Below are 285,367 nucleotides of genomic sequence, written 5' to 3'. Positions count from 1 at the left end.
GAGTGTTGGCAAACTCGTGTTGTCTGCTGTTGCCGCACGCCGAAATTGCTAAGTTGGTCCGCCTCACCGTCAAATCGTCCCTCGCTGCGTCTCCTGTGCAGCTCCTTTCCGATGGTTTTGGTTTACCCGTTACACCGGTGCATCGTGCCAGTTGTGATAGCAGAAGAGCTTGTGCTGATCCGTCGTCGGGGGTGTTGACGGTTTGTTGTCCATGTTGCAAAGGTGTGACAGACACTACACCAAATTGTTCTCTCGGTACCCACATTCTCGACGCATCGAGCAGGAGTGCGGTATTATGTCGTTCGGAAGATCGCCGCCCCTCCGCATCAAGCTCAGGAAGGACTATTTCATCCCTGACTGCCACTGCCGAAGGAGTCCCCGATTTGATGCACGCACTTTCATTTGTAGCTACATCACAAGGCTGCTGATGCTGCTGCGGCTGCTGATGTTGCTTATGCTGCTGATGCTGCTGATGCTTCTGCTGCTGATGCTGCGTCTGCTGATGCTGCGGCTGATGTTGCTGTTGCTGCTGCTGCAGCTGCTTGCAATTGATCTGTTCTGTGAATGTTTTCTTCACGGAAGATCGAATCGATTCTCGTTCGTACTCGAATTGAAGCCGAATCTTTTCTTGCTCGAACTTCAGATTGGCCATTTTGAGTTCGAACTTCTTCAAGGCCATTTCTCGTTCTAGATGCTGCACTTTTACAAGTCGTGTAAGTGCAGCTTGTATTGTGCTTTTAGTTGACGCCCTTTTTGAGGCGTTCGTGGTAGATGCCATCCTTGCAGCGTGGATCATCATGGGCACTTCTTCTCCTGTGGACAGCTTGTTCGCCGAAGTTTCGCCCTCGCTAGATACTGCTTCTTTGGCCTTATTATCGCCGTCGCAACTATCTGCAGGCTTCCTCGTCTTCGCGTTGGCTTCCTGGGAGGTCATTATGTAACCCGTCTCCTTGGCTTCGCACTTTGACATCTTTATCACACACGAATCGCAACACAACGCCCGGTATTTTGTCAATGTGGTGACGCCGACACATCCGTGGTGGTACCTCATTTTGCACTTATTGCACAGCACCGTATTATTCACAGTAATATGCCGCTCGCAGCCACCACAATTAAACCCGCGTTGATTCATCGCAGTCACTATTTGCACGAATTGTAGTTTTCGAAAGAAATATTCGCACGTATTTTTTGAATGTTGCTACGCCTGGTAACAATCCGTTTATTTTCGGTAGCTTTGTAGACTTTCTTGCAACTGGCTCTCGCGTATAGGGTTTTCGCTGCACAGTTCAAAAAATAGTCTTTCTTCTTTCGCTTGACTTTTGCTACTGTCCCTTTTGCGATGGCGGCATTTTACTCGATCAGCTGATCTCCTTGACCTTGTTTGCCCTAAAGTTGACCGTAGATGAACTTTCTCCTAATTGGCCCTAATGTTGGAGATCTAGCTGTCTCGTATTTTCGTCCTTCTCTGTATGTTATAGCGCCATCTGAGGGGTTTATTGTGACTTATTCGAGCTATTATCAAGATAGCTCGATATATGTCAACATTCGCCTGACAGATCTCGCACGAGGTCGATATCGTGCCAACACATCATCATAAGTGCTGGTACAAAATTGCTGACCACGTCTCTCCGCGTATACAATGCCACTCGCTGGGAAGGGGGGGGGGAGGATTGGTGTCTATTCTCCACACATGTCTACTTCATTGTACTGTGTCCACTTCCCATGCAGCAGAGGAAGCGTTGAACGAAAGCACACACAAAAAAATGATCTAACGCCATAATGATAACCACGGCACAATACACCGTCTCGAGCCTTTTCCTTCAAGCGACCTCGTCTGTTTTCGATAATCGTTTCTCCCGCTCCAACCGGCCACCAATATTATGCAACCACGATCCACGATCACTTCCGAATGTGTGGGAGATGTGTCTGTGTGTGTGTGTGTGTGTGTGTGTGTGTGTGTGTGTGTGTGTGTGTGTGTGTGTGTGTGTGTGTGTGTGTGTGTTTGTGTGTGTGTGAGGTGAATCCTACCATTAGCAATGATCCGAGCAAGTCAACGATCGGTTGATTCGATCGGCCAGTTGAATGTACCGCTCCATTACCGGTTTCGTCTGGGCCTGGGCCCTGACTGTCGGGGAAAAAGCTTTCAAGTTCAATTTTTACACCACACCACACCGCGACCAGAGTGGAACCGCGCCAGATGCCATCAAAACAATAGCGTGAAGGAAACATTTAGCTGCAACTTTCCCAATTTACATCTTCCCGTTTGCAGCGTGTGTCGGAGTATAATGCAGCCAACGATATGGAGCTGGCGTTCGAAAAGTAATGGTTCCTGTTCCTGCGAAGTCTCTCACTCCCCGCAGTATCGATCGATTTTAATGGTGCGTTTTAGAAGCACAGGGTTTCACTTTTTCCTGCCATCCAGCACCGTCGCTGCTGGGTCGTCAAAACAAGCCCGCCCAAAGCTTGCCGGAGAGCGAACGGAAAACAAGAGTGCTCGATGCACGATCAGGCGACGAACCTTCCCCGCCACGATTTGTGTTCCGATTTGTGCATGAAAATGTTACACCGTTCGGGCTCGAGATGGAGCACAGCATACAGCGACACAACTACACACAACTACAGCTTAATAGCTCCTTTCGCTTTCCTGCGGGCCTGCGGACCGGGTTGGCCTGGATGAACTTTACCACTACGCGCATCAGCCAGCGCGGGCTATATTGAGGGCGTGACGAAGTTTGAACCATTTCCACAAGCATAACAGCACCGACGCCAGAAGGTGCTGCTTTTCACTCTCTATTTTTCTAGCTCACTCACTCGCTCGATCGCTCTCGATCGTTCACTCGCTCTCGTTCCCTCTAGAAACATCATCAATTGTGCAATCTCGAGCCAAAGGAAACGGATTGCATCACCGAGGGGATTGCCTTTCATCTGTGGACAATCAGATGCGTGTGTCATATGCTAACGGACACACGCCCTGGGGGAAAATTGATGAGATTGGGTCGATTATTAATTAATTGTCACCCGTTTTGCCGATCGGCTGGAGCAAATCCAAATTTGGGTGACATCGTTTTGCAAAAAAATGATGCAAGATATAAGCGAATGGAAGGATACTGTTAATTTTATAATGGACCTAATTAATTCATTTATTGAATCTTCGTCGCGAAGCTAAAGGTAATTCTTGAGAGAGAAAAAAAATCCAAGCCCCATTATTGCTTCACACACATATGCATTTCCGCAGCTGCATTGCATTGCAATTGAAATTGGGCAACACGAAACACAGACCGATCTCACACGCGGCTCAACCTACATTCTTACCAAGGGCACCTAACCTTTCCAACTCTGTCGGTCTGTCCCTGGCTCTCGCGATGGTATGGCGGCAAACCCAAACTACTACAACAACAACAAAATAACGGCTTCCAAAACCCGAAACCTACTGCAAAGAACGGAAGAACGGTATCGGATCGATGGCTGTTAACCCTGTTTTTCTTGCTACCTTTTGCACAGGGTTTGCTCGTTTGTGCTTTGCCGATCTGTTCGAAACCATCGGCGCATGACCCTGCCACACTGCACCGTTGCACTTGCCGAGTATGGATGGTGCAATGACACAGGTGGGTGTTGTTGTTTTTTTTGCATCATTTAAGAGAAGAGTTACAGGCCGAACTATGAAGAAGGAAGATAGCAATAGCAGAGGCAGCATCATCGCAGCACGATGCCAAGCGAAGATTGGGTTTGGGATGCTTTCGGGTCGAAAGATGCAACACCGAAACAAATCATTCACCGCGGTAGTGGTGGGAAGAGGAAGAGCATGGGGAAAGGCATGGAAACTGTTCCCTTCCCACCCCACCCTGCCAAAAAGTGCCACATCCGTCCGTTCGCGGTGCGGATCGGAGCCTCCGACAGAGAGGGAAACGCGACCGACCGACCGAGTGCGATCGTTCGGTATATAAAGACCTATCACTAGGGCAGATCGTATGCAGTGGATGTTTCACTTTCTTTCCTCAAACAACAAGTGGCGTTCCGGTTCGGTTTGTGGTGTGGTGCTTTCGGGCTTTAGTGGTTTTGTGATTTTTCCCCCGTTGCCGACGGCGGTTGTAGACTATTCCCTGTGCAGAGCGCAGGATTGTGTGTTGTGAAAAAACTAAATCAGTGAAGAAAGCATAGTTTGGGCAAAATGAAGCTTTTGGTGAGTGTTTTGAAAATTGAACGATGGAAAAGTGAATATTGCTTTGTGATTGCTGTTGTTTTGGTGTATTGATACAAATAAAATTGGAGCTTTATGAAGTGAAACAAAGTTAAAATTAGCAACTAGCCAATACAACTCCATTGCAGCATTTGCTTTGCGACAATCCTTTACACCGACGTACTGATGGATGCAAATTAATTAATAATTTTCCTACCCACAGATTGTACTCGCACTGGTTGCATCCGCTTACGCGTATCCGCAGCATGAACATCATGAACGTCACGAGCATCACGAAACAACAACGTACATTCCGATCTTAAAATATGACAAACAACAGGGAGAGGATGGCAGTTATAGAACTATGTAAGTGAATGCGATACTTAGCCACCGTTTCCTTCGAAGCGTTGTCTCTGATCTATCTATCTATAAGCTAATTGTATAAAAATAATTGCTTAATTGCTCCTCTGTTTCATCCCACCAGCTACCAGACAGGCAACAACATCGTTCACGAAGAGTCCGGCTACCTGAAGGACGCATCGGAAGACCATCCCAATGGAATCTTGGTCCAACAGGGCGCCTACTCGTACGAAGCCCCCAACGGTGACGTCATCCAGGTGCAGTATACAGCCGACGAGAATGGATTCCGTGTGCAGAGCGACAGCCTGCCGACGCCACCCCCTGTACCGCCAGCAATCCAGGAAGGTCTGAAGGAGATCTACGAGGGCATTAAGCGCCGGGAGCAGGAAGCGAAGAACAATCCCAAGTACGCGGAGGACGAAGCCAGACGGGCTCAACTAGACTACAACGGACAGTACTACAACCAGTAGAACCGGTGTGGTGTACCCTCTTGTACGGTGACCAACCGCCAGGTGGCTTCGTTCAATGAAGAACTCCTTCGTCTAGCTTCGTTTGTAGCGTGTATGAGCTGTTAACAAAGCGTTCTAGCGCTGTTCAGTAGATTTCCTCTTGACGCATATTTATAATATTTAAGCCTCTCAAAGCGATGGCTACGCGAAGCGCGCATTGCTACCACCCAATGCAACACGTCACGATATTCATGACAAACTTCATAGCTGCCTCCAGCCAAGAATAGAGATCACGTTTACGACAACAACTAAAAAAAGCAGTAAAGAAAGCGCAACCAACATAGACTGTGATTAACCTAGCTACTTCAAACGGAAATGTTATTGAGCTGTTTGGTTTGTTTTAAATAAAAGTTTACAAAAAGTAAGCAATTGGTTTCTGATTAACGGCTGTGCATAAACGCATTTAAAATTGCTCCGGATCAATGGAAGACACGATCGTTAACGTGAAGGTAGATTGGTTGTTGATTGTTATTGATGCCAGTTGCATAACTTCTGGCGCAATTCCCTGTCATATGTTTCTGAGATATGCCGTGAGGGCTATTTGAAAGAATTATCGTTACTAGAATTTGTTACCACAGGACTCCACACAGCATAACACGGAGCGCAACATAACAACTGACAGCTGCCAAACGCTTCAGAAAACGCTTTATTGCTGGTATCATATTTTGAATATCCTTAGTAGGCCGCTCATTGCTCGTAGAAAAACTACCAGCCTACTGCGATGACCGACAGTTATTGAAACGCTTTACCTCCTTTTCCAAGCGTTTTGTGAAGCTGTCAATTGTTTGGTAGCTGTCAATTGTTATGTTGCGCTCCGTGTTATGCTGTGTGGAGTCCTGCGGTTAAACACTGATTTTATTTGGACTTATTTCCCTTGCTTATTCCTTATGTTATATATGGTCCAATCTGCTGTTTGGAATTATTGCGCTACCTGACCAACCGCGTTTTGACGTCTGTTTATTTCGAGCGCGCCTTCAGGCTAAACTTCGCTTTTTTTACGCACTCCCGCTCTATCTTGTAACCAAACATAACGCGAATCAAACTGGAACTGAATTATTAAACAGAAAACACAACACCTTATAAATACACAGAGTTTTGTTCTTATAGCCAAATATCCAAAGATGTTTAGGCAGCCAATCTTGGCTCGCTGAAGATCGCTGCTTGTATAGGTCTTTTGCAGTAGTTAAACATCGTCAAAGTGCCTCCCTTTAAGCTGAATCCTTATGCTACATTGAAAGGGAGGATTTTTCAAAAAAAAACTTTTTTTGCAAGTTTTTTTTTCGTAATTGCCAATCCGTACGTTCGATCAAACAGATCAACCCAATTGAATGAAATTTTTGTCTACTTCGAGCGACACGTAGGAATTAGTAGCAGGGAGAACGAAGTTGTTTGGGGGATTTGAGGCTACTATGAGCAGTTTTAATTGACTTTTTAATTTATCTTCATTTTTTTACATTTGACTAATTTACAATTTCAATTTGACATTCATTATTTAATAATTTTAGATCTGTCTCAATGCGAGTATTTCAATTTGAGAACAGAGGGAATTTCAATATTGTGAACAATTTATGATACAGATTTAAAAGGTAAGAAACTGTCTTGTGGTACAATCCCAAATAGCCAGCTCGTACTTTATAGCTGATTTAGGGCTGTTTAACGAAACATCGTTCCGATGTCGTACTTTGTGGCTGATTAAGAGATAGACGGTACTTTGCGGAACTATGGAGCTTTTTAACAGGCACATGGTACTCTTTGGAACTTTGCGGCTGATTAGCACTATGTGTAGGGTTCATGATGGAACTTGAAGGCTTGTTAAGAAAGGGTACTGAACTTGGTGGAACTTTATAGCTTTTTAATGCATGATATCGGTACGAGATGGCTCTTGTCAAAGTGTCAAAGACGAACGCCGGCAATAATCTCATTGCTGCTGCACAAGTTAGATTCGTTAATTGAAGAATGAATATTGAGTGAAGTGTTTGTGAATTATCAGTAAATTGTGTAAAATTTCGTGTAATTCATCAATACAAAAGATTAAAAAATATACATATGTGTTTAAACGAAACAAATCTTGTTGTTTATTTCATCGATGACGCTTGCTTGAAAATAAAACACAAAGAAAAATAATCCCTGGCATCGCGGCATAAGGAAGCTGCTTAGGCGCTGTTTGAAAGACCCACATAGAACTTTGATGCTGTTTATCTACTGCAAAAGGCGAATTAGAGCAGCGATCTTTAGCGTGCCAAAATGAGCTGCTTAAGCTACTCTGGCTATTTGGGATCTTAAAATCGGCCGACTTAACAACCCAACCCAAATAGCCAACTCGTACTTTATAGCTGATTTAGGGCTGTTTAACGAAACATCGTTCCGATGTCGTACTTTGTGGCTGATTAAGAGATAGACGGTACTTTGCGAAACTATGGAGCATTTTGACAGGCACATGGTACTCTTTGGAACTTTGCGGCTGATTAGCACTATGTGTAGGGTTCATGATGGAACTTGAAGGCTTGTTAAGAAAGGGTGCTGAACTTGGTGGAACTTTATAGCTTTTTAATGCATGACATCGGTACAAGGTGGCTCTTGTCAAAGTGTCAAAGACGGACGCCGCCAATAATCTCATTGCTGCTGCACAAGTTAGATTCGTTAATTGAAGAATGAATATTGAGTGAAGTGATTGTGAATTATCAGTAAATTGTGTAAAATTTCGTGTAATTCATCAATACAAAAGATTAAAAAATATACATATGTGTTTAAACGAAAAAAAATCTTGTTGTTTATTTCATCGATGACGCTTGCTTGAAAATAAAACACAAAGAAAAATAATCCCTGGCATCATGGCATAAGGAAGCTGCTTAGGCGCTGTTTGAAAGACCCACATAGAACTTTGATGCTGTTTATCTACTGCAAAAGGCGAATTAGAGCAGCGATCTTTAGCGTGCCAAAATGAGCTGCTTAAGCAATTCTGGCTATTTGGGCTATGCGTTTTAAATTCAAAATCTTATCCGTTAAAATTTCATAATAAATTAAATGTTCATAATAAGTAGAAAATGTCAGTGGTGTGGATTCCGATAATTGCTCGTCAATGAAAATCATTCAATTTAATCAATCAATTTAATTTCACCGTTGGCGGTTAACCGTAGAGTTGGCAACCAGATTTACACACGTAAGTTGGCAACCGGCATACCCGGGTATTCCACAAGTTTTGATGCAAAAAATTAACGATTTTCATAGGTAAACAATGCTTTCTATATTTTAATGCTGTAAGCAAGTAATGCCGACCATATATTATCTTCTATTTCATTTATTCATTAAGTTTTTTCATTTTATTATAAAAATAACGGTCAAATTGAAATTTGGAATCGCTTGAATTTGACTCGAAAATAAGCACAATACGAAAAGAGGAAGAAGAGAAACGTCATTCTTGATACAAAATGTATGGAATACCCGGGTGTACTGGTTGCCAACTTACGTGGTAAAGTTTAAAAAAAAATAAAAATAAAATATTTACAGGCTGTTTAAAATTACAACTTATGCACCAAAAAATCATAAATTAAAAGTTGGGAGGCTACGGAAAATTTCAGGTCAATAAAAGCAATGAATCAAAAGTTATTGCAGTTCGGAGTTGAAAAAAATACCCGGGTATCCGGTTGCCAATTTAAAGGTTAAAGCGTAATAAGAAATTGATCATTAAAATAATTGATTAAATTTAAATGTTTGGCATTCTCAACAGTGCTCCTGCCGAAATCTGCCAATATAATCTGGCCACGCTGTTTTGACCGCGAGCTGTCCGTTTACAACACACATTTCGTCGCTAGACATGTTTGCGCCCGAAGCTGGCCGAACAGTGACAGCTTCCACCTCCTCCGCGGCTCATTTGTTGTGAACAGTCCCACCACCGCCGAGGTAAACAAGTACCATGCCGTTGTGAAATTCGTACCGTGTGCGCGCAATTAAAGTACACACGCGTGACGAACGTTGACGTCGGCCGTCACCGTTCTGCACCGCCGTTAGCTGCGAGTGTTTTTTTCTTCCCATTCTTACATAATATGCAAGAACTTGACCCACATACCTGCGCCACTGACCGTTCGCTATGTTGTTCCTGACGAAAGTGCCGAGCTCGTTCTGCGTTCTGCTAAAGCGCGGCTGCTCGTGCCCCGTAATACATGGCGTACGGCCGTACAGTCCCAACGCTCCCGCCACCGCCACCAGCACCGGATCGCCCGTGTCCGCCGTGGGGAAGACGCCTGTCGAGCTGCTGAAGGAGAAGCTTAACCATGGTGAGATACAGCCCGATCCGCACCAGGTTCGCGTCACCGAAGCCCTGCAGGTAGTGTATGATAGTATTAAAACCTACAGCCCACCTAAACCGAGCACTGGCATTGGGAAATGGTTCAGCTTCGGCAGGGCGGAGAAGGCGGTGGCCGCACCCAAGGGACTGTACATCTACGGCAGCGTCGGCGGTGGCAAAACGATGCTCATGGACATGTTCTACGACTGCTGTGCGGTAAGTGTGCGACCGTGTCCTTTGCACACGGCATGCGTGTGCGTGTGTTTGTGCAAGCGTGAGAGTTGGGTAGGGGATAACCTCGCCACCTGTGTTCGGTTTGCTTCTAGATTGATCGAAAGCGACGTGTACACTTCAACTCCTTCATGACCGACGTGCACGCCAAAATTCACGACATCAAATCGAAACATGTGCGGGATGCGAGCAACAGCAAGCCACAACCGTTCGACCCAATTAAGCCCGTTGCCGAGCTGATTACCCAGGACTCGTGGATGATTTGCTTCGATGAATTTCAGGTATGTCGCAGGTGCCGTAGACGACGGCGATTGACCTATCGGGTTAGCTGAGTCAGCTGAGCGACCGTGTGAATAATCGCTGCCTTATCGCACGCTGTGCCGTTATGCTTCCCAGCCGTACTAATCACAATTGCATTCCTTTGCCTGCCTCTCCCTCTTCCCTTCTCGAAGGTTACCGACATAGCGGACGCAATGATCTTGAAACGGCTGTTCACTTATCTCTTCAATAACGGCGTGATAGTGGTGGCCACCAGCAACCGTGCCCCCGACGATCTGTACAAAAATGGGCTGCAGCGTAGCAACTTTGTGCCGTTCATCGGAGTGCTGAAGAATCACTGCAACATCGTAACGCTCGACAGTGGCGTTGATTATCGCACGGCGGCGCTAAAGGGGGAAAGTAAACATTACTTTGAGTACGTTATCAAACACCGTATGCATGCGAATCGATCGTAAGCGATTGTTTGCTTTTGTTTTGCAGCAAATCCCAAGGCGCAAGCGATGCGAATGCTTCGATGGACAAACTGTTCAAGGTGCTCTGCTCGCAGGAGAACGATATGATACGCCCGAAAACGTTCACCCATTTTGGAAGGAATATAACGTTCGCCAAAACCTGTGGCCAGGTGCTTGACAGTACATTTGATGAACTCTGTGATAAGGTAAGTATGAGCAGGAATGATTTTTTCCCCTATTTGGATCAAACTGACTTGCATTTCTGATGCCACTTTTAGCCACTCGGTGCAAGCGATTTCCTACAGATAGCACAATTCTTTCACACGGTACTGATACGCGATATCCCGCAATTGAACCTGAAGCTAAAATCCCAAACGAGACGATTCATCACGTTGATCGACACACTTTACGATAGTCGCGTAAGGGTAAGTATAAATATAGCTACCAAGCATTAGTGACCGTAATTACGGAGCAGGTGCATGTACATAATCCACACTCCATCCCGCATTGCCAGCTGGTCGTATCGGCGGACGTACCGTACAAGTATCTGTTTTCAAACGAGGCCCCGGACGATATGCACACCTCGGACGAGCATCGTATGCTGATGGACGATCTCAAAATTACCAAGGATTCGACGGACGCCAGTTCGAACATTTTCACGGGTGAGGAAGAAGTATTCGCTTTCGAGCGGACAGTGTCGCGACTGGCCGAAATGCAGTCAGCCGAATACTGGACGCTATGGGAGAAGCACCGCTAGGTAGAACGATATTCAAATTTCGAGCCAGCATTGGGCCGAGTGTATAACGATGGGTACTTAAAATTGTGTGTGTAAATAATTAACGACCAGAGGGGTTTTGTAGGCAAATTTTAAATCAATCCTAAAAAATAAACTAATATATTTATTATTGCTTTTGCCGCAAATTCAAAAACATTTGTTTTCTGTTCAAATTCATGTCGCTGAGTGAAAGAATAAAATAGAAATATGAATAGGATGTAGAGGAATATAGAATTTCAGATTCGTTTTTTTAATAAAAAACGATTAAATTTCAAATTGACGGCGACAATCGCAAATGTGACAGCGCTGCTTTGACAGAAACACGCTTTGACGGCCCTGCTTGCCAGCTGTGGTGTTTTGACGTGGATTTTGTTTGTTTGTTGATCGTACGGATTCTCTTTCTACCAAAACCAGATTTGTTTGGTATATTTGCCGCATAGAACAGTTTTCAAAATAGTTTACGGCTACCATTCCCACCATACGGTCAAACATGGCAAAGGAAAAGTATTCCATTCTGCTGCCGACGTACAATGAACGTGAAAACCTTCCAATCATTATCTGGCTGATTGTGAAGTACATGCAAGAGGCGTAAGTGTTTGCCTTTTGTTGGCTATTTGCTTGCAATAAACAGTATAAATGGTTAATTTCGATGCTTTTCTTGCAGGAAAATCAATTTCGAAGTGATCGTCATCGACGATGGCAGTCCGGATGGGACACTGGACGTTGCAAAGCAGCTGCAAAAAATATACGGCGAAGATCGCATCCTTCTCCGGCCGAGGGCAGCAAAGCTGGGCCTGGGAACTGCCTACATTCATGGAATAGAGCACGCCACTGGCGATTACATCATTATCATGGATGCTGATCTGAGCCATCATGTACGTATTCCAACTGAAGACGTGTCCATGCGGATCTTTCCATGCGTCGCGTCTCCTTTCAACAAAACCGGTTTCTAATTGCGGTCCCCCCCTCTCCATTTGCAGCCCAAATTCATTCCACAGTTTGTTGAGCTGCAGAAGAAAGGTGGCTTCGATGTAGTGTCGGGAACTCGGTACAAGGGAACCGGCGGTGTGTATGGATGGGACTTCAAGCGAAAGCTCATCTCACGTGGAGCTAACTTCCTCTCCCAGTTGTTGCTGCGTCCGAATGCGTCCGATCTGACCGGATCGTTCCGGCTGTATCGTAAAGAGGTTCTTAAGGAACTGATATCACGCTGCACCTCGAAAGGATACGTCTTCCAGATGGAAATGATCGTCCGAGCCAGGCAGTTGAATTACACCATCGGAGAGGTTCCTATATCGTTTGTCGATCGTGTGTACGGCCAGTCCAAGCTCGGTGGTTCCGAGATAGTACAGTTTGCGAAAAATTTGTTATACCTGTTTGCCACTACGTAAGCAAGGAAGAGAATAATCCTTTTTTCCAGGACAGCATTTCCGTTGTCATCATCAATAAATTCCACACACACACACGGGTATGAAGACGAGAAGCAAATCGTACCTGTTGTTTTAACAATCGTATTCACACCGTTCCGATTTCTTCTACCCTCTGTTTAAGCTAACTCTTGCACAAATGATCGATTCTGTTTCTGCTGATCACTCGCGCCACTTTAATGGTGGGAAGAGGAATCGTTGGCCGACGATTTGCCGTACTGCTTTTCCCACCAGACGACGTACTCCTCCTTGCGCTTTTCACGCCGCGCAAAGTAGTCGGGGAACTGTGCCTTTTCCAACGGATGCCAGTAGTCGAGTACCCAGTCCGGAGGAATCACTTCACGCTCGAACGCGACACCGCCCGGTGACATGGGGACTAAAAATAAAGAGAAGGAAGAGAAGCACAGTGAAAAGACTACATCACAAATCGCACACATCAATCCGCCATACACTTCTTCGGTTGGTAGTGCTGCTTTTCGAACAATTCTCGTTCGCCATCGGCCACCAGCTGGGCCACCTTGGCCGGGTCCTTCTCGTTCCGGTGCTGATCGAAACGCGCTCGCATCAGAGTAGCCTGGTAGCGGAAGATGTGTCTGCAACCAAACAAGGGCACAATCAGTTGTTTGTTTTGAATGTTCCGAACGTGCACGGCGGCCTAGCTAGCCATACCCGTCCAATTACATAAGCTGGTTCCCGGAGCAACAATCAAGCGCGTACCCGAACCGGCCTGTTTTGCAAGCTTACCTTCTATCGTACCATGATTCTAGGTTGCGCAAGGACTTCTTGTACAGCGTGCAAACCCGGCGCGTGTGGGCCAGTGCCGCAGTGGTCGGTGCGGACATTTTTATTTACGTAAAACTCCGATGCGAGCAAGTGAATTCGGTTCGATGCAGGTTTTGCTTTGGGTGAAAATGTCAAATGGTGAATGTTGTGACGTTTGTGAGCAGTCTGTTCAGGGCTGCTTCGTCGAAAGGGGTGAGTTTTACAGGGTGACACGCCAGCGTTCGGTGGGGATACAAGACAGGGTTCTTGTTACGAACCGAGCTTCTCCGGCAGGCCACGCGAAGGTTTGGCCCTCAGCAAGAGTTGCAGGGTTGTAACGGAGGAGAAACAAACAGCCGCAGAGTGGACAGAGTATTTGATACTTCGCCTACTAACCAGTCCTTCCCGCTAGTTGCTTCTGATCCAAGGTTGGGAAGCCTATGCAGACGGAAGGGGGTGTTCCCAAGTGCCACAAATCCACTAAACGACCACTAAACGGCTTCTAAACGACTCAAGTTCTCTACCTAAACGGAATATAGAAAGACTTCGTTTAGCAGACGCCAAACGACTCATGCATTCTAAAAATAGCAAAAAAGCTGGTGGCGCTATCTGTTGGTGGGATACCCCAACCAGTTGAGCTTCATCGCTTGGAGGAGAGCTTTCTCATTTCCTCTGTACTGTTGTATGGTTTCGCATTGAAGTTATGCATCGCTAGAACTAGAACGGCGATACGATTGTTTAAATACTAAACTCCAACGGAAACCCCACCAGCACTGAAGCAAGTGAGATTCGAGTAGTGGTCGTTGGTGTTGATACCCACGTATCTGACCACATGATCATTCATATAGATTTTTGCTCGGAAAGTTAGAAGGCTATATAGGTCATGATTAGATGAAACGTGTCGAAACACATTGCAAGAAAAGGATAGTAATATAATTGATGGGTTGTAATACGCCATCTATTGAGCAAACTAGTGAACCTATGGAACTTTCTTTTTTTTTCTATGGATATTCAATTTTCCAGTTGTTTAAGCTTAATTTGTGGCGCTTGGGAAATCCACTAAACGGCAACTAAATGGGCTCTAAACTGCCCAAGCTCTCAACCTAAAAGGCATGAAAGGAAAGACTTCATTTAGCAGACGGCAAACGGCTGACGCATTCTAAAAATAGCACAAATAGCAAGTGGCGCCATCTGTTGGTGGGATAACCAGCCAGGAGAAAAGCTCCACTTTGCCTGGCTTTGAGAGCTTTCTCTTTCTCTCTGTACTGTTCCCAAGTGCCACAAGTACACTAAACGTCCACTAAATGGGTTCTAAACGACTCAAGCTCCCAACGGAATATAAAAAAATACTTCATGTAGCAGACGGCAATGAGTCCTTTGCCGGCAATGAGAAGGCATCCTAAATATAGCAAAAAAAAAAAGCTGGTGGCGCTATATGTTGGTGGGATAGCTACACAGCGGAGCTTTCTTCGCTTTAAGAGCTTTCTCCTCCTTCCTTCTGTACTGTTGTATTTTTCGCATTTAAATTATGCATCGCTAGAACTAAACCAGCGATACGATTGTTTAAATATTAAATTCCATTATTACCCACCAGCACTGAAGCAGTTAAGATTTCAGAGTTGGTGTTGACCAATCTTATAGATTTTTGCTAGGATAGTTAGAAGGGTATATAGGCCATGATTAGATGAAGCTAGGCGAAACACATTGCAAGGAAAGGACAGCAATATAAATTTGAGTTATAAAACGTGTTCCATCTATTGAGCAAACCAGTGAGAAGCTATAGAGCTTTCTTTTTATTCTATGGATATTTGATTTTCTAAATCTGTAGCACTTGGATACAGTATCAGAACATGTTTCTAATAAAATAACACTACAATAGTACGAGGAATGTATAAAAAAAATTGACCAACCAGTGCGATGTACAATATGAATAAAAAAAATGCCGATTTCTCAATCAACTTGCTCCTTCAAGTAAGTAAAAAGCTTCTCCAGTTATGGTAACGAAAAAAATAATTAATCTTATGATTTATTTCATTAAAAACTCACAGTCATGTTTTGTGAATTTAATGCTTCTTTATAACGCTACATAGCCTCTGCTTGATTCTTATATGTATGGATGCCTACACGCTTTTGTAAAAAAATAATCTTTTCCTTTGGCTACCATCGGTAACTACCTTTTGCATGGTACAACGTAATAAGCCATTTCAAAACTCGTACCCACTCGTTGGTTGTGTTTGTATGTTGTTTTCTCGTTTTATATCACAATTATTGAATTAAAGTGTGACATTTCATCAAGCACATGGAAGTTAAAACAAAATTCATTTGCAATAACATTGCATCATTCACTAGATTTTGCAGCGCTCGGGTATGGGTTTTGCAGCTATGATATGATATGATCTCTTGCGCGTCTCAAATTAGTCTACCTTAAGGTGCAAAACGTGACTCATCTAGCTAAGATTCGTTACCATCGAAGCCTTTTACAAGTACTGGTGAGGTAATGTTTGCGATTGCATAACGATGTTCTCAATGTCCTAGTGCTATGTTCCTTCACTAAACACTCCAGCGCCTGTACCTATTGTCTTTATACACTTGTACTGTAAAACATGCATGATGCTGCTGCTTGAATATTATACTGAGAGTACTTCCCCGAAACAACTGCACAATTCTGTACGAAAACGAAAGAGGCGTATTTTAAAAAATTGCAAAATATTTTTTGTGTGGAATTTATCATTTCTTTTGGTAGCGACCAAAAGGTCAGAAATAGCCTCTTGTTAGCCCCGAATAAAAATGCCGAAATTATATACCACTAATTTAGAGGACATGCTAAACTACTTTCACTTAACTTCTAAATGTTGCGCTGTAAACGAAAACAACAATCCAAATAATAATTGCTTGCTCAATTATTATCAAATAAAACCATTACGTTGGTTTTCACCATCTCTCTTACCACATATTATCCCTGATTCTAGATTCATAGGGCATCTGTGTGTTTTGTTATCCCTCTGTTCAATGTCTGTACTCATCTGTTTTGCGACTAGCTTAGTATCGAATTTACAACTCTTTCCGCCTTTCTATATGTTTCCTTTAGCCTTTAGTGGATCTGTTTCGTCTGTCTGTTATGATGGTGTCTAGAAAAAATTCTAGAACTTAAAAAAGGATAGTAATATACATGAATGTATTCTATTGTATGCAGAATCATTTGTTGTACTCATTGCAGCTAACAGTTTGGCTGATAATCTCACTTTTATCCCGATCGCTGCATCCTCAGCAAATGAACAAGATTCTTTGGAGCAATCTTACAACTATTGCACTTTCCGCTACACTTTCTATACAAAACCATGAACTATATTTTCTTTGCAGCTAATCCCTTCTTTTTCGAATAGCCTACTGGTGTTGAGTTTTCATCAGCTACATCGTTTGAAATCTTGCCGGTGCACTTTAACGAATTAATTGTATCCTTATCCTTAATGAGGCATAATCAACCAATACTCTCCAAACCAGCACGCTCCTGAGTGGATCACACCTGCACCTTACAGGAAGGCACACGTCAGCACAAGTATCAGCACACTGACGGGGAAGATGATGTAGATCGCCATGCGTGGATGACACGTGGACACGAGGAACGTAATATCATCCTCCTCGTGCTCGATACCGTCGCGCGTCGGCACCTCCACGATCACCCGCTCGTTCGACCAGAAGGTGATCGGGAACGAGCAGTGCGTGCTGTTGATGCATGCCTTCGAGTCGGAGATGTTCGAGTACTGGAACGTCGGCTTGTAGATGTCGAACATCGCGTGGATGTCGTTCTGCACGTAGTCATTGTCGCTGTAGAAGATGTAATAGTAGTACCCATCCGACACCACCTCGTGCTTGGTGACGGTATGCGATGCGCCCTCGAGATACCGGACGCTTTGGCACGATTTGCTCGGTGGGAAACTATGCGCCAACAGGATATCACCGTCATAGCAGGAAAGCAAACTATTCTCGAAACTGGACACCGAATCGGACGTATTGTTGGAATGGTTCATTGCCGTACCGCCATGATTGATCGCCCGATCGTACACCAGATCACGCCTTCGTCTGCGCCGGCGGCTTTGACCATTTGCAGGCCGCTGCTGCTGCTGCTGTTGCTGCTGCTCCGACCGATCCACACTGTCCGGGTGGACAATCTGTTCCCCGTCCGGGTGCTGCCGATGGCCGGTTTTGTTGTGCCCGTGGCGCTTCCGATGAATGCCGCTACCATCATCAGCACCCTCATCATCGACCGAGGAAGGTCCCGCCTCGGTAGCACGGAAGTTGCGATACTTCTTGACGAGATTTTCCGTCGTGCTCGACGGTCGCTCGGTCGTGGTGGTCGTGGTGGTCGTTGTCGTCGTTGTGCTTGGCGGCGTCTGGACATTCTTTGTCGTGACCGATACTGGCCGGCCGATCCGTTTCGTCGTAGCATGGTGCACTTTCCTTCCCGAGCTGTCGTACACCGTCGTACGCTTGTTCTTGTCCAGCTCGTTATCCGTGGTGCGAGCGTGCTGGGCACGTGCCTCCTTGGAGGTATGCAAACGATGCAACAGCGACGCAGACTCTTCCGGCGATAAGCGCTCCTCCGTTAGATCTTCTCCACCTGTTAGATTGAATTGCAAATTTGGATGAGAAAATGCCCCTCCTACATCACCACGCACCTACACTACTCCCCTTCCCACTTACCATGATTGCCATCGACGGGCAGCTTGGGCAGCCCCTTCTGCTCACCCGAATACTCGATAAACTCGGCCGCCGACTCGAACGTGACCAGTACCTGGCCGTGTTCCTTGTTGAGGTAGTTGTCGATCTTGTTGTTGTTGTGCTCGAGCAGCCCGCACGTCCGCAGATTGCGCTCACCTTTCACAACCAGTATGCGGGAGCCGTCGTACCGGGAACAAACCTTCAGCGCGACGGTCGCCCCCTTCAGCAGATAGAAGCCCCAGTACTCGAGCGTATCGTCCGGCAGGGACATGGACTTTTTCAACCGTATGTGCTTCCGGTTCTTCGACACTTCCGGTTCGTGGTCGAGCTGGAACGCGTTGAACGTGCTGTTCATCTGCAGCGTGTGCTTCTGGCAGAACACGGACGAGATGCCATCGCGGATTTCAATAATGTCCGACTCGGCGATCGGATAAACCACGTCCGCAAACACCGTGTGGCGCAGGTAGAGTGGAAGAATGATGAGCGAAGCCGGCAGGACGGCGGTCAGGATGCAGAAGGCAATCACCCGCTTGACGCCGTGCATATTTTTCGACTCTGTGGGAATCAACAATTAAAAAGGGTTAGAAAAAAGGATGTTAAATTTTGCAAACTATCACCCATAAGAAAATCCAGAAAATCGATTTATAAATACAGTTAAAATGGATACTGCAAAATCAAACCCTACAACTATCCTCAGCTGCAAACACGCGCAGCAAGAAGCTGAAGATGCTGAATTAAACTGTGTCATCATCAAAACAACAACTCGCACCCGGTCGTCTTCGTCGTTCGTCAAGCACGAGCAAGTGTACACGGTTCAATCGTGCACCGGATTTTTTTACTGGCGCGATAAGACAAGCGCAGACCCCAGAGATCTGCTTAGTGGACTGCCTCATTTTGGACCGTGGCAATATACACACGGTTACCAACGGTTATCATCATCGGTACATCAGCACATTTGCTTCACGCCTCCTTCTGGCACTCTGCAGCTCGTTAGGGACACATGTGGTACGTCCCACAAAAATGTTACTCTCTAATCTTGTTGTGCCCGTTGACGTCGAGACGCACGAAAAGTGCGCGCAACCAAAGTTTCGACGTGATGCGCATTCAAAAATCGACTGCCCTTCACGTGTTGGGCACGTTTCTTCTCCTCCCCATGTAAATGTCCCTCGAAGATCGCTCACACTCCCATCACTTAGTAACTGAATCACCGGTCTGTTTGATACGTTTGGGAGCACGGATCATACCTGCTACTTGAATAGAGGTACCTTACAGAATGTTATCTCATTGCAATGGTATGGTTTACAGGTGGTACAGAATGCCAGCCTTTGTGAAGCGTTATGACTTTGGCTCAAGTAGAGTGTTTCCTTTCACGTCACGTACAGGGGTGGGCAAAGCTCTAAAGTACAGACATTATTTCTTTTTTTAACCAATCGATAAAACGAGATTGTTAGAAGTGCATTCTCCTCAATGAATAGTTAATTGTGTGTTTTATTTCAATACCAATGGATAATATGATTAACTGACTTTTTTGCTCATTAATTGTATTCACTTTTGCAAACTTTTCCATAGATTCATTGTCATGCTTTTGTGGAAGGTTTTAAATTATAAGCCCAATAATGCTGTTTGTAACAAAACTAGGAAATATTGACATATTGAGCAATTACATTTCAGGATTGATTCCGCTCGTCCCCAGTTTAATAACAATGGGGCAGATGAGCCCAACATCATAACTCAGCACTCAAAGAACCGGATGTAAGGTATCATCTACTAATTGAGGTTTTTTTTAATATTTCCAAGTTAACATATAACAAAAGTGATGGTTGCTAGTGAAATTAATCTCAAGCCCTAAAAAATATAAACGAATGATTTATTCCAACTTCTAATTGGGCTTATGATTTTGAATCAAATGTTGTAAGAGTGATGTAATGGTTGTTTTAGGAGAACATAATTGTAGAGATGAATAATTCAGTTGCAGATTCAAAAATCCTTGCATATGAATTTCAAAATTTTAAAATCATTCAATCTTAAAAGATTCAATCTCCAAACATTCATCAATGTTTAAAGAATACTCAATCCATCTAGGTGTATGGATCTTTATAGATTGATGAATCTATATCTCAAGATTGTTCCTCTTTTTCCCCCCAATCACTGCACTTCACTAAATAAGAGTTTAGGATTCAGGATTTTCAGGATCGTTCACAGTATCCTTTTTTTGTTGCTGTAGTATACTGTAATTTTGTGCATTTAGGGTAAATTTGGGCTCTTTTTCTTGTCTCGCACAAGATCACATCTACTCGTGTGATAGGTATTGCAAACATTGACGCTTTCATTATTCATGAATCTCTTGCAAGCCATTAATATTAAGAGTAAATCTTTAAAGATGAGTAAATCTTTAGTGATTTGTATGTGAATCTTTGAGATATTCAAGAGGCTTTCGATATTCGATTTGAGAATTGGTATCACTCTTCATTTACGATTCGTATGAGAGAATCATTACTTCTTCTTCATTAATGAGAGATATTCACGTATGGGAGAAGTTATTTATTTATTTCGACAATTTTAGGGTCTGGTACTACATAGACTATGACCTTTGCCACTTAATTCCATATGCTAAAACTAATCTTGCCTATTACCGAGTGCGTACGAATCTAATATCATAGTTTTAAAGCTCTGCGTAGTCAAATGGAAGTCAATTGATTGGAAATGAGAATTGAGCTGTATACACATTATCAAGAGAGGGTCGTTGTATGATGCTAAAGTCCTCCTATACTCATTTTGTTCAAAGTTCAAAAATGTACGTACAGAACCATTAATACATAATTTAATTGTGAGTTGTATATTATCCGTACTAAAACCATACCTTTAGCTGATGATGACTTTTTGGATTATGACGCCTCAAAACTAAACAATTAGAATATCGCACAAAAAATCATGCCCACAGGCTAACAATATGTACTAGCAACAAAACACAAAACATAAAATATTTCTATAAAACTTTACACAAACAAATATAAGAACAGATTTAACAGTCTTCAGTCGGACAATTAGAAACGTTTGTCGACCCCTGCCCTAGAAGCACACCAAGTGAGTGATGTCGCGCCAAACAAGGAAGTAGATGGCAATACCCTTCTCCTCCGACCCATACCTAATCGCTGTCTTCTGCCTTATCTATGACGATGGAAATTATGAACTATTATGAAAGGCTTCTACAATCCGGGTTCTTATGTTACGTCCACTTCTCGCGGAATGCTACGCTTAAAAGAATCGTCGTTTTTTCCATACCTGTGTGATTGTTTGCAACACACAACAACCTCAGCGCACAAACATATCACGTTTCAAAAACGGTAAATGTTTACTGTACTTTAGAAGCGTGGCCAGCGAGCGCGCTCTGCAGCTGCGACAAACTCCAGGACAGCCAGTCGCGTTGGAAGAGAAACGAGTAAACCCATCAAACTCTTGGGAAGGTCATACTGCAACAACAACAACAACAAAAAATGCACCGAACCATACACCGTGCATACATCCATAGGGCAACAACATACTTGCCCTTGGAAAGACAACACGATGAACTAATGCCACGTAAAGAATGGGCTTTATTTATAGCTTGAACGTGTGCCAAATATTATGAGCCCACTGGTTACATTGTAGTCTTTCTTTTTCACGTTTTCTATGGAAATGCCAGCTCGATCGATTAAATTTCAGGCCCCCTTTTGCTAACGTTCTTCAAACGTTGCTTTGCAAAACAAGCGCATCAAGTGCACATCGCGAGGTGCTCATATTGCACGGCTCATTTGCCGCAGTAAGGTCCATTTTACTAATCCAATGCAAAACAAGTCCGTCGGGACAAACAGATGACAGTTTCCTGTTTATCTGACTCATGCCGCGTGGGCTGGCGGCTGTTGCCTGGGAGCAGATTAAGAAAAGTCCAAGCTCACCATCACCATCGGCTCAAAGAGGGATGTACTTTTTGTGAGCAATTATTTAATTAATTTTCCCGATCATTCGCTCGACCTTCACACATTCATAACAAGACCTGAATGCGTGGCCAATTCATTCCGGTACGATCCGGGTCGACTTGACCCGACCGAATGGCGCTGAGCAAACCGCTCGTTTGCACCAACCAATTGTGCGCTGTGAGCTGGGCGCATTTTCAAATTACAATCAACGAAGTACGCTCATCCCCTAATCTTGCGGTCGCTTTCATCGTTCCTACCCGTTCTTCTTCCTTCTGCGCTAATGGTGGGGAGGACGAAGAACTCACCCGATAGCAGATGGACTCCCCCACCAACAACCGAAAGGGGGTGTTATTTTTATCATCGAGCGCATTTTGTTAGTGTCTCCTCATCGTGGAGCATTGCGCGCTTGCCATCCCCCTAGACTCACTCACGCCCACCATCACCACCACCCATTCTAGTGGAAGCTGTTTGTGGTGCAAACGAGTTTTGGTGGGGGTTTTTTGTGATCAATAAGCCGGGGAATACTTTCCGCACGGTTGGTTGCCTTAGTTAATAAAGGGAAATCAACACCTACTCCTCCAAAACCAAACCCTAGTGCGTGATAAAGAGATGATGATGATGATGATGATGGGGTCCGTATTATATTGCAACAAAGTCACACGCACGCACGCACACACACACACACACACACACATGTAAGAGGAGGCACAAGGTATTGTTTTGAAACCAGAGGGTTAATATTAGAAACAGAATAAACACACTACACATGTTACACGGGCGAGAGGCCGTTGATACAACGTGTTTTAGCGAACGATTTTACTTTACTGCTGCTCACCGAATTCATGCATCGTTGTGCAGTTGTGGAGTGACTTTTTTCCCTTTCTCGTTCACTATCGACACTTTTTTTTTAAATTATAGATTCCTTAATACGACACGGGGATGGGGATGGGGATTTCTTGACTGGAATAATTCACTGCACCAATTGCAAGGCTTCGGAAATTCCTCCCTCTGGTCGCGTAGTTGCGCGAACAATACGCAGCAACAGCGGTAGCGTAACACGCACATACACCTGGGGCTACGCCGGGGGTTGCACTCCTTCTGCTACGCCGAGATGATAACGTCTTCTCTGTGGAGGCCGATAAGGTCTTTCTTATCTTAGCACACTAAACTTCCGTCACTACCACACACTAGACACGTTTGATCGTCTTGTTCAGAGCTACAAAAGCAACAGCACTACCTGGAACATGTGTGTGTGTGTGGGGCGTACAGAAAACGCGCGACGAATGAAACATCACCATTATCAGAGCCTGCTACCATCTATTCCTAAATACCCACCACTTGTGCACACACGCGAGTGCTCGAACTGTGATGCTGCAAAGATGCGCCAAAGCAGCAGAACCTTCTCTGCCCCGTACCGCTGTTCAACAGCCCTTTCCACAACACTCCCTCTCTTCCGCGCGTTACGTTATGCACAAATACACAGAGACACCATCAGCAGGGTGGAAAATTCAACCTTCAACACCATGCAGCACAAAGCGCGTTTCCATGCTGCTCCGAGGGCTTTGTGTGTTTGCTGCCGTGAGACGAACCTGGCGCTGCTCTTTATCTTCCAACCCTTCGCGGATGCGTTGTTCCACGCGCAACCATAAAGTGCACCATTTCTTGGGAGGACACAGCACACAGACACACACACAAACACCGCGCAATACAGGTAAATGTTTGAGTAGCGGCAGACAAACTTTAAAGTAATCGGATTAACACGAAAGAAATGGTGAAACAGCGTTCAGTACGGACAGCACGCACCGTGCGCGACAAGAAAGCGTGAACTGTGCGGTTTGCGTATTCTCTCTTGCGCGTGTTGGGCAAATTTGATTCCACTGCTTATGGTTTTCAAAACAAACCACTCTCTTCCATACCGCCCCTTCCCTGTACAGCTACTTACAGGGAACCAACCCCCTTCTAAAGCGCCAACCCCCTCCCCTAAAGAGGGTTGGCTTGACACTGCTCGTTTGACAGGTTGGAACAGGGTTGAAACGCGCGCACCAAGCGAACATGGGGTAGGAAATTTCAAACGGTTTTGAAATAACCGTTTGTTTTACAGCATTTTTATTTTACTCATGACTTAAATGTGGGCTCACGTAAAGATTCTCCCCTGTCTGTTTAATGCTGAATTTGGCTTAGAAATTGCTGAAGAGCTTGAAATGTTCATTGAAGGATTCTTCGTATTACTTTTTCTTCTGATGGAATATTTTAAATCATTTCGTTTATATTTATTTTACCTTAACATTGAATTAAATTAATTTTATTTAATAGTATTTAATTAATCGCCTTCAATTTTATACAGTACATTATTACTCTTATGTAAATCAAACACAAGCTAATTTTTAGTGTAAGTCGTAGGGGTTTTAAACAAACTTGAAAATAGATAGACGTTATGCATACTTTCAGGCGTTTAGTAAAGCTGCCGGGGACCCTTCATCATGATTCGCAAATAACGTTGTTGAACGTCATTTTAACGTTACTTAGCGTTAGATCTCGTAAAGATCAGAAAATACTAAAAAATATCCTTAGATTTCTACTATTCTTTAAAAAAAAACAAAACTCAAACAAAACAATTTTTTTTATTCAAATGGTCGAAATAATAAACTTTTAAATTTAAGCTTTACAATGCCATCGTGTGGCCTACGTCTATCTAGGGCCGTAGTTTGTAGACTCCTGGTTTATGGTAATATGGTTAACTATAGTTAAAGGTAACTTGCGGGGAAGCGGGGAGAGCGGGGGAAGAGCGTGGCAATCCTGGGTATTAGGCGAAATTTTGATTAAAAAAATCCTTACCAAAAAGTCCAAATTCCCCCCTGCTGGAGAGAATTCCCCACCGGTTGAAAACCGCTTGTATTATAGCTTCGCAAAATCGAAATGGTTTATCAGATGGCAACAATCGAATGGCGAAAATCATTTTAGTAACGAATTAAAGTCTTCAAATTTACAAAAAATCAAAAAGCCTTCAAAATCATCCGATTTGAATGATTTCCCAGCAAATGCTATAGCCATGCAATTATTGAAACCAAAATCTATAAAGAAACCGAATGCTTCATAAACCAATTAATATATGAATCATTTCCCGTCTCCCGAACTTTGTCACTTTTCAATCAGCCTAAACGAGTTTATCAACAGTTCGGAGAGCTCTTTTATTAGTGACGATTATCCTTATCGCCCCCTCCCCAGCATTGGAGCATCACAAAGCCGTACTTAATCAAACCCAACCGCTACCTCCGTGTAAGATAATACTTCTTCACCACTACTGTGCAGCCATCACACCCGCTGGTCACGCCAACACCTTCGCCCTAAGCATATTTAGTTCAGCTGTATATCTGAAAGCGTTCACGCGTTGGTCAGCCGGTCTTTGGTCTTCTGCAGATTGCATAATACGCTGTCCCGAGTTATCAAAAAATCGCGCCATTGTTTGATTTTGTTTTCAAAACAACCAACCGTCCCAACCCATCAACAGTAACCCCAGCCACACTCCTTCCTCCACCCCTCAATTGCCACTATCTCTGTAACTAATCAAATTGCAAAATAAATGTCATCGATAAATTAAGTGCAGCTTTTATAGCACCTTACGCAGATACGCTGCGAGACAAAGCTGGCGTATGCAAATGCGCCTGAGAACAGGATTTGCGTGCGCGTCCCGCCTTTCCATAATCCTGGTAACGAGGTGGATACGCACGGTGTTGCCGTGCGCAACCGTACAGACAACACTTCAACGTAAACACTTTTGACGTCGGTTTGGGATGTAGAACACAGTATAGTGGCTGGAATATATTTCCCATCACACGTAGAAACGCTTCCTATTATAAAAACAACGCCTCGCACGCCTCGCACCGACATATCCTTTTCCCTTCCCTGCGTTGTGTTCCCTGCTTTGAAACGGATGACTAACAGCGGTGCAATAAAACACTTGATGAAGCTACATCGCATATGAACCTTCCCCGGCAGTAACGTTATAGGCGCACAGACTACAACGTGATCGTCTCAAGAGCTGTAGCGGAGCGCACGCCAACACAAGCGTGGCAATAGACGCGCTTTAGGAAGAAATCACATTTGCGCGCAAATCTTCACCTAGCCTCTTGTTTGGCGTATAACAAACGTTTACATACCGCTTTCTCTCGCTGATGCAAAAAAAAGCAGAGAAACCACGGTAATCTAAAGCCCAGCCCCAGCAGTGATGGGCGTGCGGAGAAAGCTTTCTAAGTTTATTCTAGGCAGGTTTACTATTTAACTGGACACTAAAAGGGGCTGCAATATTCCCAGCACAGCATAGACAGCGTGATAGCAGCAGCAGCAGTAATACACAACACACAGTGCACTGTATATTTAGATGACCCTTTCCGTGACCGATCGGATTAAATTTGCAAAAATTAGTTAGACGACCCAATTAAATTTTTAGTTGTTTGCAAACCCTTGTTTGTTGACAATACTCACTGTTCAACCGCTGCAGGGAATTGTATTTGTACACATGGTAGTACGCCACGTTGTCCGCGTTGTTCGCGTATCGGAGCCGTTTAGTTTGCGCCATTTTCAACAGCTGTTTTGTATGACTATTTTGTTCGTTTGTAAATGGATGTTTTTTTCCTTTCGTTCCAATACACCCTTAACACACACCTGACACACTTCACAGCTTTGATCGATCGATCGTGAATATCACCGTTTTACTAAGCACTAAGATCACAAAGACGGAACATACCAGGCAGCTCGAAGATTTTTTCTCTACTCAACAATCAATTTTTGTTCAAAATCTTGTTTCTAATACGTACATCTCCAAAACACACTCCCCCACTGCCACACAAAAGTGGCGCCTAAAACACACTCCCCGCTCCGGATCACACGCTAATAACAAAATGCTTGATAACGACGACTAGATGCCGCACGAACGGCGCTGGAAATCTCGAGCTCGCCGAAGGAACAACCATTCCGTACGCCGTCCAGCAACCGTTTGCGCGAATGACCTGCTCGCGTAAGCTAGCACGACCTGTCGCACATCATCGCCTTTGGGGCGCTGGAAACATCACCATATCGCTTACCACCATCGGCCCGATCGGCCCAACTCGACGACTTCGACGAGGAGGGGGCGACAATAGAGAAGGCAAGGCGGCAGTTTATTATCTTCTGGTTACCCTTACCACCCCAGCCCAGCGCAACGCATCCCATCCGTCCGCGGCTCAAGTGCTGCAATCTCGTTTGTATTGTGGATCGTCTGTGGCGAGGGTGATACTCCTAGGGGAAGTGTGTTTACTTCGCGGCGTGGCGCGTTCATCGCTGATACACCTTTTTCTTAGGCCGAATGTATTTTGGGACCACTTTAGCAAAACAATGGGACCCGCTGAACTGGATATGCTGGACGGCGCAAGGATCGAGTGATGCGCGCGATCGTTGAAACAGGAGCAGGTGCAGCCAGTTGCATGGTCAAACTTCCGTTTGTCCGTTCCGAAAAATGGGCACCCGTACCCGCGCAGATAGGAGGGAGGTGGATGATGATAATGGGAAAACAAATGCAAACTATTTGCAATCTCGCATCAAACAGAGAGACCGAGGCGCTTTGATAGCTACCCGGGTCCTCCTCATCATCATCATCAAACATCAAACAAAACCTCGGAGGGCGATCTCAGCACACATAAGTGGCCATCATCACCATCGTCGTCTTCGTCGTCGTCCGTATCGTCGTCGTTGCCATCGTACGGTGTTTTCTTTAAGATTTGTGCTGTGTTTATCGACCTCTTTCCTTCTTAGTGGAGGGGTGTGTGGAAGGTTTGGATGATAAAATTATATCGTTCCCGGTATGCACCCCCTCCGCCAGTCTCGGCGACTGGAACTGGGCTGAATTGTTTCCGGATGAGTTTTGAAAAATTGTGATCCATTCGAAGGGAATGGGCCCAGACCAAACAGCTGGGAGTGGGGAAGGGCCACCTAATGAAGGTCTGTGAAGAATTTCAAGTAGTTTTGAATACCAGCGTGTGGTTGTATGTGACCTTCGTACGAAAACTTGATTTTGTGCGACGCAACAGCGACAAGGAACTAGGGCCATATGTTTTGGAAGGGCCCCTGTGTGCGTGTGTATGTGTGTTTGCTTCGACACTCCACGTTCTCGAGGTCGTTAGCAATGCCTGTAGCTCTTTGTTGAGATGCTCTTGCTTATTTTCTATTGCAATTACATAAACTCTACTTGAACGTGCCGTTGAACTTTCGTGGCGGTGCTATTGATTAGTACCGCTGCTCATCAAGGAATCTTCGCGTATACTGTGGTGCTTCACCTGTTGCCAATGTAAATCGGCACATTTAGAACACAATAACCAATTGAGACCGATCACGCCGTTTTTGACGTCCTATTGAGCTGCGAGACGTGTGGACACTATCTGTTCAAGATGTAAGACGAAAAGCCCTCCGTCGGTTAGACGTGGATAGAAGATGTTCAGGGGTTGTCGTCCGATGCTTGCAATTGATGAATTTAATAATAATTTATCGCAAACAAATGCGCCATTTCGTAATCGTTTGAAAAGGCATTCTTCTACTGGTGTGGTCTCAATTTCGGGGCTCATCCTGCATAAACAGCTGCACCAACAACGCGATGGGGTCGGTTAAGACTGTGACCGATTACGCGCTTACGTACGCTGTATACGCATCTGTCTTCTGTGGCATCCATCCTGTATATCGCCTATCAACACCGACAAAACATGAGACAAATGCGTATTGGCTAGCACATCGTGTACGTGTGAAAATGGAAGTTAGGACAACATTGGACCTACATACATAAACCGTTCATCGGTACACTATCGGGGTAATTAATTTTTGATAATTGTTTGCCGAATCAATTGAGGAAATGGACGCTAAACGCTCCTTAGCAATAGCCCTAGATTGTGAATTGTGCGACGCTCTGGGAGATAAGCGGGCGCGGCTGCCTCGTTAACGTTAACCCACGCGATAAGACATCTCCTCCGGCAGCTGGGAGAAGATGATTTTGGGGGGTGTAAAATAAACGAAGCATAGCGGTATCTATCTTCATATTTACAGCCAAAAAGTGGGAACGGCAGCGCGATTAAAATGTTTTTAATTTATAGACTGTTTATACATACTGCCATTCTTTACCTACTGGTACAATGTTGCTCTAAAAAGTTGCTCCTTTCTATAACAATGTAAAAAATGTAATTACTACTATAGTGTTTGGCGCTACGCAATCCTTACTCAATCTTCATGTGTATTGTACCCATTCCGCGCTAAAATAGTTGCTGATTGCTGAGTGAAGCGAAGCACTTAAAATAGGACAGGAACAAAAAAATAATCCAGTGCCTTTCGTGCTTCAATAGCCGGATCGAGCCACGGCTTATCATCGGGTGGAGGATTTGTATTCCCTTTTTGCGTTGCACGTGGTAATCACGTCGCGTGAAGAAGGGGTGTGTTTGTCAAGTCCAACCTATTGGCACATGCCTAACGGCAGAATTATAATTGGTCTGTTTTTTTAAAACCCCGGTGCTATGATTAATCGGATGAATGATTAAAGATCGGGAGCAAAGCACATTTAGAGCCGTTTCCACCAGCACCGACCGGATTGTAGACATCTCCGATTCCGAAGCATATATGTTTATTTAACATTTACATTAATATATTGTGAAAAATGGTTTATATCTTTGTGTTTTGGTTGCTAGAGCGCTGATCGGCGACCAGTGCTGAGTATCATACGAGTGCATCGTAATAGTAGGAGGTTATTGTTTAGAGTTGTATGATTTCCACCTTGCGCTACCATTGCCAGGGGCTGGAACACTACCGGCAGACTTGAACGAACTTCGACTTCAGCCCGAGCAGCAGCCCATACCCGGGTAGCGATGCCCATTTGATGCAGTTAATCTCCAGATACTTATCTGGATCGCGCGGTAGACACAGCTTTATTCCTACCCGTTCTGCAAAGAGGCACAGTGGCGATAGATTGCGAATAACGTTTACATGCGCACATGTACAGCGTGTTCCACTTTTGGCACACCGTGAGCTAACTTACCATTCTGCGACACTGTGCCCGCTTCGGCACTGGAGCTCGAATCGTCCGGAAGGCCCAAGTTGACGCCTATCCTCCAGCGTCTGTCTTTGTCGAGAATGTATGCGTACTTGAGATTTCGGCGGCACCGCAACCCAACGGCAACGTACCGGCCGGAAGGTGAGAACGACAGCGATACAAAATTGGCGGTGAACTTGAACACAAAGATCGATTCGCCAAAGTTATCGCGCCGAAGGCTTCTAATTTCTATTTAAGCATTTTGTGTAAGAAAATAGAAAGAAAAATGGAAAAAGTATATAAAAGATAATTCATTATAAATCTAGTTTGTGATAAGCAAGAAACGATTATGTACATACCCATCTCTTTGACGGATCGAAACCGGACGGAAGCGACATACTGTTCGCACTGTGAGATAGCAACGTTCGAATCGTTGTTGATCAGACAGATAGTTATCACATTTTTCCAGTCTAAAAAAAGCAAACAAATAAAATTGAAGCGGTTGGGTAATCAAAACACGGCTTGGTTACACACCTTCTTTGAAGTCGGGTAGATCGTCCACATCGCCGTGGAACGAATCCAAATCCCAAGCCTGCAGCACGCAATGCTTCTCGGGCGATCGGGGCATTCCGCACATCTGAGAAATGTGATCCCACGTGTCGGGCAGTTCGGAAGGAGCAAGCGTATACAGCATGCGGCACACTTTGCGCAGCAGTTCGCCCAACAGGCTGAGATCAAACACATACCTGAAAAAAAAATAAAAACGAAAGGCAGTGTAATGTGGTGAGCTAATCGTTGCTTGTGTTTTCCGACCGATTCGCGGCAAAGCAACTTGAACGCAGCAAAGCAACACCTACTTGATGTAGCTCCTATGGCCTTGGCATATGTAGTTTTGGCATATCTTTCTGAAGTAGCTTAGCGGTTGCGTGAACAGTACCGTGCCCGGCGACCACAATCTTTGGCTGATCTCGGTCGAAATACACATCGTGTTGCTGTACCGATTTCGCGTTAGCAGTCCTTCCTCCAGTGCGTCAATCTTGCGAATCAACGACATTAGCGTCAGATTTAGATTCGATTTCTGTGAAACAAAGCAAAATATTAACCGATGCACGCCCTTGAAGCGCCCGTTGCGCGCATCGCACATTCCCCTTACCGTGCACTTGTCCGCCGGACCGACGGTCGGACTGCAGCGCACCTGCTCCCGCTTCTGGTTGATGGTTTGCAGCAGATGTATCCAGATAAGGCACTGCTTACTCATTTCCAGCTGCAGCAGATGGTCGACCTGCGTCGACAGCGTCAGCTCGAGCTTGTCCAACATCAAGCTAAGGCTGCGCAGGAACGACACCATCAGATACTCCGGCTCAACCTCCTCCACGTTCTTGCCGATGCCCGCCATCACGTGCGTTTGCGTTTGTGAAATGCCAGTAATCAGCCGCAGATCCTGCGTCACGTGCAGGAAGCGACACTTGCAATCGCTGTACATTCCCGTCGTGTACGTTTTGTCGTTCTTCCAGTCCCAAAAGATCACCTCGTTCATGCTGGTGAGCAGCAGATAGTTTTCCGTCGGATGAAAGCAAAGCGATCCGATCGGTTCCGGCTCGTTCAGCGTGCCAACGAGTTGGTTGTCCACGTACACCAGTACCGTACCGCCAAGCGTTCCGAACGCAATGATTTGATCGTTCGTTGGGTGAAAAGCCAGCGTCCACACGGACCGATCGCCGGTGGGATATTTGACTGAAAGTGAAGCGCCGGAATTAGCTTGCCGGAGTGTGTGTAGAGAAACGCAGAAATGAAATTATACTCTTACCAACTTTCTGTAACGATGCCGTTTGAAACACATTGACGCTTCGATTGGTCTGTACGGTGGCAGTGAGCAGCCTGGAAAGGATAACTTATGTTAAGCATTTCGAGCCAATACTCCCAATTTTCTCGCTCCCCAGCAGCCACACACACACACAATTACCCGTTATGGCTTTGTTCGATGTTGAAAACCGATTCCGTTTCACTGGCCAAATCGTTGATGGGCTAAAAAACCACGGCAAACAAAAATGAAACTGCATCAGTACCGCATAACAACAATAACAAAAAACATAAGCAACGCATCCAAGGAACTACTCCCGCACCTTACAAAGATCTTCCGTGCGCAGCCTGTTAAGCACCACCTGCTCGGCCACTTCAATCGCAAGCTGGTGAAACGTCTGCTCGCCACATCCGGCGCTGATGATAGCCGGGGTGGCCGACATTGCCGTCGCATTCCGTCGAATCTTGCGCGTTCGATAGCCCCGCTCGCGGTTGTCTAGCTGGTACACGATATTACGATCGATTTTATGCATCCTTTCGTTCGGCAGGTTTGCTGGAGCTGGCGGCAAAGATGGCTTGTACGGTGTTGGCAGCACCATTATTGGTTCTTACTCCGTGCCGGGTACCTTACTGCGTGCACACAAAGGAACAGGAAAGCGGAATTACTGTCCATTCCTTCTGCGGAGGGGCTGCGAGGGGGCCGTTTTCGCGGACCAAGCAGATTTTGTGTGTCGCAAAGCCTTTCGTTTCTCGAGGGGGGAAAAAAGGTAAACAAAAACCGCGTCCGACCCGCGGCACCAGTTTTTCAACTGTCAACTTGTCAAAATGTCGTGTTTTGCGCAACCTTTCGGAAGGTTGATTTGGCGCGCGTTGAAGAAGTGTCATTTAATTTTCGCGGTCTTTCACGACGAATCGTTTATGAAATTTTTATTTTTTGAAAAAAAAAAAACGGGTATGAAATGTGTTACGTATTTTACATTGATTCAATTGAATTTCCAAAATCATTTACATCGCGGGCATAGTTTTGCTGAATTTCGTACTACAAAATCCCAACCATCACCAATCATGCGAGGGACGATAGAGACATCGAGTTGGATGAGGAGTTATCGTTGAAAAGCAAATCTTCCGAATGCTGCGAAACTAAGCTATTGCATTCTTCGTATTCGCGCGCCATCTTCGGTATACGAACGATTGGACAATACCAATTGGTACGCTGCTCCAAACCCCATCCAACGTAGAAGCAGCGGAACTGTTCCCCATCGTTAAAGGTGCACAGTCCGGGCCACGTTTCCGACAGCCAGTACTGTAGCGCCTGTTCCTTCCGCTCCCACCAGCGTTCGGCCCTTTCCTGCAGCAACTCCTGATTGTAACCGACCACCGAGCTGTACATTCCGGACAGGCAGCGCACGAGCGATAGGTTTGTCTCTGACCCATTTATGTGACAATCGCGATGGGACGAAATTTTGCAAACCAGCGCACGCAACAAATTCTTCTCCAGGCCATCAAATGGCTTCACGATCTGGGGCACCGGTGCGTCCAGGTTTCCCTGCAGAAAGACGCGCAAACCCTCGGTGGCTTCGAGCTGCTCCAGAGTAATATCCGGTAGCACATGCCACGGTTGGGTGCGCGGATTTTGCGACACCAAAAACATTCGTTTGTTAAGCCGAGATTCTAGCTGGAGTCGTTCCAGCCGAATTCGCAGCATCGAGGCCGTCGAGTGTACGGACAGGCGGGAAGTGGCGCACGGATCGGTTAGCATCGTGGAGCTTTCATCCGAGGAAGGTTCCCCTGAGATACAAGACAACCGATCGATCAATTCTGTGAACATTGTTTCCATGTCCAGGCGACAGTACTGCTCTTCAATTTCCCTATCCACCAGTTGAAGCTTGTCTACTATGTGCTTCATCGCCGACTGAGCTAGATCTTCTAAAGACTCAGCAGTCAGGTGCTGCAAAATGTCTTCACTGCTTTGCTGGAGCGTCTTGTCGAGAACAATCTCGATTATGTCGGTTACAATTTCCGGCCGTTCTCCAATCACGCCCCGGTAGGTACAGTACTCGACACTTTTCTCTCGCAGCTCCACCTCCAGGACATAGTAATCGCAATGCAGTGACCTCAGGATGCCCCAGAATTCGCACGACACCGCCCGAGGATGGTCGCGAAGCGTACGTTCTATTTGTGCGCTGATAAAGTAATCGTACCCACGGGGAAGATCCCACCCTATCGTGTTCAATCCGTGTAGAATTAACACAGCAAGTTTGGAGTGATTGGAAACGGATTCATCCTCAATCTGGGTCAAGGCTTGCAACGTATGCTTAGCCAGCTGTGCTTGCTTCAGCAACGCGCTATCATCCCGGCGACCAGGTAGCAGGAACGGATCCGGGTATAGGAAATCAATTTTGGCTAGCCGACAATATTCCTCAAAATGATCAACTGCATCCGCCGGTGCATTTTCGAGTAAGTTTGTAACTAGCCGTACCAGTAAATCGTACCTGCGTGCAGAACAAAGCAAGACGCAGAACGAAGTGTGGGCCAGACCTCTCGGCAACTTTTTACGTGGGTAGAATACTTACAAATTATCACCATTTTTACCGACCTGACGACGCAGCAGCGCCTTGGAGCCGGATAGATTACTTTCAAGCGAATATTTGTCCTTCTTTTTCAAACACTCGAGCAGTTCCTTCTCGGTATGGTACACTTCATTTGGGGCAAAGTCTTTGTACTCCATATTTTATCCGAGCCGAATTTTTAAACCTCCGTACAGACCGATTTGCTCACCATGTTTCACCGTGCCAAAGCAAAAGCCTATGCGTACTTGATCCTGACGAAAAATTGAGCCAGGCTGATTGAACTTAAAACTCGATTTCGTTGCGGTTTCGCGTTGCCACTGTTGTGTTGTGAGATTGATATTTTTGTTTGCTTAAAATTATTGATAATTTTAACTTTTTCCCCCTTTTTCTGTTGCCATAATTGCCATAATTCGAAGCGAAATACATAGACAGCGCGCTGTCACTGCAATGTCAAACCCGACTTCGCTCGGACACGAGCGAAAATGGCCACCTGTATTTCGCCGAGCACCGCCCTCCCGGTTCACCGCCCCGCGGGCCTAAAAGCTGCACGCCGACAGCTTCTTGCTGCAAATCTGACAATATGGCGACCTTTCGCTTGGTTTATAAAAATCCAATTCAGCACGTGTATCAAAGTGCCAAACTTCAATCGTGAAAACGTACGTGAAAAACGGGAGAAAATGGGCTGAAAAGTGTGTCTACAGTGAGCGGAAACCAGCGTCAACCGGCAGCGATACGAATACGAACGGGATTTGGTGTATTTAGCGTGAAAATCGCGTTTGTAAAGTTTTGGCCCCTGCACGACGTGAAGTGATGGACGGCAGACCACAAGGCTGATGCAAACGCGGCGCTGTCACTGCTCGCACTCTTTCGCAGATTCTCGATCCAAAGTTCGACTATGCTGGAGATGGAGCGCAAGAGAGAAACACTGAAACTGGTGCAACAATGAAAGTGCAGAAAAAAGACCAATCGCTGGGAGCAAAGAAAAGGCAGGAGTTGCTTAAAATTAATGTGAAACTTAAAATCTGGTTTCCAGCGCACTTACAACACACCACCCTCCGTTCTTAGGGCGCAGTTGCAGTGCGCATTAGGAGGGTCCCCCCCCCCGATTCCGTCATCCGAGGCTACGGGTAGAGTTGTCCGTGTGGAAAAGACACATTTTTTTAAACTTTTCGTGGAACAATCTTCCTTTTATGCGGGCGCGGTGTGGAATCGATGGGGTGTTATCGAAACCGTTCGCATGTTGAATATGGAATATTACACGTTCAAATGGGACGTACGGCTCGATCACACCGTGTGCGTGTGTTTCCTTTGTTACATCGCTCCATTGTCCTGTGGTGCCCGAGATGAAGCGCGGGCCGATGATGATACAGCAGCAGCAAGACGAGCGCGATGATACGGTGAAACGCTAATTTTAGCGCTTTTCACGATCGCCGTGAGCGGTGTTTAGCTTGATAATGACATAGAAATTGCTCGACGGTCACCGAGTGTGGGACGATGGTTGATAAAGAGTGGTTCGGGAAAGGCGACGAGGGGCGCGTATCCTTGGCGACAAATTTTCGAACAATTTTCACTGCAATGCGTGGTGTGCTGCAGAAGTAGAAGTATTGCGAGCGGACACAGGTACACACACACATTCATTTTACAGCTTCGTGGGCCCGCTAGACGATCCAGAAAGCAACGGCGAGGAACGGACCCGACAGCTTCAACGGGACCAGTTTGTGAGGTTAGGTTTTTGCTGGACTGGCGATGGCACAGAAAGTGTAACCATTTTGCCTACGGGGGTGCAAAAGGGATAGAACAGTAGTACGTTGCGAAACAGAGTGCGAGGGATGAAAAGATACGATTCATTGGGTGGGGAGAGGGAGGGGGGGGGGGCGTTCACGGAGAAGTTGGGCTGACTCTCTGTACCAAGTTGTGCGGGGAAAAGCGCGCTTCATCCATGCTGCAGTCACCGCCGCACTGTGCGTGTTTTGTACCGTTATCGGGAAATTATGGATGTCCAGTGAAACGGCACACTCCAAAGAGGGAAATTGGAAGGAGGGGGTAGTTAAAAGAAGCGATTTGCGCTCCCCCAAAAAGTGACAGAGTGCACTTTTGGGGTCACTGTCGCTAAGGCAGTCGATCGATAGCGCAAAACAGCTTGTGCCTGGCTGGTAGAATAAATGTAATCACGGCGCCTACGTGCTTGAAACCAGTTACGACAGCTCCCGCTGCATTTGTTCGAACGGGTGACGACGAGTTGCGTGCTAGTCACGTTGCTTAGGTTTTGATAAATTTGTTCCAGGGCGCCCGGTTAGTCATCGATCGGACGGTTCGGGAAAGTGCAGTGACAGCAGAAATGAGCCAACTTTATCGCTGCTTGTTCTTGTCTGCTTCTTAGTTTACTGTACGAGTAATTACAGCAGACATTTACGATGCGGGGAAAGGGTGGTTGGGTGCTGTATTACTTGTGCAGCGCGCTGGAAAAATATTCAGCAACAAATTCATGCCCATTGTTCATTTCTTTACCATTATCCACAGTACCGCGCGGGGCCAGTAATCTTGGGCTAGGGAAGAAACCCGCGGCTATGAAGAAACGATAGAGCGAAAGAGACAGTGAGAACAGGAGCGCAATGCCGCGCGAAGCGGTGTAGAAAGAGCGAGACAGAGGATGCGTCACAAAAGTGACAGCTAGAAAGCGACGAAGGATGTCGGTTCCGGCCGGTATTTGGCCCCGTCGCAAGAGCGGTAGGCGTGAAAGAGAGCACACGAACGTCCGATTGGGGCAATGGAGCGCTTTTTGCGTATTCTGCTGGTGATGATGCTGGGCCATTCGCTCGTCCCGCTCGCTCGCTCGCTCGCTTTCTCGCTCTCTCAGGCGTTGAGTCATGGATGGTCGAAGCGCTCTGCTGGCTACGTTCGTGGCTACGCCATGCTTAGACAGTTTTGACAGAACGAAGCTAACGAGGGTAACACACACGCAAGAAAGGGTTTGTAAAATTACTACGTTTTAGGTTGTAAAAATTGTAACTGAACATTAGCCAGCAAACAGGGGAGCTAACTTGAGCGGGTGTGGAAGTTATTTTAGTGCAAAATATGGTATTGATAAGTTCGGCGAGAAATAGCAGCAGGATTTGTGTGGACGTATTGCGTTTCCATGTGCAATCTGATAACATCATGATGGTGCCCGTTCGGAATTCGATTGATTCGAACAAATCAGTGAAATCTTACAAGAGAAGAAATCAGACTCACCGAAAGTTTCTTCACAACCGCATGGGTTACTCATCTTACCGGGGTGCAATTATACGTCTTCACACAGACGCCGCCATGGACGGTCAACGCTCTTGACGATTCCACTGGGTAGGGAAGGGATAGGGCGACTCTGGCATGGCTTTTGTCCTATGTATATTGTGTGGTGCTGCATTTTATCTGCGTACATCCTTTAAGAACACGAGCAAAAAAGGACACCCACCATCGTCACCAAGGTCGTTTCGTGTTCGTATTGCGCTGTCGGTCCTGGTATTCACGTTCGTGTATCCTAAGCAGCAGAAAGAAACTAGTGAAATATTTTAAATAGCGTCACGCGAGTACTACTCCACACAAACACACATACATACGTCGCTCTTGTATAGATTGCGTACGTTGACGAGGATAAATGTTATGTTACTTTCTCTCTTTCACGCACAATTCGGTCTAATGATGTTCGATTCAATGATGATGATTGTGTGGATACACACACAAATCCTTACAATCTGCTTTTAAGACGGCAGAATGTGTATCAAACTTAGTAGACACTGAGTTGCTCGTCTCATTTCATCTTTCGGATAAATCGAACAATTCAAGTAAAAAATAAATTATCCGCTGCGTTCGAGCGTAAAGTTGTAAGCACGTAAAATGTAAGAAATGACAAGAGATGTCCTACGTGGAGGACGAGTAAGAAAAGACGTAGAAGCGCGTGATATGTGTGTGTTTGTGTGTAAACAACTGTAGAGGGAGCGTGGTGGCGGTGTACTGCGCGAACGCTTGTTCTGCTTGCTTGGGAACGGAAAGGAGGATCCTTTCCCTCAACACAGGGACACGTGGGAGCATGGTCAATAGGAGTTTGTTCAATCTAATATCTAATAACTTGTTGTCTTTCTCATTACCGATTATAACAACGTCATCGCCGCAGATGGATGACAACCGCCAGGAGCAGACGTACGATGGACCCGCCGGCATGAACCCAGACGGCATCATCGAGTCGAACTATAGCGAGTCTTATGACAACTTCGACCAGATGGGTCTGCGTGAGGAGCTCCTCCGCGGCATTTACGCATACGGTTTCGAGAAACCGTCTGCCATCCAGCAGCGCGCCATTGTGCCGTGCGTGAAAGGAAGCGATGTAATCGCACAAGCTCAGTCCGGTAAGTGTTGTTGGTTGCCACGTTTAGGGAATCTCTGCCAAAGAGAAGAGAGTGAGTGTTGTATTGGTTTGTAGTCACGCAACAGCAACAAAGCTTGGTGTGTGTTAGGTCGAGAAAGAGGGTGGGCTGGGGATCATCGTTGACGACACAGTAAGGGTCAAACGGAGTAGCAGTGCGCCAGCGAAAGGAATGCCGAAATATGTGTGTTTTCCGAAGGAGCATGCGTTCTTCAAGAAACAAGCGTGCACGACCGGTATGGTCAGAGACCTCAAACACAAAATATCGATTTTTACGAAGAATGTACATTGTAAGCAGCGGGATGTGGTGGTATGTGGTAGTATTCAGCCGTTCGATAATAGTATTTGAGATTAGGAGACTTTTCACAAATTAGTTAGGATGAAGATAAAATTTAATGTTCTTAAGAGAGTTCTTCTTCTTTGGAACAACAACCGCTGTCGGTCAAGGCCTGCCTTTACCCACTAGTGAAGTGAGCTTGGCTTTCAGTGACTTATTGTTACCATAGCAGGATAGTCAGTCCTACGTATGGGGGTACGGTCTATTCGTGGCTTGAACCCATGACGGACATTTTGTTAAGTCGTACGAGTTGACGACTGTACCACCAGACCGGCCCGAAAAGAGAAAAGAGAGTTACAATTCAATTTAAAATAAAAGGTCCATTTATTTAAATTTAGTAAAATTAGGGTCCGTTTTGTTTGAGCTGTTGCGATGTTGCTACCAAATCAATACATGTTCGTATTTTGCAAGCATCATTTTTTGAACATATAGGTAAAATCGTAACCTAATCCATTCTTACCTCAAAAGGTGGTGCAAGATCAACCAGAAAATGTACGCAATTTTGGAAATGTATGATCGAAAGTTCTAAATGGTCATATGTTTGTAAATGTGTTCTACAGCTACACACAGTCAAATTCAAACGTGTGGTGTGAATTAAATTCCTTTTTTTTTAACTAACGCTTTTCCCTTTCTCGCCTCCCGCACCGCAGGTACTGGAAAGACTGCTACATTTTCCATTGCGATCTTGCAGCAGATCAAGACCGAGATTCCGGACTGCCAGGCGCTGATTCTGGCCCCGACGCGCGAGTTGGCCTCGCAGATCCAGAAGGTCGTCATCTCGCTGGGTGACTTCCTGAAGGCGCAGTGCCACGCCTGCATCGGCGGCACCAACGTGCGCGACGATATGCGCCGCCTGGAGCAGGGCTGCCATATCGTGGTCGGTACACCCGGTCGTGTCCACGACATGATCTCGCGCAACGTGCTGCAGCCGAAGAACATCAAGATGTTCGTGCTTGACGAAGCCGACGAGATGTTGTCGCGCGGTTTCAAGGACCAGATTCAGGACGTGTTCCAGAAGCTGCCGGCGGACGTGCAGGTCATCCTGCTGTCCGCTACGATGCCGGCGGATGTGCTCGAGGTGTCCCAGCACTTCATGCGCAACCCGGTCAAGATTCTGGTGAAGAAGGAGGAGCTGACCCTGGAAGGTATCCGGCAGTTCTACGTCGACGTGAAGTACGAGGACTGGAAGATCGGCACGCTGTGCGATCTGTACGACACGCTGTCGATCACGCAGGCGGTCATATTCTGCAACACCCGCCGCAAGGTCGACCAGCTGACCGAGCAGATGACGGAGAAGACGTTCACCGTGTCCGCCATGCACGGCGACATGGAGCAGCGCGATCGCGATCTGATCATGAAGCAGTTCCGTACCGGCTCGTCGCGTGTCCTGATCACCACGGATCTGCTCGCCCGTGGTATCGATGTGCAGCAGGTATCACTAGTTATTAATTATGACCTTCCAACGCTGCGGGAGAATTACATTCATAGGTAGGTGTGCTGCGGGGACAACCGCCCCTCTGGCCTTTGTTAACCGACTCTGTTCGTTGCCTCTAACATGTTTTCGCGATTTTTTTCCGATCCGTTTTAGAATTGGACGTGGTGGACGTTTCGGTCGTAAGGGAGTTGCTATCAACTTCGTCACCGAACAGGACAAGCGGGTTCTCGCCGATATCGAGAAGCATTACAACACTACCATCGAGGAAATGCCAGCCAATCTGGCCGATATGATTTAAATTGCGGAAGTGCAAAATATTTTTGTTGTCTTTCCCCTCAAACGAAGAAACGAGCAAAGATAAATAACAACAGCAGCAGCAGCAGCAGGCCAGCGCCGCGCACCCGCATATAATAACCAAGAGTGTGTTGTGTCTCTCTCTTTCTCTGTTCGTTCTTCCGGGTGTACTGTTGTGGTTTGTTGTGTGGCCGGGGGTGGTGGGTGGTGGTGTGTTAGTAACTAAATATTGTAAGAAAGATTCCAGAGACATTTACGGAAAAGAAACAAGACGCGCAAGTGGCGGAAGCGCAGTGTAACGTCCGAGAGGGGGTTGGAGAATACAGGGGAGCAGTGTGAGGAAAGGGGAGAGTGTATTCGAGCCGCGTGCGTGAATCCAGCACATACACATTACCGCCGGTCTGCGTGGAGAAAACTACATCAGTAGCGCGCCGGAAGATTGCGATCGATCGAGCGACGAGCGAGAGCAGCAAGAGAAGCAACAATTCCGCAAATGGTAGCAGATCCAGTAATAACAACAACGCAGGAGAGAAGAATTGACACAAGGATACAGCAGATTTAGCAACCCAGCAGTCCGCAGTAGCAGCAGCAGGGGCACCCCATTTAGCGCCGCGGCTGTCTACGGAGAAAGATCATCCAGAAGAACAACAGCCACGTCCTTTCTATATAAACAAAAATAAAAAAATCACGGTGTAAAAGGAATTAATAACAGAAGAAAGCCCTAAATCTACTACTTTTATTGCTAATAAAATTATTCAAACCAACCAACACAACAACCAAGCTGCAGTGGCAGCAGAAAGACGATAAGCCTTGTTGGGATGTAATTGTGACAAGAAAAAACCAAGACGTGTCTTGCATGAGAATGCAAGCAAATCCTTCACACCGCTCGGGGAATCGAATTGGAATTTGGGAGGCATTTCGAATAGGAATGATGCGACGAATCAATCACTTTCCGATCGATACCGATCACAATCCGATACAATAGATGCTGTTCCGCCGAAGGTGAAAGCTAGGAAAGAAACGGAACGGATTTAAAAAAGCTAGAAAATAAGTATTTTATCGTAACAGTTCTACCAAACCATGCTCAACAAATTTGAAAACAAGTGTCCGCCAGCTGTAATACACGCTAGATGGCGCTGTTGGGGTTATTTCAATCCAGCACTTCCGGTAATCATTTTGCGACAACTAAAAAAACCGCCAGGTTGTACCATGCAACACACGTTGACACTTTCAAATGCTGTTCAGCTTGTTTTAAATTAATTCACCGATAATTGAGTGCTAAATAAGAAAATATTTATTTTTTCTAGCCTCTCATAGTTCGCCTTCCAGGAACGGATACTCAAACCGATTGAAATGAAGGAACCAAAGTCGTGTGACGTTTGCTACAAAATGTCATTCCCATTGCCTCCGGCGCTGTCACCCGCAACCCTCCCGGCGCGTGCTGTACACCTACGACCTAGAGAAAGGATACAGATAACGCAGCAGCCTGGTTTTCTCGAACGCTCTGTCAGTTCTGCTTCAACTCGCATCTCCTCTAGGATCGTTAGTGCTGGAACATCTCTGAAAACCCTTTTTTCCCTCAGCATCTTTGCCACTCAGGCAGGTTCGTGGTGTTTTGATCAGGTGAGATTTCTCTGTGCTACCCATTCATTGCTGGCTGCGCGTTTGCCAACCGCTTCCAGCTTCATTGTCAGTTATTTCGGTAGTCGAAAAAATGGTGTGGTCGGTGGTGCATATTCACGCAAGTCATTGGGGCAGAGCCGGTTTTTGGTTAAAATTGTGTGTGTGTTGGTGTATGTGTGTATGTGTGTATGTGTGTTTGGTGTAATCGATTCTGGAAGGGAAAAATAAGAGTTCATCAATAAATTGTGAAAAGAAAGAGAAAGAACCGTCTGGCTGGAGTACCGCGGAGTACTAGATCAGTGGACAAAGTGGTAACGTATGATAAGGACAGAACACGGTGTGTGAGCGAACGCACAAACTTCAGATAGAGAGAAATTGTAGCAGTGTGTGTGTGTGACATAGTATCGCGACGTTGTGTTGGTGACGAGTGTTGGACGCACAAAGAGAAGAGAGAGACTGATCGCTTGGATTGTGTGCGTGACGGCTGATACGCTGCGCGAAAGAGAGATGCCAAAGAGAGATGGGACGATAGGGCTAGAGCGAGTGCGCGCGATCGTGCACAACAGGCGGCGCAATGGCAGCTTCGTCTGCTGCGGTGTGGTAGTTGTTAGTAGAGAGTGATCCTTGTCATAGAACGGACAGTCTTTCCTTGACTCCCGGGTGTGTGCGCTGAAAAAGTAAGGGTTTGTCGATTTTTTTCTAGGTTAGAAAGCAATATTCGGTGTTAACCATTTTTTGAAGCGACCGGTGAGAGGGTGTGGAACCTTGTGCTTGACAACGAGACGGGACACACAAAGAGCTGGACTTGCGTTTTCTTTGCACACCTCCTGATGAACTGTACAACTGTGGTGGAGGTGACCGAACACTGCCACACAAGCTGCTAGTCTTCTTCTGCCGTACGTAGGATAAAAAAGGGCCAACGTGGTGTGGCGAAGCATAGCAGCAAAGAGACTTTTTCTCTGTTCCCGTGGGTTGAAAGTAGTAGGAGAGTTGATGCGTTTTTTTTTTCATTTATGGGAAGGAAACCCCACTTCGGTACTGCTTGAACAAAATTGCAGCCTCCTATCGCCCTTCACCTGGGCCGGGCGTGTATGTGTGTGCGTGCATGTGTTCACGTGTGTATGTGCGTGAGTAAGCCGTCAGCATTCGCGTGGTGTGCTTTTCCGGGTGGATTGTGTGACGCAAACTGTTCCTCGTGAAAACGCAAACACTTTATAACCCGTTCCGTCACCATCCTTTCATTTTTGATAGTTATCGTGGGGAGTTAAATGAGTAGTAAAATTGTTAATTTCCCTCTTTTTTGTGTGTGTTTTCTTTCCTTTTGATTTGATGTGGTGTGGTGGTGGTGCATCAACTCATCGATCTCGATCTTACATCTCACCCTATCTCTCTTTCTTTCTCTCTCTCTCTCTCCCCCCTTGTCCAACATAGGCAATAGAGCGAAGAGTTCGAAGAGGTAGGCGCGCTTGTGAGCAGCTCAATACTGTAAAAAAAGAATTTTCCGGATACACACGGAAAATCCTTGGCAAACCCCGGAAGTAGCAGCAAGCAGCAGCAGCAGCATCTTTTGCATAGATACCGAGCAAAAAGCATAAAAAACAGAAAATGAGCTGGCAGGATTACGTCGACAATCAGCTTCTCGCCTCGCAGTGCGTGTCGAAGGCAGCCATCGCCGGTCACGATGGTGGCGTTTGGGCCAAATCGGAGGGCTTTGAGGTAAGTCGATGATTGTGTGTGTGTGTGAATAGCGAAGAAGAAAATGTGTGTGATCCCTTGCTGGGGGTAGGTAAACGTAAAAAAGCAAGAAATAGTGGAAAAGTGAACACTCCCCAGTGTAGGGTAGAAACAGTTCGTCCGGCTTGTGTAAAAACCAACGGAAGCAGGGAACAAATACGATGAAGTGTGCAGTGTGGTCTGGAAGGGCAACAAGGATGTCGTCCGGCTCTTTGGATTTAGCAACGTGCACAAACTTTGTCCATTTCTCGCTTGTGAAGTGGAAGTGTGTCCCTTTCTCCCTCTGCGTGAGCAGTGGCAAAAGTGAGAAAGCGTAGATCCACGGCAGAAAGCGCATTAGAGCAACCGGGACAGAACAGTTGGATATGCAACAAAGTGTGCCGTGCGACGGAAAGAGAGAGGGAGTGAACGCAAGCGCCAGCAAGAACTGTGATGCGTCGTGGTGAACGGCGGCATGATGAGAGTGAGAAATTTGAAGTGAATTTTATCGTGGCTGCTGCTCACTCGCAAAGGGTGTGACCCCACGATGATGATGACGATGATTATGCATGCGCGACGAAAAATGGGTGCAATTTCAGACGTTTCCGCTAATTGATTGTTCAAACTGTAGTTTGGAATGCTGCAAACAGTGTGCGTGTGTGCGTGTGTGTGCAGTGCAATTGTTTGGGAGGCAATGCGGGTAAATTTGTCCGCTGATCCGTGTTGGCCTGCGGTGAGGTAAAAGTGATACATTACTCATCGAGATGTGAGACGACGTTTCGGGTTTCACATTTGGTGCATGTTGTTTGCAATTGCCGAAGCGTATGGATATCGTTTACCATATTGTCCTCACCAAGTCTTTTAGCGCATCTTTTGTGCTTTCTAAATGGTGAAAATGCATCGGCAATCGTAAGATGTGCGTATGGAGAGGAAGAAACTCACCCAGGAATAAAATGAGCAACGAGAAGAAGACCTAACTTTGCCGGCTCACCAAACGGATTTTCAAAATGGCGCCCTCATTCTCGTCCAGAGTGCAAAAAGATGTGTGTGTGTGATTTGGCTGCGCGCTCCTTGTCTCTCCTTCTCTCAGTCGCACACTCTTTTTGTTTCGCGTAGAGCGACTTTGCGGCTTTTTATTTTTATTTATCGCATTTTTATTGGCCACACGCACACATATGGGTCCGATCCGGCAATACAATAGAAATTAGCTTTTTGTTCGCATTTTAATTGACAGAACGAGTTTTATCGTTTTCATATACACGACTCTTGCTGAATATGGTCGAAGGTGCCGCGTATCGCACACGCACATTGAATGGAACTGCAATGAGTAGTAGTGGTGCAAACGGGCGTAAACGCGAACCGTTTCACGCACACACACATTACATCGGGGGACAATTCAGGCGTAGAAGCACTCACACACACATGTGCTCACCCCACACACTGCTTAGCAACGAGTGAACGTGCGTGTGCGAAAAACCATTCTTCTTCTCGGCGCGTTTGCTTATTGTTTTCTTTTTTATCGGCATAGACGTTGGGCGTGTGTAGTGGTAGTAGTGTGGTGGGTTTGTAGCAGCTCACTGCAGCAGCGAAAAGAAAAGAAAGACAAAAAGCCGGCAAATCTCCAACCGGTTCGCGTACATTTGATTTTCTACGGGCAGCTCAGGATGAAATGACCCGTTGGAAGATTGTGTGTGGGAGTGGAACGATGGGGGTAGGAGAGGGAACTGATAGAGGAATTGCAAAAGAAGTAGAAGAAATAATAATCTTATTTGATTTCTTCGACCCTCCCCCCATCACTTCATCCAATGGGATTTGGCAACGGAAGAAAAAGGTGAACGACGGTTGTGGGTGGGTCGGGGAGAAGGAAGGGATCAAATTTTTCAATGAGCTAAAATTTCTCACGTTTGTGTGATGGTAGACGATTTCTCACAGCTTATGGTGTCTTTGGCAGCTCTGTTTCGCCCTTTGCAACGGCGCACTGGGTGGCGCAGCAGCAGAGTAGGTAAGCTAAGTGTGTGGTTTATCTTATCTGCTTGCAAGTGAGTGTTGCTGAAACTGTTCTCGCAAAGGCGGGGAATAGATAAAAATGGCAAATACACACACGCAAACACGCGCGCTTATGTCTCGACTATGAAGTCCTGAGTCGAATAACCACAAAGAAGGGAAGGCTAACAGCACCATAGATTGGGGAAAGTAAGGACCATAGGAAGAAAGAGTTGCAGCAGCCGTTCCTACCAGCAGCAATACATTGTTGTCCTTTGTGTGCTGCTTTCATAAGTTTCCTCCTTCCTCAGCGGCAGCCGGCACGTACCGTACGTCACCGGTAAAACGCCTACTGGAGAGGAGCAACGGTCGTCGTTCGTATTTGCATTCATATTTAAGGCGTAAAACGTGTGCGTGCGTGCATGCGTGCGTGCGTGTTTGGCTGAGAGGGAGGCACGCTTCTAACCATTCAATAACAACAAAAGCTACGTTTTCATTTCAATCATCATCCCTCACACATCCCTACTGTCTGGCAAGAGAACACACTTCTCCTCCGGTGTGTCTGTATCCGGTGAGTCATCGTTTATGTGTTGTTGACCAGGAGTTGTGAGTTGCCTCTGCGTGTTATCTAGCTTAAAACAGAAATAAGGGAGAAGTGACGGTCTCTAATTCAAAAGGGAGCAGATCATTCAACAGTTAATGGCGTATATTGATAAAAAAATGGTGTTTGTGTTGAACAATAATACTAAAACTATTTTTGTGGACGTTATTTAGTTCTATGCTAATGGCTTCATTGAAAAAAGTTGGTTTACAAACCTGACTCTCTCCGCAGCTTGACAGTTACGTTAAAAATTTGACGAAATTTTGAGATCAGAACTGTTTAAAGCACTTTTGACAAAAATCTAATTTCTTATATTTGTTCAAACTTTAATAAAGGTTGATAACAAATCAATTTTTCGCCAAACGATTGCTTTCGAAGAAAAGCCTACATTTCCTTCCATCCCGACGACTCTCCAAGGGTAAATATTATATAGGAATTGTATCGTCCAAAGCAATTGTAGACGCTAAAACATTTCACTTCCCCGATTAGGCTAATGAAGTGCTTACAATGGCGCCTGTTATGTATGGCATTCGTCTTTCGGCCGTCCGATTTGCCCCATTCCATCCGATGGTCCGGAACCAGTAGAATAGAGGAGAAGCACCAATACATAATGGGCTATGGGGTAGAGAATGGGTGAATTTCGATGATAAAGTGCTCTTGTAACTCTAAAGCACTCTGTAAGAAATATTCTGAAAGTAAAATCGTATTTTCGGAAGTTGAACACGCACGCACGCACTCACTCACTCACCCTAAGAGCATAATGGCACGTCTTAATGGGATCAGGAAAGAGAGTAAGTTACAGAATTCCCCACGTTTTTTTGTATTTCGGCAGAGTAACGGTGTGTTAAAAAAATTTCGGGTCGAGGATGAGGTTAAACAAAAAAGAGCAGGCCCGGTTCTCAAACGGCAATGTAAACGAGTACCGCCAATGTTTTCGGGGGCATCTTTTTAAGGGGAAGAGCAAACATTAACTGTTCATTACGTTCCGAAAGTGTGCTTTAGATGCTCTTCCCGAGCTCGCTTAGTTCGGGAATCGTTTGCAATCAAATAGCTGTGAGCATAATATTGTTCGGTTTGTGTGTTGTGTGGACCAACGATCCCTCTTCTTTCCCGCTTGGCGAAGATACTTCGGGGCCCGTCCGTCCTGGAGCCGGCGAAACACACAACCCCCGTTTTCACACTGTGCGCGCGCCTTGCGTATTTGGTGCGATGAAATGAGTTTTAACATATGGTAAGCAAATTTTGTTTCCTTTCCTCTTTGTGTGCCGTTCATCCCTGTTCTTCTTTCGGAGGTTCTTTGCTTTATTCTGCCACTTTATTTGTGGCATTTTCCGCCCATTTGGTGGATGGACCAACATAAAACACACACGGTTCGTGCTTCGTGTTTGGATATTTTTCTTATTCGTAGAGAGTGTTTGTTTTAGGTGTGTGTTGCTCTTTGTGCCCATTGTAGGATGCATCTGCTCCCTTAGCAAATGATGCTGGCATTTCCTCTTAATAGGGTTGGAAAATGGATAACAAATAGCATCGGCAAAGAACAATATTGTTGAAAATAGCCAAGAATTTTCTCAGAAACCTCCTATATATCCATCCGATAACCAACCCATACATACACACCCTTCAAATGCGAATGCTTCAAAAACGCCAACAAAGAAGACAATATTGTTGTTTTGTGAGAAGAGGGTGGGTTAGATCGATTACTCTGCCGGCTGTCTGTCGTCAGCGAGGGCCGCCAGAGAACCTTTTCGCCCGAATGGGAAGATGGATGAAGAACGTGCGAAAAGCGCCCCAGTTCACAAACCGGATCCCAGTAAGGGTGTGCACCACGCTAACGGAGACGGAAATGATACGAACTTACACGACTGCAGAAGGAAATGGGGAGGTAAGAAAAATACGTTCGTAGGACCGTGCGCGCGCTCTTCTCCTGCAGTCAGTTTGTCAAACTGTGTGACTCAGTAAAGGAGCGATGAATAGTGCGGCCCGGAAATGGCAAACGCTGACGATGCCGAACGTATTAGAACAGCTTTTGTCCTGGCTGGTGGCATATTATGCAAAATCGCACCCATACACTCCACGGCCTCTGCAGTGTGATGGTTCGATGGTGTTGGAGGGCTCGACATATGGTCGACAGATCCGGGGATAGACACTGCAGAAGTTCTCCGATAGCTTGGAGCCAGTATGGTTGAGCTAGAGCTGCTAAATGTCTCAGTACGTTAGACAAATGCAGTGGAATGAAATACATCATTCCGTAGCCAACAGTTGTGTTTACATCATTCAATTCAACGAGAATGACTAATGGGTGCTCTTTTATACATTAAGACGAAGAGCCTTCGGTTGTTCCATTTTTTAGTCGAAAAGAATTTGCTAGTTACACACATCTATTTGCTCTTTCGATGCTAATGTTTACTGTTTGAACAAACTATTCGGTTAAAAGAGCTTGTTGTATCCCGGTGAGTCATAATGGATCTTCCACGTGAGCGCTTTACAACTGATAGTTTGTGCCTACGGGAAGGAATCAAACTTTATGTGTGTGTGTTTCATGTGACACCAAATAATCCCCATGCTACTCGGAAGGACGCTTAAAGACAAATCTACATTTTACGAATAACAAATTTACAACCTTACGAACTCAGAAGGTTTTGGCACGCAACCGGAACTGGATAGAAGTGCCCAGCCGTCCGTCCGGTGCGATTTACCACAAGAAGAGAAAGAGCTGCTGCTTTCTGCAGAATCTTGATTTGGGCTTCCACTGTGTGGTTTTGCCCAAATCTTTCGAATGAAATGAAGAAAGGGAAAGAGAAAGTTTACGCGCCGCGGTCAAGCTTCAGCTTCAGTGCGTTCCAAAGTTATTGAAACTTATTCATAAAAAAAAGATTGGCGATTTCCTTTTATTTACGCTCCTCCTCTGGGGGTCCAAAGGTTAGTTGGTGTCTCCAAAAGTACGTGACAGTTCTCCCCGTCATCTCATCTCTCTGAATGACTGCCCGAAATGTGAGACTTGAGGTTGACTTTTTTTATCAAACTTTGGTACGCTTTGGACGAGGGGTCAAGGAGGAACGAGAGAGGGCCTGAGAGATAGTTATGAAGGTGGGGACCGAGTAGGGCTCATAAATATTTCAACCATCGAAACCCGTTGTTTGTTTCATTTCTTTTTCACGTAATGGTTAATGGATGAGATATGAGGTATGTTATGGCATGTGTATGGTATGGGGCCACCTTGTAAGTTTTAATCACGGACCAAAAAGCGATATAGGTTTCTTCCTGTCCTAAGTTTTCTTTGGCATCCTTAAACACATAGATATCTCCGGTTATGGAACAGGAGAGACGACAAAAAATGACAAACTATGAATCATTCATGTTAGGGAAACACCGAGGTCATGTAGTATGTATTTATTTTTAGATCATCTTGCGTATTGTTTTGATCTTGAAATTATTTACTCAATGTTGAAAGATGTCATATATCTTGGTAGTTTGTGGATATTAAAAGGATTTACTAAACTCCATCTAACAGAATAGAATAGAAGGTCTATTGCCTCATGTGAATCATGGATAAAATAGGAATACTCTTTTCATATGCATTTGCTCAACACCCCTATAACGCGACATCCCTAGATGGACTTTGCAACTCTGAATGGTGGGAGAAATCTCATGACCATTGATTGTCAAAAGACAGAGCTACAAGTAATAATCGTCAAGAAGACGCCGCCGTCGACGACGTATGTCATATGATCGGCTTCTCGTCGGCCTCCAAAGCGGGTCAGTGGTATGGTCATGGCATACATTTATTGCACTTTTGTCGCGGTGCTCGGCTGCACCCCATGGATGCGATCGAAGCCATTTATTCCTGGCGTATGTATATAGCGTAGAGAGTAGGTGAAGGTCGTCGCACATTTGAAGGTAGCCGCCTCTCCGCACTGAAAGCGTCCGCCTGGTGGTGGTTGGACGATGTGTCGAGAGAGGTAGGTGGGTCGAGATACACTCGAAGCTCAAAGTCGTCAATATCCCAACCAAACCTGACTGACACAAGCGGGGGGGTAGGTTCCTTGGAAAAGCTGTCGATGGAGTGAAGGTGTCTAGCCGATTCGATTGAATATATAGGTGAAGGGGAAGGCTTCCGCCGCCAATGTGTGCATGATATGGCGTAGGACTGGTTGGAATCGCGTGTTCGGTTTAATGTGCTTTTACTGTGGCAAAGCGGTATAAATATTGGGAGAACATAGGGAGAAAGGAAACACCGGTACGAAAGAGGGGCCTATCAGCTGTGTTGTCAGCTTATGCCAATATATTGATTTTGCAAATGAAAACGTGAATGGGCTATAATGCGAATCCAGCGTTTTCATTTGTTTTGCAGCTCTTGTTTATCAGCCACGTCTGTAGGGAGATTCAGTCAAGTGACGGGGAAGAGAGAAGAATCGCTTTTATCCAGCATGAGCGAGGTGCATGGTGAAAACGGCGCTGTAACAAACACAAAGGAAGAAGGGCTCGAAGGGAAGTCAGCCGGGTTCCGTTCTAAATTTCGCAGGAAATCCAATTACCCTTGGGCAAGGTCGGCGATTGACGGGATCGTGGCGGGACACGGCAAGTTTGTCCGTATGGCGGCAAGTGAAGTGTGTGGTGATGGCCGCGGATGGAGAGTGCCAAGGTGAAGAACCATGCGGGACTATAATAAGAGGGCCGCCGTACTGGAATTGCTGGATGGTTTGCATTTGGCTTTTGCGCGCGCGGGGGACCGTGTTGTATTCCCGCATATGTCAGCTGTGCAAATGGGGTACGCGCAACGCGCGCACACTAGCTGAAACGACAACGAGAGTCTCTCGAGTCGCGCAATTGACGCAACAAAGACGACCCAGAGGAGCAACGTGGAACCACGCCACAGATCCCAGAGAAGGGAGAGCGAGCGATGATAAACACAACAATAAACACAGCCAGCCAGCATATCGTAATGGCCAGGCGTCGTTTGTTGGTAACATTAGCCGGGTTGGCGTTGTTTGTGTGTTTCGGTTGGTTGTGTACCACTAATACCAGCAGCATTTAGAGCGCACTTGTCATCAGCGGGTATCGGTTTCGAGGGTAGCGTTGCAACTGGTGGCACAGAAGACCTAGATAACTGTTTTCCAACAACGTGCTTTCGAAGTGTTTCTCTACTCCATGATTCCATGACAAATTCCTGCAGTATGTTTGATTCACGCGTTCTTTGCTATTTAAATCAGGAAAATACATTCCTGGGTACACAAAAAATGTTGCGAAAGGCAGATAGAGTTTATCACTTTTGTTGCGGCTTTATGCCTACCTTGCAGCCGCGCTTCGACGCCCGGGGCTTCACCCAATGGTAATGGATAGTTTGAATGTTAATGGGGCTGCTAAATGTACGATCACTTTATCGTTTGTTCTAGCCAAACGTTGGTGACCTTGGCGGGAGCTAACGAATCACTCAGAGACGCGAACAGGTTCTTCGTGCACTAAGGTGTCGCGTGTTTGCCATTTTAATGAAGAAATGTGGATAGTGGATAGCGCGCCACGTAGAATATTGATTAGCTTATGATGAGAGAGAGACGGCGACGGACGGATCATGATTAGTGGGGAAATGACTAACGCGCTGTTTGTTGGAAGTAGCTGTATGTATGATCCACAGCAACAGATCGGGCGAGGATTAATAATGCGCTATGCATAGATGTTTGAGTAATTGCGGGGTAAGAATGTTTAGCACGTGTGCCATCTCCTCAACACAAATGTCCTACGAGCAGTATTTTTTAACGTCTTTAGCCGCTTGAAGTCGAGGAGTAAACGCGGTGCAGCTCGTTCAGCGCATAAGCGATTGCGGTTATGGGTTGATTGGTGTGTGCTATTGACACTCCTAGGGTTGAGCTATGTGAACTTCTCAATTAGTTCGTTTGATAGCTCAGATGCGCAACGAGGGATGCATTATTTGATTTCTCGAGCCCGTGATTTAGGTCAATAGAATATAAATTGTTTTTTTAATCATTTTTTCTTATCTTGTGACTAGAAAACTTGTGCTAAATCGCATTCTAATTCCAGCATAACATTTGTGTCTCCTTCCTTTTGGATGCGAAACGAAACGAAGACGAAAGCTGATGTTACTGAGGCGACCATGCAAGGGGGTGCAAGTTTGCTTTGTTGCGTATCGTTCGCTCAAAACGATTCAGAACAAAACCGGACGTACACGTTTTCGATAGGATGACTTTAGCAGGCTGCATACCTTCGTTGTCTCGCCGTGTCCTCCGTGTTCATGTCTTGCCGCGGGCTTCATTTCCTTACTCTCTGGTTTAGCCGTGTAAGCGTGTAAGCGGAGTTGACGTTGAGGTATTTGTCTCCTGAAGTGGTTGGGTGTGTGTATGTTGGGCTTGAAACCGGTGGGCGAAAGAGATCGAGCTAGTTCCGAACCGCACCCTTGAAGGTAAAATTGCATTGCCTGGAAGGTAGATAATGGGTGGTGGTGGTAGTGGTGGGGTAGAGCCAGTTTTCAACTGCTCCGTTTTAGTAAGTTCAATTCGAGTTGGGTTGAGCTGACGAGCGAAGGGAGCGAGAAAGCTTCTGTGAAGTGATGAACGTGGAGAGTCAGATAACGACTTTTACAAATACCACCATCAACACCAGCCCTTACCATGACATGGACAATTTTGACGTGTCTGAGGAAGGTGTACGCGTGCCGCGTCACATGTGTGACGCTGGCTGCGCTTCGTCCGTTCCGCAGAGTGTGGGGTGCAGTGGCAATGTCACGTTTTGTTGCTAACTATGTTCACCTCACTCGGACACGCACATAACAGACACACAGACAGGGCGTTGCATTTTGCCTAAACAAGGTGCAAAACAGAGGAATCAAAATGGAAACAATATGTCTAACAACATCATCATCATCATAAAAATGCTTCCATAAGATGTGTGGATGTGTTTGTGTTCCAGAGGTTGGTGAAGTTAATCTATCGTATTCGATACAGTCATGGTACTCATGTTACGAGTAAACAATTAAACGCCTAGCTGGTCCCAAACATTTAATTCATAACTTGTTAATTGTGTTGTTGTTATCATTGTTACGCTTTTAATTATATTTGTTTTGTTTCCCAAATTCACCGAAGTTATGATGATATTTTGTTTTGTACTCAGAAAATTGGTTGCAACGAGTATAGGAAAATTAAAATTTGACTTGGTTGTTTTGCATACACGAAACATGACTTAAGCTTCATCATAACGCCACAGTAAATTATACGTTGGCAGAGCTAGCTCCCTTGACAAGATTAATTCCCAGTCCGTTTTCTTCTTTTCAGAGCATCTCATTCGCATACATTGCTTTCTGTGCGGTTTTTCATGTTGCTCTAACATCAAAGATCAATGATCGATGATTGATCGATCGGCAGTGAAACGGGAGAGATACGTTCGTTTGAAGGAAGTGAAGGATCGCTAGATGGCAGACTATCGAAAACCTGTGAACCCACCCACCCGCCTCGACGGTTTGACCGATGATGGTGCGAATCGGATTATTTGCCGGTCGTTGGCAGCAAGCAAGCGCGTGTCTATTTTTTACGCTACCACACATTTCGGGAGGGTTAGATTCAAAACCTTTGGCTTTATTCTTAGACTGGTGGTGTGGTGTCTGTGCAAAACGCACGGAAATACCCATCGTACATGGTGGGTTGTGCTGGTAGTACTGCAAAGATAAAAAAAAGAAGGGAGGATAACGGTGCGTCGATTTTGATGCGTATCTTGCGCTCTTTGATCAGTGCAGGCATAGTGCAGGCGATTTTAGGACGATTACGCTGATGCAATCGTATGCACACCTTATCGCGATTTTGTTTCTATCGCGGCGGGTGTTAACGTGTGTTGAGCTGCATCCGAATCTGGCATATGACGTAAGGAGCGCGTCAGCTCAGCCATGCGGTGTGTGCGTGTGTGTCACTGATTAGTCATCGGCGTGTGCCAAGATGTATGATTGGTCGAACAGAAACGATCGTTTTAACTCGATGATTCGCCGCGTTTCACGAATAGCGTATGTTACTCATAGGTTAATTCCTATCGTTTACAATTTACAATTTACTGCGCCAGAGCAGCTCATTCGATCGTTATGAATTTCAATGTTAGAGCTTCAATTTTACTGTGTTGTTTCCTTACGCGATTTCTTTTTAAAACTGCGCGACTGCATCAGTTGCGTTTCTCTCCCCCTTAGGCCTAACCCAACAGCAGCAAACGCATCGAAACATGAAACCGAAATAATTCCCTCGGTCTGGTGAGTTTTGCTCTCCCGAACCTCCGCCGCAACCAAAGACACACACAACGGTGTCGTTGCTCATCGTCTCGGATCTTTCTTGGACGGGTGCATTTTTTGTAGTTGCTCTCCCTTTCCCCTGGATGCTTTCTCCATTCCTCTCCCCACACGATAGCAGGGAAAAGGAAGGAAAGGAAACGCTGTATTGAGTTGTGATTTTCTTCCCATCTTTTCATATCGTGACGGGGAGGATAGTAGGAACTCTGTTGGTGCTGCTCCTGCTCTTCTGACTTGCGTGTGGTGTCGGTTGATTAGTTGGGGTGGAGTGAAATGGATGGTGGGGGTCTTTTCCCCCCGGCGGTCGGCCAGCCAGTGGCACATTCTTTCGTCGTTAACTGGATGGGGAGATGGGGTTGGCCCCAGTCGCCATTAAGTCATGCTCGTTGAGGATGATTCTGCGCTAATGATACGGAAAAATGGGCTTCCAGTTACCTCTCCAGCCACCACACCTGCCGTTAGACTGTTCTTTCTGACAGATGGGGGAACACTACTTCTACCTCTGTCTGTACTTTAGCTTTTTTTGCTCCGTGTTCTGTTGGCTCCGTTTATTGCTGCTGCTGCTGCTGCTTGTTGAACGTTGCTCGATAATGGGACAACAGTTGAGAGAAGGAGGCGTTTGGGAGTTTTGCGCTAATGATGTGATAATTGATTAAATGGTGGAAAAGTATAACGCATCACTTACTTTTTTTCCCCTAAGAGAAGGGTTGTGGACTGAACTGGACTGCAGCTGCAATTTATAAAAAATGCGAAAAATACCTGTTACCTGTTGTTCTCCTGTATTCTTGTGGCTTTACAATGCGGTGGGGAATTGGAGGTAGGAAGCGGTAGTGTTTGTTTTGTTTTAGACCACGGTTTTTATTTGCTTTTACTAAACCGTACTGTTCCTATTTCTTAACTTAACACGTCGCTTCAATCCATTCGGGGTTTGTGCTGCAATCGATATGTTACAAAATAATAATAACGATTGGGTTTTAAGGAGGTGTGAATGAAAAGGCTGAGCAAGAAATGCGCAAATCGAGCAAATATTGTGTCTGATCGGCATTTTCTCGCTATGCCGTTGCGTTCAAGCTCGTCTACCTTTTTGTGTTTCGCTCCTGTTTTCTTACTGGATATATGCTGGCTGTTTTCCTAAATGGAGAAGAATTGAATTGTATTTATTTTTCGTGCAACCCGTTTCCAACTGGCCACTGACCATCGCGGACCGTCGCTGTTTCTACTTCCTTTTTTTGTCCGTGTTCATCATGAATTCCGTTGTCAAATGTGTGTGTGTGTGTGTTTCAGTTCAGCAAACCCGGGGTGGTATGCTGGTACGTTTTGGCTGTGATTTCTTCCCCCCATCGGCTCGCTTCTCCTCATAGCGGTGTGTTTGGTTTTCTTAACGCTTTTTGATTCATTATCGCTAGAAAGTTGAGCAACGATAGGAGATGAAAGGAACGATTTTCGGGTGCAGAGTTTTGATGTTTGTGCCTTCGGCGAAACGGTACCACGCTGACAGAAAGAAGGAAGAGAACATGGGAAGGTCATTGAATGGGGGTTTTCTTCTTTCGTTCCATAAAGTGGCTAAAAAAGAAGAAAAAAAAAAGTTAGCGCCAACTTTATTAGAAGACGAAAGGCCAACGATGATGATTGAAAGACAGATAGAGAGAAAGAGGAAACGGAGAAAGTTCTGTAAGCTTTTGGGTTCGTTTGCCACCGCTCGATGCAGAGAGAGAGAGAGAGAAGGTCAACGGGGTTGCGAAAGTGAAGTATGACGCATCGTATTCGTCTTTGCAGAGATGTGGTTATGAATCATATTGCCCCCCTCCCGGTGATGTTGGCAGGTATTTTATGATACACCAGACATTTCAAATCCCTAAAAAACCGTTTTGCGCGCACTTTGTGGAAGTAATCGCAGTGGAAAACTCGTTGGCCCAAATCGAACTTAATTACCCGGAACGTCCACGATATGAGGATTGTGTGTGTTGCGCCGCCGTGCGCGGCCGGGTTCATTGGATGTGTTGCTTTTGGAGCTAAAAGACGGTAAATGGGAACTTCTCCATTTCCGGACTTTCCGGTCGACGAAAGGTATCTGCGTCTGGTCCTATCCTCAACTTTATATCCCAGAGGAGGCATGGACGGGGGGCAGGGATATCATGAATGACTGGAACACGCGGTTGTTGTGAGGTGGGCCCACGTTACGCTCCGATTTGCTTCAGACACAAAGACTTGCTTGCATCGGTCGAAAATTAAATCGATCACACCACCACGCAAAAACAAAAAACTTTGCGCAAACGAATGGTTTCAACGAGAGTTAAATTTCAACCAAAACGCTCATCGATGTAACCTTAGTTCTTTGCAGTACTTTCCTTAGGGATTGCGTGTCTGGCGCGAGATGATTTAATTTAGATGGTAGAAGGAATCCTTTGCCTACAGTAAAACGGGATGAAAAGTTTCCGTGCCTGTGAAAGAATTGGTTGCGAAACGAAAATAGTACACATCTTGGAATTTGGTGAAAGTTTGAAACCCTGGGGATGGCATGATGCTGATTTAGAATTGAGTTCTTCCGTTCAGCCTCCTCTCCGCTATGCTACTGACGGATCGATACTGCAATGAAGAAAAGGTTCGCCAAAACCAAGAGCGAGGTGTAGGAATGGGTGGAATTTCTATCACACATGACTTGAATGCCTGCAGTGGTACCGATTGGAGGACCCCCGCAGGCGCGAAGGCAATCATTATCCCATTTTTGGCACTTAAAACACATACACACGGGGGGAGGCTGCCGACGACCTCCTCTGGTATGTGTGTCCCCGTGCCTGCCTGTGCCTGCACGTTGCTGCGCTCGCTCTATCTAATGTCTGATGAACCACTTCACTCCATTTTGGTCACAGGAATTTGGTCGAAAGACAGCTTTCTTCTACCTATGCCGATGACCTTCACAACAATCCTACACACACACACACGCATGATGATGTGTGCCGAGAAGATCGTCAGTACTTCCCAACGGGACGGACACCCTCTGCCAGCGCGCGCTCGCGCCGTCTTTGGGGGTTGTTTTCTTTAGATCTTTTCGAATGCGTGCCAATTGCTTTACAGTTGCTAATTTTAGCCACGTGCGTTTTGCATTTGTGTGGCGTTTATGGTAACCATTCCTCGCTGGTCGGGGGCTGGAGGGTAAAGGGGACAACGGTGCTCGAAAAAAAAGTGTAACACGCGAGCAGCGGGAAGAGATGCGTTGCGATTGTGTGCTTGGAAGAAGAAAGGGCAAACGCGTGTGCAAATGGTTCCATGTGCAGCACGTGGAGTTGGTGTTTCAGTGGCCATAAATAGGCTTGAATATCAGTTTGCGTCCGCTCTTGGCCACGCTCGTTCGTGTTTCGTATTGATTAAGGTAGCATTATGGGCAGCGATCTTGCTTGGAGTTGTTGTTGCACGGACCAACTACGTCATCAATCGATGAGCAGTCGTTTGTTTCCATCTCGCGATGTTAGTGTTCTCCTTGCATATCTTTCCAGTAAAAAAAAATCATAAGCCGAACCGAAAAGGATAAGGAAAAAAAGCTGAACTTCTCATGTAAGAATAGTTAGCTACTTAAAAGGTAAAAAATGAGACCAGCTTTACCAGAGAGATAAAAAGGGAATAAGACAAGGGAGAGAAGGGAAGCTGCTGTGCACCACAAACCACGGCGTGATCGGCACGGTGTTTAAAGCACGTTTCATTCCCCGCGATATTACCACATTTGGGCAGAGGTAGTGCTGCGCGCGATCGCTTGGTGACGATGATTCAGAACACACAGCGGTGCCTCGTCACTGGTGGAGGTCTCTCCCTCTCTTTCATCCTTTCTCTCCCACCGGTTACTCTTTCCCTTCGGAACACCTTCGTTGACGTGTGTGGTGTGATGGTTTAATGTTGTGCCCGCCTGTCTGCTCTAGGGGGGCTGGTTTCAATCCTATTCTGTCACAAAACCCACGATCCGGCGGCAGGTTTCGTGAACCCCGCGTGGTGTGTGTGTGTGTGTGTGTGTGTGTGTGTGTGTGTGTGTGTGTGTGTGTGTGTGTGTGTGTGTGTGTGTGTGTGTGGAGGTTGCTTCAGTAGGTTAAGATACAGTCGACATTGCCGCTCTTCGTATTCTTGTCCCCCTCTGTACCTGGATTGGTCCGTGCCATAGTACGCGATCGTTGATCCGCGGCCGCCTGCGTGTGGTTGTCATGTCGTAGGTTAGGTTTGGGTTTTCTTAGAAACAAACGGAACGTACGCGGTGGAGTGTTCTGGCTGGTATGCAGCAAACACAGTTCTAAATATAGTCATATCAGGAGATACTGAGACCGAGACGAGCGAACCGGAGGCGGCGACGCCGGGCGCTTTGTGCACGTTCGTGAGGGGTATCTTCTTGTGTCCCGGTTAGGACATGGTGTCTCGTAAGTCTCGCTTGGTTTTTCAACTGTTGATTTTATTTTTAACATTGCAAAGGTTGTTGGTAGAAAACTGGATGTGTAAATGTGATTAAAACATATATTTAACTTAAAAAATAAGTATAACAGTACAATTTTCGGAGATTTCGGTGAAATTGACGATCGAACTCCAAAACGTATGTGCGTCTGACCCAAACCCTGGCCCCTTGCATAACAAGCTTTCTTTCGTTTCTCCTTCCTGTAGGAGGTAACAGTTTCGAAAGGGATCTATACAATGCTACTTCCAACCCCTGCCATACCAAAGAAAGTAAAAGTAACGGCGAGACGCACTCCTCCACTCTCCTTTGAAGGCAGCAATACCCCCTGCAGTGGGGGACACATCCGCTGACCGAATGCGGAATGAGGTGAAAGTTATTACCATCCCAGTGTTCACCACAGACTTCTTTCTGTGACTGGAGCGGAGAGGATTGGATGACGTTGGTATAATGCTCGTTATATGATCAAGACGTGATTGAGGGAGATGAGGGACGTCGTGGCCGGTTTCGTGCGAGCGGGGGGGTGAAGGATCATAACCCGTTTACGTTTGCGCACTAGCATGGCCAGTGTATGTCTGTGTGGTGTTTTTTTTTATTACAGTACGCTCCATTCTGCTTTGATTTGATTGAACACAATTTCACCGTAACAATGTTCATCATAATTTTGTATGTGTCCTTGAATGTCCTTGTGGATAGCACTGTCATATGTTGAGAAAGTCACCATTCATTTTGCGTATCATACATTATGTCCTCGTTTACATTGTATCGTGATTGGAATCGATTTTACGCACAATTGTTCTTTTACAGTAAATATAAAGTCATTCAATTGGAGTGTCGCTTTCACCCAGGAATATTTTGAGTGGGAGTGGTACACATATTTCTCAAAAAATAATTCATATGAGACAGAAAACCGGATCAAAAACACCCCCCTACCTTCAAGAAAATGCATGGTACAGTCGCTCTGATTTACGAATTGCGGGAGAGAGTTGATGCTGTTAAAAATAACATAATTTTCCTCTCAACCGTTGATTTTTCAAGTTACTCTTCACGCACCACCTACTAGTTTTCTTTTGCACGGTTGTTGCACCACCGTGCGGCGCCCATTAGACACGAGACGACACCTCGAGGGCGAGTTAGTCTGCCGTTTGGAGATTGCGGAGATGAACCCAATCCTCTCCAACAATCCTAACCGTCTCACCACGAGTTAGAGTATCGTGTGCAACATTGTCGGTATTAAAAGACGACGTGACATGCGCATCTTTGTTTGTTGTAACTAAAGCGGCAAATAAATGAATGTTCCGGTGAACCCATGGTAACGATCAATTTGCAAGCCAAGCCGCTCACACTCTGGGGCTTCGAATTTTGTCATGCGAAAGAGGGTACGAAGAAAACCTTGGACCAGGAAGGTGTTAGGCATGGCACTAAAAGGTGACAAAATGGTACAATCGCGTGGTGCCATTGTTTTAGGCGGATAATCGAATTTGAAATGAATACGACGTCGCGTAAACAGCGGCTTCAACAAATGAAATGAGTGTGATGTTATTGAGATGGTAAAAGAGACATCATCTGCAATCGTCTAAAGCTCATTTCTCCGTATGTTGTCGTCGTCGTCGCTCTGCTACCTCCCCTTGTCTAGTTGTGTCCCTCACTTACTCAGGTGTAGGTAAAGGCGTCTGTCACAGTTCGTTAGGCACGCTTCCGTTACAATTCGCAACATTTAGCTCCTAATGTGTGTGTTTTAGTCACGGAATTTAGCACATGTGGTGGAGATGGTTCATTTTTTTTTGAAAGTTTTGTCTGAATTCGATTAACTACGAGCTTTGGGCATGACTGCAGCTGGAATAACGAAGTTTGACTGGAACACCAAATGATGGTACACGTGTGGTGCGCTAGAGACGAACGAGACACGCGTACGAGATTATTGAGAAAATATGTAACAACACCTGAAATGTCTCCCCATACTCTCTCTCTCTTTCCGAGTTGTGACATTGGGAAGGCAAGATCGTAGACCATTAGTTTTTTTCTAAATTCATTTTAATTAGCTCGTCGCCCGAAAGCAATGACCAGCGCCGCTGGGATGAGTTCAGCAGAGTTGAGTGCTTTAATGAGTGTTTTGAATGCTATTTTTAAAAACTGTGTCAATCGAAAATGTGTGTCCTCGAGCAGGCGACGAATAGGGGAGGACATTTGTGGAATCACGCGCGCCGTCCCTCATTCATATGGTGCGTGTGTACTATGTATGGCAGTTGCTTCTTTAATTCAGGGACAATTATTTGCACCGTGATCTCCATACGTGACGTAGACATGTCAACACAGATTAATTTATTGTCACCTTGCCTATTTCGGTTGGTGGAGCAGCAGCAGCAGCAATGCTCCGTGATACACGGGTCACATTCTTGATGGATGGATAGGAGAGATAGAGATTTTGTTTGGAAGGGACTCTGCACTTAAATTTAGAGCCGTGGGATGTTTCCCGATCACAGAAAGGGGTGTGGTTGTAAGCGAATGGGGTCTTTAAACATGTTAATGAATTACCACCATGTACGTAGAGGCTGTAAAGGTGCCACGAAACAAATTAAAGTTCAGACACTGAAGTCAACGAAGGGGCGTCGAGTAGTTTCGTTTTCATTTCGATTTCGAGGCAAATGAGTGCGCTTAAGTAGGTCAAAAAAACAGATGTAAACACAGGTTGATGGACGTGGCCTGACATTTTGGGGGTCCCGCTATGTCTGGACGACCCTACAGCTTTTTTATACGTTTTCAGTTGCCATCAGTCGTCGTCAATCATCTCACACCAGCAATGCATACTCTCAGTACATAGACAGCGCGTGTGCCTCTTTTAGGGTGGGAGTTGTTTAATTGAAGCAGATTTAATGTTACCCTTAATAATTACCGTTTTTCGGTGCTTCAGAAGTATGTTGCTAACGCTTTCTCCTCTTATTATTCTTGTTTTTATTGCAGGTGTCGAAGGAGGAGGTGGCCAAAATTGTACAGGGATTCGACAAAACCGAACTGCTCACATCCGGCGGTGTGACACTAGCGGGCCAGCGTTATATCTATCTGTCCGGTACTGACCGAGTGATCCGTGCCAAGCTCGGCAAAACCGGTGTGCACTGTATGAAGACGCAACAGGGTAAGTAACGTCAAATGGGAATGTCCATTTTTTTTCTCTCGTTCTTTTTATATGGACTTTTATGAAAACTGGCGGAAAAAGTGGCACCAATAATATATAGAACAGCTCCATAACTGTACAGCCACAGTAACATGGTGTTATATTGTAAATAACGTCCAGGGACCAATCTATAACTTTGCTCAGAGGTCTTGTTTTCTTTGCTACCAATCTCATCACTTGCAACAGCAGATGTTGACAGAGCGAGTGCCAACTCTGTACAAAGGCAAAATGATATGGAAGTATTGCATTTGTCACGTTCCGCCAAGTGTTGTGATGAGGATTTGTTTGTTATCAAACAGTACTTTTTCTGTGTTTGTAGCGCACTAGCTTGTTTACAACTACAATTTTCAAAGCACGGATGGCGGGTACACGTGTACGTATACGCGTGGCCAATATTCTGTTGATACAGTAGCAGCAGTTGGCTGCTTTTTTTGCAATTCGATTTTTTCTAAGCCGGCAGTGGATAACTTGTCTTGGGAAATACAAGCATTTTTTATACAGTCCAGAGTGGCGAAGCGTTTCTAATTTCCCACGCAAATGACCAGCATGCACATTTGATCAATGATGTTGAGAGAACTGGTAGTGTCAATCCATGTCGGGGCATTTGGAGATCTCTGCTCGTGTTCCCATGCACAACCAGTTCGTCGCAGTTGAGACATTAATTGTGCCACCGTTTGAATGCCAAATATAGATAGAGAGCAGAGGAGAAAATTACCTTTCTTTTGCTGTGCAGAGGATACATCAACTCTAGAGAGTAGCTTTTAAAGGTTGTAGAGGGACACCATGTGTTCTCGTTTTAATTGTTGCTGTCCACTAGTTACTGGCCATTTATGTGGGAAAAGATCAAGATTTTCCTTCTAACCGGTTACATTCTCTGGACCCGTTTCTCGGATTCATCGCAGAAAATGTGAGAAGCGGTGCAAAAATAACAGAACGGTCTTAATAATAGTTGGCAGAATATTGTTGTGTGACTGGTGTGTGTACGGTAATGCTATTTATGGTGTTGCTGTGGCTGATGTTGTTGCTGCTACTTTTCCAACGTTTTGTTTTTCTATAAACCAATTTTTATCCTTGCTGTTAATATTGCATTACTCATAACGGATGTTTTTTTTCTTATTTATTCTTTCATTTTCTTCTGCCCGCGCGCCGCCACCTTACGTTCGACGGTTGGTGTTGTCGTTGCCGATTGTGTTATCGTGCTTCCCTTCTCCCTCTTTCTCTTGGCTTACGTTCGTCACATGCTGCCGTCATCCTTGGATGGGAAAATCCAACACCCGGTTCCAACACACATCATCCCGTCTGCCGTGCAACAATGTGTTTTCCATCCACCGACCTGCCCCTGGATTTTGGATTGTTCCTGGACCGCGTGCGGGTGCATTCTTGTGTCGCGGTGCACTATTCTGTCCTCTGTTATCGTGGTGATAACGTTTTGTGCGTGTGCGCGTGTGCTTATGTGTGTGTGTGCTAATACGGTTTCGACAAATTGCAGCTGTTATAGTATCTATCTATGAGGAACCCGTGCAGCCCCAGCAGGCGGCATCCATAGTAGAAAAGCTGGGCGATTATCTAATTACCTGTGGTTATTAGAAAGGCAAACAACCTTTATAGGCGAGGAAATGGGAGGGGGCCCCGAAGTGTGTGAGTCGATAAGGCGAGAAGAAGCGAGGATAAGGGAGTGATGAAAGAACCTAACAGAACAGCGAGCGAGAGAGAGAGAGAGAGAGAGATTGCGTGAAGATTATTGCCGTGCCGACGAGTGAATTGATGTGCCGAGCCTTGTGGATGGCGTCTGTGTGTGTGTGCGAGTGTGTGAGTGTTTTTGCACGTGTGTGTTGTTGTTGTTGTTGCCAATAATAGTAGAAGCAGCAGCAGAAAACCATTTGCCATTCAGCCTGCGCCAGTCTTTGCTTGCTACTCGCATCACACACTGTGCGACTGGTGGTGCGGAAGACTGACGGTGGGAGCTAGTGGATGTGCAGAGGGGGGCAGCAATAGCACACACGGAGCAAATTGACGGAGCAGCACAAACCCCACACAAGCAGCATCCAGCGCCAGACACGGTAGCAGTAGCGCCAATACTGAGTAGCATCAAGAAGTACACACCTGAATCGTGGGGGGTAGGTACGAGCATGATCAGCAAAAAAAGGAAGGAAGAGAGACTCTGGAGATTGTGGAGAGTTAAGAACGCTTGGCATATTGAGCAAAAGAGATGATCACGAACGCAAGACGTAAACATGAGGAGAGAAACAAAAAAACATACTTTCATACAGCTTTTTTATAATTTAAACCTAGAAACACACTTGAATAAAGAGATACAGCAGAAGAATACATGAAAAAATAGATCGCAACATATTATGAACCTACCAAGATTGGATAATGGAATTTTGGAAACTTGATTGGGTGAGGAAGGGAAAACACGAAAGGAAAGAACATCTAACAATTTTCGCGTGTGCATGTGTGTGTGTCTGTGGTGTATATGATGGTGATGGTGGGCGTATGATTGTGAGGCGTGCGGCATTGTACAGTGCAGAAGGAAGCTCAGATTTGTTGCTACGTCGAGAGAGGTTCCAAGTTATCGGAGAGTTTGATAACTTCAACCCAACCAAACCGATGTGTCACACATGTGCCAGTGAAGTTATGCTGCATTGTCAATCGCCCCATCCCCTCACTAGCCACACAACACACGGCCTTATATGCAATCCACTGAAACAAACACACATACACGCGAGTTGTAGCCAAAATACAATTGATCGAAGCAAAGGGTAAGTTTGCAGAAGTATATCCTCTGTCTTGTTGAAGTTGTGTCTGCTCTAGAAGAAGCAAAAAGTAGCCCAGAACGATCAACAAGAAACCCATCTCTCTAGCCTAGCCTACTAGCACATATGATATCGGTGCAGAAGAAAGAGCGCATTTCAAGATCAACGTTCATGATCTCTCTTATGGTAAATGGAGTAAAGGAAAACGGAAGGAAGAAAACCCAAGAAGTGCACAATGGATATAAGAAGTAAAAAAACAAACAAGATACTAGAAACGAAGAAGGGACGTAAGATTACGAAAATAAGGACTAAAATCGACTAAATAAAACACTACTACTGTGGGAGATCGAGAACGAGAGATAGAGAGAGAGGAAAGCTAGGATGATACACACACACACAGTGCTAGAAAACTGAAAGAAGACTGCTTAGAGACAAATACGACTGCACAGAGACACAAACAAACACACACACACCACCCGACGACCGGAGGAAGGAGACGAGACACAGGCCCCGACCCAGGAACACACCACACACACACATACACACACATCCAGGACGACAGGGATAGACGATAGCAACGAACGTCGCGTCAGAAAAAAGGTGTAGGGGGGAACGCTGCGCGAAAACGGTACGAGAGAAAATAATAATAAAAAAATATTGATAATACTGTGTAAGCTTAACATTTTGTTTATTTTTTTGTTTGCCTAAATGATGTGTAAAATGTGGCTAAAACGAAGAATAAAAGAAAAGCAAAGAAAAGCACTACAAACAATCGCTTGGAAAATGTGTGTCTGTCTGCTGCTATTGCAGTCGTGTGTGCTGCCGAGTTGGATGTTCCGAATGTTCGTAAACGGTGTAAGTAGAGATCATCTTCCCCACTGCTCTCGACAGCTTCTTTACACCCTTTCCATTCTCGAAGCGGGCGGGCAACGGGCCTTTCTGTAGAGAAAATATCAGACTTTCACTTTTTTCTTCATCCTGTATACTTCTTAGATGGGCTGTTCTTTTTAAACACATATCGATTGGGAAACCATTTTTCGAAGGAACTCATGTGAGATCCCCGTGTTTCCTGTGACAATGGTGGAGGAACGATGTAAAGCCTTACTGACTTAATTCAGAGTATCGCAAACGCGATTTTTTGTACATTTTTGTGGGAGATTTCAAGTATCATTTCTTCCCGTTGGTGATGTATTTTCTAATTGGACAATTCGTTACGATTCTAAACGGATGTAACAACTGAAGGAGAAAGGAACGGCATCACCTGTCCTACATGTTTGATCCCGTAGATTCCCTGCTCCCCCAAAAGAGCAGTTGTAGATGAATGAAAAAGCTGCGGACGAAGTTTGATTCTACCAGAAGTTGCATGCCAATTTTTTCTAGCAAGTGAGAGAAAGTAGAGCCGAAACAGTGTAACCTCAGTAAGCGAAACAACAACAAAATCTTTGTAAAAGTAAAACCTCAAATATACAGCAGAACGTGAAGTACGCGCGATACAGAGCATTAAAAGACTAACACCATAGTTTGAAAAAGGAGATAAAAATGAAACATGAAAAAAAACAGAACAGATAGCATAGCAACGCCACTGCAAAATAGAAACAGTCAAAATGAGATAACGAATTAAAAGAGAAAGAAAAAAACCGAGTGATAATATAAGAACCCGGAGAGAAATGGCGCGGCGGCACCATTAGCAAGTGAGTCGAGTTGAAAGTACTAAAACGAAGATAGCAGAGAGAGAGAGAGAGAGAGAGAGAGAGAAAGAGAAAGAGAGAGAGAAAGAGGGTGTGACACGTGCGTAAAGTTTAGCATAAAACGTTAAGGCAAGGATCGTGCGAGATTCAGTAGAAGGAAGTAATGTGCAAGATAATACGGCCATGGAGAAAGCAAAACATCAAACAAAGCAAGAGAAAACCCCTATATACAACACCATACAAAATACAACACAGCTAGGCGCATAAATGCGATCGCAAAAATCATCCATCTTAATACGAAACGGAGAAACAAAGAAACATACACAGAACATGCTATAAAAGCTGACAAACAAGAAAGAAGATAATGAACCATGAACAGTATAGTAAAGAAAATGTAAAAAAAATGGATTACGGCTATTTGTTGTTTGGTTCTTTTTAGTGTAACGCATTGAAAACATTCGAACGTAGTTAGTTAAGGTTGGTTGGTTTTCTTTAATTTCATATAAAAATCCTTTTTTTTTATAAAATACGTATTCGCTTTGCTTTAATATACCGAAAGATTATCTTTATCTATTTATTTGTACACTTAGCTGATTATCGGACTTAGTCCATGTCCAGTTGTTCGTCTGGCGTTTATATCTACTGATATCTGAAGTAAATTCGTTTTTATCATTTTTCGATAAGTATTAAAGTGTTGGTGGGGCGATAAAGAGGTCAATTGCGTATGTTCTTACACCTGTACAGGACATGACGGTTTGATATTAAAGGGCTGTGTTGTGATGTCCGTGTAATGTCTTTATCGAACTTACCACCGAGACGGCTTCAGTGTAGAACAGTGAATCATAGTAACCTTGTTGAACACAAAACTTGTCGTGTTCAGGAAGCTGCCATCTTTCTGATGATGTAACGTTAGCAGTGTTCAATCATCGTAGCAGAATCATACCAGCAAGCTTATTTTGATGTGGCTTTTTAATCAAATCTGGATTTGTGAAGTTGTTAGTTCCAACAAGAAATGGTTGAATATCAAACAGATAAACTTCTACAGCAATTTCTCAGGTAAGTTGTTCCGATATAAAAAGGTAGAGAGTAGCATAAAAGTAATTCATTAAAGTATTCGTTTAAAGTTCCTTTTCATTATAAGTTTCCCATCAAGTTGGTTAAAGTTATCTCGGAGAGAAATAGCACGAAGACAAATAGCATTCATCGAAAGCACGTTGATATCCCCTTTTATTTTACAACAAGGATTCTCTTGTACCTTTGCCCATCCACTTCCGTCGCTATGTAAAGGGTTAATAACACAACCGTTCAAATCACTTTTCTAATCTGAACACACTTAGCGCCACCACAACACAAAATCTACCTTTCCAATTGAATGCTTTTCGCGAAACTTCTTCTCCCCCGGTCATTTTTGCTCTACCCTCTGGTTCGTGTGCAAAATGTACTTCTTCATCTTGCTTGTTTCCCTCGCCACCCGAGGATTCATTCTCTCCAATTCGTTGTCGATCGTTGGTGAGTTGTTCGTTGGCCTTTTTGGCTAGTCTCCGGCCTTCAACACACACTCACACCCTTTGCACCAACCGGAAACAACTTCGGTGGAATATTGATGCAAGCGTGTTCTTCTGCTCTCCGGTATCCCGTACAGCTAGGAGTGGCTGTAGTAGCCGCAGCAGCAGCAGCAGCTACATCATCATCGTTACCAAGCAACATTCGGTGTGCGGCTCTGCGTCAAAGGTGAGTGAAATACCCGATAGCTGCTGCTGCTGCTGCTGCTGCTGCTGCTAGGTATGATGTACAACTGATCACAAATCAATTCACGATGGCAGTGGCATACACGGGAGCAGCTTTTTGTGTTGCTTGTGTCTATCGAAATTCCTTCCATCATGCTGTTGGTACTCAAAAATACAAATTCCACATTGATTATGAAATGAACGAAATGAAGTTTCTGGACATTTTGTTGGGATGTTTTTGTTGTACCTCATTTGCAGAATCCATGTAGAGTGTGTGATAGTATTCGATCATTTCTATAATGGTAAGGAGTCGTTGGCTTAAAAATAATATAATTTAAAAAAAATAATTCAACATAACCGTTCTTTCTTTGAACAATTTTTTAGTACCTTCTTCAAACTTATCTAAAATACTACAGACGGTCCCCGAGATACATGATAAATGGGGACCGAAAACGGCCGCAAAATACCCCGTATCTCAAATTTCCGCGTAAGTCGAATCTCGTGATTTCAAGCCAAAATATCACTAATTTTCGTATAATTTTGCAAGTAGGCGGTGGTTGTATCCACTTAATTAATTATTTGATATGAATCTGATTGAATATAACAATTTTAAACAATTTGATTTGAATTGGTTTTCAACATTCGCTCAATAGGGAAACTATTTGGGATTTGACAGTTGATGTGTCAAATCAGTACAATTAGCTAAATAAACTGTAAAATTTAGAAAACCGCGTATCTCCGAATCTTTTTATAAGAGGTACCGTGTATTTCGGGGACCGCCAGTACAATGTAATGGTAAATGTTGTATGGTTAATTCCATCACAACATAATAAGCTTTGTCTAGTTTTTTTTTGCCTAAGAACTCTGATTTCAAGTTGCTGTTCAACCAGGGGGATGTATGTTTTCCTCAAAGGAATTACTCTCTCTTTCTCTCTTTCTTCTCGCTAATTAATCTGGGTACATGTAATGTGTAGCCAATAAGCTTATTTGTGAAGCACTACATTTTGACGCAGAGGACGACCTTGTCCCAGCCATAGTCCCAGATTAATTAGTTGCCGGGATTGTTGAAGTGAGTGTTTGTGTTGATAGCAATTCCAATGGGATTAGTACTTAGCGGTTATAACGCATGGCATTGACAGCAAATTTTAGCCAAGAAGTGCGATTAAAGGGGATTATGGTAAATTTTAAAGTATCTAAATTAATAAGCAAAATGGTGGAGCTAAACTATGTAATACAAAGAGCTTCACTCAAAGGCAAGTTAAACCCACTCTATCACAATCGTCTCTCAGACTCTATTACTCTCAGATGATAAGCAGGCCTAAGTTGGCCATTTTGATTACAATAACCAAGTGTGGTATAGAAAGGGATAGCACTAAGCTAACCATTGGGTTGCATGATCCAGTATCCTGTGCCTCATCCAGACTCTTTGGATGATGAGATCATATCTAATGATATAGATCAGGTATGTCAAACTGGCGGCCCGCGGGCCGCATGCGGCCCTCGTCAATGCTGAATGCGGCCCGCGAGAATATTTTGAGAATTGCTAAATGCACTGCAAACCAAAAAACTGTTATTACTATTTGTCTAATTGTATAAAATTTTCCAGAGAAGAACAATCATTTTGATGGTATATCTTTCAAATCTAACATGAATGTAACCATAACATCTCATAAACTTATGCTGCACAATCGTACAGAACAATTGAAACCCTTAAGAAAAATTGATTTGAATGCAAACTCATTATGTTTCGATGAAATTCTGAATATTAGCACAATGTTGTGTACACTCGATTGCACATTCTATGGAAAAATATGGAAAAATAGATTTGCGTCAACCTTCTACAAACGAAAAAGGAATGAAATACTTTCATACACACACTTGGAATCTTCGCAACAACTAGTGCTGGATTGTCAGAATCGTCATTTTTAATCTTAGCTATTCTGACTCCTGATCCGTCCAAATCAAACCAACAGTTCCGTTCGGTGCCGACCTAAGCTTATAGAGCCGTTTAATGCCATTCGGAACCATTGGAGTCATCGGTTGTCGCACGGAGCGGCTAATCTGCAGTGAGAAATGGATCTGGTCGGTCCTACCGAATTTGACCATGCCCCAATTACCCGAATTTGACCAATTATGCCCCCGAGTGCCGAGTTAAGGATTCATTGGGCTCCGAAATTCTTTTTCGAACGAATTTGCACGGCTCCGACCTTAGAATGTTACATTTTTGATGTTCGATTAAAGCCACTTCTGTTTTATTCATAATCATGCCACCATAAATGTTAATAAAAATGATTGTAGCCAAGTTGGAATTATGTGTACCCCACATTCTACAAAACGAATTAATGTACTTTCCAACCTCCCCAAAAATCAAAACCAAAATGATATGATTACGCTTAAGCCATGAGTATTTAGATTAAGGATTAAATAATCGAAATGCCGAAGTCCTGCGATCTATAGCTTATTTCCATAGATTAGCTCACACAGTCCACTACCTCAATTCGCGAATCATCTCCCTTCAAGTGTCAAAAAACGAATCTTTGTCAGATAAAATTATCGTAATTTAAAAAAATTATTTGTAAAATACGGGTTCTTGGAACTTGGAAATTAGCAAAAATTATGTTTAAACACGTTTTATTACAATTTTTCTCTTGATCTGTCAAAAAATTGCAGGCAAATATATTTGTTATACATCCAGCGATGGATAGCTTGGATGGCTTGAAAATGATTCGCCTAGCGAAAAAGATACCTTAGTGAAAAAGTGTGGTTGGACGATATTTTCTAACAGAACTACCGTGTTAGAACGCGACTAATGAAAAATGTCGTAATAAGGATAAAAAATGCATGTGACTTTAAAAGTACATTAAACTATTTTTCGAAATAAAAAAGTGCACAATGAAAAATAACACAGCAAATTTGTAAATAGGAAACTATTCCAGATTTGAAGCGAGGAGTACAAAAAGTCAATTTGTTTAACAATAATGATTTTAAACAGTATTTTATATAAATATTGAGGTATAGTTTTTATTCTCACATTTGCGGCCCGCGAATCACTGAAAATCTGTACTTGCGGCCCTCTGATGAAATGAGTTTGACACAGCTGATATAGATGCTCTCTTGTTAGATATCTCCGACAAATCCTATTCACGATATTCCCCCGATCGTATCCGATAGAAAATGATGACCCATTGGTAAAGTGACACCTGCTGAGAAACATGCTCTCCGTTCATCCTGGATTGGATATTGGGTGAATTCGCAGCATCCGAGCAGCGCCGGCAGTGAGGGGAGAAAACAGGACAACCATCTATTCTGCGAAAATCTATTAGTATGCGATCTATTGATCAATTAGTATGGAAAAGAAGGAGATGTCGCTATAACGATCGTGTGATATGTCCTCTAAAATGTTACCGTTCACGTAGACTTACAGCGACAACGTTGCGCGCGACAAAAGGTAGCTCAATTTTGCAAACAGAGCTACTCGTCTCGCGCGACATTTTTTCTTCATCCGAAATAATCGAATTATCTAGTTTGTTTACAAGCCAAATTAATGCCAAACGCAATATAATATATTTGAACACATTTTAACCAATTTTTGTGTGTTTTCAAATATAAAAAAAGTTGGTTGACTGAGTCAAATCGCGCGTGACGTTGTCGCTCTATGTCTATTTGAACGGTTATGCTCTCCTGTTGTTTTATCGACCGCTTTCTCCTTTGCAATACGCACGGGATAGAGTAGAGAAGGAGACAACACTATGTTAGTATTTTGATCGATGTTACCTGCTGGATTGATTGCTCCCTGTGACATTCGTGGTCACTTTGCAGTGCAAATTTTTTTGGCCGAGTTGAATTATGCGCCCTTCTCTTTCTAATGAAAAGAGTGGTTCCTGGTGCGTTTTTCGGTGCTGGTGTGAAATTAAGATCACGATCGGTAAACATTGAGCATTTCTTAAATTTTGATTATCGTTCTGACAAATCATTCAATATTAAGCATCGTTTAATATAAAACTATTGCGCGGAGGAAATGTGTCGTAGTAGCGATACATAAATAAATGAATAAATAAATAAATAAATAACAAAATTTCAATTGTGATGAAATTGGGTTTTTAGAATTAAAAGAAAAGTCTAGCTGAAAAAATCTAATAGCGAAACACACCGACACAAACCAATCTAAAACGTGTTTTATAAAGTAAGAAACTAAAACAATCGACCAATTTTTCAAAAAAATGGACCAATAATAATGACAAATAGTGAACTACAAATTTCTTCCCAATTGTAAGAATTATAAAGATAATATTCATTTTCTCAATGGCGTATGGAATCAATTATTTCACTTTTGATGTAATTCACAAGAAAAAGAGCCTCTCGCATAACGAGTCAGTCACTGGAAGGGAATAAACTCGTTATGAGGGGTTCCGCTTTACATGAAATAAAGGGAAAAATAACTCTCGGATTTGTGCAAAACATTTCGTTCTATTCAATAACGTTTTTATTTACAATTTTGTTTCTTTTCTTTCTCGGATTTAAACTCGAAATGGGCTGAAATTCTTATCAATAATTTCCCACATTACAAACTGTGACTATTCGTCGAAGTTAAAAAAGAATACCAAAAACACAACAACGCTCGCTGAGTACTAGAGTGTGATTTTTATTTATGCTAACTGTTTCGATACAAATTGTAAGCAAAATGTGAGATACATTTTTTAGGGGTTTGTTTGCGGTTTTTGTAAGGGGTTTTGTTTTCCATTTTCTTCTGCCGTGTAATGCTGATTGTTAAAAGGATGGAAGGAAGGAGTGTAATGATGGTGGATGACCTCTATCATCCACCAACGAGGAGGGCCAGAGGATGATTTTTTTCAGTTTATGCAGGCTGCTTGTTTGTTTGTTTATTAGCAGATGGGACTCTTAGGTTTAGGTTGGTTCATTTCGCGCTCGTGCTTTGAATTAACATTATCGTTCTCGCACTGTTTGTCTTCGTTACATTCTTTATTATGTTATGTTTAACCTTTATTTCTTTTTTTTTGTTTACTTATGTTTTATCGCATCGCATCGCTTACTATCTCCCTCATTTACGTTGACATTATTTTGAAAGCGTGTTTTTCTTAAATGTTTTGTTATTAACGTTTTCTGTCATTCTAAAAGGGTACCGCTGCTCTTTGAAAAGACGTTTTCATGTGTGTGTGTGTATTGTGAACGTTTGTTGACACGGTGTATGTGAGTGTGTGTATGTACGTGTGCAATAGCATTCACTTGTTTACTGTGAGGAGTTTGACATTGTTAAGATTTATTTTAATATTTACGTTTCCGGATAGCGCTGTGATAAAAAATGTCTTTTCGTTTCGTTTGTTTGTTTCAGGAGATAAATTGGGTTTTTTTTTATTATGTGATTCAGTTTTTGGGTAACGCATTCGAAAGACGCATTCCAGGCGGTTTACTTAAGTTAAGGTTAACAAAAGCATAACTGTATTACTGCGAAATCTACCAATTGGTAAAAAAGGAAAAAGTAACAGTGGGAAAATAATCTCTATGTATCAGTTAGAAAAAGCGAAGCTAAGAAAAAACAAACAAAAAACAAACAAAAACAGAAAAAAATAAAAGAAAAAAATAACGCTTAAAGCTACCATAACATATTTCATAACAGTCTGTACAAGAGAAAGCAAAATCTAACAAATCACTTAGGATAGACAGGATCGAGAAAACCAAAACTGAATCGATACACACGCCCCGCGTCGTTGACCGCTTTTCTTCTACACACGAACCTATCGCTTTACTGGACACACTTTTCGGAGAGCACGGGTCCTTTTCACTGGGTTTAGTACGTTTTACCTTGTACATTCACTGGTTTGAAGCCGAATGAAGCCTTCTTTCGCAGATGGAAAGCGAGAAGGATATTCTTTTTTGTTGTTGTCTTTATCATCTTTTAGTTTTTGTCCGTCTTATCAACTTTTTTGTGCCATGCCCTTTTTCTTCTAATTAATATCATTGGGTTTGCCTATTACCTTCTTTTCTGGTTTACACTTCCTCCCCCCAAAAGTCGTTAATTTCATTCATTCGACAGTTTTTTTGTTTTGCTCTTCATTTTGCTTATCACTTTCTATCTTTTGTTCTATGCAAACTTTCTAGTACCAATTTCAATCTAAACTTTCACAATCATTTTCTTCTATTCTAAATCATTCTTGCAACGCACACAACAACACTACACACAATTCATAGTAAATTGAGATTTATCTTCTCCGTTTTTTTATTGCAAAAAAGTACTTACTGCAGGTTGATAACAAAAATATGCAAACATATCCCGAATTTTGTAACAAATGATACTTGTTGGATGTTATTGAAAACACGTTAGTTGGCGGTTATCAAAGATATTTTCAAAAAGAATGGAACGTTTTAAGATGGTCTCGTTCCTACTGTTTGCTTGTAGTTGACAAAATGAAAGTAATGATTTAAAAACTTTGTCCCACAGTTTCCGCCCGTTCGTTCTTCATTCAATATTTGCCATCGCGTGCGAGAATAGAATAGGTTCTGCGTTTGCAGGAGGTTTCATTTGGGTTGTTAAAATGTATACGTACTAGAGTAGGTTCTAGTTGCACCTGTTTTTTCACTTTTCACTCAACAAAATTCCAGTTTACATTTACCTTCGCCTTATTTGTGCTGTTTTTACTGTTTAGTGTTCTAGTTCGGGGTTTGTTTGGAATCGCTGAAACACAGCGTTATGTTGTGTTTGTTTTTGTTCACTGAGAAAAAAGCTCTCTTTTCACCGATGTTTCTGTCCTGTGCGATGTTTCTACGATGCGGGCACAGAAGGTGTGACACGATGTAAAGAAGGTGTCTCCGGCCAAAAGGGTCATTGTAAAAAGGTACGTACCTTTCCGTCGCTTGCCACTCACGCCGCTCGATCGCGGTCTGTTAGGAAAGAACTTCCATTCTTACTCCAGTACACGACAGAGGACAGAGAGTAGAAGTTACATTTTTCTGTCTACCACGGGTTTGGGAAGGCGCTGTTCCGTGTGTGTAAGAGCTGGAAAGCGAAACCTTTACTGCTTCTCGAGCGAATAGTGGCGGGACTTTTTCCAGAAGCTCTTGAAGAAACCTTTCTTCTTCTGGGTCGTCGGTGTCGTGTGCTGGGACGATTGTTGTGGGAAACTCCGCGAATCGGTCACTGTTGTGAAAAGGGGAGAAAGAAAGTAGTAAACACTAAAATAAAAATTAAACGCAAATGCATGTAATATATGCTCTATAACACAATGCCTATAGTACTACGGTAGCCAACCTTCAGAGTTGGTAGTTGTTCCTCTACTTTGCCCCCCAGTACACGCCCCAGTAAATGAAACGTGCCTCCACTAGATTCGCATTCGAACAAATAATGGATAGAAGAAGAAAAAAATGGCCCAACAATCTACATCTCACACACAGCATCGCGTTCTTTCACGTTCCAGCGCCACGCAAATGCCAAAGATGAATCCGATGGTCTATGGCCTACGGTAGTTTACATAGGCACGCAGTAGAAGGTACCAGGCGCGGTACGGCACGTTCTCTTGCCGCCGCTAGAATACGGCAAATTGGAGTGGGCAAAAACGTGGCCCGATTATTGGTTACAATGTCGCCGCCGTACACAAGCAAATGTCTAACGCCGTGTGTACGGTAAGAACACCGATGGCTGTGAGTGAAGAAAAGGGATATTTTCTTTCTTCTCGTAAACGGTGTGCTTTGCAAGCAGCAGCAGTAGTAGTCGCCTCCTGCCTTCGTCTCTCTCTTCGCCTTCGGTTCTAATGTGTAATCACATTTAAAGGCAATCGAAAGCGAAGGCAAAGTGGACGTTAATTATTTCCCAGGCACGTGCTGCTGCTGCTACTGCTGCTGCTGCTAGCGTATGTTAGGGTACTATCGACGAAAGATCATTGATGGATTGTGCTTCGTATAGTGTTTGGATGTTATTTATTTGATGGCCGATAGTAAACTACAGCTTTAATGCAAGCTTCAAATCAATTTGTAGGAAACTCCAGATTGAATGCCTTTGCTCTGGTATCCTTAATAAAACTCTCACATTTGACCTCATGCTGATATCAAAGGAAAAATTCACCTAATCTCCGTCATCTTACAACCATATCACCATAAATCATCGATCATATTTTGCTGCTTACTCGCTTGCAACAAACCTCCTGAGGGCTGCACTTTAGTGTGCACCATTCCGCGAGTGGTCCAATTTCCGCCCATAAGCGAGATTTCCTTCCTATTCTGACCGTAGCCATCGCCGTTCGGAAAATTCTTCGGCGTAAAGGCACAATTTCAGTCACATCAACAAACGGAAAGGAGTCAGTGGTACCATCAATCATCGCAACATAGCAGATGATAGGCGATGGGATGAGGGGACACGGGATACAAGAGGAATCGAGGTTAGGCACAGCCATTGCTGCCCAATCAGGCTTACTTCGCACGAGAAAGCAGCAAAAAACAGATTCCTCCGGAAACCTACATTTCGTTCACTTTCCGTTTGATATCGAGCGTAACGCCTCACTACGCAAAGCATTCTTGAAGGACTTTTCGCTCTATCGTGGTTTGCGTGCTGTTACTTTGCAAATGGTGTTTGGCATTCAAAACACGTGGTTACGGTTTCGGTTCGTTGGTCACCGCTAGCAGCAGCAGCAACATCAGCAGCAGCAGCAGTAGTAGTAACAGCAGTAGTAAAAGGTACAACGACGCGCGCCCTAGCATGCTGCGGGTTTAGCTGCAGTGTCGTCTTGGAAGGTTTTTTTGTGTATGTTCTGTCCGCAAAGCATCCATCCCTTTTGGGATTCTGTGATGCTGTGCCGAAAGTGAGCATGCGTCATGGATGGTGGGAAGTGCAAAACCGGCATCTTGCGTAGATAACCTCGAGAAGGGAGAAAATCTTTACCATCGAATGAAAGCAAATCGGCAAGACATTTTCGGATGGGTGGAAATGTTAGCAACGACACTAGAAAATCAATTCACTCGTCTGAACATAAATCGATTGAGCATGAATAATATTAGCAGGATATATATCAATGGCTCAAAAGGGTACTACAGCATCGTATGATTAGCTAGCACATTTCGAAATGATGGTCATTGCTTTACATGCCACTCAGCACATTCTGCAGTGTTAATCGATTCTGGATGGTGCGAGGTGTGAAAAAGAGCGACAATGATGACAAAAAATATAATAACCTATTATTTATGCAGCTAAAAATGCAGCAACAAAAAAGAAAACTCGTTTTCTAGTTATCCTGTTATATGTGCACTCTTATTAATCTGGATTTTTTGCTTGCCCAAGGCACAAAGTACGTAAAACAAATATATCTATGACACTTAAAAGACATGACATGTCAAACATACTGCCCGGTCTGCAAAAAATTGAATGAAACAGAATTAGATTGTAGATTATAAGACAAGATAAACTTGAGTGCTTATTTTTATCTGCTTAGAAAGAAGGTGAAAAGAAAAAATGTGTGGGGTAAGTCAGTGATAGGGACTTCTTTCGTTAGATAACCGCAAAGATGACATGTGTTTTAATAGATGATTAGTGGCAGTACCCTAAGGTCGATCTTCTCATATTTTCACCCTTTTTCTGACTTTGAGGCTTTCTGGATATATCGCAAATCATCTATGGAAATACCACTTTCTTCACTTCATTGATGGGAGCACTCTTAAGCTATGCTTCTTCCAGCCGATTTATTTAAAAAATCTTGGAAAACCAAGTAGGGTAAATGTACCTATAGTGGTGCAATTTATGGTGTTACATATGTATTTTAATGGATTTAAAGTGTCAGGAAGGCCAATTTCGGAATATTTCTGACTTTTTTTTACTGTGATCAATTTTGCAAAATGTCACTGACATAGTCATGACAAATTCTGGCTGAAACAAAATCATCTCAGCGTCACGAGCTCTACTGCAAAGATCAGAGGCGAGCCTCAAACAGTTGGTGCGACCATCGCATGCTTGGTGACATTGTGTGCAACCAACTCGTGTTCAATATATCACAGTATATCTAGTGTAATATATCATATATATTATATCACAGTATAATATATCAATATAACACATGACAGTTGGAAAATATTTTATCTTCGCAATCACAACCATTTTTACAATGAAACACGTGAAATTTACGAAAAAATACATATTTTGTGAATGCTTCGTTGTTCCTATATTGGTGGTATGGTTCCTATAGTCGTCGTATTGTGTTCCTATAGTGGTGGTAAACAAAGATACCTCCAAAACAGTGTATAATATCAATGAAGCTTAGTTTCGAAGCTGTTTTCGTATGAATAGCAAGGATTGCTGGCATAATAATTATTTATTGCGTAAATTGATCGTAAAAAATGTATAAATTTAATTGATGAAACTATTGACTAAAGTACTGAATAACACCTGTCGTCAACCCATACCCAGAAGAGTTTGCTTGATTTGAAGTCGATTATTCACTCAGCCAAATAAGCGAATTTTGGCCTTTGTTTGGTAAATTACTTACAGAAAACAGATTTTTGTTGCTTATTTTAATGAAAACAGTACGACATGTCAAAAATGTCGTCGAAAAAATCTAAAACGACCTGTTTTTATTGATTTTAGAACTAGGACCACTATAGGAACATGCCTGTTTGGTGTACCTATAATGGCACTATGGTAAAAAACACTTAAAAATACGTAAATATGGTCAAAAGCCAATGAATTTGAATAAAACAATAACATTTCATAACAGTTATGTTGAAAAACTAGTAATTGCATGGGTATGTGGTCATTTAGAACGTTAACAGAAATATGAGTCTCGTTATGAAATCCTAAGGATTCTGGAAAAATGTTAACACATTTCACAAAATAATGGATTTTTCGTTCATTAAGTAATGGAACTTTTAAACCCTTTGTTACAGGCCAGAGAACATTTCACACTAACATAAATAACTTGCTTACTTTTAATTTATCGTATGCAACGCATTTTAGTACAATACCACCACTATTGGTACTGAAAACGGCCGCAAATTACCGCGCTTCTAGAATTTCTGCGAAAATTGGATTTCACGGTCTCTATTTTATCAATGATGTTCGTTCAATTTTGATTAACGCCATAGATTTTGACCAAAAAAATCACTTTTTAATCTGACCATATATTACAAATTTAAACCATCCAGAAAAAATTTGATGGGTCAAATCAGTACAATTTGCTCAAATAACTGACAAAGTCGCGTATCACCGAATCCACATATCTCAATGACTAACTCAATGACTAACCCAAACCAACAGCAAAAAACAGATTAATACTAAAGACTTACAAAAATCGTAACTCAAAACTAGTATCATTCTACTAAGAACCTGCTAGTAAGCAAGCTTAGACAATCTATTGAACAAATTGGAACATACCCCCTTAAAAACGGGATTCCGAAACTGCATTCAATGCGTTTTGTTGCTCCTCCGAACAAAACAGTTACGCGCGCACATATTGAACGCAACAATGCCCAAAAAACGGCTTTTGTGGCCTGAGACTGAGAAATTAAGCCAAACCAACAGCAAAAAAACCAACCGGTAGTACCTTCCCAAAAAAAAACAACAAAACGGCCAGAACAAACACCACACCGATCATAAGTGATAGCGTTCCTAAAGAACATGCGAGAACCAACCGACCGCACTCAAAGAGAGTTTTTAACCACTGCGGTGTTCCACCACTTCGAAAATCCACACCTATGCTTTTCTCTGAAAGGTGGAAGGAAGAATCCAGCTTTAATTACTTTTCTTTTCCGGTTCAATGCGGGCTAGCAGCGGGGGGGATCAGGAGGGCAAGAGAGAGAGAGAGAGAGAGAGAGAGAGAGAGAGAGAGTGAGATGATACGGTATGGAGGAATTTTGTTCGTCGCCCCCTTGCCTATTTCCCGCTTTCCCGCTATTAATCCAACACCACAAATCTTTACGATAAGTTCATTGAATTGAAGCTTCCACAGGGAAAAGACTCCACGCGCGTTAGCAACCGACGAGCATCATCATCATCATCATCAACAACATCATCAGCAGTATCGGTATATTTTCCTCCAGTGCGTTCTTCTTCCAAAGAGCGCTTCATAGCACCTTACCAAAGAAAACGGTGAAAAAACGCCAAAACGAGGCAAAACCTAGCCTTAGTCAACCAAACCAACGAACCAACCGATCGCGAACCAACCGAGCTCAATTACGCTGAACGATTTATAGCACTTTTTTGTTGCTGGATTGTACTTAGGAGAGGCCACACGGTGCGGGGCCAGGCCAAGTGAACTATTCCGGTTCGAAATATTTATTTATTCTACACTGTCTCTGCTGCTGCCGCTGCTCTGGTCAGTTGCTCCTGTGCTCGGTCAGTCGAATGCTCCCAGGCCAATCGAATCGAATAACGGAATGTGTATGTGTGTGTGTGTGTTTCCGGGGTGCCACAGGCCTTTTTCGATGCCTTCCACAGCCCACAGCCTTCCTATTTAATTTTAGTTTTGCTAATTACTTATCGACGGCGGATAGGGAAAGTTCGACTGCTAGTGTACATGCTAAAACGACAACAACGACGCCGAAGATCGCAGCGGCCGGGTGCAAGACCTGTGAACCTTGTGCATGCACCAGCGCACACACTAGCAGTATTGAAGCGAATAGAGCGTGAATTATATGATTTCGGTATCGAAATTGATGCTGTAATATTAATGAGCGGCCACTGGGTGTGTATGTGTGTATGTGGTGTGCAGTCGTGCAGCGTTGGTGTTGGTGGTGAAATGTGGTACACTCACTGTATGCCATCGTACTTGTTGTTAGCAGAGGGTGAAATTTTGAAGGTGGGACCATAGGTGCATCGGAAATTTGGAGCAAATTGTACATTTTTGGACCGCCTGCAAGGTCTCTCGGGTGGGAAAATGGAAACTTTACAAATCTATAATTAATTCAATCGATATCGAATTTTGGTAACTGTTAAAACAAACTTTCACGCAGAGCGTCGTAGTAGTAAGTACGCCTGTGTCATCATACTCATATGTAGGTTAACGAATGGAAGAAGAAAAAATCCGGTTCGAAGGGCCAATTTGTTGAGCTGTTTGCATATCTAGCACGTAACCCACATATTTAATGCAACGTTTCTTTCGTGTTTAAAGAACCATTTAATTATTAATGTTAAGTACGTAAATATTTTAAAAATATACATGAACTGCATTCAGCTTCCACAATTTACAGAAATATAAATTACTAATCAATATGGCTATTTAAGAATCAATAATCACTAGTTTAGCAAAACATAATCCAGCTTAGGTTTATGCAGAGTAACTCACATTGTCTGAGATATAATAGCACAAATCGGACATCGAAAGATACGTTAAAACAGTGACAAACTTATTTTGGATCGCGGTCCTGTTTACAGTTAAAAATATTCTCGCGGGCCCCAGGTCAATGGATGGGTGTTCGTAACTTGAGTATTTCAGTATGCAGTTTTCAACATATACAAAAAATATTTTTAAAAAGATTACTCAACAGTCTGAAAGAATGTAGTGGTTGCGGCGATTCCTTTTGATTTAAAAAAAAAGAAAAACTAATGACTGAAAGGGTATGGGAATGTCCCTTCCATCATTTTGTTTTCAACAAATATTTAAAAGTATTCGTTTTTGGTTAATTGTTGTTTCCGCTTTCAACCACTACACCATGCATTCGATTGCGAAAAATCAAATTAAAGATTTGTCATTGGACCTAAAATAAAATCTACCATTTTTACGTAACCTCGAACAAATCCATGTCGCATGTCAAATTCTTCACCATACATCATTGTTTATGTAGAATTGAGAGAATATGAAAATGAAACCATACTTAGCAAAGCAGTATATGATATTTACTCATTCCTTCAGTGGACATCATCGCAGCTCTAAAGTTTAATAATTCTAATACAATTTAATAATTATACTCAAGATATGTGCCAATTTTGGGGCTGTCTGAAAAGTTCTTTAAATCCTCGTATCAGAATATCGTCTTCGCACATTTAATAGGCACATGAAGTGCAAATGCAGCCTTTTGACAACGGTAATGGTTCATAACAATAATAGCTCGTAACCATAGTACTACATAGGCCTGGCAATACTGATAAGCTATGAGGCCATTTTGTACCATTTTGTATGAGCTAGTACCAATAGTGGTGGTATTGCACTAAAATGCGTCTCATACGATAAATTAACAGTAGTTAAGTTATCTACTACAGTGTGAAATGTTATCTAGCCTTTTACAAAGGATTTAAAAATGAAATGGGGCCATTCCGTTTCTTAGTGACCGAAAAATCCATTATTTTGTGAAATGTGTCAACATTTTTCCAGAATCCTTAGGATTTCATAACGAAACTTATATTTTTTCATATTTCGAAACGTTCTAAATGACCACATAACTACGCAATTACTAGTTTTTCAACATAACTGTTATGCAATGTTATTGTTTTATTCAAATTCATTGGCTTTTGACCATATTTACGTATTTTTAAGTGTTTTTTTTTACCATAGTGCCATTATAGGTAGACCAAACAGGCATGTTCCTATAGTGGTCCTAGTTCTAAAATCAATAAAAACAGGTTGTTTTAGATTTTTTCGACGACATTTTTAACATGTCGTACTGGTTTCATTAAAGTAAGCAAGAAAAATGAGTTTTATGTTGGTAATTTACCATAAAAAGGCCAAAATTCGCTTATTTCGCTGAATGAAAAATCGACCTCAAATCAAGCTTTCTGTTCCGGGTGTGGGTTTGTCGACAGGTGTTATACAGTACTTTAGTCAATAGTTTCATCAATTAAATTTATACATTTTTTACGATCAATTTACGCAAGAAATAATTATTATGCCAGCAATCCTTGCTATTCATACGAAAACAGCTTCGAAACTAAGCTTCATTGATATTATAAACTGTTTTGGAGGTATCTTTGTTTACCACCACTATAGGAACACAATACGACGACTATAGGAACCATACCACCAATATAGGAACAACGAAGCATTCACAAAATATGTATTTTTTCGTAAATTTCACGTGTTTCATTGTAAAAATGGTTGTGATTGCAAAGATAAAATATATTCCAACTGTCATGTGTTAAAATATTCAGGAATTGTCCTTCTTGACACTTTAAATCCATTAAAACACATCTGTACCACTACAAATTACACCACTATACACCACTGTACACTTACCCTATTAGTATATTTCGGGGCTTGTCTGTATTTAAATATATCTTGTGCACTGTCAAATATTCATGAATTTGGTTGCCATTACCAGCCTAACAAACAATGCCATGGTCAATTATTCAATCATTGTTTCGCTTTTTATTAAACAAAATCTCTTTTTCAATAAAACTTCATGTACGGTGCCACGGACAAATATTTTGAGCTCGCAGGAGGCACAACAAAGACGGAAAGGCAAAATAACAAGAACATGCCAATGCCTGCAGCCATATTCTGAGCTTCTTCAAACCATGATTCAAACGTGTTCCACAGCATCAAACATCAAAATGGCAAAATATTGTCTTTCCTTTGTCGTACACAAGCGCATAAAGCATAAAGCAAAATTGGAAAATATTTCCCTACGCCTCAACTTTTGCTTCATCGTGCGATCTTCCAAATCAAACAACACACTTTGTGCCTTCCACGCAAATTCCTATCCTAGCCCAGGGGAACGTGGTCGGGTGGACTAGGAGGAAAACGACTCAACTGGCATTTTTCAATTTTTCTCCAAATAAAATGTAGCTCCACCAGCGAGCTGGCAATGAGAGAATAATACAAAACTCTGCCAAACGTTTTCTGTCGTGAAAATGGTCCACTTCGACGTCAGCTTCGATCGACATACGAACGCCCACGGGGCGCACTTTGCCACACGAGCGAAGAAGAGAGGAGGATGTTGCTGTTTATGGAAAAGTCGTGTACGAAACGCGCCGTGAAAAGTGAATTTGTATTATAGCGCAGACGGCTGCTGTGAGGACCGAAGGACCAACAACAAAAGCATCCTCTTACCCGATTGAGGAGTGAAGTAATTGAACGGTCAACCGTTTCTGGTGAGGCTATTCGTAGGGGATTCCACTTGGGGCAGCATGGCGAAGAAGCCGCATAAGAAATGGTTTCCTTGTGGGTTGGTTGATGGGAAGCAGTGTGTACCTTCATCGAAAATGAATATTAATATTTCCTGTGGAAATGCGCTCGACCTTAATTACACGGTTGACATTTCGTTTCGCAAGAATGAGTCGTAGCATACAAAGAAGGGAAGAACGCTGTTGTTATTGAGGGGATGATAATTGTTTGAAAATTTTGAATTCCACTACGAAAACAAATTAGCAGAAAATGCTTTTGCGATCGCTTATTAAACCCCAACCGCCGCCCTCGCGAGTGACAAATATTGATTTAGGATGGAAAGTAGAAGAAAAACTGAAATTGAGGTCACTGAAAAATATGAAACAAAAAATCCTTCCTGTTTGTCCTCCGAGTCACACACACTCAAATCACTCTTCATGGGACATATTTGCGACCAACCCCCGCGCGCCATTACATTGCAGTGTTCCCACATTGCAACATTTATTTTCATTCTACGCCGAAGTGCATCGGGCTGCACACAGTTCTTTGTCGTTGCGGTTACAAATCCGTCGGATCTGTGTCACCCAGCCCCACCTACGGAGGAAGCGATAATTTCTGCCCTCCCTCCGTCGCTACCCCTTAACCTTTTCCTCTTCTTTTCTTTGGCACCCCATTCCAGTGTGAGTGTGTTATTTATAGCTGCGCCAGCCAGTGGAACTGAAATCGAAATCGCCCTGCGCGCCCACGAAAAAGGCCCGTGTGATGATGCGATGATGGGGGTTGAAGATTCAGAATGCACACACGCGTTCACAGGGAGAAGTGCATTGGCAGAGTCTTACAGACACACACATACAGCTTCGGTTCGGTGGAGAAATTGGTTCGAAGGGGTATGAGATTGAATTGGGATGTACTGCAGTTCAAGTTTTTGGGATGTGCTGAAGAAGTGGTGTTTGGAAGTGGAGTGTGAACCGAGGGAAACAGTTGTAAAACAGTTACGGGAAGTAACAGTATTTTATGGTTTATCGAGAAGGTGAGTGCATGTTTCTGTTAGTGCTATAATTGATTGCAAATATGATTAATTTACTTGAAAACGCCTTTTTCTGAAACAGTTTTGAGGTTCTGCAAAGATCTTATTTTGCGGTTTTAATATTTGATAGTGTAGTTTTACTTTATACCCTTATACCTACTACACGCCAAAACTCAACACTACCTCGCATCTGTGGTTTTGCCCACGTTCAAACAAACAGCTTAAATTTGTTGAATAAGTTCTTAACTGTACTCTCCTCTTAACAAGCAAATACACTTAATCTTTGCTATACACCAACAGCTTGAAATATGGCCAACACATGGAAGCGATGATTTGCCAGCATCTTCCTTCCACTTACAATAACATACAAGCCAACAGTGCTCTGCAATCCAAAACTCTCCCACAAATCAAAACACATTTTGAGCTCATTAAGAACGAAACACAGCGCAAAACGATGTCGACCGTGCCAAACTCTAACCAGAGCAGAGGCTGATGCAGAGCACAAGCAAACCGGGTGCATACATACACACACACACACATATGGAGTGTGCATACGATTAGGTATGCAAACAAAATGTGTTTCCTTTGGCAACACAGTGCCTTGCTTTGCGTATGACAAAATTGCAAAACCCGGTTGCGTTGGCAGTGGTCGTACCCAAACCGCTCGCCCTCTGTGCCGGTGGTGGAAAAATCATTAGGAAAAATTGACAACCATCACCGGGAGAGCTTGCCCGATGACGACACAAACCCGGCACGCGATACCCGGGGTGGTGTAGTAGTGATCCGGTAGAGTGTGTGGAAGTAAATTCTACTCCACGTCGATGGCGTCAGCGCTTTCTGCGCAGCAGCAGCGCAGCATCATCATCTTCGTCATCGCCATCCTCAGCTTCACGCAATTGTGTGCGCAGGAAAGGAGGAAAAACAGGCGGCAGACACAGCTTCATGGCAGTAGCGCGTTTTGCTGCTAGGCAGACGAGCGTGTACGGCAATATATACATGTTGCGACCGGCAACATATGGTTTCGATTCTGGGCCCCGCTTGTTTAGTGTTGTAGCCACGAGTGCCCCACCGGAGAGGGACGATGGGAGGAAAAAACCGCATGACTCACTACACAGTGGCGAGGAAACCCACGTGAGTCACTAAAAGAAGAGCAAGACGGCTACGGTTGTCTGAGGAGCAGATGTGGATATTCATAATAAAAGGGTTTAAGGCTACAATCGAGTTAGTGGGTAGTAAACTAACAACCAAGTTGTTGTGTCCAATGTGTTCATGCTGCACTGTATAGTAGAAGCTGTTTTAGACAAATTTACTTCAAAGTTTGTGAAAAATAAAACCCTGATCCCCTCTTTTTTAATCACATTTGCGTGAGCTCGTTCGTTTTTGCACGATTGGATGAATATTTAACACGTCGCACAAATCCCACGGGAAGCAGCTTCTGCCCTGGGTGGACAAGTTTAATTTGCATTCGCAATGAAAATCCCATGTTTACAACCGTGTGTGTATTTTTCAATCGAGCAATGAAGTAGCGAGAGAGAGAGAGAGCAGGAAGAGTGAGAGTTGTGCAGTATTTGCAAATTGTATATAAGCAAAGAATGACATTCTTTCGATGTGGCTGTAAAAATGTGATTTACTTTAATCGGTATACAACTCACAAAAAATGAAAGCACTCTAAAGGGGATTTTTATCGTAACATGGAATTGTAGTCCGCGGAATTTTATTTTCCAACTTATGAGTCTAACGGTTCTGACATTGAACATCCGGAAACAGCGTATCTCGAACATCTGCGTAGGTATCGTATCGTGATTTTGAACCAAAATGATTATCGTAAATGGATAATTAATGGGTAGTCGTTAAACTAGTTTTATAAAATAATTGATACAGAAAATTAACAAGTTATACTTTTATTGTAACGTTAACATAATAAAACTAACTTTTATTACGATGGCTATAGAAAAATAAAACTAAGACAGATTTTAAGATTGCTCTTTAAAAACAATTAATTGCTCTTTAAAAACATCCTTTGAAAGGTACTAATTTAAATTTACTTGCAAAAATAAATCCTACGATTTATTACAAATTTTCCATGGTGGACGAAGTCATGCGTGCAGGCATATTTTTAAGTTCTATCTTCGATTTCTAAGAATTCCTCCTCAGTTTTCGCGAATCACAAATTGTTGGAGTAGAGCTTTTACATCACGTTGGTTCAGAAAAATTCTATGGGACGCAGTTGGGGGATGTTGACCCGATTCGCTGACTAGGGTGTCAAATCGAAATTCCGCGGCGAAAATCGTCTAAAATGATTGCTTTGAGTTTTGGTGTTTTTGCTTGGTGGAGCACCGAAAACAGTGGACACGGTTCCAATTCATGATTTTGCTAATGCAAACGTAATTTTTGTTGTTGCTTTTATTTATATTGGAAATGTATTCCCCTTTGGGAGTTCATATGTCATATCAATACAATTGGCACCAAGAATCATCTAATTTAGAGTCCCACGTTTCTTCAATTTTGCGTTAAACAAGATCCGAGTAACTCGGAAACAGACTGTAACTTTTTCAGACTGTAACCCAATATGTAATATATCACAAAGGACCTGATTGGCACTGTTCGTCTGCGTCGTAAAATGATTCTAGAAAATGATGTTTTTCATACGATAAAATCGTTATACCAAGGCAATCGAGTACAGCATTTTCCTATCCAACATTTCTGCTGAATGCCTAGGAGCTATTTCATCCAAGTCGACTCCCAACCCAACAGACACTTACATCTCAGAACAGAAATGTCTTTCTCACCAGACGCGACAACATAAATGATAACCACACTTCAAACTCAATTCATTCCATCCACCACCAATAACTAGCCAGCATGGGAACAAGCAGCACCGTTCGTTTCTGATCACATTTGCATCCACCTTAGTAGATACAGCAAAAAAGAGAGAGAAACCCTCCAAAACTCATTCCGATCATCGTCCGCGTTTGGTGTGAAATTTGTGGAAAGTTTCCTTGCCCCAACATTCATTCCAAAAGACTTTGGTCCTGCCAGACACACAAGAAATACCATTCGAATGTGCGAGAGTCAAGTTTTCCTTGGGTGGAAAATGTTCATCTTACCCGGTCGGGAAACATACACCATCATCATCATCATCACCATCACTACCAAGTGCCATTGAACTCAAATGACCTCCCTTGTTGGGTGGAGGTGTTGGGCTGAAAAAGGAAGAAAAGCTTCATTCGGGGAATGGATGGTAAAAGCTCCTTCTGTGGCGGACTGAGCCGGCCAGACGAAAAAGTCATCGACGGCAAAAGCAACGCAAGAGCGCGAGGGAGGCAAAAAAACAACACACACACTGGGAAAGGTCGTTGGAATCCGGGCCTCGGGTTGTTGCATTGCAACTGTTGTAGCCGTGGTGTAAAAGGAAAGAAGGAAAAGCGAGAAGAAAGCACGAGAATGTGCAAGGATACAAATGTTTCCACTCGTCTGGCCGTCGTTCCGTTGGGGCACACCACCTGTATCAGGAGGGTGAGTGGATGTAATGACGGGAGAAAAACAAAGCAAAAACACATCCCGATAGTGTTAATTTTTAATATCCTTGCTCTCTCTCGCAGACGACCGGTGATGGGTGGTAGCTGTCTGATGTCTGATACGAAGGCATGATTTTTCCCTTTCGAGTGAAATAACTTTCACCTATTTTTAACGCTACCACATCATTACCAGCGAGCATGATGTTGAATGGCGTGTTAAACCACCGGCCGGGAATGTGAATGTGTGGTCTAGATTCCCATCCACGCGGGAATAGAATTTCAGGGCGCGGCGTCCAGAAAATTACTTTTCACAAAATAACAGACATCGCCCTGTCTCTCACACAACGCGGCGCTGTGCATTGGGCAATGCAAGCGATTGCAGTAGTGAGTGCATCAATGGTGTGCAGCCGAGAGAGAGAGAGAGAGAGAGAAAGAGTTCTCTCGCTGTTGCAGACTCCCAGAGAGTCCGGAAAATTGGCCCGCTCTTATATCGTGTGTGTGTGTGTGTCTGCCGAGGAGGACGTGCTATGTACAGCGACCGTCCCGCGTCAATGGCACAGTTTGCCGGCCGGCATAGGTACTACATACACGCGAGACGGCACTGTAGCGGTGCCACTGAACACATAAACCTAACCCGGGTGGAGAGTCCCGAAACGCAACAGCACACATACAAGCATTCCCAGGACCCACCCAGCACACCCACCTAAAAGGACGAACGATGGAGCATCGTGCGAGTGTGTGCAACACGGCAGACGCGAGATATGCGCATCCTTCTTCTCCCCTGGATGGATGGATGATGTTGGCAGAACTGGTGCAGTTCATCGGCTTCTTAACGGTTATGGTGCAGTTTGTTGTGTCGAGCTGTTTTGTATGCACTGCTACGCTTCCGACAGACGACGACGACGGACGACGTGTTTAGGATGTGGGGGACTTTTAAAATGAATCATAATGCTAAAGCTGTCACGTTGTGATGCACATTCTCCACACTATGGAGAGCTGATGATTGCAAAATCTACCGGAAGTTTTCGGAAGCTTCCGTTTTTTTAGCACCCTATGGGTAAAGACAGTAGTAATAAATGACACGATGTGTCGGAAAGTGGAAGCTGCTTTAATTTTAGTTAACCACTCCATTGACAGCTGTCTGTTCTGATGGGCTATAATTAAGTTTGCCATTTGCTTAGACAAACAAAAGCAACAACAATCTGCAGACGCTTTATCACCATGCCTACGCCTGTACCACTTTTTAAAAAGGAACTTGGGCAGCACAAAATGGGGAGATGGGTGCGTGAGTTGGTTGGTTGGGTTGGCTCCGTCGGTGGTGGTGCTGGTGGAGTCTACTACTCAGCAAGATGTCGATTTTCGATAAGCTTCCGGGCGAAGGGAATCATATTGCGAAACCATATCGCCAACGCCACCCGACACATATGCACATGCTGTCTGCCCGCCACTTCCCGTTCCTTGCCCCGTGGCGATAAGGATACTGCTCTTATCGCTAACAGCACACGGTGCTGGTGCTGCTGGTGGTGGTGATGGTAGTGGCACAAATGGCATCCGGCGCGGAGCGCGAGATTGTGTGTATCGAGTGAAAAAAGTGATACCGAATTGTGTGGCGATGGAGGTGGACGGGTCGTGGTTGGTGGGGAGAGAGTGATTCACGCCATTCACACAGCATGTCGTACGTGCGCATCGAACTAACTAATAATCGAACACACCATTTCCTCTCCGTGCCTTAGGTCGGCGGAATTTTGTTCTTTTTCCCTCCCGCCCCACCCGGTTCCTAAGCGATAAGACATGGGCGTGGGCCGGGATTTTGATTCTGCATTCAGCTGTGAGTATGTGTGGTGTTGCGAAAGTATGGTAAAAAGGTTTCCTAGCGATGGTCTGTTCTTGCTGTTGATGGGCCTTTCATCGAGTGATAGTTTTTAGTTGAGAATGTGTTGTGATAATTAGGCGCATTCTATTCTTGTAAGCAGGATTTCATTTCAAGATTGATTTCACTTAAAACAGTTAACAAGATAGCGAACGTTGAACACATTTTTTCGAATATGGGCTCGGACCGGTCTCATAGTGCAGTCGTCTAATCGTACGATTTAGCAACATTCCTGTCATGAGTTCAAGCCCCAAATGACCCGTGTCTGCTATACGTAGGACTGACTATCCTATATAATCAAAAAGTCACTGAAAGCCAAGCCCACTAGTGGTACAGGCAGGCCTTGACCGACCGACATCGGTTGTTGTGTCAAAGAAGAAGAACATCAGAAAATAGTGTAAAAAATCCGATTCGAAAGACCAAATTCCATCCCTCAATTTACGGTGAATGTGTCCCAATTTTGATCAAAAGCTTATGGTTTGTGCAAATGAGTTTTGCGCCATTTATTACTTACACACATTGCATATTGCTCTTTACGTACTAAAGCAGAATGAATAAGTACACAGTAACGATTGTTTCGAACAGGCGAGCAGATATTTGGGATCAGATTCTATTTCTGTCCACTTTACCTCATCCTTATCTATACCGGGGTTCTTGCTTATCTTGCTTTGATGATAAGAACAATAAGTGCTAGTAGACAAACCGCAAAAAGTCGCGATGCCGATCGATATTCATAAAAAAACCTCAAATATTTTGTTAAATTTAATTAACATTGGAATTCCCGTCTTAGCAAAGTAGTATAGAACTTCAAAGCTATATTTCCTTTCACTCTACTAAGTCAAATTGGTAGCCTCCGGTGATAATAGAGTAGAGAATGGTTTGATGCAAAAAAAAAGAAACACAAATCCCACCATACAATTAGTATTGCGCCAAATGATGCGCATCGCATCGCGGAACAACAGGCTGTATAAAAAAAAATTGGGTAGAAGTAATCGAAAACAACCATGAGGTCACTCACCATCGGAACCGGGCGAACGTTGCAGGAAGACGGATGACGAATCACGGTGATGCTGTTGCTGCTGCTGCTGCTGCTGCTGCTGCTGATAGTGGTAGTGTTGCGGATGTTGCGAATGATGATGCGGTTGATGGTGTTGCTGCAGATGCTGCTCCTTGTCCTTCTTCGATTCCTTATCCTTTGTTCCGGAATTGCCTGCAGAACCGGCGTTCGATTGAAAGAATTGTGATGGGGATGTAACAAAAGATAGCAAAAAAAAAAAAAATCATATCAAAATTGGTTGGCAAACGGATAGAAAGAGGACGAAGTAGATGATGATTAGCTTGCGGGGCAGGAAGGAGGATGGTTACGATACGAAATGGGTACAGAGTGAAGGGTGTTCCAATGAGGTCTGAACGGTACTGTGTGTGAGTGTTGGAAGGGTGCCAGCTTTCCGGTGTTGTTGTAATGAGAGTCCCACCACTGAGTTAGACAAAAAGGAAGGGGTGTTGGGTGTTACTTCTTGTCTTTTCGTTTGATTTGTTATAAAAACAGAAACATAACTGTAACAAAAGGTCAACAAAAGCTAAGGGTGTGTGTGTGTGGGTGGGTGGGTGAGAGTGTTACAAACTGATAAACTCTATGATAAGATGAACAGAAAGCAGAAAGCACAGCACGAGTGTACAACCACTCGTTCTACTCGGTGCACAGTGTTGACCCATAGAAACCGATAAAGAAGAGCATTATCTACAAAGGAAGAGCGGGCAAAACAACAGTAACAAAAATCAGCACTGCTTCCTTCCAAAACTTAATCCCGCTGCATCCGCTGTCAATCAAAGCACCTCATGGCAGCTCTGGGCAGGGTCAAAAGAGAGCATTTTTGTAGGCTGCATTTGTTGCGCAGACTGGCTGCTGCTAAATGGATGCTAATTTTCATCGGTTTCATTTTATTTGAAAGCTTTTTTGTGCTTCTGGATTGCAGCCATGCGTTGGCAACGTTGGTCACTTTATCAAGGACGGACTTGGGACGGGGGTTTTTTTGGAGGAATGCTCTTTGTTTTTGTGTGTGCAGCGAACGAGAATGCATCCATGAAGATTTCACTGCCGCTGGCCTTATTTGATAAGGGGTGATTGCGAGTGTGGGCCCGACCATTTTTTTCTTCTTTCTTGCCCTCTGTCTCGTGCGTTTAATGTGGCCTCAATACAAAAAAAAAACATACAGACAAACACACACTGGTGGTATAATTTTTGATGCTCGAAATAAAAAGCTGTATTTGCAAACCAGTATTGCATGTGTCATGATGATGAGTGGGTGATTAAAGCATACGAGCATGGAGTGTGCGCTATGATAGAGCAGGAATTTCAAGTATGAGGCTCAATAAAAACGAATCTCTTCTTTTGGGATAGAATATGGCCTTATGAGCTTACAGGATGTGCTGGCGTACTTGCACACTATCATCATACAGCCGGTATTTATGGCGTTTCGTGTGGCACGCTTCACTCTTGCCGAGTTGGCTCAGTAAGTGAGAGTGAGGTGTGGTCTTCAGCAGATCGTCATAATTCACATTTCCCCAAACCCACAAGCACAACGGACTGCGTGTTGGGATTGAAAATCGACCCCCTAAAGCGTGTACTTTATGGTAGTAGGTAGAGCTTCTAAATATTAGTCCCGTTTGCCACAACACTGTACAAAGGACCGAGAGGAATTTGTGTCAGCGTTTGTGATAAACGGAAACACAAATTTTCACATTTTCTTGTTGTGCCTCAACCCAAAGCCCATCAAAACCTGCGTGGTCTCTCGCTTTCTCACTCTTAGCCAAAATTTCTCTCCTTCTATTGAATAATAAATGAGCCTGACAGTAAAACAAACTTCTAAATTGATCCATGCCCATTTCACCCGGATCCGTTGTGGCGAAAGGGAAAATGGTAGATGGGTGGTGATTTTTTTTTCTATTTGGCCGCTAGAAAGTAAACAATCTCATCAAGAGCATTAAGGCCGGTTGGGAGAATTTATTTCGGGGTGCCTTTTTTATTCGGTGTAAGCGGGGCGCCCCTCCAACGCCAAAACTTCTTCTCTGAGGCTTCGCGATTTGTGGTTAAAGTGTGTACACCACAACTGTGCCCACCCGTTGGTGGTCGGTAACTGCCGTTCCAATGCGTTGCTAGTAACCACGAGTGGTAGTAGAGAAGTTGGAGAATCCCTTACCGAGGATCCTTTTAATCGAAACGTTTTTTTGCTCTTCTTTTTAACCTATCAACAACATGAAGACGAAGGCAGTAAAGTTCTTTCCACACTTTTGGGTGTGTGTGTGTGTTTTTTTTCGCTTGTGTCAGTAAGTGTACGCGCCATTTCACCCAAATGGATAAGAATTTCCATTAACTATTGGGATCTGAAGCAAAGCGTTGCGTTCTCTCGTGCGTTTGGAGCAACAAGAGGGCCCCATTTCGCAATTGGCCATATACGTCGCTGGCACTCACGTTCAATACGATCCTGTTGCTTTGTCTGGGATGGAAATAAACCAAACCCTCCACGACCCATTCTGCTCTCACCCGAGGAAAGTTTTTATGGGGATAAGAATGTCTGATGAGAGGACGCAACAACTTTGGGGTGGGTTTTTTTTCCATTCGCTGTCTTGTAACACAAAGAAAAAGGGAACGGGAATCAAAGTCCTCCCTGTTCTCTTTTGTAAGTAACGCACACGTACATTCACACCGATATATGTGTGCGTGTGAGAGTGAAGCATCCGTCGCAGTTCGCTCATCTCCGGGTTCAACACGGAACACGGAAGGAAGGCACGCTGGATGTTAGCTGTCAAGATGTACCGGGACTTTGGGTAGCCGGAACCGTTTGCCCTTGCCGGGACGATGCTGCCGCCGAGTGCGCGCGCACTATTGTGAAATACTGCCGGTATAAACAGGGCTGGTTCACCCAAGGAGAGTTTCCGCAGAGCGCGAAAAGGGGTCGTAGAAGGACTTAGGAAAAACGGGATAGGTTCCGGCGATGTGTGTATTGTGATGTTTTAATGTTTCTTTACCCGGTGTGGAGAGGAGTGTTGGGCGTTAATTCCTTACTGTGTACAGTCAGTGCAGGGGCGTCGAACGATGTTGAACTTAGAACACACACACATACACACATGTATAACACTCTACTGCGGACGTTTTGATAGTCATCCGTGGGTGAGAATGTATGTGAAGGGCATGAGGCGTAAGCAGAGCTGGGGGGATCAAATATAACCGCAATTTAGCGTCTTTCTCAAAACTGTCCTCGTGAAAAAAGGTCCTTTTCGAAACGTCCTTACCGCACCACGACGGGTAGTTTCAATAGAATCCCTGTTGCTGTATACGTTTCTTGCCACAAGTAAAAGAGAAACGTTGGAAATGGTTCAATGAAATTATTTAGACGACGTTGAATGGGTAAAATTTTAGCCTTTGTACGTGGAAAAGGGATAACACAAATAAACAAAAGCAACCGAACAAACAAACATGGGGTGCTCTCCCGGCCTGTACACGTGCTGTGGCGGCTAAAAGCTGTACGTTTGTATATGTAAGGAAATCTCTCTCTCTCCCCTATTTGGATAGGATTAATCCTTTGCTAGTCAATATACCAACTCACACATACTCGTACTGTGTGAACGAAACAGGAGCGGCTCTCACTAATACACAAACAAACAATCCTCTCGCCGTCGCTGAGTGGATACGGCATTGTCCTAGCTCCGTAGGTTCCTTGGATGTTGAAGTGAAAATCAATATCCTTTCCGGCAAGCGCTCACACACATTGAAACGGTGTGCCACTCGCCCTTCCGTGTGGAAGGCACCAATACACTAGCCCACTGGTTGATGTACCGGTTTTTCTCCGTTTGCTTGTAGTGGTTGTATTAAAGTTAATGCTAATGACATTACTCTCCCCCCACACTCTGGTGACCTATCGGGGCCATTATCCTGCTTGGGAGCTTGGGTGGAGTATTGCTTTGATTCTCGTTTTTATGTGTTTGTGTGTGTGTGTGTTTGTGCTACTATCATTCACATCCTTCCCCATCTGGGTGGTGATATTTCCGGTATCTAAATCCATACACACACGCACAGAAACAAACGGATATTCTCCCGCCTGTGTATAGGGCGTCTCACGCCTTGTCATACACCCATACACACAGAGCATGGTGACTCTGCTCAGAGTGATTGAGTTTTCCACCACCCTCGGTGCGGTGGATTTTCTTTGTTTCCGGCTGCACGCTTGTCGCCGCCCTGTATGCTCCCGTTGCCAATAGCGATGGCTTTTCTGGGTGGGATCTCTCCCTGTGTATCGAACAGAGTCCTTTTGTCCCAGCCACCACCAACTCATGCCACCCCTGGCTAAATGTGCGTTGGATTAACCGGATGGACCACATTGATAAATGGAAATTAATGGAATCAAACCTCCAATACAACGTGTTTCTCCTTAAACTGGGTGTTTTCACCAATGGATAGAGGAGAAACGTGCAACAAAAAGAGATTGTACAAGACGATTTACTAAAACTTAAGCCCAGCCATCCAATAAACACGAAAAGCTGCCGTAGAGAGATGGCATCAAACGCGGAGCGGGTTTCTTAAGCTTCCCAATCGGTATCAATTGTTGGGAAGATTATAGTGAAGGGATTTTCAAAATGCTTCGCAGTACCAACCCCGCTGGGATACATTGCGTGTCCGGGTGCCATCATTTCAAACAGCGCTATCGCATTGCGCGTTCGGGAGAATTGGTGTGACGTTAGTGAGGGTACTAAAAAGTAGGACATAATTGTACAACAAAGGCGTACACAACACCGTGGTGCTGCTGCTATTGATTGGTGTGAAAATGTCAAGATGAAGCCATTATAAACATTGAGCAAACGTTTGATGTGGTGTTTTTTCACCATCTCTCCATACAGAAGGAGTTACAAAACATTCCCGTATTCCTCTTTCCGGCTCGATTGTCACCTAAATTCTAAATCACCTTATCCCCTATCTTCCTGGATGGTCGGTAGAAAGTGTACCTTGTTTCTTGTATCTTGCCTGGCTGTCTGACTGACTGGAGAATACAAGAAATGGGTATTTCCGGGACGTTTGAATTTCATTAATACCATTTGCATTTTGGGCAAGGAATGTCGGCTCTCCAGCGGTTCGTGCTGTTGAACCATTAACGGAAAAGGATGCGGAACGCTCAGTGCAGGAAGGAGTTTTTTAGGGGACGTTTTAGGCAATACAAATGAATATAAGGAAATTCATTCCACAACTGTGTGTTGGCAAAATTTTGGAGCTGTTTTGGTTTGTTCAAATTGTTTCTGAATTTTGTAAGTTTTTTTATCTCGTCTGACGTAGAAATACGGTCCTTATATACGACAAAGGGTACAGATTGGAATCAGCATCGGACTTTGCTTTGGGGGTTTCGAACGTCTTCGTTAAACACGTTGACACGAACTGATTATAATTCTTGGCAACTTGCTGAACAAAAAGCCAAAAATTCGCATTCCCACGTGAGATTACATCACCCCCAGCAGCGAGAATCACGACCTTTTGCTGCTGCTCACGATCATTCATAATTTGCGAAAATTAATTCAAGTGTCTTGTGCAAGCATCCGGATTGGGCGATAAATATGTGCGCCACAATCTTTAATACAATTCCTAACCATGATACCATTGGACGCACAGAACGCACACATCGCTGACAAGGATGATGGATTAAGGGATTTGCAAGAAAGAGCATCGTAGCGTTGTAACAATGTCGTAGCAAAAGACAAATATTTTACAGATTGAAAAGAACACGCATGTGGGTGGTTGTTTGTAGAGCTGAAGTGTAATTTTTGGAGCATTTCGGTTGATTCTATAAATCTCACGATTCAGCACCAAGCGCGCAACATTGCGTCCCTAGGGTTCTCCCTTAGGGACATACGGGGGAGAAAGGAGGAAAAAAAACATCTGCTCACCAGTCAGATAGCCTGGAGGCCTCCGCGCCAATTCCCCATAGAAGCAACCATGCAGACCACGTCTTGGAATCGTGGAAGAGACACAGCAAACAAAAGTAACAAGAGTAAACATTTCTCCGTCTCCATCGGAGCTTGTACCGGAATTTGCGTTGGTTCGGAATTGGCGTGAAGTAAACATGGGGTCTCTTCCTCTCTCTCTCTTTTCGTACTCTTTTTTCCTGTTCCCTCCGGGAGACGATTTTATCAAAGTAACGAAATGCGTCCGCCGATCGCAAATCGCCCCAATAAGAGCGAAGATGGTGAGAGTGCGAGAAAGAGTCTGACTTTCATCCCGGAATCGAGGTCATGTGTCCAGTGCGCGAACGAAAACCGTCCGACCGGGGTGACGTCATGGCGCTCACACACACGCAAAAAACCTCTCTTTTGATTGCGCTTTGGGATGCGCTTTGGCGTTTCCAAAGTGCGCAGACAGTGTGCGCGGCCCGGAATGCATACTGCATAAGTTGCGTTCGCTTCCATTTGCAGAGTTCAGAGGAAATGACGAAAATGACATGAACCAACCACCGCCACACCATGGAACGAACACGCATACGGCGCCAACTTCCGCTTAAGCCATACGAGGCAATGCAACACAAAAATGAAGTCGCGGCTCTAGAAAAAGAACACACGACGATTGCGCGAGGCCCCGCTGCTGGATCGTAAAATGTCAATGTTTTCGAACGTACGTGTGGAGTCTTGTGCGATTTCCGATGCCATCGTCCGTCGTTCGATGCCGGCGGAATAATAATAAGTGGGCGCCGAGGGGGGCGGGGTGGATGGGGGGCTTTTTCTTTCCCTTCCATCTCTTACTCGGTGTAGCCACTATCGCACGACCGATGAAGACGCCCCGGGGGTTTTGGATAGCGTTTTATGCGGATGTGATAACAGTCAGCACATTCGGCAGCCAAATTATTGGCTGGATGAATCCAATATATCCAGGGTCATGGTGTGTGTATGTGTGTGTGACGGGTGTCGCTTTACACGATATCGGATAACTCGAAAATCCAGTTGCACTTTGGCGTAACACGTGGGATATATGTTAAATCGGCCGAGATAAAGTGATAGATAAAAAAGTGTTTGCCGTGTAAAAGAGAAGTATGTTCGATTTTATATCGGGTGTCACAGCATTAGAAAAAAACCCCTGCGTTCCATTGTCCACTTGCGGTCTCGTCTGCCTGTTCTTTGAGTCGTAAAATATTTCTCGCTTCATTTAAAAACGATTAACCATGTCTCAAGATGCGCTCTATCGTGTCTTGCTTCGAGAAATTCGAGCGCACGCCGCCGTTACAACACCCATACACACACTACACACAATCTCAATGGCAACGATCAAAACCGGCGCGCACACGCGACACCAAGCCCCCCCGTACGGCACCACAATGAGAATGCGGGCAAACGATTAGAAAACAGAAGAAGTTGATTGAATTAGCTGCGTGGTCTTGCACCCTCGCGAAACTTGCCGCCGCCACACACGCGCGCCCTTCGCGCTTCAGTTCTCGCCGGCACCGCGCTCAAGATCAGATTGGCTGCTTGTAATCTGATGGCGTACCGGCGACACGACAGCAGTGCAATGGACTTAGTTGTATTTTGCGCCTGTTTGTGTGTCTGTGAGCGTAAAGTTCACACCCACAAAACGAAGTGCCTCTTTGCCCGGTAAAGCACGACTGACTTTGTTTGATAACTTCACTAATTGGTGCCCGACAATGTGTTGTGGCGAAATATGTTTCATTAATGTGGGTGAGCAGTTTGCCATTTTTTGGAGATGGCTTAGGAATAAAAGATGTTTGAAATCATTTCTTGATAATCATGATAAACTGAAAAGATAAGTTGTGTAACTCATCAAATAATAGAACAGAAAACAACTGTTATGTTTTACCCCAGTGACTGTGTTTCACGATACATTGTGTTTAGTTGTAGGGTTTAGTGCAAATACTGAGGGTTGCTTTAGTGTAAGAGAGGGGGGTGGGTGGTAATACATGTTGGAAGTGCTACAGTATGTGCGACGGTGAACATTTTTAACAAGTCTTTTGAGTGTTTTTTTTTTTAATACGGTTAGGACGATTTTATCCGCGTAAGGGCACTTCTCGCTTAGCACGCGTTTTAATCGTTTTAATCGACTGAATACATACTAAACTGCTTCTAGTTATATCTACAAGCTATCATTATGTAACATTTTTTTTTAATTTTAAATGAATTATCAAGTGGTACGCTTTACAAACGAACGCGACGTATTAAGACCGGGTAAAAGAAAGAAATAAATAAAAACAAAAACAATCAAACGAATCGCTAACGAATAATGCAACAAAAAAAAAACAGTTTATCCGGTGTACCGGCAAAAGATGGTAATCGCAATAACAACACCACGTGCATCCCCGAAACTGACAGCTCAAACGAAGCGTAGAGTTTGCGCAAACCGGCCATTTGTATGCAAAGTTGCGTACGGTGCAGTACGCAACAGTCGGGTGACAGTGTTGCCAGTTCGATCAGGGATTTTTCTTTTTAAATAATTTTTTTTCGAAAATGTTTCGTTCACCAACGTTATTCAGTTGTGATTTAGATTGGGTGAGCAAATTAAAAGAACACAAAAAGCATAAGCTAAACGATGCACGTGTGAGTCTTGCGTTATATGGTAGCGTTAAAATTATAGAATAATTTGAAATGAAATTTAAACTAAATATTCATATCATGTACGTTACTTAAAATGAGCTACTTGAGGTTGGTTATGTGGTTAAAATTGAAAAGAACATAATTAAAACATTAACGAATGTGAGCTACTTTTTAAGACGAATATAACACGACACGATCAAGCACGAGACCGGCGCGACACGGTGTTACGAAATTTTGAATACGAACGTTGTTTTAACGTACAAACAAACAGACACGACAACCAAAACAATAGCACGCCACGAAACGCGACACGCGTGAAGCGGTTCGCACAATCCGACATTATTGCCCGCGAGAACCACGAAAGAAAGAATCGTCCTACCGTACCTTTGCGTATGAGCAAACTAGTAACCCGGCGCAGTGCCTCACGCGGTGACTTGTTGAAAAATTTGGGTGTAAGATTTGGTGGTAGGGTGAGCGGTTTGCGGCTACCCGTACCCCCTGCCTCCCAGGCGCGCAGCGATCCCTGCGGATGCAGCCGGTCCAGATTCTCCGTCGAGGCCGGTCTCGGGTGGCGCTGCTTCGGGTACCAGCCCCGGGCGGGACCGCCGGCCAGCCTGAGCATCTCCCCGTTGGCCAGCGCCTGGCTGATGCTGCGCTGTCGGCTGCCGATCGTGGTCGATGCACCTGTCACCGCAACCAGGTGTGAACGTGAACGTACAAAAAACAGACAAGAAACAAGAAAAGAAAGCAGTTACGATAATGGTGAATGGAGTTAGTTCAGAGATGGGTGAGATTGGTGAGCCCTTAAGATTTCCGTGTCCACAATCACCATCACCCGGGTGGGGGTTATGTGTGTACGGGTTGGGTTTTAGACAAATGTGTGCAGCGGAGCGTATTATTTACGGCAGTTGTTGTAAGTGAAAGAGATAAAGCACCAGATGTACTGGTAGGGGGTACTGGGAGCGGAATACATACTGATGCCGACGACGGACGATCCGAGACTACTGGTGGTGGAGTTTGTTCTCGGTGCCGTACGACTACCGCTACCGTGCGGTGGCACTTCTGGGGCACGTCGATGTGGTGTTCTTGGTATGTCACAGCTAAAAGCGAAAGTATTGAAAAAGATGGTTACACTTAAATCCATTTGTTTTTGGGCACTCACATCCAGGATCTTACCCTCGGGCAAAGATGGGCGTCTCCGGTAGGCTGCAAGACGTTTGCAGCGATCTTTCCTCGCGGGGACTTTGTGCGGTGCGCTTCTGGTAGCCACCGGTGATGACTCTTCGTCGCGAGTTGCAACCGGGCAAATCGGGAGGAAGTGTACCGGGGGCGTGCGGGGACGTCGACGAACCGAACGAACCGTTACGGTACGATTTACTGAACCCAGCGTCCATCGACCTGTAAGGGGAGGGAGCAAGGATGCGGGTTAGTGTTTGTGTATGGAAAGAGAGCGAGATAGAGCTGAATTGTAGCTTCCTACCGTGTTTTAAGCGTATTTATCGATGGTCCACGATGGGGTGGAATTGCAGGCGGGTGATCTTGTTCTCGGTAGCCGTGCAGCAGCTGATCGTGCTTGCTGATACTACCACCGTTCGGTGTTCCGTTGCTGCTACGATTGCGTGAGCTGATGCGTATACCGTGCATCTGGTGTAGGACTTCGGGCTCTTCCGTCGGTGATGGTGGTAGTGGAGGAAACTCATCACTGTCCTGCTGGAAACGAAGCGAAGAGAGTTTCTCGTTAATATTGGCTTCTTTGCTGTCGTTTATCTAAGTGGTTCAGCTAACCGGTTCCGGGCTGGAGGAGGGCGGCGATGGTGGCAACGGTCCGAGGCCGGCCTGCGACAGTAGCATTTCTTTGGCACTTTCTGATTTATGAACACCTAGACGAAAACCTAGTGGACGTCTTGCTGGAGGTATGTCTGAGGGTAGAGGAAAATGAGACAGTGTGAATAATCGGCCACTCATGCACACGTTGATCACACTTACCGGCTACTCTAGCAACGGATATATCACCACGTAATAAAGCACTAATGTTATCTTCTATCTTGCGCAGCGGAACCCCCCGTTGTGTGTCGCTGTCCGCTTCCTCGTCCTCTTCGATTGGCGGGGCCAGTTCACGGCGCGGTGTCGCCAAACCTTCGGCTGTGGAAAAACGTAATGGTGGAAAATATGTAAGGTTGAATGCAAGTTTCGGTATCGGTATGCAAGCTTGAGTACCAGCTTGGGTGCAACTTTTCAGATGGCGTACAAGAAAACCATGCAAGACTTATCGTTTTGAGGGTTTTAACGGAGAAAAAGTTATAAATTGAATAGCTGAGTTAGCACAATCACAAAGTACAGGATAATATTCCATTATTCAATAATTTTTCTATTAAAACATTGAAAGGTAGCAAAACAATAATGATTTAAAAACTTTTAGTATATCGAAGTGTAGCTTGTCCAATTCAAAAAAACGAGCTCATTAACGGGAAAAAGTGAAAACTTTTTTTTTTACTAATTACACAAAAGTGCCCGTGTCCGCGGTATGATGACACGGGTATCATCATCTCCTCCCCATTCCTTATTCGTTATCATTCTTCTCCCACAATTTTCTTTGCAAGGTTTCTACCGGATGACCTACCTAGCACAACGGACCAACAAGGCGGACGGAAGGAATGTAACTGACAAAGAAAAGGACCCTCTTCTTTCGCCTGTCCATGACGGCATCCAATTTCTTTCTCATACACTTACGGTTGCAGAAACATTGGAAGTATCTCGGAGACCGGGCAGGTAATGCGCGAGCCAGTGTTGTAAAAGGTAGTGAGGTGTGTTTATATTTTGAATGCTATAGAGGCCGAAGCCGGAATGAAAAATGTACCCCACCTCATCCCCTCCTCCACTGGTCTAATCAAAACACCCTACACAGTACACCGCTGCACTACGGATGCGGCGAAAGCATGGACGAGGCAAATGCCTTTTCCTAATTTTCAACCTTTTTGTCATTTCTGGCTGGAAAGAAGCAAGGTAGCGAAAAATTAGCCCACCAAGATTTTCCTCTTTTCCACCACTGCCATCCCCAAAACAAACGGGTTGGTATGGACATTAGACTTTGCATTCTTGGCGCCTCTAATTAACTGAGCACGGGGCTGATGATATTGGTGCGTCGCTCGTAAGCAGCTTATCGTTTTCTGGTGCCAAAAATGGACGGTTGGACTTAGATTTTGGCGAGAAACGAGAGTCTAATTAGCACAACAGTGTGCGGCAGCTTAGAAGGGGAAGGGGCGTTTGCTTCCGATTGCTCCAACCGAAAAGGACATCACACACCGCAACGATGTTGTCAATGTTGTGGCCGGGTTGTAACTAAAGTTGGTGTTAAGATGGGTGGCCAACGGCAGTGGCTTCCTTAATCGACTTAATCAATCTCCCGCTTCGGGTGGCTTAATGGGAATAAATGTGAAGCTTGGCAACAGCAGCGTTCTCGTCAGTAATTTATTCCACATTCCCACCCACCAGCGCCTCCCTCCCAAAAACCGATCCAATATACCAAAAAGCAACGATTTCACACTGATGGATCTTACCTGTTGCAGAGGATGTAAGCGGTGGCGTAATGGTAGGTAGCGAGGATACACGCAGCAGCGGATTGTCGGACCCACTGGTGCTCGATACGCCCGGACCACATCCGTTCAGATGGTTGCCAGTGGTTCCACCGTTGGTGGAAGCGCCGGCACCACCACCACCTCCATTGCTGGACGAAGTGTCCAGTGCCTGTAGCGCGTCAAACGTCGAGCTGTACGTCTTAAACTCGGTGTACCGGGCCGACACGACCGGTGGTTGCGATGGTGCGGCTGATTGCGGTTGATTGGTGCCCGAAGGTCCGGAACCGATGTTGACAATGCTGGTACTGCTAGCACCGTTGCTGCTAACCGTTGCCGTTGCTGCTCCTGCTGCCTGTTTGGTGCTTTTGCTCAGGCTACCGTTGTTGATGAGCCCGTTCAGTACGACGGACCCGTGATGCTGTGAAGGTGCAGCACCGAGCGGTGAGGTGACGTGAGGAGGATGGTGCACCGGCACCGGCGAAGGATAGCTTCCGGTCGGTGTGGTGATCTTTATAACATTAGTTGAAAGCTCTGAGGTAGTAGGTGAACTTAAGTCTAATGATAATCGTGACCTGAAAGTAAAGCAACAGAAAACACATACAATTTAGCGAGAAGCAGCAGCAAGATTGTTTGTCTATGTACTTGTGTCCCTCTCTGTTATTTTTTTAGATGGAAAATTGCACTCTTGCATCTTGACGACGAGGGGTGGTATATCCTGAGGAGAAATGAGTTCCCCTGTTTTGAGATTATGTTTGTCCTTCCGGAAGACGAAACAACGGCCGATCTCATCAGCAAAATTACGGCGCTATTATAGTGCGGCAGCAGGAATGGTTTTTGAAAAAGCTTTTTGAATGCTTTCATAAAATAGCTTTTTTCCCTTTCCTTTCGGTACGGCAGAACTTTCGACACAAACGATGAGACAAGGAGGAAACGGCGGAACAACTAGCCAACTCATCATCAAGTGTTGGTGTGGTTGCTTTCCTGCTTGCTTGCCTGCATTTATTTAGGCCTTTTGAGTTCGTTACCATCCATCGCGCCAGGCCATGCGAACAACAGAGAGAGAGATGATGATAAGAAAAAGCCTTTTCTCACATTCTCCCTCATTTTGGGTTTTGCTCGTCGTTGTAAGAAGCTACTTTAATCATGAAATTGGGAGCAGGCAATGAGTTTAAACGGAAGAAACCCTTCCCGCTGTCTACCTCTGGCCCGCCAAGGCCGAAAGATGAAAGACTCCAAACGCTGACGATGAAAGGCTGATTGCTGCCTGCTGCTCTACTGCGGGTTGATTCTTGTGCAGTTGTTGACTTAATCAACACGGTGTTTCCTGCCACACTTACCTTGGGGACAGTACGGAGCTGGGTAGCTTCTGGGGTGCCGAGGGTGATGATTTGAGGAGCGACACACCACCGCCAAGCCCGCCAGCCTTGTTTGCCGACGATAGGCCGAGATCGATGCTGTGGCGTGATTTGGGCGTGATCATTGACGCGGGAAAGACGGGACTCGGGAGACCACGCAGGATGTGATCGTCACCGAGCGAGTCGGGCCGTTGCGATGTGTGCTGCTGCTGCTGCTGCAGCGGCTGTTGCAGCTGCATGGGATGCGAAAGAGCGTCCGGAAGGTTGTTGGGTGCTTCCGGATCGAGGCTGGCAAGCCGTTGCCGTTGCCGACGTCCCTTGCGTATGATGTACGTGCCGCGCCCGCTAATGTCCGGGATATGTGGTATAAGGTCGTCTGAAGTACGTAGTGATGGAGAGAGAGATAGAGAGAAAGAGTTAATACAGTTAGATAAAGGAAAAAACAAAGGGAAATGTTTGAGAGAGGGCATTGGTGAGAGTTGTTTCCTTTTTTATTACCAGAGTCAGAGTAAATGGACGCCGCCTCATCCTCGGTACTGCAGATTGGTATGTCCGGTGGATCGGGCCACTCGTTCGATTCGCTCTTGATGTTGCTGGGCGTCGATTCCAGGCTTGACTGCGAGCTGGTCGCGTGCTTGGGGCCAGGTTTCCGTCGGCCAACCACCTGCAACGAGGGAAAACAATAGGAGCAATGAAACGGGGTTTGGATCAAAACTTTGAATTGTTGATTGATGGCAAAAAAGCAAACAAAACAAACAAACTATTGCATGAATTATTTCCAGCACGGCGTGTTCGGCGAGCCGTCGTGTTCGGACGGAACTCCCAGGTATGTTGTTTTGAATATTGAATACACAGAGCCACGCTGTACAGGACAGGAAATGTTGAGCAACAAATACAACATATCACTGTTCAATTTAACACGGTCCTCAGGACTACAGACACGAAAATTGACTTCATTGGAAGGCAAAAGGCCACGGGAGGGAGTTTAACATTTCACTTTCCTAACTCGACCTCCAGTTGTCTGGCTGTCAATTTACATTAATTTAATTTTTTGTTTAATTTACCACAATTGAACCGCGGGGAAGTGAAAGAGAAACAATTCATTCGAACCATTTTTGCTTTGAAATTATGTGAAGCAGAACAGTAGAACTTCATGAGAAATACATGATGCCCAAACGCTGACCGGTCTAATTGTTGGAACAAACGAGGGGGCATGAGCGATTGTTACCGGAAGTCTGGTGCAGGTTTTAGTTCCGTGTGAAGAGCACGTGTTACCCGTTTTATGTGTGTGTGTGAGTTAGTCTATGTTTGAACTTTATGTTTTCCCCAACCGGCGCTCTTCCTTCCTGAAAGCGGGTAGTGTGTTTCTGTGTGTAATCTTTCCAGAACTGTCAGTGCATTAGCGAAGCGGTAAGGTAAAGGTTTCCGAGTGTCCGGAGAGTTCAGGACATTGACAAATGAAGCTAATGATGCTGGACGGGACGACGTCGTTGTGGGTAGGTACGCTTTGTGGCACATATGAACATTTGAGGTCACGTCAAGCGTTGTGTGAAGTGTCCCTAGTACCTTGAGAAAGGGGGGATAGACGTGTGGTTTTTGCAACGCGCTCGGGATATCCCACCTCCGGGGACCTAGAGAGGGAAGGTTAACACGTCGTCTTCTCGTGCAGTCTTCTGTCGGAGGCTGTGGGGAGACAAATGTGCTGCGAAACTTTCAGTGCCCCAGGTGGGCATATTACAGAAGGCACCTGATAGTAGGTGCCATTTCCTGTCAACCACATTTCAACCAGGTAATCTAAATCGGTTAACTGGGACAAGGCTGAGCAGTTAGTTTGGTTATGTGGTAAGAGCTCTCTAATATGTGGGGAAATGAAGTTTGGTTATGAAGTCTAACGAACTGTGAAATTCCTATGTTTATATGGTACATTACATCTACAATGAATGTATTTTTCAACCTCTTTAAAGAGCGATTGCACATTCTAAGCCCGAAAATTGTTCTAACCGAACCGGCAAAAGTGCATTGACAACACAGCACACAGAGAGCAAGAAAGCAAAAGTGGTCGCTAAATATTCAAACCAAGCCAAAAAGTTAAATGTGTCAACAGAACTCGACATCGACTCGAGTGACAGGAGTAGCAGTTCGCGCGATCCGATCGCGGTCCGCGATACGGTCGGTATCGCAAATAATTGCAAACGTTGCCTTCCATTGCTTTCCCCGTTCGGGCAAGTAGTATGCTCGAAAAAGTTTCGCCAGAACGAGATGAAACAGCACAAACATCGGAGTGGAAAAACTTTGCAATATTAATGCTGACGTTGATGTGCTAAATAACGGATGAAGCTGTCAGTCGATCGTTTTTCTCCACCGGCATTCCAGGAGTGGGCAGGCACAATTTCCATCTACTTTTGCCATTTTAGCACGGCCATTCGCAATCCCACGGCACGGAGTATAAGAGTGCAAGGAAAACAGTTTGATGTGCTGGTGGTTGCTGTGCTGCCCTGCACTTTCCTTGAGATGAGATGCATTTTCAGTGGAACATCACAACACTCTCCGGCCAATTAGGTTGACCTTTTGCGCCCAGGCAACAGCTAAGCGAAAAGGAAATTCAACAGATTGTAGCTTGCATCACAAAATACACTGTAGCACACGAATGGCAAAAAGGCAGAGTGAATTGTTCGCAGAAATGTTTCAACACACGGTGAAAGATTTTCCAAACTTGTTCCCCCTTTTGCGATCGTCCGTAGCAGTTTGCGCTCTTGCCGGCCACAACCGAAGCTGTGCGGCTATGAGTTTTAGAAGTTGGTGGCTTTTAATTAAACTTTTCACTAAAAAAACCCCATTGAATACTTTCTACACTTCCGAGAGGTAGTGATGAAATGCAAACAATGCAAACAGCAGCAGCATCAGCAGCAGCAGCAGCAGCAGGAAGAGCAAGCAAATGGAAGATTAAAAGGCTCTTACTGATACACTTTTGTTGCAGGCGACTGCTGTAGCGCTGTGGCATCAGTGCGCTTTTAATTGCTGCCAAATGCAACTGATTTCGATTCTCTCTCTCTCACACACACACTCTCTCGCACCATTTTACCGATCCCAGAGGGCATTGCTTTCGAGGAAATTTATCACACGCTTTCCATCCAATTGTGCCGCATACCGGGGGGTGGCATCGTTTCTTCTAACCAATGATCTGCGATCGCTTTCGCGCTGGGAGTGGGCGAAATCCTTTTGAAAATGCATTTAAATTTGCCTTCCCTTTAATTTGGCAAACCAGTCCGCGTCGAGGTGGCACTCTGTCCTGCGGGCCGGTCTTCGGTGCGAATAGATAAGCGAAAATGCTTATGTACAATTGGGTGGGAGGGTGGTGGTATCTGTGGTGGTGTGGCGCGGGCAACCAAAAGTGCATTATCTTCGGCGGTGCAAATAACTGGGAAACAGGGAAAACTCTAGCATAGCAACAGCAGCGCAAGTTTTGCTTTACGTTTCATGTCGCGCGGCACGGTGGCAGTCCGGGGCAGGGAGGTGGGAACGCTACATTACGAAGTGAATTCAAAATTTGGTAGCTTTTGAAGGTGGAAAAGTTGGTGGTGGGTGGGCGCGTGCACTCTCAAATGTAGGAGGTGTACCACCGCATTATCATTCGACTATCTGCGGTGCTAGCGAGGAGAGAGTGTGGTGGAATTTGCATCTGGCAGCAGACAACAAAGGAATGTTTGTAGCTGCAGGTTCTGGTCACTCGGTATAAATTGCACGCGGGTGCAGCTTCCACGCGGTTTGATACGGTTTCCCCGTGGCTGGCTGGCTGGCTGGCTGGCGTGGTCCAAGTGGTGCAAATGTGTAATACCGCACTTGAAACCGGAATACAAATGTGTAGCACGACGTACGAGTTTATGTACAAAATATAGAATTAGACCTTTGATTATTGCTTCTCTATTGCTTCCAGGGGCATTTTGGAAAATTTGTACTTTAAAGGGTTTACCTTTTCGTAGCAAATGGTAAAAAATCTTATATGATACAGACTTAATTTTACATTTGTTTAAAATTTGAACCCAATATCCTCACTGATTGCATCAATTCTGGTGGTGATAACGACCTTCAGCGAGCTCAACTATTACGATAGGTTTCCTACCAGGATTACCATCTCTTGAAAGATATCAAAACATCCCGCGTTAGACAATCAAGCTACAAGCAAACTCAACGCTGTACTTCATCTAATATTCCATACAATGCCATCATTTGACACCTCGTGCAGTGAAGGTGTTGAAAGGCAAATAAAAACACCGACACCTCTCGCACAACACAACACAACACAACACACGGTATCATCTATCGCTCAAGTGCATATATGCTTCACCATCGAGAGACCCGGGAGCAACAGTCAGCCCATAGGGGAATAAGATGGCTCAGGTTTTTCGCCACCACTATCAGTTCCATTTGTGCAAAGCAGTCCTAATAAAAGGAAGCGAACAAACGAACCGAATGCGACTTGACAGTGTTCCCGTTCTTATCGCCCACCGGCAAGGATGCGATGCGGTGACTGTTGCCAGGTGAGTAGAAAGTCTCCCAAGCCCAAAGATGCTGCTTATATTCATGCACACAGTATGATGCTGCCTGTTTGGTTCGATAAGCTTGATGTTGCGTGCATCGTAGACTGCGGTGCCGATGCAGATGTATAGTTATTTCTGCTTCTGTTTTTTTTATGCGGAAAGAGCTTTAGGATGTGGCTTTGTGAAAAAAAACGGTGACAACAGCTATATGTAGGGCATACCCTGCTGCACTGGAGCATCGTCGAGATCGTGACAATGCATTCCAATGAGCCGACAAATCATAATAAGTGTTGTCGGCTTGGTTTGCGGTTAGTGCACCATTTATGCAGTTGCCTCTTTATTGGAAGGCGATTTTCTGAGAGCGAACAACGACAAAAGGTATAAACACACAAAATGTCATGTATCTTAAAATATCCTAAAATTTTTAATATTATGAACCAATTTTAGGAGCTAATTGTGAAATATTAACTAATTTTGTAGAAAATCAACATTCAAATTCTATTTTGCGTTTAATATAGAGGCTTAGACGTTTGCGTGCCCATTTTCGTCCATTTTATCTCATTGTGCGCTTCCGTTTCCCTTCTTTTTTTGGAGTACGTTGCACTTTAGCACACGACTGGTGTTGCCACCTTGTTTTGCGAAAAAGTAGGGTACAATATCAGCGATAGCGGACGATAGCGTACCGGAAGCTGTCCCAGGTTTTGTTTTCCTTTGGCACACATATCGTAGCTGCAACGAGTAACATAACACACATACACACACACACACACCCAAAGTATCGCGAGCATCGGTGGCAAACCGGAAATCGAGTGTCTCGTGTGTACTCTTTTTTTAACGGCCCAACACATCCGTGTGCAAAAAGGATCTCCCCGACCTTTTGTTCGGGATTTCCCTCGAGAAGCATGTATACACTTGGGCGGTTGGTTTGCAGCGGTATATATCACACCCAGCCAGCCAGCCAGCCGGGTGAACGACACAAAAGTAGGCCAAAAACGGCCGCTTTTCGATCCCAAAACACCTTCTACCGGTGTACGGAGATGCAGATTGGTAGCAGTTTTGCGCCGTTAGGATTAATGGGAGGGTTTCTCCTTTTGTTGCTGATGAGGAACCGGTGCCAGATAGTAAGTGTGGCAAGTGTGTATCGTGGTGTCTCGGCGGAGAGAAAGAAGAATATGCTTTTGGTTGGAAAATGTTGTCATCGAAGCCTATGCCAGTATGCCGCACAGGGACCGGCGCTTGGTGCTTCGTGAAGGTATGCAAATGAATTATGCGAAGTCAGCAGTAACGATTGGTTGGTTGGATAAAGGATTTGCAGCAACATTGTTGCAGCATCCGTCTAGGGGAAAAGGGTAAGATAGGCACTATAGAACACAACAGCACAGCTCAATAAGCTTGGCTGTGTTTGGGGGAGATGTCTGGTCCTTTGCACCAGACATTTCTGACATTTTCGCTCTTCAAGGAATTAAAAATGCTTTCTTTTAATATGGCAATGATGATAACGCGAACTGATGCTTAGTTGAACTAAATCATCCTCAAATGCTAAAAAAGCACGCTATTCTCTTCGTTACATCCTCGTACATCTTGGATCCCCTTCTGTGTTGAAACTAGATCTTACCATATGTCATTTCAACCTGCCTCAAACGCACGAGCGCATCTCCATGTCCACTTAAATATTTATGTATGCCATTTCGTTTGCCGAAACCTTTGTCAAACGGCGAAGCAGATGGACGCTGGAACTCAGTTAACCCTCAAAACCCGCGCATCCTACTAGCGCGTGTCCGTGTCTACCAGCGACATGGAACGAAGGTCACATAACCTCCCCCCCCCCCTCCCTGATGCGGTAACGCACTCTCGACGTGGAGCAGAAGAAAATTTATACCCCACAATACAATGTCCTGTTTGAAGTGGATACAATTAAGTAAATGGTGCCGAGAGATGGTGGCCCCAAATCGGCGTGATGCTTCTCGCTATTGGACAGTTGACCGATTCGGGGTTGGACATTTCTTGGACAGTTCTTAGAAGCGGGGAAACGAAATGACCCAAAGCGAAAGCGCCTGAAAATATGCAATAACTCTAAAGGGCAATAAAAGATACAAAAGGTCATAATCAGAGGCTCTCGATCGAGCGAGAAGATACGCATGTGTCTCGTTTAACTTGCCGGTGTATTCATTTTTATTTGTTTTTTTTTTTTTGCTCGGACAGCCCCCATATCTTCCAATTCCAATCCAATTTGTGACCGCGTCCGTTACCGGCCACATAAACACACACACATTCACACTCACACTCACACACACAACCGACCGACGATTAGGCATTCTTCTCTGGTGCGGAACATAAATTTACGCCAACTTGCCAATAAAGCATACACTGCCAACTTGGGCCAAAAAGTTGTCGAACTGGGCGTCAGGGAGGGAGGAGAGGTGCAGGTGGGTAGATAGGGCCATAAGAGGAAGCTTCGGCTGGTTGTTGCTGCGTACTTTGGATACCCTGTCTCCAATCCCCTTGAAGGTAGATGAAACGAGGCGTCATATTTCACATCCCGTCGTTTTATAAATAGAGATGAAAAGTGTGTGATAACGGGGCGCCGCGTGAGGTACACAAACACGTACGGGTGGAAATGGATCCTTGGCACGAACGCATCACGAGCACGGTTTTGATGATGGTGCGCGTGTTTATAGTGCTCCGGCACAAAGTAGTTTGGTGGTCGCATCTTCCCGCAAGTCCTGGTCGGTTCAGTTCCCCCCCCCCCGCTCCATAAACACTCTATCTATCTCGCTGTGTGTGGTGGTGGTCGGTCATTTTCGGTTGTGCTTGTTAAAAACGACATATGAGAGCATGGAAAATAGACCCCCAGGGATATGGAGTAAGCGAGGGTTGTCAGGGGCGTTTTTTTGTGCTGTAACCGTTTTTCTTACGAAACCATAGGATACTTTTCATAATTGAAATTGCCAGCTTTTGATGAACGGCACGTGCCACGGTGGCTTTCATTTTTTGGAAGGTTGTGCTGGGGCAAAGCTTTCTCGGGAGCTTTTCCCGGTTCCAGTGGGCGGAATGATTGATATGGGGGATGAACGGAAGCGGTGGAAGAAAACACACATGAAATGTGTTAAGTAGAAGAATCCTTTGTCAGTTTGTTATTAGATCAAATAATTGGTAAAATGATGCATTTTTCTTGTGAAATAAGAAGTTTAAAATTCAATAAATATTAAAGGAACATTACGAAGGATTGTTATATGCCCCGAGATAATGGAAATGTGGGAACACAGCGAGGGGAGAGTGTTTACATGCGCTTAGGATAACAGTAACCCTCATTTCCATTCCACATCTGGGGGAAACTTTCATCACAATCCTTATGACGGTTATCGCTCTTATGATTATTTTATCGCTGGAAAAAGGTGTATCTTTTGCCTTTTTTTTTTGTACGTTGTGCTAGGGGAAATGCGGAAAATATTCGTACCCTATTTTTGTGTACCGCACTCCATCTTTGTGGCTTATTCTTGAGGGAGGAAAATGATTCAAACCTTCAACATAAGGATGCAGGGGATGAGAATTTTAAATTGTTACAGGCGGATGTACAATGTTCGTTTCTGATTTGCACATATATACTCTCCCGTCATTTAAATGTCTAATTTGACAACATATTTAAAAGCATGTTTTTTCCCAGTAAGTGACACTTCATTTAACTTCATTTTGCTTTTAAAAATATCAAACGGAACAGATTTCAGAGATTTAGCAAGCTACCCAAATTGAGCACAATCTAGGAAGGAGTGGACGAACATGTAGATAACGATCAAAACAACAAACAAAGCTATAAAGTTAATCAGACAACATTACTTGAATATACAATGGAATGCCGAGGAATCCGCCGAGGCCAGAGAGAAGGAGAAAAGAAACAGTTAAATTCACGATAATTGTGATCCAAAGCAGGGGTTCACCCCATGTCCCATTCGTTTCAAGGGTTGTGAAAATCCGACACGCAACACCGTAAAACGCAACAGTGTGTGCTAGTAGCTAGCCTTCTCGCGCATGCACGTACAAAAAACGTGTTCCATGTTCCCATAATCCTTTTCCCTGCAACGATACTACCAAAGGACCTTTCTACTATCAACGCGAGGGAAAGGGGGACACAGGCGGATCGCTATTAAAACGAGGCTAGCATGTAGATTATCGAAATCGGTTCAGTTAACACGCCTCATTAAGTGATGGCGGCGGAAAACCCGGGACGGTTGGATATAAATTTCCTCAACCCAGGAAATGCTTTACCTTTGTTTGTTTGTTTGTTTACGAATGCTAAAAAAATCTACTAATCGCTGCTAATAACAAGGCCATGCGGACACAAGGGCCCTACCACCTACCTTCGAGCTGATGGCGGTGGAGCATTTCGGCGTGGTGATGAGCGGATCGCCAAAGCTGGCCGGATCGTCCAGATTCACCTCCCAGGCGATGCTGTGCCGTTTCGACGGTGTTACCGGTGCGGAAAGGGACGGAGGCGGAGGTACGGTCGGTGGTCCGGGTGGTGGTGGAAGGGAGGATTCTTCTAGTGAATCGTCGGAGAAACGCTCATCGTCGCTGTCACCACCCGGCCGTCCGGCCGTTCTTGACGGTAGCATGACACCACCCGCCGATGAGGGAAGGCGATGACTGCGTGCTGCATGGTGCGAAGCACTGACCGTAGACGACACCGGTGGTGGTGGTGCTGCTGCTGCGGCCACATTTTGGTGAAATATTCGGCTCAACAGTGAGTTGACGGGGGTGCCACCCTGGAGCGGTTGCAGGTGTCCGTGTGTGGGCGACAGGGACGATTCGTTGTACTCGGACTCGTTGTTCTCGGGCGAGGAGTTTTCCTGCGACGAAGGCGTGGAGTTGTCCGACGCCGGAAACCGATGGCGTTCCATCGAACCGGACAGGGTGCGGGGAGGCATGCGGCGGGTTGGTGACGCTCGGCCGGGGTAGATCGTCACGGGGTGTTCGTTGAGGATCGGTTCTGCAATGGAAGATGGTTCAAAAAGGGAGAAATGAGGGGCCAATTCCTCCAATATTTATTAATCAACCAAGAGATGAACTGGGTGGCCACTGGGATCAGGCTTTAAACAAAAAAATGATATAAATTGTTCCATAGAATTCAGATAATGATAAAATTGACCTCCTTTGAACAACTGAACAGGAACCTCAATATCCTTCTCAGAATATGTCAGGCACTTCTTTGAAATAGCATTTCTTTTCCGGCCAACTTCCGGTGGGATGTTTGAATGTTGTGAGAAGCCACCAACACCTCCACAGCCGTCTGTAAGTTCTTTAGCAGCACATTAATCATGCTTACCCTTATCATTCTAAAGCCCCCTTGCAAACTGTGAACCTACCTACACTACCAGCACTCCACCAGAAAGCCCCGACTAGAAAAGCCTTCTTTGGCGGGGTGTCAAATATCGCTTCGAGAGTTAACAGACGCTCGTTTTGCGTGTGTATTTCTACACACGTAAATAAATGCGCCTTTGATTTTGTCCCTATCCAATCATGATCACGCTTGATCATAAAACTTTATTAGCAGTTACTAAATCAGCATAGACGCTGTTCCCAGACATTTCGTGTTAACAATGGTGGATGGTTGGTGGATGGAAATCGGAGGGTAGGTTGAGCACATAATCTCACATGCCACCAACCGAAAGGATTTACAATACAGCCTTGAAAAGGAGAGCCAATAAAAAGGGAATAGGAGTCTAAATGGGTAGGGTTAGAACAGTAAAACCTGCTAGCTAGCGGCTTAAAGGTCTCCGGCAATCATATAAATCAATGGCCAGCATGCCTTAAACAAGACGCCATAAATGCATTTCCGTCTGGAGGCGGTGTCAATCTGAACGTTTATTTCCGGCCCATGTTTATGGTCACCTGTGTCTTTTGCCAGGTGTTTACAACATGTTGCTAAACAGTGCAACGGGTGTGTTTTACAACTGCAAATACCTGCTCTCGTGCTTCGTGTTCGTTTTGGATTCTGTAGTGCCATAAATTGAACATTACAGTTAGTGCTTTGTATTAAATTTCTTCAATATTAAATCATATTATTTGGGGTTAGATTGATTTAATTGAATAATTTATTTTCGAAAACGAATTACTAAACTAAAAAGGGAAATAAAGAGCTACTCAATTTGCCTTTACAATCCCCGTACGAAGCGAAGGAAATAATGATTGGCGCTGTAATCATTGAAGTGAGCCAAGCAGTAACCAACCATTTGATTAATGTTTGTGTAGCCGGTGTAAATACACAAACACAAGCAGACACAAAACGATGAAAAGAAGTAATACAGATCAATCAGTGCTCCCAGCGCCACCCAACCAGTCGGCCAGCAATTGCGAATCAAATGGATGATTAAACGATGATTTCGCTCGCTTCATCTTATCGTCTGGGGGTTTCCCATTCCCGCGTAGTATCAATCGATAGAGGAAAGAAACAAAACAATCCACCGAGAGCCGCAGCATCAGGCGCCGAGGTACGAGGTATCAGTGCCGTGTCAGTGTCGTACCGATCGTTCCCGTGGCAAGTAGTGTGTTTTTATTTCATCACAGTTTCATCGCTATTCGTTTGCAATGGCTGGTGCAGGTAGCAGGGGTGGTCAATATTTTCTAGTCTGCTTGATTGGTGCACTCTTAATTGGAGTTACTCGTGGCAGCCCCTTACCCGAGCGGCAGGATGTGGAAGGAAGCATGGGTATGGTATTTCAGCAAGCTTACGTAGTCGTGAACCCGTATTGACGGTGTCTAACCGCCCAATAGATACCGATCGAGTGAGTAGTCTGGCCGCAACGACTCCTACAGAAGGTAGCACCAGTACCACCACCACCACCACCGAGTATCCGTACGCAGCGATAGCCAAGCTTTACGCTAAACCTCCCGACAAGGTAGGAACGATAGCGTACTCGTCCGGTGTGTACAAGTTCCGGATCGGACCCGAGGAGGATGAGCAGAAGCGTCTACTCGAGGAGTATCACTATCATTTCGAAAGGGTGGAAAAGAATCTGCCGCCGGTAAATATGAGTGTTTTATGTTAGATTGCACAAACAATTTTACACGAAACTTTTGCTTTTGCAGACGACGAAGCGATACAATTTTGCACCACCGAATAAATATTAGACTAATGTAACAGTGCCACCGAAAAAACGGAATTGAAATATATGTATATAAGGACGTGTTAAAATTTTTTGAAAAAAATATACGAAGATGAAAAATAGTATTGTGCACAACTCATACATTCACTGTTTTTATCTATTTCTTATGGATTTTCCGCAAATCGCGAAAAACGACTGTCCATATAATTGTGATAGGCGCTGTATTTTATTTGTATTATGTTTCAAATTCCGGAAAATCGAAGTAAATTATGATAGCTTTTGTAAAAAAAAGTGGTTAAACTGTTAAAATAACAAGAAAACAACGTGAAGATATATATGACAAATTCCTTGAAGGCCGTACGGGAACGATCATCAATTCGCATATAAGTTCTTCGGTTCTATGCTTCTACGACCACCAGAGAAAAGCAGCACTCATACCCCGTTGATTTTAAGACCGTTGTTCTGTCGGTCTAGGGGACTCCTACACTCAGAATTGGGTGTTAATAACATTAAATAAGTTAGAAGCTAAAAAAGTGTAGCGTGAGTGTGAATATGAAGAGAATAGATGAAATTTTGAAGCTGTCCAGAATTCGAATCATAACGCCCGTATTTTAAAACATGAGCTCAAAACTGTCCGGAAGAGAATGTATGCTTTAACCATCTCATGAAGAACAACATTTGGGTGCAAAAAATACTTAGTACCATTGAAGACACGAAACGAACCTAGCAGGTTCCCCATCTCTAATAAACGCCATATGTACAATTATAAACGTTAAAGGTTATCATCAATCAACTGTGGTGAGTGTGCGAGTAAGCTGGGGTAGCGTGTGCTCGGTCAAAGCGGGACGATTTTATTTTACTAATTTTAGAAAATAGTACTAATTGTAATTGCAAAAAAAAAAAAAATCTTCTTCCACTAACATATCCCCCATTTCGAGCTTAATTTCATCCCATATCTAACGCTGTTCTCACTACTAAGCGTAGAATAATTACGACAACAACTCACACACCATTAGCGTCAGCCAGCTGCGTGCCTGTAGGCTATCTCATTAATCTTTGCTCTTTATACGATGCCTGGTCTGGCACACACACACACACACACACGGGCCCGCCACAGTACACAACCACAAGCTTCTGCTAGTAGTTTCTGTTCGATTATTTGTTTCTGCTCCTGTGCTCTGTTTTCCTTTTCCCCATCCTGCTCTTATTTACTTCATTTCGCACATTTTCCCCCGGTGCACATAATTTCATCCCTCCGTGAAAGTGCACCGTAGAGAGTTGAGGCAAATGTCAATTCGCCTGCTGTGTGTACGTGGTACGTGGGGTTGGCGCCACGAAACGCGATGGAACTCTGCAATGCAACTAAATCCTCAGGCTCGGTGCAAAAGCTTCGTGTGAAGTGAAACCAAATAAAAATATGCTTGCTGTTTTCGCTCATTCCGAGCATTTTTCTTGTGCGATTTTTTTTACAATTTTTGCTCGAGCGCAATGTTTTCTCTCATTGCATCCCAAGGGGGTAAAATAGGATGGTTGTGGTGATGGGGGATGATCTACGGAAGAACGGCTTAATCGCAAAGAGCACACAAAACGAAGGAAAAAAAACGCTCGTGCACAAAGTCCGTTAAAAGGACACGGTAACGCCACCAGCAGTGCATGGTGGTGCACCGGTGCAAGGTGGTGGGTGTTACTGATATGAAAATTTAATTTTCCCCCACAAACGCTATTAAGTTGTGGAAAGCGTTGCAGTGTACTGCCCCAGGGTTTCATGGGATTTTACCCGATGTGGTTGTTAACTGAAGTAGCCATAATTGGGCTAATTATGGTGCAAACGTTACGGGAAAACCGGATTCATTTCATTCTGTTTCGCATGGTTTTGGAAAACGTGTTTAATGTAAAAAAAGGGTTTAGCTAACGTTCAACCAAACATTTCAATTCAATAAATGATTAAAATTAAACAGCGCCGTACTTTCGACACAAATAGCGACACAAAGATGAATTAAACTCAGAGGGGAGAGATTGTATGCAAATATAAGCGATAAGGAAGCATGCAACAAGGCAACGTACCGGGCAGTCGGGCCATCCCCCGCAGTACCGCATCGTGCACTGCGCTGATACCGATGCCGAGCTTGTTTCGGCCACCGTCCAGACTTCCGCCGGCGGTATCATTTGATCCGGTCAAATCCTGCAGCTTGGGTGGACTCGAACATGGAAGACTTGCGTATCGCTGGGGCATCGCATTCGGTGGACGCGTCTTTGGCTGTGGATGAAAGGGAGTAACAGAGGGAAAGCTATTATAGCTGCCGGCACTGTATGCGGAACATGATTAGACCAGACGGGAGGAGCGGGAGTAGGAGTGGAGGAATGGAACTAAATTCTATTATGTGGAAGAAATTTATGGAGCACAAAATTAGCTGTGCGATTATTTAACCCTACAAGATAAGAAATAGGACGAGATTGAAGATGAAAGAATGCTTGAATTGCTGTTAAATCGTTTGATTATGTTATAAGAAGAAATGATTTTGCTAATAAGTTTGAAGGGTAAAGATAAAATTACAAAAATATTTAAAATACTTCAAAAACATTAAAACATCAACAAACATATATTTAAAAAAGCTTAGGCAAAAGTAAACATTTTCGCTTGGCCGTGCTTGCTTAGCGCCTGAAAGTATGCAATATTATTTGTATCAATTTAATTGTTATAAATTTGGTAAAATAATTTAATATTTTTAACACAAATTTTATAACACAAACATTTAAAAACACCAATAAAAAATCCATTAAAAATAATAGAAGTGCCGAATGGGCGTAATTGTTAAGCCCACTACACACTATCTTCATCCATGGAAAAATATTTACTTCTATCAACTAATTTATTTAATAATTGTAGAGAACATTAAACTTAATTAGCATTACTTTGAAACTTCTCTTAATAAAGTCATTACGTTATACGAATCAACAACATGCTCGTCATTAATTCTAGCCCCGTATGAATTTAGCTCCCCTTTAGGTATTGCTTAGGTACTTAGGTCAAGTGCATTTATGGCTAAAGTAGGCTAGGACCATCTTGGACTGCTACGCCAAATAAGAAGAAGCTATGGTAAACATTATATGCGTCAAGAAACGAACTTCACTTCTTTAATTAGGTGTGTTCCATTGCGTTCCATTCCCTTTTAAAGTACAGGTTCACGTTTTCATTGAGTTGAAATTTATAATACTGTTGAAGTATTGAAATAAAACGTGGTGCTTTTAAGCTTAATAACGTCATTCACCAAAGACCTTTCCTTTTCCGACTCTATGTTGGCGGAAGCTTTGCAAGTGGAAGTCAAAATGCAGGATTAAACCGATTATAGTTGTTTTGCCAAATAAGAAGCAAAAGAAACAATTGTTTTCAATAACAGTTTATTTTCAAAACATTTGTCAATATTTAGTAACCAATTGTCTGCAAAATGAATATAACACACATTGCATACATTTAGGCGATAAGTAAGAGTAGGCAAATACATTTTTTTCTGCAAATTATTGTTGTTGGAATAATTTCAAGGGGTTTTGTGGAGTTCATTTGTCTCATAACTGGTCTTGTAACATCAAGTATTCTTTTTAAGATAAATGCAACTGTGACCAGTCCTTAATGTATTCCGAAGAGCTTTATAGTTTCGTGCTTAAAAACGCCATTGATAACTAAAGTTTCAGCATTCGATTGAGATTATTTTGTGCGTTGCGAGATATAATCAAAAGATATTTGCAAATGTAAACGAATTTTATTTATCTTTTCCATTCCAAACAATAACCATCCAGTTGGAGTACAAATTGATATGAATTCAACAGAAAATTTCTCCTTTCTGTACTGCGATTCAATGTCCAATGGCTTGAGCGTATCTCTATTTACATTTCTCCGTTCGCTTAATGTAATCAAAAAAAGAGATTCAATGTGCTGGCTTAATCGCTGAAAATGAATCAATCTTCAAACGCTCAAAACTTGTGCCTTCGTAAATAGATTGAAAAGAAGTGATTTTAAAACATTTTCGCAATCGGTCGGATGGTTTGTGAATGGTGAATGGTATAAAAAGTTGAAAGCTGTCCGTTTGTCGATGAATTTCTGTAAACTATTCGTCGGAACATCGAACGAAAAAAGGGATAAGCATTTTGATGGAACTCATTTTGTCGTGCATAATACGATTGCGAGAAAAGTGGGTAAACAGGGAGATGATAAATAATGCTCCGAAATCTAGGTAACGATATTGATGAAGGAATGGAGCCAGACATTTCCCTTACATTTGTATGAATACCACAGACAGAGATGCCAGACAGAGACAGTTCCTTATTACTCGATAATAGGGTTGATATCCATCTCTAAATCGGGGGTGGATCGTTCCATCTCCACGCACCCCGGCCTCATCCGCCACGTGGCACATATATAAAAGCGCATCAGATTTTTCGTTCCATTTATTAGCACGCTAGAACGGCGAGAGCAAACAACACCGTGGTCGCCCATATTCCGTCGCTCATCTTATCAACGGCAAAGCTAAGCGAATGTTTATTGAAAGAATTTTGGCTGTGGCATAAAATGTTGCTAACTACCATTTGTTTCATCCGTTTCATTTGACGTGCGCCCGGTGCTCGTTTGTTTTACGCGGTGGAAGCGAAGGCAGTGAAATTTATTTAACATTTGGTGTCCCCCCGTTGTCAAAGCATCTTTCGGGCGTTTTTTTTTCTTCGCCTCGTTGCGCTATTCCGATTACGGGCCACAGATTGCTGTCCTCAACGTGCATACATAGAGAGAGCGTGTGTGTATTGCTGGCGACGGTGGCCAGCCGAAAAACCGGGCAGGATTTCGTTGGTAGAAATTACATTTTTATGTGATTTATGCTTCCGTCTGCATCGTTTCCTTGGCGGCGCGCTTCCTTGTTGTGCGGTGGGGTAAGCATACAAGCGTGCACACACCACCCTCCGTTAGAGCTCCGTCACATGGTCGAAAAAAGGGACCATATCTTCCGGAAGTCCAACCATGTTCGGTGGGGACAGGGGATGCGAAAAAGAAAAAGAAGACGAAAGAAAAAGACGCCACAGACATTCCCTTCGGAATCTGTGAATGTTTTTCCTTTTTGGCTGTTATTTTTCGCAAAGGGAGCGAATAGACGAAAACTACCTCCCTCTCACATTTCATTCCATTGTATGGAAGATATGGGAGGAAGAGAGTTACATCTCGTTTATGTTTTGCGAGAGCATATCAAACGATTCACTAAACAGCAACCGTAACGGGAAGAAGGTTTTGTTGAAGGTACTTAAGCTAAACTATCTTTTTCTTAGCAAGCAGACGTGAGCGCAATGGGTCTAAGGAAGCAAAAAGACGCTGCTCTGGTGCGGAATGTTTCGTATGGTAAAGTGGTTTTGCTGTGCAAGCATAGCAAAATTGGGCAGGCACCATTTTAAATTTACTCAAATTTATTAGAGTCCTTTACAGACGGATAATGTTTGTCGCACGTTGGAAGGCGTGACTGTCGAGCTCTGGAAATGCTGATGCCGAATCGTTTCTTGTAAGCAAATTGGTTAAAGTTAATATAGTTTATGTCTGTCTGGAAGACGCCGATGAGATGTAATATTTATGATAGTATAAGCAATTTGAATCGTCAATTTTCTTACTAATATTTTGTATGACAAAGCGAGAGGGACACACCTGTTTTGCAGTGAATTAAAATTATAATGGAAAGCAAAAAATACATACATAATTACTATTCAACATCCAACTTCGAACACTATGCCTGAAAACAGCTACACTTCCCTCAATGCGTCACTCTTAGTGTCATAAAATGTTGCTATTCCATACCCTACCCGACCATACCGACAAACAACGAGCGTAATTTCGGTCGCCATCCATCTGGTACGAATGGAAATAAAGTACGCTTTAGCTGGCACACAACAAAAAAAAGATAATTTATTCAGGACCACATGCAACATAGATATGCTATTTGCGAACGAATCAGGCAAAAGTCATGTGCCCTTTACCCCATCGCTATGGGGTAGGTCAATAGTCGATCGGACCTTTAGGAAACCAACAAGCCCTACACAGTATTTCGTCCGTGCAGTGGTCATACCAAGACTGAAGCTTTCATCGTCGGGCAAACGGAGGAAGACGACGTGTTCGAGAGGCTCAAAAAGAATATCAATAATTCATCGCACTTGTGGGGTAAAGCAACCGGGCTTCTCCATTTGCGGGCTCGTTTCGGTGAAGGGAACGACGGGAAAGGATTAAACGAGGTCCGTGTGCGTTGGAAGCCAAAAAGAAAAGCACAGTGCGTTTTGCTGTGTTCGTGTTAAGTTCACCCAATAGGGGGAAGTGAGCTGAATCGAGAAAAAAGTGACTCCACATCAATCTAACCAACATTTGGCCCTGCTCTGGTATTGATGTGGCGTGTCCGTTGCATTTCATATCTACCAATGGAAACGCTCTTATCCTTGCCATTTTAATATTATTCTCACCGTACCAAGCCATCCATCTCGCTGGCGGCTTTAGCTAAGCAAGAAAGGGTGAAAGTGAAGCTGTGGGGCAAATATGTGTTTGCAAATAAATATGGTCCCCATACCCTCAAAATAGTACTTTCCCTCCATGAGAGAGAGAGAGAGAGAGAGAGAGCGAGCGAGAGAGAGAGAGAGAGAGCGAGCGAGAGAGAGAGAGAGAGAGAGAGAGAGAGAGAAAGCGCGCGCGCTGGGGGAAATGAGCGAATTTGTACGCAAGTGTGTTGGTTCTTAGAGGTGGCATGGTCGGAGGGTTAGCTGATTGAAAGTGACAGAAGGTCACACTTCCGGTCGTCTGTTGGTTGCAAAACACCGTGACCGGTCGGAGGCGAGATGATCCATTTTCGAAGGACGATGAAGTTGGCAAAAGGCTCACGCGTGAAAGGCTGGTATAGGATAAGCTGCCAAGGATCTGCACAGCAGTAGTGGGATTGGTTAGGGCTTTGAAAATATAAAAAAAGGAAAGGCATTAAGGTGTGAGCTGATATCACCACCGGAAACATTGACACGCGATAGGATAAGGATCACGAGAGGGTAACGAGAAAGGATTTTTTTGTTCGTCGCTTTATCAGAAAGCTCCACAAAAAAAGCGCGATGAATATTTTAAATATTGTTCAGCTTAATTCATAAACGATTCAACAATTCATCACATGGGCAATTAACACTTGGCTACTCATGCAGTGGAGGGTTTAGGTGATATTTTTGGAATTGTTGGAGCTTATTTTTAGAGGAAACGTGTGAAAGGAAGCTAACATTAAGTACGATATGTAAAAAATAAACATGCTTTGGAATATCGAAATAGAAGCAAGATTGAAGGTGTCATGTAAAGGTTTTATAAATGTGGAGTAAAAGTTGAATATTAATTTAATTGTTTATTTGTAATTAAGGAGAGATTGATCTTAATCTGCACTAACGTGTACGTTAAACAAGTCTACAACAATTAGATTTTGCATTTTGCTAAACCGAACTACGCACGGCAGTTTTTAGACGTGGTATAAGCCTTTTCCGGCATCTACAACATTTTGGCACTATTAGACATAGACTTTAGGCTCCAAAGGAAGCTGAAGGAATGAAGGCCGAGGGACAAGTGGTTACATTGTTGCGTAAGCTTGGCCGGGAAGTCTATGCAAACGGTCAACCAGTGTATTTAACATATTTTTAACTTATGATAACAATGCTAAACAAAGGATTTAAAATGAAAATGAACAAACGTCTTGCCACATAGCATGCTCGCACCAGAGACAAACGAGTCGACTTCCCTATTTACAACTTACCAGTGTTGTTTGTGTAGGACTTTTCGTGATGATGGTTTCGTCGTGTGAGGACGGTTTGTTGTCGCCGGAAGTGTCACTGTCGCCGATGCTGATCGCGTCCGAGGTGCGAATCGATTGATTTCTGCTGCGCCACTCCGTTGGACCATTTTCTGCCACCGGTCGCCGTTTGGGCGATGTGTTTGGAGAGATTCTGCAAAAAAATAAATAAAAAAAGGACATAGACGGGTGAAAAAGTGGCAACGAGAATGGTGGCCATGAGAGAGTCTGCGAGCGCACGCAGACAGTCGGTAATCGAATTTTCGGAAGTTGCTCCGGCGTGATGAAAGAAGTGGTTTCGTCAGCAGCAACCCGGAAGCGGTAGCGCAGTTGCAAGCAGCAAGATGCATGCTGTTGTACCGTGCGCACACACATACAGACTTTCCCAGTCAGACGAGAGCCACATAATAACTCACAGACTTCACAGACAATCACGGACGGGGAACAGATAAAGCGAACGCGCCGCCGTCACCCAAGAGCCAGATAAATCAGAACGTCTCGATCTCAAGCTGCCCTTCGTGAAGGCATCCGGGTGAGTGTGCAGCTACTCCACAAACGGTTTGTTTGGATCGGTGTGTGTGTTTGCAAATATGCAATTCCTTTCCGTGTTCTTGCATCTTCCACCTCTTTCTTTCTCTCACACACAAACACAAGCAGACCAGCGTAGAATAAAGGATCGTGAGAAAAAGTTTTTCCCTTTCAAAAGGTTGTGCATTTTCTTTGTCGTCTGGTCGATGTCGGCCGGCGCAAAAATACGCGAAAGCGAAACCGGCGACATATCGGGGTGTTATACACATGAAGAGAGCGGGATACTCGCGGTCACAGACCCGACCCGTACACCGGCTGCAGCGTCTGGAAAAGAAGGCGTGCAGACACGTGGCGCGACATTGCACTTTTCCGACCTTCGGCATAACATGGAGCCGCGCGAGGAGAATGCACACAGCGAGATAAATCGTTCCGCTGTGTTGCATTGGTTTTCGATGTCTATGTGAGTGTTTGCGTCTAGCATCACATTTTTCTTTACCGCTATATCGGTCTCGCGAGGGCTTTTTTGTGTTTGTGCTGGAACGGAGCCCATGGAGCTTAAGCACGACTCCGGAGTACAGTCGGTTTTCTTTCTGAATTTTGCTCCAATGATTAAAAGGCTTCGATAAAGGTAGATGGCGGTATAGTTGGTGTGTTTGTGGAGTAGGAAAGAGTAAAACAAGAATGGGAATATAAAACGAAGTTGAAGACTGCTTGACACTTTATTATGGTGAGCATTAAAGAACCCATGGAGGCCAAGGGGAACAATAAACGGTGGTACGTGATTTATGATTGCAAGTGTTGCGAAAACTTGTTGCTTTCCTTTTGCAGCAGCAGTAGATAGATCATAACAGATCACAATAAGAAGGAATGCACCGGCGAGCAGTCGTCGTAATAGGATTCCATGACACGCTGCTGTCGTTGAAAGTGGCTTAAAGTTTTGAGCATGGGGAAAAAAGTGCATCTTCATGCTAAGAGTTTTTCGTTTCATTTGCCGTATTCGATGACAGAAAATGGTTTGAACTTTCTTTCTGCTTTGGCAGAAAATTTTACGTCTTCATGTTCAAAACTACTACCAAACGCCAAATTACTAGAAGCTTAGGTAGGTGGTGCAATATACTTTCCCACTCTGTTCTCCGGGGTTTTTTGCTTCACCTTTTCCCCCTTTTTCACATCAAACAGAACTACAAACTCATTCGCAATCTCACGAAACTGCCGAAACGAGTAGGAGCTGATGACAATGAAATTGTCGCCAAACTACCTTTACCTTTTTCGTTCGCTTCGTTTTCTAAAAAAAATCAGAACCGAACACAAAACCCAAGTTTGAGGCTTGCCTTATGCCGTTTCGGTTGCTGATGTTGCATTTTGTTGAGCGAGAGCAAGAACAAAAAAAGCTCAACTTCTCTTATGTCGGATGCACTTCATGAAAGGACAGTTTTCGAGTCGAGTCACATCTCCCATCAAAGTTTCCATAACAAAGTTTGCAATTTTTTGTTGGGAATATGTGTGTTCTATGAGTGGGCATGCTCGAACTGCGAAAAAAGTACAGAAAATTGCAGGTTAAATTGGTTGCAAATAGGATTTGTGCGAAGAAAAGCGAATTTTCCGAAGAATCTGGAATGCAAACACTGTTCTGGAATTGTTGGAAGCTTAGCGTCAGCTAAACGAAGAGAAATTGTTCCTGTTTTTGTGTAGGTTTCCGTTTGTGGCAAAGTTGTAACAGCGCAGTGCAAGTGGTGTGGTAAAAAGTTGATGTAATCGGATGTTGTGATAAAACGAAACGGTAAAAAAGCTGCTGGAAAAGCGGTACATGTTCCCAATTGACGTGTGAGCTGTATCTGCAGCAAAGAAACTTGTAACAGGTTACCGTCTAATATAATCGTTCCGTCGGTTGCATTTTGCACTAGCACTAGCGCGCTATTTGGCGCGTAAATGTGGATAAACCATTCGTAAAAAAATGTTGCTCATTGAATATAGTCAACGAAAATTAACATGGAATTTGTAATTAATTCTAATTTGCAACGATTCTAAGAACAGATTCATGGGTTCAAGCCCATTATGGACCCATTTGTAGACCACCAACTATACTACTATGTATGATCGGATAAGTCACGGACAGCCAAGCACATTAGTGGTACTGGCCGACAACGGTTGTTGCGCCAAAGACAGAACGAAGAAGATACTTCCGACTCTCTCAAAACGAGTGACTCTCTGAGCGGATTTTTCAATACAATGTTTTGAATTTATAATTATTTTACATATTTGAAAAGGTTTTTTTAGGATTATAATGCAGCACAAACCGACGATTTTATGTATAAAGCCTGTTTGAGTAAAAAATTTCACCCGTCCTGTAGAAAAATGACGTTCAAATTTGGTTATAAAAAAAACATGCTATGTGACCACCACGTCTACATACACTTTGATTCTAGATTCCACCACCTGATCCCTTTAATGAACCTTGGGATAAATGAAAACACCACCTTGTTTTGCCATTTGCCGCTCGAATTTAATTCTTGCTTTGAAGCTGAAATAATCTAGCTTGAAAATCGCAGGATAGTTTTGTGTGTATTTTTTTAAGGGAGTGTTAACATGATTTCAGTCTCTAACTGCCAAACTCCATATAAAATCTGACTAGAATCGTGAAGGATTAGATAGGATTGTAGGTCAGTTTGAGCTAATTCTAAATGATTGAAATATGTTTTTATGCTGGCATTGTGTTACAGATTCTTTGACAAATTTTTTAAATTTAATTTGATATCCTTTTTGGAAAGACTTGAAAAAATAATAATGGGGTCCCTTTCCGTTTTAAGTTCGTAGGCTGAAATTTAATCCTGTCAGCTGTTAGCATTGTGTAGTAGTTTTCAAGCAGCTATTTGAGTGTGTATAATATACAGGTGGGCTTGTCCCAAGGTGTATGAATTTACAAGGCTGATTTTTAACGCTTCTGCTTCTGAATGAAGTTTCTATAAGTATTTTGTGTATTCGTCAAGCCTCCAGAAAGCTTGTTTGAGCAAAAGTTTTCACCCATCCTGTCAAAAAGTGATATTCAAACTTGGTTATAAAAAACATGCTATGAGACCACCTGGACTACGTATACCTTGATTCTGGATTACATCACCTGATCTTTTTAATGCACCTTGGGATAAATGTAAACACCAGCTTGTTTTGCCATTTTTTCGAGCAGGTACTCGAATCTTATTCTAGCTTTGTGGCTAGAATAATCTAGACTGAAAATTGCAGGCTAATTTTATGTGTGGTTTTGTACGGAGTGTTTACATTATTTCAGCTTCCAACTGCCAAGGGCCTCAATAACAGTAAATTGCTTCGAAAGACATGACAGCTTAAGATGCAATTTAAACCTAATCTCCAGACACTGATACGCTCATTACCGGTAAAAAATATTGCCTTATCAAGCAATGTCAGATCCCGACGCCTCCCTGATCTTGAACTCAAAGTTTATCAAATTAATTCATCGATTGCTCTTTCACCTGTCCAATCAGTCAATTTCAAATTAAGCTCCACCTTGCCAGCCCTCGAAACCGGAGACGTCTTTCGACTGATGGCTCACCTTCAGGTTGATTGTGGCTAATTGAATTCGGAGCCCGTTTTTTTTTTTGAAACAACACACCACACCATCCGGAGGGATTAACGGTAACGATCGAAACTTTTCCTTCCTTCCGTTTGAGCTTACTATATTTACGCTGTGAGAAAAGTTTGTGTGAATTTCAATTAAATTTATTGAGCTCGATAAATTGAAGTCTTGCTATACGGGCAAACTCTGGCGCAGTTACGGAGTAAGACATATTTTCCAGGCAAGCTATCCATTAAAACAAAACAAAAAACATATCAATCAAATGCAACGGAAACTTCATCCCTGAAAGCTGTCAGAAAGAAGTACGGTATCGATGGAAAACTGCTACCATTTTTTTACATCCTCAACCACAACTTGCCTCAACACACAGGCGTTCGGATAAATCAGCCTTCGTTTGGTTGTTTGCTTCTGCTATCGGTCGTAAGTTGGCACAGTCCACGTCCACGGGGAAACTTATCCGGATGTTGGAGCGTGGCAAAGACACCTCAGCACGGAGGCAGTGGGCGCTTGCTTGGCGCAGGATAAACCAAACACAATTATCGATCAACTCGGTAATAATCTCTCGTTTTGCCTCCGCGCGCGTTACCACTGGGGCGTAAAAAGGCCACCGTCGGCTGTGGCAGGGCAATGCAACAACAAGAAAGCCCTGCCAAGGATTAAGCACTTGAGGTAAAAGCGCTCAAGCGCCCCCTTCAGCGAGAGGGCTTGCGATATTATTTTCCTACTAACCGAGTAAGAGAGAAGAATTTCGCAACCAGCGTCTTTCCCGAAGCCCCCGTTTTTTGTCCTGTACCGGGGTTGCTCGAATGCCCAACAGAGTTCTCGGTGTACCGTGCCAAACACGGCTCCCGAGGGCCAAAGTGGATTAAAGCTGCAAAAAACGAAACGAGCGTCAGTGAAGCGGATACGGAAACGATTTGGGTATTGTGTCTGTGCATATTTTCCTACCAAACCCGGCTGCTGCACATTACCAGACACCCACCTCCGGCAGCTAGAATGCAGCCGGAAAAGCGGAAAAGTTCAACAACCGGTCTGGTTTGCAGCGACAGAAAGGGAGATGGATAGAGAGAGATAGAGAGAGAGAGAGGGAGAAAGTGAAATAGCACCCACTGTTGCTGCTGCTGCTGCCTGGCGGTGCATTTTATCCTCGAGTGGTTGCACCCGGATTAAGGTTGCATTTTTAATCCATTCGTTTGAGGAAACGGGGTGTCTTATCGCGGGGTGACGTGATTTTTCTTTCAAAGTTTGTGTATGTGTGTGCATGGGTGGATGTGTGTGTGTCAGGCGCTGTCAGACTTGGGGTGAAGGAGTGACGTTGACTGTTGATTTGCAACCCGATGTAGTAGTAAAAGGAAGTGTGTAGTAAAGCTTTTCTCCCGCTGCTGGAACACAATAGCACACAGGTCGGAAATGAAAATTGGATCCGTGTTGTGTGGCCATGTTTTTGTGTGTGTGCATGTGTTAGTAGCTGGTGTGTTTGTGGCAGTGGCACATGCTATTAGAAAGGATGGCAATTGTAAAGAGCTTTACTTCAAATTACTTTTTATGTGAAGTGTTGGTAGAAAAATCATATCTAGTAGGGCAAAGTACAAGTACTTTAACGTGGCATCGAAAGCATTACATATGAAACCGTTTTTTATGAAATAAGTTATAAGTTACTGAATGCAATCTGCTACACTTTCTTTTAAAATATTGTATCAACTTTCAAATTATTTTGCGCAATACGGCCTTTTCGACCATTTGTCTTGAATAAAAAAAAATTGAATTTAATACAACTACTACAGATATATTGCGTCTGTACACAATTGAAGAGTGCCGTATCATTCGCACACAGTCAGTGGAAGGGTAAATCAAATATTTAATGTATCTGCATCCACGGTCCACGGAGATGGTGAAAATGTCAAGTCAGCCGACGGCGTAAAACACACACACACACATCCGTAGACACACAATCACGCTGACATAGTCATACGAGACGACACGACATCAGAAGGCTCGAAAGTGGTAGCACCCGGCGAAGCCTAAAGCACCAGACAGCCTATTTTCACTGATTTCACCTCGCTTGCGACCTCCCGTTTCACTCCAATCCTCACCAATGGTTCCCGTTGTGCATGGTGGGATTTGATACTGGATGAGACTGGATCAAGAGGGCTCCTCGATTGCCTATATATGTGTGTATGTAGCAGAGCGTTCAGGTGGTGGCTCATGTGCCCAATACGCCAGACGGGAATGTGTCCTCGTGACTTCGATATTAGCATTGGATTACGTACAAAGTTCGCCGCTCAATATAGCGAGTCAAATCAGATCCGGCCGTACCATCGGTGTGGGTTAGCAAAGCTTCTATATTTGCAAAGAAAAATCGGTCCTGCGAACGGTGATCGAATGTCATGTATTTCTTCTTCGTGGATGATGTGTGGTGTTCTTTTTCCGCATTTTTTTTCGGTGGGAAATAGGCGCACAAACTGCCTCGAGGATATATTGGATTTTACGGTTGCTGATAAGACCTATCGTACTGTAGTTATGGAGCACAGTGTGGAACGACAAAAAAGTGGTTGAAAATGTGTTTGAACTTTCTAAGGGAAATATAGATTAATTTACACAAAACAATAAAAATAAAAATATTTACATCATTTTAACAACACTAAAAACTGATCTCATTACGATAAAAAATGATTTTTGGCCATCCTGGAACATACATTCCCTCCGCTGTGCACAAGAGAACGAGCCTTCGAAATCGTTGTAATGTACAAATTTGTACATCCTAGCTCAATATTGAACAATTTTGCATTCGCTCCGTGTATCGTGTGCCTGCCAGCTGCCAGCCAGCAGGCAGTTGGAAGTAATTTCCGATCGTCTGAATTTGATGAGTCTGAACCTGATCTGATCAATTGCACCATTTTCCACTGTTAGGATTTCTGCCATCTCCGCTCTGCCATCGTTCCGACGACCTATCGGCAGACGGACCCTGGAAGCTTTCCTATTTACTCGATCGATCGTCAGCCCGTTTGGGATAGCGTGTATGTGTGTTGTTGGGAAATTATTAGCTAACAGGGGCATTAAACTGCCATTAGACCATCGGAGCGTGGGCGAAAGACGGTGGTGATGGTGGTGGTGATTAATCTTCCATGATTGCAAGATAAATCCGAGGTTGAACGAATCCGTCTTTACTACGGTGGAGCCATTACGATGCGGATGCCATACATTCTCGTTAGTATCGGGATGCGCGAACTCGCTGCGAGACTTCACTTGATAGACAAGTGTTGTAAGTATAGTGTGTTCCCTCTTCCAGTATCTCCGTGTACCCAACCGAGTACGTTAAAGCGGCAATGCGGCGATGCTTTTAGGCCAGCAGTATTTTGAATTATTTAACCCTGCTGAATGCTGAAACAAAGATGTTTCACCGGAAACATTTTCGGTCAGCGCTTGACAACAAAATACCTTTGTAGTGAGTGAAATACCGGAGCTGGGTTATACGGTTACTGATGGAAATAACGTCGTCGTTGAACGATAGTTTGCCCGTTTAAATATTAAAGCAATGAGGAAAACACAGCGGCCCCATTGCATTGGGGTTTCGATAGGTCCTTTCCGTCGAGTCCTTTCCTTTCGCAATACACCGCTTCGCATTCCGTATTTTCTTCATGCTTAATCGAGCACAAAGATTCTATGTGGACGATCGAATGCTGCGGATTTTGGTTGTGGTTTGCTGTGTTAAAAATTGAATTTATGGCATGTTGCAGCTTGGCGGAGGTACAGTACTTGAGTTTAGGCACGGCGAGTCAATAAATACGTCACATTTTGGATGTGTGTTCCCCGCAGTACTGCGGTAAAACGCGAATGACTATGTTAATTGCTCACATGGTGTGTATTGTTGCGGCAGGGTAGAGTGGTTGTGTAGTAGTGGCTCATTATTTTTCGATCTTGTTCTACGAACGACTGACGTTGGAACACACAAATACATCACAAGTGTTATTTAAATGCATCATGATTGAATGTCATTACAACATTTTATTTGTAGTCAGTCAGAAACATGATCAATCGATCAATCAATCTCTTTGAAAATAATAAAGCAATCAATTAACCACTATATGAGCAATAGCATAGGTTTAGCAAACATATTTAAAACCTTTCCATTGGTTTTGCGGTTTGTGATGTGTTAGGGTGCTTGGGCGAATGAAAAACTTATACGCAGCCCACCACATCCGCTATTTCAAATCAGCTGTCAGGCATACGTCTCCACACAATCCCACAAAAACCGCATCATATCGAGCTGTCACTTGAAAAACGTCAAGCAACGAGATGGTGTCCGAGCCATAGATAACCGTTTTACAAACGAAACAGTGTCAAAGATTGCTCAGTATAAAAATCCTTTTTCACCTAGATTGCACGTTCTTAAAATAAATAATCCAAACGAGAAATCGTATTTCCACATACGGGAATAGGATTGAGTTCGTTCTGCATTCTCGCTGGATTCATTTTAATCGAATTTTGCGGTTATCAGAATGCCGCAAGAGCGCTTCACGGGCAGGCTCTATATATGAAACGTTCAGGGTCTTGCGATGGAAAAACAACATGCACGTTGGTACGTGGCACACTGATCCACACTGGTTCAAGCCTGTCCTTGTCGGTATGGAAACGCAAAAATGACACACACAAACACGCACATAGAAATGGAGTGTATCAGTTCGCCAATGTTGCCAATCCGCAGGCTTATAGATTCGTTACGAAGAATTGCGTCGTCCACCTCGAGCACTAAAAGGACGAAATATTTCATCAGCCTGAACCGTTGATAGCCAATAGACTGGCCACCGGCTGCCTTGGGTATGCGGTAGGTCGCAGCATGCAGCAAGTGGCCGCCGCCGCCGCTGTTGTTGTTGTGGTAGTAGTGTGCCAGTTTATGCACGTGCAAACAAAGCGAACGAACGGTCTGGGAAAGGATGAGATACTGTGCCAAAAAGCGGTCCACCACCCCCCGCTGGTAGATGACCTAATAACTCAATTTTCAATTTAACCAACCGATGATGATGGAACGGTATCCTGTAGTCAGCTCGTCCGCCTGTCCGGCCCAGGAGACCAGGGAGAGACAGCGTTTCTATGGTGGATCGCCGCTTCTCACACCGGCTTGTCTGCCGTCGCCTTGACAGGGAAGCGATGCTCCCCTCCCTCCCGCAGCAGCGCTATTGGCTCAGTTTGGTTAGTTCGATTTGGCGTTGGTCGATTATCGGAAGGTACGAATCATCGTACGTACGTTCGATTCCCGTTGCTGTGATGCTCGTTTGGCACCGGGGTTTTTGGCATTGATTGAGCGATGGTGAGTGTATCGGACAAAAATTGGGTCGTGCCGAAAATGAACTGCAGTGAAACGTTTTGGGAAACCATTTTTGCAAGCAGCCATGGCTAAAAGGCCGCGCTGCACTGCGGTGGCCATGCTTGACGGGGGTAAGATTAGGTTTGATGGTGAATAATTGCATTATTAAATACGATGGTGTGTCGATATGAAAATCAAATCGTGGAGTCAAATATTAGAACGATATGCACGTTTTAGTAATTATTATTAATATTACAGTGCTTTAGAACTAGTATTTCATAACTTGTTTCAAATGAATTTATTTTACAAAACACTAAACAGATCCTCAACTAATTTCACTTCACATCGTTCTAATCGATGTAACGACTTTACATTTCAACACATTTCCACCAATTTGTCATGTAGTTGTCCCCGGTGGGTAAAAGTACCCGCTACTTCCGCAAACGTGTTTTTCGCGATAAGATGTTCAGCCGAGTTGCAGAAAACTTTTAATTAAAAACAATACCAATCCTCACAACCAACACAGCAAGGTGGAATTATGAATTAAATAACAAACACAACAAAAAAAATCTTCTCAACTTCATTCGGTAACATCACACGACCACAGCTAGTGCAGGTGTGGTTAAACCAACCCTGCACAAAAAGACAAACATCATCGTGCCAAACAATTGCTCGCGCTTGTGCTTATTGTGCATCAGAATCACCTGAATGGTGTAGCTGAGGGGGTTTGAACAATACATTGACAGATAGAGAGAGATAAAAATAGACAGGGAGATAGAGAGCACTACATATAGACACAGATATGGAGAGATAGAGAGAGAGAGAGCGAGAGAAAATAGCTATTTACGGTAGTTAGAAAACAAAGTTACTGAATGTTGTTTCGCTTTTTACAAACATCTACTAGCAACCCATTTTGCGGTACCAGCCGTGCAGTATGTTTGTTGCATGCATTATATTTATTCTAGGTGCTGGTAAAACTTGTCCGAGCTTTCACCGTGCTCAGGGAGATAATTGCATTCCGCTGTACCGGTGGCGAGCGAATGGTGATCAAATTTAAAACTTTCTCGTCAGCAGTTAGTCGGTGCGTCGGCGGTACGTCGTTATGTTGTGGCGTTTAGCGTCCGTGTCCACCGCCGAAATGTTGAGCCTTTTGTTTCTTATGCTTTTTTGCGTGTTAATAACCTACCTTTCAATGACTGGCTAAAGTGGTTGCGAGGTCAATGACATTACTGACCTCGGACCTCAACCATGTTCAGAGTCGGGCCTACACGTTTTCTTCATAACAAATTCATCACCCATAGAGCTCCATTAGTGGCCCTGCTGTTTTATTGTATGTTTTTGATGTATCAACATGTATAAAAAAAACCCTTACTGTGTGCAAATATATTCCAATCAAAATGCATGTTTTGTTGACAAACGAGTCAATATCAATTTTCCCAAAAATCTAATCAAATAGTGGTGTTAATTTTTCTCCACAGCTTTTTAATTTTTTATTTGCTGCTTCCAAAAGTTGCGGAAAGCAATGTCAATCATTTTCATTCCTCCAAAGAAAAAAGGAAATGTTTCTATGGGAAGCTAATCGGTGCTAACCTTTAGCCATTTCACCGGTGGCAAACAATAATGGAATCGTCTCAATTACATGAAGCGTGACCTTTAAGGATAGAGTTACGAAATAAACAAGGCTGTAATCAAGATGGATATATAAGGCGAAGGTATTTTCTTTTTTGTATAAATATTATAGAAACCATCCATTAATTCATATTTAATGGAGGCGCATAGCCTTTTCTCACTTTGTAAACTTTTTTAGCATTTTCATTTAATTACCATAACATTTATGAAATGGTTTAAACTAATACACCACCAAATCCTAAGCGTTGAGCTGCGAAACAATAAGCCTTGAATAAAAATAAAATTTCAAACTGGATGGAGACGCATGGTACTTCTTGTGATTAAGAGAGAATTATGAAAGAGGAATTGGAGAACTTGCAATTATTAGATACTCAAACATAATCATGCTCTTCTAGCAAATGATGAAATACTCATTTCCATGAAACACACGTTTTACATTATGTATGCGTCTATAATCAAGAAAACACGACAGCAGACAAAGCAAACGAAACAAAAAAAAGAGAACCTCTCACACACACAAACGCACGTTTAAAGCGTATCCCAGAATAAGACCGTAAATAATCGAGCCCACTATTTATGCAGTGCAGACATACATGCATTCGTGAATGGTTGAACATACTACGGGGTCTGCTGTCTGTGTTGATGTTTGCGTTTTTCATTCACTATGCAAACGAATGTACATAGACCGGCAAATTGTACCCCCAGCACACATGGTATGTCGGAAGTGAACCAACCAATTCAGTGGGTGAAAGAGAGTGAAAAGTAGTCGAGATACACAGGAACCGAACCGGTGGTGCGGTCATCTGCTGAACAATATTGTTTAGAAGTAGTTTTTCGTTAGAAATTTTAAGAATTTATGTAACATAATCCCTCAAACTTTAAAGAAATTTATTTTCAAAATTACTAACTTTTCGTGATCCATCGCTCGTCACGTGTACTCTAATGTTATACACACACTGACATTATTATATTGGTACCAGTGTTTGCGCTTGTTGTTAGTGCGGTACATGATCTTCTGTAACATATTGTGCCGATCGGTCCTGCAAGCAATGAATGAAGATGTTCCGCAACAATTTCATCAACAGACTGGAGATTCAACATGTTTCTGCTTACGGACAAGAGCAGAGACATCATGCTTCTTACGATAGCTAAAACTACCTTAGTTTTTCTTTCCGAGTCTGTTCACACTCTGGCTTCATCTTCAAGACCGTTTGCTTTCCCTTTGGCCTGAGCGAGGCTGTATGTGCACCCCGAGGCCAGATTATGTTGACATTTATACACCCTCTCTCCCTTTTGCCCTCCTCCGTGCTTTTCCTCCACAAAAACGGTCGTTCATCGTGGATATTCCTCCTTCGCGTACCAGAAGAGTGTAATGCTCCCGGTGTATGATGTTTCATCGCTCTAGCGCTCATGTGTTTACAATCTAGGCTGTAAGACTCTAGGAGCACGTTTTTACTATCATCTATCCGTGCCCTGTGACGGCCCTTGTGTATGGTTATGATTTTTCATCAACTAAACTGGCGGTATCATCACCTTGTTCCAGCGGAGTGTGTAGTCAACTCCAGGAAGCGTTAAGAGAGTGGACCAACCAGTGCCAAGCGTTAAAGTCGTCGGCTTTACTAGACGTATTTGTTTGTTTTTAATTTTTTCGACTTTGTTGTTTTATTCCACCATCCAGCATCATCACAGGCTGGAGACACCTTCCAAAAGGGGGCCGTATGATGGGGAAAAATGGTAGACTTATAGCAGCAACAACAAACGCAAAGAGCAGGATGTAAATGAGCGTTCCTGATTAGCTGCTAGTGCATAAACAGCAAAAAAAAGCAAAACATAATGCTCTTCAGGCTTTTGTTGTTTGCCGTGCGAGACACAAGGCAAAAGGGGACAGGCCGGTAGAAATGCTTTTGTTTGCTCGCTGCATGGGGATAAGAGGCTTTGGGTGGTGGCCTTTGTTCGTAGGGGTGCTTTCGGATGGAAGCCGGAGATTTTGTGTTAGAGTATGTTGTGCAAGTAATTTGGAACACAAAATATTATGTCTTCTCAATCATCTGAAGCTACAGCGAGTGTGCAGCTGCAGTTGAGGGAGTTTTGATAACACCTCACCTGTTCGTTGTTCACTGTGTTTGCTTTAACTTTAATGGATGGTAGAGTGAAAACAGCAAGCGGGGCACGGACAACGAGACAGACGAGAACAATCACAATGGAAATGAATGTTCCAATTAATTTTAATTAATCCCCATCCTCCTTAACCATTGCGGCAATGATAGTTCCAGGGAGTCAATTAAATGCAAGCAATGAGCTGAAACGGCTTAAAGGAATCGACATAAATTATCGCATAAAGTTCGAATGATCAACCAGAGGTGTGTCTTGGAAATTAACTAATCTATTTTAATGTTACACATTTGCGACTTTACAGCTGAATACCTTTAAATTGCGCCCAATTTTCAAACACCAAGCAATGCAAAGCAGTTATGGTAAAGTTTAAAGCTACCCCTCTAATGGCAGCGCACCGAGAGAAGGTACCAGCCAAGCCGGTGGCTAAAATGGTTCAAACTCTTGAAAGCATTTTTTGTTTGTTTTCAAGTGCTGTCAAAGCACAAACTCATTCGTCCGTGCGTCTAAAGGACCTTGTTAGTTGTTTGAAGCAGAAAAAATGCACCGTTTGCCTCTGTTTCCTTTTAAACGACTCCTTCCGCTTCCGGGATTTTTTTTATTCACTCCGTTGCACGCAGCAATGCTATAATTTGAGTGTAATCGCACTTTTTTTTTGCAACGCACACAACCTCTGCTCTCTGTTGCAAGCGCTTGATATGCATCTCGTGGAACTTCCCTGTCAAGCCTTTCTTCGGGCTGCACATAATCCTTTTCCAAAATGCAATGTAACACATACATATACAGTGAAAAATATGTAGCACAAAAAAAACGTAGCCATTTACTCACCTTGGTAGCAAATTGGAAATTATTCGTTCCGCTTCCTCGGGCGACGGTGGCGAGTAGGATTCATCCGTCGGCACCGGAAGTGAATGTTGCTGCTGAAGCTGCCCATGATGTGATGATGGCTGCGGATGTGTTGGTGCAGTGGCCTCGTCTGTCGGTTGAAAATCAGGTACAAATTTGGCCCTGAAAGTATTTGTGTAAGTGGAAAAAGAAGGAGGTAAGCACAAATACGAAAAAATGCAATGAGATTTCTGTGATGGCTGTGTTGGCTGATTTATCGATCGCCATGGAGTGCGGGTAAGAAGGCGAATGATTGAAGTTGAGCTTCCGTTTTCGCTCCTAGAAACGAATGATTTGTCTGCAGGATCGAGACGATCGTACAAAAGGTGGTCGTTATGTTAGCAATTCGTTGCTTCACTGGTTGTACGTTGCAATGGGGTTGTTTCTCTATGAAAGGGAAGCAAAAAAGGCAAGCAACCAAATCGAGAAAATTCAGCAAATCGATCAAGTGGAAACACAAATCTGATCACTCAAGTACCCGTATTTGAATGATGTTCGATTTTCCGTCTCCGAAAAATCCCTCCAAAAAGCGCGCTCTGTTCAACATAAAACATTAAAGCCAGCTGCTGGTGTGCCGATCCCGTTTAAGGCAGGATATTGAAGCAAAGCGCCGAGCCATCTCTTGAGCGCGGATAAAACGAGTATGCCATAAACAATCCATCTCCTGTCCATTTGCTTTTGCTCAGGTAGCGCCCACACAAAATATACCAACAAACATATGTCTGTGTGTGTGTGTGTGTGTGTTTGCGTACGCGTGGAACTAAATATTTGAATCCTCCCGAGGACGAGCTGACAGTTTATGTGACAATTTATTAAGCCTTCGGTTCGTTTATGGCTCACTTTATTTTTACTTGTCTTGTCGCACGGTGCTCTCGCTGTTGGTCGTAAAAAGTTCACCTCGCCTTGTGCCGGGAGTTCTCCAATGGAGCGAGGTAGAGGGGTTTGGCAGAGCGTGGAAAAAGCATAAGCAAATGTGGCAAATGCAAGTGACAATTCTTCCGAGCGATTTGCTTACTCCTTAGAGAAAGAGAGAGAGCGTGCTTGAACACCCCGACATGGTATTGTGCTTTTGGGTATGTCGTGTAGTGTGTTTATGTGTGTGTGCGCAATTCGGATGGAAATAACAGAAACAAGTGACTTGTTTCGTTTTCTTTATTGAAAGCAGAAAGGGAGAACGAGTGAACCAAAAGCTACCACAATTCCTTTAAACTGCTTTGAAACGTTAGAGTTCGACAAGGCCCTGACGACCGAACGGGTGGTAGAAACGCAAACGCAACGTCCGGAAAATACGCCCCAAGGATTCGGAAAAATATCTTCAAAAATTGCGAAGAAAGTTTGCGAAAGCACATAAAACACGAAAATGGCGTCGAACAGCGCTTTTTCTCTGCTTGCCTAAAACATCCAAGAATCCGAATCCTACGAAGCTTGTCTGTGTGTGCAGCCTTGCGGCTAAAACCTTCAATGCCTTGTTGTGCAAGAATCGTGAGTGCCATCGGTACAAGAAGGGGTTATGAAGAACATGGTTTTACGACTGCTGGATGGTTTTGGCTGCTTTGAGTCGCATTCAAGACTCAAGCACTGTAGGCAGGCTGCCGAAGCTGTCCATTGTTCTTGTAAAGCTTTGTGTTTTTATTTCTTTACATCGTGCCATTTTACGATGCAACAAGCATCACCCACACACCTTCACCACCACAGGCACACTAAATTGCGCTCTCTGTCCAAATTTCTCGGACTGAAGCTGTTTCGTTTTGCACACGCATTCTTTCTACAATCATGTTGCGGGCGCGTTTGAGAGATGCTCTGTGGACGTTTGAAGCATCGTAAAATTAAATAAAAGAGTATCATGTTGCCAGCGAAATGGAAAAAGATTTTTGGGACAGGCTGTTGAATCGACACTTTGAGTTTTAAGCAGAGGAAAAAAAATGAACAAATGAAAGGGAAGTTGGGTCCTTGAATAATGTACTTGAGTGGGTGTTGCTTTTAAGTCGTGATGATTTTGAGGATGTAATTAAACCTTGAAAGCTATGTCACTTGCTGATTAAATTATTAATTTTATCCAACTATAATGAAGTATATGTCTTCAATAATTTTAACTAAGATAGCAATTTGTTGTCGAAGCATAGCAACACATATACCGTATTTTAGCGTGTATAACGACCCCCCAACCTCTGATAAATTATTCAATTTTTTTAAAAGGTTAAAAGGTGTTTGTTAATCCTAAACGTAGTCTAAATGACTCACGCTCTCGGGCTAAAAGGAAGCCTAAAACACTCCGTTTAGCAGACGGTAAACGATTAAAAATATGAAAAAAAGCTTTTGGCACCATCTTTTGGTGGGTGGATAGTCGGTGAAGCTTTCCTCGCTGAGATGGTGTGATGGCTGTCACACTTTCCCTGTGTATTGTTCTATGGTGTGGCATCTCGAATGAAATGCCAACAGTATTAAAGCAAGCAAGAATTGAATCAAGATCGATGATGTTGATAACCGTGTATCTTAAGTGCACATCTATTTTTATTGAGTTTTGCTCTGAATGTTAGAACGATATTTAGGCTATCATCATATGAAGGTATGCGAAAGATACTCTGAGAAAAGGAATGCAATATAACGAAGTATTAAAAGCAGCGTCTATTGAACAATCCAATGAATGTTCAAAGCTTTAAATTGTTGGCTAAGCTCAATCTGTCTGGCTTTTGGGAATTTAACAATTTTCATACAATTTTAATTCATGATTTACATTACAATTTATAGAATTCTTCCGTTTCGTCCTCACTGCCGTTTTCTAGAGGAATTATCAATTATGTCATCTTTATCATCATAACCTGTATAAATTGCACTACATTGGATTGCTAATGAAAAGTTACTACTCCTCTAGAACGATCCCCTTAATCCGATTCAATCCGACACACTAAAACACAACATTTAATTTGTTAAGCTGCACCACTTCATTTTGGTTATTTATTTTTGAAAAGCAGGGAATCGAAAGTACAGTTTAATTAAAATCACACCTCTATAACGGCACTTGATCCACATCAAGAGCGATGACATTTTTGCAAATCAATTCGACCATGTGGGCGGAAGGAATGCGAAAACTTTTCACACTTTATTATAGCGCCAACTGAAGCTTTCAGTAGCGAACGAAGATTTCTCCCGCACGTACGTGTACGTAAGCTTGCAACAAAAAAGGTCCGTCATGGTGGCACGTAAATCACGTTCCCCGTGTGCTAGAGGAGTGTGTTAAAGCTGTGCCGCCGGGTTCGTTAAACATTAGCCTCATTAGGGTGTGTCGGTAGCACAAGTGCACTTAAGGTGCGGAGCAAACGAGTAAACGAGCCTACCCTGTGCTCAGGACGATCCTTGATTTGCTTGGAAATTGTGCCTCGTTTCACGCGTGTATATGTGTGTTGCTGGTGTAAACTTTTCTGCTGCTGAAATTCTTACATCTTGCTCATTCAATCGTTAGAAAGAAGGAAAAAAGACCAAAAGGGCTTGAGGCATATATATGAACAATAAAATAAAAGAAATGCAAATGCATTTCCGGAAAAGTAAAATTACACCACTACCACAGCTCGGTGCGTACATACAGGATGTCCAATAAAAAAAAGGAAAAAAAAGCTCTGCCTCTTTTTTCTTCGTGTGTTACAGGCACGCTAGTGAGCGGAAATAATTGCACTCCGGAAGTTCAGGAAGGTAAGCCTACTGCCAGGCATAGCCGGACCCCTTTGAAATGATTCAATGTGTGTACTTCAATGCTATGGATGTTTGTATGTGTTTGTGTGTATGTGTGTGTGTGTGTTTTTTAAGCTCGACCGTATCATCGGACGCTTCAGCGTCCACCAGCGCAATCAACATATTATACACACAAGCGATATTATACACGCTTTTTCGTTTCGCAAAAGGTGCTTTATGATATTAAAAATCAGATCGGACTCCAACCTACCTTCTTCCGTTCATGCTCATGTAACCATCGTCCTCGGACTGGTGGCCCTGCGACGGGCTGTCCGGTTCCACGGCCGGATGGTGATGATGATGGTGATGATGGTTGAGGTGGTTTGTCCGGTCCGGTTCTTCCTCGAACTCCGACAGGACCTTATCGAGCAGTTCGAGCGATTTTTCCACATCATCGGTTGTGCTGGGAAAGAAAGAAAGAAGCGCAATATTAAAGAAGAGCTTTATTAGTCTCATTATCGATAGTACTGGAGCAGGGAGGCGCAATCTGTTAATGACTGGGAGTGAATATATTGTGGTAATAAATTAAAAAAAGGATGTGGTTATAATCGACTCCTGCGTGGAAAAGTATTGGAAGTACTGATAAGGAAATTAATCTTTACAATGTTTATATTTATTTGAAGTAGTGTCTCATGAATATAATCAATAATTAATGAACATTTATAAATATTACAAATCGATGAAAGACTTTTATCTGGATGATAGCATTGTGGTAGGGTAGGGCTCAATAAAATTGGTTTAATTTGGTACTAGGAAGTGATGCACCATCTCTTACCATATTTTGATTGATTGCGTTATGCATGACGTGTGCAGGACGAGATTGACCCCCCACACGGACAGTGAGTGCTAGAAAATAATGTTAATTACTTCCTATAGAAATCCGCTCGTTTTCCACGTTACTCTACTTGACCATTTCAACCAGCGAAACGGGTCGAGGAAACAGAGGAAACCACGGTACGGGCTCTAGGCGCAGAATGAAGTGTGTCCGTATTTCTATGGCACTTGCTCAAGCGGAACATGCGACGGAACACGACAGAAGTAGTAGTGGTAGTGCTAGTAGTAGTTGGGAAATGAAAGAGGATGTGAGATTTTTTTTACTTCTTTCTCATCACCACGTTACGCCTTGATCGCATTCCGCTAATGATGGATCGTTATGCTTTTAACTGGGAAAACTGCTGCGGGCGTGCCACTCGTCAGGATGTTGTAATGTAATACAACTATCCTGCTGTGAGTGGATGGAAAATGGGAAACTACTGCACAGAGAGAGAGAGAGAGAGAGAGAGAGAGAGAGAGAGAAAGAGAGAGAGAGAGAGAGAGAGAGAGAGAGAGAGAGAGAGAGAGAGAGAGGTGGCACAGGTTGAAAGGTTGATTAATGAACGTGTTTTAGCCGGAGCTTCCGTGAAGCATCCGGTAAAAGATGGGGCGGCAATGGTGGTAAGGATTGACACGTTACGTTGGAAGGAACTTGGCACGTAATGTGAGGAATGTAAACTGCAAGCCATTGGCACTTTTCCAAATCTAGAAGTCTGCTCATTGCTCAAATCAGGAAGCCTCATTTGCAACAATAGAAATACTTGGAATCCGTTTAGCTATAATTGCAGCTAAATAATGCATCACAATTCTCTGGTTGCCTACACTCTGACGGTAATGTTTTTTAGCACTAAGAGGAATGTGCATTAATTGTTGCACTTGACAAATGAGAGAAGAAAAAGAACAAGATAAACCATAAACATGGAATGCATTTTACGCGAACAACAATTGTTTGACGGTACAATGGCTAATTCCTCTCCCTGTTGTGTCGCGTTATTTTGTTGTTTGAGAAAGGTAAATTTTTAAACACCTTTACCCCAGTGAAGCTGCCGGTTCGGATGGAGCGTTGCTTGGCGCGCCTAATGAACGGGCCGTCGGGCATACGCGTAGGCAGAAGTGTAGGCAGCAGCACACGGGGGATTGCATAAATTATGATTCGAAAAGTAGGACACAACATGTGTGCGAGAACAGGCTTTTAAGGAAAATGCCATGGGACGGGGGCGCATGTGCCCTCGAGCAGGATTATTGGAAGCGGTGGAGACGAGGGTTTCAAGATAAAGTCCTTAAAGAACGCATATTTTATTCAGGACCCTACACCCTACGATTCTTTGAATAAATTAAGGTTATGCTGATAAGAACACAGGTATTAGCGAGAGAAAGTTTTGGTGAACGATTGATTTAGTTACCGTTGACATAATTTGTATTATGCGCTAAAAATGATGTACAGTCTTTTGCGCTCTTACACTTATTGTGTCCTGTGGCGTGAAGCAATAGACAATAGTTGTATGTGTATTAAATTAAGATATTACTTTATTTTCATAACATGTTTTCTTTAGGCTACTATTTCTATACCAGAAAATTTTTATCAAACGCTCTTAGCTAAAATTAACATCCAACTCTCTTAACCAAGCCCGGAGGTAAATTAGTTCAGAGTGATGACACAGACATTTTTAGGGCAAACTCCACGCCGTTGAATGTGTACCGTTCAATGTCAATTTGCTTATCGTGGATAAAATCTCATTTGTCTGAAACTAGACTGCAGCAGCACCTGACAAACGTTATTACTGGACGGAAGAGTGACCATATCCGGTCGGCACCATTTTCGGGAAATGTCGAAGAAGAAATTGCACGCCCAGAAACATCGCGCCCAAGCGACGGTGTTTGACTGACGGACGGAAGGTTCTTCTGACAGACCATCAAAATTATTATCTGACCCAGAATCGGTCCGGTTGTAACTTCCACGGTTCTGGGCTAGAACACTGACTTGCCGTAAAAGTGCAGCCTCTAGGTAAATTGGATGAGAAGTTTTAAAAGGTGGTACCAAATTATAATGAAGGTAAATTGTATCCAGCAGGTATAGGCCGAGTAAGCAAGCGATGTAAGGACGAGTAAGTGATGTAAAGTAAACTGTGAATTGTGTTTTGTGGAATTGTGTAAAAAAAAAGATCTCATGGTAATCTTAAGCAAGCAGACCTACAAGAATAAATGTTTTATTTTGTGCTGAAACCTTTACCAAACATGAAAAAGTTGGTTATAATTTATATTCTGAGATCTTGCCTTGCAGAAGAAAAATGCGGCAATAATTGGGCCGTTTACAACGATTGCATCATCAAAGTGGACCACCATTTCCAGGTAAGAGTCGTTACGATTGAATGATAATGGCCATAATCGTTTAGAGAGGAGCAACCAACTACTCCCGGTCGCCTTCAGCTTTCGGCCGAAAAGATAGGAAATAAATAGCTCTTTATTCGTGAGCACTGTTTGTGATTATTTCTTGTGAAAGCTTAGATTTAGATTTAGCCAAAAATAAATAAAAAAGAAAATGTGGAATTTTACCGCTTATTGCGTATTACGAGCCTTTTTCGTGTACACGATTATTTTTGGAGATATATTTCGTGCTGAACATGTGGTAGTAGTAAACCGTGCCATTTGTTGAATTTCAAGCTATACTAAGTTTATGAAAGGCCGGAAAGTTCTCACTGCTACTTTTATTAACTGCTTCTCACCGCATTGCCTACTCTCTTATAGCCACATCAATACGGAGTAGCTGACTGCTTCAAAGTGTCCCCTTTATTTTGGGCACTCCATTAGCTTTGAGAGTAAAACGGTACTTTCAACCAACAAAACCCACTTATACCGTGGGATTAGACCACCCAAAGCCACCCGTGTGTAGTCTAGGGCCTTTGGTGGACCTTCCATCCTGACACCCTTTGTGTATGTGTCGGTAGATCGATTTTGGTGAAGGTTATTTTCGGAATTTGCACAATTGGTTTTACGTTTGAGTGAGTCGGGCTGCGTGCGCTGAGACGCGTTCGGAAGCTGCAAGAGTGTCGATGGCAAGCGGTGAACTGAAGCGGTAATGGCGGTTTGCCAGCTTGTAGCCATGCGTGTAAAAGTGCCATTTAATGTCGTGTTAAATGTGGTTTGCATGCAAAATGACCGTTTTGTGTTGTTTTCGTAGGGTGGCGTCCTGATCCCGCTCGTGGCTGTGTTTCTCAGAATCAATGTTGCAGCAACGCTTCCTTATTTTATGTACGCTTGGGGAATGTACAAGTGAGCTACCGTTTTTTGTTCTATTTCGGGATGTTTGTATCCCGTTCCTCGATAACGATTTGGAAGGGAATAAACTTGTTATGAAGGTTGCGATGAATGTTGGAGGAGGAAGGTTTCGGGAGAATCTTTATTGTACAATGACCCGCATAATCGCAAAGGATAATGTATCTGCAGACGAGCCATTTAGACGGCAGGGAAATTGCATTACGCAGTGTTGGAAGCGAAGTCAAAGAAGTGTTGGTTGAGTTATGGTTATTAGAATTTGTAAAAAAATAACGTTGGCAACGCTAGGTTTTGTCAGGAGCTGTTGATTATTTTCTATATTTAGATTTAAAAAAAACCTTTTTACATGTGTTCACCTATTTGTTCAATAAACGCATACATATTGATAAATTCTAGAAGAGAATATAGATATGTTTTGATATTCATCAAATCCCGTAACTCTTCCATATGTTTGCATTCTTCTTACGAATTAGTAATCGTTGCATCAAACAGAACTGCATTTCCCACTCTTCCACCTTAACCTTAACATCAACTCAAACAACTGTTGCGATAGTGCCGCTTTTTTGCCGTCTCCAACTTCTTAGTTCCATGACATATGTGCGCATTTTCGTGATTTCTCGTAATAGAATTAATTCTCTAGCACCTCACTTTCGTTTTCGTACGATTCGTCATCGTCAGTAGCAAACGTAACGAGTTTGAAGCCAAAGTGTCATTCACGCAGGAAGCACCCACTGTTATTGACTATTCGCGTGCAGATATGTCTGTTGGATTCGTTAATTGGTCCAATTTAGAAACGATGTAGGCACAAACCAAATGCAACTCGATGAATGGTGGTGGATGGTGAAGGTTGTCAAAAAGGCAAACGGTAAGAGGGGTTGAGTTGAATGAATCGATGCTTTGAATGACATCAAACGGTTTCGCAAAAGCTGCAACCTTCTGGGAAGGTAAGCTACGGTAGTCGATTTATTGATAGTAGGACGCCTGAAGTTTGCACTTTACGTGATGCCCTGTGCTAGTGGTCATTTTGCAGGTGACTGAGATACTAATGTTTATCACTTTATTTTATTATATTCGAAATAAAATCGTCCAATGATGAAACGATAAAGTCAGTTACACTGAAAAGGAAGCACGACGCTTCAAAGGGGAAATTTTAAAGTGACTTCTCTGTGAGGTTTCTCTTTTGCTGCTTATAAAAGGCGACAACAAGAACATCGAAATCATTGCGGAAAATTAGAACCTTTTTTCTCGTTCTAGGACAAACATTTCTCTGATGAATGGCGGAGTCATGCTCTTTTTCTATTTATTAAGCGTCAAACTAGAGCGCAACCTCGCAAACGGCGACTCCCTGGACGGCAATAGCCACTTTAAGTTGTCCCCTAAGCTGGTCTACGCTGAGCTAGAACCACTAGAGCGGTGCGGGTGGAGCAAAAATGGCATCATACGCTGGTGTCGGTTCGCAAACCGGCACGATAGACCAACTTTCTGTTACCGGTGCTCCGGGGTTGTTCCTTCGTTCGATTGCCCCTCGGCAATGATGGCTGTCGAAATTCAATTTAAATTTTGTTTACTCAGACGAACCGTGGCGCTACATGTGTAGCGCCGTGTCTCACCGTTCGGGTGGCACCGAAAAAGTTGTTTGCCGCAGTTGGTGGGAAAAGTTTGAGCTTTTCAACACAATCGTCAGCAGGACAACAGACGGCGACGTTGAATGTTTGTATAGTAGCTAAGATAGATGGAGCAGCCGAAAGTCATCTTGCGGTAGACAACTAGCGACCGAGCACTGGCAGCGATTGTAAAATTAAAACAGTGTATCAAATGCCTGTACATAGAAAGTGACAGTAGACAGGATACACGAGAAATGTGAAAAAATGTGTTGTACTATTTGAATCCTTTTTTGCTGGATTGCTGTCAGGCTGGCGGTAGCTTTATTGCACCAACAAAGTTAAGGCTTTCATTGAACATTCCCTTCTCAAGTTAATCAGCATTCGTTTAAAGTAGTTCTGTACAGGAAATTGAAAACTTTTGAAATTGTTACTTGAGACAAGTGTTATGAATCGTCCGTATCATATTTTTTGCATTTTATCGTACTAAGCATGGAACTAAGCACTGGAAGGAGATGGTCGCAAATGTAGACGATTTAGTGAGGGTATGAGCAACATAAGTCGTGGGTATTCAGTAAAGGGGCAGAAATGCAGATAAAGTTGTTGTTTGTACAAATGTTGCAATAGTCAGCTAGAGTATAGACGACAGTACAAGCAAAACATGCCTCGTTACTCGGCGACGAGAATGATAAACTTCTGGGCAACAAACTGAGCACCGGCAAGGATCAGACTTCAAAATTGCCAACCAAATGATCGGAACAGAGTGTGGGTTCGTGACTAGCGCCGCAGTCGTTGATTGTGCTGTGTGCATTTGAAATTGGCATAATTGGCATAATACCAGACAGTCTTGTAACTGTGGAATGTAACAGTGGTGTACCTTTGGCCCTTACTGCCGTTGAAATCAATCATTTTGGTAAGCAAATGTATCATGCGGCATACAACTATCGTATGGAGCGCTACGGTCTGACTTGTTTGCAACATTTTTGATTCGTATCTGTTTTGCAGCGAGACTCGTAGAGAGTAGGATATCGTTAAAATTGTTGTTGTTTTCGATAAAGAATTAGTACTTCAAGTGGAAAGTATTCGTTTCATTTTCTAATAAAGGCTTTTATTTAATTGTTCTGTGACAGTTTATGAAAGATAAGTAAAGTTAATTTTATAGTGTCTTTACTGTATTGTTAGTATAATTTATATTAAAACTTTATAAGTTCTAATCATTATGGAAATAAATTCACGATCATATGGAACATAATATTTTCGATTAGTCGATTTTCCTCGTTGACGTACACACCCCCGAGAAAGCTCCTCTGTATCGTGTCCCTTCAACACAATAAGCTTTCATCTTAAAATAGCACCCTACAATAAAAGGACACACTGTTAATGTCAATCTATTGTAGCAAAAGCTCAGTACGCTTAATCTGTTTATTTTTCCAAGCAACTAAAGCCATCTGCTGTACCTTCCATCCAACCAGCTCTCAAGACAGTTAACCTTCACCTCTAGAGTATAGCGTAAAATGGTTTCCTGTTTAGTGGGTGTATGATGTGTGCGTGTATGTATTGAGCACGAATGATTACTCGGGCAGGAAGGAAACATTAGGTTGCAAGATATTTTTAGCCTTCTCTCCTCCATTGAAAGGTGTCAGATACAAGTGTGCTAGACGGGCTTCTTCATATGAGCGTCCTTCACATATGTCACACCACGTTAAGATCGTGTGTGAACAGTTGAATATTGCTGTAGCGCATTTTCTTAAAGTGTACATTTCGATGAAAACATTTATCAAACAAAGAGAAGAAAAATACTCAATTTTGGCTTCAGATAAATCGATTGGGGATAGATTCAACTCTATTTCTATGGAATGATAAAACCGATACGATTTGCTGTTAGAAATTGATTGATAAACTGTGAGTTCATTCCGAACGTTTGGTGTGATGGTCGTTTTTATACGGCTTAGACATGCTCATCAGAAGGTGCTTTTTTGTGTGTACTTCCATTAATCTGAGCCACAGCAGCGGCTTCAAATGCTGTTGTGTGTCCGTTTTTCTTACACACTTTCAATTTGGATTGAAACCACTCTATCTTTACCGGGGCATGATAAAGTCGGACCAACTGTGGCTCAAATCAATTCCTAGACTCGCCTGTCTCGGTGAACAAGACGATAGAGTGCCAGTCGAAAAAATCAATAACCAATCACACCGGGCAGATAAGGCAGCAAAGTCCGCCTTGCTTCCGTTTTCGGCACGCGAAGCAGAGACAGGAGACGGCGGAAGAGAGTAATGTCCTTTCATACAAACGTTGTGTTATTGCAGCAGCTCCGCTAATGTGTGTGAGCACGGCAAACAACAAGCAACACTGGCCGGTGGTACCCAAAACGCATTAAAATTCTGCTGCCGAAAAAATCGCCAACCCTGGCCCAACTACAAAGCTTCAGTCGTAAATCGAATTCACGAGAGAAAGAAACCGAAAAATGCCACACAACAGCACACACAAAAAAGCGAGTGATCGGCGAGAGGCTGAGAGGCATAACGCATGTGGTCACAGATTTTCCAACCTTCCGCTGCCTTCTCCGTGGGCGCGCGCGTGACCCAACAACAATGATCGTCGTCTATCCCGAACATAAGAGACCCCACCCCAAAACCGGCCAGGCAGCATCAAACCAGCGGGCGGTTTTGCGGGTTGGTCGTAGGGGGGTTTTACGATGCCATAAATTTATTGGCCGAATTACATACGGCAGTACTTTCGCTTTTAACGACTTCCGGATTTTCTGGGATACTCGGGCTGGTTCGCTTTGGAGATCATCCGAAGTCCGCACAAAAAAAAGAACGAATGTCCTGCACAAACAAAAAGAACTCCTCACACAAGAGCAATCGATATCTTGGCAATGACCCGAAGAATGAAATAAAAGCAAACGAAAAGGTGTAAAGGGGAAGAGATCATTGAGGGGTTTCGCGAGCGGTGGAGATAAGGGCGGGCGGCCAGGTGGGTTGAACAAAAAGATTACAGTAAATTGCTGCAAACAGGAAGTGAGAGAGTACAAGTGCACGACGATATTTCAGTGTTTGTCTGAGTATGTGTGTGTCCTTGTGTTATTTGTGGTGCCGAGATTAGGAGAGATTCAACCGAATGACGATATTTACCGGGTATAAACACTCTGATGAATGGGTACCTTTTACCCGCTGGCGAAAGAAAAATTCAAAACACGTACTGGAGTTTTTCATCCCAACAATTCTCAGCACGAGATAGAATAGTGGCTTATTTGAAGAAGGGAAAAAAGTACAACTATACACGAAGGATCTTTTTATTTGGGCAGCACAGAAAAATGTTATGCTGTTTGGTGCTCTCAACACAAATGTCGTGGTTATGTTCCGCTCACACTCGTTAGTTTGCATTCAAATCGATGTTTACGATGGTAGAAAATGGGATTTTGATGGTTTCTTGTTATCGATTGGGAAAATCAAAGTAAATCCAATGAGCAAATAAACATAAATCACAATACAGCTACCAAAACGTGAAAAAACTGATATTGAAAGACCAAACAGATGCTTACATAAATTGACCTTAAATAAACCGACGGCGACACCAGAAATGCTTGTCTGAATGGTGATTTGCATTGTTAAAGCTATTTTTATGACACTCATCCTCTTAAACTATCCTCTTCGAGCCGGTACAATAATATAACAAAAAGCTATGCCTTTGAGTCCTAGTGCTCGAGGAGTCCGAGATTTACCCAGCAAACGCTCAGCCAACGCTCGGATGGGGGCCACATTTATTAGTGGTCAAACCCTCAAAGGCGTATGCGGTCAAGCAGGATCCACCATTCTTCCTAGGGTGTTGCAGCTTTGTGATCTACTCGTTTTCCCAAAAACTCCCACAAGAAAGACACTCTTGAGCCAAACAGCACACTTCTAACGGCAGAAAGTTTTCTAATTAATACAGTTCCATGCCTTCCCTTCAGCCAGAGGAGAGAGGGAGAGAGATAAGATGGTCAGCAGCAAATTACCTGCAGTCCAGAAATCATCCTATGAAGTCATCAATAACGATCCCTCACACACACACACACACAAAGCAGTGGGCTGGTCGCAGCCGTGTTGAAAAGTTTTGTCTATAATAATTAATTTTCATTTTGTTCTTGGCATGTTCGAGACTTTTGTGTGAAGATGTGTGTGCATCAGTGGCATGCTCACTCTATTTCTCTCCCACTTCGTTTTCAAAAGACAAAAGCTCGGTGGTGTGAAGGATTTATAATTCGATTCCAAGCGAGTCTGCAACTAAAAACGGTGCTGATGATAATTTGCATTTTATATGCAAAAACATTGCCTCCGTGGGAGGTGGTGGAGGAGAAGGTGAGGAGTAGCGTTGTGGAAGAAGGATTCATGCTCGTGAAAATTCAAACCTACCTATAGGAACCATTTAGTGGCTTTAAAAGATCCTGATTCTGTTTTTTTAGTATAGATACTACCAACCGTACTACCTTAAAACTACACAAGTCTCTGAGAACAAGGCAAAGGGAAAACTCATCCCACGGATGGGAAGCTGTGTGGTTTACGGCATAAGCAGCCGTCTGACATGTTTAATGAATGTTTCGGCTGCTACCCAGATTATGGTCGGTTTCAAAGCATTCCCTGTCGCTGCTGGAGAGGATACGGGCCCGACCGACCGAGCGGATAGTAGAGGGATAGGCTCTAAAGCTGCGTCACCGTTCCGTTGGTTCTAAACACAGGAGATGGTGGTTACTGGTGGTGTTGCTGTTGCCGAAAACTAAACCGGAAAGAACATCATCGGTGGGTTTCTTCCGTCCAGCAGGTTGAGGGGACAGAGACTTATGGGTTGCGGTTGCGGGAAGGATGGGCAAGCAACATCCACACAAAAGCGTAGTCGGGTAAGTAAATTATCCGTCGAGATGACAAAGTATTGAGCGCGGAAAACGGGAGAGTATTTTGCACGCAAAACGTTTTACTATAAGCGTTTAGGGATTACGGGCAAATGGCGAAAATTTAAGCTCTCCTTCCCCTACCTAGTGTGGCAGCTTAAGGGATGCAGTACATTCATCTACCATCTGCAGAATCGGCTACTACCATTTATTTCACTTTAATGCCGCCGCCCTTTTTGGATATGAATCTGAACCATTATTTTATCTTCATTAAAGGACGCACAACAACACATGCAATTGTGCTTCCATTCTGCACTCCAGACACACACTACCCCAACTCATTACTAGTGACGATAGGTTCTGTGCGTTCCCGAAACCATTAACATTGACATTCGTTCATGGTGGAGCGGTAAAAGTAAGTTCTGTAGCAACGCTACAGAAAAACAGCCAAACGATTTCCCCACGCCATGCTTGACAAACAAATTGAACGTTAACTGGCGTTTTATTTCCATGCCACACCAGAAGTAGCAAATGCGTTGGCTCCCCTTTTTTGTTTTGTACTCCCAACAGCAAATCCTTGTCGCTTTTTTTCTGCATGCCATAATGCATCATTCTGCATGCCGGAAATCGAGTTGGATAATTTACGATCCCCACTGTCGTACCGTGGACGAGGGCAAAATAAATGTTAATGGGTGTAAAAAAAGGGGGGAAACTTCTAGCCGGGCGAGAAAGCCGGCTGATGCTGGGCTGCGGAAGACTTTTAACAACAGTATCGATGCTCTTTCCTCCATCCGCGAATGTTTGGCATTGTTCCTGATTCCTGGTTCGTAACAGGAGCATTTGAACAGGGTTGCCCCTGTGTTTTGTATGACCCTTTTGTACCGTTTTGGTGGTTTAATTAAAACATAAATATTCATTCACCCAGGATTCACTTGCCGGGTGATGTTCGTGTACTTTTTGGCATGTACACTTGAACCTGTCCCCTGTTTTAGCGGGAAGGAAATGGCACAACGGAAGGGTTCGGGGAAGTTGAAAATACACAAACATATCAGGTGGCGTTTAATTTTCGGCTAGATTTTGGTTTGGTTTGGTCAGTATGGCAATTTTTCTACCCACTGTTACTGCAGCGAGGGCTTTATTGCCTAGGAAATGGCCAAAAAAGACAGGCCGAATGGTTGGGATAATCTGTTTAAAAAACATAAAAATAGTATCACAAAAAGTGGTGCGATGGTGTTGGTGTTTATCTAGTGCGTTGAATATGTGTGGTTGGCGTGCGTACACGCTTGGAGATTTAACGCATCAATTAATTTGCAATAGTTTATAGAGCTGCAATCGAAACACACTCAATATTGTACGTGCGGCTGCAGAATTGTGTGCGAGCAATTGAATACTAATTGGGGTAGAATGGATCAAACACAACAGAGAAAATATTATTTGAAAATGAACGAATGTTTGACTGAAGCAAGGTTAAAACAAAACATGAAGTTGGATCACTCATTTAAACATGATAATGTCATTAATAAAAAAAAAAAACAAATAAGTGTCATTATTGGTGGATCGTAACGAAGAAAAAAGATTAATATCTACTACCTCGAAAAAAGGTCTGCTCGGTGTAGCGTCACTGACAGGTCAAGAATTTTGATTGGCCTCACCGATCGGTCTCCATTTGTCTTTGCGTTCGATGGATATTCAGTTCGTATTTCGTGCCTTTCAAAAGCAAGGGGATTTATGAAGCCAGCAGCCCATCCAACGATTAGCAGACAATTTTCTACCGGTCACGGTTCGAAAACCATTATTTACCGGGCCACACCATTGGCAATCTCGAGGGCAAACGAGGTACAAACCCACTAAAAGTGCTGGAAAGTAATGGGGGGCCACCACCGAACGGCTTGACTCCATTATTTACGCCAATTAGCGTGAGTTCGGTTGCGGAAATTCGCGACCATTTCCAACCACGGTTCCTCCTGCCCTCACCACCTTAAGGGGGATTAAATTAATGGGTTTTTGAAATGGTTCACCGATGGTCTGTAAATTCAACCTCCCTGGTCACCGGATTGGCCGACTCACCAACGATACAAACAATAAACTTGCCAGAGCAGGTGCCCGGTATGGTACCGGAATCAATTTTATTTCCGAATAAGAAAGTCAACCCTATCATCAGCTGTTGGGGATCGTTCGTTTCATGGACATAGGACCGTATCACGTGCTGCTGCGCTGCATGGATGCATTCAAATGCAGTTGATGATGCGCTGACATAGGGAACTCCACATCGGTGTGTGGTGAACAGTTGATTGATGCTGACATTGTAAAGAAACTGGAGAGAGACCGCAGGGGCGTTTGTCACAAGGTCAGGGTCTCACGTTGGATCGGAATCATTTTTTTGAAGCAGAGCACAGTTAAATAGCATTAAAACGTTAGCGGACAAAACCTATGCGAAATTAAAATACGCGTAACATTTTTTCCTACACTTGTGAACATTTTCCTTATTTCAAATAATTGTCATATATGTTTCGTTCATATTTATAAAAAAAATCTTTCTGGTTAACAGAATATTGAAATCGTTGAATATAGAAATATATATGACAAATATTAGAGAAAAAATAGAAAAAAACAACAACCTTCTCCAATATGTAATGAAGCAAAGTGCACACAAAGAACCTATTATTCAGATCAAAGCTAACATTATTCTAACCAACCACCACAAAACAAACGCCCATCATGCATTGTGCAACCGAAGCGTTGTGAGGTTTCCTCGATCCTTCCCGCTGATAAAAGCAAAACAAACGCAAGGGCAATTTTGCAATTTGATAGCCACTTGAAGCCATTCATCGAAGCACATCATCTATGTCAAAGAGCAGTTGTTTGTCGTACGAAGAAAGCTAACCACTGGTACACCGCCTCAGGGACTGTGGTGTATTATATTGAAATCACACGTCTCGCAAATTGGTGTTATATTACTGCTCGGTGCCGTTGTCAGTCCAGACACGGGACGGACGAGGAGAACGAGAGAGATTTAAATGAATCCTTTTGAGCCTTAACTAAGCGTGCTATCCATACGTCTTACACAGCACTGGAACTGAAACGCAATATTACTTACGACCAACGTGCCCCGTTTTAAGCGGCGTCTCTCTAACAACTGCATTGATGCAAATGCCGCACCTTTAAACGAGTGTACGAACACAAACGAAGTTCCGATTGTTTGTGTGCTCCCGATGATATCATCGGGTTGAAATGTAAAGCAGCTGCCACCTTACCGTCACGCTTTGCCTCCCTGCTCTTGTATACGCCCGTCCACTATCACTAGCCTGTCAATGAAGCTCTGATTTATTTCCAATCGAATGGTTGTGCTTCGAGCGAGTAAATCAGTATTGTACCGCAATCGGCACACCCACCTACCTTCACCATCCGTGAGAGACACCTTCACCCTGCCCGCTCTGGCATTGGTTGATGAATATTAAAAATTTAAATTTCCATTACCAGGTCCAGCAGCAAACACCTTCGGGACGGGAGGTTCGCGGCCACAGGATGGTGCCCTCGGGTGTGACCGTAGACGAGCAGTGTGGGTGAGAAGAAAACCCTTCACCGTGCAGCGTCGTCTGCTGGGCTGTGAATCTGGTTAAGTCAAGTGCCGCTAGACATTGCTGTCAAGAGTGCATTCCTTCATCGATTCGAAACGGGTAGCTGTAGCCGGGCCGGCGTCGATGACAGCAGTTTGACAGGATGCAGAAACATTAATTAAGGGCTTTGAATTTGAATTTCTTTCCCTGCCACTGTAGTCTGACACTTTGGTGAAGGAGGATAATGTTTACGATTGCAGGATGGAAATGATGAAGACGTTGAGCAATTATGCGAGGAAGTGTTAAGGAAAACGCCAAGTTTCTCTTCGTCAGAGTGAACATTGAAGACGGTTCTCAATGGTTGCTAGCCAAGCGCTAATTTAACTTATAAGGTTTGAAGCTGTATAAAGTCGACTATTCAAAAAGTGACCATCATGTCATGTCTACACAGGCAAAAAGAACATGCAGAAAAAAAAAATTAGACACATTCTTGCTTGAAAAAGACCATTTCATATTTATCGATGGACCTCATTTGGTTATCTTAGACTTTGATTTACTGCTGTGTGAAGTAGAGGTCGTGAAATGTACTTTTTAAGTCGTTAGAATGGACTGTTGTACCGCGGCATCGTCCTAACGTTTATTTTTGCATAAAACTAACCTGGATGGAAATACCAGTACTGAGGAATGAGTGTGATTAGCCATAGATTTCACTTACCTGCAACGAAAATTAGAATAAAAATATTATTATTAATACTAGAATGTTTCAATTTACAGTAAGATATGTTTTTTCACTACAAAGCAAACACCACACGCGCTGCATAATGTAATTTTCATTACATTTTTTCCTACTGTAACTAAGTAACAAATTGTGCTATAGAGCAAATCAAAAAAAAACCAACCGAGCAGCAACACATATTCATAAGCTTCCGAGAGTGCACATAAATTGTCAGAGTTTCGCAATAAAATATAAGTGACTGCTCGTAAAGAAAATGAAACTCCAATACCCTGCAGCAAAACGGAAGGACTTTGGTGCGATAGTAGAGGAAAAAAACAGCAACAAACATAGATGCTCCTTTATGGCATATCACCCAATTGATCTCGTACAGTTGGCCTTACTACCATCATGATATTTATTTCACCCCAGAATGTCACTAATGTCGTATTTGACGTAAGCGCAATTCCCATCACAAAGAAGTATGTTGGAACTGTGCTTGTGTGTTTATAAAGAATGCTACCAAATTGCAATATCTTCGTTGTTCTACTGCTTTTTCTTTGCTACTTAATCTTAACCGGAAGTTTTGTTGCGTTTTGCTTCCCACTATCATCGATTTATGTCCAGCGATAAACGGTTTAACGATTACGCGACCCTTACCATTGCCTCTGCGGCGAAGTGGACATACGCAACCATACAAACTAATCCGTGGTAAAAATTAATTGTCCTCAGTTTTACGATGAATATTCACGAGCCGGGAGAGGCTTATCACATTTCATTCTAGAAACCATTCAAGTTGTATTAGCGCGCGGGAACGGGGCACCAAATGTAACCGAATAGAATCTTGCACCCTACAGAACAAGTAAGTAAGCTATACCCGTCGTCTTAATTTTCGATCAACTCAAGTGGTTTTGAATGAAAGCGTATCTTTCCTGTGATGAAAACGTTGGCTGTTATGCAACCCCATCCCGAGAAGTGAGTCTCATTCCAGGGAGTCTCAGCCAGGGAGCGAAATCGAATCTGAAGTTTTTATCCGGCCGGAAACAAAACAACAGAAGAGGGTGAGACACATCCAACTTGCCTGCTGAAGCGTTGATAACAAACACAAACGCTTGCCTCGAGAGTTGAGTAGAATATTTCAATTATGTTGCTGTCGAAAAGTTTGCACGAGATGCCGCCAACTATAGCGGATACCGGATAGCTGTCACCTGTTCCCCCGTCGGTGGCTGCTGTGCTGCAAGCAACTCCCTCGAATGAAACGATTGCCGCGAGCCGGATGGTGCACGAATGATTTCTGATTATTTCTTTGTCTGAAGCCGTTGCTGCTCGCATCGCAAGAAAGTAAGCAAGAGCCCTCGGACTCCACTCGGACGAAAGTTCTTCATGAAATGGTCTTTTGTTCAAGGGCACTTGCAGCGAATTGGAATTATGATAAATGTACATCCCTCCCTGGGATGGGCGATGAGCCGGAAACGAAGATTCTCGTGTGCAAGGATCAAACTAACTCGCAGAGGGAGTGTAGGTGAGGAGCAGGCTGTGTACGGAAACTGCCCGCGGCTTGCCATTTCGGTTTGGAAGATTATGAGACAGCTCCTGAAATGCCAGTTCCTGGACAAAAAGCGACGCGTTGGTGAAGTGTAATGCGGAAACGGAAAACACGAAAACAAAGCGGAATTGGGGAAAAATTATCACCGACGGCTGATTGACTTGGAGGGCTCTTTCGAGTGTGAAATGTTTGTGTCTTGGCAGCGAACAAATGGTGCTTCGGTTTTGCCAGTGGATCCAACCGAGGTCCGATAGCAATGCAAATGATGATCGGAAATGATGAACTTTTTGCCACGGCACCAGACTTTGATCGATGGTTGGTGAAGGAAATCGAACGTCATTATTAAATGTCACGGTACTAATAGGGGAGTTTCAATCATCTGAAGATAAGAATAGAGATGATGAAACATATTGAGAGGCTTGAACCAGTGATTTCTTTTATAACTGTTTTAGTTTAATCCCGTAGTGCGATTCCATGGTACTGTCGGCCACTCGTACGAATTAATAACATGATCGTCACGGGTTCAAGTCTCATATGAACTGTCCCCCGTGGTACTAAGAAGTCTCGATTTGCCTGTATCAGCTGGCATAACCGCGTAGGTCGTTACGTCAAATAGAACAAGCAGATTAGACCACATAAGCACCAAGCAGAAGTTTAACCACATAAGCACCAACATAATATAAAGAATAATTTGTACATCATTGTACACCCTATCTTTTTCAATAAAATTTTTCATATGCCAAAAAATAACTGTCATTTGCTATAATTGCTCATATGGTAATACAAAAAATACCATTTTGAATAATGAATTCACTAATGCTTCGTCGATATGACTTCCCAAAACTGAACAAATAAATTGATAGAAATAAATAAATACTACAGAGGTTTGTTGTAAAAAAAGTTCAGGTTGAAAAATGTATAAATTAATTAAAAATGATGTTAGTTACTTTTTTTGATTTTCAACATTCAGAAACATTCTTGCGTTTTTATTGAGTTAGAATATCACAAAAGAATGTCCAAGAAGCGTTGCTGTAATAATTCATCCACCTAGTCCTGTGTGTCGCACGGAAACATTATAATTAAGCACTGCATACATCCGCATCGACCCTGGACCAAGCAGCACAATCGTGTAACTTGGCGATGAAAACCTCATTTATAACGTTTTACGGAGAATTTCAACAAGCTATGCGAGTCTCCGCGCCGCCACCAGGAAGCTGACGAACGCGGACGAGCATAAATTAATACTTGAGCCGTCACATCCGTCCCCAAAGAGTGGCACTTTGGCGAGCGGGAAAACTTCATATCTTCTTACTGTACCTGTGTACGCCAGGCATGTTATTCTCATAAGTTTCCACGTTCCTTCGGTACCACCTGCACATCGGACGGGCTCGGCCAACGGGTGTTGTGGAAAATTTTGCAAAACTTTCTTACTCTTCATTTATGATGCTTCAGGTTTCGGGCCACCCGAAGTGTGTGCTTCTTTGCCGAGTGTACTTGCTTTGCCTAAGAGCATCTTTAGCAGCATAGGTGAATGCTGGGGGGGGGGGACAAAATTTTAATTTTATCATGTTTTATGTAAATTTTACAATGACACCATTTTTACACCATCCTGTGATGCTACGGAGCAGAAAAGGAAGATGAAAGTTTGCGATGCGAGTGGAGGTAGAACATGAAAGCTTTCTTGGACGAATCGATCAGTTGTTATGAATTTTCTTATGACAAAAAGGTCATTGAAAAACAAAATTAATTTCAAAATGTGTTACTTGCATTCCCAATTAGAAATACCAACCACATGAGTCGCGTTAAGACTTAATATCTTTACCCATTTTAAGAACGATGAAACCGTGTGAACTGTTCAATTAATAAATATGATCTAATTTTCAATGGGAAAATCATAACAACTTTTCTTAGACCAAAATACAACATCGACTCCTAACCATTATTTTTTATTTACCTTGTTATGTTATGTGTCAAACTCCCTCTCAAATCGTAATGCTTTCCTTTAATCATAATGAACAATTCACCAACAGATTGACGCTAAGTTGTTACAGCATGCCTAACCTGAGCCAGCAGTAAATGTTCCACCATCCTTGAGAACGATTTACTGAGCCGATTATATACACCCAGCACGAAACATAGCTCCTGCGAGCGGGAATACAGATAAGATACCTCTGCCAGGAACAACACCCCCGAAAACACCATCCTCTGTGCACACATTTACAAGCTTCGCTAGGGAAAAAGCTTACCCTCGCCGCCAGCTTTCTTCGGGAAGGAATCGCAGGGAATAATTAAATATCAGAACTTTATGAATTCGCACAAGTGTTGCTTGACGATGAGCCGCCGAGCGTCTTGTGTTTCCGAGAGAGCGTGCAAGATAGCGTTAATTGCAGGTTAAGTGAGCAACTGTAACGTCCCCCAGCCGACGAACAACTCCCGGTGCACAACTTCAGGTCTCATTCGCATGGTCTCTGTAACTGTGTGCCACGCGCTGTAGGTGTAGGTTGTACAAACGTAATTAAAATAATATGATCGTGTACATGAGTCGAAAACGATAACTGGTGGTGAAACTCGGAAATGTTGGTACGATTTGGCGAAAGGCGTTATTTGAGAAAAAGCTTCCCTTCTACACCTCCGTTGGCCATCACTTCATTGCCAACGCTTCCATAAGAAGTGCGGATGAGCTAAGCTGAAGTTAATTAGGACGGGATTTGTCTACTCACCGGAATGATAAGATAATGTGAAACAAATTCTAAATAATGTCGATTTCCTACCGAAAGATGCGGGGTGAATAGTTTTGAAAGTGCTCCTTAGGGAACGATTTTTCATTCTTCAATTTAAAGCGCTTTAGGAGTGGGAAGGATTAATTCCGCGTTTAAAGAGAGTAGGCGTGCTTTAAATTGTCTCTAAACTAAGCTGTGTCTAATAGCACCCGATCGAGCAGAAAAAAGCACTAAACCTTGCTCGACTAGCGTGTATCGATTAGGCAAAACGAAACAACACAAAGAGCCGGTCCTCCCTGTATTGACGATTCGAACGAAAAAACGATCATTTGATTTGTTGCACAATATTGCACCATTTGCACGAGTGTCGTTGAGGTTGAAGCTGCATCGAGTGCAACAAAAGCCAATGTGTGTGTGTGTGTGTGTTTTACGGTGACTGATTCCAGACAAACAGTGCCGGTTGATGTGTTCGACAGTCTTCGACCTTTTGGTCCAATAGCTCGCAGTGCAGTGTTGTGTTTCTGCATGCGTGCTGCCGACCGTATAGCCACAAGAAATGAAAGACTTTAGTAACACACAACAATACATCCTTCTGCTTTGCTGTTCTGACCCTAGCGCGTCATCTTGCTGCGAAGATGGAGCGAGCGGTGGGGGCCTTTTGGCTTTTACTTCTGACTGCCAGTCCACCCCCAAAGGGGATTTGTCTCCCTGGTTGCGATTTGCGGTCACAGGCTTCGAGTGTCGAATCGCTTACAAAAGTCACCCATTCGTAAAGCTTGTTTGTTTATTGGGTTTCCATTTTCATCGAACACCCGGTGGATAGTTTCCCCGTCGCTGCGGGAAATCAGCTTACAGAACAGTACTGCACGAACAGACACACACACAGAACGGAACCCCTGAGCTGTAGGGGGAGCTCAGTGTCGAATTTGTTTCCGTCTCGTCCGCTGCTTCGTCGCTCGATTTATTGAAGCAGCGCTTCCGGGTGTCAATAACGGAAAAAGGAATCCTGGATTGTTGTTTATTTGACATTTGTAAGACATGGTAAAATGCATCCCGAAATTTATCCCACCCTTGTGTATGGTTGAGAGTTTTGCGGGATTCGTCATTGCTTCTGTGTTGTTCGATGCGTAATCGGATCTTTTGTAAATGACATGTTTTGAGAACGGCCACCCGTAAAAGGTGTTAGTTTATTACTGTTTATTGTGCTGAGCGATTGGCAGAGGATTACATTTTGCTTCCGGGAGCGTTTGATCCGACGATTGATTGTTTCATCAATGATACTGTTATGATACTTATAGCGCATGATTGTTTTCCCGTTGTTGTTGACAATTCCATCGAGGATGAGGGTAAACATACAGAAAGCTAATTAGCTACTGTTATGCACTTGTAAGGCCCGTTATTCATGTTAGTTTTTTATTGTTTGTAAAACAAATCTACGATTCAATGAGCTGCAAAAATTTTTTTTTTTTGCAACAACAAAAAAAAAACGCGAAATAAAACGCAAAGATAAGCGAGCAGGCTCACTGTGGTGAGTGGCACAGCCATACAAAATTCAATGAAAACCTATTGGAATGGAAATGATAGGATTGAGGAAGGTTTTTTTTTATCAGAATTGAAATAACTGTCAACCACATCATGGTGCAATAAATCAAATGCAACCGAGTCATTGAACATTCTGTATACCATTTGTGCATTATTTTGTAACGAATAAACACACTTGTAAAAACATGCCTGTCGATAATAATGGTATGATTTAAATAAGCCAAACGAAATGCTGAGTACCTCCAGTTTCATAAATAACAATCAACAGTAAATACTGTTTGCGTCTACCATTAAAGAAAACATTTAAAATCAAATCAGAATTATCTCTTAATAGATGTGATTTACCGAAGACATTCGATTAGACTGAACGCACGCATGATCGACCGAACAATATCCTTGGCACGACAGACACAGCAAAGGTGATCATTATCTTAAACATAATGATATTCCTTTCCGGAGAGGCATCTGTTCACCCAGAGCACCATGCTGCTGTAGAATTTGCTCAAAAGTCATAACATTCATGTGAAATTACCCAGATGAAAATGTTTCTTAGGTATCGTCCTTTTAGTCAATGTTGGACATGAGGAACATTCTCTTCTCCCGAAGAGATACAGTGCCGCGTACCGGATGTTATCGTCTTAGCAGCATACGTAATAATTTTCCACAGCATGTTGCTTGTAGTCTGTAGTTTATTGTTATGGCCATTGGAAATGGAGGTTTCATCGCATCTGGGCAAGCAAAGAAAATGCAAACGTATCCTTCTCAACCGCATAAGCGACCGGTGTTCGTACGGCTGCCTGAATTCTGCACAAAAAAGAAAAAACAGACTAAGGCATAGTGCAATAGAGCACAACAAAATCGACGCGTAAAAAGTGTGCGTGAGCGGAAAACCCTCCATTCTCCTCGGCATTTGCGATGTCCTCTGCGTACCCGTCAGCGTTGCGCATGCTCCTGCTTTTCTTCGACCGATACACATAGAGAAAACAAAATCTTCAACAACCGTACTTTAGAACACCCGACAGGGAAATGTTTTTAGATCTACGGTGAAGTGGTGTGTGGAGCGCTTACGAGGCAGGAACTGATTGTACGATGAAAAATGCTTTCTCTCAGCACGACGTTCGACTTCACAAAGACAACCGTATTTTGTGCAACGTGAAACAACGCATGGCGGAAGGGTAAGAACCCTTCAGGTGAATATCCTTGAGTTCACGGATGTACGTGAACCGTGAAAACATGGCTGGGAGGGAGTTTGTAGGGTAGGAGCGATGCCGGAGGTTCACCGGGGAGAAGATTGATCGAAGCTTCATTCATAAGTTCGCCTCGAGAGCTCTCGGAGAGCGTGGCGTGGTTGTTGAATCGCTTCTGCTTCATTTTAAAACCGACTCATTACTCTCTTTCTCACAATATTTCTCTCTCGCACACACACTGTGAGAGTTTTCCCGGCAAGGATAATTGTGAGATAAAATGTACTTGAAAGTGAGAGCACATCAAACTGTTTCCGCATTGTTTCGACCACCCAGGTGGAGCTTTGTAGTAGAGTACGTGCAGGCGTATACTCAGCGCAACACAACGTACACTCACGCGTCATTCTACCGGTATGGTTCGTTTTTCATGGTCACATGATAATGATACCGACGACACGTCGATGATTGTACGCTTGTGTTCGTGATGATTCGAAATATCTATAAGAAGATATTTTTGTCACTTCCACACACCCGTTCATGCAGAAACATTAAAATAAAGTTTTCGACTCGCTTCCGGACAACGTGTGCTGAATTTTGGTACCAAAAGCCTGTTCACTATTACGCTTGAGCATCCTTTTAATACCAACGGCCTGTGTCTGGGACGCCGCGGACGTGACGAACCGTTTTCCGTCTCCGTGGTACCACCAAGCCACGACTGGGTAGAAACATTATGCAGACACTCTTCTTTTCGGCCATCCAACCCAAACACACTAGTTGAAAGTTTTACCGCAACGGCAGACAGTGCAACAACGATTTAACCGTAACTCACATTATGCGGGAATGCGAGTGGCGCTGTCTTGTGGGGAGGACCAGTGCACTGTATCCTTTAAGGAAGCAACCTAATGTTACTAGGATTATCGGCAAAGGAAGCTATGCATGGCACGCGGAACGCGGAACGATAATGAGCCAGACGCCGGGGCAGTTTTTGCTACAGCCCTCTGCACCCGAGCGCGTGCTGCACTACATTCGGAAGGTCGTGAACGCCGCTCGAATGATGGAACACCCCCAAACGATACCCATGGGGACGGAAAAGTTTTTGGCGTGATTTTTATACCACTTTTTTGCTGGTGTATTTTTTTTCGCTCTTGAAATGAACACGGCGCTTGCTCTGCTTCTCTTGTGCCGTCGTGGCAGCTCACACACGTCTACACGAAGTTTCTCATGGCCATCGACCCGACACCCGAGCGAGGTCGAGGAAATAATTTAATTCATTCGACTTTGAAATAATACGACATGGCCACAGTCGGTGGTTGGATAGTACGGCGGGAAGGAAAAGGATTCCAAGTGAGAGAGTAGAGGTTAATGCTAAAGTAGCCTCGCTTCAAACCCACTTCGTCGAGGGAAAGGCGAAGCTTAGCTGATGGTCATTAATGCAAAGAATTTATGCAAATGCTACTACGGGTCTCTGCATTTCGGCAAAATGGGAGCTTAAACGGCGACGGATGACAGAGTGTCGGAAGAGATGGAGAAAAAAACTTGCTTTGGGAAAACTTTTACGTGCTCAAGCAAATGTTAAGGGATTTTATAAGCTTTTGTTAAAAATATCCGTACCGAACCTCCACAAAAAAGGAATACCGGCATTTTTGCGGAAGTAGCAACTTCTTTAGACAATCCCAATTTAAAAAATGATCTAACAAGACTAGGGGCAGTGTAAAAGTGAGAGAAACAGCAAACAAACAAACGTATAAGTGAGTGTGAACAGTTTGTCGTCCATATGCGAGCTCTATCAACCCAAACGTGGTTTTCCATTTTGCCATTAAAAATGATAATAATTTCAACTATGGAATGAACAAAAGAACTGAATTTTAACAATGTATAAATGCTCGTTGATTTGTTCATTTCCACAAATCGTGTTTTTGTGTGCGCACATAAAAGAAAGATGACACAAAGCTTGGAAGCTCTTTCCACCTTTACATCACATCGAGCTTCATTGAAAGCACACAACTTTGCAGTAGCTGGATCGTGTGATAAGGCACTTTCTGCTTGTGAAGGTGAACTTTGCATTGGTGGGATTTTTATGTAATTTATGTGTGCGATGATGGTGGAAGGCTAAAAAGCGTACCAAGGTTTTAAACATTTTATGAGTTTCAATTAGGGACAAAAGGGTGCGAGAACAGCACTTTTAAGCTGATTAATTAACTGATAGCGGACCAACTTTGTGGCGGTACCGGAATGTCCAGCCCGAACCGTTTCGGTTATTTTTGTCCCCAACTGCTCTTGGGCACCCTTTGCCGTGGTACGTTGGTTGAAATATTTTTCCAACCACTAACACAAATAAAAAGGACACCAAACGAAAAGCTTGCTACACGCTTTCTGTGGGTGTTGCGTGATTCGGCAGGTGGCAAATTGAATTTAATCCTTCCCGGGTGAGCTGTTCGCCGCACAACCATCGACGACCACGTGCAGTAGAATTATTCGGTGTAAATGTTTTCAATGGTTGGACCCACTGCTGGGAATCGTGCAGTGTGTTTGGTGTCTAGCAGTGCGGAGATAAATATTTGTTTGCCTTGACCATGTATTAACGATGCTGGCCTTGATGATTTATGCATTACGCAAACTAAATCCAAGAATGTGAATTTAATGAAATGCGAAAGTTTTACCCTTATTTAGTGCACATAATGAGCATGGAAGGTTTATGACGTATTCTTAGCAGATAACTTTTGAGTACTAAATGTGTATGCGATTTTTTATTTCTAATCTAAAATAAAAAGAATTATAACTGGGGCGGGACAGTTGCCCTGAGGAACAGTCGCCAACTCGCACAACTTAACATCATGTCCGTCGTAGGGTCGTGGATTCAAGCCGCATGTGTACCGTCCGCTCGTAGGAAGGACTGATTAAATGATATTAAGATGATATTAAATAAACCTTAAACGCCTGTATAGTCGGCAAGACCGAAAAGGTCATTGGGGCAAATATAAGATGAATTATAAAAATCATTGTTTTTTAAATAGGGCTTACCTAAAATTCGGTGAATTTATTACTTTGTATACATTTTTATTGCGTCAAATTACCAAAAAAGGAAAAAATAGAATAGGATCCATGGGTTAAATCGAAAGATGCAACGACTATCACAATGTCAAGCGGAATTCATTCCCATCTGGACTGTTCACACGTAGCAAAGAATAATTATCCACGTAGCAAGGAACAACACGTAGAAAGCCTGTACATTTCGGTCAGGCCAAATAGGTCGTTATGCCAAAGAAAAAGAAATAACATTTCTAGGACAATGGCTAGGTGTATTTTATTTAGACTGCAATCCCTGCAACACAGACGGTTGTCGACAAGGAGTATATTATTACATAGGCGTTTGTGTGGCTCTATTGGCGCCTTGTTAATTCTATAACAGTACAAACATTTGGCTCCTAGTATGCAGTTAAGGACAAGACCACTTTAAAGCAACAACTTTAGGTCAAGTGACTTTGAAGGTAGCACTGCCCGGTTCGTCCAAACTTGACCAGAATGTTGTGTTATTTATTTGGTCTCTTTTTGGTGTGATTTTTTTCATTGTTCTAGGTAATCTATTTTGTTCAGGTAAGTAAGATATAAAAACATTTAATATTTGGGCAAAATAAGATGCAATAATTGTAAGAGATAAATACAGGGGTTCGAATCATTAAGGGAATAGTTCAATCACTTAGGGCAGGGGTCTCCAAACTTTTCAGTTCGCGGGCCGCATTGCTTCACAATCAACTTTGTTGAGGACCATTTTGACGCTACTTTTAGAATGGATGAAAGTTCAAATCTTGTTTTAATAAGAAAATACTAGCAAAATACATAAAATTTCTAGAGCTTTCTTTTATTGAATCTTGATTTTCGTCTTCCAGAATTAAAAAAATAAATTTGATTGGTTAGTCAGAAAAGAAAGCTATTTAATTTAACCTTCACCCAGTCATCGCGGGCCGCATTAAAGGCTATTGAGGGCCGCATGCGGCCCGCGGGCCGTAGTTTGGAGACCCCTGACTTAGGGGATTGTTGCAAATCGGTAGGGGAGTGTTACAAGCAAGCTGTGGAAGTTTGCAATCATATAGGGGAGTGTTGCAATCGATTAGGGGAATTTTGCAAGCGTACTGTGGAGCTGTCATCAGACTGTGGGTGCTGGTGTAGAAAGCTTCGAATTAATACCGATGATGTTGGATTGTAAAATATCATTTGGAGTTGTTTTCGTGTGGGATTCAGCAGTACCCATGATAAACTAAATAAATCCTGCTGCGGAGCCATAATTAAACATGATAAGCTAGTAAGATTGACGAAAATATTTTGAGGTATTTACAGCAGCACCCACAGTCTGATGACAGCTCCACAGTACGCTTGCAAAATTCCCCTAATCGATTGCAACACTCCCCTATATGATTGCAAACTTCCACAGCTTGCATGCAACATTCCCCTAAGTGATTGAACTATTCCCTTTGTTGCGAAATACCAAAAGAATAGGAGAAAATGTAGATATTTACTGGGAAGAAAAAAAATCACAAATTTAGTCTTTATTCCTTTCTTCTGGTGTTGTGGCGTACAAAGAGCTCGAGGGCGCGTATTTCGGGGCTATTTATCCCTTTTCTCCCCACCGCCATCACTACCGTCGTTGCAAAATGGAGTGCACTGTATCCCTCCGTCGACCTTTATCGCAGAACCCTATAAATTCGCACGATCAATAGAAGTTGTGGGTTTCGCCAACGTAAACAAACGCAGTTGTCACAACATTCTCCCCACCAGTGCGACGCTCACAAGCGTTACACTTCCCTAACGTTTGTTTTCTGTCTTCCTGATCGTAACGCCTGCTACTGTCATTTAGCCACGCGGTTCTATTGTTAAACGCGACTAGAATTGTGCATATTTTACATTGTCTTTTCCCCAGGTGTTCTAAATAAATTGGTCCCCTCGTAATCTGATCGCTAGATTGCGACTGGACTGCTTAATACAGTCAAACTCGGGTTTTAGTCCCGTCGGCTGCGCCGATACAGTTCCCTCTCTCGCTACTCCTGTCTCGCTCCACTGTTCTGGCAGGTATTGTATACGTATACGGCTGTACGGGAACGTGGTGCTTTTTATCCATCTGGTCCATATCGTTCCCACCTTCACTTTTAGATCGTCCGGGGGAAACCACACTACCAGCGACGAATCATTTCGGTTTTCCGCCAGTTTGCTGTCGTCGACGCTGTCGTGAAGTGACGGAAATAGTAAACGGACCTGCAATGGATCTTTAAAGAAACGAGAAAGCGCTCCAAACAGCTCTAGCAACCCGCGGATTAATATTACTGTGTAAGAAAGTGCATAGCTTGCACAATTCCAACCGCCAGAAATCCAACTCCTTACCCGTTTCTTACCACCATTTGCTTTTCCATCCCGTTTAAGTATCACTGCCCTTGTCTCGCGGTTGCAAGGAAGCTGTAGTTCATTGTCCCTCCGGAACAATGTTTGGCTGGGGCAAATTTGCTGCAGTGTTGCGAAGTGCGGACGGACACCTTGTTCCCGTTTTGTTTCGATTCCTTTCGTATCGCACGGGAAGTATTTCTGTATACAATTATCCGTGACCATATTTCCTTTACGTTTACAGATGCCGTTATGACGGTCATTGCTTGCGACATCAGCAACAAGGGCATTTGAGAAACAAGGACCAAACACCGTCCATCCTAGCCTGGTCTTAACCGCTATCGGTTCATGTATGTCACCCTCGATGCATCGCGACGGCTTCCCTAGGTAAACATTATCCATGCCGATAATGATGCGCGGCACTATTCCGCTGTAGGACGAGATTTTAAGCCCTTTGAGGTGCGGATACTCCTCGCTCAACTTTTGAACCGACAGCGTCTGCGCTGGAAGTTCGAGTTTTTTCAGGGTATGCACCGTTGGCAGGTTGTATATCGAAGCACCTTTGCTTATACCCGATACTCGCAGCGATAACTCCAAAGAGCTGACTTCGTTGCGGGTCGTGTTATCAGTCCACTTCAAACTGACTGGGTGCAATTTACCGTCCATACCCAGCTCGTCTATCAACTCACGATCAACGAATGTCGCCGATGAACCTTCATCAAGGAACGCGAAGGTCTTTACCGAGCCCTTCTCGCCGTGCACTATTATGGGAACATATCGGAAAAGCGTGTTAGTGTTAGTGATGAAGTGAGTGTTTACCGAGTGTTGCGTGCTATTGCTCGATCTTGGTGTTTCATCTTCACAGTGAAGTAGTGTATGATGGTTTTCCTGGCAGCTCTCTCTCTTTGGCAACGTGTCCTCACGAAACATGCACCCCTGTGTGTTCCGAGGCAGGTGCTACACATGCCATGTTTGTTTACATACGCACGGCGTTCTCGGATCGTGAGTTCACAAAACCTGGCACAATCAGTCAGTGTGCGGCACGAGTCGTGACAAAGTTTACATGTCCTGGTGACGTGAACATTCAAGTGATGGTTGTGCATTGGTGGTTTTCGAGCTGGCTGTGATCGTGATTGTTCAACGTGGAGATTCCTTTCGAAAGGGTTTACTTCCGTGCTCGCGGCAATCGCTATCTCTGTGAACCACTTTCCAAACTCTACGACGGACTTTCTTGGTAATTTCACCTTGTGACGTGCCCACTCTAGGCGTCTTTCTGCTGGTAGTTTTGCAACAAGTTCTTTCAGCAGTGTCACATTACAATCGTACTCTTTTAGTCCGGAAGCTTTTACTGTTGCACACATTTTGCGCACCGCCTTCCCGAAGATTGCCAGTGACTCTAACCGCTCCGATCTAACTGGTGGCAGCCTTCTAACTTTTTCCACTAAACTGTCCACTATCAGATCTGGCCGGCCATACTCCGACCGTAGGATGTCTAAAACATCCGCCAAACCGTCAGGTAGCAATAGGAGATGGTCCACGGACTCCAATGCCGGTCCCTTAAGTGCTCGTTGGAGGCGAATCAGGTTCTCCTCATCGGTGAAACCGCACGCCGCCGTGGATCGGTCATACGCTGTTATGAATAACGGCCATTGCTCTACCGTCCCGGAAAATATAGGAAGCTCCTTGGGGGTATTTTCCCGCGCCGCCTTTTGGCTTGGCGTCAAGGATGCATCGACAAATGCGCTCTGTATAGAGGGTAGTTGCTTAACCGTGGAGTTGGCACTACATGGTGCCGCCAACGCCACTGCTCCAGCCCCACATGACTGGCCAAAATATTTGGTGCGGTGCACCTTAATGGAGTCCTCTACCGCACGTCTCCACTGCGTATACTCACGTTCCATTGCAGCGGCTTGTTCTACCGCCATGGTCCGGTCGTAATCCGGAGGAACGCTAGCCGACGCCGGAGTTGAGGGTTGATGACCTCGATCCGCTTTCGCCATCGCGCCTTCACTCCGTTGTGTTGAGACTGCTGCTGCTGTAGCTACCCGCGTTGCACCTACCGTTGTCGGTCCGATTCCAACCGGAGTTGGTGTTGAACAACTCAAGCGGTCGCCGCCATCGCGATAAGCAGTAGCAGTGGCTCCTACGTGATCTGTTTCTCGCATCCAGATCTCCGTCTTTTCTGCGTATTCGCTTATCCGACTGTGGTGGTCAGAAATCTCTTCTTCCAGCTCCAGTTCGCAGAGCTGGAGCTCCAGCTCCTTCTGAGCCTTTTCCACCTCAAATTTCCTCCTTAGGATTTCGAGGCGCTTCTTCTTAACCTCCATGCCGTGGGAAAAACTCGCGGATTGGGAGGCTACCTCATCTTTTGCCGCATCTTCCACGACGCTCACGCGCCTTCCCGGGGAAATGTCGGACATTTCGCCTAGCTGCTGCTGTGGTTCTACCACTTCACAGCTTGCGTCCTGTTCTGCTCGTGCATCCATTTTCCGCAACCACGGGTTTTCACTGCCTGTCGAAAAGGGTCACTCGCGAATTTGTGCTGCTCCCAACGGTGAGACTTATACACGATTGTTCCACGCGCGTATATTTTTTACGATTTCGACGACCACGGGATCGTTACACGACACTGGTTTAAACCGCACGGTGTATCACTAGACTCTCAAAGAAGAGATTTATAAGTGTCTTCAGTGCGATTTCTGCGTAACACTTTGGTGAAGATTCACATACGCTAGTGTAGTTAACGAATAACCGAGTGAAATCCCGTACAGTGAAAGTAAATTTGTGAAATGTTGCGAAATACCAAAAGAATAGGAGAAAATGTAGATATTTACTGGGAAGAAAAAAAATCACAAATTTAGTCTTTATTCCTTTCTTCTGGTGTTGTGGCGTACAAAGAGCTCGAGGGCGCGTATTTCGGGGCTATTTATCCCTTTTCTCCCCACCGCCATCACTACCGTCGTTGCAAAATGGAGTGCACTGTATCCCTCCGTCGACCTTTATCGCAGAACCCTATAAATTCGCACGATCAATAGAAGTTGTGGGTTTCGCCAACGTAAACAAACGCAGTTGTCACAACACCCTTATATGATTCGAAACTATGCAAATAAATACAAAACAAAATAAATAAGTAAACCCATAAGTAACAAATAATAAGAAAACATATCACAATACTGAGCACACAGTACATAAATATGTATATATTATAACACAAATTAATCATCAAAATAATTATTACTATTTTATGTATTAAAAAAAAACACCAAATGTAACCCGAAACGTGATAATTGGAGCAATCGTAAACGCACTAGGCAAATTATTCAAAAATGCGTACCTCTCAGCACATATTCAGCACCATCTTTTCTCAAAGGTTAACTGCTCTCTGTATAATGCATGACAAAGCGCGATTACATAGATACTAACTCCACGAACATGTGAACAGCCATATAAGTACTTTTCATGCATAGTTACCATACGCTAAACAAACATCAATTTAGTGAATTGTTATTGAACGTACTGCACTACAAGCGGGCTTCTAAAAGAAAGAATAGATTCTGTGCTTTTTTGCGGAGGCATAGTCACACACTTTGCAAATCAGGAAAAAGGAATTTCCCAGAAATACTGTTTGCCCAAATATTCACCAACTCCAGCGTACAAACTTAGATTAGTGTGAGGATCTCCCTCCTGAATTCCCATATCCCGCTTCCACGTCCGAACATCCACCCCACTCCCACCGTTTTATTGAATCTGTTTTAAAACACAGCAACTTTTATGCCTTCTTATTCGCGCTTTAGCAGAACAGTGGCGGACCAGCTTCCGTCCGTCGTAAATCATTGCATATTGTTTGAAGAACGATCGACACGGTTCACTTTTCCCGAGAAAAACGGCACAAAAAACGGGCAGAGAAACGTGCCCATCTTTTCGCTCCATGCCGTCCGTGAAAACAAAATCAAACCATAACCGTTACGTTGAAAACAGCAGTCAAAAAAAAAAAAAAAAAAAAAAAAAAAAAAAAAAAAAAAAAAAAAAAAAAAAAAAAAAAAAAAAAAAAAAAAAAAAAAAAAAAAAAAAAAAAAAAAACCGAAAGGAAAAGCGACCAAAATGCTAAACAAACTTTGAAGGTTTTCGCTCTCCGTAGGGATTTTTGCCTTATATAACCGGGAGGCTGGCTTTTGTTTTTCCGGGAGGTGGCGTGCGCTCCCGGACCGAACCGGAAATGAGCACCAGCAAAGTTCAGGTTCTTCCCAGCGCCTACCACGATCCACGAGCATCCCTATGGCCTATCCCTTTGAGGACGGTTGAGGGAACGGGGCGGAAAAACAAATTTCCATCCGTTCATGCCTCGATAAAGCTTCAATGCCGTTCGTGCCGGCATTATGCGTAGTGTTCGTTTATTATATGCCCCTGAAGGGAGGGAGGATATGGAAGTGAACGGAATTGAAAAAAGTCCATTCTCCAACCAGTAGGACTTTAAAACAGATAACGACAGTGCAACAAAAACTCTAACACTTAAACAAAAGCTGTGCTCTTCAAAATTTAGAACGCTGACCGGAGCTGCTGTCTCGTTGACTGCCTGTTGGTTGGTTAGGACGATTGAGTGGCCATTTTGGTACGGTTTTTTTCGGTGGTGGACACAGACACGACGTACCATCCATTGCGTAAAATACCTCTTTTGCATCCTGCAACCTTTCACTCTTTGGTGGCATCCCTTTTTTGATGGATGGAAAATGATATGCTTCAGCATGTTTTCGGATGTGGTTCATCTGCATTTAAATACACAAACCCCCACAACCCTCAGTCAAGGGTTGTCCAGGTCCGCTTGGGATGCCACCCTTACGTCAAGTAACCGCAGACAGATTTGGCACCTTTCCTGAGGTCGGAAGCACCCAACCAGCTAGCAGAGCCCAGTAGCACGGGGCAGGATATTGCAGGAAACTGTCGGCTGCCCCTGCTGATGTATGTATCCTTTTGTCTGGGCCAGCACTCGGTGGCTGTGTGAGTAAATCAATTTGCATTCTTTATCAATGCTTCCGGCCGAGGAGACGGCACCGGGGGCGGTTCGTGTTCTCTCTTATCGAACGAATGCAAACCCGTGCAGAAAGGACCCCTTCACATTGCTAGAAGTGGAGCAAATGGTGCCCAAACGGGACAGGATGTAAGGCCGGAATGAAATTCACACACATAATAATGAATATTGATGCAGTAGTCGTCCGTACGAAGCCGCAGCTCTCCCCTAAGGCCGTTGGTAGAATAGGTTGGTGTTGAAATTGAAAATCGTGCAATCGGGAAGGTAGAAAAGAACAGCTTGGATGGGAGATGAATTACACTTTCAATGCCAGCGTGCCTGGTTTGATGTTTACGTTGACATAGTGGCTATGTGTCCGAATTGAAAAAAAGCGCGAACTACCGCTTAACTGCAACATTTAAGACAGCAAGCTTGATATGCAAAAAAGAGTAGATATTTCATCATTTCGTGCTAAAGAAGAGCCGTTTCACCAAGATACTAGAAACTGCATAAATGTTAACACTTATACATACAAGACATTTCTCTAATTTAACACCTTTGCCTGCCAATCGATTTCTGTACCTGATTACAAGTGGTGTGAAAGCGCAATAATCAACATCTTTCCACGCACTCAGACACGCGTTGTGACGCTTGCAGCACAGGAAGCAAGCGGAACGCTCGCCACGTGCTCGAGTGCTGTCAAGCCTCATGGGCGCAGACCCTCTCAACTGCAACGCAACATCAAATCTGCAACTCATAACAACGACCAATGAACTCCGGGGGAGAGTGGAAAACGGAATACTCCAAGCCACGGAAAACACAGACCGCGGTTGACACCAACCCTTTTTTTCTGCTCCCTACTGCTTTGCTCCGTTCCACGTTATGGCAATTTGCAGATTGAAGTACATACAAGTACAAGCAGGCGTATATTACGGCGACAAATCGTGCCAATGAAATTGTCTTCCTCGTAAAAGGGAGCAGTTTTTTTTGCTGTTGCTGTGCTGTCCAGCACGAATTTCCCCCTTACTCTCCATGTATGTAATGACGGGCTCATTGCAACATTGCGCTGAAGAGTATGTGTGTGAATGATGATAGCAGTGGTTTCGGCATCCGTTTCAAACGCGTAATGATCAAAGGGCGTCTCGTTGGCGTCTGACACGGTTCCAACCCACGCTTCCTCTACCACCCCTCAAACGTGTTTGATTTATGGTGCACTATTCTTCCCTCTCAGAGTGGAATGGAGTATTGCCAGGATCTGTGATTCACGTACCAGAGGCTGTAAAGATAAAGTTTCAACAACAACAAAATAGTTGCATATCCTAAAACAAAAACTGCTCTACGGCGAATTAACAACACATTTTTGGATAGGCGATTATTCATAATTTAAGTTTTGTCCATAGAAATAGTTGATGGTTTTATTCAAAAAATTATCTCAAGTTGCTAAATGTTTGTCAACTTTATCAGTGATACAATCATTTATAATAATTTAAAGTTGTTTCATTGAAAAACGTTAAATAGTTTTTGTTTGTGGAAGAATTATGTATAATAAATTAACACTGAAAAGTAAAATTCTAAATTAAAGTATTCTCAAATTGATGTTTTTTTGCATTTAGTTCACTGTCTTAAACACTTTTTTTTAATGCAGAATATTACAAATGTTCTTTGTTATATTTAATTTTCAAGATTCTTCAAGATCAATACATCAAAGTAAATCAAATAACTCAGTAAATGTATATTAAAAATATGCGGCCATACATTTATTTTAAATTTTTTATGACTTTTTCCCATTTGACAGATATTTTCATCCATTGTGGTCTAACAAACGGTATAACTCCCTGCAACCCAATAGCTTGATACTCCAACACGCTCTGATTAGGCACCGTGACAACAGTCATTAGGGACAGCTATCTTCTGGCCACTGACAGAACGAACAGCAGCAGCAGCAGCAGAACCCCAATGGTTGATATCCATAAAACGATAGAAAAGAAATCCAGACATCCTGCATCTGACACTTTCAGCACCTTTCCAGCGCACGTGCCCGCCTGGGGATTAAGAGTCGCACAGCCAAAAAAAAAAGTTACCAAATTCATGTTCTGTAACAAAAACCATCAATTATAAAACCGATCATGTGTCGAATGTGACCGCGTTGGTTTAATTTCAGGGTAAAACCTTTCAACCCGGAACGTGCGATTGACGGAGAAATTGTAGCAATCGGGGGTCCTTTTATGGGTATTTTGTGGCGAGTTTTTCTTAATGGCAAGCTGCTGTGCCGTAGACGTTATAATGGTTGAAATTGTTATAAGTGAACCTGTTCAGCTGACAAAAAGTGACTCAAAAAATCCCCCTTTTTGCCGCCTGGTATAATCAGAATGCAGACTTATTGATTATGCTACGTGCTTCCTTCAGATATCCCTCTGGAGAGTGAAAGCATTCCAGTTTTTTGCCACTATTGCTGGCAATAGCTGATACAATGGCAGATGCAATTGCAAGCAGACGGTGGCGAGAAAATTGCCAAAAGTGGCAAAACATAGTAATTCCACACACCCCCCGCCTCACGCCACTAACCATCGCATATCCTGCAGCGGGCGATTATGCTGTGCCGGCTGCCAAACAACCAAACTCTCTAATGATAACGTTAGCTAATTTCTTTCTCACACGAAAGTGCCTCCCAAATGGCTGGGGGAAGAAACAAGCACCTCAGCACAATGGGAGTTTTGTTACGGTCCGAATTTTCGTTTTTCAGTTTACGACCAGCTCCGAATGGAGACAGTATGTGTGCTCGATATGGAACACACCGGGCGTCGAACTTCCCGATGATAGCTTTCCCGTGCAATCGAACGGTAAATTGATGTCTAACTTTAATGGGAGTGTCATTGCTTTGCTGGGGTGGACCGAAAGTTTTTCCCCGCTTACCGAAACAAGACACACATAGGGAAAACAACACTGCTAGAAAAAGCACATTTTCCACACTTTCCACAACACTTTTGCCAGCAGGGACAACAATAAAAGGAATATATCCCAGAGAAATGCATCTATCTGCTAGCTTCTACCGACCATAACTAAACTGCATCATCCCATTAGAGCAGTGTGTGTACGTGTACGTGTCCATCTAAACGTCCAGGGCTGGCGATATATTGCCCTTCAGGTTCCGCTTTTGTTGGGGTTTGAATGGCGCCCCAAAAATGATTGTTGTTCGAGTTGCAATTCGGGCGTGTTATGTGTCGGTTGAGTGTTCGGTTGACCGTGTGAAATGCATCTTCAATCCTATCGGAAAACGGTACAAGAGGTAGATAAACGACACTGGTAGCGATACAGGATGATAAATTGATCCGGGAACAACGAGAGAGCTTACGAAAAACTTTAACTGCATCCAGTACACCGACCAGCAGACGGGGTAGTGATTTGTAGTAAAGTGTTTAGAGAAGTTGTCGAGAAGTACACGAGTGCATTGACATCGAACACGGATGGGATGGTTACGAAGATGTACGGGCTACAAAATGTTTCAGAACAAGTGGGTGGTTGGGGTTTGAGTTGTACTGAGCAGTGATTGTTTGGTATTTATTATGGATGAAAGCACTACTTACTCTGTTTTTAGTCCATTATGTATTGATTCTGCTTTCGCCATCGCTAACGCCGGCCAGTTCTGGAGGGGGCAGAAACAATCGTCGTGAAAAGTGTCACAGGACGTCTTCTGCAAGCAGAATAACTGACGCGTGGGTCAACCAAGAAGGGTGGTGTCCTGGAAAGGGAATTATGGAAAGATTGTTTATTCAACAATGAAAGAACATGACGAAACACATACAAAATCGTAAATGTTCGGAATCAACTTGGTAATACTGTTTGTTAAGCCAGCCTATTTAAAAGACTTCGAAGTTGGTTATTTGTATCTTACACTATACAATAATAAACGATAAATACTACGTTTAAAATAGCTAAATTCGGCTTAATGTCGCTGTTTAAAGTGACTGACATAAAGGAGACTTTATAAAGGAGAGAAAGGTTAAGTAACGTTTGGCAGTTTATCACATATATCTCTTTTCTAGACACTTGCAATCGTAACACTTAAACTGTAGCAAAGGCAATTGAAAGCAAAAAAAAAAGCACGTATCTAAATTCGTCAATCAATTTGGCCCCAGTGAACCACCGGCAACATTTTGATTGCACTAACCGTCAGTTTCCACTGGAAGATCGAATTTTGTGGCATGTTTGGCCCGTTTACGAGAACTGTACCATGAAGATGACAGACAGGGAGAAGCAACGGTATAATACGATCCTTATGTGTTTCCGTTGTGGCACACATGTTGCTGCTTCCCAAAATTGTAGTCTCTTTTCACGCTGAATTTCCATATTTCACAGGAACGGGAGTGTGCATAGCAATTGAACCAAATTTCTAGTCCCTGGCTTTCAGATAACGCAATTCCATTTTCCGAACGGTTCCTCCCGGGGGTAAGGACGTACATGTGGAAGTGAGTGAGTCTTTGAGTGTATGTGTGTGTACACGTTTTTACATCAAATTGTCAACCAAACAAGCATCCCGTTGAATAAAGTTGATTGCTTTCGCTCGTTTCGCGGATGCTTCGGGGTAATCGATGCGTCGCTGCTACTTTTAAATTTATTTGAACTGATTTTCACGACCTTGGAAAGAAGGTGTGAGGTAAAATTGTTGTCAGTTTTTAAGATGCATGTAGAATCAGTCAGGGTTTACTACGCATTTACGAGTAATTTTAAAGTATATTATGTGAACTTTATTCATTTTATTTATTAATATTAAAGCTAAAAATTAATTCAAATAGTAAAGAGGAATTTCAAAATTCCATTACGATGCTTATCTGTGTCGTTAATCTTTACTCTTAACAAAGGGAGACAAGACTTGACTTGTCTTCACATCACAACAAAAACGAAATAGACTCGCCATACTCCCTGGAACCTAATGCAAAATGCCAGTAGCGGACTAACCTTCGCACTGAACGGAGAGCAAGATTATCTTGATGCAAAAACAGAATGATCTCTTTTCATTCTTTTGCACTTTCACAGGCACGTTGTCGGGAGTCAAAGTCAAAGTTTTTTTACTGCTTCCTCTTGACTACCTCCTTTAAACCTCTAACGAAGGGTTAACAGATGCTGGGATGTGCACTCCTCTGTCGTGATGCGGGCAGATAGGTGATCGTTTCTTGTTTTTGTCTTCAAGTCACATACGTATACGTGCACATAGCGCGTACACGTGTGCTTGTGTGCTAGCTCGAAGCAATAGATTAAACAAAGCGCAGCTGTGTATCATTGGATTGTGCTCCATTAAATGTAAAGCAACATCGTGGCTTACTTCCACCGGAGCGATCCGATGTCGTTAGTTTAATCGGATAAACTGTCGACTTGGGCTGCAGATTGAAAAGAGCACAACGGGAGCGCTAAAAAACTACACACTTGAGGGAAAGTATTTACTCTGAGATATTTACAAAAAAAACCTCTCCCGGAGATTTTGCCTCACGTACTAGGATCGTACGAGATCTTGCCTGCGATGCCTGTTGGGCATGTGCTATCTTGGGTAGAGAGGGTGTACCACACTGGAAATGGTGGTGATAGGTAGGTTGATCACGAAGCCTAGATAAGAACTAGCAGCACAAACGACAGCCTGAAGAGGACGGAAGAAAATTAAAGTTTGTTGAGAGTGATGAGCCCGATAGGAACAAAATGTAGACAAGTACTACAAACAATCTTTTTCCTGTGAATAACACTAGATAAGATCGTAAAAAGTTTCAAGGGTGCAGCTTAATTATCCTACTTAAATTAAAGAAAATTGTTTTACCCAACGCTATCAAAAATAACAATCAAATGAATAAGTTTTACTGTTCTTCTATTGATATGTTAAGCTGTCAATTATTTATAAGGCAGCTTAATAAAAAACAAAAATATGTCCTGTATCTGTTTTACAACTCCCTTCTATTATTCCACTCCCTTCCATATCACTTGTGCAACATTTACAATCAATCAGACATCTTAAATTAAATTACAGAATATCTCGATCAGCTATAACTCATAACCCATAAGTGTTTGTCTGCTTAGCTCATTTCAATTTATTAATATCAGCAATGAGTAGATGCTAAAAATAAATTAATCAATTATTTTAATACTCTTTATATGTTTTTTTTTTGTTGGTAAAAATATGGTAAGGAATTACTACCACTTGCTTGCACTAGCTCAGTCGCATGTATCAACGAATTGCTGACCAAATTTTGCCAGAAAAGAATGACAAAATAAATCAATTTCATACTTCTTCGCTTCCTTTTAACTTCACCGGACACGCAACTGCATTTTGATGTTAGTGTCAGGAAATATTTTTGGAAACCAAGAAAAACCCTACCGGTTCCAATTGACCTGGCTCCTTCATGCCTGTTTCACCTATTTTTTCCTGTCGCCCAGAAAATGTTCGCTGCTGTTGCAGTGATACAACATCCTTGGTTCGATTTCCCGGAGAGAACGAAAATGTGTGTGAGAGAAATTGTGGATATCATTTCCGGCACTTTAAGCACATCCGCCCTGTTAACCAGTGAAGTGGTTGATAGAGATAAAATAATGTCATCAGAAATCATTCTGATGACTTTAAGAAGATTTCCTGGGAAGACATTTTCGTAGCGCAGAGCACACAGCAATGAATGGCTCCTATTTGTTCATTTTTCCGCATGCCTCTTTCATCCTAGATGATTTTCAAGAAAAGTCCTTTAAAAATCCATTCATTCAATTGTCGTTCTTACAGGGCGAAATCTTAATTCGCTTATTTTTCTTCATTTTGCTGATTTTTCGGCTGCGTATGGAGAAGGTAAAGAATATAGCAAATTGAAAAGAGCTCTTCATTTCATTCTTCTCTGCAACTTTTTGTGCGGTACAATCGATGCCAAATCTACGACCGTAGAGTATAACAAAGATACGATTTGTGAGCGCTTTGACCAAGTGATTGAAATTTTCGATAAAAAAGTGAATCGAATAAAGTGGGACATTATTCTCTCTGGATAAACACTCATACAAAAGGAGCGTTGCATCCTAAAATATACTATTCAGCGAAGTTTTTGTTGTACGAGTAATTGGTTGTTATAATTGTAGTAACTGTGCTAGTATATTCATCTGGTTATTTATTACCACAGGACTCCACACAGCATAACACGGAGCGCAACATAACAACTGACAGCTGCCAAACGCTCCACAAAACGCTTGGGAAAGGAGGTAAAGCGTTTCATTAACTGTCGGTCATCGCAGTAGGTTGGTAGCATTTCAACGAGAAATGAGCGGCCTACTAAGGATATTCAAAACATGGCACTGGCAATAAAGCGTTTTCTCCGTGCCGAACGCGACAACCGCAACATCATGCAGTGCGTGCAGTGTTCGCTGAAAACGGTGAAGGCGATCCGAACCTTTTGCTCTGATGAGAAAAATTTCTGCCAGGACCAGAAGGTTAACACCCAGAACAACCGGTGGCTGGCTTACTGCCCGGCGGACGTGCCACGGGTGCCGCAAACCAAGTTCCCCCAGGCGGTGATGGTGTTTTCCTGCGTGTCATCGGAAGAGGACGTGATGCCGCCCCACTTTTTCGAGCAGGGGCTGAGGCTGAACGCGGACGGATACATTTCCATGCTGGACACCTACGTGAAGCCTTGGATCACGAGAGTGGCCAACGGCAGACCGTATGTGTTCCAGCTGGATTCCGCTCCGTGCCATACTGCCTCCAAAACGATAAAGTGGTTGGCGGCCAATTTCAACGACTTCACCGCGCCGAATGTGTGGCCTCCCAGTTCCCCGGATCTTAATCCAATGGATTATTTCGTGTAGGGCTCGGTGTAACGGGACATCAACAGAACCTCCAGCAACACCAAGGCGGAGCTGATGGCGAAAATCAGGTCCGTTTTCGCGGCCCTACCCCGCGAAACTGTCGCCAGGGCTTGTTCCCGGTTCCGGAGACAGGTGGAGACAGTAATAGAAGCCGAGGGCGGATATTTTGAATAAAATGAATAAAATACATGGTAAGCTACTATTTCTTAAAGAAAAAGAAAATTCCCGATGATCAATTTTGCCATGAAAAAAAAATTTCTTTCTCCGTAGGTGACTGTCAAAATTATCCCGAAAACCTTGTATATTACAAATAAATACCTTTAAAAATTACGGACAGCTTCAAATTCCGGACATTCAGCATGTTTTTATTGGATACCATCATACCCAGACGCTGGAAATGCTGCTTTTTAACTTTAGATATTTGCCATGATGTGCTAGAATAAATTAAAAATGTGTCTGACCCTTAGTATGCCGTGATGTCACAGTAAATAATTATTTTGTGTCGGTCAGTTCAATACCAACGGCATTCTTAGCAGTTTTGCTTCAAACCCACGCCAGTGTTATTTCTACGATAATTGCCATTAATCGCTTCTACGTGCATTGAAATACATCGGAATCCAATGTAGAAGTAGTCTTCAACGAGAAAAAACGGTGTTTTATCATATTGTGCTCTGATTTTTGTATCGTGCAGTGTATCAATCTCGCCAGCCTCCGGTGGGCTAGCCATGTTATACGCATGGAAACGGACGACCCAGTCCGCAAAGTCTTTTTAGGCCGTCCACAAGGACAGAGGAGGCGTGGCAGGCCCAAACTGAGGTGGCAAGATGGCGTGGAGGTGTCCCCCATTAAGGCCAGGATAACGGACTGTCAGACGAAGGCGCGAGACCGTGAGCGGTTTCGGACACTCCTGAGGCAGGCAAAGACCTCAAAGTGGTTGTAGCGCCGGATAAGTAAGTAAGTAAGCTCTGAATTTTATTGAAGCACGTATTCAATTCTGTACGGGAAACGAAGCAAATTTTTATCTTATTTTTAATTCCGCACAGCCGAAATAAATTGTAATAAATTGTTTAAAAATATGTTGACATTGATAATAACAAGAAAATAACGATATTTGAAGATGTATGTGACAAATGCATTGATGATCGTACGGGACTCGTGTGGCAGTCCTTGGATTCTATTCATCTACGAGTTACAGGAAGATAACAGCACGCAAACCCCGTTGTATTTAAGACTGTCATTATGTGGGTCCAGGAAGACACCGACATTCATAATCAAGTGTCCAGACCTTAAAACAAGCTAAAAACTAAAAATGTGAAGTGTGTGTGTGTGTTTAAATTTGATGATTATAAAAGGAATTTTCAAGCTGTCCTTAATTTGAAACATGAACTCGAAAATGTCCGGAATATGAATCAAAATATCGTTGCAGTTTTATGATATTTTGCAATGTTTCGAGTAAAATTATTGGAAATCTTTTTTTATCAAATGTAGAAAGGTTTGCATTAGGAAAGTGAGTTAAAAAAAGGTTTGTCCGATTAAAATTGAATTAGTAAAAAAAAATTTAAATGTCAAAAATGCCTAAGTGTCCGTAATTCGAAGCAATACGGTACATACGCTGAATATTTATTCAGCATACATACTAATGGAAAAGGAAGCCATTTAGTCATAAACCATGCACACGATGATGCTCTTCCTCTTTTGAGCCTTTTTTATTTACCTTGCAGTCGTAAACCGTTGATTGCTCGCTGCCTACGGACACTCACTGCGTTAAAAGACGGCGTATAAAGTTATGGAAATAATCATCGCTTTTCATTAGGCAACAAAATGGCGTTGCTCTGCTAGTCTATAGCCCAGGCACGTCATTATCACCCAATCCTAGCAGGAATAGAGCCGTAAGTTCATTACCTTCCTAGCGCTAAATGGAAGGAAAATTTAAGAACTACCAGCAGCGGGGTATGTTTTGCCTGTGCATGGTCGAAACCCTCCTTAGCTTATTTGCCCCATTTGATGCCATTGTGCCGTAAAGTGTGGGCAAGTGACTACTAACGGAAAGCAAAATCGACTCCATCAATCGCTTTTCGACGGCCAGTTGACCATAACTGGATCCTGAAATGTCCAAACGGTGTCCACGGTTCGGGCACGTTACGCTAATAGAAGCAAGCACAATCCTCTACCATAACCATAAGCACCTCTACACGGTTTGATGAAAGTCCAACGCGCCAAGAAGAATGGAAGTGTCAGAAGGTGAGAGAACTTTTTTCCACCTATTTTTCCTTCTCACTGGTTTTGCTTTTCCTTTCATCGGCCATTGTTTCGCACACTCTCACGCTCATCAACCGTCGCTTGGTCGGCAGCCGCGGTATCCCACACCGATCTTTAACACGTGCACCGCGGAAAAAGGGGATTTAGTTCCCGGGTTGTTTTTTTGCCTGCTCTTCTTTGGTGGTTACACCCGGTATACTCTGTTCACGAAATAGAGTTTTCCCATTTCGACAAAACACAGCATCATCGTGACCGTTCCGGTGTGTGTGTGTTTCGGGGCAAAAAAAACCAAACCCGCGACTCGGAACAGAAGATAACAATGAATCTTCAGCCAAGTGGAAATGATATTTTTCTTGCCATTGCCTGTGTCAAGCAACAAAAACAGTACCGAACAACGCGAATAAAGTAACAGTGGCTGGTGGTGAGATGGTGATGGTGGTGTGACTCTTACGAAAACATAATACATGAGCGAGCAAGGGTGGAAGTTGCCGCGATAGCCGCCTATATTGGATGGAAGTGTCAGATAAAAAAAACCCATTGATGATACTTCGGGTAACATCAGTAGTCGGGCTAGTAGATGGTACGTGAAAATACTTACAGGAAATCCCTCTCAGCAAACAAAAACTTACATCTCACTAGTAACGAAGCAACGGAAACGGTACCGCGAAATTCAGCAGCCCTCTGACGTGGCCGACGGAGAGAAGCGTTGAAAGCGAAAATGATGAAAGCTAGAAGGCCACTTGGAAGTGTTAACTGAATTAATGTGCAACTAAATGGACAGTTTGAATGAAAGAGTTGAGGTAAAAGCCAAAAAAAAGCAATTTAACTTTAGCAAGGATTGTGGTGTAGCATAATGGAAGGGAAACCCACAAGGGCCGCAAACACGATGACCAGTGCTACACAGAATGATTGTTTTAATGGATTGAAAAGTTTGGCGGAAACCCCGTTTTCATCTCCGCGTGGCACAACAGCTCACTTTTGTTGAGTTTCGCGTTTCAACAAACCCCCGTTCATCGGGGGCCATATTGAGAATGGTATAACTAGCCAGCGCAACCAACATTGCGATGCATTTTTCAATTGAGTCAAAGCGTTGTGATGGGGTGGGAAAATATGGAAATGGAAATCAATTGCAATTGCATTCCATTTGGACGATCCAGCCAATGCCAATGTGGAGCAGAAGGGACAAAAATGGCACAAGAACAGTACTCCTCGGATAGAATGCGACAATGGGCGAAGTATGGATGGAATGGCATTTGCCATTGGAATGATATTTGCACTTTTTTCGCTGCCGTCCCGGAAACGATTCCATTTGCATTTATGTGGAATCGTTTTTAAATATCGCACAAAACGATTTCAAATCCAAGAATAAAATTTGTTCAATAAGTAGCCGTTAAAGTATGGAACAGAAATTAAAGACTACTCCGTGGCGTGGGATGCTAAGTCGGATAATTTACGCGAGCGTTTCCTTTTTATCGTATTGTACAGCATCAAGCACTGCTGATCCTTTCAGCAAGTCTTCCTGCTTGCGTACCTGAGCAGTAAACATAATATACGTGGGTGCGATTTTATTATTTTAAGCATCTGACGGTGGAAAGCCGCTCCCTTCCGAATTCAAAACAAACGCCACTAAATCTGCGGCCCACGAACGCGGTGGAAAATGGAGGAAATATTTGCCAGCGAACACAGCCGCATGTATTATTCCAGAGAGTGGCTACCATTCGGACAAAGGCTCGGGCAAAGTGCATAGGCCTCAGGCAAGACTGACTGGCAGCTTTTCCGCACGTCGGAGGCCCACGCAAATAAGCCACAAATGGGAGGGAGAAATGGATGCGTGCGTGAGAGGATGTACGAAAAAGAAACGAAAGACAGGCCTACGAGCAAGGTCTATGAACAGTCAAACCGGAAATGCTTCAAGTGGAGCGAAAGCGAATGGCAACGATGGTGAATAGTGATGGTTATGTGGATGTGGCGTCGTATGTGAACAAGTTTCTGGCGGAAGGAAACGCTTACACAACCGGGATGATAGAAGATGATGGCCGCCGGTTCGTGGGAAGGGAACAGGAACATCGCAAGGGTAAGATTTTTTGGGATGCTGTGGATGTACTACGTTGTTATATTAACGGAGCGCTCCATAATCATGCCAATCGTAATCAGTCGACTGATGGAAAGCTAAAGTGCCCCCGGGTAAACCTGATGGTTGCAGGGCAACAAACTATAGGAAAGTAGCCAAACATTTTTTGGACAAAATAATTTGTGTTGACCAATGACACTGTTTTGCTCATTTTTATAGATGATTGTTTGAAATATTTTACGAATAGTTCAATAGATTCTGTTGAAAAAACTTTATCCCATCATCTCTTTGCTTTCCACACAGGTAGAATCGGTGTCCCTAGTCGGTGTGAGGCAAGTATCCAAATATCCTAAAGGGATCGTTAAGCGTTTCCTCCTCTAGCCGCACGCTTGATAGGCGTACGTACACCTGCTTCTTATCAGAGGAATGTCGTTGTCCCTAGCTCAACCTTTTTCCAGGAGGTAACAATAATCCCTCACGTTGCGGGATGTGGGGCCTGAGCGCTGCTGTGGGTGCGGATGCTTATGAATGAGGAAAAGTTTTTCATTTACCTTATCCCAAATGGCAATGATCTTTCATTTCGTGGTTTGAGAAATCTATTCCACGTAGATCTAGGGACACGCAACACCGCCCAGTTTTTCACTTCCGAAAATTTCTCCCCTTTTATTTTCCTCTCGATGCTACACCATTAATGAAGTTCGATTTTTCGTTATGGAAAAATAACCACGAAGCAAACAACTTTTCATCTGGTAAAGTTTTCCCTCATCTGCCAAGCAAAACGTCGCTTTTGCCCTCTCCACCGTGTGTGCGCTGAACACGATTTGAGGGCGAATTTCCCACCTTATTCCCGCCAACAACTCTCGAAACAGGTCGAAGCGTTTCGAAGCTTTTTTGCCCTTTCCTGTTCTTTCGGTTGCGTGCTGTGGTGGAACGAATTTCCTACAATTCCCTCACCCAACCGGTAGACATACAAACCTGGAATGGAAATTGAGCTCATCAATCAAAGTATCGATCCTGCTGGTCATGTCCGCTTTAATCGTGTGCCGGATAGAAAAAAAAATCATCACAATATTTTGGCCAATATTACGCCCAAAAAGATGAAAAACATACATTATTCCCTTTTTTATTCACTTTGACATCATACTTGGGTAATTGCTTCGATTAGGAAGTATAAAACTGGGTATAGTAGGCAAACGCGAACGCAGCGCATAAAGACTGCCGGGAGGGATCTTCCTCATTTGAATTTGATTGTAATGAGTTTCGGGAATACATTTGCAAGTTTAATCTGTCCCGATATGCTCGGTGCTCAGAAATGTTTACCGTGGGTCGAAACAAAATTCGTGTGTCAAAACGTCACCCCATGGGACAGGGTGCAAAATCGCTGCGCAGCAGAAGCGCTTGAAAAGGAGAAATGAAACTGCGTGAGGCATACAGAACCATTTGTTTGATGTGGATTCGGACAACGGAAAAAAGGTGAAAGGTAATTTTGGTGTCAAAAGTTTCATATAATACAACAGCGTTGTGGGAAAATTAGATCGCATAAAAATGGCTCGTCGAAGGAAATGTTTATTTGCTGCAAGTGCTGAAACAATTCGCACAAAAAAGCCCCTTTAAAATGTTAAATTTTTTTACGGTCCCTTTTTGAAGCGATGTTTTAATGAAATTGTGTTCAACCTTGTAGCGATTTCAGCACCGATAGCTCTTTCATTACGCAGTCTCTAAATTTAATCTTGTTCAATTTAGTACACATTTGAGCAGTCGGTAAGCGGCAGCAGCTCGGAAATCGCATACCCTCCGTACCAACTGCATTTGCGCAAGCTCCACAAATTAACGAGTTTATCCTCCGGCAATGAGATCGCTAAAACTCGACGATTTTTTTGTAGCAAGTGTACCGCAATACAAACACGCATTCACACACAAACACATACTGACGAATTTTCAGTAGATTGCATCCTTTTGGCAAGCGGTAATATGCTATGTAGAGGAACGGAAATTTTGCGGTTGCAAGCTCGTGTTTGCGGTTTATGTATTGAAATGGTACAGCGTCGGGATCATATTTTACAATTGTTCGGGTCCTGTAAAAGTAATATCCTTTTACAAGTTGTGTAAAGATTTAGTTTGTTATTGGTAGTACGCTATTGTAATTGTTTTTAATTAACATTTTTCAAAGTTATTCATGTCGGAACAGATGTGAATCCTTACCGAAGTAATTGGAGGATTGATCTCTAATTGAAGAGTATAATCTATTTGAAAACTTAATTAACAAAGCAGAGAATGATTCGAAAATAAACAATACGTGAAATACTAATATTGATCGATCGGTCCGGGAAAGGAGTGTTACCTACTTAACCTCATTTTTATGGCCACTCCAACTCAAAACAACATCCCAGACAGGATTATGGCTGCTGCTAGTCAGACTCCATCCAAGGGTAGTTGAAAAATTCATAAATTATTATTTCAAGAGCGTCCGGAATGGATGCCCTCCCAAATTTTACGGTCACATCGGTACATCGACACTGTGACAACGGTGCCGTGGTATACGATAAAAGCTTAACCACATCTAAAGGTTGTTGGGAGAGAGGAAAAGCGAGAGAGAAAGACGTAGAGTGAGCTTTATGATCACGGAACTGGATAATATCTTATTTTGCAGGTTGATGAAAAGGGGATACTGTTCGGTGAATATTTTATCTCTTCAATAAAGTGGATCAAATTTTGTTGATTAACCCCTCCATCTTGGGATGGTTTGTTTGCTGGTTGGGCTGGTTTGGCTTAGTGTTCAAGATATTCAGTAATAAATTATTGTAACAATTGTACAACTATGTATTCCTACATCATTTTTTTAAATTGATATCAAGCAAAGATATTAAAAATATGAAATAAAAATACACAAAATATTTAAAAATATCAAAATATTAATCTCCTTGACATTCTTCATTTGGGACTATATTAACTCTAGCAGTTCGTTTCACATTACTAGTCAACACTATTTTCAAACTGGTTTATCACCACCGGGTACACTATTGCCCGTGTCCTTTTCAAACAAACAATCGCTCAAGTAAGTGGTGAGAGTTTATTAAACACTCCTAAGAATTAACGCTTAAGTGCAAATCGCCACAAATTGGCTTCCCAAAGCGGATGATTTATTCTACCGACACAATAATGCCGCTCCTTACATCGTTCCGCAATCCTACCGAATGTTCCGTGGTAGAGGAGTAGCGTGTCAGTTTGAATTATTGAAATAAACATTATCACGCTCCCAGGATATCGATAGACAAAAAGCCGAGCAACTGAGAAACACGAACCCCAACCTGCGCCACCAGACAAACAGATGGAGAAGAATGTTTGTGAATCTAACGCTGTTCAACATGGGGCTCAAGCTTGGGATTAAATGGTTCCACTACGTCAAGTCCCACGCACCGTGCTGGGGCGAACATCTTAAGCACAATTGCAAATATTGCGTGATCACCCAAATTGGACGGCCGCTTTTGATTTTCCCCAGATCGCATCTAGGGAAGCCAGCCCAAACTTTGAATTATGTTTTATGATAATGACATTGATTTTCTGTCCCATATTGCAGTCGGGCCGAGAAAAAGGGATAGCCGTTTCGGGGGTGGAGAAGAAAAGCGTTTTGGCTATGGGCGCACGAACCTTTCCAAATCGAAACTGAAAAACATCAACTATGAATTTGTAAAAAGTTTTCGAAACCTTTTTTCGGGTTCGTTTTCTGCGACCGTTTTTTTTTTGTTTTTTGGAACTCTTCACCGGAATGTTTGGTTTCTCCCTTTTCAGTTGATCTCTTTTGTGATGTGTTTCCAACCACTTCTAAAGACCCTTTCTGTACTAAAAGAATCTTCTCCTTAAACATCTGCAGAAGCGTATGCAGAAACAGAAAAGAGTATTCTAAAACCATGCATGAAAAGGGTTAGGGCGTGCCGGGGAGATGAAATAGCATTAGCATAGCACTAATTCAATGATTGTTCAAACAGACCCAACGCATCGACTACATCCTTCCCACCGAATGGAAACAAGGGTTGAATATTCTTTATTTGAGTGATTTTGTTTCAACGCAATTTAAAATACACTGTTGTAACGAGGACATAACAGAAAACTTGAGTTTTGGGCAAGGATGATCCTTCCGAGGTTAGTTAAATAGATACCTTCAATCAAATCGTAAAGAGAGCCCGAATTTCTTTGAACAAGAGACAACACAGAGGAATGGAATCAGCTAAGATGGTTTGTTCTATTTCCTGTTGGTTAATCATTCCTGATTACTGAGGATGATTTGGTGTGTCTCAAACTTGAATCCAAATCAGATTGTTATTATAGCCATTCAAATTTAAAATATTGTAATAGACTTATACAATAAACCGGTAGATGTATGACCAGTACAACTTATTCAAGTTGTTAGTATGATAAAGTTTGTACCAAGCTTAAGTTATTCAGCGATGGAAAAGCATTGTTTTACGCACAGAACTGTCTTTATGACTTTCCTGAATCGAAGGATGCCAATAGTCCAGTAAATGAATTCTCCAGAAGTCATCTTCAACCATTCTCTACATTTGCAATACCTACATTCGATGGCATCGAATGTAGCAAAGACACCTGAATAATGCATTTGATTTGCTTTGAAAGGATTGTGTAACTACCTAATGTATGTGCCATCGTGTTCCACAAACCAGTTTGATGTTGCAGACATGAGATTGAATCCTTCGGTTTGATAGAAATCTGTTACTGGTAAGCAGTTTAGCTATCTTTGCTTACATAACGAATACAGCTAAGGAGCCAAAGTTGGTTGATTGAAACATCTGGAAGGATGCAGTATCGTTCTTATTCACAATTCAATTGAATTAATAATTCTACGGTATACAAAACCTTGTTCTCAACTTTTTTACATTTTTTTATAAATCTGCTATTTACTTTTCACCGTGCTTGTAGGGAAACTCAATCAAGCCTGTTTGACAGGCGACAGATTTCAAATTTACAGTCACTTTGCGTTTGGTTGTTTTTCGTTTCAGAGACTATCGTTAAAAAAATGGTAGCATAATTTTCCATTCCGACAATATAATATCCCTTCCGTCATCATCTTTATGGGTTATATACGGGTTCGAGGAGTCGAGAGTAAGGCTACAAGGAGCGCTCCCCATCATTGACACGTGTAAATGATTGCTACTTGTTACGTGTGGAGCCGTTCATGGGTTCAACGCTGATGTTTCTAGACCTTAAAAAAAAAAATGACGACTTCTTTAGTCACTCACTTTCATCACTTTTTGCTGGTTTCAAATTTCGTGTTTTTTTCAGTTCCCTCCCTTGCTGAAACAACGACCAAAAGAACCCTCCGTTAAATTGACTACATATCGATACTGGCTGAAGGGGACGCGTCCCATATGGTCCCCCAGCCCTGCATTCATTCTCGCGTATTTTTTGCCCGCTCATTCAGCAAAAGGAGGGGGTAGAGGTTGAAACTTTTGTGTCCAAAGCACAGAGAGCTCCATCATTGCTCGAGAACTCATAGATGTACTGTGTTCAATGATGGGGCGAAAAATAGATTCCTTGGAAGGTTCTGAATTCTACTGGCAGTGCACGGTGAGGTTTTGATAAATCGTTTTTCCGAGTTTTTTCGAAGCACACAAGCGAGTGTGTGTATGTGTGGAAATGGAGTGTTGATAAGCTAAGGTACCGGTAAGTCGCAGCTGGCTGCCATAAGTGTACAAGAGCAATGGAATTGAGGGTTAAAGTGCAACTGCTCGAAGGGGAAGTGAAGTGAGCCGTTACTAAAGTTCGAAATGGTATTGAAGTATATGCATAAAACTTGCCGATTGTAGCCGACAGCCCTTTTATCGAAGCGACGGGACGGGAAAGAGGTTTGTACCGAAAATACATAAATCATTTCCATGTGAGCTTGACTTTACTTTTGATGGTTTAAATTTGCTTCCAAGGAGTGAGGTGAGCTGCGAAATGTTCACTTGCAATGGTTAAAGAGCAAACTAACTTCACAATCTACCTTAGCAGGAACAGTCGCGACCAAAAGTACATCGCTAGCAATACCAAGCAAGGCGAGAAATAGAACGAAATCATGTGTGAAATGGAAATTACGACATTTTTATGAGCTCGTCTGAACCACCCGTGACGGAACGCGATGTGTCCTACCATATCTGGTTCATAAAGAGGCGCTGCTGGCTGTGCAAGGTAAGCCGCAGGTGGCTTTTACGAGCTGACATTTAGATGGAGAGCAGCATAAGAAATATGGTTTCCGCAGGTGTGGGCTCGCGCAAGGTGTTATTTCTCCAAAGACTGCGCAAGTGTGTGGACGAGGTAATAGGATGATTGAATTCAATTAGCGTTAATGGTCTAATTGGTACGCTTAAATTTACATTTATCGATTGCCGTTGGCATTTGAGAGGAGGGAAACAAAATATTACCAATTTTCTGTCCACAGAAGTGTCTCATTCCTAATGCGAAAATTAATGCAAACGTGCAACTGGTGGGTGAACACGGAACAAATCAATCCCATTTTCATCCCCTGATCGATAGCACTTTCGCGTCACATTCTGCAAATCACGATAAATAATGAATACTTTGCCTAAACTATTGATTCGCATAATTGAGTAAAACACTTCCCTAGCTACCGCATCCGAAGCAGCCGCTTCTTCGCCACCACAACACAACGTAGATAAAGAATTCGATTCGTCATGCAAAACCAAATGGCATCGGATGTCCCTTACAACGGGTAAGCGAAAAAGCGACACTAGGATTCGGGCGAATCCACCCATCCGCAAAGCCGATTTATGTTTATTTCATCATCATCGTCGTCCCGAATCAATTATTGCCGGCTAACAATTTCACGCTCAATATCCGCCTCCGTTTGCTAGGGCGCTAAATTAATTCACTAATTTAGAAATAGAATTTCCGCACAAAACTCCCGCAGTGGGGGTGTATCGCGCGAAATTTGGGTTGCCTTATGGATCGGTCGCGACCTAAATTCGAGTTATCATCCGCAAACAGAGTACGGAAAGGGAAACAAGAGGCACGCGTGCGTGTGGACGAACGTCTCTGATAAATATTTCAAACCTCAATCGATCGATGATTATGAGCCCTAACTGAATAGAGCGGGAGTTCCCGGTAAAACTCTTCGCGTTGGTTTTACGGGGTACCAGATGGCTAGCATTTCATATGGAGGAATATGTTAAGATATGGATTTTCTACACTGATTGGGTTTTACCCAAAGTATAAGACATCCTCATGTAAAGTCATAAGCTGTTGGGATAATCTATTTTATGCTTTAAAAACGAGGCAAAGAATCGTGTAAGCTACAAGACGCTAGTATACAACCGATAAGTAAAACACGGAAAAAGATTTGAGCCAAATCTGTTCCAACACATTGCAACATTCACGCCACAAGCTGACGCCCGCACGGTTTGGTCGCGTTTAAATGCAAAAAGCATACGAATTACAATCAAAGTGTTTGGGGTAAAATCAATTCAACGACGCTATCTGTTGTGCGTACTTGACAAAAGGATCTTTGCCAAACAAGACAACATTTCTCTGTTCCCTTCTACCCATCCAGATGTTCCGTTGCCCGGCACTGGAACCTTCGTGTCTCCTATCCCGGAAGTAGTCAATTACACGCCGCTCCAAACGGAGCTGCCGCGCGAAAGCAAGTTCCGGATGAAGAAAAGTAAGGCATGCATAAACAACAAACAGCAACACAACCGGACGACAGTAGAAATGGACCAGAGCACACTGAACGAAACAACGGTTCACAATCAAACCGCATCGGCACGACGGTCACAACTCGGCTGAACCGGGCGCGAGGAAGATGACAATTCACGTGGGAGGACTGAACGCTAATGAAACGTTGAAAGTTTCTGCTCGAGGCGTGGAGTGATGCGGGTTTTGGGACGCAAAAACGGATAGCAATCGGAGAATACCGAACTGGACGACGACGAAAAGTAAATAATCAGTGTACGCAGAACAATTTGGATTGGGATGGGAACATTTTTGCTGTTGTTGTTTAAAATTTAGTTCCGCGAACTCTGGGAGATTCTATAAATGTGTCTTATTCCGACTTCCGACGGGCATGAACGAAAAAGTTATTTTCCGTTGCTGTTAGTACTGTTGCATTTTCTTCTACGTTTGCCTTATCTGCGATAAACTAATGTTAAAGCGCAAAACAAGGTGATGCCAACTTTCTCCACAACATCACTTTAAGTGCTACAAAAAGGTACAAGATGGCGCCGAAACGAATCATACCCACATTTGAATGATTTGATTTGCAAATCAAACTCTACTCTCAATGATTGAATGATTGTGGCTGGCAGAACCACATCTCTTGAGTGGTGAGGCGGGTTGATACAGTATATCATCATAGAGTTCGTAATTGTAATTTTTCACAAATGAAATAATTGGTTGGAATTTAATGGACATTCAATGTAAAATCATTTCTTGCTTTGATTATTTTTATTTATCAAAAGGCAAATTTTATCCATACTAATAAATAGTTAGTCCAAACTGCCAAAGTGCTATGAATTTCTATACTATTTGATGAGATATTCACATTCACATGGTGACTTGTTGTTTGAAGAATGGACAAAATTGAAACCATCAAACGCTCCAATCTGTAACAAAAAAGCACGGCAAAACCATTATTATATCCTAAGAGCAAAAAAGGAAATAAATTAAATAACATCTGCTAGCTTCGTGAGCAACGTAATTCAATCCAAAGGCTCTGACTAATCAATTACGTCGTGTCATTAAATATAATACCTAAATCGTCCTGGAGAAGTTGATGAGAAAATCAGATTCTGATGTATTTCTTGTAAGCTTACTTTTACGCACCTGAGATCGGTGTTTGAGATGCTGGTGTGTGTGTGTGTGTGTGTGTGTGTGTGTGTGTGTGTGTGTGTGTGTGTGTGTGTGTGTGTGTGTGTGTGTGTGTGTGTGTGTGTGTGTGTGTGTGTGTGTGTGTGTGTGTGTGTGTGTGTGTGTGTATTATATAATGACAGCAGCATTATAGAAAATCAATCATATACTTGGGCCAGCAAGCCATACCATGTATTGTCCAAATCAAGCAAAAACTGCGTTGCACTAGAATTGATTACATCGATTCGTTGGAAAATTGACTTTATTTATAGAAATAATGATCAGATAAGCCGTAGCGAGCTAGATAGGAGAAGGCCCAATGATATCCTTCCTTTCCTCTCAAGCCGCCTGAATTGCAGCGGTGCAGCTGCTGCATCATCAAAGCACTGACATAAGCGTATCGCTCATCCAATCTGGGCCACTTGACACACGAACAAATTCTCGGGGATCAAATGGCAAGAAATTATTTAAATTTCACGATCCACCCACTTTACGGCGGACGAGAAGCAATCATGCACGGGTGAAAAGAAGATTGGCGATCACAATTTGCCACATTTCACAATCCTCCCCAAGTACAATCGCTTGCCGTGCACAGAAGCGAGCTGCCTGAAATTGCAATCAGCTTCCGAGTGGATGTATCCGAGAGTTCACACCAGGTGCAAGGTGTGCGCTTCGTTGTAAGCTATGCCCGGTATAATACACCAAGCCATCCGTCTTCCATCTAATAGATCCGTGTTATGAAATCAATTTTCTGTCGAAACTGTCTATCGTCCAAACAGGTGGGAAGATCATTTCCCCGCGACCATCCCAGTATCGGTCGGTGGAAAAAGGGCTCACGAGCGATAGTGAAAGGAAGAGAAAAAAGTACATGTACAGATAAAAAGCTTCACATTGAATTGCACCTTTTCGTTTTGGAGCTCGAGTGTGCAGCGCTGTACTCGTCACACCCTCTTGGACGTACTTTCATTCTTCTCGCCTATCTCATGTATCGTGTCTAAGGCAAATAAAAAGGATAAAAGTAATACCCGTGCAAGGATACTGGCGTCGTTCGCAAATTGTACGTGCTCTGGACTACCTTTTTGCAAATGCAGCAGCGTCCGTATTGTTTGGAGCAAGTTTTAGCGGCTCAAAGAAGCTGGAGAGACCGATTGGAGAAGCTTTTTAGTTGAGTGCCGGTAGCAGGGCAGGACGGAAATTGCACCGAAAAGGCAAATATGCTTCCATATTTTGTGGCTTCCGATGGTTGTCACGCGGGCGTGGAAGACGGAACGGATTGTCATATTTTCATCTTCACAGTAGGAAGCGGTTTTATCGATATTCGATCCAATTGATGAGCTTTTCTCCTTTGTGATGGTGTCGGCGTATATCCTAAGTTTCGTGTATTTCTTTTTTGTTCAAGCATTTAATTGGCACGGTGACGAGGTATAAAATTTAAATACTTGCTTTTTTGTTTTAGGATACTATTACAGTGGAATTTGGAAGAGCCTGGAAGTAGCATCCCCTATTTTTTTATTTCGATTTTTGAAATTTTTACAAATATTCCAGTAGAACACAGTGATTTAGAATGTTGTACTGCACAAAAATGAAAACTCCAATTAAGCTGTTTTACGCATATGGGCTTGAACCCATGACAGCAATGTTGTAAAGCCATGCAGCTCAACAACTGTAACAACAACTAAACAATAATAAAGTATAAGTAAATATATGCTAGTAATAAGTCATAGTTCATTGGCTTGTCTAAAAACTCACACCAGTCATAGCACGGACGCGGACTTGCTACTAGCCGATTTTGTTGCGTAGAAAACGAGAATAAGAAATGCGATGGCGTTAAAAAGTTGTTTTATCCATAAAAAGCACCGGTTACGTTTTTTCTTCTTTGCATGCCAACGTGATCGTCTCATACACATTTTGAAACCGAGCTGTTTTTGATCTGCTCTTCGAGGTCTCTCCAAATCGAGCACGAATAACAACAACATTTAAAAAAAAAGTTCATCTTATTTGCTTATTTGCTTAATTGTATACGCTACAAGTCTTCGTTCAAGTTGTCTTGTTCCTTTCGCACAAGTTTGTTATTTAAATGTCACCGTCTGATTACCTTGCACTCATTCGTGTTGATTTATTTCCTCAATGGATCAAGAGCGCACGTTTGCGCGAGCATTCGAAAGCCACCGACCAAACGACGATCAATGGGTTTGTTTTCCCATTTGAATCAACACGAACCATTAAACCAAAATTATGGCCCATCTCGCCGCCCCTCGTGGAGTGACGAAGTGGAAAACGAGCACAAGAAATACGGCACACGAACAGTTAGCAAATTAAAATTTATTGCTATTTTTAGGTTCCTTTATGGAGTGTGCTAAGTGTTATTACTTTTTTTTTGTTCCTTAGATCGTAGAAAATAATTCACCATTTTCGACATAAAAAAGATATTGCTGCAACGCGATTCTGTTAGAATGAATATCATTGATTTAACGCGCAACCAATTCAGTACCGATTGTTTGGAATTGAGTGAAACATCAATCACTTTGTACAATTATTGCTGGATCCAAACAAAAGACATACCGGTGGTGAAAGCAAATTCCTCCCGGGTACGCATTCAAACCTGTCGAGTGATTGAACGTATCTATATATGCAGGCCCAAAACTAGGCCACCTAGGCGTATTCGATGCCACCGGTGGCATGGCCATAAAAATATCATCCCTTACCAATCAATTCGATTCTCGACCACTGCCGGCCATTCTCAGCACGCCGTCATAATAATGCCCTTGGGTACAGGCGGACACAGACGAGCACTAAGGCTTAGGACACGGGCAAACATAAAGGCATTACCTTTAATGGAAAACCGTTAGCACCTTTTCGTGTCTGTACGTCCCTGCCCAGCATTGTGGAGTATGTCAGCGGGTGGAACACAAACCATTTTGGAGGGTAAACCCCTGAACAAAAACAAAACACAATAAAGCGTGTCGTGGTGCAAATATGTGCGGGCCATACAAGACGCCTGTCACCGTTGCTGCACCTCCTCTTTGCACAACAGCTATGGACATGTTTATGAAAATCGAAACATTACTCAACATGGTGCTTCTTCTCTCGCGTAAAACGCACCACCGTCCGACATCGCGTATGTGCGAAAACAACGAAACCGTTCGGGGGGTTTTAAGCCAAACCTGCCAGTAGCCCAAAATTGCCAATAAAACTAACAGCTAGCTAGATAGTGTGCGATGCTATGTTTAGGATGGTGCACGGTCAAACCACCGAATGTGGCCAAAAATATAGTGACATTGCGGTTAGCTTAATTAGACTACGGGTGGTTGATGGTTTTATGTTTTGTTTTAGCACGGTTAGATTAAGCGCTGGCGAATCGCAAATGCGTGTTTTCACTAGGCTTCTGTGTACACATTAGCCGACAAGCTTGGTATCAGTTTGTGTGCAAATCGGTGACCGGCGATCAATATCAGTGAGCGGTGGATTATTGGTTAGGATAGAAGGAGAAAGCTCCGGTGGAACATGATTAGTGTTAAACAAATAAAGCTTCCCCATGGAATGGGCAGTGGGCGCATGGTGGGGGATGAGCAATTTGCAAGTATAACACAACAATAGATTACATTATATTTTAAATTGTTCGCTATTGCAGCGAGATTGATCAAATTATAATCGCTAACCACGAATTCATGGCCTCGATAAATCACCCCGTTGTTTCGAGTGGGTTTAATTAATTGAGTGTCAAAAAAGCATTGCTGCACATTGCAAGTATTGTACTATTTCAACATAGTCAAGGTCAACGTGTAATATTCAGGATAATCGATAATTAACTGTTTGATTAGTTATGTTATTCGATATAAGGTTTGGAATTTAATTATCACAAAAACACATGATTTGATTGATTTATCATTGTTAGTTATGAATGCAGTCTATAGTTTAGTATGTTATAATAAATAATATGTAAAAATTAAATATGTAATTAAATGTGCAAAACATAAAAAAATCCTTGGTTTATTCACTTTGATAAATAAAAAAAAAAGTGGCACACATACAAATAAATAATCGAGCAATAATCATCAATGATTTTCTTTTTACAAACAGCCACAAAAAAAATCGAAGATACATAGCAAAACAGGCTGTCAGTTCCAGAAGCTGTTGTAAAAAATCTCTTAAAGTATCACACTTTCTTGTTCTCCCTTTTTCATTCCGCTCGACCAATCGCGTAAAATGACCTACTGGTGGACACTCTCGCTATCTCTTTGCAGCTCACCTGCTCCCTCACCAACAGTACTATCTACCGTAGCATAGAAAACCCGCGGTAACTATACATCGAGAGTTATATTTATGCTACACCGTATGTCGTGTCTTTAGCTAAGTGCCTATTAAAAGCTCATTTTTCTCACAATAATTTTGACTCTCGCACGAACGAACAAACTTTCCACGCCTAATGTGTCCGCTGCTGTGCTGGAGCTGAAACATTTTCCCTCTTTCCATCGAAAGTTAGACCCTTGGTGTTCTGTAGCCAAGGTACCGGCATAGCGCCGGATGTGTACCGTAGCAGTGGCTAGTAAATAACTTTAAAAGCAGACTTTAAAATGCATAGAGTGGACCAAGTGGAGCTATTTGCTTACCAGGCACACGAAACGGAACCCGTGCTCCGTTTATCTTCCTGTCCGACATTTTTCTTACGAAGTGCGTGTCCGTTTGAAACCGTTCTGTATTGTGGATCACTTTACTCTGCGCGCCAGACAAAATTTGATATGAACAAGAATTCACAGTATTATGTAGCAATATCACAAATAAAAACATGATTCCCGCCGCATTGAGTGCAGATGAGATGCTTCGGTATTCAATGAATAATATCTAACAATGCATTATGTGCTTCGCTGAGTAATTCTTGCACGCACAGATCTCTGGAGCTGCGTTGAGTTTTCAGTTCGAATTGAACTTTTCGCATTTTGTATGACTGCGGCAAACGCGGCAAACACTTGGGAGGAAATATGTTTACTGCTGTTGACAGTACACAAATGTTCATAAAAGTAAAAGCGAAGCTATTTGAGAATGTAATTAAAAAAAAGAGATAACTTATGGAAGTGTTCGACAAGAAACATGAAAAGCAAGAGGATTACTTTAAGGTGGGTGATAATGTTGAATGGAAACTCAACGTCTCTCGTTTTTATCGACACGTGCCAGACGGGCTACGCGTGTCTCTTGCTAGATAGTATTTAAAATATAGAAGAAAAAAATATCCCGAAAAAATATAGAAGAAAAAAATAGGGCATACGACATTGAATGTGGCAAATAAATACAAAAATAGTTAAATAGCTGTTAAAAAATAACACAAGAAGATTTTCAAATTCATTACTTAAAAGAAATATTACGAAAGTATAATGACAAAATATAAAAAATATATAAGAAAAATTTATTGATTGTTGATTTTATTTTCATTTCATTGAACCTTAAAACTATTCCTTTGAGAGCACAAATACACTCAAAATAAACCATGTACGCAGTGGCTCATCAATCACGCACTGAAAACAACTGAAAAGTTCTCATTACTCAAGGTGCTTTCGAAAAAATATGACCAACTGCTGCAAGTTCAACATTTCATTCTACAAGAATGCACAGCACAACTTATCGTGCATTGCCATTACAGGAATGTCATTCTTTTCCGAGCAGCTAAACTTAGGTCCATCAATTTTGCCAAATTGTAATCTTTTTCATAGTTGGGAAGGAAAACGACAACTATTGAGCGTCACAATTTATGCTGAGTCACAAATTTTAAACGGCTCTATAATGCTCACCGACTAGCCTTCCCGAACCTTTTCTAACCACGATAAGAGAAGAAAGTGTCAAAGCGAGCGCAAAAAGGTTTCCCAGGGAACCTGGAGGTCGATCGATTGTCCAGTTGCAACACATCACCCAAGTGCGAATGCTTCAACCTCTCACCCTACGGAACATCGTTTCTTATTTTTTTGCTTCTCTAAATTACGATCTGAAACATTAGTGAACGGAAGGGAAGCAATAGCCAGCGTGGGAGCAGCAGCAGCACACGATGGTCCAAACCAAAATAAAACCGGGTATGAAAGATGACCCCTACACACCGCCCTCCCCGTGCCTCAAGCATCGTAAGTAAAACGTTGGTGACGAAGCTTAGCGCAGATGGACGCCTTCTTGTTCCGCCGGCGAATAAACTTCAGTAGGTAATGGTTTAAGCGGCCAGATTAAAAATAGTTTTTCCGACCTAGTTCGTCTTCGTCGAGGGTTGGGCGGTGGCGAGTTTGGGTTGACCATTACGGACCAAACAGCGAGAAGAGTAAAAAGGCACATAAGCTTTGTGCAAGCTTCTCTTACCGCTCTCCCCTTTGTAGGTAAGTGTAGAGAAGGTCACACAGTATAAGGAAAATACATTCTTTTATATCGAGCTTTTTTTTTGTTGCTGCTTGCTTTTTCCATGAGGGTGCAACTACTTTCGCCAACCGGATAGCAGCAGTAGCTAGCTTTGGCGTAATTGCAACTTTGTTATTGGGCTTTAGAAGTAGAGTAATGGAGCTGAAAACAAGAGGATAGTTAAGGTAGGGCAGCGAAAACCCTTACTACAGCGGTAGAATAGCTTGAACCATCCATGTCCAGAGACATTCGGCCGGGGGGTATGATGATGATGCAGATAAATAAGTACTGCTTTCTAAAAGACTGCAAACGGTTGAAGCTACTGACACAGTTAGTGACATTTTACTAATCATTGAGGTAAGTGTTGGCACTTTTAAGGGATGTGGTACCATTATGTTTAATATTTTAGAATGCTTTGGAACATGTCAACAACACAACAAACGAACATGACACACTCAAATTTGTTCCATACAGCCGAACATGAATACGAATGCATACAACAATTTCATAGTTTCAGAATTCTAAGTAATATAACATCAATGTTGCACATAGCATTATTGAAAAAGCGTATTTTCCCCGCATCGATTTCCATTTTTCGATCTATCACTGTCTATCAGTCCCAACAATGGTGACTCAATAGTGCGTGTTCCATGTCATATGTTCGAGTTTTTGCTTTGTATATCCTCGACGTCCGGTGAACAAAAGCCAATCCATCAAATAGTTTTCAATTTCGGAGAATAATCACAGGTGAATGGAAAATTTTGTTCTCACAAAGTCACCACAACAACAACAAAAACTCTCTTGTCCCGTTTATTCACACAAAGATCTAGGGCATATGTTGTTGTCCACATCCAATTCTGAGTTCAGAGGTAAATGCATAAAATATTATGCGAAAAATTCTTGATCAACGATAAATTCAAAAAGAGACGATAAAACCCAAAGTATAAAAAAGCCTGTTCAATTTATTTCACCACCGTACCACCGTTAAAGGATGCAAAGCATGGCATAAAAAACGGAAAAACAAAATGTAACAATACGCAAAGAAAAGCGGAGAAAAATGTGCTCATATAAGCTGGCGCAGGTAACAAATTATTCAATTACTCTGAACGGGAGACGAGCTGAACGCAACATTGGGCACGAGTTGCGCAGATGGTTGGTGGATTTTTTTACCACTAAAGCATACTCATTTCGAGCGAACGTGAATAATTTACCGTGGCAAATGGAGTTGAGCTGACTTGTCCACGTGGTCAACAGTGGCCACACATCAGCACAAGCATCAACGCATGTTGGAAAATGTTGATCCCGGTGAGCGAAAACGAAACACAAAAGCAGGTCGCATTACAGTGAAACAATGTTACGTTTCCGCGGCTTCATAATTGAATCGAATTGTGGATGGAAGTTTGGAGGCTGCGCGCAACCGTTTTTCTCTTTGCCAATTCGATCAAATATTGACAGGATTAAATTGTACTCGATCTAGCGCAACCGAACCGCGTCGTGCCCGCCTGTTTTGACAGGTCACAAATAAACCGAAGCAAAGCAACTGTCACTAGCCGCCTGTTTAGCCTCGTTTCCCGCTTCCAGCCCGATCCAAAGTAACGGAACGAAGCACAGCCCATTTTCTTCCGATTCATTAACCAATTGTTTAAATAGGGTTCAGTGAGCAGCGATTTCTCGAACGTCTCGAATAATTACATCGACGAGGGCAAGTGGGGCAATGAGACCGCTCCAGGGGCCTGCGATACTTCAGGTTAAGGTGCCTTCTCCTCAGCGAGACCTTTCTCGAATGGCAACTTCAAGCTTTAACTGTGTCAGGTTTTAGCTAGCCCAACTTCCGTTCGTCTCAATTATATTCCCCTGCCGATCGGATGCTCTATCCCGGTGGTTGGGAAATAAATATTGCGGAACCCATGGCTGAACGGGAAACCAAAAAAAAAAAAGAAAAAAAAAGGAAACTCAAGGGATAATTGGTACACGCGTTAGAGTAAAAGGCAAGGGAAAAACGGCCTCGAAACTAGAAATAAATCGCTCGATCATCAGTTTTCGCTTTTCTACACGACCGTGCACGTGTCTTTTTTCGCTCTATACACACACACACACACACACACACACACACACACACACACACACACACACACACACACACACACACACACCATCGTTGCTGCAAAGGGGGATAAGTAATGTGTGAGTCTGATGACTGATATTTATTTAATTATTTTCCACTTTCTCATTTTTTTCGTGTGCTACTGATTTTGTTATACCATTTTTCTTTGGCACCTCGACACATCCGGCCCGGAGTTATTAATCGACATTGGTGGCTCTGTGATTCAGTCTGTTGTGTGTGAGAGTGTTTCTTTTTTTCTACTGCAGGACAGAGTGAAGGAAACGAGGGGAAGAAAAATCAACAACCTGTCCGGAGATGGCGCTTCTTCAGTAGGTCACTCGGTCTTGAATGCGACGAGATGACGCTCCCCAGGGTACGTCTGATCTGAACACACGCATCAGTTTATTAGTGTGCTTCAATTGACAGAGCATTTAACGAAAAAAAAAAAAACAAATACAAAAACATACACCACTAATATTGCAAACCCACACATGTGCACGGATCCGTGACACCGAAGCAAATAAAAACACTAAAAACTCGTTCGTTTGTGACACATTTCGTGTCAATTGGAGTTGTGTATGTATGTGAGAGGAAAAAGTAATAAACGGCAGCTTTAGCGCTTCCAACACATTGAAACGATGGATTGCATTCACTTGAGTCACTTAATAAATCGTCTCCATCACTATTATTGCCCACAAGCATCATAAAACAATTAGCCCCACACAGCCACACCCCGCAGCAAGAAAACAAGGGCATGAAGCGAGGGATGTTGCAGCGGGTGGTATGTATGCGTAGTCTTGTGGTGGTGGGATTTGTAAAAAAATAACTACATGAACGGTGGGCGGGAAGTGCAAGTGCATGCCGTGCAAACAGTATTAATTGAGTTATTTATTTATTAAATCGGAAAATGGAATGAAATGAGTTTACCCTGACCGCCGAGGCCGGGGGCAAGCTGGAGGGTGAATAGTTTTTGAAATGTTTATGTTTGCATGAGCTCGTAGGGCTTCGAGCGCAAATCATTAATTCCATGTGATGTGTGCACCTGTGCACGGGGAATGATTGTCTACATTTAGAATATTTGTTTTACAAAATTAGCTTGCAATGTAGGTAGTGCTTTTTAACTAATATATTTTGAAATTTTTCACGGTGAATGTACACCATGAACATCACCAATTTAAGTGAAATAAAAGCTTCAAATCTATTATTTTCCCTTCGTTTACAACAACTTTACATCCGCAGGGAAACCCGATACAGCCCAAGAAGCTGACTGCTCTGCTCCTAATGCGAAAAATCCATTCAGTTATGTCTCCACCGTCTCTCCTACGATTTACACACCTCGCCGCCACACCCGTTTTAAATGCCCCCCAGAAGCTGAATCAGTGTTTGAACTTTTCCAACAATGGTATTGTTCTTTTGACGCCTCGACAAACAAAACGCACAGGAAAAGCTTTTCTACGCCTTTTCCGCTGCCGCTGTCTGCTAGCTTTCACTAAAACTTTACTCTACCATCAAACCAGTGACGTTCTCGTGCAAACGAGCAGAGAGAAGTGTGTGTGTACCAGGCGGAGAAAAGTGTGCTAACTTTCTTGCAATCCAGCAGTGCTGCGTCGTCTTGTACACTTTTGGTCTCTTGTTTTCTTTCTCCCCATTTCCCCCCACTCCAGCACTTAGTCCCCCAGCCCGGGCACATTATCGGTAGTTGTTCGAGCGTAAATCATAAAACAACAAGTGAAACAAAATTACACATCCTTTTTGTTCGTTTTTTTGGTTTTTGTTTTTTGTTTCTTGCTTTTGCTTCACACGAAGCATCGGATGGGAAAGCTATAAACAATATAAAACGCCTAGCCGAAAACAAGCACTAAACCACCCAGCGGTGGAAGGAGTGTGGTGCTATTACATCATTTTCAGCACCAACACCATTCACGAAACCGTTTTTCCCCGTTCAGAACCACCTGATCGGGGCCATGTCACCCCCGAACGAACCTTGGGAAGCGATGGATCGACGGGCAGGGGCGAGGCTGACTGTGGGTGTGTGTAAAGTCGCGAAATTTGCTGACTTTTGGCGAAGCTTCCGTTGCTCACTTTTGACAAAGTCATTCTAGCGCAACACGCTACGCCGTTCACGTAAACAAAGCCGTCGACCGCCGGTATTACGGTAGTAGGAACATGTTGCGGCACGCAGCCGAGCGGAGGTCGATATCTTGGGACGGTCGCACAGTCGGAGGCGGCTGAATGGTGTAATGGGGTTGAATCTCACGAACGCGACGATTGATGAGATCATCGGGGCGTGCTGTACTGGCGTCAGCTTAACCATCAGCATCTGGAATGCGGGACGAATCGGCTGGCGATCATCATCTCGGGTGCTCCCACGCGTCGTCAGATCGATAGAATGATGGAATGAATGTGGGGAAGTATGGAGTGTGGTTTGATGCTAATCATGTAGGAGTAGCTTTTACCATAAATTTTAAAAGAAGCGATTTCTTTTCTCAATCAATGACTTGCTTCCTAATCAGTAATGTACTGAAAAAGTAGAAATTATGTTCTGAAAACTGTACATAGTAAAAATACATAGCTAATAACATAGCTCACATAATGATTCATTTAGTCGTTTCAAACCTACGTAAACAAAATTACTTATTTTTTATAATAATGGTTAATACTAAAACTGTAGGGCGGTATGTATTATACAAATGCCTCCACGAATCGACAAACAAACACGATGCAAATGAATGACATCATTGAAGCATGTAATCCAATTTCTGCACAACATAAAATGTGCACATCACAAGCAAACCATTCATTGCTCAACAGAACTTTTTAAACAAATGTAGGTCAAAAGTGTCAGATGGAAACCGTTTTTAAAGCGGGCTGCTCTCCAGAACAACCATTCATCGTATGGTTGCGAAGAATCGCGCGTCCTCCATTGGTTACGACATACTGCACCATTCCCGCATTTGTTACCTGCATGAACAATTATTATCCTTTTAATTGCAAAACACTACCATTAAAACAAAATCTTATACTCCAATTTTTCTCTATCAACCCTCCAAACACGATGAACGTGAGCAGTTACATTAACTAAACCACCACTTTTTTTCACCAACTGCTGCAATGTAGGTTTACCTTAGCGACACACGCGATAAGAGCTTTACAACCTGCACCACCCCACCCCACCAGCACTAGACGCCTTTGTTAGAATGCAATTTGTTTAATCCTCCAACTGCGGTTAAGGCAGGTGTAGATTTCATTTTTGTAGGTTTACGTTGAAGACTAGATGTCGCGTGCAAAACTTTGCAACACGGCATGTTCACGCAAGCAGTAGTAAACGCTCGTTGGAATTTGTATTGTGCTTTAATGTACGCGTAAATTGTCGCGTTGCAGGTTTTCCTCGGTGCAGTGGAAAAGCTTCCGTTGCATGCTGTGAAAGGCTGTGACTCGCTCGAAGCAGAACAAAACCCCGGCCAAGTTCAAAATTCCATCGCTGTAGCGTGTTGTCTTACGGTTGCTATCGTGGCGTTGTAGTTAGGTATCTTTCTATTGCGCACTACAGCTCGAGAAAAGCAAAGAGAATATATTCTTTCACCGTGATACTTTGTGCGGGTTGAAAATAAATGAAAGAACATAATCCCGAGTCATTTTCTGCAATTTTCCACACTATTCAAGCAGAGAGAGTATTGAGTAAATATGTATCAAATGCGGTAAAAGTGACATATGCGAATATTTACACAGGACTTTTGCTCCACTTACAGTGCGTCATATTCAAAAGCTCCATCTCTATCTTTTGAAGCTCTTTTGATAAATTTGTCAATATAATCAAATTGTTCAAGAAATTAGGGACCAGTTCAACAGTCCTCAGTTCTCACGATTTAACAACGTGCCCGTCGTGGGTTCAAGCCTTAAATGAACCGTCTATCCGCAAAAAAGACTGACTATCCGACTGCTTGATGCTTACTAATAAGTCTTGAGACCCTTATAGGCAACCATGTCCGCGGTTTAATTCCTTGAGTGGTCCGTGAGAAGTTTTAATAATTCCTTGTTTTCTCGGTTCATAATTGATTTCAATTTACGCGTTCTTGATTTACTGGGATAACTGACATGTAACATGTTATTTTAATGCTCACGCCGTGACGCTGATTTCCGATACGCACTGTGAAACGATTGCTCGGCAATGAAAACTCATCATTTAACAGTAACCACGTCGTCATCGTCACCGTAATTTGTCATTAGTGTCTCATAACACGGACCAGCTTGTCCGAGCACACAGTTTACGTTCTCTGTCCCTTTTTCCATCGTCTCACGCCACCACCCATAATCGGTTCATTCACGATGGGATGGGATTTATGATGCAACTACTAATATACTAATACTAATACTAATATACTAATATAACTAATATTTAAACACGCCACTGACACTCGAATCGAAACTTTTCACCCTTCCCCCTTTTACCGGAGAGCTTAGCGAGCATGGAAGGGATGGTGGTGTGAAAGATTTTTCAACTTAAAGGATCCTTTTTCCCCCGACCACGGACCAGACACCAGCGGTAGGTGCACAGCCGTAAGCCGACTCATTCTGTCAACTTTTCATCCGACACAGTGCGCCCTTGAAGCTTGGCGAGGCAAAAACGAGTTGGCGAGACAAAATCAGAGGACGCCAGTACGGAGGATTGTCAGTGCGATTAATATCATGCTTCATGTCCACTTTTCTCAAACGAATGACCAAAGAATGGTTAAAATCGCAAAAAAACACGCTCCACAGGTACCGCAGTCCGCTGTTGGGGAAATGAGGTTGAAAACGAAATGTCTACCAAAGGAAACACGCACCACTACCGTAACCTCTGACAGCTTCGGGACAGCCTTGTACAGGGTTGTAACGTTAATTGGGATGGGTTTACTCAATGACCGTGGACGATCGTAGGGCCGGTGAGGTGGAGCCAGGCGTGGAAATGTCAGACGTGGGAAGGGTGGGTTGGCTGACTAGCTGGGGGATGCCGTTTAAAATTAATGAATTTCGACAGTTGTTGCGCCACGATTATTGGGGAGGCCAAATCTCTCCCGCACACGCATCCCCACACCGTGTGCCGTTGTCTAATTGAAAATTAAACATTTTTCACATTTTCTTGCGCAAGGTTGGCGGTGGGTAAGTTGGGCACCGAGCAAAAGAAGGAATTCCGTTTCCGGAGACAGGTCAAAGAACGGTTCAAGAATTGGAAATTGGATGTTGTCGTTCTGGTTTACATTTTACGAAAGTTGTTCAACAAGGGGTTTTACCCATGCCGTTGGAATGCTGATTAGGGGGTGGAAATTAGGCATTACCAATCAAACGGTAAACAATATTTCGACCCTTTTCGGAAAGGGGGGGGGGAGGAAGGCATGCAACTTAAGATAGTCTAAAAAGTAATACTAGACCACAGATATTATTTGCACTACTGTTTCATAACTTTTATTACATCAATTGTATTAAGAACAATTAGACAAACCTTTGTGTGTAGATAGCGGAACGCATTTAACATACCTGGAAATAGAATATGAAAAATAAAATATAATTAGTTTTATAGTACTAATTGAAATGTGTTGGAAACTATTGAAACAGTTGCAAAATTTCCAAGATTAATTACATAAACCGAACAATAATGCAAATTCGCTCGTGGCTTAAGCATGTAATTTGGTCAGCGGTAATGATATAAAACAATTTACGCTTGATGAATAGTTAGCCAGTGTGTTTTTCGTTATGATCCTTCCCAATGATTCATCCGAAAAACATGAGGTTAAGTGTAAAAAGCAAACAATCCATTAACTACGGGACAGCGTGCGCACGAGCGGCATTCATTTCACACATCCATCTCGCTCCCAAACAGCCGTTCGTTAAGTAATGCCAATAAAATTAGCATTACTTGAAGCTTCCGCTTTCACCCACCCATCCATGGATCATCGGGGCGGACGACCTGGTGCTCAGCTGGTCATATTTTGGTTCGCAATCAGAGCTCTTAAAACTCATAAAAGCAGCTCTTTTTTTGCTATGCATTACGAAAAGTACCTCTCCGAGGGAGGTTGCTGGCACCACAGAGAAATTGCAACAATAGCTACAAATGGTTGGAAAGATGAAGATGTAGATGAAGATGTACCAACACAAAAGCGCAACGAATGGGTTTCGGTTGCCATTTGTAAAAGTTTATCAAAGGATTGGATGGATGGGGTTAAAGCACTATTTATTTCTATGGAGATGCACATCCGAAATCAGTTGTCCGTCGAAAACAATTCCGATTTATATCGGTAGCTTTATTTCCTTACTGTTAGAACTCCTTAGCTGTTATGATTAAGAAATTTACTTTCAAACTAGAACACGTTCATAAGTTTCAAAAAGCAAGGCATGCTAAAATGTAATAGCATGTCTGAAAATGTAATTTATATTATCGTTCATGCTTCGCTCGTTTACTTGACAGAGAAGTTACGAAGTTTTGGGTACGATTCATTAACAAGAAAAAAAAAACGCTCATCGCTGTAATAAAAGAATATAATAAGCAATAAAAATGATGCCTCATTATTTACCCAGCTTTGTTTTCACTTTTCCACCTCGGTTCCATTACCACCAACCAAGCCAGCTGGCTACATCGCAAACCGAGCAGAATGCATCCGGATTAAATTTATGAAAATAAATCTTCATGTAAGTAAGACGCAAACAATTTACGCACCGCAGGTCACACCACTTCCTGCACACCCGTAGAGGTGCGTTTTGCGCCATTCTTTTATGACTTTTTATCAGCTTATCTATTACTACATACGTACACCAGCAAACGAAATTATAAAAAAATCTTGTACGCCTCCGAAACACACGAGACACAGCCAAGAATATATAACATAACATGTGGTCCAACAGTCGACCAGCATCCAACGTCGACGGTTTTTTTTTTACTTTTATTTTCGCGGAATGCAACCGCAAATGCATCGCGCAGCGAAACTGGCGCGCGGACCAGAAGAACAATAATACTGCACACACCGGAAACCCAACCCCGGCAACCGATTCACGCTCGACGCGATGATGCCGACCCGACTGTGGTGATGCAACGTCGCGAGCCATCATGGAAGAGAATCTAACGTAACGCGTCGGGAAGGGAGTTGCAAATTTCAAACGCCCGGCGGTTGCTCCATTCCGTTCCGTTACGGCGATGCTGCTTGGTTGTGTGTATGCGATTTTTTGTTTGTTTTGTATATGGTATCTAATGCCATTTGTAACCTTTTCTATTTGGGCCCGAAATGCACTCTATTGTGGGATGGAAGGGGGAGGAGGGGAACAATGCATTTCGCTTCAACACATACAGCATCACGTGGCGTCACTCCCCGGTTGCCTCACACATTCGGGTTGGTGCTCGCTGCCTTTATTTTTAGCGTCCAATTTTGCTTTCCGTTTTGTGTGTTTTGCAATGTTTTTGAAGGTAGACGATCAATGGGGGATGATGATGATGTAATTTGACACTTTGGTGTAATGCGTAAGTAGAAGCAAATGTGTGAATATCATTAAGCGAGTGTTTTCTGACGCATGATACTGTAATTTGAATAATTATTTCATTTATCGTACTACAGCGGTACAGCTACACTACACGATAAAGCTTTTGCTTTACGTTTATTTTAAAGAATTCTCCGCTATTCGTTTGAGCCAGGTGATGCTGGTTTTACACCTTCTTTGAAACCTTGTAAAGATCCCTCCAGTTTGCGAATAAACCCGTTTCCAAGCGAACTGTCTGGAATATCGTTAATGCTATTATCGCAGCCTCGATTCGTGCCGGGTAAATAAAATTACAATTCCGTACGCCACCCGCCGATCCGTGTTGACTTAGTACGGAGCCAGCCGCGTCAGGTGATCGTGCCAAGATGGTGGCGATGTTTACCTTGCAGATTAGCAAACGCCGAGGAAAGCACTCGGGAGAGGGTCTGTTGTTTGAAGCCGGCTAGGGGTACGCGTCTGCTTTAACTCGAGCGAAAATATTATGCACACAGCGTACCGACACAGCTAGGCCGGTACGATTAAGTATACTATGCAAATAAAGGGGCCCGCTGCCTTGTGCAATGTAGCTCAAATGTGATTAACCTGCAGGAAGATTCCTGTAATTGTTAATTGCGCTTTGCAAAAGGTTGAGAAAAACAAGAACGGTACGAAATAAATTACGTTTGCACAAATGCTTTTCTTCGTTTCGATTACAACATAGACAATAAGTAAAAGCTCAACCTGGTTGACTTATTAGTTGGATTACCATGCCATTACTTTCAATAAAGTGGTTTCTTCCATAATAGTCTTTTTTGTGTGTTGCTGCCGATGCTGCCAAACGATGATGGCTCATTGTTGTGTCTAACCACTATTGGTTTATGCTGTCATTCTATGCAAAATAGCCAACAGCGCTGTGGCAGTAGTGCCAGGAGCCAAGCTGCTCTCCATTTCGAGTGCTTTCGGTTCACTTCGTTGGCGTTGGCGATCGTATCTCGGAACCGGCAGATAATTCAATTCCTACCGATCGAACCTCACTGCTCTCGGAATTGTGGTTTGCTGCTGCTGCGTCACTGTGGAATGCTCGTTCGCGAAGTTTGCACTACAGAGTACGCGCGGAAAGCCACCCGCGATGAACTGCCAATGGGGTGTGGGCGCGGTGGTCTTTGCTGCGCGCATAAATGAAAACCCAATGTAATCCAATTGAACGTAACGAAGCGCATACCGACGATATGATCGCACACACAGACGGGCTGCGAAACAAGCAGCTTGCTAATTTCAATCCCGACGACGTCTTGACGACGAAGACGCCACAAGACAAAAAGCTCCGAGCACATTACGGCGAATAAATTCCCTCACTATCTGCATTGCACTGCGGCGGCTGTGAGATTGCTCGAGAGGAGGAGTGGACATTTTGATTGTATTTATTTTGTTATCATCTCACTGCCATCTCAACCTCCGATAAGCACCAAGGGGGAAGAGCCGAGGGCGAAAAAAAAAGACCAACATTACTTGCATTGTTTTTCCGCCGGAACCGTCAAAACGTCCATCTACAGTTTTACTTCTACGTTTTCCTGGGGAGAAAAGTACAACTAGAGCATAATCGTAGAAAGGCGGAGGCAGCAGCAGTAGCAATAGTACTATCAAATCTCCCCCCCCCCCCCCCAAAAGACACTCCATAATTTGATACAAGTGCGGAAGTGATGAATGCGAAATGCTATGGCAACATAATGAACAGATGGAATGGAGCATGAAAATTGGAGAAGACGGCAAATCAACGGGGAGACAATCTAGAGAGAGAGAAAAAAAGCATAGAGACAATCTAGATTCCGGAATAAGAAAAACAACCCGACGGGCGACAGGGTAAAAGATAAATACTAATACCACCCAGCCTCCACCATCAACTTCCAGGCCACCACGACGAGTCACAAATTTTAATAAACGTGACTCCATCCCGCACTTTTCCTCGCGGCACGTGATCATAGCTTCCGTCCGACGCTAATTCCGCCAGTTATATTTTCGGCTTCAAACTTCACGTTACAATGGGCATGGAAAAGCTGCAATGGTTGGAGGTGTGTTGCAGGCGACCAGAGAAGCGGGAGTTTAAATTTCGTAAGTCAGGGAAACGATTTAAGGGAGCAAATACAGCGGCAGGCAAATACAGACAACCAAACCCACACACACACATATACAGACAAACCGTTAATAAATTGAGATGAATAAGAAACGTTCCGGCTGCAGAAGCCAACGAAAGGGAAAGCCAATGATGAAGTTCCCCATGGAGAGCAGCGCCCCCGTTGGTATCGGTTTTTCGATGCGCGAAGGCAAGCGCAAAACCGTTTTGGGAGCGTAATATTTTAATTAAATGCACCGTTGCCGAGGTGAAGGTAGCGTATTCAACGTAATTAAAACCATTATGAAAACAAATGTCGCAAAAAATAATGCTAGACACATCTCTTCAAAGGCACCCACCATCACACGCAACCCGAGGTGGCAAAGCCAAAGAAGAACGAAGTTTAGCGCAGAAGGGTATGATTTTATTTTTGCTGTCGCAAGAAATAGGGACATGAAAAACTGGATACATTGGAGCAATGGGGAAATGAGGTTTCGGAAAAATTATCACCACACTTTACGGCAGGAGAGAAAATTACTTCTGGCCGAATTTCCATTGGCTTCTACATTGCCTGGCGACGTAAACAATGATTTGGAAGAAAGTGAACAATTTATTTAGGTAAGTCTCAAAATTGTAACTGATGCTCCGAGAAGGTGAATAATTAAATAAGGACACTGGAAAGTTCATAGTGAATCATGAAAATGCTTTTGATTGAAATACGAGATTTTTAATCTTCTATTAACAGAACGATCGTACTACGGCACTAAGTAAACGTAATAGGAAAAACACATTAAAGAGCTATGATAAATAAATAGCATCATATCAACCATTTCCCGAATAACGTTAAAGTTATGTTGGACATTGATATCTCCAAATCAGTTCTTAAATTGCATTTTACTGATTTATTAAATTTCTCTGTGATGTTTACAATTAATGTAAAACACACCAAACAATCCTTTAGAATTTGGCAAAAAATTAGCTAATACAGTAAAGAAGGTCCTCTATTTTTATTCAGTTATTTACTTGATGAAATAACCAATAGGTAATAAACTTCTTATAAACTTAAATCACTAATTTGCCAGTCTCAGTTCGGAGTTTTGCATTTGACTTTTTAATAACTGTATCCACCGATCATTAGTGTGAATAAACGTTTTGAATGATGAACAAGCGCCATATGACATAATGTAATCACCATACACAACACCATTTCCACAGCATGGTTAGGTCACTATTTCGTGTGACTTATGGCAATTTTTGCGCTATGAGAAAAGCGTGCATCCGTTTTTCTGCTCTTTTCTTGCTAAAACTTCCACTTCCTATAACTGCACCCCAACGGGGCAAGTAAAAAAACTACGAACAAACGGTGCGCCGCATGCATCTGATCCGTTCCGCGTTGATCGATAATTGGCCGATGTGCATGATGCAACCAGGTGAGTTATTTGACGCACACACACACACACACACACACACACACACACACACACACACACACACACACACACACACACACACACCACACACACACACACACACACACACACACACACACACCACACACACACACACACACACACACACACACACACACACACCACACACACAACACACACACACACACACACACACACACACACACACACCACACACACACACACCACACACACACACACACACACACACACACACACACACACAACACACACACACACACACACACCACACACACACACACACACACACACACACACACACACACACACACACACACACACACACCACACACACACACACACACCACACACACACACACACACACACACACACACACACACACACACACACACACACACACACACACACACACACACACACACACACACACACACACACACACACACACAAACACACCAAAAAAATCGCTTACCATCACTTCCATGCAGCATCACGTCACACAATTTCACCGTCGATCACCTTCCCCCAGAGCTAGCAGCTTTTGGACAGCTACTAATTTGCTTTTCGTTGCGAAAATTAACCCCCACAGTCGGGTGGAAAGGAAAGCACAACCACAAGAAGTGTGGGAAGGTGATGGTAAAGATCAAGCCGGTTGCCGTTCAACGACAACGACCGAAGCTGGTGAGAATTATGAGAAAGTATTACGGAAAGACGGGTAGCAGAGTTGTACCTTTTGCCATACGCACCCGCGCGCCTCATGTCAAGTGTGTAAAACACTGCGCGACTAACTATTTGCAGCAAAACCTCGCAAAGCAACCTCGAACGCAACCATCGCTCATCTCGCGCAACGTAACTAGGCAAAAAACAAGCGGAAAACTAATCGCCCCTTCGGCAGGGCGAGCTAACTGAACTTTAAATCGGTAGCGCGGTTAGCTTTCGTGCTCTAGGGTTGTCTGTTTCGTTTGGTGAAGACATTACCGCATCGCGCGCTTGTTTCACAGGGCCATCAACAGCAATGTGGGACTAGATTACGCGCCGCAACAAGTGTGCCCATGTCGGGGAGGAATAAAGGAAATTAAAGTAACGTTTGTTTATGTCATGCCACAAGGGTGATGGATTTCGAATGGGAAGAAATTATTCAATCACTTACAAAAACAGCAGTTTCATTGTGTCTCTCTTCCTGAGCTCGTTCAATTTGTGGACACAAAATGCTGAACTATCGCTCTTTTTCCCTCTATTTTCCAGCAACCTCAGTCCAGCCCACCAAACTTTAACTACCAAATCACCGTCCGGAGTAAATGGCATGCATAAGCTAACTGTGATTTATTGAGCCCGCACAAGTACCGACACAACACATACACATAACCAGCCTCGGTCCCACTGATCCAATTGAACGAAGCGGAATTGAGCCTGGTGGAAAAACAACATACCACAGCGATCGTTAGAACAAGCCAAAATAGCCACCCTCCCTGCGCCATTACATTCGTTTTCAAACAGCCAGCCCGGCACAGACTCCGAGGCAAAGCGTTTGATTTCGCGTTCAGCGTTTTCGTTTCCGAGACCTTCCGGGTTAACGAACCGGGCATACGATCGATCGGACCGCTTCTTCTTGGTTGGCCTTGTTTCAGAGTGGGAGAAAGGGGAGGCAATTGGAGAGGTTCATCACTTATGCTGACGATATGTTAACAGGGTGGTGGTCACAGCTGACCGTTACGATTCAATAGTGAAGCAATACAATAAATCAATTTCTTAAATAATTTACGCTTTACCAACATTGTTGAAGCGCGTGCGGGAATGTTGAAAATGTGTGCACAGGCAAGCAAGCAAGAAATTTAAACTACTAGTCTGTTCAAACCATCACCAACTGGTGGTGGTTTTGTGACACAATGTTTACTTCCGCTCGCAAACAACCCCAACATGAGGAGAGCTCATTTACCATCCCTCTGCTGAAGCATAAAAATCATAAAAAAGTGTTTCCCGAAATGCTTGTATTTTCAATTTAGGAACTTTTTTTTTATTTCACCCAACATCCGATTGCTACCGGGCAACGCCGGGGATTGGGGTCTCCCTTTACGGCGAGCACCGAAAGTGTGGTTGGTTACCGGTGAAGGAAGGATGCGCCCATCTCCAAGCTAGCCCACTTGAGCACCAACCATAATTCAACGAAATAATCACCCAAATTAAGAAACTCTTCTGGCGGGTGGCATTCGAAGGCCCACCCGCGTACCGTTACCATTAGCAACGAGTATTATCGCATTACGGAAAAAACCCCTCGGTGTCCGGGGTTTCATTACGACCAGAGCGACTATCGCGCGGCTATGCTGAAAATCGTAGGCTCGGTTTCAAGCAAACACAACAAAAAAAAGGTTTTATTTCGTACCAGAAAAGGGAGCGAACGAGAAGGTAGATATAAACGAGCGAGAAAAACAAAACAAATAGACTGATGCCTACGGTGCACTGGTTGACTTCTCCACCGAGTGAAGCCTTTTTATAACCCTCGAAATGGTGGTCACCACCGTTTTGAATCCCATAACACCCCCACTGATATTCGCGGGCCAAGTTTTCCACGAGAATCTGTACTTCCATCATCTCCACTTCTAGCACCCTCTCATAAACAACTGAAGCTCATCCCGGCTCTAAGCCCGGTACGGTCCCCGACGCTGCACTCTGCACACAAACGCTCTCCTTGGGATTGTTACAGATTTTGGAGCACTTCTTTACCGCCGCACGGCTGCGGGTTTGGAGATGGACCCTTTTTTCGGTTGGACAATGCCACAAGCAGCGGTGTGTTTGGTGCAAGAGGTCCACGTGGTGTGGTCGCTAAAGACGAAGACTGAGCGCTCGAATTCCACAGAATGAGATCTATAAATTTAGGCTTTTTGTAACTCGTGCTCAGAATATTGCGCGGGCGCTATCGGCAAGTCGGTCTTTGCCGTTAGGTATTTCTTCCCTTCGTTCTTTATTGATCGCGTTACCATTTGGTGTAGTTGTAATGGTGAGGAACCAGCAGAAGAATACTGGAGCAGGCAGGATTTTCTTCGGGACATTTAGATCGGCGATGGTGAAGCACATGGACAAGGCAAACCTTCCTGCCCCAAACAATTCAATCTGCCGGTCATGAAGGGTCTTGCCCGAGGGCACCTTTAGCCATCCCCCGCGGTTGAACCTTTCTGCTCTTGGCCGTTTGTTAGCGCATTTCCATTTGTGTACTGCCGGAGATGTCTTTATCTGCGGTCGGCGATCGACACGATTTGTTTTGTGGGGAAAATAGTACAATAAATACAATGCAACAAGCAGCGCCAAGTCTGGTAAAGAAAATACATTTCGATATAGGTCGTTGAGCATTGTTATTGGATGCCTTAAGTATCTTTCTTCAGGTATGATGTTTGGTTTCGTATATTACCGAGATAATTTAAAAAGCTATTTTAAACTTTAAGGATTGAATTCAAAGATATTTTTCGAGTTTCAAACTATTCATAGACTTCGATGAGCATGGAAGAAGCATTAACATTTATGAAAGAACTCTTCGTTAGCAATGACATTACTAAACCATCCCAAAACTCAACGATTTTGCTTTTTCCATTCAAGGCCACCCCGGAGAATAGACGCTCGATGTCTAACTCATGATCTTGTGAAACGGTTGTCCCACGGTTACACCGCAAAAAATACGTACCGAGCCTAGGTTAGCATCGTGAGCTTACAAATGGTTGAACGATGAAACAAAAACCACAGCAAGTCAACCACACCACCTTGTGTCTAAGAAGCTCCACACAGCGGCAACATAAGAAGATGGTTGAAGCTCCGGCCACGATACCACCAATGTACCAGCCCAGCTCGACAACTTCGTGTGTCTCTTGCGGCATCGTTCGTAACTTCGTGAGTGAACTCAACCTTGGGGAGCTGTATCGGAGTCAGACACTTGAACAGAAGTTTTCAAAGCAAAAATCCATCTACTGGGCCTGGGGAAATGTGAAGCCCAACAGTCCCGCGTAAAGCAGGATGGTCACAGCCGACCAGAGAGAGTTCTATAAATACATAACGGACATGCAATGCGGCAACCATAATTTTCTTCACACCATTGTCTCCCCGCCGACCCCTAAAGCCCCGCCAAAACATCCATCGAGCCTTCTTCAGCTTTCCTAAAGAAGAGTTTTTACTTTCTTTCTTTCGTGTTCTTTGTTTGCGTGTTGTTCACTGGACTGCGCTTTACGCAGGGAATGGGGATAGGTAGCAGAGATACCACCCGGCAGAGAGGTCACAAATTCTGGTCGCCTGACCGAACGTACGGCTGCTTTACAGTTCGCTGCTGCTGGTCGACGAAACAACAGCATCTTCAAAGACGTCCTCAAACGACGAATCGCACAAATGGAGCACAAACAAAGCAAACTACGCAATAAGATGAACTGAGACTAGGCGTTCTAAAAAAAGGTGCCTCAGAACTTGGGGTACATAGAAAGTACACCCGCAAACGCGGGTCGGGCAACGAAGGAAAAGGGGGAACTGGATGTAAGAATTCGCTGGAAACCAATCCTCAACGCAGGAACGCTAAGCGCGTACAAATTTGTCATTCGTCTTTTCTCTATCGTTCCGGTGGAGCCTGGCTATTCTTAGGTAACACAACACACACCACGCGACAGTGTGCATTTGTGCTGCATTTACCGAAAAGTGTCTTACCCAAAACTCGTAGCACTTACTCTGTGTACTGTTCGCTCTAATGGGGCGGGTTGTAAAGTGGCTACGTGGAGTGGTAGTTCCATGAAGATGTACTTTAGACACAGGTTTTTGATTTTGCTTGTTGAACAGTTTTTTATCATCCAAGCGTAAAAGAAGAAAGACCACTTTGACAGTTGTGTCCGTGATGGTCGCTTTATCTGAAGTGAGTTGATTTTTCCTGGAAGTTTGAAGTTCATTATAATATGTAACGCTTTTAAAATGTATCATTTTTTGTGATTCTTTGAGGAAATGTAATTTACAAAGATTTAAAAGACTCTTATAGACATAAGAGACGATAATGACAGCTACTGCCTGTAATGTACCAATTACGTCACGTGCTATGGTATCTTCACAAGTGTAGAAAACAATGGAAAAAATCGAACGGTTAACTATTTGTGTGCGGCACAGAGATATTGCAATTAACCTTAAATTTATTGAACGTCTTGCTAGTAAGACTGTCTAGTTTTTAACTAGAGTTTTCGACTTCGCTGATTCCAACTCTGCTGAGGTCTAAAAGACAAAAAAGGCACATGTGTAAGATCTATCACCCAGCTGCCCTTTACAGATTTGTTTAGGGCGTTTTCAGCTATACATTCCCCGGATCATCTTTAGCAGATTATACGAGCATCGAATGTGGAACAGAATGATGCACGGCGACTTACATGGGCACTATGGAGAACTGGATATGCTGAATGATAAAATATCTGGGTCACGTTATGAGACTGACTACCAAGAAAGTGTTCGATGGAGTTTCTCAGTTCTACAAGATGCACAGAGGCGTGACACTGAGCTTAGGTTCAAAGTCAGAATCAGGTTTCAAATCCCAGGGACCTAACTGGTTAGAAACTATTGGTCATGAAAAAATGTATCATACAACTGATTACTGAGGATCTGGTTAAATAATGTTATTATAAAGCTTTACAGCATAATCGAGCTAAAATTAGCGGATTGACCATTTTCTTCTTTCTTTGGCCGAAATTAAAAAAAAAACACATCTGTACGGTTTTGCTAGTATGCAAAAGCTTATTGCTTGAATTAACTGCAGGAATATGAAGCGAAACAGTACACAATCAGACCTTCATAAACCATCTTTCACCGAACCATTATCATATTACCCTGCCATCAGGTAAAGGTAGAAATTTACTTATAATGTATGCACCCATCAGCTCCGGTTATCTGCTTGAACAAACATTAGAAAATCGATGGAGTTCGAGCGCAAAAACAGCACCGATTAAGCGTTTACCCACGGTATCATCATCATTCGGTCCTCATCTATAGTGGCCGGGGAACAGTGTGGCCTGGGGATTTATGTTTTTGCATCTGTTTCGAACCCGTATACAGGCGAGTAGTTTCTGAGCGGCAACCGAGAGAGAGGGAGAATGCAGAATGCCTTCGTATTAGTTTACCATCATCAGCTGGGCATCAGTTTTCCATCACATTGAATTCGCACGCAAAAACATGATGAAACCTGCGCAGGGGATGAAGACCGACACGCAACACGTTAATTGGTGTTCGATCGAGCAAGTAGCACCTTCGGCCAAGGAGAAGAAGGCCCCCTCGCCAGCCTTTTCGGTGCACCCGTGAGTCTGGGGATGTTCTGACTAATTATTTCACTTCTTTGAAAGTTTTCATCCGCCGGCAAGGAATGTTTCGTTCTGCACCGCCTAACGCACACACACACACACACACACACACACACACACACACACACACACACACACACACACACACACACACACACACACACACACACACACACACACACACACAATCGTTCTTTCTCCAAGAGGTCGGTCAAGTTGAACCGATAAATCGTACGCTTGTGCGAAGCGGTTGTGCCAGGCCGAACACGATTAATTTCGATAGCAACTGGCACGAGGGATGAAAAGGCGACTTGGGGGGAAAGATAGTAAGTCGTTTGAGGAAACCGGAGAAACTACTAACAATCAATCCCCCCGTTCGTTCGCATCAATAGTGGGGATGTTTTCGTGTTCCACACATTGGCAGCTGATTAATATGCGTAGCGCAAACAGCCAGCACAACATAACCCTTATGCTTGGTTGACTGCTTTCGGAAGGGCTCTCACGTTGCATGGCGATGTAGGGGGTTCAGACCAGCAGGAGAGATGGTGTTGATTGACCGTAATTGAGCAGAAATCATTGCAGCACGATAGGTTTCGTTTGACCGTGCGTTTTGTTGCCTCAACCATAAACACAAAGCCTGCTAGTATGTCTCTCTCTCGCACTCTCTGTCATCAGTGCTTTGCACTTCGCACTTTGTTTCTCCAAAGAATACTTTACTTCCTTACATAACCCATCGAAGGCAACATCTCGCTCTACATCCTGCTCTAAAGTCGACTCTTACGTCAGCAAATTCTTCAACAAAAACCCAAACATACACTATCCTTTCAAGCAAATCTGTTTCCCTGCTCTGCCATCCTCCCCCGTACAGTCTGTTCTCTTAAATTAATCCTTCATTTACACATCCGGCAGTATTTGTTTTTGACATTAGCATCCATTTTGGGGCTCGAGTGCTCAAGACACACACCATACCTTTTCCAGTTCGTTTACTTCCCTTGCCGAACTCACACTCTTTTAGGAGAGTTTTCCTGCCTAGTTCAGCATGTTTTTCTGCAATACTATTCCAAACCACAAGCCCCAATATGGAAAACCCTTGGTATAGAATACTCGACTCGACTAAAATATAACACGTGCCGGTGAAACTTCCTTCCATGCTCTCGGCAACCGAAGAACTGATCCGAGAAGATCCTAGTCGGGTTGCAATGCTTTTAGCAATGATTATATCGTATGTCTAAAGGGCCCTGCTATACAAAAACCTGACGTACGTCAGCAGAAGCAATCGTAATGCAAAGTGATGAAGAAATTAACCTCACATCTCAGTGAGTAAATGCGAAAATGCGTACGTATTGTTTTACTTAGACAGCGTACCAGGGAACGGAGGGTGAACAAACATTATCATACAAGCCGATCTGCATGCAAGAGAAACTGCACGACCAGGGGACGCGCAATGTTGATAAGAAACGTCAAAACCAAAGGCATCCCTAGGAGAAAGAGAGAAGACTATGTTCGGTTGCTGTTTCCGCTTCGTTAGATTTTGCGTTACAAATCTTGTGCTTGTGCCGCAGTGTTGCCATGGTTCGGGGTAAGAAAAATTATAAGAGGCGAAACAAAACATAATCACCCAATGCATCATTCGGAGTTGTCTGTTGCCCAACTCGACACGCAATGTAGGGATGGAAATAAAGAAATCATGCACAAAGTACACGTTATTTGATTGTATCATTTGTTCTGCTTGTAGGAGAGGAGGAGCAAGCGACTTTGCTAGAAAAAAAAAACAATGTAAAAGAAAACAAACATTCATGTTGAATTCTCGATTTTCCAAATTCGTGCAGCTAACCGTGCATGATGGAGGAACATTTCGCTAAAAGCACACAGTTTAAGGACACTTTTCCTTGTGCACCCTCCGCTCGGTTCCTCGCACTGCTCCGCCTGTGTTCGGATTGTTGTGATGAGATTGAAGCGGCGTTGCACGTGTTTGCGGTGGATTAAGATCTCTTCACCCTTTTATCGCGTGTTACACCCAACAGTTTGCACGAGGACAGATGGCTTAGAGTTCTGTTTACCATGGAAACATCTTTCGCCGGCACCACTTCCGCTTCCGGAAAGATCGAATCGAAAAATAAAATAAAATGTTGGTTTAAATGGGAAGCGATTTTCTCGTCTTTTTTTCTTTTCTCGTCGTCCATCCACCACAAGGTGTAAACAATGAGGAAACTGCACATTTTATGGTGGGGTTCAATCTTTTCCTCAAACAACGCGCCACCACAATTTGTGATTGGCACGTGGCATGGCTTTCCTCGCGGGTAAGCGAGGGTGCATTTTTACAGTTGCAAAAACGAGGGAGAGAAATAACTTCAGCACCCTTTTTACCGCCTTTTTGTTTGGTTTGCACAGATAAAAAACCGAAACGAAAAAATCCCGCCAAGTCGCGCGCATGCATGGTGCATTACATTTTAATTGGCAGCGAGCGTAATGAATCGCATTAATGCGCTATTACACATTGGTCGGTAATGATTGAACACATTATGCAATAAACGGTGGTTTTTATTTTGCATTCACGTTTATGCGTCTGCTTTTTTATTCATGCGACACATTTTGTCCTGCCTTACCCGGCTGAATGGTCTGACTTTTCTCTGATTGCAATGTGTCAACGGAGCGGGCAAAGTCGTAAAGCAAAAACATGTTGCACAATCCGTACTTGAGCCTGCTGGCTAGCGAAAGGTATCAAACAGCTGTCATTTATTATTGTGACTGTGGGAGAGAAAATTTACATTCACTAGAACTGCTGGCAAGTAGACGAGAGCACGTTTGGAGCGAGGTGTACTAAACTATATTATTTATTTTATATGTCATTTACAGATTGCATTTGGCACTCACTTCGCTGTGTTATGTGTTTTATTTTATGAGGTTAAACCAATTTACATGCTTTCTGCCGAGCAAAGAAGAGGCTGTAATAAATTAGTAAAGACTTTGAGCTAAACAAGAAAACCATTTAACACATACACACAAAACTATAGACTCACACTTCACAATGACTACCAAATCCCCTGTAATATAGAACACAGCGCACGAAAGATTCGTAACGTGAAAGTTAAATCCTTAATAGTTTAACAATTTCAACTGTTGAAGGTGTCCCTATAAATCGCCCTCCTTGCAGTCGTATCTTTCTGTTAGGATAATCATTTCACGAACAAAAAAGTGTTTTTTCCACCGTCTAATACTATCCCAATCATTCAGATGGTGGTATCATTCACCAACGAGTGGTAGAATTAAATTAAAAATACGACTTTAAGAAGCTGATCATAAATTTGGCGCTGGCACAGTGGCATAGGCAACTTGAAAATAAAACCGATACAATCAATCTATTTCTGGGTGTTTCCGCCATTCGATCGCTTTTACGATCATTCACCACGGTAAAAGAACACACAGCAAGGGGTCACGACACACGCTGCAGGAGAACTCGAAAAATATGTCCATCCATTTTGGTATTTTCGGTTTCATCTTTCATCAAATTCAACGCTTTGCGTTCGCGTCTAGCGTCTTATCCCATTCTAGTATCTCCCTTCGCATGCGTTCCACAATAAACTCCCACTGACACTGAGATATGACGAAGAAATAAAGCGCCCCAAAATGGATAAACCAGGGCGGTTTGGAGGTTTGGTGCACCAGGTGGAACCGCTTTTCCAAGCTTCGTGCCGACACAATATGGGCACGATTTTACGTTACGAAACTCCGTTTCTGTAGCGCCCTTTGTTGTTGGATGGTTGCCTCCTTCGTCCGATTACATTTTGCCGCGCAGCGCATGTAATTGTTCCGATGAGCCACGCTTGCTTGATAGCTCTTTTCCAACGTCCCAGCCCCCTCCTAATCTAGCCGATTTATGTGTTTCGCTTTTCCGCTGCGATTGCAGCCGGCACGATGATTTTGATCGCAGCTGAGCGATGAGAAAGCAGATGACACCCTCGCTATGTTGTGTGACCCTTTCCCATGACCAAGTGCAAATAGCGTAGAAGTCAATTTGTTTTTCGGCTCGTTCGGGAACGATGGGAAACGATAGGTTTGAATGCATTTCACTGTCCCTTCACTCGCTCGCTCGAGAAGCTATTAACTTTGCGTCACACACACACACACACACACACACACACACACACACACACACACACACACACACACACACACACACACACACACACACACACACACACACACACACACTGACACCTAGACACCGTAGTGTGGCACTAAGGGGATGGGTGGAATTGTGTGTTGTGACAAATTTTACGCTCCCGGCGTTACAGAGGTCGCGTGCCAACGGGGGAAACGGGATTGGGGTAGCGACAGCGGAAAAGAAGACGATTTGTCCCCTGATCGTGCCGGATCAAAGGCAAACCACACACACACACACACACACACACACACACACACGAACTGCATCGCTCGACTCGACACAGCACACGTTTCACTCATAATGCACCCGAGATGCAGCGCAAGACATAAGGGTGCACATAAAATAGGATCCCCCTCCCAAACACTGACACAGCAGCACGTAGGTGGTAACAGCTGACGACGGCCAAGCGAGAAGATGACCGAAGGGGACCAACGCTCACCATCACTCGAGCTGCATTTTTTTCTCTTGGAGGAGTCTGAAAAGTTTCGATTCAATCGAAGAAGACGACGGCGATGGGAGGTGAGTTGGAGGATAATGATGCCGAACGATGAAACACGATGCGTTAAATGTCGCGCTATTTAGAGTGTGGTGGTTTGTGGTGGGAAGAAGAGGCTTGCCCAAGGGCCACTTCTCTCTCTCTCTCTCTCTCTCTCTCTCTCTCTCTCTCTCTCTCTCTCTCTCTTTCTCTCTTTCTCATAGTTTCACAAAACTGTCCGGACAAATAATACACACACACACACGAAACAAGCTGCTACGAAATTTATGTTGTGAGGCATTCTCGCCCACGCGCACGTTTCGTTTGAACGTTTGCCCACGATTGCCCTTCGACTACGGACGACGACGATGTCGACGGCGATGACGATGATGATGCACGGTGTGTTTCGATGGGAAACTCACTGCAAGCAGTGGGTTTCACAGTACAAATGGCAAATGCACGTATTTCCAGCCCGGTGCCCTTCGAGTGCTGTTTTTCGTGCGATGCGATATCACCTAACCGTGCAACCACCGTGCGCACAGGGGCGTCGTTAATGAAGGAATGGAAATAAAGGTGTTTCAATGTCACTTGCAGAAAAAAACGGAATTGCACCAAATTTCTTCAAACGAGAGAAATTAACAATCGAACGAGCATTTTGTGTTTCCATTTATTTCAATAACGATACATATTTAGGGCTTCATTTGTCATACAAAATGGACAGGCTGTCAGAGTTTTAAAAAGAAGAAAACAACGAGTATTTTTACAGAATTTGGTTTTTTGATCCATCAAGATTGCCGATTATTGCCTTATGCAATTGAACTTTGTGAACAACACGTTTATTCTATCATGGATTTGTGATTAGTCATTAGATTAGATGACAAATGGGGATATACTGACTTCGTTGAATGAAATGGATTTTATTATTATTGTTTAATCAATCGGACGTAGTAAACGGTTTCAAGAGCTACAACATACAACAGAAAATGATGCACGTTAAAATAACAAAGACACGGTTACGCAACAACTTATGGGAACAACAAGCATAACACATTTTTGAATGAAGATAAAGACATATTGAACTCGAATTGAGACAAATGTTCATTGAAACTGCCAATCATGGTTAACAGCAGCTTAAGAGGAGCGTTACGACCGTGATTTGTACGTGAACGTGTAACGTGCAGGATTTATTGATGGGGTGAGTCTGGGTATAGTAAATCCAAGCTTCCCCTAACAGATAAGAGTCGTCGATAGTTCTTTATAGTAATCCAGCAATGAACGTGGCCTGATTTTTATGTCGCTGAAATCCCGGACTCTGAAGTCCTAATAGTTTACAGCACTCACTATAAGAAGGTAACTCAAATTCGTTAATTCAGCCTAGCTAAACGCAAGCGAAACAAGTGAATTTTCGTTTGATTGCTTCAATTCCGTTTATCCACTCAGAGGTGTATGGACTACTGATGGCTAAAATTAAGGAACCGACTCCGGAAGATAGGTCCGACAAGTGTTATCCGGTACTGGCCAGAACCGTCCAGAGTCGTCGAGAGTCGGAGTCGTCCGGAATCGGAAGCGCTTCGGAGACGCCCGGAATCAGAATCGTCCGGAGTCGGAGTCATCCAGAATCAAAGTCCACCGGGGTCGACCAGAGTCGGATACGACTAGAGCCGATGGTAGAAACCCTAATCATAGAAAGCCTAATTATCATAGAGCCCTAATTATACGACACCGTCTCCAGACGACTCCGACACCTTACGACTCCGACTCCGTACGACTGCGACTCCAGCCGGACGACTTCGGACGACTGGCAAAATCGGATTCAGAGTCAGAATCGGACTAAGAATAACTGGAAACGGATTGGAGTGATGAGTGCACAACACATTCACGAATTTGTTTTAATATTGAGCCTACGCATCTGTTAGCACGACTAATAACACTTTCGTAATAAAGTAAAAGCAGTTATATCAAGAATTAAAATACCTTTTGTTTAATCTTGATTTTTACTTTTCGTAAATTTATCATAACATACTATGAGTTTGTAGCATAAGTTTTATTTTCATAACTTTCATAGATTTTCAGATACATATGTGGTATACCTATCTCTACGGAACCCGTCAAATTGCCGGGGGGTTGATCACATTTAGTTTATTTAGTTAAACTGTGACATTTTTCAACAAAGATAAATGTAGAAGTCACTTATTATCATAAAAAATCTTGATAGATGATTTCAATAAAGTGGTCTCAAACGGAATTGCTGATCAACTTTCAGATCGTGTTTTTCGAAACTCCCGCGGACATCGGTCAAAATGTGGCATTGAAAAGCTATCGGTTCATGTGTTCGGTAAAACAATATCGACTGTTTCAGTAAATTTGCATTTTGCAGACATTTTTTTTATGGAAACAAAAACAAGATAAATGATTCATTTTTTATTCAGAAAGAACGGCTTTAGCCGTACTGTTTAAGTTAAATTGTTCATAATTTAAATAAAAAAGGGTTTTACATGATTTTAACCAATCTAAATACGTATTTTTATCTATCCGTCAAATTGACTGGTGTCCGTAAAGATAGGTACATAAAAGATGCCGGTAAACTGTTAAGTAATAATGTTAGGCTTTAGAGCTTGTTCGGACTTAGGTTGTTAGGCTTGTTTGAGCTTGTTGTTTTGCGAGAAATGAATCTTTGCAGATACTTTTACTAAAAGAGCATTAAAAAGCATTAAACAGTAAATAGTTTGGCATCGAACGCTCAGTTGCTTTGTTGATGCGATATATAAAAGCTGGAAGGAATGAAAAGAAAAATTCTGTACAATTCTAACCGAAGAATTATAGTTGACAATAAAGATAATGCACTGCGTTTGAATATACCTGAACGAAAAATCTATGAAATTGATTCATGTTCGTTCCAATACGTACCTCAACCCAAGCCTCAAGATACGTATGTGTATCTGAACGAAACAAAATGATTCAAAAACATAAAATAATCATCCTACAATAGTTACAGTTACATCTTTTACATAAATATTTAACACATTACCGCTCACATTACAGCACCGCGTTACAAAAGGCTGTTGATAAAATCATAATAATTATGGAATCATTCAATGTTATTGTTACTGAAAGCCAACTCATCACTACGCGGCGGTTCAAAACAAACCGACGGCTGCCGGCTAACGGTGCTAACGCGCGCTCACTTCCGCGGGTTTTGTTTGTTAGTTCGTTTTTGCTTTCACGTCCGCTTCGGGCTGTTTCGATAAAAATCACCGACAACTCAGAGGGGATGATGTCACACTAATATGTGCGTTCTCGCGTGTAGGTATCCTAAAGTTGTGGTAGATTTTTTTAAGAAGCATTTTTCATGTACTTGCGATGCTTGGGAAACACTTGCCGGGGAAGGCACCGTCAAGTGACTAACTTCTGTGTTGAGTAACTGAGCATTTTTCGGCGTAGCTTAAGAGTTCGCCCACATGGGCTCCGTTTGAGGTGAGGCAGCGCTCGTGACTCATTAGCGCCTCCGAAAGTGGGAGATTTATATGTATTTGCTTAAAAAAGAGCTGATCCCATATTTAGGATTGCTAAAGAAGAATAAGCAGCTTTTGACCTTTCTTAAACATTCAAAGCTTAGAAGTAATATTGTGTAAATGCCGATTAAAGTTTACATTTTTATGGAAACTGTTCGAACTTTAATTTTTAATATAAAATGACACCACTCCCTTCCGAGTAACAGGGCGTTCAACTATTATTGGACCGTTTTTATTTCACGGTGTCCACCCAGGCCCGAAAAGAAATCGCTAACTAATGCTTGTACAGCACACTAAAACGCACCACTCGCAGACCTTTCCAAAGTAGCCGCACCAGTGTACGGGCGCAGAACCCACGCGTCCTCAACGCCACCTCCTACACAGCCCAACTGCAGCTGCAAATCTCGACCGCTTTGCGACGGTATCTATTCACACACCAAAAAAAAAAATACTTGTCCAGGCGCGTGAGCGTCTTGCCTTACTTTCAATCATTGGTGCACCTCTTTTTTTTCACCCCGAGCTGCCCTTAGCAGCGGCGGTTTTCGTTGCGGTTAATGTCGCCGTTTGATAAGTACCCACCGTTCCCCGCTTATCCTAACGTTACCATTACACACTTTCCGATCAACTCTACACTAAACTGGACTGAAATTGGACTTTGTGTGTGTGTGTGTGTGTATGAGCGCTAAATCGAATGGCACAGTTCGAATGAAAGACGTCAGACGCCAGAGGGAAACGAGGAAACCACCCCAAACCAAAAGCAACTGCAGAAAAGCCGATAGGGAAAGGGTTTGCTTGTTGTTTTTTTACGATAGAAAAGTAAAATCACCTCCTTTTCCCTTGCTGTTTGAGCGGAGGATTAGATTCAGGTCAATCGAACGCCAGCGTGATTGAACTATCCGGCGAAAAGATAGATACTCGCATAAAGAACCAGTGTGCACAGTGAAGGGAGTGAGTGTGCTGCCGGGTTAGGGGAATGGGACGAGTCGCGGTGGTCGCCTCGTTGCTAGCGAGAGAAAATATTGAAACGCTTGCGATTAAGCGATCGTTCATAGTCGTTCGTTTCTGTGTTCCAGATTTTTAACGTTTTGGCTCTTTCTTACTGTTCCGTGGTTAGATGGGAAGCTTGCAAAAAAAAAAAACAAAATATCCATGGGGCCTCCATGGGCCAATTTGAGGTTACGCCTCTGGCCACTGAAGCTCGAGCTGAACGCGCATGGGTTTGGCGCGCAAAAACCAATGCAATACACACGAGATAGCGATATCGTGACGCTTTAAATTAGCTTCAATTTTTATGTTTATTTTAATGCCCCACTGTCGCTGCCGTTTGATAGCCCGGTAGAGAAAGCTCGCTCTGCCTGCCTATCATCCTCAAATCTCGGTGCAATTTGTAGACAACACAACGACTGGGTGATTGGCTTCTCAGATTGTGTTCGGAGCCAAAATCGACAGGCGATACCACCAGGCGTTGTGTTAGCGGGGGCAATTATCGTTGAAATGAATATTTATGTTGCAAACAGTGTTTGAAGTTTCGGCGATTGCAATAAAGAAAATTGCAAGCCTTTTGGTGGAATGGATTAACGATATTCAAGGTTTTGTGTAGTTGATTATGGCAGTGCTTTGCTGATCTAAACGAACAGTTGTGGTTTTAATAGTTTGATTGGCCTGAAGATTGTGCTAGGAAATTAAAGGATTGATTTTCGAATTGTTTAATTGTGGGCTATAAAAAATAAGTATTAAAAAAAACATAGCACAACCTTACACGAGTACTAATTGTTTGCTGTATTGAGCCTAGTTTTTCAATCAATAAACTAGGACATCTAAAATAATAGTTTTCAACGGGGTATCAAAATAAAGCAATAGTAAGTCAACTTTGATTAAGTTGAAACAATTGGTCAAAAGCACCTGAATTAAAGGTTCAGTGCATGAGAGGAGGTGAACGTGAGATATTAAAAATAAATAAATCGTATTTCACAAAATATTAATAACAAATGCTCTTTTGTATACCAAATTTAGGAACGTGGTTTTTGCTCAAATCATTACACTAGATAACGTACAATAAAAAACACATCATAATTAAGATCCGAGCAGCTCAAAGATTAGAATCATAAAGAATGATATAAAATAATGTATTTTATTGCGGAAAACATTTCAAAACATTGAAGGAGAAAATATGTTTTTAAATGATGTTCCATACTTTTGCTTCTGATTCGCGTTTACTTCAAAACATTGAAGGGAACTCAAGTTAGGAGGTTATCAGAAACCATACTACGACATCGATAACCATTTTAATGTTAAGAGGTTTTCTAATGTCTAATGTTAAGAGGTTTTCACAAAAAAAATACGTGCAAAAGACAGCTAAATGGCAACTGAAATTTGCATTTGAATGTTATAATGTGGAAATTTCCAAATAATTCCATGAAAGTAAAACAAAAAATATATAATGCATATTTATGAATGAAATCATTCTATCCATTTAAATGGGATTTTATTTAAACTTAAACTTAAAGTATATTAAAACTTATGCTTGTTTTGTGACGAGAGCATTCAAATTTTACCTACCTGATTATAAACTGTTGTTTTATTCGCCCGTCTCAGCTGTCGTTTTATTCTGACAAAGGTGTTTCTAGTGCTTGATTTTATTTACAATATACGAACTTAGTTTCACACACTTTCCAAACATTCCGTACACACACACTCACCACACGTTTTCAATTATACACTCAAACAATAGAATATTTCACACCAATAGCGAAATGCATCGACAGCTGGTTAGAGAATTTACCCTCTTTCTAACACACACTTGAAACACTGGCGCAAACACACTTTTTATTTTTAATTTAATTTTACCACTATAAATACCAATTACATAAATTTACATAGATCGGATGCACACAGATCTAACCCTCTGAGCTTCGATCAACACTTTTAGCTGAAATTCTTCTATCATACACACAAAACTCACTCGCACACAGTTAGGCTTTGCATTCGCTACTACTTTTGCAGTAGATTGCACACTATACACAAACAATTGTGTGTGTTTTTTTAGTTGGGTTTCTGCTGCTGCTGATGCTGCTACTGTTATTGCACCTTAACGTGACACACTTACACTTTTAACTGCTGTTTGCGGAGAAGAGAAGGTAAAACAAAAACTATTCAAACTCGAGCTCGATCAAACGTGGATCAAACGGAACTGCAAGAAATGTGTCACGGGAGGGGGACAAAAACCCCACCAACGGCACATAGTACCGCGGAAGGGAGAGCCTTCAAAACGGAAATGGATGTGAGCGGGTAGCGTCGGGTTTGGGGTGACACTTTTAATTATTTGTTCACGCTGCGCTTCGTTAAACGCGTGATTGCTTCTTCTGCCCTTGCTTTCGTTGCGTGTGTTTGTTGGTCGACTTGTTTACATTACGGGAGATTTGATTTGTGTTGGTCGTCAACTTCACTGCCCTTCCAGAGTTGACTTGTTCAACCGTTCGAGAAAGCTTTATGAAATCATCAGCTGAGCCGCCGTTGGATTGGAACCACATTCGAGAGGCACAAATAAAAAACACACAACACTCCCAAGAAACCGGTTTATTTAAGGTGCACGGCAGAATTGCAATTTGGCGTAAACAAAACTGCAAGCTGGTTTGCAAAACGCTTTGACAGAGGCTTGTGTAAGCGAGAACACGTCAGCTGATTCCTGCCGCAGTATCGCACCCCAGCGTGATGAGCGGATGAGAGATTTGCATAGAAAAAAGATGTATTAGAATGAGCATGATAAGCAGCAAAGCCAGAGCGGGCTGAATTACGCATGAATGGCATTGCGTAAAGCTTTGTGCCGAAATTCCGCATCCACGCACTAACCCATGCCGCCCAAAACGTCCTTCAGTGTCGTGTGAGAATGGAACCATTATTCGAGCAGAAGGCAATCTCTCACGAAGCACACCACTCAGCAGTGCAAGATAATATGGGTGAGGCGATGGTGCCGTGTTCCGCTCTCCCGAAAGTCCTCGAGAGCACATCATTGCAATATTTCGTCCCCAAAAACAAAAGAAAAAGGGTCCTTGTGCTGGCAGCTACACTTCCAACATGCCCACTTTGCCCCACACAATGCCATACTAACGCACTTGGTGTGTGTATGACCGCCACCAACACTGCAACGTTTGCGAGCAGCATCCGCACCCGGCAGGAGGTGACAAAAATTCAATGAAATCAATGAAAAACAGAGCCGCCAGGCGGTTCTTCCCGGCCCGGAACGTCACATGCGCACGGCGTCCTCCGCTCTTTCGACTGGCGTAACGCGCGTACGTGCTGCTGCGTACCCTGGGCGAGAGCACGGGAGAGGAAAATGCGATCTGTGTGCGTGTCTTGTTGTTGTTGCCGTTGGTCCACCCCAGCAGCAGAAGCCGAAATCACCCTTAGTGGATTCGGTCTTCCCTTTTTTGGGGGAAGCCACTGAGGAGGCCACGCAGGGATTGGAGAACGCAGAACGAGAGTGCCGCGACAGGAAGCGTCCATTGGTGACGCAGGAAGTTGGCGGGGATTTTAGCTAAAAAAGGGACAGGAAACAGGGCCCTGTGGCTCTTAAAGAGGAAATGCTGATACGCCCTTTGCTTGCGTAGTGATATTTTCTGGAAATAAAGGAAGACGGTTTCAAGTTGGAAGGGACATTCAAACTTCTATGCAAGGGGAAGAATTGCTGGAATTCCTGTGCGATGTGTCGAGAGCAGTCCAATAAATACTTTGAAATGCGCTTAATTCAAACTCAGCAGCACACGGTACTGATTTTGGGCTCTAAATTTGAAAGAAATATTAGCATCTGATAAGAGCGCGTTAACGCAGCAAGAATCTCTGTCCGGAGGAGAGTCATACCAAACAAAAATAATCTTCCTTCATATCATTGAGAGAATTTTGCACAAAATAGTAGTACGGAGGGAAGCGTTCGCACGAAGATCAACAACACAAGCACGCACGCACACAGGCAGACAGAGCCCCCACACGGTAGCGTACACTGCACACTTTCCGCGCGCTCTCTCTCTCTCTCGCTCTCTCTCTCTTTTTCTCTCTCTGTCACCACGGTAGCAGCTTCCGTGTGCTCAGGGTCACCGGTGAGTTTGATGACGGTTTTTTTGCGTTGCTAACTGGAGCACAGCACACATGGAGAAGATGGGAACGCGTGTGCGTGCGCGTGTGTGTGTGTGTGTATTTTGAAAAATACTAATTTTGACACATCTGTCAAACAAACACAGTGCTAACTACGATGAAGAAAAGTGTACGGAAGAAACGCACTCGAGTTTGGGCACAGGAGAACACAAATTGCGAGAACAGCCGTATACAGAAGCCGCACAAATACACACCGCTATTCGGTAAGGTGTGATTGCTACCGATCGTTACATCGGCACTTGTATTTGTTGTTTTGCGGGGAAGACATTCCATACAAAATCATTGCGTTTGAAGTAACGTGCCTTCTACACAAACCACATTCACAACTATACGGTGTCGTTTTTGCGCATAGAATACATCTTCCAATTTCAAACACACTGCACAAGACGGCAACAGCAGCTTCCACACCCCAAAACACCCAATCTGGTTCCGGTCGTGCAGCGACTCACTCCAACAACGCACACCATTTGTTTGTGCTCACGCCAAGAACGTTTAGTGTACCGCACCGACAATGCCGAAGCAAGGGAATCGTTTTGGTGTATTGTTTTAAGACGCGTAAAACACTTCTTCCCTCGCTATACCCACTCTATAAACCGGGCACAATAGAACCGAAGCACAGTTGGCAGATGCAGTACGGCCGCAATAATAGCACTCTGATAGACGGACACACGTGCACCACCTTCACGACCGAGCTCACTGTTCAAACTGAGAGCAGCGGCAAGTCAGCTGCTGTCTCTGCTGTGAGGCAGTTCGAGATGCAACTATTTTTAACTACGCTCGAGAGAGGCGCTCTCTTTTTGGCTGGCTCTCGCCAATTGGTGGACTTCTCTCTCAATACCAATTTCTGGAGAAATTACAGGGTTAGTTGCTAGAACTAGTGAAGTGAATGTGTAGGATGCGTTTACTAACACTCACATTTAGTATCGCATACAGTCTTTCCTCAGTATCATGCGTTCCGGAGACATTCGCGTATCTCAGAATTTTACGTATATTTAATGTCACGTTTTTCAGCCAGAATATTGTTGATAAATGGTTATTTTTAATTAAATTTAGTAATCTTATGGACTACGACGTATGACGTAACAACATGCCCGTCATGGGTTCAAGTCCCGTATAGACCGTGCCCCCGTACGTAGGACTGACTATACTTTTATGGTAACAATAAGTCACTGAAAGTCAAGCTCACTTTACCAGTGGGTACAGGCAGGCTTTGACCGACAGCGGTTGTTGTGCCAAAGAAGAAGAAGAAGAAGAAGAAGAAGAATAAGAAGAATCTTATGGACTAAATTACATAGTTAATACAAATCGTATAGAAGATTTAATTATTTCTGTCATTTTAGTTATTTCAAACATTCAACAATAATTCAATTTATTTTGCTTTTTAAAATTGTTGCAAATTTATGTTGATTTGACTCATGAGCTGTCAAGTTATTTGATGTTTTCCTGTTACATGAAACTTCTAACATTTTTATCTATTTTTTTTAAACCACAAATAAGGAGAAGTAAATAAATATGAAATATCGTGGCAGTAGGCTGATAAGTTGTAGTAGTTAAAACACTTTTGTATCCACCTTCGTAGATATCCAGAATGACATTAACTAATATTGACAAATATTTCAATAATACTTTTACCTTTCATATTCCTTTGTTGAATTTTTAAATGTTTTTGTTATGTCCTCATTTTTTTTCAACTAATTCTATATTTGTTTAAAAATTATCATGTTATTTATCATACTTTTTGAAAATCACCTTGCAGCATACAGTTTGATTTGCTAAATCCAGACCCGATTTCTGAGGAAAATAATGCAGTTACAAAGTGTTTCTATAATGAAATTAAGTATAAGATATTTTTAAACATTGATTTGTTTATTGATTGAATATAAGATGATAATTTCAGGTCAGATAATACAATCCAAGATATTTATGGCAAAGAACTCAAGTTGGTCAACCGAGCGGGCTTATCCAGAATCCTGTCATGACCATAGGAATGTCGCTACTTGTATGAAAGGACGAACATCTTATTCAAATTTTACTCATCAAACCCTTTATTTTTCCATGGTTTTGGATATCGAGAGAGGTATAAACACAGTCAGGAGAGAAAACCAAGAAGATATCTGCTCTGCTCAGGAACATTTACAAATTCTGACTACCTCGCAGTTAAGTTACAGCTGACCTAACATCTATCAGCGCTCTCGCAGATTCTATGTAGATTAGTCAACGGGGCTAATGTACCGATAAAGAAACGTTTTCCGTCCACAGAAAAGCAGCTTCCGTATCAGTGAGAAATTCACGAACATGTAAAATAACACTTTAAAATAAACCTGTTGAAAAATAAAATGCTGAATAAAGAAAAGAGTTTGCATTGATACAGTCAATTATATAAAAAACCTTTTGTTGCAAAGATATTTATTTTAAACTCTTCTCACGAAATAATACAACTCCATTGACATTTTTTGTGTCGATCCTCTAATGTTTCAATGAACAATTTTTGTTATGATTATGTTTATGTACTAATTATAACTTTTCCAAACGACTGTACCCAAAATAACAATAAAAACAGGCAACAATAGTGGTAGACAGATTTGATTTGCCGTTATTCATTGCGAGAGCGTGTCTATTACAACGCGTGCTACGCATCATGTTATAATGTTGCCTGTCACGCATAAGGTGGGTGTGAAATGGGACGCCAAGGGATCAGGTCACGCGATCGCAACTCGATCATAATGCCGGTGTGTTGAATGTTGCCTGTAATTGTAGATGAAATGTTTCTATTAACAATAATTGCACGTTTTGTTGCAACGCAAAAATATTTTCAGCGATTGTAAGGGTCGGTACGTAATGGTAAGACCAGATAGGGTGAAATATTTCATTAAAGAGATGAAACAACCCATGGTCGCTATAAAAAATGTTTTTGAAACATGTATTAGTTGAGCAGCTAACCTTCTAAACACACTTGCAAGTAGAAATATCAGTTATAAACACAACAAGGTGCTCTGAAGACATCTTTTGTGCACGAGCAATCCGTTCAATCATTAAGTCGTTCTGTTTCTGCTGTCTCTGCTCTCTGCTGTCAAGGGGTTGTTTCCGGGTCTTCACGGTCTTTTCCGGACCGTCAATTGATTGACACCACCGAAGAACCAATACTGATTTACTTATCAAACCGGCCGGTAAGGAGATCGGGCGGGAAACACTGAAAAGAGCACGGCAGTCACCGTGCACTGACTGCAGTTTTCCGGCTGTCAAGATGACATCGACCGATGCGTTCGTGTGATAAGCGGCTGCTCTTGTGCTTCTGGCGTGGTCTTCTTTTCGCTGTGCGACGAACTCGCCGGTAGGAACACACCAGCCGGTGGAGGCAAGCATGTATCATTGCGAAATGCGCGAGCTACTCCGCCGTGTCTCGAGTGGCGTACTCGCATGCCGCTAGAATCGGGAAGGAAGGGTAGTGTAGGGCGCGGCGACGTCGAAAGCCACCCATTTTCCGCTTTTCCCCGTCGAGTGGCAATGTTTTGTCTTCTACATATGTGATGGAAAGGGTGAAATGGTGAGCTGGTATGGGGTTAAGATATGTCTCTTCTGTTACACAAAAGCATGGCGAGAGTAGAGCATGGTGACGGCACCGAAGTTTTCCACGCTCGTTGGCCAAGTTCGAGCACAAGCCGCTTACAAATTGGTTCTCAACTCATTAGGCCGTACAAGTAAGGCTCATAGGAGTGTGAGTGTGTTTGTATGGCTGTGTGTGTGTATGTGTGCGTGTGTTTGTTACGCGGGACAAACGACTCCATGAAACTGCATCCCAATTTTAGCGGCACGTCTGCAGCGCTGCAAACCCCCATGATGGCTGCAATGCCGATGCAACCAGAAGGGGATGAGGATTGTGCGACAAGGGGAGAGTTGGCATGTTTCGTTTCATCATAAAATATGCTCACCAGCAGTGAAGCAATTAACGATTCCAGCAACATGAACTCGTGTTATGCCATGTCTGCAGTTGTGTATCTCGGCTACTCGGGCCACTCGGATGCACTGTGGAAAATTGTGGAAATGTGGTTTCTGTCAGCTCCGGTGTCATCGCGTTGGGAGCGCTCAATTGTGGTTGCATTTTAATCGGATTGGACTCCCCATTTAATTGTTGTTTCGTCTTCATCTTTAATAATCGCTACCCAAGATGCATACGCCTGTGCATTGGTTGATGCACTTTTCGAACGCTTGCCAGTTTTTACCGTTGATCGCTTCAGACAGAAGCGTTCAAGTTCACAGCCTACATTCAAGAGCAGCCCAATTGAAGTAAATCACCGTCCGATTTTCACTCTTTTATTGAAGTATAACCATTTTTTTCTATTTGTTTTCTTTTTTTCGGATTTGATTTTTTTCGGATGCTGAGAGCGTTTGAAAATGAGGATGAACACTTGCTAAAGATGAGGAGGAGGAGGAGGAGGCAAATCTTTATTGACGACTTTTTCTCTTAATTTTCTAACACGAATCGGACAGTGAGTTAATTTTCCAAATTAAAAGCCCGTTCACGATTGAAAAAAAAAACAACAATAACAACCACCACTTGGAAGACTCGTTGTTGAATAATTTCACTTTCACGTGGTGAGCCAACCGGGTGCTTGATTTGATTTTACGACCCACACCGGTGGTGCGGTGGTTTACTGCAGTTAGGCACCCGGACCGGAAGCAAAGCTCCCAGCAAGAAATGAGACACACAGGGAACCTGGCTCATGCGGCGTACCATCTTCTGTCGAATTTGTGATTAGTTAACGCATCTGCAGCTATTTGTAAAGAGGGCTCCTTTTTTTCTTAATGCACATAGAGGAAGTGTATGCCAAATTTTACCATTGTGTACTGTTTTCGACGTTTTCTCTCGTTTTGTATACAATCGTTCGAACAAATGTGGCTTAATGGGGCAAATGTGTTGCTGGATTAGGTTTGTCATCTGGAAGCACACCTTTAAATGGGGAATTTAAAATGAGCCAAAACTAATTGGACGGAGCTGCACAACTGTTGCTACTGGTTGATGGATCGTTAACGGGAAAGAAAGTTTGAATAAACTGAAAATCGATTGAAAGTCGGTTCGTTGATTGTGTTGAATTACAACAATAGCTTAATTTTGTAGCATTTGCTTGGTGCTTTGACATGTGTTAATTATTTTATTGAATATTTTCGAACTGTTAGACGTACACATAGCTTGCAGCAGTTTGTAAAACTGTTGAAAGATGTCGCATGAAAGATTAATAAAAGGAAGGTTACAGATAATCGTCAAAGAGCGTAATAAATGCAGACTATACAAATACGAAATCAATTACAAATCAAATTACATTTTGTAATTTAAAACCTACCGATAAATATCAACCAAACCATTCTGTTTATAATAACCAAGCTGCAAAAAAGTTTAATTGCTCCCTAATCAGTGCTTGTCTCTTTAATCGAACGGTACCGTTAAAAATAAATACAGAATAAAAGAAATTATTAACTTACTATTTATTGTCTCTGGCATGATATTTGCCATATTAAAAAAAAATGAAGCAAATCACTACTACAGCCGTGCGCATCCTTGTGGATATAATTTGACTACAACGGATCCATAAACTCTACAATTTTTATTGCTCATATTTTTTATGTTTTACTATGTGGAGAGTTGCTATGATTATTAATCACACAAATAGCACATTAACGGCAATAAAAGCACCAAGAATTCTTGTAATCTGGGACTTAAACATTTCGACACCAAACATTGAGATATACAGAAACTCGGCAGATAGGAAAGATAAACACAGAAATTTTGTTTTTTTTTTTACTTCTGCTTTACTTTACTTGTTTTTTAGTTGCTTTACGTTCAATCATTGATAAAACTGAAAAAGCATTGTAATCTACGAGGAATAGAATACCGGTGAAAAATAGTAGCGTCAAGTCATGCAGTACTTGCACGACGTTGATGAGGTCCCCCCCACGACCCTCACGAAACCCATTTTCTAAATACATTCTATGGTTTATTGAAAGTGGCGCTTATTGTTCCTAAATTCAAGGAGCAAACCGTCGTCGCATATGACCATTTTATTTTATCCATCCACCAGAAAACGAAAACCAATAAGTAATGATAAACATTAGTAAACCTCTTTAATTTCTTACGTTTTTTTCATAAATGTTCATCTTGCCCTTCATAGAATCCATCTTTCCAAATCAGATCAATCCCATATTGAACCTTAGAAAAGAATGTGGTCGTCTTTATCTACCTTCCTCTACATGAAATTTTAATCTGCTATTTCAATAAATATGATCACATACGTAAGTATCACAATAACAAGCTGTAAAAAGAGATCACATTGTTTAAGCTTTAGTTGAACATTTCAACCAGAACCCGACCCAACACTTACCGTTCGGATCAACGTGTAGTCATATTCAAATATGTCTTTCGCGGTCAGCTTAATCCGATTGCGCAGCAACTGATGCAAAAAGTAAAACCTTAGCTTCACCATCTCAGAATCTTGCCCGAAGTTCATATCAAGCACCGTCCCTTGCACCGCATCCATTTCAAGTTGATGTTTTTTGGCCGCGTGCATCAAAAAGCCTATGATAACAGGCGTCGGAACGAAACAGAGAATTTGTACTAAAGCAGGATAAAGTATTAGAGTTGTGCTACTGAGATTGAGATAAATGCCAATTGTCTCCTTCCTTACACTCTACTCCCCTTTCCTGCTTCTGCCACATCGCATACACCCAGTACAGATCGAACGCCATCTGTGCGAAGCTGGAGGCAATGTTGCACGCTTGCGAAAACCCAAACAGCTCGTTGATGCCCTCGTTTATCTGCCACAGCTCGCCGTACAGTGCGCGGTACTCTTCCAAGCGCTCCCGCTCACCCGTTTGATGCAATGCGACCAATTTGCGCTGTAACTGGCGCAGATTGGAGGCCATCAGACTGATGTGCAGCAGATGAAACACGTGCCTAACGTGGCTGAACGTGTACGGGTAGAAGTTATGCAGCCAAAACCAATGCCATTGCGTACCGGGCGTAAGCTGGTTGTATATTGTAAACTCGACCATAGCGCACACGACTACTATCATCAGAATGGCGAAAAAGTAACGTAACAGCACACGTGCTAGCTCGTCTCTTCCAATCAGCCCAAGAATGGTACCGTTTCTGGTGGCGAGAGCACGATAGCGCATCCAAATCGAGCGATGCGTTTCAACCTCAAACCAGGAGTCGGCCACGGTTACGAAAATCGTCAGCAATCCGATGACGTATTTGAAGTAGTTGTTCATTGCGTCGGTTAGCATCAGACCACCGAAGAGGTAGTTGTAGTGACGTTTGGCCAGTATACCGCTGATCACTGCACTGGCTAGATGCAAGATACTCCAGACCGAGGATGACCAACGGTGCTCTCCAATAGCAAGACCATCGGCGTGGTGTAGTTTAAGCGGAAAGTTGAAAAATCCAAACAATTGAAACAGTAACAGAAGCCAAGAGAATGCTTCAAAAGTAACCAGGATGAATAGTTTCCTCACGGATTCCATCGTGTACTAAAATACAAGGCTAGCGCAAGTCATTCTTGAAACGATCCTGATGGGCAATGCATTAAGGAAAATTAAATATTCATTGTTGACAAATTTACCGCAACCATGCAAATTTCTCGTCAGCACTCTTACAACGTACATTTTATTGTTTTACGAGGACGTTCTTCGCCCAGTACGTGCACAATGAACCTTGTGCTACCATTGCTCCCCAACGGGCAGCAGCTACTCTCTGTAGCATTCGGTATCTTTAAGTGCTTCGGTTTCATACCATTCCCGTTCGATTGCTGCACGTTCACGCTGAAACCTTCTAGCCATATCAGATCGCTATTACATCAGCCCATATTACAAGTTTCATTCTACCTAACTCTCTTCTGCATCATAATGTCGAACCGAGTGAACATCTTTTTCACTGGCTTGCAGATCCTCAGCCTAAACGATATTATCAAGTATGGAACGCTAACGTTGTCCGTGTTTGCGATCTTCATAGATACCGTCCTGCAGCGAGACACACATCGGCTTGTGTGGGAAAAGATCGCACTCATTCGACTCAGTGCTCGGAAGGTCTACGTTGAGCGTTTCACACGCCACTACCTGTGGAAGTTTTATGGCTACCTAGCGGTTAGTACGTTTCTCGAAGCACAAGTACTCTACCTTGCTTGGGATGATCCTTCCGATCTGGCTTACTGGCTAGTGATCATGATTTTGCACGCCTTCCTTCGGATGCGCCACCTTTTTCACATGTTCTTCATCGACACACTGAAGATACACCTGCAGAAGCTACATTATGATTTGGTGGATGCGGGTGAGTACATGGCGGATCTCGTTGAGCAGCCACAGGATACGGCCGTGTTTCGAGCAATGCACGCACAGTCTGTCGATCGTCTGCTGAGCCTGAAGAGTGTATACGGCCAGCTGTGGGAGCTTAGCGACTGTATCAATCGTAACTTTGGATGGTCTCAGATATGTAACTTTACGGGAAACTTTGTGCAGCTATCGTGCGATCTATACTGGTTCTATATGTCAATGAAGTGGTTTGAGGTTTCAGATTACAAAGGTAATGCATTTTCAATCATTTCAATTAGTGTTTTTTTTTTCAAACAATTTTCATTTGTTTGTAGTAATCGTGATTACGCTGCTACCATCGACGTCTATCATTGTGCTGCTACTTAGCTCTGCCGAGTCTTGCCTTGGCGTGGTAGGTACATAACCTCCTTGACGAACGAAACGTGAATGATCTAACTACCAATGTTTACAGGCCGCCTCATTGCAGTCTGCACTGTTGGATATTCCGATGGGAAACGATTCTACGTTTCGAAAGATCATTTATCGCTTTGGCTTACAGGTTGCACAGCAACGGATTCGTTTAACAGCACACGGACTGTTTGAGATCAATTATTCACTGTTAAAAATGGTAAAATTTCATGCAAAAGCTATGTTTTCTCTCGTAATCACCTGAAGCTGCCATGTTCTTCTTTTCCTTTCCAGTTTGGCACAGGAATAACCACCTACATGATTATTTTTATAACGTTCTCAAAGGATATTAAACTGGAAGATATCGACGATGAATAGCTGTGGACGCAGCACGTATTGTTATTAAACAAGCTGTTTCCATTAAGGCAAATTAGGCCACATCCATCACCGCTATCAGAGAATCATTTTTGTGGATATTATCACCAACCTGTCAGTTAGATGTCTTAATGAAACCTTATTTGCTGTGCAAACTCGCCATTGTATTCTGTGCTCCTTCTTGCGGCGTAAAACATGGAAAGTTTCTCCAAAGTGATCGTACTCTACCAAATCCTGGCACTGCATTGGTTCAGTCCTAAGCGGCACCGAACCTTCGATTGTGAATCGCTGTTTTTCATTACGCTAAACTTTTGCATTATTACGGGGCTCTTCTGTTGGATCTATCAGCACCAATCGTTGGTAATTTTTTCCGACAACGCGTTAGGATATGTGGTAGATTTTTTCAAATTTCTGCTCATGGTTTTTACCTACTACTCCCTTTTCCTCGAGAGTGGCTACCAGCGCGGCGTGCTGTATAAAGTTTGGAACGAGCTGGAACGACTGCACAACATTTTCCCGGGCACGAAGTGGGCTCTACTGCCCCAGGCACACCTGCGTACGGTTGCACTGTTTGTTGTGTACATGTCCTGGTGGGAGCTTACGTATGCGTACTGGATAACTAAGTCAGCTCGCAGTTCCAACTTTACCATCTTGTTCTGGGTGCTGTTTCTGTTGCTACACCTGCGACAGCTACAAATCCTGCTCTATACCAATGTGTTGGGCTTTTGTCTGAAGGCAATAAACAGTGAGCTAGCATGGACGATCGAGCTAAGCAATGGTGCCAGCCGGTTCGGGGGTCGTCGAAGTGATGGACAAATTTGTGGCTATTTGCGCAAGCTAATGGAAGGATTTGCACGAGTCGAGCGGTTGCTCGAGTTACTTAACCAAGCGTTCGGCTACTCATTGGTCATTATAAAGCTGATCAATCACATCTACATACTAACGGACACGTACTGGATTGTTCATGGGTTTATCAGCGGCAAAGTGTTTGGCTCAGTGTGTAGGTAGCGTACAAAACAAGTTTAAGACAAAACGAGTAATTTCTCCGACTGGACGTTGCAGATTTGGAGTGTTGTTTGTCGTCGAAATTCATCTGTTTGATGATCAATCTCCACTCCAACGAGCGCATCTTGTCGGAGTTTCATCGTACGCGGGTGCTACTACACTGCATTCACCTTCGGTGGCAGTTACGGTGCGATCGGGGCTGGCAGATGGTACAACACTTTTTGCTAAAGCTAGAATCTACTCAGCCGTTTGCGATGACGGCATTAAGTATGTACCGATTGGACTATGGCACTTTAATGCAGGTAGGTGAACATGAAGTAGCTCTTCCAAACAGTTAAGTTGCTAATGCTGTGTATTTCTAGATAGCTTTCAACGTCACTACATCGATTTCACTCTTCATTCAAGCCTCACAGTAGCTGTACTATTAGCAAGAGTCGAGTTTCTTGCAGTCGTTGCGTCTGTTGGCATATCCTCCTTGGGCATGAATTGTATGAAAATTACCATGTACGTTGTGATAGCGGCTGCGATCTAGGTTTCAAAAATAGTAACAACATATAAGATATCGTTTGATTGTTACACTAAAGCAAAGACGTTTACTAAACCTCCTTCAGCAGCACAAAATCCATATCAAAGAAACCACCAAGTGAAAAGGACATTGGAGTGTGTTGAAGCAGGAGCGAAAAGTTTTCTAACTGCGAAAAAATAAAATGTGTCATTCACAAAGAAAACACCAAGAAAAAATATTAGAATGTTTGCAAGTGCAGTCGAACTAAATAATAGAAAAGCACAAATGGAGCCCCTGTCAGAAATGCCTTGTCTAAGTCATACGCTCTGTATTCTTCATTCGTCATTTTTTGTAGCAAAGCAACAAACTCCATTTGCTCTCTTTCTTATTTATCGACTGATTAGATCTGAAAGCACACAGCACACACTCCATCATATTGCAACGTGACACCGTGTCACCGTAACAATGACCGACACAAGGGCGTACGGGACCGAATACGAACCATATTCGCGAGCAAATCTGCCTCATCACCATGCAGCCGTTTGTACAGCAACTGTCCCATCTGGCCAACCTGCAAAACGGATGCAAAACACACGCGATTGGAAGCGACTGTCTAACTGGATCACCCGGCCAGGTGCTTACCTGGTTCTTGCAGTTTTCACACGCCGCCAGCACAACACCGAGCGCGGTAAAGGTGGCCACGATGCTGAGGATGTATGCTGCAACCAAAGACGTGTGGAGAGGTTTATGTTCTGTTCTATCTGTCTTGCCCCTTTTTTCGGCTTTCTTTGTTCTATCGCTCATAAAAATTTTACCATTTAGCATTTTTTTTATTTAGCCGCCAACAGGATGAAAGGGTGAAAATTTATGATGGTACAAAAATCAATAACCTCCGTTTGGCCTCGCAGTGCAACCAAAGGGGGAAATGTATTTTTAGCCAGCAAAAGGTGCAATAGGTCAGCAAGGGATGGTTGGTGAGCCAGGTGGGTTGGGCCACTTACCGAAAATATCGTCGAGCTGATTGAGATAAAGCAGCGCGTACAGCGAGTACAGGTCGCACGTGCACTGGATAAAGTTCTGGAGCAGATTGGCCAGCTGCGAGTAGACGCAGCCCCCGTTCAGGTCCTTTGAGGCGTGCCAGAGCGTTAGGTACGTGCCTTTCGCCACAAACATTCGCCGAAGAGGCACACGATCCACCTGGGAAGTGGCACCGATCCTGACCGGGGATTTCATCGTCGAAAGTCCCGTCCACGAGTCCACGATGACAGCCGGTCGGGAAGGGCCGTTCATCTTCCAGCGGGTCAAAGATGTTTGGGCTTTTGGGGGAACAACATTCGCCTCGGTCGGTTTGGGCCGCCCGGGGGATACTCCATCGGCGACGAGAGACTCCAGCTGTTCCCGCAGGATGTCGAACCGGGCCGTTAGGCGGTCAATGTGGTATGCGTGGTGAAGGTGCTTCAATCGAATGATAACCAGCGATGGTACAGTGAGGCACCAGAGCGCTAGCTGAACGGGGTCCGAGTAAACCAGTGCCAGAATTCCCAGTTCGATCGCACAGCAGAACGCACAGAAGAGGAGCAGTTTGTTGCGGAAGTGAGTCCGAGCACGAGCCAATCTCGAATCAGCCCTTTCCGTCAAATGTCCCAGTGCGCTATCGACCGATGCTACGCGTACGTCTAGGGCACGGTAAACGCCACGTGCTATTAGCGCCTCCAGTAGCACCACCAAATGCGTCACGATGGTGATGGAAGTCTTGATGAAGGGAATAAAGTTAATGCCGGTGCCGGTGCGTGCATCGGCAAACAACCATCTGCGCTCGATGATACAGAACGTTAGCACACCCACGTACAGGATGCAGTTACCGATGCACCACAAAAGCGCCAGTGAAGACCCCAGAGGGGCATCCGTGCTGGCGTATGTCTGCAGCGCACACAGCTGAAATATAAGTGTCACAAGCATCTTTTTGAACAGAGTGCAGAGTGACGGCACGACAGAAACGGACTGATCGTAATGACTGTTTCCCTACGCAAAGGACTGAGATTTCTTTCGAAACATTCGCGTGTATCGGTGCGCCCTGATGGACGTGAGAAAATCATCAGCCGGGGATTTCACGTTGACGGAGATTGATGATGTGGAAAGTTTTGAGATCGAAACTGGGGCGATTTTCTGCCCCGATGACAGTGGGTCATTTTGAGGCATTGTTTCGCCATTGGTGGGTGGATGAGTGGCAGGCGCTAATTAAGAGGTGATAGGTTTATCTAATAACAATTAGGAAGTATTTCGCTCGGATTGGAACACAGCAACGTGGAAAGAATGCGACCTAAGATTAATACATGAAGAGCGAAGATTAATTCATGGAGGGTAAATATTGATCGAGTATAGATTTTTCAGCCAATTTGCCGTGCATTGGCATAATAATTCATCCTATTCTACACCACGTATTCAATTAGTGAAGTGCGGCAGTGGATCATTCATAGAGCGGATTGAGTGACTGCACTTTTACACGCACTTTTTACACGCTTCGATCAATTTTGAAGAGGAAATATTATGAAGTTTAAAATAACTATGCAGTCACACCGAGTTTACAAAAGTCATTATAATTACCATATCACTGAAATCAGGTTTTGATAGAGATGTGAGGAATTATACGAATGGCAATAGGTGAATGGGTACGAAAACAGCATATGTTATATAAAAATATTTCTATTTTCCTATTTGTAAGTTTGTCACAAATATTTGATAATATTTCTGAAAAATATTAAAAAGCACGCACATGAGCATTTAATTGCTCTAACTTAGGAAAGCAATGTGATTAAATCATCCTTTATGTAATAATTTTCAATCCTAAATACTTTTTCAATTGGGTTCATGATGACTGTATTTCGTTCCATTACGAGTATTTGTTGAATAAATGACACAGCATGAAGTTAATTGATTGAAGATAATTTAGACTAAGATAAGTTTTACAAAGTATTACAGACCAAAGAATTCTTTCAAATTCAGCTGAAAGCAAACGATTTCAAACCAAATTGTTGTGTATAACAATATTATTTTTAACAGGTTGAAATGGGTCTTTTTCATAATTGTCTAGTAATTATTTGAAAATATATGTTACATACAGTTATTTAATTAAATAATCAACCACTTTCCCAAACGCGATCAAATTCGAGAACGATCGTAGCGATTGTCAAAATCACATGCAATTGTGGTTTCCTTGGATGTTTTTTGAGCATTTTGCCATATTGTACGCGTAACTGGGTAGGATACTAATGAAATAAAATAAAACAACCTTTGTATCTACGCAACTACTACTATCGTTCCTCTTCAATCGAGTTTGGGAAAGTGGCAGAATGTCATTAAAAAATTACACTCCACAATGAAAATTAAAATTAAAAACAATCATAAAAAATATTGTAATAATGCAGTGAGTTTTTTCGTAATGCAATCAGAAGGGGATTTTCCTTTAAGCGGAATGAGCAGTCGTGGGGACCCAGGCCTACAGGGGGCCCCGAGCAAAACCGCCACATATTAGTTCGCTTTTTTAGGTGCCTGTTTTTTTATTGATGCTCATACGAATGGAATACTAAATATTTCTCATAGTATTACATTCTTACAAGTAAGTGTGTGAAAAGTTTTGATAACGTTTCAAGCAATCAAAAGTTGTTAAGAACATTGGAGATAAGTTTTGAAGGCTTACACAAACTTGACATTTTTTCGCACTCTTCCATATTAGCAATAAAATCTCTCATGACAATAACGCATGTAGAAGCTACTGGGATGTTTTATTTTAATTTTTGAAAAACTTCGCCGAAGGTCTCGATTGCATGGATTAAAAGTCTGGATTTTTAATAGCGGCAGTTTAACATTTCATTGCTTGATTTATTTCCATATAAAAGATTTTTAATTTAGAAAAACGACCAAATGCGTATTTGCTTTGACTTTGTATTTGACTTTGCATATTTGATAGACTTTGTAGAAAATAAAAAAAATCTTACACCCAACAATGGCTAGTATTTGAATCAGTTTTGCAAAATATACACTACCGGAAGCAGCGATCATGAACAACCATTAAATATTAAAAATAAGAAGACTATAGATACCATTAAAATAATGTAACAACTGCCATTTAAAAGAACAGAAGAAAATGAATCCCTAACGATTTCAGAATTACTTATTTGGTACTCGTTAAAAGATATTGAAAAAAAGCGAATGTTGTCTAATGTTTGTTCATATCGATATATTTTGGCTACTGTTAAGGAAACTAGGGGCCCCATTAAGATTCCCCGTTTAGGGCCCCGAGATTGATAAATCTCTGAATATAATGTAATCTTATGTAATGTGATTGAAATGATTAAAAAGAGAGACATTTTGGTCAAGATTAGCCACTGGTTGAAGGTCCAAGAACTAATCAAATATCAAAATGATTGCATAGAATACCTTTTAAGGCGAAATCCACATTTCCATAAGCAATAATAAACACGATGTATTATTATGTTGTGACCAGACTATGCTCTTTGTTGTAATCATTGAACGTGTCGGTTTTGGGGATAAAATTGATGTAAATCACCAGGTACGATGTAATCGATCCAAATATCTACAACGTTACAACAAACGAGAACAATATTTTATGTAAAATGAAATGAGGAATTTAAATATTTTCCTCAATTTTCTCACCGTCGTTAATGATGATAAGCGTATATCAAAGAAGTTTGCTGCAGAAAAGTTGATCTGCTCGTTGTCTAATTGTTTAGAAAAGTTCTCTATCTGCAAGAAGACGGTTCGTTTTTTAAAAGAATGAGACATTTGTTTAAAAAAAAAAGCTTCAATACTTACTAGCGTGATAGTTGTTTGAGGCAACACACGATTCAGTGCACTATGAAGATAATAGAAGGTGATTTCTCCCTGCAAGTAAGAACCAAATTGAGCACGTAGTATAACAAACTCCCTTCAACGTACCTCATCCACACACTTTTGGCAGGTGTTGAAAAGCACAAAAAACATCAACACCGGTGAAATACCACACAGAAACGATTCCACCTTGTAAAGGTTCCCATCGTAGTGGAGACTCGCGTACATCCAATATCCATCGATGGTGGTACATATGAACAGCATCGTTATTACCGCAAACAGTTGCCAGCCGAAACGATCGCTTACCTCACCGGTAAGATCTTTCAGCAGATTTTGCATCGCTTTCAGGTGCACCAATCGACGATGGATCGCTTCGGGTGAAATGGCCCGCCCGTTGGTGGACGCCGTTTGCTGCAGTTCGTTGTTAAGGACGCGGTACCGATTGCGCAGATATAGAACATGCACCAGAAAGAACGAGTCACCGAGTCGAATCAGAATGAAGAACCAAACCTTCAGTAGCCAGTTTCGGTGCCATACCGGATTGCCCGAGATGCGCGAAATGATAAAGAACTCGCTCACGGCTGGTATCACGTTGAACACGAACATAGTGCTGAAGATGTCATCGGCAAGCTGGTGATTGAATCGCTCCAAACATCCTGGAGCAGCACCGTGCGCTTCAATTGATGCGTCAATCTGATCCATAAGCAGAGCAATACGCTTCTGGGTGGGTCGTTTGAGCAGCGACAGCGTCAGCGTTACCAACGGAACTGCCAGCGGAATTACGAACTGGATAGCGTCGGCAAAGGTACCGGTAGCGTCACTAAGAAAGAAGACAGCTTCTGGTTTGATCAGTGAATAGGATAGAACGATAATTTCTCCGGTGGTGTAAAACGACACGAACACGATGGTTAAGGTGTGCAGTGAGGTTAAGACCTGTCCATGGAGAGGTACTGGTGTGAAGCCGAGAAGCTGGAACAGAGGATAAATGGAACCAAACCGACGATCGTAAGGCACGTGGTGGCGAGACATGCTGCTTGCACTGAACTGTTCCATTGTTGTGCATTGTGTCTCCATTAAACTACTTTTCGAGAGGGAACTCCAAACTACTTTTCTAGAGGGAGTTAAACATTGATTAATGATTTGGTTATAAATAATTCAGTGCACGTGTCATACCGCACAGTTTGTCGTTGTCGACGCCTTCTGAAAAGCTTCCTACTTCGTTAGACGATATTTAATTTTCTCCCGCAAACAGATAGCTGCCAATAGTTTAGTTCTGATTAAAAATTGAATCGGCACACATCACCAAATCCAGTCGCGAAATCCGTTACGAATACCCAGTCTCCGGTCCGGTGGTCAATGTTTGCAGAGTGAATTACATTTTTGGACAGTGCTTCTTGCTCCCTATTTGTGGAAGCTTTTTTGGTGGGGCTTTGTCGCCAGCCAGCCAGCAAGGGGTGATGAGTAGGATAAATTAAATCATGAAAATTGCACAACCCATTCGGGATAATTACTTTGCGCGTTCGCCACCCTGGTCGGAAGGGGGTAGGTTTGGAGTTGACACATATTTACCTAACCTAGATAGAGCGAGGCTCGTGTTTTCAGTTCGAGACATGGAACCGCTCGAGCAATGGTACGTACTTTCCGGCTACGTACGATTCCATCAGTGGCTGGGGTTTCAGCCGTATCGATTGGCCAGTGGCAGAGTAAGTCCCTTCGCAGCTCTCACCTTGGCGCAGTTCCTCGGAGTGTTGGTTAATCTTGCGCTCATCATCTACCGGCGACGGTGCATTCTTTATCACTGCGAAGCGATTGGAATGGTGGTCGATTTTATCAAACTGCTCACGATAGGACTGTCAATCCTGGTGATATATGTGGAGCTTTTCCGTACCAGCGATAATATTTGCGGTTGCTGGCGATTGCTGTACAAGGCTCATCAAACGCTGCAACGGTATGGTATGGTTGATCGCCGTCGGTTGACTCGTGCCATTCGTTTGTACTGGTGTTTTGTGCTGGGCACGCTGCTGTACTTCGTAGCGAATGAATCGTACCTATACCTTTGCGCAGAACAGATGCAAACAAAACGGTTCTACGTGTACTTTTTCGGTCTGCAGTATATTTTGAACATCAAACTACAGCAGATCATTTATCCAGCGATCCTGCTGGACTCGTATCTGCGTATGACACGTGCCGCATTGGAGCATCACGTAGAGTTGCTTCAATACTCTGAAAGGCTAGGAAGTATGCGCTACAAGGAGTTTCTTGCCGGTAAGCTAAACGCGTTGAAAGCGCTGTATAGCGATCTGTTTCAGGCGAGCGTTGCGCTAAATGAAGCTTACGGTAGGACGTACCTTATCATCTACTGCAAGAACTACATTCACATCTTATCTAACTCTTATTGGGTTGTGTTTTGGCTGCTCAACAATCAACGACATCATGCTGCAAGTTAGTATCGACTATAGCTGTAATATGAAGAGTGTGGACTGGTGCGAGTTAACGAGGAATTATATTATTGGGAGTTATTGATAGGAATTATAAGCCGACTTATTTGTCGAATAATATTGCTGGGGGTGACGTTCTACATAAACACCTGTGCAATGAAATCGGCCCAGAATCTTAGACATCGACTTCACACGTTGGATCTTGGAATTCAAATAAAATGTCGTGCCCTGTTTACCAGAGTAAGTATTTGGAAAATGATATGCATTTAGAAACGGAATGTTACTTTTTTACGTTTTAGATTGAAAGCTTCTTACAGCAGACACAGTTCGAAAGCATCCAACTTACAGCAGGTGATTTTTTCGAGCTTAACTTTTGCCCTATATTAACGGTAATATTTTTGTCTCGTTCTTTTCTGCAAAGAAGATTCTTTTTAATAGTTTGAATTGCTTTCTAGATTATTTTTTCAGTTGGAGCATACATTTCAATATTTATCCAGCAAGCAATCAACCAAATAGATGAACTTAAATGTAATGATTATGAAAAACAATGTTAACAGCATTACTTTTAGTACAAAAAAACGACAAAAAAAAAACGAACATCATTTAAAAAGGCACGTGTGTTTACAAAAGATACCAAAAACCGTTCAGTTCGTTTTTCAAATTTTGAAATGAAATATTTCATAACATTTCACAGCAGTGAAATTATTCAGCACAGTAATTCAGCACAGTGGTATGGCACACAACTTTTTCCCCCTTTATTTTGTAAAACTATTTTTAGGTTGGAGTAAAATTATTTGAATGCAAATTAGATAGAGTGTAAGTACAATAAATTGATAACCTATTTACTTATTTTTTTCTATAATAACAGTGAAAAGCAAAATCAATTTCAGTTAGAGGGTAGAATGACAGCAACCGGATAATCCGGGTTACCAGAATTGCGAACGAATCCAATTGTAAACACGTCTGAGCGAGTGCCGTAAAAGTGTAATCTTTGTATCATTATTCACGAACAGCAAACACACAATCCACAATGGAGGAAATATTAAACGATTCCGTTGTGAACGATGAGCTGGAGGTAAGTGTAACAGTCTCCCTTTTTGTATTTTCTTGTTGATTTTCCATGCAACTGTCTGTGCTGCCTTGCCCAATGGCATTCGTCATCACTATTTTCCAGTCCAATTGTGCGTAGAATGAATCACTAATGCGTCTTTGTTTGTATTCTTTGAAATACGACTTTCATTTTTGTTATAGAAGTTCGAGAAAAAGTACAACGAAGAGCTCAAAAATGGAGCCGTCTCAACCAACACACAGTTCGAGTACGCATACTGCATGGTACGAAGCGACTTTGCCAGCGATATGAAAACGGTAATGATGCAACAATGATGATTATGATGATGATGCTGATGATGATGATGGTGCATTATGTGTCATAGGCAACACCGGTAATAATTGCTTTTCGTTTTGCATTCTGTTTTAGGGACTTGTCCTACTGGAAGACCTGTTCGTGAAGCATCCGGAAGGACGTCGCGACTATCTGTACTACATGGCAATTGGGCACACAAGACTAAAGGAGTACTCGGAGGCGCTCAAGCACGCACAGGCCTTTCTGGAAATTGAACCTAACAATCAGCAGGTGATAGCGCTGGAGGAGCTAATCAAGAAACGCATGGACATCGAGGGACTGAAGGGAGTGGCGAAGGCGACCGGTGCGGCCCTTGTCGTCGGTGGCATTCTGGGGCTGGGGCTTGCACTGCTGAAGAAATGAAAATCACCTCGCTAAGCCCTCCGGCTCGATCGTGTCGGGCTGTCGGGCTTGTGCGTTTCACAACAGAAGTACACAGAGCTTTGCTATTGCAGACCGAACTTTATATAGTGAATGGTTTGTTATTCAATTTCAATTCAATTTGGTAAGGTTTTAGATAGCGAGTAATGTAGTTTTTAACGCAACCCCATCCACGGTATGTGATGTAGGAGAATTCAATTACACTCAATTGGTTTAATTCAACTTGTTCGGCTGATTGTTTACAGAGTAGCGAATAGAAGTTCCAATCTTGCTTCAATTCTTCTTTCATTTATTGAATATGCCAACGTTATTTCATTTACAAGCGTTAACGCGAACCGAATCACTGTTTTTCCCGTACACACTTGTGTCAACAATGAGGGGCAGCTAACTAATGCCAGTCTTTCAATCTATCGCTTAAACCTCTTTCTGGTATAGCGTAAATGTGTTTCCGTGGTTTATTTCTACTCTTTATTCCGATATGTTTTAAAATAATTATTTCTTTAGCAACTGGTAGCTTGTTGCCGTACTGTAAATCAAAAACAAACGTCTGTGTATAACTAGTAATTCCGGCACAAGCGTAAAAAAGAGAGAGTCTTGAAAATGAATGTATCAAATAGATTGTTTGTTAGTGGTAAGGCTACTGTTTGTAATCGGAATGAAGGTGCAGTGAGTAGATTTATCTCTAGCACTGTACAAAGCTTTGAGAATCAATGTCACAGAGTGTCCTTGAAACAAACAGAAAAAAAACACTTCTAATCGATACTGCGTTGATAAGCGTACACACAGCGGGCAAAAGGGTTCACTCCATGTCGCACGATATCTGTAACCGGTTTGATACAACATACCGGATTGATGAAAATGTGTTATTCATAATCGATCCAAATATAGAAATATTTATTTTAATCACTTTTTGTCTTGTGATAGAAGGTATGTTTATCCAAAAACAATCATGTTGCAAAAGAAAAGCTGATAGACATCATATCAGTTTTCCGTCGCTAATTACACGCCCAATCACGGGACACAAAAGGACACTTACGGTTTTAATGAGCCCAAACACCCAACGACCCAGCACTAATTGCCCAGCCGCACGCAACCCGATCCTTTGCATCCTGCCGCGGTGGCAGAAAGCGAACGCAGTACAAACGTACGCTTCCTGTCCACAGCAGCATGGTTCTGATGAGGCTGTTCTGTTTTCGACTGTCCGTGCGCCTCGGTTCAATCATTGTTGGAGGATTTTGTATAGTAAGCATCACTGAGACACATCCGTTGTGCCTGAAAACCTAATTGTAAATCGCGAAATTCTCCATTTTCTTTGCTTATCTTGTGACTCGATGTAGTTAGAAACAATAGTAACGATGATAGCGCTGGCAGCATTGGGTGGTGGTCAATTTTTAGAGCAAGAAGCATTGTACTATGAGGAAAACATGCACCTGTACAACCCGGACGATGTGTTCGTCTGGTTGATTGGGGTGTGCAAAATGGAGGCCGCTATGTTCTACACACTGATTATGATCGGCATGGCGCTGTACCTGCCCTGCTGCGGTACAATGATGGTGGGTGCATATTATGTGAGTTTAGGCGAGTTTGGTAGGAGAAGGTTTTGAACGAAAAAGTAATTTCAGTTATTTTTCCCTACTATTGTGTCGTTACAGATGAAACGCTACCTTCTAGTGCCGTTCATAGTGGTGGAGCTGGGGAGACTGTCCTGCATCACACTGACCCACGTGATCGGAATGATGGTGATTAAAAAATCCATTAACGTAGGCTACCTTATAGCTCTCACCATTGCCGGTGGATTTGCTTTGTGTAAGTAGTGTAGTAATGGGGAGTTGAAATGGAGCAATCCGTCTTATCCGGTTTATTTTGTTGCCACAGTACTGCTGTTCTACCTATGGGCCTGTGTGGTGGCGTTGATGCAGATACTGAAAATAGTCCGCTCGCCCGAGTACATTGCCGTGTTCGGGGACAATCCGTTAGCCCCGATCGATCCGGGCGAGACGACCCCGGCCGGTGCATTTCCGACCGATCAGACGACGGTCGAGTGGAACGGAAGTGGATTTAAGCCGGTGCAGCGGAACACTATCAGCAAGAACCTCGAGCGGTTGCCCCCGACGGCACTTACGGTGGGTCAGTTTAATGGGCACAACATGTTGATCGATGACTTTCGCCCCCTGCACAGTCGCTACTCGCGCAGTTGGGCTATTTAGAATGGAAGAATGGAAAGAAAATATTAAAATAAAATTATTTAGAATAGAAAAACTGCCCGTCAATATTTCAATATGTTCAGTTTTTAACAGCTTTTCTTTGAAATAGCTTTAATGAAATTAATAAAATAATTTTCACAACTTCTTCCTTATGGACAACCGGTCGCCTGGTCCCATTTGAATACTTTTTGCGCATATGCAAAGCGGCGCTGGTGATGGGTGACGATCGTCCTGCTCTCAGGGGTCAGGGTACGGATCAGACCGGGTGTGATAATGGGGACTGTACTGTGAAGAGGAACGACAATATTGATAGGAACGACAAAGCCCGCTTTATAAAGCGCGAACACACACACACAAACACTTCACCCCTTATTCTCTCCAAAGTAAACAAAGTACTCGTGATGGCTTTAGTGTGTTTAGCCCCCAATCGGATGACGATTCCGCGATCGAATGCAATCATCGAGTCCGTAATTCCGATTATTGAAAGGGTTGAATATTTTACTTTTTCTTTTTTATTTCTTTTTTACTGTTGCTGACCAGACCAACGGTATGGTTCAGTGCAGTCAACCGCGATCATTGTGGCCAATACTGCTCACATACACTACGAAGAAGGAATTTTTTTAAATGCATTTTCAACCCCGTGGTCTAGAGGGTGGAAGCAAACTCACCCATACTGTGAGGGGGTTTGGTACAGTGAGTGATCACTGTTGGATCAGGTAGGATCTGAAGCTTTTTTATTTTAATATTTGAAATGCTTTAAATAACAAAAAATCTCAACATATATGATTATAATTTTAAAATTTACAGTAAACATGGATTAAATATAAAAATAAATTTTTCCTTTTTGCTGATTTTAAGAAATACAGCTTATTACTTACATCTGCAAGTTATTTATTGCTAGTCTAATTATAAATGCCATGCCTGTCATGATTCTATTCCAATCTGAGAAAAATTCTCCGTAAAAAAGACGTGTCGATAATTAGGAGTTTTTCCTATGGTTTTGCAACCGGAAAAGTATGATCGTATAAAAGAGAGTTAGAGAGCCTTCTAGTTCTAGTTCTAGTTAAAAAAATAGGTACTGCTTAAATGATTTTTTATTTTTTGTAAAAACTACAATTTTGTAAGCTGGTGATTATTGTAAACTTATTATGACTTTGATGAAGAAATTACTAGTGTTGGGTGAATTTGATTCCGATTCTTGAATCTGAATAAATCATTGAAATGATCCAATACATCTGAATCTCGGTTGCAATGATTCATGAATCTCCAAAGATTCATAAATTTCAAAAGATTATTAATTTTCAAACATTCTTGAATTTCAAAAGATTAATATATCTCGGAAAAATCGCGAATCTCTAGGAGTTCATGAATCTCAAGGGATTCATAAATCTCCAAAGATTCATAGAGCTTGAGCTGCTCATTATTCTTCTTGGCGTAGCGCGTGGTCATGCCAGCCTATACAGGCTTTCGGAACTTCTTGGCAAGTGCCGGCTGCGTATAGTTTGTTTTGCTACGCGGAGACGGTTCATATTGAAGATATATGAATTTTAATGATTTTTTGATTAATGACCTTCATATTAATGAATCATTGAAGATTTATTTTTCTTTCGAGATTCATGAATCTTTGAAGAGTCGATTCGAGATTCGAATCACTCATCACTGAAGATTCATATGAATGAAATTCAACGAAAGATTCATGAAACTCAACACTACAAATTACACAATAGCTGGTATTATTGAATCCGTTCGTAGCGGCGGCGTACGTCCCGAAACTCATTTTCCTAACGTACTAGATGGTTGCTACAGTTTTTCACCGCAGCGTTATAGGACCGGGCTCAAGAAATGTGTTGCCATCTCTAGAATTTTATGTGAGCGTCGTACGTTGCCGCTACGAACGGATTCAATAATACCAGCCAATGTAACGTACAGCTTAATGCACCAAATGGTGCAACATAGTAGGCGGCGTCGCCCCCCCCCCCCCCCACCCCTTCAAAACACCGGCCACGATGTGGATGGATGGCACAAAAATGGCAGGGCACTGTATCTGTCGAATCGGAAAAAGAACATCCCTTCCCTGCATTACCACCCAGCGTTCCGCATAGTTCCTTCCTTCCTTCGGTGAAAACAGTGCCCCCACTCGTGATCGTGCACGGGGCTTCGGGTTTGGCCGTTTGCCATTTGTCGTTTTGCCTCCTTCCCTATCCACCCAACACTGCGCAATCTGTTTCCTTTTCGCTCGCACTCGTCTGTTTTCTATCGGCCGCACTGACCATGTCAGCCGCATCGCATCGCGGTTGCTTTGGTTGCCTCGTCGCCTTGCCCGATAGCCAACACACAGGCCACCACGATCAGCGCAGAGCAGCAGCGGTGTGTCCGGTCACGGCTCGCCTTCTCCACTAGAAGAGTTTGCGTGTGAGTGTAGTGTGTGTGTGTGTTCGAGAGTAGTTGTGTGTTTTTTTTTCGTCAGTTGTTTCGCAGCTGCCTGTCCGTTCGACTCGACACAACCCAAGTGCTTTCCATTCATTCGTCCACGTTTGTCCTATCCGCGAGGATCGTCGGTCGTCGCAGAAAAGCAGTGTGTGCGGGCAGCATCTTTTTGCGCGCGCGTGTGTGAAAGTGTAAACTGCTATGAAAAGTGCGTTGATTTATTAGAGAACAAAACGTTGGCTTGCTTTTGCATCCAGAACTGTTTGCAGTGCCGAGGAGAGGGATACCGTTTCCGTGTCTGTATTCGATGGAGCTATAATTAGGTCGTCACCCGTAGAACATCCTCTCCTTGCCGGCTGCCGGTGGTCGTCGTCCAAATCTGCCGCATGATTATTGTCCACCCGTAAACCGAGAACGTAGGGGGGAATCTAACGCTTGGTGTTGGTTGAGCGTGTGAATTTGTGAGTGAGTGAGTGTGTGACCGTTTGTCGCATAAACAGTGAGTGCAACGAACTAGAGTGAAGTTTTTTGTATGAATAAATAAATAAACAACAGACCGCCCAACGATGGATAAGCAGTACGTGCTAAAGAACAACATGTAAGTGCCCTAACGCTTTTGGAAGTGTTGTTTTGGGGGTTGTTCGCGTTTCGTTCTCTTTACAACACTGGTACCGTTTCGTTCGTTTTTCCCTTTCGTTTTCCCGGCAGCGCACTTTTCCCCGTATGTTTGCGAATACTGTGCTTGCCAAGAAACACACAACGGACTGTCAAAATCGTGTTCTAAACAATATTTATCATAAATCCTAGTGTGCGCTGATTTCTACTGTCATAGAATTGCCATAGCGCGCCAAACGAGCGCTTTTTCTTGCAAAAATTTCTAGAACAATGCCGCTACACATTCTCTCTTCCCCAAAAGAAGCATCCACGTGACGCATACAATAAAAACCCCTAAAAGTGCACGTGGACACAGCGAGCTACCTGGCGAGTATTATTTTTTAAGGGGATATTTTGTTTTGGTTGTTTTCGGCTCTCCCCCCCTTCTTGCCAGACAATCAACTTGACCTACTTTACGGCGGTGTGCTTACTGCGCATCTTTAGACAGCGGTAGATTTTGAGTGTGACCGTCCGCAACCGGTTTCGCGTCCAAGCTGGTTCAGCTGTTGCAGTCGCTGTTATTCGGATTCGGATTTATAGGCTTTTTCTGCGACAGCAGCAGACATTGAACCTAGCCCTCCTTCCCCCGCGCGCGTTTGGCTTCCCGTGGGTTTGGTGCGCATTCGCGTGTGTTCGGTTTTCTAATCTAAGCTGATGCTGATGCTGACTGTGACCGGTGGTGACCTTAGACGCAAAACAAAGTTATCGATCGAGCGGGGTGATTGCTGATGGTGATGTTGATTGCGATCGTTGGGAATGGGAAAATTTTCAAAACGGTCCAAGAAGATGGAATTAATTTTATGAATTATTGATAGTAAGAAATGCTAAAAAATGTTTTTTGTGTTGGACAACCTTAATCCATTAATTAATGTAGACCTTCTGCAATTCCCAACTAAAAAAAGTTGTTGAATCATGTTTCACTTGCCACACGCAAGATTGCCGAACAGACTTTTAAATCAAACGGCTGAAATGTGAGAATCGTCTAGATAGAATTCGACACCATAATTGTACGCTGCTTACTTCACCCTTTTAAGCTGGCTACATTTCAAACCTGATACAACGCAACACAAAACGCCCATCGAACACACCAATCGAAAGATGCAAGTAAATAGCTCTCCAGCAGAACCTTCTAGAATTGGAAACTCAATAGCCACACTGCCAAATCGAATTGCGCGAATCTTTTCGTACGCAGCTGCGCACCGTGCGTGCCTGTATGTGTATGTATGTACGTGAGTGCATTTGAAGGAAACAAACATTAATTAGTGTAGCATAACCTAAGCATCGGACAGGGAGGAGGGTAGGGGTGGTTGGGCGCTGCGAACTGATTGGCTAATGCTATCGGCACTATTTGGTCAACCCGCAGTTCGCTCATGTGTGCCGCGTAATCCTTGATGCGTTACGGTGCGTTAGATTAAGTATAAGGAGGGGGGGGGGGGCGTTGTCGGTATGGTTGGTTGCCTGCGGGTTCTAGGAAATTGGCCGCGTGTAGTAAGCGGGGCCATCGGGGCGTATGCGTCACGCAATCGCCCCGCCCTTTGACAGATCGCTGTGATTTGAGCGTCTGTCACCCGGCTGACAGCGTAGTAAAACCTGTCGGAAGCGGTAATACTAGCTGTCAAAACGTGTTTACGTTTTGTCGGTGACATTTTCATGGCTTCATGGAATGTCACATTTTGAATTGCTAATTTCCGTCAAACGCTCAGATTTGGTGTTGCTTTAAAATGCTTCTAAATAAATCTTCCAATCGTTTAATGCACGTACCCGATGGCACAGAAATCCTTCGAGGTCACATGCGTACAAATATGCGCGGTGCAAAACACCCCTCCCGGATAGGCCCGGGCTCGAAACTAGGTTAGCTACGTTCTACTGCTGCTGCCACCGGGCTCAGTGCGCGCCGTCGAACTATGGTTCGGCTCGTTGAGCCGCCTATCAGTGTACGGAGCGCGCTGAGTGTTTCTAACAAAAAAAAAAAGAAAAAAAATATCCCCACACCCGTCCACGTGGCTGCCGACGCTCGCCCATGATGTTGCCACCGACACTGGGCGGCCTTCAAAACTACCACCTTCTCCGGCAACACAGCTCCTCTCCGTTCCGGAGACAGCTTCCACCACCACGCACCTATGATGCGCTTATGAAACTAAACATTCGAGCGCAAATTTGACCGTGTGCAGTGTGGAAAACGAGTTAGAAAACTATCAATCCCCATTGCCGTCACCACCATCAGCCTGATCGCTTTCGCGATCGTGTGGTCGAGCGGTTCTCGGCACAACCGTTTGCCCAACCCTCCAGCGCCAGTCAAGTGCGCACATTTCACGACTGCACCCCGGCACAGTTTGGTGCAGTTGGTGATGGAAGCTGTGCGCATAGTTGAATGAATCGAACGCGAACGCATTACGAAAGCGGTGCGGTAAGGCATCCTTCACACACACACAAACACACACGCGCGCGCGCGTGTGTCACACCGTGACTGCTGGAGGTGTGCTGCAGAATCCTCCACTCTACTCCGAAACAAACCGGTGTAAACTTAAACTTGGTATACCTGTTGGCGAATCTTTTTTCGCGAACGCTCTTAACCCTCGAGGGGCAACGATTCGATGAAGTTTTGGGGGCATGCGGAGGGTTTACGGTACCGGTTCGGTGTACCCTGTTTTTTGCATGTGCACTCTTGCACCTTTGGCTGCTTGGGGCTTGCGAAAAAATGTCCCCCCGAACCCCATTCCGCTCTCCACCACCAGTTGTGTCGCAGGAGAACGGGTTCTACGAGCGATCGTTACCCTTGGAGTGTGGTCGCGTGTGTGTGTGTGTATTTTTGTCTCTTGCTGCTGCTGCTTGGTTGCATTTTATTTTGCCTCTTCGCCTGCCTGCCTGGTCGTTTCGTAATCCGCGGTGTTCCGCTAATCGGTGCTGATCCGGGTTTGGTGGGACCGTTTGATTTGGTGTAATTGATGATTATTTTTTTTCGTGGCAGCAATAAAAGCAGAACAAAAGCTGTGATTTTTGTGATTATGTTGGTGGGGGAATAAATTTTGAAGATGCAGAACATGTTATGATTCATCGTTAATTTATGATAAACAATTCAACAATATAAATTATGCAAATCATTTTGATGACTTCATTTATAGCTATTTATATCAATATGCAAAAATATCAATGAACAACAGACAGAAAAGAGTTATCCTCTTCTCAATGGGGTGCCCTTCTGAAACCATAATTTGCATAACATCAGGTCTTTGAGGGATAAAAAAAGCATTCGAAAGTACCCATGAAATATGATCGTAAATATGTCTTATATCTGCTAATCCCTATATTTACTATTATCGCGATCAAATCATATGCTCAACAGTTTAGCAGCTACAGTTTAACCTATCGCGTGCTGTTAATTAGCCAACTGCTCAGCACCCGTTCCGGAAGCCAAGGCGCAATAGGCTCCGTAGAACATTCGACATTCGCCCCTTCCACGATCTAGGTCAAATGGCAACGCATGGCAGAGGCCGTGTGTAGCATGTTGAGCTGTGTTGTGTGCCAATGCTTAGTGCGCATGGATATATCACTCTCGTGTCTGTCCTACCCGGAAGCGAACTTGAAGGAGATCGTGTTGAGTTGTGTGAATGCCTTCCCCGTCCCATGATTAGTCCACCAAAGCCGGTGGTGATGAGCCACCTTTTTGTTTAAGGCTTTCCTATTCACAGACGATCGGCCTAAAACCTTTTAGCAGCAAAACTTCTGCCCGCCCCTGTAGCTAAGTGACTGATAAGCTGCAAACGCTGCTGTGAGTGTTCGAGCCCAGCCAGGGCAACAACACTTGACTCCGGTTGGTCGCTCTTGGTCGGGCTGATAAAAGCTGCCGGCCCTTTCGGTCTTTGTGTTCGTGCTTCAACCCACCGTAGCGCATGACGTCAAGCTGGTCCGAGTATTGCTGATTTGAATATTGACCTCCTCATCGCTGTGGAGCTGTCGGGCTAGGGCCACAGCTCGGCCATCGATGTGCCCTGCGGAATGGAAATTGGAGTGTGTACTCATCACTCACACTGAATGGGGTTAGGATAGGAGCAAGGGTTTTTGTGCAACGCTTCAGAATGATGTCGTTCGCGAGCAGATGAGAATGGCTGGTATCTGAAGCTGTTAATGAGATACAGCAGCCTCATCATTCCGCATGCGTTGTAGCTGTGCTGTGTAAATAAATTATTAGAAACAGTTTTACATTTTCATCTCATTAAGCAAAAATCCACTGGAACGTATTGAAAACCAAGTTCGATGCACTTCAGCTGATTGATGGCCTTAAGGAATGTGTTTACTATTCCGTAGAAACTGTTAGTGGTTGTGTGGAATTGAAATGTAAGGTTGTTAACTGGCACCAGAGCAATGATTGCATAGAAGGTGGTTCAGTTCTCGGTTTGTTAGAAACACTCACTGTTCATAATTTACAACCCGCCCAGTTGTCGTGGTTGAGGGTGCAGGAAGCTAAACCCACACGTGATAGAAATACCTACTTCCTAACCAATAATCGCCAAAACCCTGAAATTATCAAATCTACCCCATCACAGGGAGCTACGCAGGGTATGTGAAGGATGCCCTTATCGCCTTGTTCAAAGGTCGGTAATTCCAATTTTCGGTAACATCTACGTCATAGTCACAAGGGGTGTGATTTGGGCAAGGTACTCATTGAAGGCAGGAAGTAGACCGAACTCTCTTATCATTAAATTCCAATGGAGGTTATAGTTGGAAGGTTTCTATAATCTGCTATGAAGGGTAACCTTACGTGGCGAAGGTTGCTTGGGATGCAATGGAATTAGTGGATACAGGGTTTTCCATTCCAATTAACAACTGGCCACAGTCTACTAGCAATCCTCGATTTGAAAAACACGATTGTCTACCACTTATAAACAAGTCAAGCCGTTTTTGGTAGACTGTCCATTTCAATTTCACAATTGTCGTCTTCAGATCGTCAGATGCGGCACGGGTTGTTTTGGTTTTGGCTGGAACGTGTATCTCTTGAACTTGGTAAAGCTGAGCAACATGGACATGTTAGGCAGTTTTATCTACTCTTTAATTTTTCAATACAATGCAGAAATTTGAACATTAATCAGTGATTTTACTGATAGCAAATAAAAAAAAATCAACGTCCCAAAATAACTTAAAAACTGTAACGCTCCAAGAATAACGAAAACCAAATGATAAAACTGCTTAGCATGTCCATATTGCTCAACTTTCCCATATCCTCATATTCAGTCAAGACCTGTTTACAGCATGGTTCAATTTTTACACACAAGTGATACACGTTCCAGCCAAAACCAAAACAACCCGTGGCGCCCCATCTGACGTGTGTTTTCGAAGACGACAATTGTGAAATTGAAATGGACAGTCTACCAAAAACGGCTTGACTTGTTTGTAAGTGGTAGACAATCGTGTTTTTCAAATCGAGGATTGCTAGTAGACTGTGGCCAGTTGTTAATTGGAATGGAAAACCCTGTAAAGCTCATATCTCCATGAAGCAGATACTACAGTAAATTTACCTACTAACTGTATGAACAACTCAAAACGTCGCAGTTTAGCCACAACCAGAGGCTACAATCACAAAATTCAAAGCTCACGTCCCTTGATAGGTTGTTGATCCTTTCGGTAGTGATTGGTGTACACCGTGAGGGAATCAAAATATTTACAAAAACTACGCACCGCATTAGCGATAACAACGTCTCAAGGCTGTGTTGCGCATCAGGAAAGAGATGTCTAAAAAGCTTCAAAGTAAACAGTTTTTGCCTTTCCAATCCATCCGTCTCAATCATTTGGCGTTAGCTTAGTTCTGTCCTTTTGTGTCTGAGTGTGATTCAGATAACTTAAAAAGAAACAGAACACATAACAGGGCATCGGCTTGAAACACTTGCTCGCACGGCTTAACGCGCCGAACAGTTGTTGAGGATGGCCGCCGCCTGCTACTCGGATTCCTTATCAGTGTAAAGTCCATTCGAACTCCAAAGTCCAAACGCGACCTTTTGCTTCTCGCTGGACGCTTTGCAGCAGAGGGGGTGCTACATTTTTCAAACAACACCCCGTTCCCATTTCACACTGAGGGTGGATTGATGCAGGTCTAGCGATAAGGAGCAGCGGTTGAAATTGACTGCAAATTGGCTGCACTTTTGTTGAGCGTTCGCCTGTCTTGTCGCAATAATACGACCAATACTTAGACAAACGTTTATTAGATCGAGTCTCCGTTTGAAGAGCTGAATGTTGATAAGGTGACCAACCTCTTGGTTGGAGAATCATTAGACTTTGTAAAATTACAACCCGGCATGGGCGTGGAGGTAGTTGTTCCTCGTATTCCTCGCTCCCTTGGAACCATTGCGTCAATTCTTACGCAACGGAGCGGGTTCAGCATCTTAAGTGGCGTTCGCCGACCGGGGATCTCGGAGCACCGTTTTGAAATTGCTAATAAGTTCCTGCGGGAGCTAACAAGCGTTATGCGAATGGTCGGTGTAGCAGTTTTGGTACGTGACATTCAATTGAACAGTTAAAACGAAGTTTGCTCAATGCTACCACCATCGGGGATAGCAAACAAATGATGATAAATCTTCTAAATAAACGTTGTAACACATGGTGTGTACCGATTTACCTTCAAGCTTCCTGATTTGCACGTTTGCCTGTAAATATTTTTTTATGCTACGACATTCGCTAGACGCTATTTACCGACCAAATGTAAATAATTGTAGATGATTCATACATCGGCAATTGCTTTGTGGGTCGTTCAATTTACCTAGCGGTACAGCTGTTCGAGTGCTGACAAAGCAGATTTGACGAATTGAACTTCGTGAGAGCTTTTTTTCTTTTTCTTCTCGCTTTAAATTGGTTGACACTGTATAGTTTATCGACACGCGATGGTGACGTTTGAAGGAATGAAATTGATTTTTCATATCGTTGTTTAGAGTCGATTTCTTTTTATTTTTCGATTTCTGGCTTTGGATTATTTGCTGGATTGTTCTTTGCGTTAAAACAATCTCTATGATAACTATTTCCTTATTTTGTTTCGATGTTTGCATTTTAGATTGCACAAAGAAGATAATTTAAAAGTAAATTTATGGAAGAAAAAAAAATAAAAACACTGAAGGGAATATTTTTTTAAACATCTAATTAAGAATCATTCAAATGCAACAAATGGAGAAAACATTTTCCTATCTTGTACTAACTTTCACTTTTTTTTCTTTTTGCACATTGGAGGATACTGCCAATTCAAAAAATAATAATTTAAAAAAGCTTATACAATTTGAGATCAATTGATCGCATCGAGCACTTGAGTACTTAGCGGACAGAATTTCGGGTCCGAACATTTCAAAATCAATTTCTTATCGTTAGCATTATCGCTAAACTGCGACAAGCATTATCTTTTAGCGTTTGTTCCTTGGAGCTTGATAATGAGACACATTCAGTCTAAACATGTAATTTCCTAGACATTTTTAGGAATTATTTTGTATATAAAGGATGCACAAAGAAAAGGATGGGCTCAACGTTTACTTTCAAAAGCCCTCCATTAAAAAAGCACTTGTTGCATGCTTTAGCAAACTTGTTTGCAAGCCCCACCCGCATGCAATAATGCATCATCATCGCCATGGAGATCGACTAGGGCAGGTTTTTTAATCTCTCCCTCTCTTAGCAAGCGTTTGTCGCTCACGCTCCGCTCATTTGTACTTCCTACAAAAGGGTGCGTGTCTAACCTTTACCGTGCTGCTGTGCCACTGTGTTGGTTCTGCTGTACTGCTCCCCGCCTCGCCTCGCTACCTCTCCTCTCCTGTAGCAGACGGAAGGGTGGCCAAGCTAGGGGTGAGGGTGTGAGAGCAAAACGGGCAGCCGCAGCTGGAAACAAAGAATGAAACAGCTTCGATTGCATGATGACGGATGGTGGATGGAGAGTGGTTAGGCGCTGAAGGTTGCGGTCGGTAAGGCAAACCCTCCCTTTTGCACTTCCCCCGACCCGAAGGTACACATCGGATCGTACCAATACAGCCGCACTCGAGGGCAGGGGCTCCGTAACTGTGTGTGTTTGTGTCTAGGGGAGGGTTTTGGAGGACGTACGCAGCGATTCACTGGCGTCTCCATCGTCTTCTTCCACCGCCATCCGCACACCGCTCATCCACCGTCTGGCGTTTGCACAAAGACACACAGACACGTGTACGTGTGGTCGTGTGTGCGCGTATATCGTGGATTTTTGCTTCCCACTTCGGTGCGCAACGAGCCGGAGCGGTGCGTTCGAGTCAATCGTTCTTTAGCGCCCCGCGGGACACAGAGCACACAGCGAGACCTGCGTGTCCGGGCGTGCCTTCCGTAGACATAGACACAGAGTTTGCGCTTTGTCTGGCCGTGCGTGCGTGCGTGCACTACACGAAACAGCCAGCCGCAATTTGCAGTGCGAGTGGAAAATCGCGAAAACGAAGTGACCCATACTCCACTCACTCGGATTGAAAAAGATCACGACGCGTGCGTGAATCACTGTGTACGAATACGAGGCGTGAAAGTGCACACGGTGCAGTGCTCGCCGCCGTCTCAGTGAGAGGAAATTGAAGCTTGCCTCACAGTACCGGAAGTGCGATTCAATACTCACCGCAGGCGGTAGAAAAAGTAGCGAAAGATAAAACCCGTCGCTGGCGCGAGTGAGAGTGGTTTGATTGCACAGAAAAAAAGAGGGGGAAAAGGCAGGAAAGAGAAAGGAAAAAATAGGCACTGTGTGGAAAGTGCAGCGTATGAAAGTTCCACTGCAGGTGAAGCAAAATTGCATCCGCAAAGTGGTTGGGGGTTTGTTTTTGTGGTGTCTTACGACGCGAATCTGTGACGCGATCAGTGCGATCTGTGTGGGGCGCAAAGGCTCCGACAAACACAATTGAATAGCAAAACACACAGATTATCAAAACCGCAACCCACCCCGTACGTCACAGTGACACTAGAACAGTTAGTGGTTAGGGTAAAGCGCGTGCGGGTAAGCGAGGAGACAGCAAAGGAAAGTGAATCAACTTCCCTGCGTTTGCGTGATAAGCAACAGTGCATCGTAATAAGATTGCGTTTCGGTGATCGTTAGTTTTGCGCGTTTGCTGCCGCTTCTGTGGTCGTCTTTTTCTAGCTCCGGCGCGTTTGCTGGCAGATATACAAAGAAAGCGCCACCAGAGGGAAAACGAACGTCCAACACAACGAACGAAACGAACGGTCGGGTGAGAACGAACACGCGCGTTAAAACACAGCCCAACAGGCACAACCCAACAAAGCATCCAACATGGCGGAAGCGATCGACCTTGCCGGTGGTAGCAGCGGTCTCACTAACAATCTGCTCGATGATAACAATAGGAAAAATGGTTCGGTGCGGGTGCAGATCGTACCGTCGCAGCCGAAGACGCTCTCCCATCTGCCGACCCGGCCCCCCGTCGATCTGGCCTTCCACAATCTTTCATACCGGGTCAAGGAAGGACGTCGCAACAGTAAGTAGACGTGTGAAGTTTTTTTTTTATATTATTTTATTTTTTATTTTCCCTCTTACTCCTTTATGTGTAACGCAATCGTAAGAATACACGCGGCATACTTCCTGGTTGGTACGTGGCTCGAGAAAACATAGTGAATACAAGTTATCTGCAAGAAGCGGCTGTTGAATGGATATTTTCATCTTTTAGCTTGTTGAATCCGCACCGACCCGCTGGTCTAATCGGCAGACGCATCAGCTCTATAGTCGTTCGTACAAGGATTGATTCTTGTTTAGATCGTATATGACCTTTGTTAATTCCAGCATTTTCGATCATCTTTGCAATGTTAAAAAAAATCAAGCATTTAAACAAATGAAAAAACTCCTTGCTGCTTACATTTTAATGACCAAAAACAACATAATATTCCCAGGAACCCCACATTTGTTGTGGATACAAACATCTCACGCAATTTGCATGCGCATCGATTATAAAGTCGATCACATTACGATCGTACGATGTTGTGTGGGGATTTTTCTGACACACACTGGTTAGAAGCAACTGTGTGTGTTTTCTCGCTAGCAACTTATTTGCAAACGATTCAAGTAAAACTGGAAGGAGAGAATGTGCGAGAGAGCTAAAAACCAGCCAGCACAAAATAAAATATCCGGCTTTTGACGATTTGGCACCGGTTTGCCATTTATGGAAGGGTGGTGAAGAAGGTTATACAATGAAGTAATCATGTTAGATATTGTTTTGGCTCTTTTTTGCTGGATTGTTATCGCTATTTTAACAAACTGATTAAGCATGACGTTTAACGATAAAGCATTATCAGTTTAATGTTGGTGACGAAAATCCACCCTTTTCGGCGGGGAGTAACCTTGATAGTATCGTTTTACCTTTGCAGTTTTACCACCTTAAAAGAAAAAAAAGATGACATTTCAGAGAAGTGAATGGAAAATAAAAGACACTAAACTTATGGCTACACCATACATTTTACACATCAATTACAGCCATGTACCTTCACCGAAAAAAGAAAAATCAAGTTACATTACTTTACCTCGTTAACCTCGTGCTTTACATTTAAGAGCGTCCGCTCAGTGCTGTAAGGCCATTAAGCGAAAGCTTACCCTGCAAGTCGCAGAAAAACAAACAATTAATGCACGATCTTGCTGCAGCAGGCTGTGTATGCTATCATGATCGCACACGCGTGGCTATTAGCTGACCTTATCCCTATCATTTTAGCTCCTTTTGTGCGCGCGCCACGTGATACGGACAGACGCAGTCACCCGGACTCAATCCGGAAGTGGAAGATCGATCAGCCCGAACAGTCAACCGTCCAACAGCAGTCACGTGTGCCGGTGGGGTCAAGACAGAGGCACACCTATCCATTTTCGCAACGTAAGAGTGCATGAGTGATTGTTTTTATATCAGCCGCACACTTGTCAACCGGTTGGTGGCGTCTAATTAGACCCGTCGCTTGCGTTCCTCGGCTGATCCCTTAACGCGGAGGTTATGGCTCGCGTGGGGACCAGTTTTAATGTGCAAACGACCTTTGAGATCTGGCTAATGGCCGTGCAGGTGGATGCTCTTGGTGAAGCAGTTTTGATGGGCTGCTGTGTTGGCAAATCTCCATACCACAACCTTCAGTCTTGGGCATTGGGTAAGGTGCGTTGGGTGATCATGTGAAAAGAGACGTGTCAGCAAAGATAGAAACTTTTATGGGAACGGTTGATGAAGAGTGTTTATACATGTCAAAGGATAATGTGTGATAACAAAAAATGATAATATCTCTGCTTGGCTCTTGAGATCAAATTACTTTGCGTGCGATGACTAAGTTGTTGTAAAACTAACGTAGGACATACATCGCAGTTCTTTTCATAATAACTTAAATGTAATGGTGATTTCATTAGTAATTAAACTTAAAATAGAGTTGCTTCGATTATATGAATGAAAATATCTTAAATATCTTTTCTAAAAAAATGACCGATCACTATTTGTAGTAGTGAGTCATGTGAGAAATCTTCTCAATTGCAAACAATTAATTAGCTAACTCAACATCCCAACAACATCCCAAATGATCACGCATTCTAAATGGTGAGAATATTTCACTCTTTTAGCGTTCCACCTGCTCCTCCTCGAAACAATCGCACCGTTTGCGTCATATCAGTTTCCCTCGAATTGGAATTTCGAAATACTAATGCTGATAGCCATGAAATGCTAAAGTGGAATGTTGGAATGGAATTAGTAATCAACACCTTCAGTTATTGTTAATTCTGACGATAGACTTCTCCAAAAAATCTTAGTAAATTGCAATGGTACCGCCGTTTGGAAGTAGGACTTTAACCTTCCTCTAGTAGCTTGTGCCGATTTCACTCAAAAAGAACAACACAACAAGAAACCAATGCATTTTTGCCCCTTGTCCCTTACAAACACTGTACGCATCGATCCGGCTACATTGAGTCACTGTTTGAGCTCAAGGCAACGATCGGTCAAAGTTTTTCTTTGTGAGCGAGTGTGATCGTACTGTACCATGAAACTGATACCGGGGCGGATGATGAGTAATCCTGTCTTGTCCGGGTTGTGGATGTTTTACAAATGTAAATGAAAGCAATCTAGCGTACTTTGGAACCTCGTTGCAGTGCTGTGATGGAAAAAGCAACTACCTTCTTTTTAAAACTGTATGGAACATTCAAATTTGCCCTTGGACATTACGCACGACGGAGATCAACCTTCAAAAGGGAGTAAGATGATAAGCCACACTGGGATACACTTATCATGTGCGCCCAATCGGCGTGAGATCGATTGCTTTTTGGGGAGCACCGTGACTTTGTTTCGTTCGGCATCTTATCGACCGGGGATGGAATGAATGCAACGATAAGGGCAGCCGGTGGCCTGATGTTTTGTGACCCAGCAGCTTAGCATCCACGGCCACAGCCAATCGTTTCGAAACGATGTGTGACGATTTCAATTTATGTAAGCAAACACGTTTGCAATGGATTTTAAAACAACGATAGCAGAGCTAGTTACGCTTGGAGCTAAATCATGGGAACGCTTGTTAGAGGAAAATGAGGGCATACAAAAATCAATACAAATGATAGCCCCACGATGAGATCACCAAGCAATCGAAGCAAAGTTCACGCGAGGTTAATAGTTATTTAATAGCATCCGGATGCCTGATTGTTGATAGAGTGTGGCGCAAACTACACGGCTACTCAAAAACTAGGATGAACTGCGTTTTGGAATATAATTAAAACAAAACCACGCATCTCCTGCGGTGCATCAATTCCGGCTTGTTTATCCAACTAATCGGTTGGCTCTAAATGACCGATCGTCTCGATCGATGTGTCGATTGTTGCTGTATCGTTGTATTTCTTTTTTAGAACGATCTGTTGTGTAGATACCATTAATTAGTTGCATCACTGATGGAGATGATCATGCGTTGTTGCTGAAGCTTTTTTAATTACTCACTGTATGAATTTGATAGACGGTTGGGAACGAAAACAACCGTGGATGTTCAACATGTTTAGACCTTTATTATATACAGTGAGACGTAAAATTCGTTCATATGAATTTTCCAGACTACGTTCTAAAATGAAAGATACACTTGGCTTGTCCTGTTAAGAGTCTATTAAGAACCGGTTCTAGGTTTGATGTTTCCAGTGTGTTGTTTATAACTTTAGCCATACTTCTGATTCTTTTCTGCTTCTTTTCTGCAAACTACTTTCAACTAAAACACGGACGGTGACTCCCGTATCCAGTTTTTAATGCCAATTTAACGAGAAATACGTTGTTCGGTGAACGAAATAAACCATATCCACCTAACCTTGACGCGCGGGGTACTATTTCGCGGAAATTCCCTTTTTTCCGCGAGATTATCTCCACGACAAACAAACAGCTCCTGCATTTAAAATAAACCGGCTTGCAGGTTCAGGTGCGTGTGTGTCATTGTCAACAGCGAAGTATGCTGCCTGAGCTCCTACTCAGTTGGCCATTAAACCGGTTTTTCGGGTTGTAGTTGTCCGGTTGCCAAAAACTCAACTTGGTGATGTTGTCGCTCATATTTATATTGCGGCTAGGTTTATTTCCCTTTCGGACGGAGTACGGCTTGAAGATGTTGGAATCTGTATGTATACCTTTTTTTAAGATCCCAACGTACCAATAGCGGTCACCGAAATTGACCTTGCCATTCCACAAACATACAAGCCGGTACGGTGGCGACAGAACACTCTGCTCGAATCAGATGCCAGAGTTTTGAATTCGATCAAACGGGCAAGGGAAGATGGACCGAATGTGTGTAGCTTTTTTCTCTTTTTTTGTTGTTCGTGTTGCGGTAAAGAATGTTGAATTCCAATTTAACCTCTACTCCTCTGCCTTCTCCGTCCAGTGAGACGGAATATGCAAATTGTTTACGAACAGCAACCATCCATCTCGGTCGTGCTCGTCATCTTGCTTGATGATGGTTGAGAGACGTGTGCTGATGGCGTTCAGGCCATGGTTGATAACACCTGGAAGGTTCGGGGATATATGCCTTCTATAGGATGATGCGAATATCATCGTTTTTAATTTTAGCCCCATGCGTGCCTATATTGTTGTGCCAATTAGTACCCTAATGTCACCAGAATGTCATCAAAATGGACTTGCCTTGTTGGCGGCAACAAAATCACTTGATAAAACAAAGTTACTTTTAAGTCTGTTTTTTCTTTCTTGGGTCCCAGACAAACCATCGCAGGTTGGTTGTTTGCATAGCAGGAGCAGGCGATGTTCGTGTAGCGATGCACACTAGCAGGAGGCCTGCAGATCAATACTGGCTCAAATATTAATGTGGGAAATTTTTCTGAACCTGACCGAAGCGTTTGAGCGTGATTCCCAATCGTGTGTGTTGGGAATTTTGCCTTCGTTTTACCTCCAACATTTACAACTCAGTGCATAATTTACCTTCACTAACTGCTGATGCTGATTGCCGGGATTGTTTGAAATAGCTTTTTGCACACCGCTGCTGATGTTTGTGCTGGTGAAATTGATACGCAAAGCTTCGCACGTAAAATATGCAACACTTCGCGGAGGTTGATGTGGCTAACGGCTTTACGTAGTTGTTATTGAAATCATTCGTTCTAGCATGTGACGTTTGATTTTCACCAACAGATGGAAAAGCCTTGCCCCGTTTGCTGAGACCTTCCAAGTGGCGTCAATTAAGTGCGGCCTCCAGCGCAAACCAGATCGACGCCAGTGCTGTACCGTGCACATTCTCGCGATCCTTTAGCTTGGGTTCACCACGCTATCGAACGGGGGTAGTAATTAGTGTGCTTTTGCTGGACCTGACTACTAGCAGAAGGGAGGAAAGATGGCAGCAATCCAATCACTATTTAATCACGCTGATTCTGAGAATTTCCTGTGCGGAGATATATCCGCCATTGGGTTTCGAGCGTGGCTGTTACGAAGTGTAAGGGTATTTATTGATGACGATGACTTGTGCTTGGGATATTGAGCAGTGACACTAACGCGCATCCATATAATGAGAAAGAAAATATCAGATATGTAGCGAAAACTGTTCTACACCTTGAAGAAATGTGAAGGCTTCTTTGTATATATTGCAGACGTTACAATTGCGGCAGGTGTCACATGAGGTCAGGTTAACGTAGAAACCCGTTTCGTATTTTACTTTAACCCGTTCCTCAGATAAGCGTAATAAAATTAGCATGGATAAACTTCCTTATTGCATGCTCTTAAGATTATATTTGTATTGTTTTATTGACCATTACTCTGTTCTCTTTCTCTATAGATGTGAAGACCATTCTGAAGGAGGTAAGTGGCAAGCTTCGCTCCGGCGAACTGACCGCCATCATGGGACCGTCCGGTGCTGGCAAGAGTACGCTCCTGAACATCCTTTCAGGCTACAAGTAAGTATCTTGAAACATACTTTCCTTTTCTGCAAAATGTTTCAACAACAAATACGCTCACCCTTCCAATCCAAGGACAACGAACATCGATGGATCGATTACGATGAATGGCAAGGAGCGCAACTTGAGCCAGTTCCGCAAGCTTTCCGCCTACATCATGCAGGACAATCAACTGCACGCTAACTTGACCGTGGAGGAAGCAATGAACGTGGCCGCTAGCTTGAAACTCAGCCAGAAGGTGGAGAAGAGCGAGAAGCAGCATGTGGTAAGTGGAGCATCGTATCTCTGTGCGACCCAGTGGTGAACGTATCACTGATTACCATTTTTGGTTTGCAGATCAAAGAAATTCTGGAAACACTCGGTCTCGAGGAGCATCGTCCAACGTTGACCCGCAACCTGTCCGGTGGGCAGCAAAAGCGTCTCTCGATTGCGCTGGAGCTCGTCAACAATCCGCCGATCATGTTCTTCGACGAACCAACGTCCGGCCTGGACAGCTCGACCTGCTTCCAGTGCGTGAGTTTGCTCAAGTTTTTGGCCCGCGGTGGCCGCACCATCATCTGCACGATCCATCAACCGTCGGCCCGTCTGTTCGAGATGTTCGACCAGCTGTACACGCTGTCGGACGGGCAGTGCGTGTATCAGGGTAGCACGCGACAGCTAGTCCCGTTCCTGGGCACGCTCGATCTCGAGTGTCCGTCCTACCACAATCCGGCCAGTTACGTTATCGAGGTGTCGTGCGGTGAGCACGGCGATCATACGCGCAAGCTGGTGAACGCGATCGAGAACGGCAAGAAGGATATTCGCAGTGAGCTCGATTTCCCGGCTCAGAAGAACAAGAAGAACGAAAATGCGGCCAACGGAAATGCTAACCTGAAGGTGAACTACGAGCGAATGAATGGTGGCGCGAACAAGTACGCGGACAATCTGAATCTGGGCGGCAATGGGCTGCTGCCACCGTCGATGGTGAACGATATTGCGAAGGAGACGGAAACGATCAAGATTGCCGTCGAGCCGGATCGGGAGCCGGAGGTGAACAGTGCGCTGCTGCCGGTGGAGGGTGCGACTGACATTGACCACTCCCCGGAGCGATACCCCACGTCGGAGTTCCATCAGTTTTGGGTAGTGCTTAAGCGAACGCTGCTTTTCAGCAGACGTGACTGGGTGAGTTGGAACTCTTTATTTGTGCAAATCAATCATAATCTAATGATCTTATAATGTCGTTGATATCATCTTTTATAGACTCTTATGTACTTGCGTTTGTTTGCACACATCCTGGTGGGTTTCCTGATCGGCACACTGTACTACGACATCGGCAACGACGGCGCTAAGGTGCTCAGTAATCTTGGTTTCCTGTTCTTCAACATGCTGTTCCTGATGTACACGTCCATGACAATCACGATTCTTTCATGTAAGTTGTATCCTCATCGGTTCGAGATGCGTTGATTGACCCTAATGATCTTCTCTTTGCAGTCCCTCTCGAGATGCCGGTATTGTTAAAGGAGAACTTTAATCGATGGTATTCACTACGATCGTACTATCTCGCCATCACCGTTTCGGACATACCATTCCAGGTAAGCTAGAGCATCTGTTCCCACACCGCAAGGCACACGGTATCTAACAAAACTTGTTTATACAATTCTAGACCATATTCTGCGTGTTCTACGTTTCGATCGTCTACTACTTCACGTCGCAACCGCTCGAGTGGTTCCGGTTCGCGATGTTCCTGGGCTCGTGCTTGCTCATCTCGTTCGTGGCGCAAAGTGTCGGTCTCGTCGTCGGTGCTGCAATGAACGTGCAGAACGGTGTCTTCCTGGCCCCGGTCATGTCCGTACCATTCCTGCTCTTCTCCGGCTTCTTCGTGTCCTTCGATGCCATTCCGATCTACCTACGGTGGATCACCTATCTGTCCTACATTCGTTACGGTTTTGAGGGAACTGCTCTGGCCACCTACTCGTACGGTCGCGAAAAGCTCAAGTGTCACCAGGTGTACTGTCATTTCAAGTCGCCCACGACCACGCTCGAGGAGCTCGACATGCTGGACGCTAACTTCACGCTCGACATTGTGGCGCTGATCGTTATCTTTGTGGTACTGCGAGTTGCTGCCTTCCTGTTCCTGCGCTGGAAGTTGAAGACCACCAGATAAAACGGATGGACCAGAGCGATCGGGCGTCATAGGCCGTGATGTTTTGTTTTTGTATAACGTTAACATTTTATGAAGAGCTTCGGTGCAATTGTTGTACTGTTCTCTTCCAGATCCACCCGATACCATCGTCGTAGCGTAAGCCAAAGTAGCGTTTAATGTTTTTCAAGTTCTTCTTTTACTGTACCAAAAAACAAAAACAAAATAATCCAAACAGACAAGCAAAATAGAAAAGAGCAAAACACCGTGGACTAAAGGGAATTTAACCCAGTTTGTCAATGGTTTAAACAACGTAAGAATAGCAAATCTAAAGACGGAATATAGCTCAGATAACTTTCAAACACAAATCGAAACATATCAGAACTCTTAATATCAACCACTACGAGGAACGCTCGTATCGAGGAAAAATATAGCCACAAAAATTGCCACAAGATCACCTTATTGGGTGCCTTTCTCGCTAGGTTGTGTGGCGTTCTACACCAACATGGTTCCAGTCCTGTCACCAAGAAAAAAAAATGGGAAACTTTTGGAGCGTTTTTATCGATCAAGTTTTTTACAAGGTTTATCTTTTTTGCATACAGACTTTTACTGATTAGGCAAAGCCGCACCGTACCGTGCGAGGAAAGCATTGCATTAGCTGATAGAGGAATGGGATTTCTTTCAATAAACGATATTGTGACAAGAGTAAAAAGTATACATAAGCCGAGTGCATCGTGCAGTTGGAAGAGGTTGTAAAACAAAAACAGTCTAAATGTGATAACATTTTAACGAAAAAGCAATTACATGATCAACAAGCATGTTTGACCAAGTGCAATTAGTTAACGAGGAGTAACATAAATAAGTGCAGAAAGCTATAAATGGAATAAAAAGGATACAAATGGTTTTTTTGAAAATTACGTTGGTCATCGATAATTATTTTCGACCCAAAGAAAGAATTTGTAGGAATCTTTTCCGCAGCTTTTTGATGATGACGGTTTAGACGATGTTTTTAACTTGGAGGATTATTTTACTGTTGGCCGATTAAGAATTAGAAAATAAACTGCAATTCATACAAATTAAAATCTACGTTCAAAGTTAGTGTTTTTGGTTTATATTGTGCTCTTTATGTTTAAAAGAAAGGCCCATAAAATTCTATGTTGGAGTGAAATCGATTCGTTTTTATATGAAATCTACTCTCACACTTGATTATTTAATTATTTCTTTACTATTTTTTTACATCAAACAGAAGCGATTCCCTGCAGGAATGATATTTCTACTTAAAAGCAATTTTTGAGGAATTGAATCTTTCAAATTTTCTGCAAATCTTTACGGACTTGAACCTTTGCACTCTTTTCCAATCCTTTGCAGAATCTTTTCTTTTAAATGGTCTGCAAATCTTTGCAAAACTTCATCTGTAGATTATTTTCAATTATTTGTGGAGTCAACAGATTAGAATCCCTTGCAATTTTAGATACCATATTCTGCTAAAAATACTCCAAAAAATTGTGTTTGAGCAGAAATACAATAACAAGTTTTGAGCCAAATTATTTTTATTTTCAACCGAGCATATTTTCACCAAAACATTTTTCTGATAGCCTTCTTAGACTAAACAAGTGCATCAAGGTAAATTTTATTAAATAAAATATGAAAAATAAATAGTAGAATCACTTATTCAGTAAGAAGTAAAGGACCAAATTAATGCATCAACTCTCTTGTATGCGTGACTAACCATGACAAGTAATGATTTTCTATTCAGCTATAAATAAACTTCCATTGTACTAAATAGTTGTTCATCCCTGGTTAAATCTCATGACCGATGCGAGTCCATTGTTTATCATATTCACAGTAGAAATTTGAAACATTTTGGTCAAAAATAAATACTAGCAGTTATGTCCATGTTCATAGGAAAACGAAACTATGTAATAACGAACAAAAAAAATGCATTTATCATACATTGAGAATTGTTCCAATATGAGAGAACTTCACATTATTTATTGAAACAGGCCTTACAAACTTAAATTGATTAGTTACAATATCTAAATATGTCATACTTTTCCCGCTTGAAAATTGTATTGTACTAAGCTATAGTTGGTTGAGTCGTAAAAGAGGAAAATTAAGCAATGCGGCCGTCTTGAATCGTTCCTCATAAATAAAAAAGAGAGTAAAATAAACATACTTAAGCGTTATTCATAATTAAAAAATAAAGTTTATTTTCCTTTGTCAATTTTTTTTCCTTTGCGATTCGATAAAGCTATCTAAGCAGCAATATTTTAGATGTATAGAGTGAAGTTAGGAATAAATACAATAAACATGGAATGGGAAATATTACAGTCGTTGCCACTTAATTTTAGTTCGAAGGCATACATTTTTGACAGTGCGCATAAATTTTTGACAGTGCACATCAATTTTTGACTCTAACGCACCTATTTTTGTCTGTAAGCCATCCTTTTTTAACTCTTGTAGGAATCATGATGAAAAGGTAATTGAAGGTAATTAAAGGTATTTGAACATATTTTTGCCAAAGGTATTTTGCATCACATAAACATTACAAAAACTGAGTAATTTGATTGTTTTTTGAGAAAATATAGTGAAATTTTATAAATTCTAAGGCCATTGTTAACACCTGAAAATATATGGCAATTTTTTCGATGGATTAAAACTTCCAAAATAAGTATAACAATTGTTATGTTTCAAATTTGATCAATGAAATTATTCACTACTTAACGTCATTTAAATAATTCTCGAACACAGAATTCCAGAATTTACGTACAGTCATTATCCGATATACAATATCCTACGGGACCGAGCGCAATAGCGTATCTCGAGTTTTCGCGTATAGCGGATTCCTATGGAAAAATAGTTTACACTATCGGTTCGAGGGTTGAAAAATATCGCCACAGAGTTTTGCATTAAAGTTTTTTGTTGTAAAACAGGTATTTTTTGCACAAATTCAATGCAAAATGCAAAAAGAACATTAAAGAAATCCAAAAAGAGCATAAAATATTTCAAAGTATTAAAATATTTGCAAAAAACACATGGAGCTGTCAAATTTAGAGGAATCGCGTACTGCAAATTCGCGTATATCGAGTATCGCGTACTGCGGATAGTTGCTGTATATTTTTTATAAAATAAAGCGATTGGCAAAAATTTATGCCTGAGAGACAAAATCGATACGCACTGTGAAAAATGGATACCTTCGAGGCAAAAATTGCGAACATGCCTGTTGGTGCCTTTGAGCCAAAAATAGATAATTAACAGTCAAAATTTATAAACAATGACTTTAAAAGAAAAATAATTGAAAAAATATATCAAAAATAAGCAAAGCGAGACATAAATAAAAACTGAGAAATTTCCAATCTATCATGAAAAGTTTCCTTACTAGAGTTTCTTAAAACACATACGGAAATCTTGTATGCACTACCATATCATAGAAAATTGACATAGAAATTTGTACTTAAATTTGTTATTTTTCCTGCGATTTGTGAATTTTTCAAAATACATTCAAAATGTGTGGATGCTACTCATATTTTTGTTGATTTAATCGCTTGTTTTATTTAGTGCTGTCCAGATTATTTTTATCATTTAAATAAGTTGAAACAGTGTATGGTTGGGCCAATTTGTTTGATCTTATAATTTATGTAAAATGAATAGAATTCATAAACAAAACATGAACAGACTGTTTCTCAAAACAGTATTATTTTTAAAAAATGCATTTGTACCATTTAATTGTATCGAAATCGTGAAATAAATGCTGCTGTACAGACATTAACAATCAATTAAAAGAGTTTACAACGTCTTGCCGTGTGTTTGTTGCTCATACGAGATTTCTTGATTCACCCCATCAACAAAGTATCATTTCGAGTGCTTGCAAGATCAAGATGCATCTATTGTTCGTATTACCTCATCTAATCTGCTTCCACCGCAGCTCCCCGGATGTGTGCAAGATTTATGTACCATCAAACCTGCAACCAACACCCCCGGACAGCCACTCTCCGTAAAAGTTAAAAATGTAAATTACCCGTCTCACCCACCACTAAAAGGTCCTCGACCGGATCAAGCGTCTAGGCCCTCGGATGGCAAGCGCACATTCTGCACAGTGTCACCCGAAAGGCCTGTCAGTTCCATTACCCATCGAAACGCCTAACAACATCGTTACGGGACCCTGCGAGCAAACACCCGGGTCCCGGGTCGATCCTTGCCGGGCGATTGATATGACATTTTAAAGGAGACAAATCTGCATAAAGCTGCACTCTAGCCACGGTGCCAAACAAACGGCTCATAATTCATCCCACCGATTTACCGTACACTAAGTCATCGAGCGCAAAGAGGCGCACGCCAAAGGGCGGCGAAGGAAGGGGCTGAGTGAGGAGTACGGGGTGTAATATCTTCGTTCTATTATTTCGCGCCGGAAAGAGCTTTGTAAGCAGGGGACGATCTTCTTGCTACCTTGCAATGGCTGGTCGTACGGTAAGATCGATGGAGCTGAGGAGAGTGAGGAGACTAGGAGGGTGAAACTGCATTGTACTGTGCATCGTCTGCATCGCCGTTCAAGATCGGCCACTTTCTTCAAACGACCAACCGTCCAACGGTCGATGATTTCATTATGAAAAGCATCACTTTTCTCACCTTACCGCATGAGGCGGCAATGGACGAGAGGATCCTTGTGCGACGGGAGCGACGGCTGCTCGAGTGCGCCAAGCGGCAGTGTGTCGGAAGCCGGGAAGCCGGGCCGATCACCTCACACTTCTATTCGAGCGTCCGAGGACCATAAATCTTCACCGATCATTGCAATTTGTGCGATGGGGCGCGCGTGCGCGCGGCTCGGATGAAAAAGATTCGTTCCGCGCGGTCAGCCCACCCGACAGACTACCTCATCGACAGGAGGGGTGGATCGTTGTTTCGGTGGAATTGTTTGGCGCACGATCTGTTCGACACTTGAGACTTGGCACTTGGCGCCACCGGATGGGACACACTCGTACCTTCGCAAAGTGCACCGAATGCACTCGCTCCACACACAAACGTTGGGCCGATCTTCTGCTTAGTGACCTTAAAAAAAAGAGTAGCAAACGCTTCTTGCACGCCAAATGGCTTCCCCAATAGACCAAGTCAAACCAATGTGGGGGGAGGGCGCAGGAGAACTAACGGCCTACCGTTTTGGGAAAGTAAAGAAGTGAAAAGTGCTACTAGCAGCGCGCGCGAGTGTGTGTGTGTGGGCAGCATGTAGTGAAGAAACGAAAGGAAGGGATGTGTTGCTGGCGAAGCTTTCGATTAAACTGGCAAGCGCAACTTTCCCGAGGGCCGTCCCAAAACCGTCTCGTTTTGTTGCAAAGCTTAATGAGCCTACACATTCGCGGCTGTTGGCGGGGTGCTGCAGTAAAGCTGTGATTAAATCGCTATTAAACACGTGCAGACACAGACATAAACGAGAGAAAGGGATGTAGCAGGAACGGGGTGCTTGCTAAATAGCTTCATTTTGCAAACCGCCCTAAAGATGGCGGTGGTGGTGATTCGCCCAGGGACATTAGATTTGATGGATCAGGGCTGTGCGAGTAGTAAATCGATTTCGGTGAGGTCTTGCTAATGATTGGTAAAAGGTTACAAGAGTGTAAAGCTTGGCTTGATTCATTTGGTGATAGCGAATGAATTGCAAGTATGTAGTCTGATAGAAAGCAAAATAGGATGCTTGCAAGTTTGTGTCTATACTTTAAAAGAAATTAAATGATTTATTAAAACTTAAATTTTTTATTAAGGTTGCCAACATTTTAGGCTTCCTGGCTAGCAGGCTTTTAAGCAACATGTTTAAAAGTCAATACAAAATCAGGCAAAATGCCCATAGTGTAAAACATGAGATTCAAAGTAATATTTGACTTTACTGGTTCATAACTTACATTTTTCGATTTTGCTTAGCAAAAAAACTCTCAAACCCATGAAACAAAAGCTGGATAATAAATAAATGACTTTTGTTTCAAAATCAATGCAAAAAAGATGGAAAAGGTCCATTCTAAAAATGTACTTAATTTCAAGGAACTTGTTCAGGAATGTTGTTGTTTTGATCATAAAACAGGTCCAACCTTCACCTCATATTTACAATTATATTTTTCAGAGGAAGCCATCTTTGAATAAATGGAATAGGTTTGTACTGTGCCCTGCTAGGTGTACTTACTGTTGGGTAAAGGCATTTTGGACAAGACTGCAGATACATTTTTATGTTGCTATATTCTTAGTTAGTTCTTGGTATACTTGAACAGTTGTGATACACGTTCAGTTAGAAAATTTGAAAAATAGTGCCCAAGCCTCACCAAGCAAGATCCCTGGACAGTTAATGTCATCCAGATTCAAAGACGGAGTTAAAATACTATGTTTTCTTAGAATCAAACAATCAGTTAAATGAATCTTTTGATTAACTTTCATATCTATAACCAAAACTACACCTCTACTTCTTTTTAAATTGAAACTTCGCTTCATTATCAAATAGTTTAACAATTAGTATACATTCCGCGAGATACAGTGCACAGCACTGTTCAACGTCTATTTATCTGACTCCTTTAAGATATTTAATAAGTAAGATTTTGTAATGGATAGATGGTGGTGTCTTATAGTACTATAGTTTTTTTATACCTACGCGAACTATTGTTAAGATCTCATATTAACGATGAGATTAAAGCTTTCATTTTTTCGCGTTTTTTTCTTTTGTGCAGAAGGTTTACTCATCTACAACCATAGTGTGGCATTCCTCAAACAATTCCCCTAGTCTAATCCATCTTGGTGCATTTGCTATCATCCTCAAAATTACACCTTTACTTCTATAAACACCTACCTGTAGGTGTAACTGTGTAGGTAATAATTTTTTTGGAATATCTTAGAATCTTCGCGTGATGTTCTGATCTTTATGCGAGATAGATAGATACGCGAGGATGTTACAAACATCTGAGATTGACGACTAATTTCTAATTAGTGCACATATGATAAATTTCTTAAAATGTTAAAAAAAAAACTTTGTTTTCTGAGTTCATAAGTTTATTTTTCCAATCAAACAGTTCGGAGAATAATTAAATTAGTGCACATTGTAAGAAAATAACTCTTTTTATTGTAGGTGTTATTTTATGGAATTGTATGTTTAAACAAGTAAGAGCATAATGTTTAATATCGTTGCTTATACAAATGTATTCAAATTATCAAGTGGAGTTTGTTATCTATGTGTCTAGCGTCTTTGTGATCCGAGCTGATTGGAAATTGAGCTGTCATAAAATATATAACTTTGAATAAGCTAACAGTCTAGAGCAAACGTACATGTTTCTGGTTGATTTTCTTGTAAGGCAATTATGTAAAATTAATATTCATCAATTTCAAATAATACCGACATTAGAGGTCTTTTTCAATAAATACAATATTTCAGTAAGTACTACATGTCTTGCGTATTATGTGCGTTATATTTTTGGTAACCATACATTTTTATGCATTTTTCCCATACAGTACTAAAACCGCCATGTTTTAAAACGCTTGCCGCGTAATGCTACATTCATAAAAACGGTGACTTTCTTCTATGTTAACAATTTCCTTGAACCAACATTCGACCCCACTGTCAGCCCTCGCAAAGAGCACTACTGAACCGTTGAACCGAACCCGTATTCGCATATGCAAATGACGGAAGCCCAAAAGTGCATCTTCAGACGTGTCCGATCTGTCTGCGCAATTGTCAATCAAAAGTGAA

General features: G+C 43.2%; 19 protein-coding genes across 35 annotated transcripts; 11 read left to right on the top strand and 8 right to left on the bottom strand.

Annotated features, from left to right (window-relative positions):
* The first annotated feature begins 3,954 nt into the window (after positions 1–3,954).
* On the top strand, positions 3,955–5,397 carry LOC121597209 (endocuticle structural glycoprotein ABD-4). The gene is made up of 3 exons (XM_041922805.1): positions 3,955–4,180; positions 4,401–4,543; positions 4,662–5,397. The coding sequence occupies exons 1-3, from the start codon at positions 4,169–4,171 to the stop codon at positions 5,005–5,007; spliced, it is 501 nt and encodes a 166-aa protein (XP_041778739.1). The 5' UTR covers positions 3,955–4,168; the 3' UTR covers positions 5,008–5,397.
* Positions 5,398–8,863: 3,466 nt separating this feature from the next.
* Positions 8,864–11,221, top strand: LOC121596794 (putative ATPase N2B). Of its 2 annotated transcripts, XM_041922037.1 has the most exons (7): positions 9,216–9,370; positions 9,439–9,547; positions 9,658–9,843; positions 10,015–10,256; positions 10,322–10,499; positions 10,572–10,718; positions 10,808–11,221. In XM_041922037.1, exons 1-7 carry the CDS (start codon positions 9,318–9,320, stop codon positions 11,048–11,050), a joined length of 1,158 nt encoding a protein of 385 aa, XP_041777971.1. In that variant the 5' UTR covers positions 9,216–9,317; the 3' UTR covers positions 11,051–11,221. The 2 variants fall into 2 exon arrangements, with proteins under 2 accessions (XP_041777970.1, XP_041777971.1); XM_041922036.1 differs by having other exon boundaries at positions 8,864–9,547.
* Positions 11,222–11,408: 187 nt separating this feature from the next.
* LOC121596795 (dolichol-phosphate mannosyltransferase subunit 1) lies at positions 11,409–12,459 on the top strand. The gene is made up of 3 exons (XM_041922038.1): positions 11,409–11,656; positions 11,733–11,943; positions 12,049–12,459. Exons 1-3 carry the CDS (start codon positions 11,559–11,561, stop codon positions 12,457–12,459), a joined length of 720 nt encoding a protein of 239 aa, XP_041777972.1. The 5' UTR covers positions 11,409–11,558.
* Positions 12,460–12,537: 78 nt separating this feature from the next.
* Positions 12,538–13,429, bottom strand: LOC121596796 (NADH dehydrogenase [ubiquinone] 1 beta subcomplex subunit 9). Its single transcript, XM_041922039.1, has 3 exons — positions 13,240–13,429; positions 12,946–13,088; positions 12,538–12,871 (listed from the first exon to the last, which is right to left on the bottom strand). The coding sequence occupies exons 1-3, from the start codon at positions 13,335–13,337 to the stop codon at positions 12,672–12,674; spliced, it is 441 nt and encodes a 146-aa protein (XP_041777973.1). The 5' UTR covers positions 13,338–13,429; the 3' UTR covers positions 12,538–12,671.
* A 2,836-nt stretch (positions 13,430–16,265) lies between these two features.
* Positions 16,266–26,976, bottom strand: LOC121596188. Of its 5 annotated transcripts, none has more exons than XM_041920907.1 (3): positions 26,415–26,976; positions 17,959–18,531; positions 16,266–17,875 (listed from the first exon to the last, which is right to left on the bottom strand). In XM_041920907.1, exons 1-3 carry the CDS (start codon positions 26,506–26,508, stop codon positions 16,788–16,790), a joined length of 1,755 nt encoding a protein of 584 aa, XP_041776841.1. In that variant the 5' UTR covers positions 26,509–26,976; the 3' UTR covers positions 16,266–16,787. The 5 variants fall into 5 exon arrangements, with proteins under 5 accessions (XP_041776841.1, XP_041776843.1, XP_041776842.1 ...); XM_041920909.1 differs by lacking the exon at positions 26,415–26,976 and adding an exon at positions 23,268–23,829; XM_041920908.1 differs by lacking the exon at positions 26,415–26,976 and adding an exon at positions 22,768–23,169.
* A 2,518-nt stretch (positions 26,977–29,494) lies between these two features.
* On the bottom strand, positions 29,495–32,593 carry LOC121595811. Its single transcript, XM_041920052.1, has 9 exons — positions 32,094–32,593; positions 31,934–31,995; positions 31,778–31,848; positions 31,124–31,704; positions 30,828–31,048; positions 30,505–30,716; positions 30,330–30,440; positions 29,977–30,219; positions 29,495–29,881 (listed from the first exon to the last, which is right to left on the bottom strand). Exons 1-9 carry the CDS (start codon positions 32,367–32,369, stop codon positions 29,745–29,747), a joined length of 1,914 nt encoding a protein of 637 aa, XP_041775986.1. The 5' UTR covers positions 32,370–32,593; the 3' UTR covers positions 29,495–29,744.
* An 89-nt stretch (positions 32,594–32,682) lies between these two features.
* LOC121595812 lies at positions 32,683–34,667 on the bottom strand. Its single transcript, XM_041920053.1, has 2 exons — positions 34,344–34,667; positions 32,683–34,262 (listed from the first exon to the last, which is right to left on the bottom strand). The coding sequence occupies exons 1-2, from the start codon at positions 34,496–34,498 to the stop codon at positions 32,834–32,836; spliced, it is 1,584 nt and encodes a 527-aa protein (XP_041775987.1). The 5' UTR covers positions 34,499–34,667; the 3' UTR covers positions 32,683–32,833.
* A 220-nt stretch (positions 34,668–34,887) lies between these two features.
* On the top strand, positions 34,888–41,573 carry LOC121595813 (eukaryotic initiation factor 4A). Of its 3 annotated transcripts, none has more exons than XM_041920054.1 (4): positions 34,888–34,996; positions 38,491–38,722; positions 39,727–40,564; positions 40,665–41,573. In XM_041920054.1, exons 2-4 carry the CDS (start codon positions 38,491–38,493, stop codon positions 40,807–40,809), a joined length of 1,215 nt encoding a protein of 404 aa, XP_041775988.1. In that variant the 5' UTR covers positions 34,888–34,996; the 3' UTR covers positions 40,810–41,573. The 3 variants fall into 3 exon arrangements, with proteins under 3 accessions (XP_041775988.1, XP_041775989.1, XP_041775990.1); XM_041920055.1 differs by lacking the exon at positions 34,888–34,996 and adding an exon at positions 37,218–37,309; XM_041920056.1 differs by lacking the exon at positions 34,888–34,996 and adding an exon at positions 38,116–38,215.
* Positions 41,574–42,299: 726 nt separating this feature from the next.
* On the top strand, positions 42,300–66,086 carry LOC121595660 (profilin). 2 transcript variants are annotated; one of them, XM_041919794.1, is made up of 4 exons: positions 42,300–42,428; positions 43,860–44,144; positions 62,388–62,559; positions 64,088–66,086. In XM_041919794.1, exons 2-4 carry the CDS (start codon positions 44,034–44,036, stop codon positions 64,183–64,185), a joined length of 381 nt encoding a protein of 126 aa, XP_041775728.1. In that variant the 5' UTR covers positions 42,300–42,428; positions 43,860–44,033; the 3' UTR covers positions 64,186–66,086. The 2 variants fall into 2 exon arrangements, with proteins under 2 accessions (XP_041775728.1, XP_041775727.1); XM_041919793.1 differs by lacking the exon at positions 42,300–42,428 and adding an exon at positions 43,003–43,105.
* A 7,300-nt stretch (positions 66,087–73,386) lies between these two features.
* LOC121595235 (mucin-5AC) lies at positions 73,387–235,984 on the bottom strand. 5 transcript variants are annotated; one of them, XM_041919023.1, is made up of 19 exons: positions 235,850–235,984; positions 232,676–233,233; positions 178,729–178,883; positions 143,165–143,356; positions 139,171–139,350; positions 125,144–125,333; positions 119,421–119,613; positions 114,612–115,240; positions 106,217–106,382; positions 105,701–106,094; positions 104,346–104,935; positions 102,775–102,930; positions 102,574–102,707; positions 102,269–102,498; positions 101,965–102,186; positions 101,764–101,888; positions 101,173–101,472; positions 92,231–92,422; positions 73,387–75,922 (listed from the first exon to the last, which is right to left on the bottom strand). In XM_041919023.1, the coding sequence occupies exons 3-19, from the start codon at positions 178,767–178,769 to the stop codon at positions 75,798–75,800; spliced, it is 4,059 nt and encodes a 1,352-aa protein (XP_041774957.1). In that variant the 5' UTR covers positions 178,770–178,883; positions 232,676–233,233; positions 235,850–235,984; the 3' UTR covers positions 73,387–75,797. The 5 variants fall into 5 exon arrangements, with proteins under 5 accessions (XP_041774957.1, XP_041774958.1, XP_041774955.1 ...); XM_041919024.1 differs by having other exon boundaries at positions 232,676–233,230; XM_041919021.1 differs by lacking the exons at positions 178,729–178,883; positions 232,676–233,233; positions 235,850–235,984 and adding an exon at positions 157,724–157,774.
* LOC121595236 lies at positions 116,730–117,497 on the top strand. The gene is made up of 3 exons (XM_041919027.1): positions 116,730–116,959; positions 117,025–117,275; positions 117,340–117,497. The coding sequence occupies exons 1-3, from the start codon at positions 116,839–116,841 to the stop codon at positions 117,379–117,381; spliced, it is 414 nt and encodes a 137-aa protein (XP_041774961.1). The 5' UTR covers positions 116,730–116,838; the 3' UTR covers positions 117,382–117,497.
* A 5,375-nt stretch (positions 235,985–241,359) lies between the features above and the next one.
* Positions 241,360–242,366, bottom strand: LOC121597360. The gene is made up of 3 exons (XM_041923072.1): positions 241,942–242,366; positions 241,639–241,832; positions 241,360–241,569 (listed from the first exon to the last, which is right to left on the bottom strand). The coding sequence occupies exons 1-3, from the start codon at positions 242,327–242,329 to the stop codon at positions 241,516–241,518; spliced, it is 636 nt and encodes a 211-aa protein (XP_041779006.1). The 5' UTR covers positions 242,330–242,366; the 3' UTR covers positions 241,360–241,515.
* Positions 242,367–243,160: 794 nt separating this feature from the next.
* On the top strand, positions 243,161–244,348 carry LOC121595702 (putative gustatory receptor 2a). The gene is made up of 4 exons (XM_041919874.1): positions 243,161–243,833; positions 243,898–243,974; positions 244,035–244,190; positions 244,265–244,348. Exons 1-4 carry the CDS (start codon positions 243,161–243,163, stop codon positions 244,346–244,348), a joined length of 990 nt encoding a protein of 329 aa, XP_041775808.1.
* A 192-nt stretch (positions 244,349–244,540) lies between these two features.
* LOC121595701 lies at positions 244,541–245,457 on the top strand. Its single transcript, XM_041919873.1, has one exon. It carries the CDS (start codon positions 244,541–244,543, stop codon positions 245,351–245,353), a length of 813 nt encoding a protein of 270 aa, XP_041775807.1. The 3' UTR covers positions 245,354–245,457.
* LOC121596733 (gustatory receptor 68a-like) lies at positions 245,456–247,316 on the bottom strand. The gene is made up of 5 exons (XM_041921929.1): positions 246,857–247,316; positions 246,498–246,574; positions 246,358–246,426; positions 245,953–246,042; positions 245,456–245,878 (listed from the first exon to the last, which is right to left on the bottom strand). Exons 1-5 carry the CDS (start codon positions 247,143–247,145, stop codon positions 245,747–245,749), a joined length of 657 nt encoding a protein of 218 aa, XP_041777863.1. The 5' UTR covers positions 247,146–247,316; the 3' UTR covers positions 245,456–245,746.
* Positions 247,317–250,344: 3,028 nt separating this feature from the next.
* LOC121595700 lies at positions 250,345–251,756 on the bottom strand. The gene is made up of 4 exons (XM_041919872.1): positions 250,812–251,756; positions 250,689–250,757; positions 250,530–250,619; positions 250,345–250,449 (listed from the first exon to the last, which is right to left on the bottom strand). The coding sequence occupies exons 1-4, from the start codon at positions 251,754–251,756 to the stop codon at positions 250,345–250,347; spliced, it is 1,209 nt and encodes a 402-aa protein (XP_041775806.1).
* Positions 251,757–254,059: 2,303 nt separating this feature from the next.
* On the top strand, positions 254,060–255,827 carry LOC121595313 (mitochondrial fission 1 protein). Its single transcript, XM_041919219.1, has 3 exons — positions 254,060–254,216; positions 254,393–254,506; positions 254,619–255,827. The coding sequence occupies exons 1-3, from the start codon at positions 254,172–254,174 to the stop codon at positions 254,904–254,906; spliced, it is 447 nt and encodes a 148-aa protein (XP_041775153.1). The 5' UTR covers positions 254,060–254,171; the 3' UTR covers positions 254,907–255,827.
* Positions 255,828–255,914: 87 nt separating this feature from the next.
* On the top strand, positions 255,915–257,269 carry LOC121595312. Of its 4 annotated transcripts, none has more exons than XM_041919218.1 (4): positions 255,915–256,166; positions 256,262–256,477; positions 256,577–256,730; positions 256,800–257,269. In XM_041919218.1, exons 1-4 carry the CDS (start codon positions 256,092–256,094, stop codon positions 257,129–257,131), a joined length of 777 nt encoding a protein of 258 aa, XP_041775152.1. In that variant the 5' UTR covers positions 255,915–256,091; the 3' UTR covers positions 257,132–257,269. The 4 variants fall into 4 exon arrangements, with proteins under 4 accessions (XP_041775152.1, XP_041775150.1, XP_041775151.1 ...); XM_041919216.1 differs by having other exon boundaries at positions 256,547–256,730; XM_041919217.1 differs by having other exon boundaries at positions 256,262–256,492.
* A 2,191-nt stretch (positions 257,270–259,460) lies between these two features.
* On the top strand, positions 259,461–278,570 carry LOC121595311 (ATP-binding cassette sub-family G member 4). Of its 2 annotated transcripts, XM_041919214.1 has the most exons (8): positions 259,461–260,153; positions 269,531–269,661; positions 275,420–275,537; positions 275,613–275,802; positions 275,874–276,698; positions 276,777–276,945; positions 277,008–277,108; positions 277,180–278,570. In XM_041919214.1, exons 1-8 carry the CDS (start codon positions 260,122–260,124, stop codon positions 277,678–277,680), a joined length of 2,067 nt encoding a protein of 688 aa, XP_041775148.1. In that variant the 5' UTR covers positions 259,461–260,121; the 3' UTR covers positions 277,681–278,570. The 2 variants fall into 2 exon arrangements, with proteins under 2 accessions (XP_041775148.1, XP_041775147.1); XM_041919213.1 differs by lacking the exon at positions 259,461–260,153 and having other exon boundaries at positions 268,443–269,661.
* The last annotated feature ends 6,797 nt before the right edge of the window (positions 278,571–285,367 follow it).

Source organism: Anopheles merus, chromosome 3R (genome assembly GCF_017562075.2).
Source record: "Anopheles merus strain MAF chromosome 3R, AmerM5.1, whole genome shotgun sequence".
Taxonomy (NCBI): Eukaryota; Metazoa; Arthropoda; class Insecta; order Diptera; family Culicidae; genus Anopheles; species Anopheles merus.
The sequence above is the reverse complement of the archived record's forward strand: the minus strand, read 5'-3'. Positions and strand labels throughout refer to the sequence as shown.

Bases quoted from the DNA above. Each gene is read 5' to 3' on its own strand.
- LOC121595700 (XM_041919872.1), bottom strand. From the start codon at position 251,756: ATGGAACAGTTCAGTGCAAGCAGCATGTCTCGCCACCACGTGCCTTAC. The intron at 250,758-250,811 runs GTACGTTGAAGG...TCTTACTTGCAG, and splicing joins GCCAAAAGTGTGTGGATGAG to GGAGAAATCACCTTCTATTA. The intron at 250,450-250,529 runs GTGAGAAAATTG...GTAACGTTGTAG, and splicing joins GCTTATCATCATTAACGACG to ATATTTGGATCGATTACATC.
- LOC121595236 (XM_041919027.1), top strand. From the start codon at position 116,839: ATGGCTGGTGCAGGTAGCAGGGGTGGTCAATATTTTCTAGTCTGCTTG. The intron at 116,960-117,024 runs GTATGGTATTTC...ACCGCCCAATAG, and splicing joins GGATGTGGAAGGAAGCATGG to ATACCGATCGAGTGAGTAGT. The intron at 117,276-117,339 runs GTAAATATGAGT...TTGCTTTTGCAG, and splicing joins TGGAAAAGAATCTGCCGCCG to ACGACGAAGCGATACAATTT.
- LOC121595313 (XM_041919219.1), top strand. From the start codon at position 254,172: ATGGAGGAAATATTAAACGATTCCGTTGTGAACGATGAGCTGGAG. The intron at 254,217-254,392 runs GTAAGTGTAACA...TTTTTGTTATAG, and splicing joins TTGTGAACGATGAGCTGGAG to AAGTTCGAGAAAAAGTACAA. The intron at 254,507-254,618 runs GTAATGATGCAA...ATTCTGTTTTAG, and splicing joins TTGCCAGCGATATGAAAACG to GGACTTGTCCTACTGGAAGA.
- LOC121595312 (XM_041919215.1), top strand. From the start codon at position 256,092: ATGGTTCTGATGAGGCTGTTCTGTTTTCGACTGTCCGTGCGCCTCGGT. The intron at 256,167-256,261 runs GTAAGCATCACT...GACTCGATGTAG, and splicing joins TTGTTGGAGGATTTTGTATA to TTAGAAACAATAGTAACGAT. The intron at 256,493-256,546 runs GTGAGTTTAGGC...AAGTAATTTCAG, and splicing joins TGATGGTGGGTGCATATTAT to TTATTTTTCCCTACTATTGT.
- LOC121596188 (XM_041920907.1), bottom strand. From the start codon at position 26,508: ATGGCGCAAACTAAACGGCTCCGATACGCGAACAACGCGGACAACGTG. The intron at 18,532-26,414 runs GTGAGTATTGTC...TGATTCCCACAG, and splicing joins TTCCCTGCAGCGGTTGAACA to AGTCGAAAAATATGCACGGC. The intron at 17,876-17,958 runs GTAAGTGGGAAG...TCAATCTAACAG, and splicing joins GCCCGTCGATGGCAATCATG to GTGGAGAAGATCTAACGGAG.
- LOC121595702 (XM_041919874.1), top strand. From the start codon at position 243,161: ATGTCGAACCGAGTGAACATCTTTTTCACTGGCTTGCAGATCCTCAGC. The intron at 243,834-243,897 runs GTAATGCATTTT...ATTTGTTTGTAG, and splicing joins TGAGGTTTCAGATTACAAAG to TAATCGTGATTACGCTGCTA. The intron at 243,975-244,034 runs GTAGGTACATAA...CAATGTTTACAG, and splicing joins CCGAGTCTTGCCTTGGCGTG to GCCGCCTCATTGCAGTCTGC.
- LOC121595701 (XM_041919873.1), top strand. From the start codon at position 244,541: ATGGAAAGTTTCTCCAAAGTGATCGTACTCTACCAAATCCTGGCACTG.
- LOC121596733 (XM_041921929.1), bottom strand. From the start codon at position 247,145: ATGAACGGCCCTTCCCGACCGGCTGTCATCGTGGACTCGTGGACGGGA. The intron at 246,427-246,497 runs GTAAGCACCTGG...TCCGTTTTGCAG, and splicing joins GTGAAAACTGCAAGAACCAG to GTTGGCCAGATGGGACAGTT. The intron at 245,879-245,952 runs GTTTAGTAAACG...TTTGAAACCTAG, and splicing joins ATTTTGTGCTGCTGAAGGAG to ATCGCAGCCGCTATCACAAC.
- LOC121596796 (XM_041922039.1), bottom strand. From the start codon at position 13,337: ATGTCCGCACCGACCACTGCGGCACTGGCCCACACGCGCCGGGTTTGC. The intron at 13,089-13,239 runs GTAAGCTTGCAA...GTTTGGTTGCAG, and splicing joins GAATCATGGTACGATAGAAG to ACACATCTTCCGCTACCAGG. The intron at 12,872-12,945 runs GTATGGCGGATT...CTTTATTTTTAG, and splicing joins GCACTACCAACCGAAGAAGT to TCCCCATGTCACCGGGCGGT.
- LOC121597360 (XM_041923072.1), bottom strand. From the start codon at position 242,329: ATGATAGTAGTCGTGTGCGCTATGGTCGAGTTTACAATATACAACCAG. The intron at 241,833-241,941 runs GTAAGGAAGGAG...CTGTTATCATAG, and splicing joins GCAGGAAAGGGGAGTAGAGT to GCTTTTTGATGCACGCGGCC. The intron at 241,570-241,638 runs GTAAGTGTTGGG...CTCTTTTTACAG, and splicing joins ACTACACGTTGATCCGAACG to CTTGTTATTGTGATACTTAC.
- LOC121595811 (XM_041920052.1), bottom strand. From the start codon at position 32,369: ATGGTGCTGCCAACACCGTACAAGCCATCTTTGCCGCCAGCTCCAGCA. The intron at 31,849-31,933 runs GTAATTGTGTGT...TATCCTTTCCAG, and splicing joins ATCGAACAAAGCCATAACGG to GCTGCTCACTGCCACCGTAC. The intron at 30,717-30,827 runs GTAGGTGTTGCT...TTTTTTTTTCAG, and splicing joins GGCCATAGGAGCTACATCAA to GTATGTGTTTGATCTCAGCC.
- LOC121597209 (XM_041922805.1), top strand. The intron at 4,544-4,661 runs GTAAGTGAATGC...TCATCCCACCAG, and splicing joins GATGGCAGTTATAGAACTAT to CTACCAGACAGGCAACAACA.
- LOC121596795 (XM_041922038.1), top strand. From the start codon at position 11,559: ATGGCAAAGGAAAAGTATTCCATTCTGCTGCCGACGTACAATGAACGT. The intron at 11,657-11,732 runs GTAAGTGTTTGC...CTTTTCTTGCAG, and splicing joins GTGAAGTACATGCAAGAGGC to GAAAATCAATTTCGAAGTGA. The intron at 11,944-12,048 runs GTACGTATTCCA...CTCCATTTGCAG, and splicing joins ATGCTGATCTGAGCCATCAT to CCCAAATTCATTCCACAGTT.
- LOC121595660 (XM_041919794.1), top strand. From the start codon at position 44,034: ATGAGCTGGCAGGATTACGTCGACAATCAGCTTCTCGCCTCGCAGTGC. The intron at 44,145-62,387 runs GTAAGTCGATGA...TTTTTATTGCAG, and splicing joins CCAAATCGGAGGGCTTTGAG to GTGTCGAAGGAGGAGGTGGC. The intron at 62,560-64,087 runs GTAAGTAACGTC...GACAAATTGCAG, and splicing joins CTGTATGAAGACGCAACAGG to CTGTTATAGTATCTATCTAT.
- LOC121595311 (XM_041919213.1), top strand. From the start codon at position 269,460: ATGGCGGAAGCGATCGACCTTGCCGGTGGTAGCAGCGGTCTCACTAAC. The intron at 275,538-275,612 runs GTAAGTATCTTG...TTCCAATCCAAG, and splicing joins AACATCCTTTCAGGCTACAA to GACAACGAACATCGATGGAT. The intron at 277,109-277,179 runs GTAAGCTAGAGC...ATACAATTCTAG, and splicing joins TTTCGGACATACCATTCCAG to ACCATATTCTGCGTGTTCTA.
- LOC121595235 (XM_041919021.1), bottom strand. From the start codon at position 157,767: ATGGCTAATCACACTCATTCCTCAGTACTGGTATTTCCATCCAG. The intron at 125,334-139,170 runs GTGAGTAAATGG...ATTTTTTTGCAG, and splicing joins ATTTCCAATTTGCTACCAAG to AATCTCTCCAAACACATCGC. The intron at 106,383-114,611 runs GTAGGTGGTAGG...CCCTCGTTGCAG, and splicing joins CCACCGCCATCAGCTCGAAG to GTGGTTGGCCGACGGAAACC.
- LOC121595812 (XM_041920053.1), bottom strand. From the start codon at position 34,498: ATGGAGTACAAAGACTTTGCCCCAAATGAAGTGTACCATACCGAGAAG. The intron at 34,263-34,343 runs GTAAGTATTCTA...TTCTGCACGCAG, and splicing joins GGTAAAAATGGTGATAATTT to GTACGATTTACTGGTACGGC.
- LOC121596794 (XM_041922036.1), top strand. From the start codon at position 9,134: ATGTTGTTCCTGACGAAAGTGCCGAGCTCGTTCTGCGTTCTGCTAAAG. The intron at 9,844-10,014 runs GTATGTCGCAGG...CCCTTCTCGAAG, and splicing joins TTTGCTTCGATGAATTTCAG to GTTACCGACATAGCGGACGC. The intron at 10,719-10,807 runs GTAAGTATAAAT...CCGCATTGCCAG, and splicing joins TTTACGATAGTCGCGTAAGG to CTGGTCGTATCGGCGGACGT.
- LOC121595813 (XM_041920054.1), top strand. From the start codon at position 38,491: ATGGATGACAACCGCCAGGAGCAGACGTACGATGGACCCGCCGGCATG. The intron at 38,723-39,726 runs GTAAGTGTTGTT...CCCGCACCGCAG, and splicing joins AATCGCACAAGCTCAGTCCG to GTACTGGAAAGACTGCTACA. The intron at 40,565-40,664 runs GTAGGTGTGCTG...GATCCGTTTTAG, and splicing joins CGGGAGAATTACATTCATAG to AATTGGACGTGGTGGACGTT.